This window comes from Phyllobates terribilis, unplaced genomic scaffold, assembly GCF_046119375.1.
Source record: "Phyllobates terribilis strain yellow unplaced genomic scaffold, ASM4611937v1 Scaffold_2__4_contigs__length_985480577, whole genome shotgun sequence".
In the NCBI taxonomy this organism is placed as follows: Eukaryota; Metazoa; Chordata; class Amphibia; order Anura; family Dendrobatidae; genus Phyllobates; species Phyllobates terribilis.
The window spans coordinates 977,384,328-977,672,685 of record NW_027362762.1 but is presented as its reverse complement, the minus strand read 5'-3'; the positions used below and the strand labels follow the sequence as shown (position 1 = coordinate 977,672,685).

Genomic DNA, 288,358 nt, shown 5'->3' with positions numbered 1-288,358 from the left:
GACAGGCGCAGAGGATGGGGGTTGTGGTGGTGCGGTGCAGCCGGCAATGAAGACAGACTCGGGTTTGTGCAGTTAAGGGTGTTTACTTACTGCAGATGTTGTACTGGTCACTCCAGCTGCTAGTGACCACCCGAGCCGTGCTGCGTCCACCAGGTCCTGGATCCAGCCAACCCCCAAACAAGTCCGGAGCGTGGCCCTGAGCTCTCCCTCTGTCCTTTCTTCAGCCGTCCCCACCAGTGATTCACCTAGGTCCAGCTCCCTCGGGCCTTCTGTTGGGACACCCTTGGCCCTGGGTTCCCTGACCCTTCATGTGGTGTGCCTTCGGGGTGAATATGGTGGGTGACCGTGGCAAACGCTGCCCACGATCTCCGGTCTCTGGCTAGGGATGTTTTTGCCCCCACCAGCTTGGGTTCCGGTACCCTTGTGCTGACTCCTCACCCGGTGCTCTAATTTGGGTTCTTGGGTCCCTTCAGTCTTCCCCCTCTGGGTCTTTCTCTTTCTTTCTCCTCTCTCTCTCTCCAGGGCTGCTGTTTCCTTTTCTCTCCTCTCCAACTGACTTGTTCTCAGCGTCTGACCCTGATTCTAAGTTGGTGCCCTCCTTATATATCCCTCTATGTGTGAGCTCAGGTGACCAGCACCCAATGAGCTCCTACCCCTACCCAGACTGCTCCCCCTATCTGCCCCTACACTACATGGGATGTTCCTCCCCCCCTCCCACTCCAGCCAGGAACAGGCTCGGTCGCACCTGCACATTTCTAAGTGGGAGTGCCGTCGGCCTGCTCCTCTGGAATGGGATGTATGTAGTGCATGCAGTCTATCTGAGCTCAGTTCCACACTCCATCCTTACCCGGGAGTGGAATATCACACCTCTGGGTTGAGGTGCAATACTCCTGTAGCAGCCGAATCCTCAGGGTGCTACAAGTACGTTTGACTCCGGACCTGAGTTGCGCAAATCCAGAAGTTGCCTCTGCAACTCAATAATTTATTTTTGCCGACCCATCACCTGTGTTTGTAATTTGTAACATAGTAACATAGTTTTTAAGGTTGAAGGAAGACTAAGTCCATGTAGTTCACCCCATAGCCGAACATGTTGATCCAGAGGAAGGCAAAAAACCCATGTGGCAAACACTAAGCTCCACATTGGGGAAAAAAATTCCTTCCCGACTCCATACGACAATCAGACTAGATCCCTGGATCAACGCCCTATCAAGGAATCTAGTATATATAACCTGTAATATTATACTTTTCCAGAAAGGCGTCCAGGCCCTTCTTAAATGTAAGTAGTGAATCCCTCATTACAGCATCATGTGGCAGAGAGCTCCATAGTCTCACTGCTCTTACAGTAAAGAATCCGCGTCTGTGATTATGATTAAACCTTCTTTCCTCCAGACGTAGAAGATGCCCCCTTGTCCCCGTCTCAGGCCGCAGAGTAAAAAGATCAGTAGAAAGGTCTTTGTACTGTCCCCTCATATAATTGTACATAGTAATAAGATCACCCCTAAGCCTTTGTTTTTCCACAGTAAATAACCCTAAGTGTAATAACCTGTCTTGGTATTGCAGACCCCCCAGTCCTCTAATAACCTGTCTTGGTGTTGCAGACCCCCCAGTCCTCTAATAACCTGTCTTGGTATTGCAGACCCCCCAGTCCTCTAATAACCTGTCTTGGTATTGCAGACCCCCCAGTCCTCTAATAACCTGTCTTGGTATTGCAGTCCCCCCAGTCCTCTAATAACCTGTCTTGGTATTGCAGACCCCCCAGTCCTCTAATAACCTGTCTTGGTATTGCAGACCCCCCAGTCCTCTAATAACCTGTCTTGGTATTGCAGACCCCCCAGTCCTCTAATAACCTGTCTTGGTATTGCAGACCCCCTAGTCCTCTAATAACCTGTCTTGGTATTGCAGACCCCCCAGTCCTCTAATAACCTGTCTTGGTATTGCAGACCCCCCAGTCCTCTAATAACCTGTCTTGGTATTGCAGACCCCCCAGTCCTCTAATAACCTGTCTTGGTATTGCAGACCCCCCAGTCCTCTAATAACCTGTCTTGGTATTGCAGACCCCCCAGTCCTCTAATAACCTGTCTTGGTATTGCAGACCCCCCAGTCCTCTAATAACCTGTCTTGGTATTGCAGACTCCCCAGTCCTCTAATAACCTGTCTTGGTATTGCAGACCCCCCAGTCCTCTAATAACCTGTCCTGGTATTGCAGACCCCCCAGTCCTCTAATAACCTGTCTTGGTATTGCAGACCCCCCAGTCCTCTAATAACCTGTCTTGGTATTGCAGACCCCCCAGTCCTCTAATAACCTGTCCTGGTATTGCAGACCCCCCAGTCCTCTAATAACCTGTCTTGGTATTGCAGACCCCCCAGTCCTCTAATAACCTGTCTTGGTATTGCAGACCCCCCAGTCCTCTAATAACCTGTCCTGGTATTGCAGACCCCCCAGTCCTCTAATAACCTGTCTTGGTATTGCAGACCCCCCAGTCCTCTAATAACCTGTCTTGGTATTGCAGACCCCCCAGTCCTCTAATAACCTGTCCTGGTATTGCAGACCCCCCAGTCCTCTAATAACCTGTCTTGGTATTGCAGACCCCCCAGTCCTCTAATAACCTGTCTTGGTATTGCAGACCCCCCAGTCCTTTAATAACCTGTCTTGGTATTGCAGACCCCCCAGTCCTCTAATAACCTGTCTTGGTATTACAGACCCCCCAGTCCTCTAATAACCTGTCTTGTTATTGCAGACCCACCAGTTCTCTAATAACCTGTCTTGGTATTGCAGACCCCCCAGTCCTCTAATAACCTGTCTTGGTATTGCAGACCCCCCCAGTCCTCTAATAACCTGTCTTGGTATTGCAGACCCCCCAGTCCTCTAATAACCTGTCCTGGTATTGCAGACCCCCCAGTCCTCTAATAACCTGTCTTGGTATTGCAGACCCTCCTAGTCCTCTAATAACCTGTCTTGGTATTGCAGACCCCCAGTCCTCTAATAACCTGTCTTGGTATTGCAGACCCTCCTAGTCCTCTAATAACCTGTCTTGGTATTGCAGACCCCCTAGTGTAATAACCTGTCTTGGTATTGCAGACCCCCAGTCCTCTAATAACCTGTCTTGGTATTGCAGACCCCCCAGTCCTCTAATAACCTGTCTTGGTATTGCAGACCCCCCAGTCCTCTAATAACCTTGGTCGCTCTTCTCTGCACCAGCTCTAGTTCAGCTATGTCTTTCTTATACACCGGAGACCAGAACTGTACACAGTATTCTAAGTGTGGTCGCACTAGTGACTTGTATAGAGGTAAAATGATCTTCTCCTCATCAGCATCTATGCCTCTTTTAATGCATCCCATTATTTTATTTGCCTTTGCAGCAGCAGCCTGACACTGGCCTCTAAACGTGAGCTTGTCATCCACCAATACACCCAGGTCTTTTTCAGTGACAGTTTTGCCCAGTGTTTTACAATTAAGCATATAATTAGACATTTTATTTCCTCTGCCCAAGTGCATTACCTTACATTTATCCCCATTAAAGCTCATTTGCCATTTATCAGCCCAAGCTTCTAGTTTACATACATCCTCCTGTAATATAAAATTGTCCTCCTCTGTATTGATTACCCTGCAGAGTTTAGTGTCATCTGCAAATATTGAAATATTACTCTGTAACTTAGCAAAATTTTGGGGGGTATTTTGCACCAAAATTCTGCAGTTCAGAAACTTGTTTCCTTAGGGTGGCTGCAAGAGACTCCATATTGTGCGTGAGATCTTCCTGTTAAGAACTGACCTGGGTTGGAGTAGTGGTATTGCAACCACTAGGGGCAGTACTGGCAGGTAGCGTACTCAGGGAAAGCCAGGAGTCGGTAAACAGGAAAAGAAGAATAGTCTTGAAGGATTTAGCAGGTTGTGTAGTCAGGAAAAGACAGGAATCAGTACACAGGAGAAGCAGTAATATCTTGTATGAGGCAGAAGGTGAAGGGAGAGCTTGACTAAAGGCTGGGAGCTCAATAATCTCGCCAGGAAGGAGGTGCCAGGCCAGGTTTAAATAGGGTGTTCAATCAGGAACTCACAGGATTAAGCCGATCAGGACAACGTAGGGTGGTGCCGCTCAGGAACAGCACAGGTACTAAAATATGGGTTAGTGTGACATGCAGAAGTAGCGCTGTTGCTTTAAAAGCATCCAGCAACTAGAGGGGTTAACACAGTCACAGGAGACAGGAAGGGTTTTAGCAGAGCCCCAGAGGGATTGCGGGGAAGTTGTTTACTGTCTGGTTGGAGTCAAAGAGAAAGGTGGTGTGTGTTTTCTGTATCTCACAGAAGTTCCCCTGCAAGTGAAAAGGATTCAAGTCAGGAGTGAAGCTAAGCACAGGTCAGGTAGAGTTCCTGAACTAGCAGTGTAGAGTATTGTCAGGCAGAAAGATAAGGACTGGAATAAATGGTGTAACAGGGATCATCTCCATCAGCAAACGCTCCCCCCTCCTCCATCTCACTCTGCTGTAAAGAATGTTGTGTTCATTAATGTGCCTTTGCATTAGAACTGTGCTGTCCTGTACTACTGGGAAGACTATGAACTGTTGTGCTGCTAAGGAAGCTGTACTGTTTGTCACTGGAGCCTGTTGCTCATAAGACTTAACTTGCACTGGCTGTGCGGCTTCTTATTAGTGTTGAGCAACCCCCGTAGTGTTCGAGTTCGGTTCGGTTCGTCGAACACCCGTGTGTTCGCCGAACTGTTCATCGAACTGTTCGTCGAACACCTTCGAACACCGTTAAAACCAATGGCAGGCAAACAAAAACACATAGAAACACATAGAAAACACCTTCAAAGGTGTCCAAAAGCTGACAAACTGCTCAGAAGACACAACTAACACATGGAAAAGTGACAAGTACATATAGTCATGCGAAAAGAAAAGAGGTGGAGGAGTAAAAGGAGGGGGAGACACAGATATAGGCATGTCATGCCCTTCTAAAATCCAAAAAGTGAGAAGCCGACACGTTCAGTCCGCTCCTGCCCGTGCCACCTCCGTGTCGCCGGGTTTGTGCCAGAGCCGCGGTGAACCCTGACGGCCAGCCCCCCTCTCCCAATACTGGTGCCTGTCCGCTGGTGGGTCGAGCGAGCCCCCCTGTGGTGGAGGCAGCTCTAAGCTTTTTAATTTAAATTGTCTCTCTAATTTGAATGAATACACTTTAAATCCATTTACAAGTATCTATTGGAGGGCAAGTCTCATGCCAGCAGCCGCGTAATTCCAGCTCCAGTAGCGTCCACTAAAGCTGCTGCAGTTAAAAAGCTTTTATAAGGATCGAGCTCGGCTGTCCACCGCAAGGCATCCTACTGCCAGTCCCAGCCCCTATGCCTTGGGGTGCCTCCTGATGCTCTTCACTGAGTATCCCGTGGTCCCGAAGCATTTCCTTTGAAAAAATTAAGTGTCCAAACTACAGGTGGTGTAGCTTGCTTAACAGCCGGGATAATCCGCTGGCTAGCAGACACTGCTACTAGGCACAAAGTATTTCCTGGGCTAGATGCAGTTAAAAATTTGTAATTAGATACTCTCGTTGGATGCTGAGAAAGCATTCCATAGAGTCTCCTGGCACACCATATATGATTCTCTTAAAAAGCTTGGGGTAGGGGTCTAGGGGACCCTTTTATAGCCAAAATCACGGCCCTGTATCACAATGCGTCACCTAGGCTGAAGATAAATGGAACTGTAGCACCCTGAGGGCTCGGTTGCTACAGAGGTATTGCACCTCACCCAGAGGTGTGATATCTCACTCTCAGGTAAGGATGGAGTGTGGATCAGGACCCGACACCTGCATGCATTACACCACATTGCCGTGGGGCAGGGCGACCAATATGCCTCTGAGATGGGCACGACAGTCCCTGTCCCTGGCTGGAGTGGGGGGAGGGAACACTGAGGAAGGGGAACCCTGTAGTGCAGGAGCAGGGAGGAAGCAGTTCCTGGGTGCATTGAGAAGGGAGTATAAAAGGTGGGCACCATCTTAGTTCAGTGCAGAGAAGTCTGAGCAGAAGTGGCAGGGAGCAGGGGCTCTGCATGAGCTCTGCTCCGGAGGCGGGCCTAGTAACAGAGGCCCAGGCCTGGAAGAAGGAGAAGGAAGGAAGAGGAGCGGAGAAGGCTCCAGGAACGAGGAATGAAGGGATCCCAGGGGTGCGGACGGGCGAGTCGCCACCGCACGCCCGAATCCACCTGCGTGAAGGGGTCAGGCCAAAGGGGGAGACCGGTCCCCGAAACTAGTGGAGGCAGGAAATGACCCTCAGCTAGAAACTGGAGGCTGTGACATTTTATGTGGCGCAGCCCCTCGCTACACCCGCTAGGAAGGCACCACATAGGGTCAGGGAAACTGGCGCCAAGTTTACCAAGAGGAGGCCCGAGGCAGCCGGACAGAAGGGTTGGTAAGAAAGGCCAGACAAAGGACACACAAAGGGGGTCCTGTGAAGCGCTCCAAAGTTATCTGGGAGTTGTCTGAGCCCCTCACCTGGTGAGCACAGTACGACGTGGGCAGCCGTTACCTGCAGACATGGTCTGGATAATAAGAACTGTGAGTAAAGGCCCTGGACTGCATCACTGACTCCGTGTCGTTACTGCTGCTGCCCTGCACCATCACCCCCATCCTCCGCATACACTGCCCTGAGGCTATACTCCTCCCGTGGGGAGTTATGCTACGCTCTGCTGCACCCACAACACCAGCCTCAGCGGTCTGCCCTGCAGCGGCGGTTCACTCTGACCGCAATCCACGGGTGGCGTAGTCGGACATTTAAACATCAAAACCACATAAATAGTTCCGCCACTGGTTTGACCACCCTGAGCCACGGAACCGGGTCGCCGCCACGAAGACTACAACCACCAGCATCCACCAAAAAGGGTCCGGCTCCGGGTGTCCCAAGGCCCAGGGGGTGCATCAGAACATTTTCATCACCTTTCACAATCACCAATGGGACAAGGCAGGGATGTCCTCTGTCCCCTCTCTTATACATCCTAGTGACGGGGCACCTGCTCTCATCAATTCGCCATAACCCCAATATTAGGTGGATTGAGGTGGGAGGCACCGAGTACAAGTGCTCTCTATTTGCTGATGATGTCCTAGTATATATCACTCAATCACTGTTATGATCTGCTACAGAGACTAAGGAAAGGCAGGAGATCTGTCCCTACAATAGAACTAAACTAGATCCCTATGATGTAACGGGGAACCTGATCCTGCGATCAGACCCGCTAAAGTCCTCGGCTAGTCTGAACGCAGACCTATAGATGTGGAGGAGGGATCCCTACAAGATCTAGGGTCTGGAATAAGTTGGACACCTCCTAGCAGAAATAGTAGCAGTCAAAGACAAACACACAACAAAAAGCAAAGAGGTCATAAGATCTAGCAAAACTAACAGAGAACGGCAACAGAGCACCAAGCTAGCTCAACAGTAGTAAATACAATGAAGTCCAGCAAAGCCAGGAGGGCGGAGCTGGATTAAATAGGCAAAATGGTCATGTGACCAGCAAACTAAAAAAAAACTAACAGGAGAGTTGTAACAGTACCCCCTCTTCTAAGAGGATCCTCCGGATCCCCTAGGACCAGGCTTACCAGGAAACCTCCTGTGAAACGCTTGGACAAGTCTGGGGGCAGAAACATCATCTGCCCTCACCCATGAGTTATCCTCAGGTCCGAAACCCTTCCAAGCGACGAGATACTGCAAACTCCCTCTATACCGTCTAGAATTTAGGATGCGGGAAATTTCATATTCCCCGTCCTCCACCACCGGAGGAACAGTGGCAGAGGCGTCACCATCCGACACATCAGCTTTTTTCAACAGAGAAACATGAAACACCGGATTAATCCTCCAGGACGTAGGAACCTCCAGCCTAACAGCAGATTGGTTAACTATCTGAAGCACCTTAAAGGGCCCTACGAACTTGGGACCCAATTTTTTAGAAGGAATCCTCAATCGCAGATTCTTAGAGGACAACCAAACCATGTCACCAACAGCAAACAAAACCTCTTGCCGTTTCCTATCAAAGTACCTCTTAGATTTCTTGTTAGCCTCCTGAAGATTACCATGCACATCCGTCCAAACTCTCTCCAAATCACCGGAAAAACTCTCCTCCTCCGGCACAGCCGAAACCAATTTGGAAAATGACCCAAAAGACGGATGTCTCCCAGAACAACAAAAAAAAGGCGAACACCCAGCAGAAGAGGATGTATGGTTGTTAAGAGCAAATTCAGCAAGTGGCAGAAACTCAGACCACCCCTCTTGATTGTCTGCCAAAAAACAACGCAAGAACTGCTCAACATCCTGGTTCTTCCTTTCTGTCTGGCCATTAGACTCAGGATGATATCCGGATGAAAACGACAAATGAACTCCCAACCTGTCACAAAAGGCACGCCAAAAACGAGCCACGAACTGAGGTCCTCTATCAGAAACAATGTCAGTAGGAACACCATGTAGTCTGACAATCTCCTTGACAAAGGCCTTAGCGAGTGTCTTAGCGCAAGGCAGTTTGATGAAGGGAACCAAGTGACACATCTTGCTAAAACGGTCCACGACCACCCAGATGACCGTGAAACCTTCAGAGGGAGGAAGGTCAGTAATAAAGTCCATAGCCAGATGTGTCCAAGGTGCACTAGGAACCTCCAGAGGGCAAAGCAACCCCGCAGCAGGAGCATGCGAAGACTTGGATCTTGCACACACAGTACATTGACGCACCCACTTAATGACTTCCTTCTGCCATCCAGGCCACCAAAAACTGCGACCCACAAGTCTCTTGGTCTCAGAAATTCCTGGATGACCTGCCAACCGAGACTCATGACACTCAACAAACAAATCTCTCCTAAAGGTCCCAGGCACAAACAACCTCCCATGGGGAGTGTTAGATGGGGCATTCTCCTGTGCTTTAAGAATCTCATCCTCCAAAACGGAGTCCAAAGCAGCAATCACAACACCTTCTTGTAAAATGGTCTCCTCTTCCTCCTCAGCACTGACCATGGGAGAAAAGCTGCGAGACAAAGCATCCGCTTTAACATTCTTGGTACCCGGGATGTAAGTAACGGAAAAATTAAACCGCGAGAAAAAAAGTGCCCACCTAGCCTGACGGGCATTCAAGCGCTTGGCAGCATCAAGATAGATCAGATTTTTATGATCAGTGAAATCCTGAACGGGAAATTCAGCACCTTCCAAGAGGTGACGCCAGTGTTCAAATGCGAGTTTAATCGCCAGCAATTCCTGATTACCAATATCGTAATTAAGTTCAGTCTCGGAAAATTTTTTTGAAAAAAAGGCACAGGGATGTACTCCATCCTTGTTTTCCTGAGACAACACCGCACCAACCCCCACCGAAGAAGCATCAACCTCAACCAAAAACGGCTTAGTCACATCAGGCTGCATAAGGATGGGAGCAGAGGTGAACCTCTCCTTGAGATACACAAAAGCTTCAATGGCCTCAGAAGTCCACTGAACCGCATCAGCACCTTTCCTGGTGAGATCGGTCAGAGGTTTGACAATAATAGAAAAATTTTTTATTAATTTTCTGTAATAATTGGCGAAACCCAAAAACCTCTGTATCGATTTCAAACCAATAGGCCTAGGCCATTCCTGCACAGCCTGAACCTTAACCGGGTCCATCTCAAAGCCTTCACTGGAGATAATGTAGCCCAAAAAACTAATTCTCTGCACAGCGAACTCACATTTCTCCAGCTTAGCAAAAAGCGAATTGTCCATTAATAACTGTAATACCTCACGTACGCTCCGCCAATGAGACTCCAGATCCGGCGAATAAATCAAAATGTCATCCAAATACACAACCACATTTTTGCCGATTAAAGGTCTAAGGATGTCATTAATAAGATTCTGAAAAAATGCTGGAGCATTAGTAAGACCAAAAGGCATAACCAGATTCTCAAAATGACCCACAGGAGTGTTAAAAGCAGTCTTCTATTCATCACCCTCCTTCATGCGAAACAGATTGTATGCCCCCCAGAGATCAATTTTAGAGAACCACTTGGCCCCCACTAACTGGTTAAATAAATCAGGAATCAATGGCAGTGGGTAAGGATTGCGTACAGTAATTTTATTAATCTCACGAAAGTCCAGACAAGGACGTAAACCGCCGTCCTTTTTTTTTACAAAAAAAAAACCAACAGCCACAGGAGACTTGGAAGGCCTAATGTGACCGGCGGCCAAACTTGTCTGTATGTATTCCTCCAAAGCCTTCCTCTCAGGAATAGTAAGGTTAAATAAACGACTTTTAGGAAGAGTCGCTCCAGGGACAAATTCAATAGAACAATCATAGTCTCTATGGGGAGGCAAAACCTGCGACTCCTCCTCAGAAAAAACTCTCCAAAAATCCTGAATAGGAACAGGCAATTCTCCCCTATCCAAAGCTGCAATACGCCCGTTACAACACTTGTCATAACACTTATGGCTCCAGGATTTAATTTCACTGGTAGACCAATCCAGTACAGGATTGTGAAATTTTAACCAGGGTAACCCCAATATTACTGGAGAAGGCAAATTATCCAATACGACCAAATCCAAATTCTCTTGGTGAACACCATTAATAGTGAGAGGAAATTCACAGACCTTATGAGTAACACTCTTCAAGGGAGAGCCATCGACAGAAACCACAGCAATAGGGGATGACAAAGTTTTAGGTTCTAATTTAAGTTTTTCCAAAAATCCCCCATCAATCACATTCAGAGTAGAACCACAATCCACAAATACCCGAAATTCAATTAATTCATCCTGAGCAGCAGTAGTGGCAGATAGGAATACTCCCTTAGAATTTAGACAGGCAATACGGGCATAACTGACCATTTTTTTTTCTTTCTTCATACGAAGCTCACAGCCTTTAATCAAATGACCAGAATTTCCGCAATAGAAACACAAGCCTTCAGAAAGTCGGCGGTCTTTTTCCTGAGAGCGCGGTGCCATCGCCCCAATTTCCATTGGCTCTTCATTGTCAGCACAGACCCTCTCAAGACTCGGAGCTGACATAGCAGAGGATTTGCTCACATTAACCCTTTCACGCAGTCTCCTGTCCACCCGTATAGCTAATTGCATTGCCTCCTGCAAGTTTCCAGGTGTGGGATAAGCAATCAGTAAATCCTTTACCCTTTCACATAGCCCTGCAAGAAACAAGCTTTTCAAAGCAGAATCGTTCCACCCCACCTGGGCAGACCACCGACGGAAGTGAGAACAATATTTTTCCACATTACCTGATCCCTGCCTCAAACGTCTCAATTCAGACTCAGCAGATGAGACACGATCAGGATCATCGTACAACAAACCCAAAGCAGAAAAAAAACTATCCACTGATCTAAAGCACGGATCACTAGGTTGGAGAGAGAAGGCCCATCCCTGAGGATCTTTGCGCAAAAGTGACATTATGAACCCTATGCGCTGTGATTCATCACCAGAGGATCCGGGTCTCAAACGAAAATACAATAAACAAGCATTTTTAAAAGAAAAAAAATCTTGTTGTTCGCCAAAAAATAAATCAGGCAGACGTACCTTAGGTTCAACAAAATGCGCTCCAGAACAGCTACTCACGTGTTGTTGGAGCTTGGTCACCTCCAGAGAGAGTCCCTGCAAGCGTTGAGCCAAATCCTGAACCAACACCATGATGGAAACTGGAGGTCTTTCCTTAGAGGAAATTCTTTTTTTTTTTTTTTACTGGCTGGACTTACTGTTATGATCTGCTACAGAGACTAAGGAAAGGCAGGAGATCTGTCCCTACAATAGAACTAAACTAGATCCCTACGATGTAACGGGGAACCTGATCCTGCGATCAGACCCGCTAAAGTCCTCGGCTAGTCTGAACGCAGACCTATAGATGTGGGGGAGGGATCCCTACAAGATCTAAGGACTGGGATTAGTTGGACACCTCCTAGCAGAAATAGAAGCAGTCAAAGACAAACACACAACAAAAAGCATAGAGGTCAGAAGACCTAGCAAAACTAACAGAGTACGGCAATAGAGCAACAAGCTAGCTCAACAGTAGTAAATACAAATGAAGTCCAGCAAAGCCAGGAGGGCAGAGCCGGATTAAATAGGCAAAATGGTCATGTGACCAGCAAACTAAAAAAAAACTAAAAGGAGAGTTGTAACAATTTCATATATCCATCCCTGCTGTTATGGCTGAAATAGATCACTTTGTTACATGGTCAAATTTTAAAATCAATGCAGCGAAGTCTGAGGCCCTCGATGTCTCCCTCCCCAAATCCATATAGGATTCCATCCAGTCCAACTTTCCCTTTGCCTGGCCCTCACAGGGTATCAAATACTTAGGAATTCCTATTCATAGAGACCTCTCCCGTCTATGTTATCTTAATTTTGAGCCCTTTATTGAACAACTCCATACAGACCACGGTTGGCAAGTTAGAACTGTAAGATTCACTACGTGAACCACTGGTGTTTTGTGGAAAAGCACATGTACACCGCGTTCCAAATTATTATGCAAAAAGTGTTTAGGAGTGATAAGGGAAGAATTTGTTTGTTTGTCAGTTAAACTCATTGATGGTGATGTGTGTCAGGGCTCTTTATATCACTGTAAGCAATTGCAGACACCTGTGCTAATTAGTTTGGCAGGTGTGTCCAATGAAAGGCAAGACTACTTAAGAAGGCTGTCCCACATTATTAAGCAGCCTACATTTTCTGCCAAAATGGGAAAGAAAAAGGATGTGTCGGCTGCTGAGAAGCAACAAATTGTGGAGTGTTTAGGTCAAGGCATGACTACAGTCAACATTGTGCGATGATCAGGATGAAGTGTCTTGGCAATCAAGAAGTATGTAGCTGATTCACAGTACACACGTGTGCGTGCTGATAAGGGCAAATTGAGGACTCTTTCCTACAGGCAATTACGTCAGGTTAAAAGAGCAGCGGCAAAAAAACCTTGACATAGCAGCAGACAAGTTTATGAAGCTGCTGGTGCCTCCAACGTCCCCCGAACAACAAGATGCAGGGTCCTTCAGAGGTTTGCAGCTGTGCATACGCCATCCTGTCGACCTCCTCTATCCACTTCACACAAGCAGAAACGGCTCCAGTGGGCCAAACATTACATGAAGACTGATTTCAAAACTGTTTTGTTCACGAATGAGTGCCGTGCAGCGCTCGATGGTCCAGATGGATGGAGTGGAGGATGGCTGGTTGATGGACACCCCACGCAAACACAGCTACAGCGCCAACAAGGAGGAGGTGGAGTAATGTTTTGGGCTGGAATCATGGGGAGAGAGATTGTCGGCCCCTTTAGGATCCCTGAAGACGCTAAAGATGAACTCCATAATGTATGTGGATTTTCTCAAACAGCACTTCCTGCCATGGTTCAAGAAGAAGAACCTGTTAGAACCTTGCTCTTAGGTTTTTTCCTTTGCTGGTCACATGACCTTGTTGGCCTATTTAATCCTGCTCCGCCCTTCTGGCTTTGCTGGACTTCATTGTATAACTACTTTCTAGCTAGCCTGTGCTCTGTATCTAACTCTGTTAGTTTGCTTGGTCTACGGACCTCTATGTTCTATATATTTTGTTTGTTCGTCTGTCTGCTACTATTTCTGTTAGGAGGTGTCCCATTTTCCTCCCAGTCCTTAGTACTTGTAGGGATTCCTTCCCCACATCTATAGGTCTCCGTACAGACTAGCTTAGGACTTTAGCAGGTCTGATCGCAGGATCAGGTTCCCTGTTACATCGTAGGGATTCAGCTGAGTTCTATCGTAGGGACAGATCTCCTCTCTTTCCTTAGCTCTGGTAGCAGAACATAACAGTAAGTCCAGCCTGCAAATTCTCTAAGGAAAGATTTTTCTGTTCCACCATGGTGTCAGTTCAGGATTTGGCTCATCGCCTGCAGGGACTCTCTCTGGAGGTGGCCGAGCTCCATCAGCACGTGAGTAACTGTCCTGGAGCACATTTCTTGGAGCCTAAGGTATGTTTGCCGGATTTATTTTTTGGTGAACACCGAGAATTTTTTTCATTTAAAAATGCTTGCTTATTGTATTTTCGTTTGAGACCCAAGTCCTCTGGGGATGAATCCCAGCGCGTAGGGTTCATTATGTCACTTTTGCGCAAAGAGCCTCAGGAGTGGGCACTGTTTTTCTCGCGGTTTAATTTCTCCGTTACTTACATCCCTGGTACTAAGAATGTTAAGGCGGATGCCTTGTCTCGCAGTTTTTCTCCCATAGTCAGTGCTGAGAAAGAGGAGAACATTTTACAAGAAGGTGTTGTGATAGCTGCTTTGGACTCCGTTTTGGAAGATGAGATTCTTAAAGCACAGGAGAATGCCCCATCTAACACTCCTCATGGGAGGTTGTTTGTGCCTGGGACCTTTAGGAGAGATTTGTTTGTTGAGTGTCACGAATCTCGGTTGGCAGGTCATCCCGGAATCTCTGAGACCAAGAGACTGGTGGGTCGCAGTTTTTGGTGGCCTGGATGGCAGAAGGAAGTCATTAAGTGGGTGCGTCAATGTACTATATGTGCTAAATCTAAGTCCTCACATACTCCTGCTGCGGGGTTGCTTTGTCCTTTGGAGGTTCCCAGTGCTCCTTGGACACATTTGGCTATGGACTTTATAACTGACCTTCCCCCCTCTGAGGGTTTTACTGTCATCTGGGTGGTCGTGGACCGTTTTAGCAAGATGTGTCACTTGGTTCCCTTCGTCAAACTGCCCTGCGCTAAAACTCTCGCTAAGGCCTTTGTCAAGGAAATTGTCAGACTTCATGGCGTTCCTACTGACATTGTTTCTGATAGGGGTCCTCAGTTCGTGGCTCGTTTTTGGCGTGCCTTTTGTGACAGGTTGGGAGTTCATTTGTCGTTCTCGTCCGAATATCATCCTGAATCTAATGGCCAGACAGAAAGGAAAAACCAGGATGTTGAGCAGTTCTTGCGTTGTTTTGTGGCAGACAATCAAGAGGGGTGGTCTGAGTTTCTGCCACTTGCTGAATTTGCTCTGAACAATCATACATCTTCTTCTGCTGGTTGTTCGCCTTTTTTTTGTTGTTCTGGGAGACATCCGTCGTTTGGGTCGTTCTCCAAGTTGGGATCTGCCGTGCCTGAGGAGGAGAATTTTTCCGGTGATTTGGAGAGAGTTTGGACGGATGTGCGTGGTAATCTTCAGGAGGCCAACAGAAAATCTAAAGACTACTTTGATAGGAAACGACAGGAGGTTTTGTTCGCTGTTGGTGACATGGTTTGGTTGTCCTCTAGGAATCTGCGGTTGAAGATTCCTTCTAAGAAATTGGGTCCCAAGTTTGTAGGGCCCTTTAAGGTGCTTCAGGTTGTCAACCAATCTGCTGTTAGGTTGGAGGTTCCTACCTCCTGGAGAATTAATCCGGTATTTCATGTCTCTCTGTTAAAAAAAGCTGTTGTGTCGGATGGTGACGCCTCTGCCTCTGTTCCTCCGGTGGTGGAGGACGGGGAATATGAAATTTCTCGCATCCTTAACTCTAGACGGTATAGAGGTAGTTTGCAGTATCTTGTGGCCTGGAAAGGTTTCGGACCCGAGGATAACTCTTGGGTGAGGTCAGATGATGTTTCCGCGTCCAGACTTATCAGAGCGTTTCACAGGAGATTTCCTGATAAGCCTGGTCCTAGGGGATCCGGAGGATCCTCTTAGAAGTGGGGGTACTGTTAGAACCTTGCTCTTAGGTTTTTTCCTTTGCTGGTCACATGACCTTGTTGGCCTATTTAATCCTGCTTCGCCCTTCTGGCTTTGCTGGACTTCATTGTATAACTACTTTCTAGCTAGCCTGTGCTCTGTATCTAACTCTGTTTGTTTGCTTGGTCTACGGAGCTCTATGTTCTATATATTTTGTTTGTTCGTCTGTCTGCTACTATTTCTGTTAGGAGGTGTCCCATTTTCCTCCCAGTCCTTAGTACTTGTAGGGATTCCTTCCCCACATCTATAGGTCTCCGTACAGACTAGCTTAGGACTTTAGCAGGTCTGATCGCAGGATCAGGTTCCCTGTTACATCGTAGGTATTCAGCTGAGTCTTATAGTAGGGACAGATCTCCTCTCTTTCCTTAGCTCTGGTAGCAGAACATAACAGAACCGTGTATTTCACAGCAAGATCATTTTTTTGCTGCACATAAAACATCTGCATCTCTGGCTGATATGGGCATAAAAGGGGACAAACTTATGGTGTGACCCCCATGCTCCCCTGACCTCTACCCCATTCAGAACCTCTGGAGCATCATCAAAAGGAGTGTCTATGATGGCGGGAGGCAGTTCACATCTAAGCAACAGCTCTGGGAGGGTATTCTGTCCTCATGCAAAACAATTGAAGCAGAAACCATCCAAAACCTGACAAATTCAATGGACGAGAGAGTTCAGAAGCTCCTTTCGAACAAGGGGTCCTATGTGAAAATGTAACATCACCTAGAATAAAGTTTTGAGTTGAAAACTGTTTGATTTCAGTTTCTAATAACCTGCTAATGCTTATAATTTCAAAAATGACCATTTTTTTGGTCTTTATTAAAATTAAAAGGTTGATCGAAGAGTGTGGGGGATCTAAGAGTGTGGCAACCCAGTAGTCATGATTACTTCGAATTCTGACAATCTGAGGGTCATGTTGCAGGTAGTGCAGCAAGAAGGCACTTATGTGTCTTGCGCATCTCGGAGCCCCAAAATTATTTTCCGGGCTAGATGCAGCTAAAAATTATTATTAATTTTAAATCTGGTGGAGCTTAGTATAGATGGCCTAATAGAATCAGTACTGCACACTGCTACAAAGCCCAAATTATTTTCCAGCCAAGATACAGATAAACATGATTAGTAATTTGAAAGCTTAAAACGGTTGGTAGGGTGATTTTAACCAATCATCAAGCTTTTACTCTCCCCAGGATGACACAGGGGTAGAAAAGTCGTTTCGGATCCATGATTTGTTCATCTTTATGAACGTGAGTCTGTCTACATTATCAGTGGACAGCCGCGTGCGCTTATCTGTCAGCACACCACCAGCAGCGCTGAACACACGTTCAGACAGAACGCTGGCTGCGGAGCATGACAAGATCTCCAAGGCGTAAGTGGCTAGCTCCGGCCATTTATCCAGATTGGAAGCCCAAAAAGAGCAAGGGTCCAGTGACACAGTCGTGGCTTCAATGTTTACTTGGAGATACTCCTGTACCATCGTCTCTAGGCGTTGACTATGTGTCAGACTTCTTGTCTCCTGTGGCCTTGCAAAGGATGGGCTAAAAAAGTGGTGAAATGATTCCGCAAAATTGATGTTACCAGCAGATACTGTGGTTCTGTTACGGTTTGAGTGCTGAACACTTGACGGTCCCACGGTTGGCAAGTTGGAACTGTGAGATTCACTACGTGCACCACTGGTGTTTTGTGGAAAAGCACATGTAAGATTCTGCAACAGTTTCTGCTGATACTCCTGCATGCGTGCATCCCTTTCTATGGCAGGAATAATTTCTGCAAATTTACTTTTGTACCGGGGATCTAACAGTGTGGCAACCCAGTAGTCAGGATTATTTCTAATTCTCACAATTCGAGGATCATGTTGCAGGTAGTGCAGCAAGAAGGCACTCATGTGTGTTGCGCATCCAGGAGCACCAAGTCCCTGTTGTGTTGGTGGCGAGGTAACAATCATGCTTCCTTCCTCTGTCCTCTCCCCCCAACCTCGCACAACAGAAATGTGATCAAGGTCTCCCTCATCTGATGAGTCTTCCATCAGTTCGTCCTCCACTTCTTCCTGGGCTCCTGCACCTTCCTCACTAGTTTGGCTGCTACCATGCGCCCTGGTAAAACCATCTCCCCCACCCTCACATGCCTGCCGCCTTGGTGCTGTCGACCGTCTGGACCTTGCAGATGTTAGCCCTTCCGCATACAACTCCTCCTCCTCTACTTCCTCCACCTCCTCTTGTGCCACCACCTGACTTCGAATTCTGTTTAACATGTGCTCCAGCATGTAAATCACCGGAATAGTCATGCTGATAATGGCATCGTCAGCACTAAACATCTTCGTCGCCATTTCAAAACTGTGCAGAAGGGTGCATAGGTCCCTGATCTGAGACCACTCCTCCAGCGTGATTTGCCCCACCTCTGGATCTCGTTGGCCCAGGCTATACGTCAGAACGTATTGCACCAGGGCTTGTCGGTGCTGCCACAGTCGCTGCAACATGTGCAGAGTTGAATTCCACCGGGTAGGCACATCGCATTTTAGCCGGTGAAGTGGCAGGCCCAACGACTTCTGTAGAGATGTAAGTCGCTGAGCTGCGGGATGCGAACGGCAGAAGTGAGCACACAGCGACCGTGCCCTCTGCAGAAGGCCATCTAGTCTGGGATAGTGGGCTAAAAATTGCTGGACAACCAGGTTCAACACGTGAGCCATACAAGGCGCGTGTGTGACATTGCCCCGGCGAAGGGCCGCACCCAGGTTTGCAGCATTGTCGCACACGGCCTTCCCTGGTTTCAGGTCCAGTGGAGGCAACCATTCATGAAATTGGTTCTCCAGAGCTGACCACAACTCCTCAGCTGTGTGACTCACATTTCCCAGACATTTCAAAGTAAAAACCACCTGATGACGTTGAGCCCTACTGCCAGCATAGTAAGGAGGTGTGCAGGATCCCTTCTGCGCAGTTAGAAAGCTTGTGGCATGACCAGACAGGCTTTGGGTGCAGGTGGAAGACCGAGAGGAGGTTGAGGAGGCAGAAGCAGTGGAGGAACTTTGACATAAAGAGGATTGACGCACAACTCGTGGGGACGGCAAGACTTGGACAGCAGCCCCTTGTCCTGCTGTCACCATAGTTACCCAGTGCCCAGTCAGCGACATGTAACGCCCCTGTCCATGCCTACTCGTCCAAGTGTCTGTGGTGAAATGCACCCTGTCACACACAGAGTTTCTCAAAGAAGCGGTGATGTTGTGTGCGACATGCTGGTGGAGAACAGGCACACCTTTCTTTGAGAAGTAGTGCCGACTGGGCATCTGGTACTGGGGCACTGCGACGAACATAAGGTCTCGAAAATCCTCTGTGTCCACCAGGCGGAAAGGCAGCATTTCTGTAGCCAAGAGCTTGCAGATGGTGAAATTCAACCTCTTAGCTTTCTCATGGCTAGGAGGAAATGGTCTTTTACTTGTCCACATCTGAGGGACCGAGGGCTGGCTATTGTGCTTAGACGGGGTTGATAAGGGTGTCCCCGGCAAACTGCCGGTCTGTGAGGAAGATGCAGGCGGACATGTTAGGTTGCCTTGATCCAAAGGTGGTGCTATCGATGTCGGACAGCGCTCAACACCAGCTGGTGTTACCACCTCCAAAGAAAATGATGACCTGCCAATCACGCTGGCTGTTGCGGGTAAAGAGGTGGCAGGTCTGCGCCCCAAAACAGGTGTGACTGCTGTCCCCCCAGTCACAGAGGATGAAGAGGCCGCGGATGCACAAGATATGGCAGACGGTGGTTGGCCCGGCCGGCTAGGCCGCATTGTAGCACACTGAGCTTCCCACTGCAACTTATGCTTCATGTCCATGTGCCGGTTCATGCATGAAGTACTCAAACTATGTATTTTTTGGCCTCTACTTAGCTTTTGCTGACAAATGTTACAGATAACACGAGTTGGGTCATCTTTATCGATCTGAAAAAATGCCCAGGCTATGCAAGGCTTAGCACCCATGCGACCTGAAGAGCCACCACGACTTGTGGTGAGAGGCAGAGTTGTGTTTGAGGATGCAGTTGTTGACGTGCTTCCAGTACTACGTCTCTGTCCAGGAAGGCGCAACCTGACCTCGTCGTCACTAGCATCTTCCTCCACCTCCTCTGCTGACCTCATCTCTTGGCTGACTGTGGGTTGACAGTAAGTGGGATCTCCAACCTCATCATCATCACCCTGTGCGTTATCACACCCGTCGTCCTCAGAGCCAACCTGTTCCTGCCCTGACAAAAAGCTAAAGTTGTCGCTCCAATCAGGTATTTGAGTCTCATCATCGTCTTCCTCATTGTCTCCACCAACAGGAGTTACAGTTTGGGAATGAGGGTCTACATTATGGTCAGAACCTTCTGCGTCTGGTCCTGGATCCGACTCATAAAGATTCTGGGCATCAGTGCAGATCATTTCCTCGTCTGGATTCACAGAAGCTCTGGAGTCGACCTCTGATTCCCAGGCTATAGTATGAGTAAACAGCTCTGCAGACTCAACCATCTGTTCTACCTCATACTCAGACGGGCAGCTGGAGACTTGGGAGCTGTGAGGAAGCAAGTGCGATTTGGGTGACACCTCTGAGGACTGGAGTATTTGTGATGTTGAAGTTGAGGTGGAGGAGAGCCCACTTAAAGGAGCACTTGATATCCGTTGAAGCACCTGCTGTTTTTGTGCCTCATCTGGAATTTGTAGCGATTGGCGTGGCCGTAAGAAAGGGATCTTATCACATTGTCCGCTAAAAGAAGTAGACATTTTAGTTTGGCTGGAAGATGGTCTTTCTTCTGCAGATGTTACTGTTGCTTTAACACCTACCCCATGGACACAACCTTTTTTCCCCTTCCCAACACGCCTATTCCCCTTTCCACCAGCAGCAGGCCTTTTTCCACTCATTTAGGTGGTTAACTAATTCACAACTCTGGAGTTGTTTGCACAAAAAACAATGGATGGGAACCGAGCAGAGCTGAGTGGCCAAACTGTGGTATTAGGCCAAAACTATTGGCTGGGTTAGATGCAGAAAAAAATTATATTCAATTTGAAACCTGATGGAGGTCAGTATAGATGGACTAATAGAATGATGCTATGCCCAAAAGATTTTACTTCACTAGGTGCAGTAAAAAAATTGGTATTCTATACACAGGTGGTATATCTTGCAACACAGATAGGCTACTCCACTGACTAACACACTCTGCAATAGGCCAAAAAGGATTAGCTTTGCTAGATTCAGCCAAATGCTGTGAAAAAAACTTGCACAGCACTGGCACAGACCTGCCTGGCAAAAACTGATAGGAACTGATGTAACCTAGTCCTGAAAAGGACTGCAATTACAATTAGTCTTTACTCCCACAACCTATCTATTTAAGAGCACAGACCTGCCTGATAAAAGTCGTAGGAAATGCTGTAACCTAGTCCTTAAAAGGACTGCAATCACAACTATTCCCTACTCCCAAGCTATCTGTAGATTTGTGCGAAAATTGGCTTGAAATTAACAAAGTATAGCGCACACAGCAACAGCGGTGCCGTCTAACACGCAGCTGCAGCAGTGAGAAAATGGTGGCGACGGGGAAAATGGCTTGGTCTTATAGGGCAAGGACATGTGACATACACTGCCAATCACACATGCCCTTGCTTGTGTGAAAAAAAGCACTTCGCTCCGTGTGTGCGCTGCTGATAGGCTGACAGATTGCACCTCCCCACTTCAAATGCGGGAAAGAGAAAAAAAAATGGAGATCTTCATTGTTCCTGCAGAGATCCATCCCCTGCCCCTCCCCCCGCCCCGCTGTACACTCAAACTGCGGATTAACATTAATTTTCATCATTACTGAGAAAAAATCCAGTTATGATTTTGGTGCACGAACAGTTATCGAACATAACCTCGAACAGCCGAATTTTTCTCAAATCGTTCGTGTTCGCCGACCGGCTCGAACACCGCCCAAAACAGCTCGAATTTGAGATTGGCGAACAGTTCGAGTAGAACAACGCTCATCTCTACTTCTTATTAAATGCTACTGTTCTACCATTTATGAGGACTCTTGTCAAGTGTGTCTGGTCCTCAAGTGAAACAACCTACGTGTCTGTGTCTGAGGGTCAATACCCCTGTGTGCCTGAGAGAAGCTGCAGCACATGGTCTATGGTCACCCTGAGTAACGGTTCACCCAGGATTCCAAAGAATTCATGTAACCTGTCTCACCCGTGTCTGAACCTATCAGCATGCGTGTAACATTAGGCAGGAATTATCCAGAGAGCAGAGGAAAGAGCAGCTGCCTAGTGCACAAGAACTGCTGGGTTTGAGTCCTGACAGCCAAGCAGTCTGAGCCCTAAGTCATGCAACAGTCACTTCTGCTTTTTGATGACTGCTGGCTGTGGTTCCATAGCCCATCCACCTGGCCCTGCCCCATAAGTGGAAGAGATTATTGAGTGCACTTATGTCCAACCACTTGTTCAGTTTGAGGATTAGTATGTGGGAGGGCTAGTGAGCACGATAAGCGGACCGCCACAGCACATCTCTGTTGATGATGAAACACTGGTGCCAACTGCTGCATCTTTCTGCAGTGTGCACACCGGCAAGGAGGGCAGAGGTGAGGACTGGGTCTAAGATGGGAAGATGATGTGGTGGATGATGAGGTCCTAGAGCCCACATGGAGTGAAGCTAGAGGAAGAGGAGGTGGTCACGTTGCCTCAGCTGCACAGCTAAAGAGGAAGCAGAGTGCTAAGCACAGCGGGCCTAGCCAGTACATCGGCTGCTATTGCCTACCTCGCCGACAAACTGAGCACATCAAAGCCAGCTCAAAGGGTCTCTTGGCATGGCATTTCTTCAGGAAAAGTGCTGACAACAAGATATAGGTGGTTTGCACTCTGTGCCTTCAGAGCCTGATGTGAGGCATAAATGTTCTGAACCTGAGCTACCTGCATGACGAGGCATCTAATTGTAAAGCACAAGCTGCAGGGAAGTACATGCCTGAACTAACAGTAAAGATCTGAGCCTCCTCCTGCTCCCTCTTCTGCTGCAGTCTCAGCCTCTTCTTACCGGTCACAATCAACAGGGTCAAATGCCTCCCCGAAAAGAGAGGATGTGACTGCACCACCACCAGTGTAACTGAGAAGCTGCACACCGTCCCATGGAAGCATTCAGCTTTTCATCCCCCAAAACTTTGAGAGAAAGAGGATATACCTAGCCACACACGCGCCATGGTCCTGAATGACAGCTGTCATGGAAAAAATTAAGATGCTTACAGAGATGAGAGAAGAGCTTGCACTCTTCTCTGTGCAGCTAACCCCTCGTTTGGAGATTGATAACCATAGGTATTCCAATGATGTGATGGCTTCTGGAATGTGGATTAGATTTATAATTGAGATAAGAGATTTAGAAGCGGTAAAGATTTGGGATTTTCTTTCCGTCTGCTCACCAGAAAAGTAAGATGGGAGGTTTGCATGAACTGCGTCGATCCAATACATAGGAAAATCATATTTTCAGAAACGCGAAGACGTGGTGAATGCAAAGCAAAGTTTCAAGTTGCTGCACAATGACAAGAATCGTGTTATTGAATACGGACCTGATAGATGAGGCTACACCTGGCATATTTGGTCTCTATGTAAAGATAAAATCATGATACAAAACATGACATCAATATCGAGCACATGCGACTGCCCGGAGCAAAGATATAGTCAATTTAGGGAATCTCATAATTTTCTGAAACTGAAAAGTCCAAACCTGTAGGAGTCATGAAGAGAAAGTGTGTGGGTGTAACTAAGACGCTAATAAAAGGCAACTGCCAACTTTTAGGTGTGTCAGTACGTGGAGGCACAGTTCACTGTAGGTGCTGTCTGTTTTTTACCTCCCTCATTAGATTTAAAGCCATTGCTGTGACATCAGGTCTAGTAAGATTTTTTGGTTTATCCTTTTATTTATGTAACTGTTCTGGATTAAATATAAAATGTAATAGTTCAGTTCCTTGTGTTCTGTAAACTGCACCCTGAAGCCATACAACTACCAGAATCAGGCGTCCAGTCAGCCTATATAAAACCCGACTGGTGGTGACAGCTAATAATCTTTCTTGGGTTATCATGAAGTTAGCAGTGATCCTACGGGGGGTATATACATATATTCCTTGTGTTGGAATCCGGAGGTGTATATATCATACATGCACTGTTAGTTTTATAATAACTGGCTGCAGAGAGCAGTTCGCTCAAGAGATCACAGTGGGTGGTTGGGTGTGACCTTCCCCGGGCTGTGATAATCTTGACAAATTGGTTGCAAGCAGTGGGATATTACACAACATCAGTGATCGGGTTTGAGAAATCATTCCTGTCACTGAAAACTTGCACGGTTCTTGCAAGATTCTGTGCAAAGTTTGAGGAGTCAGCCTCAGTTTTTTTGTTAGCATTTTTTTTATCTGGGACATTACTGTACGTGTAGCAGTTACACCACTCCCCCTCTTGTTTTTTTGTCATACGTTTTGTTTGGCAATGATGGCTACGGCTGGAGAGCCCTGGTATAAACAGCAGTCCAAGGACACTCTTGTTGCCCTCTGTGAGCTGAGACAGATTGCCTGCACGAACAAAACCAAACACCAAATGATTGCTGAACTGTTGGAAGGTGTCGCAGAGCCAGTCCGTCAGCAGAGCCCTGATGATGGAAAGGTCAGCCAAGGCCTGGATGGCGCTGCTGCACAGGTCCCACGTGTGAATGCCAGCCATACCCGCAACCAGGGTAGTGTGGACCCCCTCCAGCAAATGGCCTAAAATCAACTTGAAGCAGACAATCTTGAGGGACATCTGAAGCTAATTCAGCAGTACCAAGAGGCTGAGAGAGCTGAGATAGAGCGGCAAAATGAGCGTCTGTACTTGCCCGAATCCATAAGGAGATACCCACCCCACAGAACCGTGAGTCCAACAATGCCAACAGCTTTAAACCTTGTCTTTAGCATTTTCTTGTGATGGAAAAGAAAGGAGGCTTGGAAATATTTCTGCTGGGGTTTGAAAAGGTCTGCAGACATTAACAGCTGCCTCAGGACCAGTGGGCCAGATATTTCACCCCGGGGCTCAGAGGAAAAGCTCTGGAGGTCTTTGCTTCTCTCCCTAGAGACCAAGATGTGTTCGACCCCAAGGCTGTAGGTCTGGTGGGGGGAGAAACAAAAAACAGGCGCAGATCTAAGTGTAGATGTATATATATATATATATATAGGAACAGAAGAAAAATGAACTGCTCACCTTTAGCAGATCTTGTACCAAGGCTTATCGACCAATTCTGGTCTAATGTGGGTAGCTGGTCCACTGGTATGCAGCTTCTATCTGGATTAAATGGATCTCCCAGCTGGAGTCCGTAAGAATAGGGTTCAGAGTATGTGTGGCACCCCAGGGGTCTGGTTTTCCACAGTAATGTAATGTTATGTCTGAGAGCAGGTGGGAGGTCCTTTGGTCAGGGATCCTGTGCATGCCACACCTCCTGCCCAGTCTTGGGAGGGGAAGAACTTCCCCTGTATAAACCCGGGGCTGAGGCAGGGTGAGTCAGACAAGGAGAGTGGAGACAAGTAGCAGCATAGGAAACAGCAGAGTTCCAAGGAGTCAGGGGCTGGCAGCTGCAGCGCTCGCCCTGACTAAGAAGATTCTTTACCGGACCCGGAGTCCGAGGCTGTGGGGACTAACTTCTACCCAGCAGCAGAATCCGTCAGGCAGGGGATTTCAGGTCCTCTGGCCCAGAAGCCCGAAGGCACGGTCACACGCGTGGGACCAGCACCGCCATCGTGGAGCGGAAGCCATTAGAAGGCCCCGAGTCACCGGCCATACGGGTGAGCACCACACGGTACACTCAGGGACGTGGGCTACTTACATCAGCTTCTAGCAAGGTAGCCAGAAGAGTACAGTCAGTTTGTGAGGCCTACAACTACGCCTGGCCAGGGGAGATCCCATCTGCTCAAAGACTGACCAGGCCCCGTTTGCTAGCAAGTACTCCGGGAGGGTCTATCGTTGTTACCAGTAAAGACCCTGAACTACACCGTACCGTCTCTGAGTGGTTCCTGCTACCCCCATCATCCACGTCGGCTGCCCTGAGGCCATACCCCTCCCGTTGGGGGTTATACTATCACGCTGCACAATCCTACCACCGGCCTCAGCGGTCTGCCCTGCAGCAGCAGCTCCCTGGCTGCACTCAACGGGTGGCGTAGTCATCAACTATTTACTACTAATAGACTGCCGTCTAGTTTGACTCCCTGGGCACGGACCGGGTCACCGCCACGAGACTACAACCCTCCACTGATCCGGCTCCGGGTAGGCTCCCGCATGCGCAACGCAGCGCGACACAGGCCCAGGGGCGCGTCAACTTTGGCGTAGTTGGCAGGATTTCGTGCCCGCAACCACCGGGTACTGCGTGCCTGAAAAGCAAAGACTGTTCAAACTTACCAGTGGTGAAGATTCCCGCTATCCGTGGAGGTTTCCCGCCATCCGGCGCCATCTTCTACCTTCTTCCCGCCATCGGTGAAGTTTCCCGCCATCCGGCGCCATCTTCGGCCTTCTTCCCGCCATCCGTGGAGTTTTCCCGCCGTTGGACGCCATCTTGGGGACGCCGCGCGGGAAGAAGAGGGGCGTGGACTCCGAAAGCGCGCGAGAACTGAAGCCCCGCCTCACGTCCGGACGTTGCGTAAGGTCCTGGAAGGAGCCCAGCAGACGCCGACGTCACAGGAGCGCGACGGAAGGTCCTCAACCCTGACGATCCACTGCGGAGCCGCGGCCTACGGAAGAGGATCATCGCAAGGTAGGCCACGGTCCACTAGGGGGGAGGAAGATGTCGGATACGGAGGAGAGCTTCACTGCCCCAACCCCCGCCAGCGCTACCGCTGCTGCAGTTATGCCCTTCACCATGCCCTATATCCCGGGAGCAGCTTGGCTACCCCAGTACTCAGGGGAGTCACATACCCTGCATGACTTTAGAGAAAAGCTGGATAGCCTCTTCCAGGTGTACCCCCTCACAGAAGAGCAAAAAGTGAGCATCCTGGTGGCCCAACTAACCGGGGCAGCCAAAAGGGAAGTAAAATCCTGGCCACCTGGGAGGAAGACTGTCGCAGGGATACTAACCCGGCTGAAGGACACCTTTGATACCCGCACCTCAGCCGAGATTAAGCTTAGATTCTACGGGTGCAAGCAGCGAGCGCATGAGAGTATAAGGGACTATGCACTAAACCTACAAGAGGCCCTGAGGGCCATAAAGCAGACCGACCCTGATGGGGTGGGAAACGAGGACAGGCTGTTGACTGAACAATTTATAGAGGGTTTATATTGCAATGCCCACCGAACCCAGTTGCGGGCAACGGCCTTACAGGATCCCCATCTGGACTTTGCACAGTTCAAGGACAGAGCCATCCGGGTGCTCCGAGAACCGGCACCAGGTGGCGTTGTGACCCACAGACGCCCCACTACCACTTACTACCAGGAGGCGGCGCCCTTGTCAGCAGGGCCTGTGGGAGCTGATGCGCAGGCTTTGGACAATGACCCGGCTCCAGACCTACACCATCAGGTCCAAGAGCTAGCTAAGAGCGTTGCTGCGCTAACCCGAACTGTGCAGTCTTTACAGGTTTCCACCCCAGGGAAGATCCAGCTGGCATCCGGACCGGAGGACATCCCGTGGCGTCGACCAAGGAGGACCCCACCGGCCAGAGGAAGACCCAGTGACCGATACAGCGAGGACGGACGACCCATCTGCCGCCGCTGCAATCAACCCGGACATATGGAAAGGTACTGTTCTTTAAACGGGCACAACCTGGGGTAGAGGGCCAACCCCCAGGAAAAAGATCACCAGGCCCATCGAACTGGCGCGACAGATATGTGGGAGGACGTCCAGTCTTGCCTGTGGTACTGGATGGCATTCCCATGAGTGCCCTACTGGATACCGGGTCACAGGTCACCACCATCCCGTACGTGCTCTTCAAGCAGTACTGGAATGACTCGGATATTACCCACTACCCTGACGACGACTTGAGTATCATCGCCAGCAATGGCCAGCCCGTGCCACAGATCGGATTTAAGGAGGTGGCCCTCAAAATCGGTAGAGTCGAACTGGCCGCACAGGGACTGATCATTGTAGATATTGATAAACATGAGAGTCACCCAAAAATAACTCTAGGAACTAACGTAATTGAAAATTGTCTTGCAGAGGTGATTTTCCTTTTACAGCAGGTTGCCAAGAACGCCAGCTCCGGCGAGCAGCGGGTGCTCCAGAAAGAGATCCGGGCACTGATGCAACGGCAACAAGTGGAACTCTCCGGCGGTGAGATTGGTAGCGTAAGAATGTGTGACCCTTTTCCTATTGCCATGCCCCCAAAAAGTGAAATGATGATTTGGTGCCGGGCAGCTATTGGTCTGAGAGGAAGAGATTACCAGGCAATGGTAGAACCAGTTTACTCAGACAGTAGGCCCACCATTTTGACAGCACGGGGGGTGGTCAATGTACGCCATGGGAGGGTGCCCATTCGCATAATAAATATCGGGGAGAGGGAAGTGTACCTGCCCCGGTATGCCACGCTAGCCAAATTATATACCACTAATCAAAATTCTATACAATCTGTGGAACCCTTGCCTCCATCTCACCCGGAGGAAGGTAACGGCTCTAAGAAAGACATGGAGGACTGGTGTCAGCAACTACATTTGGGTACTGATTCCACTCCCTCACATCAGAAACAAGGAGTCTATCGGGTGGTTCAAGAGTATGAGAGAGTGTTTAGTAAACACCCGTTAGACTTCGGGCGAGTCAAGGGGGTAGAACACCGCATCCCCACGGGAGATCATCCTCCCATAAAAGAGAGGTATCGACCCGTACCCCCTGCACATTACCAACACGCCAAGGGGATGCTTAGAGACATGAAGGAGGCTGGGGTAATCCGGGATAGCTGTAGCCCCTGGGCAGCCCCACTAGTTTTAGTCAAAAAGAAAGACAACACCATGAGGATGTGTGTAGATTACCGGAAAATCAACCGTATCACACACAAGGATGCGTACCCCTTACCAAGGATAGAGGAGTCATTGGCTGCTTTAAGATCTGCTAACTTCTTCTCTACCTTGGATCTCACTAGCGGGTACTGGCAGGTTCCTGTAGCAGAGGCGGACCGGGAGAAGACCGCATTCACCACCCCGATGGGACTTAGTGAGTTCACCTGCATGCCGTTCGGACTCTGCAACGCCCCAGGAACCTTCCAACGATTAATGGAGTGCTGTCTGGGCCACAGAAACTTCGAGACGGTCCTGTTGTACCTGGACGATGTCATCGTATACTCCAAAACTTATGAGGACCACCTGAAACACCTGGCGGAGGTGTTCGAAGCTCTGGCGAGTTACGGCCTAAAGGTGAAACCCTCCAAGTGTCACCTCCTGAAACCAAAGGTGCAATACCTGGGACACGTGGTGAGCGCTGACGGAGTGGCTCCCGACCCCGATAAGATCACCGCAATTAAGGGATGGCCAAGCCCCTCCAGCGTAAAAGAAGTGCGGCAGTTCCTAGGGTTGGTAGGCTACTACCGAAGGTTTATTCCCGGTTTCACCAAAAAGGCAGCGCCTATGCAGGACCTCCTGATAGGCCAGTCCCGGAAGGCCAAGAACCAGAAGCCGCACTTCAAATGGGAAGAGCTAGAAGAAGAGTCCTTCCGCCAGCTGAAGATGGCCCTCACGGGGGATGAAATCTTGGCGTACCCAGACTATAGCCAGCCCTTCATCCTCTACACCGACGCCAGTAACATCGGGCTAGGAGCCGTACTATCCCAGATTCAGCAGGGGAGAGAACGAGTGATCTCCTATGCCAGCCGAAAACTGCGACCCACCGAAAGGAACCCCGAGAATTACAGCTCATTTAAGCTAGAGTTCCTGGCCGTGGTATGGGCAGTCACCGAGCGCTTTAGGCATTACCTCGCTTCTTCCCGGTTCACCGTATACACGGATAACAACCCGTTGATACACCTGGACACGGCAAGACTCGGTGCCCTGAAGCAGAGGTGGATGGCCCGTCTGTCCAACTACGAGTTCACAATCAAATACCGGGCAGGACGCTCCAATACTAACGCGGATGCCCTGTCCAGGATGCCCAACCTGCCGGACGAAGGAGAAGATCCGGAGGGACTGGAAGAAGTTGAACTCCCTGCGTTCCACCGTCATGGGACTATCCAGTATTCCCACCGGGTAAGGGGTAAACAGGCTGCTACGTTGAACCCCTTACCCCACTACAACTGGGCGGAAACGCAAGACAGCGACCCTGCCGTCCGACTGGTGAAGGAGATGCTGACTCGGCCGGAGGCTCGACTTGAACCAGACGCTCCGGAGGAAGCCAAACAACTATGGGCGGAGAAGAGTCGACTATTCCTTTACAAGGGGAAGTTGTGCCGCAGAATGGTCAACTCCCGGACGCATGAACTACTCTGGCAAGTAGTGGTGCCACGAAGAGACGCAGCCATGGTGATGGAGGCATACCACGACGGAGCTGGACACTTCGGGTGGAAAAAGCTGGAGTTCCTGCTGCGCGAGCGGTTCCACTGGGTAGGCATGAGGGGAACCATCGAGAAGTGGTGCAGAGACTGTGGCCCGTGCAATCTGAGAAGGAAGGACCGGGCCAGCCAGAAGACTCCCCTGCAGTCCATCGTCACCCGGCAACCGTTGGAACTGGTAGCCTTGGATCATGTAAAACTGACCCCAAGCAGAAGTGGCTACGTCTACGCGTTAACCATCGTGGATCATTACTTCCGGTTCTTGGTTGTCGTCCCCGTCAAGGACTTAACGGCTCAAACAGCAGCTAGAGCCTTCCAGCAGCACTTCTGCCGTCCACACGGGTACCCGGACCAAGTGCTGACGGACCAGGGACCTGCCTTTGAAGCGGAGGTCTTCCAGGAATTCTGCAATCTGTATGGCTGCCGGAAGATAAGGACGACACCCTACCATCCGCAAACTAATGGACTTTGTGAAAAAATGAACCAGGTGGTAATGGATCTGCTAAAAACATTGCCCCTGGAAGAACGCAGTCTGTGGCCTGAGAAGTTGCCCGATCTGGTGGACCTATACAACCACATCCCGGTAGGTTCCACCAACTGTACCCCGGCTTACCTAATGAGGGCGAGACCTGGTAAGTTACCTGTTGACCTGGAAATGGGAGTCCTGACACCTGAGGACACTTCACCAGAAACAGACTGGGACACAGAGAGGCAGCAGCAGTACCGGAGAGTACAAGAGAGCCTGGAGCGAAGTCTCTGTCAGGCTAGGGAAAGACAAGAGAAGACTTACAACCAGTATGCTCCCGCTGTTCCCCTGGTACCCGGAGAGCAGGTCTTGAAGAGGAAAAGACGGCTCCACAAGTTGGATGACCAGTGGGAGGAGGACCCGTACACCGTACTGCCCTCAAGCCACGAGAACCCGAAGGTCTGTACCATCAGTAAAGACGGAGGGGAAACCACAGCCATTGTATTCCGGGACCACCTGAAGAAGTGTCCCGAACAACTGAGGAACCCTGAAGAGGAACAAGAAGACCATCGACCCGTGGAAGAAAGGGAAGATATGGTTAGTACCGTGCTCGGGGACTTCCCTCAGTCTTGGACTCAAGTCAATGGTGCAGTTGTGGTACCCGTACTCACCTTCCTCCAACCATCATCCCAAGAACCTACGGAGCAACGGGTAGAGCTGGAAGAACAGCCGGTCCAGGAGGCAGAAGACTCCACACAAGCAGAACAGGAGAATCAACCCTCTGCTTATAGTGAGCCTGCCGTACCCCTAGTGAGACAAAGAGCCGGTAGACAGCTGCCCAGTTTACCCTTGACAGCTCCTACACCCTGTAGTTCAGGGCCAGACAGTCAGCTCCGTAGGTCCACTCGGGCCACTAGAGGCCAGTTACCCGCACGCTGGAGAATTTAAAGTGTATAAATTGTTTTATTTATGTTTTTCTGTGTATTGTTGCTTGTGAATAATTTTGTGTTTCCAGTTGTTTTTAGGAAACCTTGGTGGATTTACCGGGAATCCTTGTATATAGTTGGAGCGTAACCCAGGATGGACTAGAGACTGTTAAGGACTCGGGGTAGGACAGACCCCTACCTGGTTACGTCTCCCTGTGTTGGTGAAATGGACACCTTTGTTTTTCTTCAAAGACTGCACCCGGTTGCGGACACGCCGCAACCATCTTATGTGTTTTTCTTATTGTGTTGTTATTGTTATACTTTGTTATGTTTTTCTAAATGTGTTTAGTCCCGGAGTACTAAATTTCACTAGGGGGGAATGTGGCACCCCAGGGGTCTGGTTTTCCACAGTAATGTAATGTTATGTCTGAGAGCAGGTGGGAGGTCCTTTGGTCAGGGATCCTGTGCATGCCACACCTCCTGCCCAGTCTTGGGAGGGGAAGAACTTCCCCTGTATAAACCCGGGGCTGAGGCAGGGTGAGTCAGACAAGGAGAGTGGAGACAAGTAGCAGCATAGGAAACAGCAGAGTTCCAAGGAGTCAGGGGCTGGCAGCTGCAGCGCTCGCCCTGACTAAGAAGATTCTTTACCGGACCCGGAGTCCGAGGCTGTGGGGACTAACTTCTACCCAGCAGCAGAATCCGTCAGGCAGGGGATTTCAGGTCCTCTGGCCCAGAAGCCCGAAGGCACGGTCACACGCGTGGGACCAGCACCGCCATCGTGGAGCGGAAGCCATTAGAAGGCCCCGAGTCACCGGCCATACGGGTGAGCACCACACGGTACACTCAGGGACGTGGGCTACTTACATCAGCTTCTAGCAAGGTAGCCAGAAGAGTACAGTCAGTTTGTGAGGCCTACAACTACGCCTGGCCAGGGGAGATCCCATCTGCTCAAAGACTGACCAGGCCCCGTTTGCTAGCAAGTACTCCGGGAGGGTCTATCGTTGTTACCAGTAAAGACCCTGAACTACACCGTACCGTCTCTGAGTGGTTCCTGCTACCCCCATCATCCACGTCGGCTGCCCTGAGGCCATACCCCTCCCGTTGGGGGTTATACTATCACGCTGCACAATCCTACCACCGGCCTCAGCGGTCTGCCCTGCAGCAGCAGCTCCCTGGCTGCACTCAACGGGTGGCGTAGTCATCAACTATTTACTACTAATAGACTGCCGTCTAGTTTGACTCCCTGGGCACGGACCGGGTCACCGCCACGAGACTACAACCCTCCACTGATCCGGCTCCGGGTAGGCTCCCGCATGCGCAACGCAGCGCGACACAGGCCCAGGGGCGCGTCATATGTATCCAGCCAATTGAGCGCTCCCAGGGTCACAAGGAATGATTATCCAAAAAAAGGATTTACTTCTTCAGAAGATTTATTCAGGTTAGTAAATAGATAAAACTTATAAATAAAACAACGCGTTTCGGCTATTAAAATTAAAGATATATAGCCTTCCTCAGGTCTAATGTAAGAGAGTCAATAGTGGTGGTTATATAGTCACTATAAAAACCTACCTAGTGAGATAATTATCCTAATCACATGTAAATTGGTTTGAGTTGGAACGCCCAAATCCCATTCTATAGAGACTCAGCTTTCTCAGAGTTAGGATTTTCCAGCTTTTTCCTCTAAGCTCCCCTTATCTGAATTTCATTTGACGCGCCCCTGGGCCTGTGTCGCGCTGCGTTGCGCACGCGGGAGCTTACCCGGAGCCGGATCTCTTGAGGGTTGTAGTCTCGTGGCGGTGACCCGGTCCGTGCCCAGGGAGTCAAACTGAGCGGCGACGTATCAGCGGTAGATGTTGTACGACTACGCCACCCGTTGAATGCAGCTATGGAGCTGCCGCTGCAGGACAGTCCGCTGAGGCCGGTGGATGGATGGTGCAGCGTAGATGGTATAACCTCCAACGGGAGGGGTATGGCCTCAGGGCAGCAGATGTGGATGATGGGGGTAGCAGGAACCACTCAGAGACGATGCGGTGTAGTTCAGGGTCTTTACTGGTGACAACGATAGACCCTCCCGGAGTACTGGCTAGCGATTGGGGCCTGGTCAGTCCTTGAGCAGATGGGATCTCCCCTGGCCAGGCGGAGTTGTAGGCCTCCCAAACTGACTGTACTCTTCTGGCTACCTTGCTAGAAGCGGGTATAAGTAGCCCACGTCCCTGAGTGTACCGTGTGGTGCTCACCCGTATGGCCGGTGACTCGGGGCCTTCTAGTGGCTTCCGCTCCACGATGGCGGTGCTGGTTCCACGCGTGTGACCGTGCCTTCGGGCTTCTTGGCCAGAGGACCTGAAATCCCCTGCCTGACGGATTCTGCTGCTGGGTAGGAGTTAGTCCCCACAGCCTCGGACTCCGGGTCCGGTAAGAAATCTTCTCAGTCAGGGCGAGCTCTGCAGCTGCCAGCCCCTGACTCGTAGTGGTATTGCTCCACTGAGCTTCTGCTGTTTCCTCCTATGCTGCTTCTCTGTCTCTACTCTCCTTGACTGACTATCCCTGCTTCAGCCCCGGGTTTATATAGGGGAAGTTCTTCCCCTCCCAAGACTGGGCAGGAGGTGTGGCATGCACAGGATCCCTGACCAAAGGACCTCCCACCTGCTCTCAGACATAACATTACATTACTGTGGAAACCAGACCCCTGGGGTGCCACACATTGATATACCTATTGAATGAAAATCTTCTTAAATTCAGGTTCATGGTATAGATTTCTCTACTAATGCACTTATTTTCTCCTCTTAAAGGGATAGAAAAAGAAAGGAAAGAAAGAGAAGGAGAAAGTATAATATCTTCATTACCAAAATTTTATTATGGAAAATTTCATTATGACAAATTTCATTATGACAAGCTTAGCTGCTCTATAATTTGTTTATTCTATAATCAGAGGAAAAAGCTGGAAAATCCTAACTCTGAGAAAGCTGAGTCTCTATAGAATGGGATTTGGGCGTTCCAACTCAAACCAATTTACATGTGATTAGGATAATTATCTCACTAGGTAGGTTTTTATAGTGACTATATAACCACCACTATTGACTCTCTTACATTAGACCTGAGGAAGGCTATATATCTTTAATTTTAATAGCCGAAACGCGTTGTTTTATTTATAAGTTTTATCTATTTACTAACCTGAATAAATCTTCTGAAGAAGTAAATCCTTTTTTTGGATAATCATTCCTTGTGACCCTGGGAGCGCTCAATTGGCTGGATACATACTCTGAACCCTAGAGACCAAGATGGAGATTATGAGGTCACCAAGCAGGCCCTGATAAAAAAAAGTACCAGCTGACACCTGAGATGTACCGCAAAAAGTTGCAGGCCCTCCAGCATGGACCACATGAATGCTGTGGCGAACAAACTTTGAACAGTGGGTCCAAAGACCCTGATGGTGAAAGATCAGTTCCTTCATCTTTGTCCAGTGGAGGTGTGACAATTCGTGCTGGACCAGAAGCTAAAGGATGCCGCTAAAGATGCGCAGATCGCTGACTCATATTAGACCAATCACATGCCGGAGGTGCAGAAGTCAGCCGTTGCCAGCTGGAAGGGAGGCAAGTCGGCAACCACCCCCAGCGCCCCTGCCAACAGGCCCTTGAGGGTCCTACCCCATCTTCAAGCTCCCTGCCTGCATATGACTCTCGCCAGTGCTATACCTGCGACTGACCTGGGCAAATCAGCCTTGATTGCCCAGAGAGGCAGAAGATGAACCCCACACGTCAGGCCTAAGGGCCTACTGCAGCTATTCTTTTGGTGTATGGGGCGGTTGGGAAGGCCCGTGAAAATTTCCAACTGCTTACTGTGGGCAACACCGTTACCACTGGGTTCAAGGACACCAGGGCAGAGCGAACCCTCATCTGCCCTGAGTTTTTGCTACCGGAAGAACTCATTCCTGGAAAGACCCTGACTGTTACTGGGTTTGGGGGTGTTCGCTGTCCCATACCTATGGCCTGGGTTTTCCTGGATTGGGGTGTGGGGAGGAGGTTAAAGGAAGTGAGGATGTCCAAGAGTCTACCCACAAATGTGTTATTGGGAACTGATCTGGGACGGTTAGTTGTCCAATACATCCCTGACAACCCTCCCAGATCTAATATGTCATGTGTTTCAAAAGTTAATACTGTGAATCTGAATATGATGTATAATGAAAATGTTTGTTGTGGTAAAGGAGAGCTCAGCCATGTCACGCTGTGGGGTGATGCTGCTGAGGATCCCCTAAAGAGATCCAGCATAAGTGCTAAGGGCGATGGGAGTAGGCATGGAGACCATGAAGCAGGTGGTCCCGTGCAGGTGACCAGTGTCATGATAGACGGTGACATGGCCAGCTGGTAGCTGGCCCATGACTAGCATGGCTTCTGAGGTAACTGGGAAGGATGGGGAGATGCACAGGGATCATAAGGAAGATGGTCCCGTGCAGCTGACCAGTATCACAACGGATCGTGGCATGGCCAGTGGTAGCTGCCCCATGGTTGGCAGAGCTCATCAGGTAACAAGGAGGACAGGGAAGGTCTTATCTCCAGCCTGTCTGGGGGTGGGAAGGTATGTCCCACAACCAGGAAGGGTGAGAGAAATATGTGTCCCACTGTTTGTCAGGATGATGAGAAAGAGGTACTCATAGCTTGTCAGGGTGGTAGGAAAGTAGAAACCACAGCCTGCCATGGGAGTGGAAAAGTAAAGTCTACAACCTGTCAGGGTGGTGGGAAAGCAGAATCCTCAACCTTTCAGGGGGACAGGAGAGTAGGGTCCCTTGTCTGTCAGGATGGTGGGGAGGTGTGTCCCACAGCCTGTCAGGGTGGTAGGAAAGCAGAATCCCCAGTCTGTTAGGCTGGTGGGAAGGTGTGTCCCACAGCCTTTCAGAGTGGCCAGAACGTACTATTCAGAGTTTGTCTTGGGTCCGTAGCCTGTCAGACTAATGGGAAAGCGTTGTTATCCCCCAAGAAGACAGCCTACGTAGTTGCGGTAACCTGCAGCCAGAGAGCTCAGAACGCAGGTAATGCCCTGCCTTCTGTTCCTTCCTTATCCAGTGGGATAACAGGGACAGTTACTGACCCAGAGCAGGTACCAGAGGGTTCCTGTAAGGGTGGCGCCTTAGTGTCCCTTCTGGGTACATGTAGTCAGGAGTCTCAGACTTGTCTGGCCGCATTGAGTGATGTCCCAGAGATGTTCATCTCAGAACTCCAGAAGGAGATGGTACTGTGGGATCCAGGGAAGTTACGCCATAAGATTGGTGTAGCATCGGCGTCTCTGCCCCTTGCTAGGCAGAGACGCCGTCCCTCTCACCTCCCCGCTCCTGGCGCAGCGTCCTCCAGCGCTTCTCTCCGGCGCGCGCTCCTTCCCCGGCACTGTGCTTAGGGCGCGCGCGCACTCCCCCTCTCTTAAAGGGACCGCGCGCGCCGTCCTAAGGAGTCCCCGGCCAATTGCCGGAGGACCTCCCATATATAAGGCACCTCCTCCAAAATGGAGGTGCCCGAGCAAAGTTGTTGCACAGTGTCTGATCTCTGCTTCAGCCCTCAGGTCCCGCTGCTAGCCTGACGCCTCGTCCTGCCTGCCAGCCTGTTACCTGCTGAGCCTGCCAGCCTGCTCTCCTGGAGCGCTCACCTGCTCCCCGCCTGTTACCTGCTGTGTCCGTCAGACCGCTCACCTGGGAGCGCTCACCTGTTACCTGCCTGTTACCTGCCTTGTCTGTCTGCCCGCTCACCTGAGAGCACCCGCCTGTTACCTGCTGTGTCCGTCAGACTGCTCACCTGGGAGCACCCGCCTGTTTCCTGCTGTGTCCGTCTGCCCACTCACCTGGGAGCGCCCGCCTGTTACCTGCTGTGTCCGTCAGACTGCTCACCTGGGAGCACCCGCCTGTTTCCTGCTGTGTCCGTCTGCCCACTCACCTGGGAGCGCCCACCAGTTACCTGCCAGTTACCTGCCTCGTTTGTCTGCCCGCTCACCTGGGAGCGCCCACCAGTTACCTGCCTCGTCTGTCTGCCCGCTCACCTGGGAGCACCCGCCTGTTTCCTGCCAGCCTGCCTGGAGACCCTGCCGTCACTTGCTGTGACCTCCTGTCTGGTAAACCTAAAGACTGCTACTTGCCCTGCTATCACGAACTGTGACCACCTGTCCGCTACCAGAGACTTCCGCCTGCTTGCCGTGTCCATCCGTCATACCTTTCAGTCCCAGCCATCTGACCCGTGGGAGCCACCTGCTCTCTTACAAGGTCGTTCCCAGAGTAGCACCTGGTCCCTCTGCCCGGATCCTTCCTGGTCACAGAGTCGTTAGCCGTCGTCTGACCTGGGTCGGTTCGGGTTGATACTTAGTCACGCCCCTCTGGGTCCCTCCTTGCACCTCGGCACAGAGGTTGCACCACCCGGACCCATAACAGTTTGCTCGGGCCATGGAACCCAAGCTCCCTCACTCTCTGACCTATACCATGAAGTCTACCATCAGAGATCCCAGCAGAATTCCATCCTGAACCACCTGCGGAATGTCAATTCCTGCCTGGACACACTGACTGCTCCACCATCAACCACCGCTAGTCGCACGACTCGCACCCCGGCAGCACCGCTGCCCACCAATACCATGGCATCTTGCCCCGGACCCCTGGTTTCTGCACCTCCTCGTTTCGGAGGCGACCCCGCTCAAGCTCGGGGCTTCATAAACCAGTGCACCCTGCACTTTGAACTCTTGGCTCATCAGTTTATCTCCGACCGGGCCAAAGTGGCATTCATCATGTCCCATCTCACTGGGGAGGCACTGGCATGGCTTAACCCCCGTGGGAGAGAGGGGACCCCCTGGTGTCCGACCTGTCATCTTTCCTTACTGCTTTCCGGAGAGTCTTCGATAAACCGGTACGTAAGACCTCATCTGCCTCCTCTTTGCTACGTCTCCACCAAGGGAGTCTCACCGTGGGCCAATATGCCATACGGTTCCGCACCCTCGCTTCTGAGCTTGCCTGGGATAATGAGGCCCTGGTGTCTGTCTTCTGCGAGGCTCTTTCCGGTCAGATTAAAGATGAGCTCGCCGGTCGGGACATTCCTACCACCCTGGATGATCTGGTGTCGCTGGCTACCCGGATTGACATCCGGTTTCAAGAACGCACCAAAGAGACCACCCGTGAGAGAAGGTTTCCCCGCCTTGCTCCTGCTTTCCAGAGACCCGTTTCCTCTTCTGTCACTCCCCGGGCGCACTCACCCGAGCCCATGCAGATCGACCAGACCAAGATGGTCAAATCTCGCCAAGAGTCACACCCAGCTGAGGGGAGCTGTTTCTATTGTGGCAGTAAGGAGCATCTGATCCGTTCCTGCCCGCTGAGGCCGGGAAACTCCAGTGTCTAGGACCGCTCGGAGAGGTCGCCCTAGACAAAAGTAAGTCCTCTCCAACCCTGACTTTGTCTGTCTCTATCTCCTGGGGAGAGAACCATCACTTTGAACTCGCCCACCTGGATTCTGGATCCGCTGGAAACCTCATCTCCCAGTTCCTGGTTGAGAAATACCGTATTCCCACCAAGTCTCTGGCTGAACCATTGTCAGTCGCCTCCGTGGATGGAAGACTCCTTCAGGGGACCATCCTGCTCGTCACGGAACCCATAACCCTGCAGGTGGGAATGCTGCACCCTGAGGTAATCTCCTTCCATGTGCTTCCCGGACTCTCCCACTCCCTGTTGCTAGGCCTACCTTGGCTCCAGACATATGAACCCGTGTTGAACTGGCATTCCGGTGAAGTACTCCGGTGGGGGCCGGCCTGCCATAAGACCTGCCTGGTTCCGGTTCGTCCACCACCTACCCCAGCTAATTTACCCGGTCTTCCGGCTCCTTACTGGCCCTTTGCTGACGTCTTCGGTAAAAAGGAAGCAGAGACATTGCCACCTAATAGGCCATATGATTGCCCGATCGACCTGGTACCTGGCGCCACTCCACCCCATGGGCGTATTTATCCGTTGTCTGCGGCTGAAACCCGGGCCATGTCTGAGTACATAGAGGAGAATCTGGCTAGGGGATTCATCCGGAAGTCTACTTCCCCGGCTGGAGCCGGATTCTTCTTTGTCAAAAAAATGGATGGCTCGCTACGCCCCTGTATTGACTATAGAGGACTCAATCAGATCACGGTTAAAAATAAATACCCCCTTCCGCTCATCTCCGAGTTATTTGATCACCTTAAAGGCGGCAGGATCTTTTCCAAGCTGGATCTACGTGGAGCGTATAACCTGGTCCGTATCCGTCAAGGAGACGAGTGGAAAACGGCATTTATTACCCGGGACAGACACTATGAGTACCATGTGATGCCCTTCGGCCTCTGCAATGCTCCCGCCGTCTTCCAAGAACTGGTCAACGACATCTTCCGTGACCTTCTTTACACCTGCGTGGTGGTATACCTGGACGACATCTTGGTCTTCTCTCCGGATCTTCCCACACACCGGAGGGATGTTCGTCAGGTCCTGCTTAGGCTCAGGCAGAACCACCTCTATGCTAAATACGAGAAGTGCCTTTTTGAGCAGTCCTCTCTTCCATTCCTGGGCTATGTTATCTCCCAGACAGGCTTGCAAATGGATCCCGAGAAGCTCTCTGCTGTCCTAAAGTGGCACCGTACGGAGGGGTTGAAGGCGATCCAGCGATTCCTGGGCTTTTGCTAATTACTATCGTCTCTTCATTCCACACTTCTCGTCTCGGACTGCTCCCATATCTGCGCTCACCCGTAAGGGAGCAAATCCCAAGGCCACCCGAAGCTGAGGAGGCCTTCCTTTCCCTGAAGCAAGCCTTCTCCTCTGCCCCTGTGCTGCACCGTCCGGACTGCAACAAACAGTTCTACCTGGAGGTTGATGCTTCCTCCTTTGGAGCCGGAGCGGTGCTCACCCAAAAGTCTTCATCCGGGAGAATGGTAACCTGCGGCTTTTTCTCCAAAATCTTCTCCTCCTTTGAGCGCAATTACTCCATAGGAGACCGAGAACTGCTGGCCGTCAAATTGGCGCTGGAGGAGTGTCGCTATCTGCTTGAAGGGGCTTTATACCCGGTGATCATCTACACGGATCACAAAAATCTGGCATATCTCCAAAATGCCCAGAGACTTAATCCACGTCATCCTTCATTTCCGCCCGGCGGACAAGAATGTCAAAGCTGATGCCTTGTCTCGATCCTTCCTGTCCTCCGACCAAGAGGAGGAGCCTATGCACATTATTGACCCCTCCAAGGTGATGAATGTGGCCCCCTTGGATTTGACCCGTCTTCCACCCGGCAAGACGTTCGTGGCGGTTCCTGACCGTGAGAAGGTTCTTCGCTGGGGTCATTCTTCTAAACTAGCCGGCCATGCCGGCCAAAAGAAGACCTTCCTGCTCATTTCCCAGCATTACTGGTGGTCTACCCTGCGTAAGGATGTGCTAGACTTCGTCTCTGCCTGTTCATCTTGTGGCCGCAATAAAGTTCCCAGACACTTACCAGCCGGTCATCTCCTACCGCTTCCCATACCTGTTGCCCCATGGCAACACATCGCTATGGACTTCATTACCGATCTCCCTGTTTCTGCCGGGTGTACTGTCATTTGGGTGGTCGCGGACTGCTTTTCTAAAATGGCCCACTTCATTCCCCTGCCTGGTCTCCCGTCTGCACCTGAGCTAGCTAAGGACTTTATCCGCCATATCTTCCGTCTCCATGGCCTACCCCTCCACATTGTGTCGGATCGAGGGGTTCAGTTCACCTCACGCTTCTGGAAAGCCACATGTAAACTGCTGGACGTCACCCTGGATTTCTCCTCCACTTACCACCCTCAGTCCAATGGTCAAGTGGAGCGGATCAATCAGATCCTTACCAGCTACCTCCGGCACTTTGTAAATGCCCACCATTCTGATTGGGTGGACCTACTTCCTTGGGCTGAATTCTCTTATAATAACCACGAGAGCGAATCCTCTTCCAAGTCCCCGTTCTTTATTGTCTATGGCCAGCACCCCCGGATTCCGTTTCCCGTCTCCACTTTTGTGAACAACCCTGCCGCGGAGTCTCTTGTCAGCGACTTTTCTACCATTTGGGAGAGTACTAGGTCCGCACTTCTTCAGAACTTGGGAACCCAGGGAGAACATCAACGCCCCGCTTCTCCTTGAAAAATTTCTTTCTGGCCAAAAAAAGAGGGGGCCTAAAGGGGGGGGGGGGTACTGTAGCATCGGCGTCTCTGCCCCTTGCTAGGCAGAGACGCCGTCCCTCTCACCTCCCCGCTCCTGGCGCGGCGTCCTCCAGCGCTTCTCTCCCTGCTGCTTCCGGCGCGCGCTCCTTCCCCGGCACTGTGCTTAGGGCGCGCGCGCACTCCCCCTCTCTTAAAGGGACCGCGCGCGCCGTCCTAAGGAGTCCCCGGCCAATTGCCGGAGGACCTCCCATATATAAGGCACCTCCTCCAAAATGGAGGTGCCCGAGCAAAGTTGTTGCACAGTGTCTGATCTCTGCTTCAGCCCTCATGTCCCGCTGCTAGCCTGATGCCTCGTCCTGCCTGCCAGCCTGTTATCTGCCCGTTTCCTGCTGAGCCTGCCAGCCTGCTCTCCTGGAGCGCTCACCTGTTCCCCGCCTGTTACCTGCTGTGTCCGTCAGACCGCTCACCTGGGAGCACTCACCTGTTACCTGCCTGTTACCTGCCTTGTCTGTCTGCCCGCTCACCTGGGAGCACCCGCCTGTTACCTGCTGTGTCCGTCAGACCGCTCACCTGGGAGCACCCGCCTGTTTCCTGCTGTGTCCGTCTGACCGCTCACCTGGGAGCACCCGCCTGTTACCTGCCTCGTCTGTCTGCCCGCTCACCTGGGAGCGCCCACCAGTTACCTGCCTCGTCTGTCTGCCCGCTCACCTGGGAGCACCCGCCTGTTTCCTGCCAGCCTGCCTGGAGACCCTGCCGTCACTTGCTGTGACCACCTTCCTGGTAAACCTAAAGACTGCTACTTGCCCTGCTATCACGAACTGTGACCACCTGTCAGCTACCAGAGACTTCCGCCTGCTTGCCGTGTCCATCCGGTCAGTCCCAGCCACCTGACCCGTGGGAGTCACCTGCTCTCTTACAAGGTCATCCCCAGAGTAGCACCTGGTCCCTCTGCCCGGATCCTCCCTGGTCACGGAGTCGTTAGCCGTCGTCTGACCAGGGTCGGTTCGGGTTGATACTTAGTCATGCCCCTCTGGGTCCCTCCTTGCTCCTCGGCACAGAGGTTCCACCACCCGGACCTGTAACAATTGGCTTGGGAGACTGTGAAGACCCGGGGTCTTCCGTGGGCGTAGCGCTACTCAGCAACACAGGGTGAGGGTAAAGCAGTGTGGCAATACTTTATTGAACCACAAAATAGGACAATAAACACATAAAACAGTCCCAGGAAATGCCCACGATGGTACAACATTACACAGTCTCACCCTTCCTTCTCTGCCCGCCTGGGATAGAACAGCTGCGACTTTGGAGACTTCCAGGGCCGACTACCTCAACAAGTGGCCCCCCGCTTCTGGCGGGCCCCCACAGAGAGAGGTAGCGGCTAGCTTAGGAAGCTAGCAGTCCATCGAGGTACAAGACCAGGAGACCCGAGGGTCCAAATCTGGCCTCTCCGAGTTTCCATGGAGCCAGGCGACTGGTGGGTCCCTCCTGGCAACTCCAAATGTCTCCAAGGGTTCTAGGCGACCGGTGGGTCCCTCCAGGCAACCTCAAAACAACATATCCATGGGGCCAGGTGACATCTTTGTCCTCTCCTGGACTCCCCAAAATGTATACATGGTCTCCCTGATGGTTAATGGAGTAGATCTGAATCTTTCCAGTCAGGGCCGGTACCCTTAGACTAGAATCATGTAGAATACAAATTTGTGTCTCTTTGGGTAATCCCATGCAATCAGTCTACTGTCCTGAAGGATGTCTCTCATTCTCCTTGTAAAGTCTTTCTCATGTTCCTTGATTCTCTGTCCTAAGTCTGATTCTGTCTCCAGCACTACAGACATCCCTGTTTATATTCACATCTGTGTGAGGTCATCAGGCACAGGTAAGAGGTAAAGGTGCAGGGCTCAGCTATCATTGTTTGAGATAATCAATTTACATAGTTGGTATAAAGTGGGCTCTTTAAATCAACATTAATCTAGCTTTTAGTACAATCAGCATATTAGCAAACAACATTGTTCACCTAACCAAGAGGGGACAGCAATCAGGGTTATATAAATACTGGTCTGTTCTTTTTGCCAGACACAAATACACAAAGATAATGGGGTGTTTCTCTTGGATTAACAAATCTAAGCGTCTGGCTTATTAAGATTTTACTCTGTATCGTCACAGAGACTAACTGTAAATCGATATCCCACAAAATCTCTAAACGGGGGAGGTGTCATGGAAAAGAGGAAAATGCTTTCAGAGATGAGAGAAGACCTTGCACTCTCCTCTGTGCAGCTGACCCCCTCCTTTGGAATTAGCTAACCATAGGTACTCCAATGGCTGAACAGATGTAAGGGCTTCAGGAATGTGGATTAGATTTACGATCGAGATAAGAGTATTAGAAGCTTAAAGATTTGGGATTTTCTTCGTCTGCTCACCAGAAAAGTGAGAAGGGAGGTTTGCATGAACTGCGTCAATCCAATAGATAGGAAAATCATATTTTCGGAAACATGATGAAGTGGCGAATGCAAAGCACAGTTTCAAGTCGCTGCACGTTGACCAGAATTGTGTCCTTGGAATACGGACCTGATAGAAGAGGCTACACCTGGCATATTTAATCTCTATGTAAAGATAGAATCATGATTAGTGATGGGCGAACCCGTCACTGTTTGGGTTCGGCTAATATAGCCGAACACCGTACAGTTTTTTTAAAGTTCGGGTTCGGGTACCAGAACAGTACCCGAACCCCGAACACGGACCCCGCTCATGTGAATGGGGGATCCGAATTTACCTGGTTTCACACGCTGTCATTTGCTTGACAGTGCAGGAAACAGGCTATGATAGTAATAGCATTACCGCAGTCAGAGCGCTGTGGCATCATGCTGACAGGTGTCAGCCTAATACTACAGCTGTGACAGGGGACCCGTGGTAAATAGCTTACCGCGGGTCATAGGCGCCAGCTGATGGTACTACTACCACCATCAGCTGGTGCCTCCTGCCATAGAAAACAGCGGGCACAGGCGCCACTGGATGGGAGCAGTAGTCTCCCATCCGCCGACGTCTGTGCTCTGCTGAGTGTAAAAAAAGAAATGTTAAAATTAATAAAAAGATATTAAAATAAAAATAAAACATATTTTACTTACCTACACCTTGTCCCTGATGTTCTCCGCACCTGCAAAAAATAAAAAAACGCCATATACTCACCTTACAGCTAATCCCAGAAGCCAATGTCACCTGTAATAAAAGTAAAATAAACCAACCTCATCCTCATCTTTCCGACGTCCAAATAACGAGGGTCTCACGAAGATCCCATGAACGGAACAGCTACACTGTTTGTGACCGCTCTTTTCATTCGTCTGCAATACACTGACTCCCGATATTCCCGGCACATGAGGTCTGCGCATGCGTGGGAAAATACTCAATGCGCATGCGGTGACCTGAGGCAGTGTATTGCCGGCAAATGAGGCTGCGCATGCGTAGTGAGTATTTTCCCATGCGTGTAAAGAAATGCCACAGAAAACCAGGATTGGCAAAGTCGCCACTGGCGCCCTGTGCTCTTCACAGATGAAAGCAGGTTTACACTGAGCACATGTGACAGACGTGACAGAGTCTGGAGATGCCGTGGAGAGCGATCTGCTGCCTGCAACATCCTTCAGCATGACCAGTTTGGCAGTGGGTCAGTAATGGTGTGGGGTGGCATTTCTTTGGAGGGTTGCACAGCCCTCCTTGTGCTCGCCAGAGGTAGCCTGACTGCCATTAGGTACCGAGATGAGACCCTCAGACCCCTTGTGAGACGACATGGAGGTGCGGTTGGCCCTGGGTTCCTCCTAATGCAGGACAATGCCAGACCTCATGTGGCTGGAGTGTGTCGGCAGTTCCTGCAAGATGAAGGCATTGAAGCTATGGACTGGCCGCCTGTTCCCCAGACCTGAATCCGATTGAGCACATCTGGGACATCATGTCTCGCTCCATCCACCAACATCACGTTGCACCACAGACTGTCCAGGAGTTGGCGGATGCTTTAGTCCAGGTCTGGGGGGAGATCCCACAGGAGACCATCCACAACCTCATCAGGAGCATGCCCAGGCGTTGTAGGGAGGTCATACAGGCATGTGGAGGCCACACACAAAACTCAGCCTCATCAGGAGCATGCCCAGGCATTATAGGGGGTCATACAGGCACGTAGAGGCCACACACAATACTCAGCCTCATCAGGAGCATGCCCAGGAGTTGTAGGGAGGTCATACCGGCACGTGGAGGCCACACACAATACACAGCCTCATCAGGAGCATGCCCAGGCGTTGTAGGGAGGTCATACAGGCACGTGGAGGCCACACACAATACACAGCCTCATCAGGAGCATGCCCAGGCATTGTAGGGAGGTCATACAGGCATGTGGAGGCCACACACAATACTCAGCCTCATCAGGAGCACGCCCAGGCGTTGTAGGGAGGTCATACAGGCACGTGGAGGCCACACACAATACTCAGCCTCATCAGGAGCATGCCCAGGCATTGTAGGGAGGTCATACAGGCACGTGGAGGCCACACACAATACTCAGCCTCATCAGGAGCATGCCCAGGCATTGTAGAGAGGTCATACAGGCACGTGGAGGCCACACACAATACTCAGCCTCATCAGGAGCATGCCCAGGCGTTTTAGGGAGGTCATACAGGCACGTGGAGGCCACACACAATACACAGCCTCATCAGGAGCATGCCCAGGCGTTGTAGAGAGGTCATACAGGCACGTGGAGGCCACACACAATACTCAGCCTCATCAGGAGCATGCCCAGGCATTGTAGGGAGGTCATACAGGCACGTGGAGGCCACACACAATACTTAGCCTCATCAGGAGCATGCCCAGGCGTTGTAGGGAGGTCATACAGGCACGTGGAGGCCACACACAATACTCAGCCTCATCAGGAGCATGCCCAGGGGTTGTAGGGAGGTCATACAGGCACGTGGAGGCCACACACAATACACAGCCTCATCAGGAGCATGCCCCGGCGTTGTAGAGAGGTCATACAGGCACGTGGAGGCCACACACAATACTCAGCCTCATCAGGAGCATGCCCAGGCGTTGTAGAGAGGTTATACAGGCACGTGGAGGCCACACACAATACTCAGCCTCATCAGGAGCATGCCCAGGCGTTGTAGGGAGGTCATACAGGCACGTGGAGGCCACACACAATACTCAGCCTCATCAGGAGCATGCCCAGGCGTTGTAGGGAGGCCATACAGGCACGTGGAGGCCACACACAATACTGAGCCTCATCAGGAGCATGCCCAGGCGTTGGGGGGTCATACAGGCACGTGGAGGCCACACACAATACTCAGCCTCATCAGGAGCATGCCCAGGCATTGTAGGGAGGTCATACAGGCATGTGGAGGCCACACACAATACTCAGCCTCATCAGGAGCATGCCCAGGCGTTGTAGGGAGGTCATACAGGCACATGGAGGCCACACACAATACTCAGCCTCATCAGGAGCATGCCCAGGCGTTGAAGGGAGGTCATACAGGCATGTGGAGGCCACACACAATACTGAGCCTCATCAGGAGCATGCCCAGGCATTGTAGGGAGGTCATACAGGCAAGTGGAGGCCACACACAATACTGAGCCTCATCAGGAGCAAGATCAGGCGTTGTAGGGAGGTCATACAGGCACGTGGAGGCCACACACAATACTCAGCCTCATCAGGAGCATGCCCAGGCATTGTAGGGAGGTCATACAGGCATGTGGAGGCCACATGTGGCACCCCAGGGGTCTGGTTACCACAGTAATAGCAATATTACGTCTGAGAGCAGGTGGGAGGTCTCCTGGTCAGGAACCCTAAGCATGCAACACTTCCTGCCCAGTCCTGGGAGGGGAAGAACTTCCCCTATATAAACTGGGGCTGAGGCGGGGTTAGAGGGAGAAGAAGAGGAATCCCAGACAGAGACACAGTCTGGTCTGGGGTGGAGCAGATACAGGGAGAGCAAGATCAGGAGCTCTGTGGGAGCAGTGATAAAAGGGGTCAGAGACTGGAAGCTGTAGAGCTCGTCCTGACTGAAGAGATCTAACCGGACACGGAGTCCGAGGCAGTGGGGACTGATCCATACCCAGCAGCAGAAACCAACCGGCAGGGGATTTCAGGTCCTCTGGCCAAGAAACCCGAAGGCATGGTCACACGCAAGGGACCAGCACCGCCGTTGTGGAGCGGAGGCTACCAGAAGGCCCCGAGTCACCGGCCATACGGGTGAGCACCACACGGTACACTCAGGGACGTGGGCTACTTTTACCCGCTTCTAGCAAGGTAGCCAGGGAGAGTACAATAAGTTGGGGAGGCCTACAACTCCGCCTGGCCGGGGGAGATCCTATCTGCTCACAGACTGACCAGGCCCCGATCGCTAGCCAGTACTCCCGGGAGGGTCTACCTTTGCCACCAGTAAAGACCCTGAACTACACCGCACCGTCTCTGAGTGGTTCCTAGTGCCTGCGTGCGATTCTGCTATCCCCATCATCCACGTCCGCTGCCCTGAGGCCATACCCCTCCCGTTGGGGGTTATACTATCCACGCTGCACAACCGTACCACCGGCCTCAGCGGTCTGCCCTGCAGCGGCGGCTTCATAGCCGCAATCAACGGGTGGCGTAGTCGAACAATATAACATCTTATTCTAAGTTCTGCCACTTGGTTTGACACCCTGGGCACGGACCGGGTCACCGCCACGAGGACTACTACCCCTATCAGATCCGGCTCCGGGTATTCCCCCTGCACAGCAGCAGCAGCACAGGCCCAGGGGGCGCGTCAACTTTGGCGTAGTCGGCAGGATCTCGTGCCCGCAACCACCGGGTACTGCGTGCCTGAAAAAGAGACTTTTATACTTACCTGTGGTGAAGTTTCCCGCCATCCGACGCCATCTTCTGCCTTCTTCCCGCCATCCGTGGAGTTTTCCCGCCATTGGACGCCATCTTGAGGACGCCGCGCGGGAAGAAGAGGGGCGTGGACTCCGAAAGCGCGCGAGAACTGAAGCTCCGCCTCACGTCCGGACGTTGCGTAAGGTCCTGGAAGGAGCCCAGCAGACGCCGACGTCACAGGAGCGCGATGGAAGGTCCTCAACCCTGACGATCCACTGCGGAGCCGCGGCCTACGGAAGAGGATCATCGCAAGGTAGGCCACGGTCCACTAGGGGGGAGGAGGATGTCGGATACAGAGGAGAGCTTCACTGCCACAGCCACCGCCAGCGCCACCGCTGCTGCGGTCATGCCTTTCACTATGCCCTTTATCCCGGGGGCAGCCTGGCTACCCCAGTACTCAGGGGAGTCACATACCCTAAATGACTTCAGAGAAAGGCTGGATAGCCTCTTCCAGGTGTACCCCCTCACAGAGGAGCAAAAAGTGAGCATCCTGGTGGCTCAATTAAAAGGGGCAGCCCAAAGGGAGGTAAAGTCCTGGCCACTCGGGAGGAGGAGGACTGTCGCAGAGATACTAGCCCGGCTGAAGGACACCTTTGATACCCGTACCTCAGCCGAGATCAAGCTTAGATTCTACGGGTGCAAGCAGCGAGCACATGAGAATATAAGGGACTATGCACTAAACCTACAAGAGGCCCTGAGAGCCATTAAGCAGGCCGACCCTGACGGCGTGGGAAACGAAGACAAGCTGTTGACTGAACAATTTATAGAGGGTCTACATTGCAATGCCCACCGAACCCAGTTGCGGGCAATGGCCTTACAGGACCCTCATCTGGACTTTGCACAGTTCAAGGACAGAGCCATCCGGGTGCTCCGAGAACCGGCACCAGGTGGCGCTGTGACCCACAGACGCCCTACTACCACTTACCACCAGGAGACGGCGCCCTTGTCGGCAGGGCCTGTGGGAGCTGATGCGCAGGCTTTAAACAATGATCCGGCTACAGACCTGCACCATCAGGTCCAAGAGCTAACTAAAAGCGTTGCTGCGCTAACCCGAACTGTGCAGTCTTTACAGGTTTCTACTCAAGGGAAGATCCAGCTGGCATCCGGACCGGAGGACATCCCGTGGCGCCGACCAAGGAGGACCCCACCGGCCAGAGGAAAACCCAGCGACCGATACAACGAGGACGGACAACCCATCTGCCGCCGCTGCAATCAACCCGGACATATGGCAAGGTACTGTCCTTTAAACTGGCACAACCTGGGGTAGAGGGCCAACCCCTAGGAATAAGATCACCAGGCCCATCGAACTGGCGTGACAAATACGTGGGAGTACGTCCAGTCTTGCCTGTGGTACTGGATGGCATTCCTATGAGTGCCCTACTGGACACCGGGTCACAGGTCACCACCATCCCGTACGTGCTCTTCAAGCAGTACTGGAATGACTCGGATATAACCCGCTACCCTGACGACAACTTGAGTATCATCGCCAGCAATGGTCAGCCCGTGCCACAGATTGGATTTAAAGAGATGACCATTAAAATCAGTAAAGTCGAACTGGCAGCACAGGGACTGATCATTGTGGACATTGACAAGCGCGAGAGTCACCCAAAGATAACTCTAGGAACTAATGTGATTGAAAATTGTCTTGCAGAGGTGATTCTCATTTTACAGCAGGTTGCCAAGAACGCCAGTTCCGGCCAGCAGCGAGTGCTCCAAAAAGAGATCCGGGCACTGATGCGACGGCAACAGGTGGAACTCTCCGGTGGTGAGATTGGTAGCGTGAGAATGTGTGACCCTTTCCCTATTGCCATGCCCCCGAAAAGTGAAATGATGATTTGGTGCCGGGCAGCTATTGGTCTGAGAGGTAGAGATTACCAGGCAATGGTGGAACCAGTCTACTCAGACAGTAGGCCCACCATTTTGACAGCACGGGGGGTGGTCGATGTACGCCATGGGAGGGTGCCCGTTCGCATCATAAATATCGGGGAGAGAGAAGTACACCTGCCCCGGTATGCCACGCTAGCCAAATTGTTCACCATAAACCAGAATTCTGTACAGGCCGTGGAACCCTTGCCTCCATCTCAACCAGAGGAAGGTAACGGCTCTAAGCAACAAATGGAGGACTGGTGTCAGCAACTACATTTGGGTACTGACTCCACTCCCTCACACCAGAAACAGGGAGTCTATCGGGTGGTTCAAGAGTACGAGAGAGTGTTTAGTAAACACCCGTTAGACTTCGGGCGAGTAAAGGGGGTAGAACACCACATCCCCACGGGAGACCATCCTCCCATAAAGGAGAGATACCGACCCGTACACCCTGCACACTACCAACACGCCAAGGGGATGCTTAGAGACATGAAGGAGGCTGGGGTAATCAGGGATAGCTGTAGCCCCTGGGCAGCTCCACTAGTCTTGGTTAAAAAAAAAGACAACACCATGAGAATGTGTGTAGACTACCGGAAAATTAACCGTATCACACACAAAGATGCGTACCCCTTACCAAGGATAGAGGAGTCTTTGGCTGCTTTAAAATCTGCTAACTTCTTCTCCACTTTGGATCTCACTAGCGGGTACTGGCAGGTTCCTGTAGCAGAGGCGGACCGGGAGAAGACCGCATTCACCACCCCGATGGGACTTAGCGAGTTTACCTGCATGCCGTTCGGACTCTGCAACGCACCAGGAACCTTCCAACGGTTGATGGAATGCTGTCTGGGACACCGGAACTTTGAGACGGTCCTGCTGTACCGGGACGATGTTATAGTTTATTCCAAAACCTACGAGGACCACCTGAAACACCTGGCGGAAGTGTTTGAAGCCCTGGCAAAATACGGTCTGAAGGTGAAACCGTCGAAGTGTCACCTGCTAAAACCAAAAGTGCAGTACCTGGGACACGTGGTGAGTGCTGACGGAGTGGCTCCCGACCCTGATAAGATCACCGCGATTAAGGAATGGCCAAGACCCTCCAGCGTAAGGGAAGTACGGCAGTTCCTCGGGTTGGTAGGCTACTACCGAAGATTCATTCCCGGTTTCACCAAAAAGGCAGCTCCTATGCAGGACCTCCTGATAGGCCAGTCCAGGAAGGCCAAGAACCAGAAGCCGCCCTTCAGATGGGAGAAGCTGGAAGAAGAGTCCTTCCGCCAGCTGAAGATGGCCCTCACGGGGGATGAAATCCTGGCATACCCTGATTACAGCCAGCCCTTTATCCTCTACACCGACGCAAGTAACATCGGGCTAGGAGCCGTACTGTCCCAGATCCAGCAGGGGAGAGAACGGGTAATTGCTTATGCCAGCCGAAAACTGCGACCCACCGAAAGAAACCCTGAGAATTACAGCTCATTCAAGCTAGAGTTCCTGGCAGTGGTGTGGGCAGTCACCGAACGCTTTAGGCACTACCTCGCCTCTTCCCGGTTCACCGTGTACACGGATAACAACCCGTTGACACACCTGGACACTGCAAGACTCGGTGCCCTGGAGCAGAGATGGATGGCCTGCCTGTCCAACTATGAATTCACGATCAAATACCGGGCAGGACGCTCCAATACCAACGCGGATGCCTTGTCCAGAATGCCAAACCTACCGGACGTAGGGGAAGATCCAGAGGAACTGGAAGAAGTTGAACTCCCCGCATTCCACCGTCATGGGACTACCCAGTATTCCCACCGTGTAAGGGGTAAGCAATCCGCTACGTTCAACCCCTTACCTCATTACAACTGGGCGGAAACGCAAGACAGTGACCCCGCCGTCCGACTGGTGAAGGAGATGCTGACTCAGCCAGATGCTCGCCTTGACCCAGACGCTCCGGAGGAAACCAAGCAACTGTGGGCTGAGAAGAGTCGACTGTTCCTTTACAAGGGGAAGTTGTGCCGTAGAATGGTTAACTCCCGGACGCATGAACTGATCTGGCAACTAGTGGTGCCAAGAAGAGACGCGGCTATGGTACTGGAGGCATACCACGACGGAGCTGGGCACTTCGGATGGAAGAAGCTGGAGTTCCTGCTGCGCGGGCGGTTCCACTGGGTAGGCATGAGAGGAACCATCGAGAGGTGGTGCAGAGACTGTGGCCCATGCAACCTAAGAAGGAAGGACCGTGCCAGTCAGAAGACTCCCCTGCAGTCCATCGTCACCAGGCAGCCGTTGGAACTGGTAGCCTTGGATCATGTAAAACTGACCCCCAGCAGAAGTGGCTACGTCTATGCGTTAACCATCGTGGATCACTACTCCCGGTTCTTGGTTGTAGTCCGCGTCAAGGACTTAACGGCTCAAACAGCAGCTAGAGCCTTTCAGCAGCACTTCTGCCGTCCACACGGATACCCAGAGCAGGTGCTGACGGACCAGGGACATGCCTTTGAAGCGGAAGTCTTCCAGGAGTTCTGCACTCTGTATGGCTGCCGGAAGATAAGAACAACACCCTATCATCCGCAAACCAATGGACTCTGCGAGAAGATGAACCAGGTGGTGATAGACCTTCTGAAAACGTTGCCCCTGGAAGAACGCAGTCTGTGGCCTGAGAAACTGCCTGATCTGGTGGACCTATACAACCACATCCCTGTAGGTTCTACCAACTGTACCCCTGCTTACCTAATGAGAGCAAGACCTGGTAAGCTGCCTGTTGATCTGGATATGGGAGTCCTGACACCCGAGGACACTTCACCAGAAGCAGACTGGAACACAGAGAGGCAGCAGCAGTACCGGAAAGTACAGGAGAGCGTTGAGCGAAGTCTCTGTCAAGCAAGAGAAAGACAGGAGAAGACTTACAACCAGTATGCTCCCGCTGTTCCCCTGGTACCTGGAGAGCAGGTCTTGAAAAGGAAGAGACGGCTCCACAAGTTGGACGACCAGTGGGAGAAGGACCCGTACACCGTACTGCCATCAAGCCATGAAAACCCAAAAATCTGCACAATCAGTAAGGATGGAGGAGAAACCACAGCTATTGTCTCCCGAGATCACCTGAAGAAGTGTCCCGAGCAGCTACGAAACCCTGAAGAAGATCAAGAAAACCCTAGACCCGCAGAGGAAAGGGAAGAAATGGTCAGTACTGTACTCGGAGACTTCCCTCGGTCTTGGACACAAGTAAATGGCGCTGTTGTGGTACCCGTCCTCACCTTCCTCCAGCCAGCATCCCAAGTGCCAACGGAAAAACAGGTAGAGCTGGAAGAGCAGCCGGTCCAGGAGGCAGAAGACCCCACACAAGCAGACCAGGAGAATCGACCCTCTGCTTATAGTGAGCCTGCCGTGCCCCTAGTGAGCCAAAGAACCCGTAGACAGCTGCCCAGCTTACCTTTGACAGCTCCTACACCCTGTAGCTTAGGACCGGTCAGTAAGCTCCGTAGGTCTACTAGGGCCACTAGAGGCCAGTTGCCAGTACGTTGGAGGATCTAAAGTGTTCAGACTGTTTTATTGGTATTTACCTGTTTACTGTTGCTTGTAAATAATTATGTTTTTCCAGTTATTTTATAGGTGTCTTTTGTGGATTAACCGGAATTCTTTGTATATATGTTTGGAGCGTAACCCAGGAATGGACTAAGACTGCTAAAGACTCGGGGTAGGACAGACCCCCACCTGGTTACGGCTCCCTGTTCTTTGGTGAAATGGACACCCTTATTGCTTCAAAAACTGCACCCGGTTGCGGACACGCTGTGACCGCCCTAACGTGTTTTCCCTTATTGTATTGTTCCTGTTTATACCCTGTTATGTTTTCAAAAATATGTTTAGTCCCGGAGTACTAAATTTTACTAGGGGGGAATGTGGCACCCCAGGGGTCTGGTTACCACAGTAATAGCAATATTACGTCTGAGAGCAGGTGGGAGGTCTCCTGGTCAGGAACCCTAAGCATGCAACACTTCCTGCCCAGTCCTGGGAGGGGAAGAACTTCCCCTATATAAACTGGGGCTGAGGCGGGGTTAGAGGGAGAAGAAGAGGAGTCCCAGACAGAGACACAGTCTGGTCTGGAGTGGAGCAGATACAGGGAGAGCAAGATCAGGAGCTAAGTGGGAGCAGTGATAAAAGGGGTCAGAGACTGGAAGCTGTAGAGCTCGTCCTGACTGAAGAGATCTCACCGGACACGGAGTCCGAGGCAGTGGGGACTGATCCATACCCAGCAGCAGAAACCGACCGGCAGGGGATTTCAGGTCCTCTGGCCAAGAAACCCGAAGGCACGGTCACACGCAAGGGACCAGCACTGCGGTTGTGGAGCGGAGGCTACCAGAAGGCCCCGAGTCACCGGCCATACGGGTGAGCACCACACGGTACACTCAGGGACGTGGGCTACTTTTACCCGCTTCTAGCAAGGTAGCCAGGGAGAGTACAATAAGTTGGGGAGGCCTACAACTCCGCCTGGCCGGAAGAGATCCTATCTGCTCACAGACTGACCAGGCCCCGATCGCTAGCCAGTACTCCCGGGAGGGTCTACCTTTGCCACCAGTAAAGACCCTGAACTACACCGCACCGTCTCTGAGTGGTTCCTAGTGCCTGCGTGCGATTCTGCTATCCCCATCATCCACGTCCGCTGCCCTGAGGCCATACCCCTCCCGTTGGGGGTTATACTATCCACGCTGCACAACCGTACCACCGGCCTCAGCGGTCTGCCCTGCAGCGGCGGCTTCATAGCCGCAATCAACGGGTGGCGTAGTCGAACAATATAACATCTTATTCTAAGTTCTGCCACATGGTTTGACACCCTGGGCACGGACCGGGTCACCGCCACGAGGACTACTACCCCTATCAGATCCGACTCCGGGTATTCCCCCTGCACAGCAGCAGCAGCACAGGCCCAGGGGGCGCGTCACACACACAATACTCAACCTCATCAGGAGCATGCCCAGGCGTTGTAGGGAGGTCATACAGGCACGTGGAGGCCACACACAATACTCAGCCTCATCAGGAGCATGCGCAGGCGTTGTAGGGAGGTCATACAGGTACGTGGAGGCCACACACAATACTCAGCCTCATCAGGAGCATGCCCAGGCGTTGTAGGGAGGTCATACAGGCACGTGGAGGCCACACACAATATTCAGCCTCATCAGGAGCATGCCCAGGTGTTGTAGGGAGGTCATACAGGCAAGTGGAGGCCACACACAATACTAAACCTCATCAGGAGCATGCCCAGGCGTTGTAGGGAGGTCATACAGGCACATGGAGGCCACACACAATACTCAGCCTCATCAGGAGCATGCCCAGGCGTTCTAGGGAGGTCATACAGACACGTGGAGGCCACACACAATACTGAGCCTCATCAGGAGCATGCCCAGGCGTTGTAGGGGGGTCATACAGGCACGTGGAGGCCACACACAATACTCAGCCTCATCAGGAGCATGCCCAGGCGTTGTAGGGAGGTCATACAGGCACATGGAGGCCACACACAATACTCAGCCTCATCAGGAGCATGCCCAGGCGTTGTAGGGAGGTCATACAGGCACGTGGAGGCCACACACAATACTCAGCCTCATCAGGAGCATGCCCAGGCGTTGTAGGGAGGTCATACAGGCATGTGGAGGCCACACAAAATACTCAGCCTCATCAGGAGCATGCCCAGGCATTGTAGGGAGGTCATACAGGCATGTGGAGGTCACACACAATACTCAGCCTCATCAGGAGCATGCCCAGGCGTTGTAGGGAGGTCATACAGGCACATGGAGGCCACACACAATACTCAGCCTCATCAGGAGCATGCCCAGGCGTTCTAGGGAGGTCATATAGACACGTGGAGGCCACACACAATACTGAGCCTCATCAGGAGCATGCCCAGGCGTTGTAGGGAGGTCATACAGGCATGTGGAGGCCACACACAATACTCAGCCTCATCAGGAGCATGCCCAGGCGTTGTAGGGAGGTCATACAGGCACGTGGAGGCCACACACAATACTCAACCTCATCAGGAGCATGCCCAGGCGTTGTAGGGAGGTCATACAGGCATGTGGAGGCCACACACAATACTCAGCCTCATCAGGAGCATGCCCAGGCGTTGTAGGGAGGTCATACAGGCACGTGGAGGCCACACACAATACTCAGCCTCATCAGGAGCATGCCCAGGCGTTGTATGGAGGTCATACAGGCACGTGGAGGCCACACACAATACTCAGCCTCATCAGGAGCATGCCCAGGCGTTGTAGGGAGGTCATACAGGCACGTGGAGGCCACACACAATACTGAGCCTCATCAGGAGCATGCCCAGGCGTTGTAGGGAGGTCATACAGGCACGTGGAGGCCACACACAATACTCAGCCTCATCAGGAGCATGCCCAGGCGTTGTAGGGAGGTCATACAGGCACGTGGAGGCCACACACAATACTCAGCCTCATCAGGAGCATGCCCAGGCGTTGTAGGGAGGTCATACAGGCACGTGGAGGCCACACACAATACTGAGCCTCATCAGGAGCATGCCCAGGCGTTGTAGGGAGGTCATACAGGCATGTGGAGGCCACACACAATACTCAGCCTCATCAGGAGCATGCCCAGGCGTTGTAGGGAGGTCATACAGGCACGTGGAGGCCACACACAATACTCAACCTCATCAGGAGCATGCCCAGGCGTTGTAGGGAGGTCATACAGGCATGTGGAGGCCACACACAATACTCAGCCTCATCAGGAGCATGCCCAAGCGTTGTAGGGAGGTCATACAGGCACGTGGAGGCCACACACAATACTCAGCCTCATCAGGAGCATGCCCAGGCGTTGTATGGAGGTCATACAGGCACGTGGAGGCCACACACAATACTCAGCCTCATCAGGAGCATGCCCAGGCGTTGTAGGGAGGTCATACAGGCACGTGGAGGCCACACACAATACTGAGCCTCATCAGGAGCATGCCCAGGCGTTGTAGGGAGGTCATACAGGCACGTGGAGGCCACACACAATACTCAGCCTCATCAGGAGCATGCCCAGGCGTTGTAGGGAGGTCATACAGGCACGTGGAGGCCACACACAATACTCAGCCTCATCAGGAGCATGCCCAGGCGTTGTAGGGAGGTCATACAGGCACGTGGAGGCCACACACAATACTGAGCCTCATCAGGAGCATGCCCAGGCGTTGTAGGGAGGTCATACAGGCACGTGGAGACCACACACAATGCTCAGCCTCATCAGGAGCATGCCCAGGCGTTGTAGGGGGGTCATACAGGCAGGTGGAGGCCACACACAATACTCTGCCTCATCAGGAGCATGCCCAGCCGTTGTAGGGAGGTCATACAGGCACGTGGAGGCCACACACAATACTCAGCCTCATCAGGAGCATGCCCAGGCGTTGTAGGGAGGTCATACAGGCACGTGGAGGCCACACACAATACTCAGCCTCATCAGGAGCATGTCCAGGCGTTGTAGGGAGGTCATACAGGCACGTGGAGGCCACACACAATACTCAGCCTCATCAGGAGCATGCCCAGGCGTTGTAGGGAGGTCATACAGGCACGTGGAGGCCACACACAATACTCAGCCTCATCAGGAGCATGCCCAGGCGTTGTAGGGAGGTCATACAGGCACGTGGAGGCCACACACAATACTCAGCCTCATCAGGAGCATGCCCAGGCGTTGTAGGGAGGTCATACAGGCACGTGGAGGCCACACACCATACTCAGCCTCACCAGGAGCATTCCCAGGCGTTGTAGGGAGGTCATACAGGCACGTGGAGGCCACACACAATACTCAGCCTCATCAGGAGCATGCCCAGGCGTTGTAGGGAGGTCATACAGGCACGTGGAGGCCACACACAATACTCAGCCTTACCAGGAGCATTCCCAGGTGTTGTAGGGAGGTCATACAGGCACGTGGAGGCCACACACAATACTCAGCCTCATCAGGAGCATGCCCAGGCGTTGTAGGGAGGTCATACAGGCACGTGGAGGCCACACACAATACTCAGCCTCATCAGGAGCATGCCCAGGCGTTGTAGGGAGGTCATACAGGCACGTGGAGGCCACACACAATACTCAGCCTCATCAGGAGCATGCCCAGGCGTTGTAGGGAGGTCATACAGGCACGTGGAGGCCACACACAATACTCAGCCTCATTGTGACTTGTTTTAAGGACATTACATCACAGTTGGATCAGCCTGTAGTGGGTTTCCACTTTAATTTTGGGGGTGACTCCACATCCAGGCCTCCATTGGTTAATAAATGTGATTTCCATTGATGATTTTTGTGTGATTTTGGTGTCAGCACATTCAGCTTCTACAGAACAAAGTATTCACTGAGGAGATTTCATTCATTCACATCTAGGAGGGGGGATTTCAGGGGTCCCGATATTTTTTTGAGCAGTGTAATTAGTAACCTATAGAAAGAGGAGAAGAAGAAAAAAAAAGGTCAAAATACGAGGTACAAATGCACCAAATATATACTAAGCGAATTATAATAATAAAAACTTAATGTAAATCAAAATATCGCTAATAAAAGAATTACAGTAATAAATATAATTGTACAATAGATCGTTAATGTGGAAAACATCATCTGGTCTTAATCTCACTGGTATAATAAAGCCAATGGTTCCTTTTCATCGGTGTTGTACTTCATATCCCCTATTTAGACCTCCAGGTGTCGGGGTCTGTAATGTGTGGATCCAATGGAAAGAGCGTGAATCCTACTGCGCTCCGCCGGGAACGGATATGCACAAAGCGCGTGACGGGAAGCATAACGCGGCTCCTTCCGGCGTACCTATGCACTATCGTTACCCTTCCGTAGGCCCGGAAATACCTCCTTTAGTGTGCGCACCGGCCACTATAAAAACAGGGTCATGTCTTGTCACCTCACACATTGGCCTAGGCACCGGCACATCCCTCCGGAAGGCGCTCCTCCCCGCCACCAGCTATGTTTATTATTTCCATTACCCCCATCTTCTAGATTAAAGCTTAATAAAAGCCTGTTGAGAATAATATTGCCCCCTATACACACTCTTATGACAACGTCTTCTTTTATTTAGTCCCTCGCTGGTTATTCTAGAGCCACATATCAGTAAGTCATGATTCTTTCTTGGCCTTATGTTCCCATCTGCATTGATACGTTAGTGACAGACTATTATTATCAACTTCCCCTATTGTATATGAATATTAATCACGTGATATTGCCATTTTATTTCTCATTTCACATTATGTCCCTAGATTTGTTCCTTTTTCTCATGATTTGTTTGCGGTCTTGAAGTTAATTTTCTTTAATATGTATGTATTATTATGACATTGCATATTAGATGTAATGCACACGCCCGGGCTGAGCGGCGTGTGCGTGTATATGTAGTGATTGCACTGGACCGTGCCGGAGAGTGAATGCCTGGAGGGGCGTAACTAGGTATTCACCCGATCCGACCAGGGTCGCACGACGGCATACGACGCCAGTGCACCAAGGAGGAACCGAGCAGAGGGACCAGGTGCTACTCCAGGTCAGACCCCGGACACAGCTGTTGACCCACACCGGGGAATACAGGAACAGGCAGGTTAGTCTGGCACACAGACTGCTGGGTATAGGCAGACACGGCTGGTATGCAGACTGGCGGATGCTGGTAAGCACGACTGGTATGCAGGCAGGGAGGTACTGGCAGGTACGACAGGTTGGAGCACCGAGTGGATAGGAGCCAGTACAGACTGGGACTCAGGAACAGAACCGCAGATGCGGTGGACAAACAGCAGAGTGAGGCCGCCCAGAGCGGCGAGCAAGAGCAGAACAACACAAGACTGCCTGGAGCGGTGAGCGAGAGTAGAGCAGGACAAGGCCGCCTGGAGCGGTGAGCAAAGGGTCAGAGCAGAGCGAGACTGCCGGAGCAGCGAGCAAAGGGTCAGACAGAGCGAGACTGCCGGAGCAGCGAGCAAAGGGTCAGAGCAGAGCGAGACTGCCGGAGCAGCGAGCAAAGGGTCAGAGCAGAGCGAGACTGCCGAAGCAGCGAGCAAGGCAGAGCAGGCAAGAACCGCCAGAGCGGTGAGCAAGGCAGAGCAGAGGGGACAGGGCTCTGTACACACGGAACAGACTGGAAGGGAAAGGCAGAACCAGGTACACACAGGATATTTGCAATGAAGTAGCGAGTGGACTCTAAACTCACAAACGGGAGTACAGGGACAACAAGTAGGAGATAGGTACGGGATCAGATTCTGCAGGAAAAGGGAAGGTACGGACATAGAGAAAAACAGGTAACAGGCTAGGAGAGTATTCAAACAAGAACAAACACAGCAGCAAGATACAAGAGCGGGTATAGGTATGCGGCCCCTAGAAGGCGGAACGAAAAGGCTAGGAGCGTGTTCAGACAGGAACAGGCAAGATACAGGAACGGGTCTAGGCATGCGGCCCCTAGAAGGCGGAAAGAACAGGCTAGGAGCGTGTTCACACTGGCCTGGAAATACAGCCTCCAGGATAGGCAGAAGACAACAGGCTAGAAGATAGCTCAGACAGGACACAGTTCAGACACGGGAACTGATACCGCAAGGCAGGATGCATAGACAGGACCTGGCACATCAGTGACTAGAAGCCAACTGACAGAACACAATGCTCAGGCATGGATTCCAGGGAGGAGCTGGGTTAAATACCAGGTGACAGACAGCAATAGGCTGAGGATGCACAAGGGGTGTGCCTGCAGCAGCTACAAGAAGCAGGAAGTGATCGGGCACCGCCCTTAAGCAGCAGAAACAGAGGCAAGCAGACAGCATGGAGGGAAGCCAGGCTAGCAGACTGGACTGGAGATCAAGTGTGCGCTCTTGCACAGTGGGAGATGGACCACTATGCAAGGACGCCGCCTGGTATGTTACATTAGATTTGTCTAATGTTTTGTTTGCTGTCTTAAAGTGTTGGCAGCGGATCATACAGGATACTCTCAAAGCTTTAATTAGCTATAAACCGGTACAGATATGATAGGCATTGTGGAATCAGGAATATACATATCTTAAGTGTCTCTGTGCAGCATAAGCACTCTGTGCAGCATCAGCACTCTGTGCAGCATCAGCAGGCTACTTCTCTACTCATGCACAGACACAGGAAACTGAACACAGTCACATGGTCCTTTCTGTGTGGGAGCGTCTGGGAGTTTTTGTTTTTTTTAACTTTACAGACAATACACAAACCTGGCAATAGAACATTTACATACACAGGAATGGAGTTGTTGCACTAAACATATTCCAACACCCCCACTCAACAACTACTTATCCTGTTAGTCCCATTGCGGTTCTGAAGTCCTCAAACTTGGCTCTTGGCAATGGTTTTGTCATACCATCAGCTAACATCTTGTCAGACTCGCAATAGACGACCTCTAGTACACCACGTTCTACTAAGTCACGTAAGTGGTGATGTTTAACGTCGATGTGTTTAGTCCTTGCACTAATCTTCTCACTACTGGCAAGTTTAATACATCCTTGGTTGTCCTCATAGATAATTGTTGGCTGAGCTAGTGGCTTGCTGAAATCTTCCAAAAGTTGTTTCAACCAAATAACTTCTTGACTTGCATAAGCAGCTGACACATATTCTGCTTCTCGTGGACAGGCAGTTCTTGCATCTCTTGCCATGACTGTGGCTCTGGCTCAGGAAGTGTTCTGACCATAATAAGAAAGGCATCAAGCTGGGATACTTTTGTTTGGTCTTTCTGATCTCCTGCATGGTGGTTGACTTGGTTCTTCTGTTTCTTCCTTGCTGGCTTCAGAGATTATCCAGACTTCAGTGTTTTCTTTTTCAGTGTCTGGGTTTGGTGATTGAGATTATTGTTCTTGTTTCTTGGCTTGAATGACTGCTGTAACTTCATGAAATTGCGAAACGCGCGTCGGGTGTGTGGTGGGTGCCTGGACCATTGACTTGTGCCCTTGGGTAATTATGGTTACTTTCTAAAATACTATTAGGGGTTGTTTTTATTGACACTGGTCATTTATGTATGCAGCTTTGTTTATATATGTATAATTGGGTTGTGTTATTATATACAATATATATTTATGCACTTTATTTAGCTATACTTCACTTGCCATTTATATATATTTATATATTTTGATAAATAACCATTTTGGTAATTTTTAGTCATCTTTTTACATTATACAATTTTTGCTGGTTTGTATTTAATGCCCTTAAAATTTATACTTGCTGTTACAAATCTACCTTGGGGACTACAAGTAGGATACATTACCTTACATATTTTTGGGGTCCTGACTCTCCATCCTTTTTCTTCTGTGGTGTGTCTTTGATTTAACTATTGTGTGTATTTACCTTTATATGTCTTTATTAAAATTTTGGCAAATTCTAATTTGGGCTATGTGTTTGGTTTTTTGCCTTATTTTGGTGTGATTCATGGAATTTGAGTGAAACTGAGTTCTCATCAATCACTACGTCTCTGCTGATTGTTACTGTGTTGATCTCTGGGTGCAAGATTCTGTATCCCTTTTGAGTTTCGCGATAGCCCACCAGGACTCCTTGCTTTGCATGTGATTCTCACTTGGAACGCTTTTCTTTGGGAACATACATAAACGTTTTGCTTCCAAATATCCTGAGGTGCTTCAGGTTAGGCTTCTCACTGTTCCATAGCTCATATGGAGTTTTATTTGTGGCTTTACCTGGCAGTCTGTTATGAAGATAGCAAGCTGTCGTGATGGCTTCTCCCCAATACGTTGTAGGTAGATTCGCATCAAACAACACTCGTTGGAACGCAAATATCTGTGTGTATCAAATCCAGTGACTGTGCAGATCTAGTGGTGCTTACTTTAGGAAAGGATTTTCTGGACATTTTCCCTTTAAGACAGCTAGTGCACTTCATCATTTGACCACATTGCTTGATTTCCACACCATTTGCAAGTTGACCTAGCATCCTTATTGCTTCTGGGTCTCTGTGCCCAAGACGTCTGTGCCATATATGGATACAGTTCTTATGCAGATCTTGTCTAGCACTGTACACTCTTTCTTTGCATTTTAGCTGATAAAGTTCATTTTGGATTTTTCCTTCTGCAAGAGTGTGACCCTTCTTTGATATAATGCAGCTGTTGTCTTTAAAAGTAACTACATTCCCTTTTTGCATAAGCTTCTTTACTGAAAGAAGATTGCTTTCAAGACTGGCAACATAGAGAACATCCTTTACTGGGATCTTTCTGCTTTGTGCTGAGGAAACTGGACAACTCCTTCTGAAGTCATATATTGACCATTAGCTAAGATGACCTTTTCTGACTTGCTTTCATCAAGGTCAGTGAAGAAATCCTTGTTGTTCATCATATGGCTGCTAGCACCAGAGTCTATACACCACATATGCTTTGCAGCTGAGCCTGTACTGGTACTAAATGCAGTTTCAACACATGCAGACTTTTCCTCTACAGCTGTTTTCACCTTTTGATCACTGTTCTGCTTTTTAAGCTGACTCATTCTTGCTTTCCAAATTCTGCAGTCTGCTTTAAGGTGGCCGGGCTTTCTACAGACAAAACCTTCACGAGTTTCCCTTAGATTGCTCTTATTTTTAGGAAAGTCCTTTAACCCCTTTACCCCCGAGGGTGGTTTGCACGTTAATGACCAGGCCAATTTTTACAATTCTGACCACTGTCACTTTATGAGGTAATTACTCTGAAACGCTTCAACGGATCCCCCTGATTCTGAGGTTGTTTTTTCGAGACATATTGTACTTCATGATTGTGGTAAAATTTCTTCGATATCACTTGCGTTTATTTGTGAAAAAAATGGAAATTTGGCGAAAATGTAGAAAATTTTGCAATTTTCAAAATTTTAATTTTTATGCCCTTAAATCAGAGAGATATGTTACACAAAATACTTAATAAATAACATTTGCCACATGTTTAATTTACACCAGGACTATTTTGGAACCAAAATTTTTTTTGTTAGGGAGCTATAAGGGTTAAAAGTTGACCAGCGATAGTGAGCACTTGAAACCCCTAGGTGCTTCACAAATTGATTCGTAAAAATGAAAAAGTATTTTTTTTCCACTTTTTCATTTTTACAAAACAATTTGTGAGGCACTTGAGGGTTCCAAGTGCTCACTATGCATCTAGATAGGTGCCTTGGGGGGTCTTGTTTCCAAAATGGGGTCACTTGTGGGGGAACTCCAATGGTTAGGCACACAGGGGCTCTCCAAACGCAACATGGTGTCCGCTAACAATTTGAGCCGATTTTTCCATTCAATTTGTTAGCGGACGCCATGTTGCGTTTGGAGAGCCCCTGTGTGCCTAAACAGTGGAGCTCCCCCACAAGTGACCCCATTTTGGAAACTAGATCCCTCAAGGATTTTATCAAGGGGTATAGTGAACATTTTGAACCCAGAGGTATGACACAGAATTTGATAACATTAGGTCATCATATTGAATAAGTTGTCATTAGTCTTGAGCGCAAGTGCTCTCTACTTGAGTTTGCATCGGGTACTCAGGTATGCACCATGTACTGCGTGTGCTCGAGTGACATGCTCGAGTCCCCGCCCGCATGTTTCACGGTTATTAGACACCCCCAAAAAAAACATGCGGGGATCGCTCGTGCATGACAGGCAATTCCCACGAGGTTTTTTGGCCGCGAAGCATATGGGGCGGAGACTCGAGCACCCACAATACTCAGTGCATACCCGAGCACCCGATGCAAACTCAAGTAGCGAGCACTTGCGCTCAACACTGGTCGCCATATCGTCATCTTTTTTTTTTTTTACTTTTGAAAAAAAAAAACATCCCCAACCCTAACATTAGCACAACCCCAACCCCAGCCCTAGAGTTTATCTTTTTACGCCGTTCCTCGTGCGGTATAAGTGATGAGATTACTTTATTCTTCGGGTCGGTGCGATTACAGCGATACTAGAATCATATCGGGTTTTTATGATTGACAGCTGTCACACACTAAAAGACACATATTTTGTAAAATCTAGTTTTTGCATCGCCATATTTGGAGAGCTATAATTTTTCCATATTTTGGCCGACAGAGTCATGTGACGGCTTGTTTTTTGCGGGATGAGTTGACGTTGTTATTGGTGCCATTTTCAGGCACGTGACATTTTTTGATCGCTTTCTATTACAGCTTTTGGGAGGCAGAATAAACAAAAAACAACAATTCAGGAATTGTGTTTTTTTACATTTTTTTGTTCTGCTCCGCGTGTGGTAAAATTGATAAGGCAGCTTTATTCTTCGGGTCAGTACGTTTACAGCAGTACCACATTTATATCATTTTTCTATGTTTTGCACTTTTACATAATAAAAGCTATTTTATAGAAAAAAATATTTTTTTGCATCGCTTTATTCTAAGAGCTATAACTTTTTGATTTTTCGGATGATGGAGCTGTATGGCAGCTTGTTTTTTGCGGGACAAGATGATGTTTTCAGCGGTACCATTTTTATTTATATTCGTCTTTTTGATCGCGTGTTATTCCATTTTTTGTTTGGCGGTATGATGATAAAGCATTGTTTTTTGCATCGTTTTTTTTTTTTTTTTTTTTTTTACCGTGTTCACTGAAGGGGTTAACTAGTGGAACAGTTTCATAGGTCAGGTCGTTACGGATGCGGCGAACCAAATATGTGTACTTTTATTGTTTTTTGTTTTTTTTCATAATATATTTATTGATGGGTACATTATATTTTTATTTTTAGAGGGTTATTTATTTATTTTTTTTTAATATTTTTACAATTTATTTTTTATTTATTTTTTTCAATTTCTGAGAGTTTTTTTACTTTTTTACTTTGTCCCACTATGGGACTTTCACTTTTTTTATTCTGATCGCCTGCACAGCATAGGGATGGAGCACCATCCCTGTGCTATGCAGGCAGTCAGCGCTGCAAAGTGATAAGATTGTTTGGTCATGCACTGCGCATGACCAAAAAATCTTCCTGCTGTCTGGTGACCCGGATGTTGTCATGACGACATCGGGTGGTCATGGCAACACCCGGGAAGCCGCAGCAGACAGCGCTGGAGGCCGGAAGAGGAGGTGAGTATATCACCTCCCCTTAGCTACTGCAATGCTGCGATTGACTTCGATCACAGCATTGCGGGGGTTAATGTGCCGGGAGCAGTGCGGGACCGCTCCCTGCACATAGTACCAGGTGTCAGCTGTGACAATCAGCTGACACCCGGTGGCGATCGCGCCCGCACAGCCTGTGTGCGCTCGCGATCGCGATGATGTACTAATACGGGTCAGGCTCTTAAAGCCCAGGGCACAGACGCGTATTAGTATGTCATGGGCTTTAAAGGGGTTAAGGGGCCCATCCCCTTTATTCTATAGGTCTTCGTTCAGACCAGTCTAGGACTAAGGCGGGTCTGTTCACAAGGAGCAGGCAGCCCGCTACATCGTAGGGATTCAGCTTAGTCTTACTGTAGGGAAAGCTTTCCCCACTTTTGCGCAATGAACCACAAGGGTGGGCCTTTTCTCTTCAACCTAATGATCCATGCTTAAGGTCGGTAAAATAATTTTTTTCTGCTATGGGTCTATTATATGATGATCCTGATTGAATCTCATCAACACTCAGGCGTTTGAATCAGGGGTCAGGTGATGTTGAGAATTATTGCACACACTTTAGAAGGTGGGCTTCTGAAGTCAGATGGAATGATCCTGCTTTGAAATGTCTATTTCTTGCTGGTCTGAGTGAAAGGGTTAAGGATTTGCTAATTGCATTTCCCGCACCTGAGACTCTGCAGGATGCCATGCAACTAGCTGTTCATTTGGATAGGAGGCTGAGATCTGAGCAGAATGAGGTAAAGACTCCTGTAATGCCAGGTCCTAGTCCCCAGAAAATCTGCTCAGATGGCTGAGAACCGATGGAGGTTGGGGCGAAGTCGCTCCGTTCTCAGGAAAGAGCCCGGAGGTTTGCCGAGGGATTGTGTCTTTATTGTGGTAAAGCTGACCATTTGATTAAGTATTATGATCTTCGTTTAAGTAAAGAAAAAAAAGGTCAGTTACGCCCGTATAGCTTGTTTACGCTCTGCAGGAGTATTTCTTTCTGGGAGTACTACTCTGCAGGGAGATTTGATTGAATTTCAGGTATTTGTGGATTGTGGTTTAACACTTAATGTGATTGATAAAGGGTTTTTGGAAAACCTTAAATTGAAATCCAAACCTTTGTCATCACCTATTTCTGTGGTTGCAATTGATAACACTCCCTTGAAATGTATTACTCACAAGGTTGCTGCATTTCCCCTCACTATCAATGGACTTCACCAAGAAATTTTGGACTTGGTTGTATTAGATAATTTACCCTCTCCTGTTGTTCTAGGATTGCCTTGGTTAAAACTGCACAATCCTTTACTGGACTGGTCTACTAATGTGATTAAGTCTTGGAGTCCGAAGTGCTATGATAAATGTTGTAATGGTCGCATTGCGGCTGTGGATAAAGGGGAATTACCTGTACCTATTCAGGATTTTTGGACGTTTTTTTCGGAGGAGGAGTCGCAAATTTTACCTCCTCATAGGGATTATGATTAGAGATGAGCGTTGTTCTACTCGAACTGTTCGCCAATCTCAAATTTGAGCTGTTTTGGGCGGTGTTCGAGCCGTTCGGCGAACACGAACGATTTGAAAAAAATTCGGCTGTTCGAGGTTATGTTCGATAACTGTTCGTGCACCAAAATCATAACTGGATTTTTTCTCAGTAATGATGAAAATTAATGTTAATCCGCAGTTTGAGTGTACAGCGGGGCGGGGGGAGGGGCAGGGGATGGATCTCTGCAGGAACAATGAAGATCTCCATTTTTTTTTCTCTTTCCCGCATTTACAGTGGGGAGGTGCAATCTGTCAGCCTATCAGCAGCGCACACACGGAGCGAAGTGCTTTTTTTCACACAAGCAAGGGCATGTGTCATTGGCAGTGTATGTCACATGTCCTTGCCCTATAAGACCCAGCCATTTTCCCCGTCGCCACCATTTTCTCACTGCTGCAGCTGCGTGTTAGACGGCACCGCTGTTGCTGTGTGCGCTATACCTTGTTAATTTCAAGCCAATTTTCGCACAAATCTACAGATAGCTTGGGAGTAGGGAATAGTTGTGATTGCAGTCCTTTTAAGGACTAGGTTACAGCATTTCCTACGACTTTTATCAGGGAGGTCTGTGCTCTTAAATAGATAGGTTGTGGGAGTAAAGACTAATTGTAATTGCAGTCCTTTTCAGGACTAGGTTACATCAGTTCCTATCAGTTTTTGCCAGGCAGGTCTGTGCCAGTGCTGTGCAAGTTTTTTTCACAGCATTTGGCTGAATCTAGCAAAGCTAATCCTTTTTGGCCTATTGCAGAGTGTGTTAGTCAGTGGAGTAGCCTATCTGTGTTGCAAGATATACCACCTGTGTATAGAATACCAATTTTTTTACTGCACCTAGTGAAGTAAAATCTTTTGGGCATAGCATCATTCTATTAGTCCATCTATACTGACCTCCATCAGGTTGCAAATTGAATATAATTTTTTTCTGCATCTAGCACTGAAAAAATATTTGGGCTTCTAGCAGTGTGTGGGACTTGGTCTATTAGTCCATCTATACTGACCTCCATCAGGTTGCAAATTGAATATAATTTTTTTCTGCATCTAACCCAGCCAATAGTTTTGGCCTAATACCACAGTTTGGCCACTCAGCTCTGCTCGGTTCCCATCCATTGTTTTTTTGTGCAAACAACTCCAGAGTTGTGAATTAGTTAACCACCAAAATGAGTGGAAAAAGGCCTGCTGCTGGTGGATAGGGGAATAGGCGTGTTGGGAAGGGGAAAAAAGGTTGTGTCCGTGGGGTAGGTGCAGAAGAAAGACCATCTTCCAGCCAAACTAAAATGTCTACTTCTTTTAGCTGACAATGTGATAAGATCCCTTTCTTACGGCCATGCCAATCGCTACAAATTCCAGATGAGGCACAAAAACAGCAGGTGCTTCAAAGGATATCAAGTGCTCCTTTAAGTGGGCTCTCCTCCACCTCAACTTCAACATCACAAATACTCCAGTCCTCAGAGGTGTCACCCCAATCGCACTTGCTTCCTCACAGCTCCCAAATCTCCAGCTGCCCGTCTGAGTATGAGGTAGAACAGATGGTTGAGTCTGCAGAGCTGTTTACTCATACTATAGCCTGGGAAACGGAGGTCTGCTCCAGAGCTTCTGTGAATCCAGATGAGGAAATGATCTGCACTGATGCCCAGAATCTTTATGAGTCGGATCCAGGACCAGACGCAGAAGGTTCTGACCATAATGTAGACCCTCGTTCCCAAACTGTAACTCCTGTTGGTGGAGACAATGAGGAAGACGATGATGAGACTCAAATACCTGATTGGAGCAACAACTTTAGTTTTTTGTCAGGGCAGGAACAGGTTGGCTCTGAGGACGACGGGTGTGATAACGCACAGGGTGATGATGATGAGGTTGGAGATCCCACTTACTGTCAACCCACAGTCAGCCAAGAGATGAGGTCAGCAGAGGAGGTGGAGGAAGATGCTAGTGACGACGAGGTCAGGTTGCGCCTTCCTGGACAGAGACGTAGTACTGGAAGCACGTCAACAACTGCATCCTCAAACACAACTCTGCCTCTCACCACAAGTCGTGGTGGCTCTTCAGGTCGCATGGGCGCTAAGCCTTGCATAGCCTGGGCATTTTTTCAGATCGATAAAGATGACCCAACTCGTGTTATCTGTAACATTTGTCAGCAAAAGCTAAGTAGAGGCCAAAAAATACATAGTTTGAGTACTTCATGCATGAACCGGCACATGGACATGAAGCATAAGTTGCAGTGGGAAGCTCAGTGTGCTACAATGCGGCCTAGCCGGCCGGGCCAACCACCGTCTGCCATATCTTGTGCATCCGCGGCCTCTTCATCCTCTGTGACTGGGGGGACAGCAGTCACACCTGTTTTGGGGCGCAGACCTGCCACCTCTTTACCCGCAACAGCCAGCGTGATTGGCAGGTCATCATTTTCTTTGGAGGTGGTAACACCAGCTGGTGTTGAGCGCTGTCCGACATCGATAGCACCACCTTTGGATCAAGGCAACCTAACATGTCCGCCTGCATCTTCCTCACAGACCGGCAGTTTGCCGGGGACACCCTTATCAACCCCGTCTAAGCACAATAGCCAGCCCTCGGTCCCTCAGATGTGGACAAGTAAAAGACCATTTCCTCCTAGCCATGAGAAAGCTAAGAGGTTGAATTTCACCATCTGCAAGCTCTTGGCTACAGAAATGCTGCCTTTCCGCCTGGTGGACACAGAGGATTTTCGAGACCTTATGTCCGTCGCAGTGCCCCAGTACCAGATGCCCAGTCGGCACTACTTCTCAAAGAAAGGTGTGCCTGCGCTCCACCAGCATGTCGCACACAACATCACCGCTTCTTTGAGAAACTCTGTGTGTGACAGGGTGCATTTCACCACAGACACTTGGACGAGTAGGCATGGACAGGGGCGTTACATGTCGCTGACTGGGCACTGGGTAACTATGGTGACAGCAGGACAAGGGGCTGCTGTCCAGTCCCCACGAGTTGTGCGTCAATCCTCTTTATGTCAAAGTTCCTCCACTGCTTCTGCCTCCTCAACCTCCTCTCGGTCTTCCACCTGCACCCAAAGCCTGTCTGGTCATGCCACAAGCTTTCTAACTGCGCAGAAGGGATCCTGCACACCTCCTTACTATGCTGGCAGTAGGGCTCAACGTCATCAGGCGGTTTTTACTTTGAAATGTCTGGGAAATGTGAGTCACACAGCTGAGGAGTTGTGGTCAGCTCTGGAGAACCAATTTCATGAATGGTTGTCTCCACTGGACCTGAAACCAGGGAAGGCCGTGTGCGACAATGCTGCAAACCTGGGTACGGCCCTTCGCCGGGGCAATGTCACACACGTGCCTTGTATGGCTCACGTGTTGAACCTGGTTGTCCAGCAATTTTTAGCCCACTATCCCAGACTAGATGGCCTTCTGCAGAGGGCACGGTCGCTGTGTGCTCACTTCCGCCGTTCGCATCCCGCAGCTCAGCGACTTACATCTCTACAGAAGTCGTTGGGCCTGCCACTTCACCGGCTAAAATGCGATGTGCCTACCCGGTGGAATTCAACTCTGCAAATGTTGCAGCGACTGTGGCAGCACCGACAAGCCCTGGTGCAATATGTTCTGACGTATAGCCTGGGCCAACGAGATCCAGAGGTGAGGCAAATCACGCTGGAGGAGTGGTCTCAGATCAGGGACCTATGCACCCTTCTGCACAGTTTTGAAATGGCGACGAAGATGTTTAGTGCTGATGATGCCATTATCAGCATGACTATTCCGGTGATTTACATGCTGGAGCACATGTTAAACAGAATTCGGAGTCAGGTGGTGGCACAAGAGGAGGTGGAGGAAGTAGAGGAGGAGGAGTTGTATGCGGAAGGGCTAACATCTGCAAGGTCCAGACGGTCGGCAGCACCAAGGCGGCAGGCATGTGAGGGTGGGGGAGATGGTTTTACCAGGGCGCATGGTAGCAGCCAAACTAGTGAGGAAGGTGCAGGAGCCCAGGAAGAAGTGGAGGACGAACTGATGGAAGACTCATCAGATGAGGGAGACCTTGATCACATTTCTGTTGTGCGAGGTTGGGGGGAGAGGACAGAGGAAGGAAGCATGATTGTTACCTCGCCACCAACACAACAGGGACTTGGTGCTCCTGGATGCGCAACACACATGAGTGCCTTCTTGCTGCACTACCTGCAACATGACCCTCGAATTGTGAGAATTAGAAATAATCCTGACTACTGGGTTGCCACACTGTTAGATCCCCGGTACAAAAGTAAATTTGCCGAAATTATTCCTGCCATAGAAAGGGATGCACGCATGCAGGAGTATCAGCAGAGACTGTTGCAGAATCTTACATGTGCTTTTCCACAAAATACCAGTGGTGCACGTAGTGAATCTCACAGTTCCAACTTGCCAACCGTGGGACCGTCAAGTGTTCAGCACTCAAACCGTAACAGAACCACAGTATCTGCTGGTAACATCAATTTTGCGGAATCATTTCACCACTTTTTAGCCCATCCTTTGCAAGGCCACAGGAGACAAGAAGTCTGACACATAGTCAACGCCTAGAGACGATGGTACAGGAGTATCTCCAAGTAAACATTGAAGCCACGACTGTGTCACTGGACCCTTGCTCTTTTTGGGCTTCCAATCTGGATAAATGGCCGGAGCTAGCCACTTACGCCTTGGAGATCTTGTCATGCTCCGCAGCCAGCGTTCTGTGTGAACGTGTGTTCAGCGCTGCTGGTGGTGTGCTGACAGATAAGCGCACGCGGCTCTCCACTGATAATGTAGACAGACTCACGTTCATAAAGATGAACAAATCATGGATCCGAAACGACTTTTCTACCCCTGTGTCATCCTGGGGAGAGTAAAAGCTTGATGATTGGTTAAAATCACCCTACCAACCGTTTTAAGCTTTCAAATTACTAATCATGTTTATCTGTATCTTGACTGGAAAATAATTTGGGCTTTGTAGCAGTGTGCAGCACTGATTCTATTAGGCCATCTATAATAAGCTCCACCAGATTTAAAATTACTAATCATGTTTATCTGTATCTTGACTGGAAAATAATTTGGGCTTTGTAGCAGTGTGCAGCACTGATCCTATTAGGCCATCTATACTAAAGCTTCACCAGATTTAAAATTAATAATAATTTTTAGCTGCATCTAGCCCGGAAAATAATTTTGGGGCTCCGAGATGCGCAAGACACATAAGTGCCTTCTTGCTGCACTACCTGCAGCATGACCCTCATATTGTCAGAATTCGAAGTAATCATGACTACTGGGTTGCCACACTCTTAGATCCCCCAAACTTTTCGATCAACCTTTTCATTTTAATAAAGACCAAAAAAATGGTCATTTTTGAAATTATAAGCATTAGCAGGTTGTTAGAAACTGAAATCAAACAGTTTTCAACTCAAAACTTTATTCTAGGTGATGTTACATTTTCACATAGGACCCCTTGTTCGAAAGGAGCTTCTGAACTCTCTCGTCCATTGAATTTGTCAGGTTTTGGATGGTTTCTGCTTCAATTGTTTTGCATGAGGACAGAATACCCTCCCAGAGCTGTTGCTTAGATGTGAACTGCCTCCCGCCATCATAGACACTCCTTTTAATGATGCTCCAAAGGTTCTGAATGGGGTAGAGGTCAGGGGAGCATGGGGGTCACACCATAAGTTTGTCCCCTTTTATGCCCATATCAGCCAGAGATGCAGATGTTTTATGTGCAGCATGAGATGGTGCATTATCATGCAGAAAAATGATCTTGCTGTGAAATACACGGTTCTTCTTCTTAAACCATGGCAGGAAGTGCTGTTTGAGAAAATCCACATACATTATGGAGTTCATCTTTAGCGCCTTCAGGGATCCTAAAGGGGCCGACAATCTCTCTCCCCATGATTCCAGCCCAAAACATTACTCCACCTCCTCCTTGTTGGCGCTGTAGCCGTGTTTGCGTGGGGTGTCCATCAACCAGCCATCCTCCACTCCATTCATCTGGACCATCGAGCGCTGCACGGCACTCATCCGTGAACAAAACAGTTTTGAAATCAGTCTTCATGTAATGTTTGGCCCACTGGAGCCGTTTCTGCTTGTGTGAAGTGGATAGAGGAGGTCGACAGGATGGCGTATGCACAGCTGCAAACCTCTGAAGGACCCTGCATCTTGTTGTTCGGGGGACGTTGGAGGCACAAGCAGCTTCAAAAACTTGTCTGCTGCTATGACAAGGCTTTTTTGCCGCTGCTCTTTTAACCTGACGTAATTGCCTGTAGGAAAGAGTCCTCAATTTTCCCTTATCAGCACGCACACGTGTGTACTGTGAATCAGCTACATACTTCTTGATTGCCAAGATACTTCATCCTGATCATCGCACAATGTTGATTGTAGTCATGCCTTGACCTAAGCACTCCACAATTTGTTGCTTCTCAGCAGCCGACACATCCTTTTTCTTTCCCATTTTGGCAGAAAATGTAGGCTGCTTAATAATGTGGGACAGCCTTCTTAAGTAGTCTTGCCTTTCATTGGACACACCTGCCAAACTAATTAGCATAGGTGTCTGCAATTGCTTACAGTGATATAAAGAGCCCTGACACACATCACCATCAATGAGTTTAACTGACAAACATAAAAATTCTTACCTTATCACTCGTAAACACTTTTTGCATAATAATTTGGAACACAGTGTACATGTGCTTTTCCACAAAACACCAGTGGTTCACGTAGTGAATCTTACAGTTCTAACTTGCCAACCGTGGTCTGTATGGAGTTGTTCAATAAAGGGCCCAAAATTAAGATAACATAGACGGGAGAGGTCTCTATGAATAGGAATTCCTAAGTACTTGATACCCTGTGAGGGCCAGGCAAAGGGAAAGTTGGACTGGATGGAATCCTATATGGATTTGGGGAGGGAGACATCGAGGGCCTCTGACTTCGCTGCATTGATTTTAAAATTTTACCATGTAACAAAGTGATCTATTTCAGCCATAACAGCATGGATGGATATATGTGATTGAGTGATATATACTAGGACATCATCAGCAAATAGAGAGCACTTGTACTCGGTGCCTCCCACCTCAATCCACCTAATATTGGGGTTATGGCGAATTGATGAGAGCAGGTGCTCCGTCACTAGGATGTATAAGAGAGGGGACAGAGGACATCCCTGCCTTGTCCCATTGGTGATTGTGAAAGGTGATGAAAATGTTCCATTTATCTTCAGCCTAGGTGACGTATTGCGATACAGGGCCGTGATTTTGCCTATAAATGGGTCCCCTAGACCCCTACCCCAAGCTTTTTAAGGGAATAATATATGGCGTGCCAGGAGACTCTATGGAGTGCTTTCTCAGCATCCAACGAGAGTATCTAATTACAAATTTTTAACTGCATCTAGCCCAGGAAATACTTTGTGCCTAGCAGCAGTGTCTGCTAGTCAGCGGATTATCCCAGCTGTTAAGCAAGCTACACTACCTGTAGTTTGGACACTTAATTTTTTCAAAGGAAATGGTTCGGGCCCCCGGGACACTCAGTGAAGAGCATCGGGGAGGCACCCCAAGGCATAGGGGCTGGGACTGGCGGTAGGACGCCTTGCGGTGGACCGCCAAGCTGGATCCTTATAAAAGCTTTTTAACTGCAGCAGCTTTAGTGGACGCTACTGGAGCTGGAATTCCCGCGGCTGCTGGCATGAGACTTGCCCTCCAGTAGATCCTTGTAAATGGATTTAAAGTGTATTCATTCAAATTAGAGAGACAATTTAAATTAAAAAGCTTAGAGCTGCCTGCACCACAGGGGGGCTCGCTCGACCCACCAGCGGACAGGCACCAGTATTGGGAGAGGGGGGCTGGCCATCAGGGTTCACCGCGGCTCTGGCACAAACCCGGCGACACGGAGGTGGCACAGGCAGGAATGGACTGGCCGTGTCGGCTTCGCACTTTTTTGGATTTTAGAAGGGCATGACATGCCTATATCTGTGTCTCCCCCTCCTTTTACTCCTCCACCTCTTTTCTTTTCGCATGACTATATGTACTTGTCACTTTTCCATGTGTTAGTTGTGTCTTCTGAGCAGTTTGTCAGCTTTTGGACACCTTTGAAGGTGTTTTCTATGTGTTTCTATGTGTTTTTGTTTGCCTGTGATTGGTTTTAACGGTGTTCGAAGGTGTTCGACGAACCGAACCGAACTCGAACACTACGGGGGTGGCTCAACACTAATTATGATTGCGCCATTGAGTTTGTTCCGGGTGCTACTCTTCCCAAGAGTCGCTTGTTTAATCTGACTATCCCTGAGAGAAAGGCCTTGGAGGAGTACATACAGACTAGCCTGGCTGCTGGTCACATTAGACCTTCTAAGTCGCCTGTGGCAGTTGGATTTTTCTTTGTAAAAAAAAAGGACGGGGGTTTACGTCCATGTCTGGATTTTCGTGAAATTAATAAGATTACCGTACGCAATTCCTACCCATTGCCGTTAATTCCTGACTTGTTTAACCAGTTAGAGGGGGCCAAGTGGTTCTCTAAGATTGATCTCCGGGGGGCATACAATTTGTTACAAATAAAGGAGGGTGATGAATGGAAAACTGCTTTTAACACTCCTGTGGGTCATTTTGAGAATCTTGTGATGCCTTTTGGTCTTACCAATGCACCTGCATTTTTTCAGAGCCTTATTAATGACATCCTGAGACCTCTGATTGGTAAGAATGTGGTTGTGTATTTGGATGACATTTTGATTTATTCACCAGATCTGGAGTCCCATTGGCGGAGCGTACGTGAAGTTTTGCAGTTATTGAGTGATAATTCACTCTTTGCTAAGCTGGAGAAATGTGAGTTCGCTGTGCAGAGAATTAGTTTTTTGGTCTACATTGTCTCCAGCGAGGGCTTTGAGATGGACCCGGTGAAGGTTCAGGCTGTGCAGGAATGGCCGATTGGTTTGAAATCTATACAGAGATTTTTGGGTTTTGCCAATTATTACAGGAAATTCATTAAGAATTTTTCTGTAATTGTTAAACCTCTAACCGATCTCACCAGTCTGAGTTTCTGCCTCTCGCAGAATTTGCTCTTAACAATCATACATCCTCCTCTGCTGGGTGTTCTCCTTTTTTTTGTTGTAGTGGGAGACATCCGTCTTTTGGTTCGTTCTCCAAATTAGGGTCGGCGGTGCCGGAGGAGGAGAATTTTTCCGGTGATTTGGAGAGAGTTTGGACTAATGTACGTTGCAACCTTCAAGAGGCTAACAAGAAGTCTAAGAAGTATTTTGACAGAAAACGTAAGGAGGTTTTGTTTACTGTGGGTGACATGGTTTGGTTGTCCTCGAAGAACCTGCGGTTGAGGGTTCCCGCTAAAAAACTGGGTGCTAAGTTTGTGGGTCCATTTAAAGTGCTTCAGGTTGTTAACCCGTCTGCTGTCAGGTTGGACGTCCCAACTTCCTGGAAGATTAATCCTGTGTTTCATGTTTCCTTGTTGATAAAGGCTGATGTATCAGATAGGGACGTCACTGTCACTGTTCCTCCTGTGGTGGAAGATGGTGAATATGAAATTTCACGTATCTTGAATTCTAGATGGCATAGAGGGAGATTTCAGTATCTCGTCTCCTGCAAGGGTTTCGGTCCCGAAGACAACTCCTGGGTAAGGACGGATGATGTCTCTACTCCTAGGCTTGTTAAAGCTTTCCACATCAGGTTTCCGGATAGGCCTGGGCCTGGAGGATCCTCATAGAAGAGGGGGTACTGTTACAACCCTCCTGTTTGTTTTTTCCATCTTGTGTTTTGCTGTCACGTGACCACCTGCCTTTATATTCCAGCTCCGCCCTTTTGGCTGTGCTGGACTCCAGTGTTGTTTGACTGTTTTGCTAGCCAGGTGCTTCGGTGCCTTTCTCTGTCAGTTTGCTTGGTCCTCTGGGACCTCTAGTACATTTTTGTCAGTTTATCTTTTTGTGTTCTGCAACAACTTCTCTGTTCAGGAGGTGTCCCATTTTTGTTCCAGTCCTTAGTTCTTTTAGGGATCCCTCCCCTTTATTCTATAAGTCTTCGTTCAGACTAGCCGAGGACGAAGGAGGGTCTGTTCGCTAGGAACAGGCAGCCCGCTACATCGTAGGGACGAAGCTTAGTCTTACTGTAGGGACAGCTTTCCCCTTCTTTCCTTAGTACTTTTTGCAGATCATAACACAAACCACAGTTTTAAATATCTGGATTTCCAACGCTGTAATATGGAAAGGACCTGGCTGTATTCTGCAGCGCCAACAAGCAAATGGCGCAGAAAAACAGTGGATTGCTTTTTAAGCAAATAATCAGGATTAAGATAAAAAAAATCAATCCTGGCCCCTGAGACATGGGGCTATTTCTACAAATATCTGTAAAAGCACCAGCAGCAGACAGAACTGGAATGGACCCTCTTGCTATATACCCTGCCTGCCTGCCTATATACACTGCCTGCCTGATATCTCTGCAGATGGATTAGTCCTCAGAAGGACTGTTTGTTTAGATGAATATGTGTCTCTAATATAGTCTGTACACCTACACTAACTAGAAACAAGCAATCTCTCCCTAGCTCAGCAGCACTCTCCCTACACTGTCTGATCCGGAGTGACTGTGACGAGCATGGTGGCGCCCGGTCTGATATAGAGCTGATGACGCTGTGCGGCCAGCCAATCACTGTAATGCCACAACCAACATGGTTGCGACATTACAGTGAGTGGCAGACAATCCCTGCATGTTGATTGGTGCTCTAAAGAGCGCCAAACATGCAGGGAGGGGACCCGAGCTCCCACCGAGCAACCCCGGAAATACTCGGCGAGCGCTGAGCATCTCGAGCAGTGAGATGTTCAGGCGAGCACCGAGCAGTAGCGAGCATGCTCGCTCATCACTAGTGGTTATGATGAACGTAGGAACTTTTTGTGACCTACCTCTAACATTCTATAAAATATATATGTATACCCCCCAGGGATAAATGATTTTCAGCCCATGCACTTAGTGCATGGGCATTATCAGTCTAGGAGACCCACTTCTTAATAATGGGAAAACAAAATATGACTGAGGCCCCCCACTACGGAGTGCATATTGGAGTGCGTCCTAATTTTTGGCAGCCTTTGTACTAACTGCATACTCAATAACTGTATAGGAAACCCACTCCTTAATCATTTTTAATGCAATTTTTTTGAGGCCCTTAACTATGTCTCTTCAAAGTGGTATTGGAGTGCGTCCTAATTTTTGGCAGCCCTTGCACTTACTGCATATGCAATAATAGTGTAGGAGACCCAGTCCTTAATAATGGGAAGGCCAATTCAAATCGATTCTATATTCTACAATATCACCTCTCTTATCTGCAATTCATGTACGGGTGAGGTGTTGCACTATGGGTAGCGTATTACACAGATGCAACCAGTGATTATTGTCTTATACTCATAGATGCTGCAACCAAGCCCCCCAAAAAGCTATTCTATTCCCTTTTGATACCACTGTTATCTTCATTTAGTATAGGGACAGGTGCTAGGTGGTAACATTGGCTGGAAATCAGTGTTCATTCTGATCACATGCATCTCTTCCACAGTTCATAACTAGATTGTTTTTTTCCATACACTCATTGAACGATTCATAATTTTTACGGTGATTTCTACTCAGAAATTCATCAAACCAGGCAGAGTTGCTTGCGTTCCTCCACAGTTTGGTGCTGCCCTGTACCAAAAAACCTCTTTGGAGCCGGTTAAAGCCTATTTTTTATTCTACAATATTACCTTTCTTATCTGCAATTTATGTACGTGTGTGCTATTGCACCATGGATAGAGTATTATATGCATCCAGATAGGGATTATTGTCTTACACTCCCTGCTGCTGCAACCAAACAAAAAAATCTATTATATTCCCTATTTATACCACTGTTAGAAGCGTTTGGAATAGGGACATGTGCTAGGTGGTAGCATTTGCAGAAAATGAGTGTTCATTCTGGTCACAGTCCATAACTGGATTGCTTTTTTCAAAAAATCATTACAGATTCATGTTTTTTAATACCAGCCCACACATATAGCCTAGTCTACCCTCCCCACATATAGAACATAAAGCCTAGTCCCTCTCCCCCACACATAGCACATATAGTCTAGTCTCCTTCCCCACATATAGCACATATAGCCTAGTTCCTATCCCCCACAATTGGCACATATAGCCTAGTTCCCCTCCCTCACATATAGCACATATAGCCTAGTCCCAACATATAGCACGTATAGCCTAGTCCCTACCCCCCTCATAAAGCACACATAGGCTAGTACCCCTCCTTCACATATAGCCAAATCCCACTCCTCATATATAGCACATAAAGCCTAGTCCCCCCTCCCCAAAATATATCACATATAGCCAAGTCCCCTCTACCCCACATAAAGTACATATAGCCAAGTACCCCCCATATATAGCACATATAGGCTAGTCTCCCTATCCCACATATAGTATATATAGCCAAGTCTCCCTCCCCCACACATAGCACATATAGCCAAGAAAAATGGGCTGCATGGTCGAGTCACCAGAAGAAAGCCATTACTGCGCAAATGCCACAAAGTATCTCGCCTACAATACGCCATACAGCACAGAGACAAGCCTCAAAACTTCTGGAACAAGGTAATTTGGAGTGATGAGACCAAAATTGAACTTTTTGGCCACAACCATAAACGTTACATTTGGAGAGAGGTCAACAAGGCCTATGATGAAAGGAACACCATTCCTACAGTAAAGCACAGAGGTGGATCGCTGATGTTTTGAGGATGTGTGAGCTACAAAGGCACAGGAAACTTGGTAAAAGTTGAAGGAAAGATGAATGTAGCACATTATCAGCATATACTGGAGGCAAATTTGCACTGATCAGCCCGGAAGCTGCGCATGGGACATACTTGGACGTTCCAACATGACAACGATCCAAAACACAAGGCCAAGTCGAAGGTTCTGGAGTGGGCATCTCAGTCTCCTGACCTCAATATCATTGAGCCACTCTGGGGAGATCTCAAGCGCGCAGTTCATGCTAGACAGCCCAGGAATTTACAGGAACTGGAGGCTTTTTGCCAAGAAGAATGGGCAGCTTTACCATCTGAGGCTAAGTGCCCACGATGCAGAAATGCTGCATATTTTTTCCGCTTCTCCCTGGCAGGAAAAACGCATGCGGATTTTACAAGCGTTTTTCCCGCCAGGTAGAAGCGTTTGTCAAGCTTTCTTCACATGCATTTCTGCCTGGGGTTATCAAGCGCTTTTCCAGGCGATTTTAGCATCACTTGGAAAAGTGCTTGACAACTTGGTCACACTATATAAATCCATGTAACTGGCATGGATTTATATAGTGTGACCAAGTAATAGGTAAAAAAGAATAAGAATGATAAAAAATAAAAAATAAAGATTATAAAAATAAAGATTATACTCACCTTCTGATGGCCCCCGGTATTTTCTCCGCTGCGTCCGGTCTGTTGTATCGGTCGCGGTGGTGTTTAAGGACCTGCGGTGACGTCATTGAGTCATGTGACAGGTCACGCGACCGCCGACGTCAGCGGTCGCGTGACCTGTCACAATTACTAAATGATGTCATGGCAGGTCCTTAAACACCACCGCGACTGATACAACAGACCGGACGCATCGCTGAGGACACCGGGGGCCATCAGAAGGTGAGTATAATCTTTATTTTTTATTTTAAATTATTTTTTTAAAAGGTTCTATGGTTTCCCGGGTCTGGAGGAGAGTCTCCTCTTCTCCAGATCCGGGTACCATCTGCACATTGAACCGTGTGATATCCGCATGTGCATGTACAGATGCAGTGATGCGGTTGTCACTCGGTCCAATGCAAGTCAAAGGCGGCGATTAATGGACATGCTGTGTATTTTTCCGCAATGATAATCCGCAGTGGAAATTTCCGCAGCATGTGCAAAGCACAGCGGATTATCATTGGGGACCATGGGACACGTATTACCAAGCGTTTTTTAAGTATTTTCGCTGTGGAAATTCCGTGGCAAAAACGCTTGAAAAACGCATAGTGGGCACGAAGCCTGAGAAAATAAAGAGCCACATCCATAACTACCACAAAAGACTTCAAGCTGTCATTGATGTTAGAGGGGGCAATACACGGTATTAAGAACTGGGGTATGTGAACTGTTGATCAGGGTCATTTGGATGTTTTTGGTTGTCATTAAGATTTATGAAGAGAAAACACAGTAGTTTGACAATAAATGGCTTCACTCAACCAATAACCATGAGGGGAGAAAAAGGTTTTTTGTTATCATTCATATTGTCTGAAACGAGGCCAAGAAAGGAAAAATTCTACCGGGGTATGTAAACTTTTGAGCACAACTGTATCCCAGCTATGAATGTCACCTGTATGTTGCTTCTAGAATTAGTTCTACTATAATTGTCTGATTTGCAGAAAACATTCAGGGAATAATTGCCTCTCCTCAGACAGACCAGGTGCGGACCCCATTGCAGTGCCGATGAGTTCTGTCTGACACAGCTGTGTTACTTTATCTGTTGTTGGACCAGGTGCGGACCCCATTGCAGTGCCGGTGAGTTGTATCTGACACCGCTCTGTTACTTTATCTGTTGTTGGACCGGGTGCGGACCACATTGCAGTGCCGGTGAGTTGTATCTGACACCGCTGTGTTACTTTATCTGCTGTTGGACCAGGTGCGGACCCCATTGCAGTGCCGGTGAGTTGTATTTGGCAGAGCTGTGTTACTTTATCTGTTGTTGGGTTCTTTCATATTCAATTCCGCAGATCATTGTTGCATTGTTTCTACCTGCAGTCTGATTATAACCTTCTTTTACCCACATGTCATTGTTCTTTATGAGCCAACTGTAGTTCACTAACCACAAGCAGGAAGCTACTGAGTTTATAAGTGCAAGATTCATCTCTCAGTAAAATCAGCAGATCATGATTAACTAGTCTCTAACCTGACTATAGTCGATCACACATGGTCACGGCCGCTGGCATCAGTCTGCTCTCTGCAATCTCTAAAGTGAATGTGTTTTTTGACATTGTTGGTAGATTTACAACTGGGCAGAAAACATCTCTCCATGTCATCTTCTGATCATCTGCTTCTTAACAGCCTTCAATATATCCTGTATATCTGTTGATTATTATATCAGATCATCATAAGCCGGTTTAACTAAGACCCTGTCTGATTAGTTTAGTGGACCATCTATTGTTGCCCTCCACTTCTTTATTTAAATGTTCCAAGACAAGTTGTTGGCTCACCCTTCAATTTCTGCCTGTGTGTCATTGTCTAGGACTAGACCGGAGACCCTGGGTGCATGTAATCACTGAGGACACTAATTACTGGACCGGAGACCCTGACTGCATGTAATCACTGAGGACACTGATTACTGGACCTGAGACCCTGGGTGCATGTAATCACTGAGGACACTGATTATCAAACCTGAGACCCTGGGTGCATGTAATCACTGAGGACACTAGTTACTGGACCTGAGACCTTGGGTGTAGGTAGTCACTCAGGACACTGATTACTGGACCTGAGACCCTGGGTGCATGTAATTACTGAGGACACTAATTACTGGACCTGAGACCCTTGGTGTATGTAGCCACTCAGGACAATAATTACTGGACCTGAGACCCTGGGTGCATGTAATCACTGAGGACGCTAATTACTGGACCTGAGACCTTGGGTGCATGTAATCACTGAGGACACTAATTACTGGACCTGAGACCCTGGGTGCATGTAATCACTGAGGACACTGATTATCAAACCTGAGACCCTGGGTGCATGTAATCACTGAGGACACTAATTACTGGACCTGAGAGCTTGGGTGCATGTAATCACTGAGGACACTGATTACTAGACCTGAGACCCTGGGTGCATGTAATTACTGAGGACACTGATTACCAAACCTGAGGCAATGGGTGCATGTAATCACTGAGGACACTAGTTACTGGACCTGAGACCTTGGGTGTAGGTAGTCACTCAGGACACTGATTACTGGACCTGAGACCCTGGGTGCATGTAATTACTGAGGACACTAATTACTGGACCTGAGACCCTTGGTGTATGTAGCCACTCAGGACACTAAATACTGGACCTGAGACCCTGGGTGCATGTAATCACTGAGGACGCTAATTACTGGACCTGAGACCTTGGGTGCATGTAATCACTGAGGACACTAATTACTGGACCTGAAACCCTGGGTACATGTAATCACTGAGGACGCTAATTACTGGACCGGAGACCCTGGGTGCATGTAATCACTGAGGACACTAATTACTGGACCTGAGACCCTGGGTGTATGTAGTCACTCAGGACACTAATTACTGGACCTGAGACCCTTGGTGCATGTAATTACTGAGGACACTGATTACAGGACATGAAAACCTGGGTGCATGTAATCACTGAGGAAACTGATTACTGGACCTGAGAACCTGGGTGCATGTAATCACTGAGGACACTAATTACCAAACCTGAGACCCTGGGTGCATGTAATCACTGAGGACACTGATTACCAAACCTGAGACCCTGGGTGCATGTAATCACTGAGGACACTAATTACTGGACCTGAGACACTTGGTGTATGTAATCACTGAGGACACTAATTACTGGACATGAGACCCTGGGTGCATGTAATCACTGAGGACACTAATTACTGGACCTGAGACCTTGGATGCATGTAATCACTGAGGACACTGATTACTGGACCTGAGACCCTGGGTGCATGTAATTACTGAGGACACTGATTACCAAACCTGAGACCCTGGGTGCATGTAATCACTGAGGACACTAATTACTGGACCTGAGACCCTGGGTGCATGTAAATACTGAGGACACTGATTACCAAACCAGAGGCCATGGGTGCATGTAATCTCTGAGGTCACTGATAACTAGACCGGAGACCCTGGGTGCATGTAATCACTGAGGACACTGATAACTAGACCTGAGACCCTGGGGGCATGTAATCACTGAGGACACTAATTACTGGACCTGAGACCCTGGATGCATGTAATTACTGAGGACACTGATTACCAAACCTGAGACCCTGGGTGCATGTAATCACTGAGGACACTAATTACTGGACCTGAGACCCTGGGTACATGTTATTACTGAGGACACTAATTATAGGACCTGAGACCCTGGGTGCATGTAATCACTGAGGACACTAATTACTGGACCTGAGACCCTGGGTGCATGTAATTACTGAGGACACTGATTACCAAACCTGAGGCCATGGGTGCATGTAATCACTGAGGACACTGATTACTGGAACTGAGACATTTGGTGCATGTAATCACTCAGGACACTGATTAAAGGACGGGAGACCCTGGGTGCATGTAATTACTGAGGAAACTCATTACCAACCCTGAGACCATGGGTGCATGTAATCACTGAGGAAGCTGATTACCAACCCTGAGACCATGGGTGCATGTAATCACTGAGGACACTAATTACTGGACCTGAGACGCTGGGTGCATGTAATCATTGAGGACACTAATTACTGGACCGGAGACCCTGGGTGCATGTAATTACTGAGGACACTGACTACGAAACCTGAGACCCTGGGTGCATGTAATCACTGAGGAAACTAATTACTGGACCTGAGACCCTGGATGCATGTAATTACTGAGGACTCTGATTACTGGACCTGAGACCCTGGGTGCATGTAATCACTCAGGACACTAATTACTGGACCGGAGACCGTGGGCGCATGTAATAACTGAGGACACTAATTACTGGACCTGAGATCCTGGGTGCATGTAATCACTGAGAACACTAATTACTGGACCTGAGACCCTGGGTGCATGTAAGCACTGAGGACACTGATTACCAAACCTGAGGCCATGGGTGCATGTAATCTCTGAGGTCACTGATAACTAGACCGGAGACCCTGGGTGCATGTAATCACTGAGGACACTGAAAACTAGACCTGAGACCCTGGGTGCATGTAATCACTGAGGACACTGATTACTGGACTGGAAACCCTGGGTGCATGTAATTACTGAGGACACTGATTACCAAACCTGAGACCCTGGGTGCATGTAATCACTGAGGACACTAATTACTGGACCTGAGACCCTGGATGCATGTAATTACTGAGGACACTGATTACTGGACCTGAGACCCTGGGTGCATGTTATTACTGAGAACACTGATTACAGGACCTGAGACCCTGGGTGCATGTAATCACTGAGGACACTAATTACTGGACCGGAGACCCTGGGTGCATGTAATCACTCAGGACACTGATTACTGGACATGAGATCCTGGGTGCATGTAATTACTGAGGACACTGATTACCAAACCTGAGACCATGGGTGCATGTAATCACTGAGGGCACTAATTACTGGACCTGAGACGCTGGGTGCATGTAATCATTGAGGACACTAATTACTGGACCGGAGACCATGGGTGTATGTAATTACTGAGGACACTGATTACTGGACCTGAGACCCTGGGTGCATGTAATCACTAAGGACACTAATTACTGGACCAGAGACCATGGGTGCATGTAATTACTGAGGACACTGATTACTGGACCTGAGACCCTGGGTGCATGTAATCACTAAGGACACTAATTACTGGACCAGAGACCCTGGATGCATGTAATTACTGAGGACACTGATTACTGGACCAGAGACCCTGGATGCATGTAATTACTGAGGATACTGATTACTAGACCTGAGACCCTGGATACATGTAATTACTGAGGACTCTGATTACTGGACCTGAGACCCTGGGTGCATTTAATCACTCAGGACACTGATTACTGGACCGGAGACCCTGGGTGCATGTAATTACTGAAGACACTGATTATTGGACCTGAGACCCTGGGTGCATGTAATTACTGAGGACACTGATTACTGGACCTGAGACCCTGGGTGCATGTAATTACTGAGGACACTGATTACTGGACCTGAGACCCTGGGTGCATGTAATCACTGAGGACACTAATTACTGTACCTGAGACCCTGGGTGCATGTAATTACTGAGGACACTGATTACCAAACCTGAGGTCATGGGTGCATGTAATCTCTGAGGTCACTGATAACTAGACCGAAGACCCTGGGTGCATGTAACCACTGAGGACAGTGATAACTGGAATTGAGACCCTTGGTGCATGTAATCACTCAGGACACTGATTACTGGACCGGAGACCCTGGGTGCATGTAATCACTGAGGACACTAATTACTGGACCTGAGACCTTGGGTGCATGTAATCACTGAGCACACTGATTACTGGACCTGAGACCCTGGGTGCATGTAATTACTGAGGACACTGATTACCAAACCTGAGGCCATGGCTGCATGTAATCACTGAGGACACTAATTACTGGACCTGAGACCCTGGGTGCATGTAATTACTGAGGACACTGATTACTGGACCTGAAAACCTGGGTGCATGTAATCACTGAGGACACTAATTACTGGACCTGAGACCTTGGGTGCATGTAATCACTGAGCACACTGATTACTGGACCTGAGACCCTGGGTGCATGTAATTACTGAGGACACTGATTACCAAACCTGAGGCCATGGCTGCATGTAATCACTGAGGACACTAATTACTGGACCTGAGACCCTGGGTGCATGTAATTACTGAGGACACTGATTACTGGACCTGAGAACCTGGGTGCATGTAATCACTGAGGAAACTGATTACTGGACCTGAGACACTGGGTGCATGTAAATACTGAGGACACTGATTACTGGACCTGAGACCCTGGGTGCATGTAATCACTGAGGACACTGATTACCAAACCTGAGGCCATGGGTGCATGTAATCACTGAGGACACTAATTACTGGACCTGAGACCCTGGGTGCATGTAATTACTGAGGACACTGATTACTGGACCTGAGAACCTGGGTGCACGTAATCACTGAGGAAACTGATTACTGGACCTGAGACCCTGGGTGCATGTAATTGCTGAGGACACTGATTACCAAACCTGAGACCCTGGGTGCATGTAATCACTGAGGACACTAATTACTGGACCTGAGACCTTGGGTGCATGTAATCACTGAGGACACTGATTACTGGACCTGAGACGCTGGGTGCATGTAATTACTGAGGTCACTGATTACGAAACCTGAGGCCATGGGTGCATGTAATCACTGAGGACACTAATTACTGGACCTGAGACCCTGGGTGCATGTAATTACTGAGGACACTGATTACTGGACCTGAGAACCTGGGTGCATGTAATCACTGAGGAAACTGATTACTGGACCTGAGACCCTGGATGTATGTAATTGCTGAGGACACTAATTACTGGACATGAGACCCTGGGTGCATGTAATCACTGAGAACACTGATTACCAAACCTGAGGCCATGGGTGCATGTAATCTCTGAGGTCACTGATAATTAGACCGGAGTCCCTGGGTGCATGTAATCACATGTCCTGAGTGATTACATACACCAATGGTCTCAGGTCCAGTAATTACTGAGGACACTGATTACTTGTCCTGTGACCCTGGGTGCATGTAATCACTAAGGACACAAATTACTGGACCTGAGTCCCTGGGTGCATGTAATTACTGAGGACACTGATTACTGGAGCTGAGACCCTGGGTGCATGTAATTACTGAGGAAACTGATTACCAAACCTGAGACCATGGGTGCATGTAATCTCTGAGGTCACGGATAACTAGACCGGAGACCCAGGGTGCATGTAATCACTGAGGACACTTATTACTGGACCTGAGACCCTGGGTGCATGTAATTGCTGAGGACACTAATTACTGGACCTGAGACCCTGGGTGCATGTAATCACTGAGGACACTGATTACCAAACCTGAGACCATGGGTGCATGTAATCTCTGAGGTCACGGATAACTAGACCGGAGACCCAGGGTGCATGTAATTGCTGAGGACACTGATTACTGGACCTGAGACCCTGGGTGCATGTAATTGCTGTGGACACTAATTACTGGACCTGAGACCCTGGGTGCATGTAATTACTGAGGAAACTGATTACCAAACCTGAGACCATGGGTGCATGTAATCTCTGAGGTCACGGATAACTAGACCGGAGACCCAGGGTGCATGTAATCACTGAGGACACTGATTACTTGACCTGAGACCCTGGATGCATGTAATTGCTGAGGACACTAATTACTGGACCTGAGACCCTGGGTGCATGTAATCACTGAGGACACTAATTACTGGACCTGAGACCCTGGGTGCATGTAATCACTGAGAACACTGATTACTGGACCGGAGACACTGGGTGCATGTAATCGCTGAGGTCACTGATTACTGAACTTGAGACACTGGGTGCATGTAATCACTCAGGACACTGATTACTGGACCGGAGAAGCTGCGTGCATGTAATCACTCAGGACACTGATTACTGGACCTGAGACCCTGAGTGCATGTAATCACTGAGGACACTGATTACTGGACTTGAGACCCTGGGTGCATGTAATCACTGAGGACACTGATTACTGGACCTGAGACCCTGGGTGCATGTAATCACTGAGGACACTGATTACTTTACCTGAGACCCTTGGTGAATGTAATCACTGAGGACACTGATAACTGGACTTGAGACCCTGGGTGCATGTAATCACTGAGGACACTGATTAGTGGACCTGAGACCCTGGGTGCATGTAATCACTGAGGACACTGATTACTGGAACTGAGACCCTTGGTGCATGTAATCACTCAGGACACTGATTACTGGACCTGAGATCCTTGGTACATGTAATCACTGAGGACACTGATTGCCAAACCTGAGACCCTGGGTGTAGATAATCAATGAGGACACTGATTACTGGACCTGAAACCCTGGGTGCATGTAATCACTGAGGACACTGATTACCAAACATGAGACCCTGAGAGCATGTAATCACTGAGGACACTGATTACTGGACCGGAGACCCTGGGTGCATGTAATCGCTGAGGTCACTAATTACTGGACCGGAGACCCTGGGTGCATGTAATCGCTGAGGTCACTGATTACTGAACTTGAGACCCTGGGTGCATGTAATCACTGAGTACACTGATTACTGGACCTGAGACCCTTGGTGCATGTAATCACTGAGGACACTGATTACTGGACCGGAGACCCTGGGTGCATGTAATCGCTGAGGTCACTGATTACTGAACTTGAGACACTGGGTGCATGTAATCACTGAGGACACTAATTACTGGACCTGAGACCCTGGGTGCATGTAATCACTCAGGACACTGATTACTGGACCTGAGACTCTGGGTGCATGTAATCACTGAGGACACTAATTACTGGACCGGAGACCCTGGGTGCATGTAATTACTGAGGACACTGATTACCAAACCTGAGACCCTGGGTGCATGTAATCACTGAGGACACTGATTACTGGACCTGAGACCCTGGGTGTATGGTATTACTGAGGACACTGATTACAGGACCTGAGACCCTGGGTGCATATAATCACTGAGGACACTAATTACTGGACCTGAGACCCTGGGTGCATGTAATTACTGAGGACACTGATTACCAAACCTGAGGCCATGGGTGCATGTAATCACTGAGGACATTGATTACTGGAACTGACACCCTTGGTGCATGTAATCACTCAGGACACTGATTAATGGATCGGAGACCCTGGGTGCATGTAATCACTCAGGACACTGATTACTGGACCTGAGATCCTGGGTGCATGTAATTACTGAGGACACTGATTACCAAACCTGAGACCATGGGTGCATGTAATCACTGAGGTCACTAGTTACTGGACGTGAGACGCTGGGTGCATATAATCATTGAGGACACTAATTACTGGACCGGAGACCCTGGGTGCATGTAATTTCTGAGGACACTGATTACGAAACCTGAGACCCTGGGTCCATGTAATCACTGAGGACACTAATTACTGGACCAGAGACCCTGGATGCATGTAATTACTGAGGACACTGATTACTGGACCTGAGACCCTGGGTGCATGTAATCACTGAGGACACTGATTACTGGGCCTGAGACCCTGAGTGCATGTAATTACTGAGGACACTGATTACCAAACCTGAGACCCTGGGTGCATGAAATCACTGAGGACACTAATTACTGGACCTGAGACCTTGGGTGCATGTAATCACTGAGGACACTGATTACTGGACCTGAGGCCCTGGGTGCATGTAATTACTGAGGACACTGATTACCAAACCTGAGACCCTGGGTGCATGTAATCACTGAGAACACTAATTACTGGACCTGAGACCCTGGATGCATGTAATTGCTGAGGGCACTAATTACTGGACCTGAGACCCTGGGTGCATGTAAGCACTGAGGAGACTGATTACCAAACCTGAGGCCCTGGGTGCATTTACTCTCTGAGGTCACTGATAATTTGACCGGAGACCCTGGGTGCATGGAATCACTGAGGACACTGATTACTGGACCTGAGACCCTGGGTGCATGTAATCACTGAGGACACTAATTACTGGACCTGAGACCATTGGTGTATGTAATCACTCAGGACACTGATTACTGGACCTGAGACCCTGGATGCATGTAATCACTCAGGACACTGATTACTGGACCTGAGACCCTGGGTGCATGAAATCACTGAGGACACTAATTACTGGAGCGGAGACCCTGGTTGCATGTAATTACTGAGGACACTGATTACCAAACCTGAGACCCTGGGTGCATGTAATCACTGAGGACACTAATTACTGGACTTGAGACCCTGGATGCATGTAATCACTGAGGACACTGATTACTGGACCTGAGACCCTGGGTGCATGTAATTACTGAGGACACTGATTACTGGACCTGAGACCCTGGGTGCATGTAATCACTGAGGACACTAATTACTGGACCTGAGACCCTGGGTGCAAGTATTTACTGAGGACACTGATTACTGGACCTGAGACCCTGGGTGCATGTAATTACTGAGGACACTGATTACCAAACCTGAGACCCTGGGTGCATGTAATCACTGAGGACACTGATTACTGGACCTGAGACCCTGGGTGCATGTAATTACTGAGGACACTGATTACCAAACCTGAGACCCTGGGTGCATGTAATCACTGAGAACACTAATTACTGGACCTGAGACCCTGGATGCATGTAATTGCTGAGGACACTAATTACTGGACCTGAGACCCTGGGTGCATGTAATCAATGAGGTCGCTGATTACTGGACCGGAGACCCTGGTTGCTTGTAATCACTCAGGACACTGATTACTGGACCTGAGACCCTGGGTGCATGTAATTACTGAGGACACTGATTACCAAACCTGAGACCATGGGTGCATGTAATCGCTGAGGTCACTAATTACTGGACCTGAGACGCTGGGTGCATGTAATCACTGAGGGCACTGATTACTGGACCTGAGACCCTGGATGCATGTAATTACTGAGGACACTTATTACGAAACCTGAGACCCTGGGTCCATGTAATCACTGAGGACACTAATTACTGGACATGAGACCCTGGGTGCATGTAAGCACTGAGGACACTGATTACCAAACCTGAGGCCATATGTGCATGTAATCTCTGAGGTCACTGATAATTAGACCGGAGTCCCTGGGTGCATGTAATCACATGTCCTGAGTGATTACATACACCAATGGTCTCAGGTCCAGTAATTACTGAGGACACTGATTACTTGTCCTGTGACCCTGGGTGCATGTAATCACTAAGGACACAAATTACTGGACCTGAGTCCCTGGGTGCATGTAATTACTGAGGACACTGATTACTGGACCTGAGACCCTGGGTGCATGTAATTACTGAGGAAACTGATTACCAAACCTGAGACCATGGGTGCATGTAATCTCTGAGGTCACGGATAACTAGACCGGAGACCCAGGGTGCATGTAATCACTGAGGACACTGATTACTGGACCTGAGACCCTGGGTGCATGTAATCACTGAGGACACTGATTACTGGACCTGAGACCCTGGATGCATGTAATTGCTGAGGACACTAATTACTGGACCTGAGACCCTGGGTGCATGTAATCACTGAGGACACTAATTACTGGACCTGAGACCCTGGGTGCATGTAATCACTGAGGACACTGATTACTGGACCGGAGACCCTGGGTGCATGTAATCGCTGAGGTCACTGATTACTGAACTTGAGACACTGGGTGCATGTAATCACTCAGGACACTGATTACTGGACCGGAGAAGCTGCGTGCATGTAATCACTCAGGACACTGATTACTGGACCTGAGACCCTGGGTGCATGTAATCACTGAGGACACTGATTACTGGACTTGAGACCCTGGGTGCATGTAATCACTGAGGACACTGATTACTGGACCTGAGACCCTGGGTGCATGTAATCACTGAGGACACTGATTACTTTACCTGAGACCCTTGGTGAATGTAATCACTGAGGACACTGATTACTGGACTTGAGACCCTGGGTGCATGTAATCACTGAGGACACTGATTACTGGACCTGAGACCCTGGGTGCATGTAATCACTGAAGACACTGATTACTGGAACTGAGACCCTTGGTGCATGTAATCACTCAGGACACTGATTACTGGACCTGAGATCCTTGGTACATGTAATCACTGAGGACACTGATTGCCAAACCTGAGACCCTGGGTGTAGATAATCAATGAGGACACTGATTACTGGACCTGAAACCCTGGGTACATGTAATCACTGAGGACACTGATTACCAAACATGAGACCCTGAGAGCATGTAATCACTGAGGACACTGATTACTGGACCGGAGACCCTGGGTGCATGTAATCGCTGAGGTCACTGATTACTGGACCGGAGACCCTGGGTGCATGTAATCGCTGAGGTCACTGATTACTGAACTTGAGACCCTGGGTGCATGTAATCACTGAGGACACTGATTACTGGACCTGAGACCCTTGGTGCATGTAATCACTGAGGACACTGATTACTGGACCGGAGACCCTGGGTGCATGTAATCGCTGAGGTCACTGATTACTGAACTTGAGACACTGGGTGCAAGTAATCACTGAGGACACTAATTACTGGACCTGAGACCCTGGGTGCATGTAATCACTCAGGACACTGATTACTGGACCTGAGACCCTGGGTGCATGTAATCACTGAGGAAACTAATTACTGAACCGGAGACCCTGGGTGCATGTAATTACTGAGGACACTGATTACCAAACCTGAGACCCTGGGTGCATGTAATCACTGAGGACACTAATTACTGGACCTGAGACCCTGGATGCTTGTTATTACTGAGGACACTGATTACTGGACCTGAGACCCTGGGTGCATGTTATTACTGAGGACACTGATTACAGGACCTGAGACCCTGGGTGCATATAATCACTGAGGACACTAATTACTGGACCTGAGACCCTGGGTGCATGTAATTACTGAGGACACTGATTACCAAACCTGAGGCCATGGGTGCATGTAATCACTGAGGACATTGATTACTGGAACTGAGACCCTTGTTGAATGTAATCACTCAGGACACTGATTAATGGATCGGAGACCCTTGGTGCATGTAATCACTCAGGACACTGATTACTGGACCTGAGATCCTGGGTGCATGTAATTACTGAGGACACTGATTACCAAACCTGAGACCATGGGTGCATGTAATCACTGAGGTCACTAATTACTGGACCTGAGACGCTGGGTGCATGTAATCATTGAGGACACTAATTATTGGACCGGAGACCCTGGGTGCATGTAATTTCTGAGGACACTGATTACGAAACCTGAGACCCTGGGTCCATGTAATCACTGAGGACACTAATTACTGGACCAGAGACCCTGGATGCATGTAATTACTGAGGACACTGATTACTGGACCTGAGACCCTGGGTGCATGTAATCACTGAGGAAACTGATTACTGGGCCTGAGACCCTGAGTGCATGTAATTACTGAGGACACTGATTACCAAACCTGAGACCCTGGGTGCATGAAATCACTGAGGACACTAATTACTGGACCTGAGACCTTGGGTGCATGTAATCACTGAGGACACTGATTACTGGACCTGAGACCCTGGGTGCATGTAATTACTGAGGACACTGATTACCAAACCTGAGACCCTGGGTGCATGTAATCACTGAGAACACTAATTACTGGACCTGAGACCCTGGATGCATGTAATTGCTGAGGACACTAATTACTGGACCTGAGACCCTGGGTGCATGTAAGCACTGAGGAGACTGATTACCAAACCTGAGGCCCTGGGTGCATTTAATCTCTGAGGTCACTGATAATTTGACCGGAGACCCTGGGTGCATGGAATCACTGAGGACACTGATTACTGGACCTGAGACCCTGGGTGCATGTAATCACTGAGGACACTAATTACTGGACCTGAGACCATTGGTGTATGTAATCACTCAGGACACTGATTACTGGACCTGAGACCCTGGATGCATGTAATCACTCAGGACACTCATTACTGGACCTGAGACCCTGGGTGCATGAAATCACTGAGGACACTAATTACTGGACCGGAGACCCTGGTTGCATGTAATTACTGAGGACACTGATTACCAAACCTGAGACCCTGGGTGCATGTAATCACTGAGGACACTAATTACTGGACTTGAGACCCTGGATGCATGTAATCACTGAGGACACTGATTACTGGACCTGAGACCCTGGGTGCATGTAATTACTGAGGACACTGATTACTGGACCTGAGACCCTGGGTGCATGTAATCACTGAGGACACTAATTACTGGTCCTGAGACCCTGGGTGCAAGTAATTACTGAGGACACTGATTACTGGACCTGAGACCCTGGGTGCATGTAATTACTGAGGACACTGATTACCAAACCTGAGACCCTGGGTGCATGTAATCACTGAGGACACTGATTACTGGACCTGAGACCCTGGGTGCATGTAATTACTGAGGACACTGATTACCAAACCTGAGACCCTGGGTGCATGTAATCACTGAGAACACTAATTACTGGACCTGAGACCCTGGATGCATGTAATTGCTGAGGACACTAATTACTGGACCTGAGACCCTGGGTGCATGTAATCAATGAGGTCGCTGATTACTGGACCGGAGACCCTGGTTGCTTGTAATCACCCAGGACACTGATTACTGGACCTAAGACCCTGGGTGCATGTAATTACTGAGGACACTGATTACCAAACCTGAGACCATGGGTGCATGTAATCGCTGAGGTCACTAATTAATGGACCTGAGACGCTGGGTGCATGTAATCATTGAGGACACTAAATACTGGACCGGAGACCCTGTGAGCATGTAATTACTGAGGACACTTCTTACGAAACCTGAGACCCTGGGTCCATGTAATCACTGAGGACACTAATTACTGGACCAGAGACCCTGGATGCATGTAATTACTGAGGACACTGATTACAGGACCTGAGACCCTGGATGCATGTAATTACTGTGGACTCTGATTACTGGACCTGAGACCCTGGGTGCATTTAATCATTCAGGACACTGATTACTGGACCGGAGAACCTGGGTGCATGTAATTACTGAGGACACCGATTACCAAACCTGAGCCCCTTGGTGCATGTAATCACTGAGGACACTAATTACTGGACATGAGACCTTGGGTGTATGTAGTCACTCAGGACACTGATTACTGGAACTGAGACCCTGGGTACATGTAATTACTGAGGACACTGATTACCAAACCTGAGACCCTGGGTGCATGTATTCACTGAGAACACTAATTACTGGACCTGAGACCTTGGGTGCATGTAATCACTGAGCACACTGATTACTGGACCTGAGACCCTGGGTGCATGTAATTACTGAGGACACTGATTACCAAACCTGAGGCCATGGGTGCATGTAATCACTGAGGACACTAATTACTGGACCTGAGACCCTTGGTGTATGTAGTCACTCAGGACTCTAATTACTGGACCTGATACCCTGGGTGCATGTAATTACTGAGGACACTGATTACTGGACCTGAGACCCTGGGTGCATGTAATCACTGAGGAAACTGATTACTGGACTGGAGACCCTGAGTGCATGTAATCAATGAGGACACTAATTACTAGACCTGAGACCCTGGGTGAATGTAGTCACTGAGGACACTGATTACTGGACCTGAGACCCTGGGTGCATGTAATTACTGAGGACACTGATTACCAAACCTGAGACCCTCGGTGCATGTAATCACTGAGAACACTAATTACTGGACCTGAGACCCTGGATGCATGTAATCACTGAGAACACTAATTACTGGACCTGAGACCCTGGATGCATGTAAGCACTGAGGACACTGATTACCAAACCTGAGGCCATGGGTGCATGTAATCTCTGAGGTCACTGATAATTTGACCGGAGACCCTGGGTGCATGGAATCACTGAGGACACTGATAACTAGACCTGAGACCCTGGGTGCATGTAATCACTGAGGACACTAATTACTGGACCTGAGACCATTGGTGTATGTAATCACTCAGGACACTGATTACTGGACCTGAGACACTGGGTGCATGAAATCACTGAGGACATTAATTACTGGACCGGAGACCCTGGGTGCATGTAATTACTGAGGACACTGATTACCAAACCTGAGACCCTGGGTGCATGTAATCACTGAGGACACTGATTACTGGACCTGAGACCCTGGGTGCATGTAATCACTGAGGTCACTGATTACTGGACCTGAGACCCTGGGTGCATGTAATCACTGAGGACACTGATTACTGGACCTGAGACCCTGGCTTCATGCAATCACTGAAGTCACAGATTACTAGTCCTGAGATATCAGACATGTAGGGGCATTGATGACTGGACCTGAGAACCTGTGTATGCGACCACTTTGAGGCACTGAGGACCAGACTTGAGATCTCAGGTATGTGTGGGAAGTGAATACCAGACCTGAGATCAAGGTCTTCCTGCCTTGTGTAACATTCACAAAACATGCTGTGACAACCTCAAATTCAGAGCAGAGTTCTCCTCCTCTTCCTTTCCAGCCATAGTCGTAGCTGACTCTTTTTTAGGTTTTTCACTTGCAGAAGGTCATGGAGGTAGAAGGTTTATTGCGACTCTTCCCCTGGGCTGGACTCAGTTACATGCTGCTTCTATCAGGTAATTTTGCCCATCTTCCGTCTAGACTGATGGGTTCACAGATTCTTCATGGGATGGGGGTCTGTCAGGATCTTTACAGTGTCAGAAACATATATTTTAACAATGAGAGAAACTAATAGCTACTGAGAAAATAAGGAACAGGTTTAAGACAGGGAAGCGAGAAAATTCTACAGCGCTGTGCAAATTAATCGAGACAAAGCATTTTTTAAGTAAAATCGTAAGTTGGTTACCGGTCAGTGATTCAGATGTTTTGGGGGTGTTTTACAGCTGATGGTACAGGGAGCTTATTTCCTGTTGATGGAACAATGAATTCATCCAAATACCTAGTCGTTTTAAAACGGTTTATTGTGTCATTCATGCGTAAATTTAAAGGGACATTCCAACAAGATTTGTCTCCATGCCACAATTCCAAGTGTGTGAAGAAATCCCTTTAAGAAAATAAAGTAAAAGTGCTGGACTGGCCTGGCAATTCCCCAGACTTAAATCCTATAGAAAATTTGTGGAGCATTGTGGAGAGACGTCTTGGCAAAATGGACTGTACAACCAAAGAACGCATGACAAACCGTGCCATACTAGTGTGGTTCCATGATGAAGAATTGAGGAATTTACGCAAAAACTTGGTAGAATCAATGCCAAAACGCATTGAAAATCTCATATCTGCTAAAGGAGGACATATCTCTTACTAAAATTAGTATCTAACATTTAATTATTAAATATTCAAAAATATGTGTAAGAGGCTAAACAGGAAAGCTGAGGTCCAGAAGAACCAAGACAAGAAAGGAGCACAGGACCCCCTGGTAATAGGGCAGATAGGGGTCATGTCAGATACAGGGTGACCTAATCCCCATCATGGGGATAGAATAATTGTTGGTCATCAAAAATAGTGATATAATATAAGAGGATTGTCAGAGATACAGCAATGGGCAAAAGCTTTAGGCGTATGTGGAGAATGCTGCAGGGTCAGAAGCGTCGGACGTAGAAGAGTTATTCATGTATTCCTAACAATTAACAAAATCAAAAGTGACTGAAGAAAAGAGAAATGGAAATCCCATCACTATCTGGTGACCACCCATCACCTCCATTATCAGTATCTAGTCAATGTCCATTGCCTCTATCATAAGTATCTGGTGACTGCCCGTCTCCTCCACCATCAGTATCTGGTGATTGCCTGTCATCTCCATCATCAGTATCTGGTGACCGCCCATCGCCTCCATCATCAGTATCTGGTAACCACCCGTCGCCTCCATCATTAGTATCTCGTAACCACCCGTCGCCTCCATCATCAGTATCTGTTGATTGCCTGTCATCTCCATCATCACTATCTGGTGACCACCCATCACCTCCATTATCAGTATCTAGTCAATGTCCATTGCCTCTATCATCAGTATCTGATGAAAGTCTGTTGTCTCCATTATCAGTATTTGGTGAACGCCCGTCTCCTCCACCATCAGTATCTGTTGATTGCCTGTCATCTCCATCATCAGTATCTGGTGACCGCCCATCGCCTCCATCATCAGTATCTGGTGATTGCCTGTCATCTCCATCATCAGTATCTTGTAACCACCCGTCGCCTCCATCATCAGTATGTGGTGACCGCCCATCACCTCCATCATCAGTATCTGGTGATCGCCCATCATCTCCATCATCAGTATCTGGTAACTGCCCGTCACCTCCATCATCAGTATCTGGTGATCGCCCATCATCTCCATCATCAGTATCTGGTAACCGCCCGTCACCTCCATCATCAGTATCTGGTGACCGCCCGTCGCTTCCATCATCAGTATCTGGTAACCGCCCATCGCCTCCATCATCAGTATCTGGTAACCCCCCGTCGCTTCCATCATTAGTATCTCGTAACCACCAGTCGCCTCCATCATCAGTATCTGGTGACCGCCTGTCACCTCCATCATCCGTATCTGGTGACCGCCCATCGCCTCCATCATCAGTATCTGGTGATCGCCCATCATCTCCATCATCAGCATCTGGCAACCGCCCGTCACCTCCATCATTAGTATCTGGTGACCGCCCGTCGCCTCCATCATCAGTATCTGGTAACCCCCCGTCGCCTCCATCATTAGTATCTCGTAACCACCCGTCGCCTCCATCATCAGTATCTGGTGATTGCCTGTCATCTCCATCATCCGTATCAGGTGACCGCCTGTCACCTCCATCATCAGTATGTGGTGATCCCCCATCGCCTCCATCATCAGTATCTGGTAACCGCCCGTCACCTCCATCATCAGTATCTCGTAACCACCCGTCGCCTCCTTCATCAGTATCTGGTAACTGCCCGTTGTCTCCATCATCAGTATCTGGCGACTGTCAGACCCCCGGGCGGTCACAAGATACTAATAATGGAGGCGATGGGCAGTTATCAGATACTGATGATGGAGGTGATGGGCGGTCACCAGATACTGATGAGGGAGGTGACAGGTGGTGACCAGATACTGATAATGGAGGTGACGGGTGGTTACGAGATACTGATGATGGAGGTGAGAGGCGGTCACCAGATACTGATTATGTAGCTGATGGGCGATCACCAGATACTGATTATGTAGCTGACGGGCGATCACCAAATACAGATTATGGAAGTGATAGGCGGTCACCAGATACTGATTATGTTGCTGACGGGCGATCACCAGATACTGATTATGTATCTGACGGGCAGTCACCAGATACTGATTATGTAGCTGACGGGCAGTCACCAGATACTGATTATGTAGCTGACGGGCAGTCACCAGATACTGATTATGTAGCTGACGGGCAGTCACCAGAAACTGATTATGTAGCTGACGGGCGATCACCAGATACTGATTATGTAGCTGACGGGCGGTCACCAGATATTGATTATGGAGGTGATGGGCGGTCACCAGATACTGATGGGATTTACATTTCTCTTTTCTTCAGTCACTTTGTATTTTGGTAATGGATAAAACACTTCACTTTCATGGGGAGCTTCATACTTTGCAGCACTTTTCCCACACCTGCCTAAGACATTTGCACAATGCTGTACATGTGATATACCTTTAATCATAGTGATATAAAAGAGGGGTGGTTGTAATAAAAAAAAAAATGATTATAGCCCCCGGGAAAGCCACCAATGGAGATGATCCGCCTGGGGCCACTCATGCCCTTATGGTGATTTTGGGAGCCAACGTCTCTGGGTGAGCATGCGCACAGTCTACATACCGTCCCTGTTTTGCTGTCTGCATATCTTTATGATATTGTGTTAGTTGGTGTTTGTTTCATTCTGGAGGTGCATTGTCGCCCGTTATTACTTTCTACCTGTGCATTATCTCTGTATGCCTGTGTATAGTCTCTTTGGCTCTTCTTCTGCAGATGTATATCATGTAGACATTATCCCTTGAGGTTCTCTAGTTTGCACTCTTGCAGAGGTTTACAATTCTTTATTTGGGCTTTTCTCAAACTAAAGTTGATATATTTGTCTTCTCTGAGCTACGCTAGCACGCCGCAACATTAATCTATGGAGCCCAATGTCTCGCTTTGTAGGTGCATGATATATAATCATTAACACAGGGATATATTATTATTATTATTATTATATTATGGAAGGGGTCACATGAAATAAAATGTAATATGACCCCCATTATAGTGGCATCACACAGTGAAGCTACGAGTGACAGGAAAATGAAAATAGTGATATAACAGATGGTAGAGTGCCCAGTAACTGACAGACTACAGGGAAGAGCTGACTGTAGAGTGCCCAGTAACTGACAGACTACAGGGAAGAGCTGACTGTAGAGTGCCCAGTAACTGACAGACTACAGGGAAGAACAGACTGTAGAGTGCCCAGTAACTGAAAGACTACAGGGAAGAACTGATTGTAGAGTGCCCAATAACTGACAAACTACAGAGAAGAGCTGACTGTAGAATGCCCAGTAACTGACAGACTACAGGGAAGAGCTGACTGTAGAGTGTCCAGTAACTGACAGACTACAGGGAAGAGCTGACTGTAGAGTGTCCAGTAACTGACAGACTACAGGGAAGAGCTGACTGTAGAGTGCCCAGTAACTGACAGACTACAGGGAAGAGCTGACTGTAGAGTGCCCAGTAACTGACAGACTACAGGGAAGAGCTGACTGTAGAGTGCCCAGTAACTGACAGACTACAGGGAAGAGCTGACTGTAGAGTGTCCAGTAACTGACAGACTACAGGGAAGAGCTGACTGTAGAGTGCCCAGTAACTGACAGACTACAGGGAAGAGCTGACTGTAGAGTGCCCAGTAACTGACAGACTACAGGGAAGAGCTGACTGTAGAGTGCCCTGTAACTGACAGACTACAGGGAAGAGCTGACTGTAGAGTGTCCAGTAACTGACAGACTACAGGGAAGAGCTGACTGTAGAGTGTCCAGTAACTGACAGACTACAGGGAAGAGCTGACTGTAGAGTGCCCAGTAACTGACAGACTACAGGGAAGAGCTGACTGTAGAATGCCCAGTAACTGACAGACTACAGGGAAGAGCTGACTGTAGAGTGTCCAGTAACTGACAGACTACAGGGAAGAGCTGACTGTAGAGTGCCAAGTGACTGACAGACTACAGGGAAGAGCTGACTGTAGAGTGCCCAGTAACTGACAGACTACAGGGAAGAGCTGACTGTAGAGTGCCCAGTAACTGACAGACTACAGGGAAGAGCTGATTGTAGAGTGCCCAGTAACTGACAGACTACAGGGAAGAGCTGACTGTAGAGTGCCCAGTAACTGACAGACTACAGGGAAGAGCTGAATGTAGAGTGCCCAGTAACTGACAGACTACAGGGAAGAGCTGACTGTAGAGTGCCCAGTAACTGACAGACTACAGGGAAGAGCTGACTGTAGAGTGCCCAGTAACTGACAGACTACAGGGAAGAGCTGACTGTAGAGTGCCCAGTAAATGACAGACTACAGGGAAGAACTGACTGTAGAGTGCCCAGTAACTGATAGACTACAGGGAAGAACTGACTGTAGAATGCCCAGTAACTGACAGACTACAGGGAAGAACTGACTGTAGATTGCCCAGTAACTGACAGACTACAGGGAAGAACTGACTGTAGAATGCCCAGTAACTGACAGACTACAGGGAAGAACTGACTGTAGATTGGCCAGTAACTGACAGACTACAGGGAAGAGCTGACTGTAGAGTGCCCAGTAACTGACAAACTACAGGGAAGAACTGACTGTAGAATGCCCAGTAACTGACAGACTACAGGGAAGAACTGACTGTAGAGTGCCCAGTAACTGACAGACTACAGGGAAGAGCTGACTGTAGAGTGCCCAGTAACTGACAGACTACAGGGAAGAGCTGACTGTAGAGTGCCCAGTAACTGACAGACTACAGGGAAGAGCTAACTGTAGAGTGTCCAGTAACTGACAGACTACAGGGAAGAGCTGACTGTAGAGTGCCAAGTGACTGACAGACTACAGGGAAGAGCTGACTGTAGAGTGCCCAGTAACTGACAGACTACAGGGAAGAGCTGACTGTAGAGTGCCCAGTAACTGACAGACTACAGGGAAGAACTGACTGTAGAGTGCCCAGTAACTGACAGACTACAGGGAAGAGCTGATTGTAGAGTGCCCAGTAACTGACAGACTACAGGGAAGAGCTGACTGTAGAGTGACCAGTAACTGACAGACTACAGGGAAGAGCTGACTGTAGAGTGCCAAGTAACTGACAGCCTACAGGGAAGAACTGACTGTAGAGTGCCCAGTAACTGACAGACTACAGGGAAGAACAGACTGTAGAGTGCCCAGTAACTGACAGACTACAGGGAAGAGCTGATTGTAGAGTGCGCAGTAACTGACAGACTACAGGGAAGAGCTGACTGTAGAGTGCCCAGTAACTGACAGACTACAGGGAAGAGCTGACTGTAGAGTGCCCAGTAACTGACAGACTACAGGGAAGAGCTGACTGTAGAGTGCCCAGTAACTGACAGACTACAGGGAAGAGCTGACTGTAGAGTGCCCAGTAACTGACAGACTACAGGGAAGAGCTGACTGTAGAGTGCCCAGTAACTGACAGACTACAGGGAAGAGCTGACTGTAGAGTGCCCAGTAACTGACAGACTACAGGGAAGAGCTGACTGTAGAGTGCCCAGTAACTGACAGACTACAGGGAAGAACTGACTGTAGAGTGCCCAGTAACTGATAGACTACAGGGAAGAACTGACTGTAGAATGCCCAGTAACTGACAGACTACAGGGAAGAACTGACTGTAGATTGCCCAGTAACTGACAGACTACAGGGAAGAACTGACTGTAGAATGCCCAGTAACTGACAGACTACAGGGAAGAACTGACTGTAGATTGGCCAGTAACTGACAGAGTACAGGGAAGAGCTGACTGTAGAGTGCCCAGTAACTGACAAACTACAGGGAAGAACTGACTGTAGAATGCCCAGTAACTGACAGACTACAGGGAAGAACTGACTGTAGATTGCCCAGTAACTGACGGACTACAGGGAAGAGCTGACTGTAGAGTGCCCAGTAACTGACAGATTACAGGGAAGAACAAACTGTAGAGTGCCCAGTAACTGACAGACTACAGGGAAGAACAGACTCTGAGTGCCCAGTAACTGACAGACTACAGTGAAGAACTGACTGTAGATTGCCCAGTAACTGACAGACTACAGGGAAGAGCTGACTGTAGAGTGCCCAGTAACTGACAGACTACAGGGAAGAACAGACTGTAGAGTGCCCAGTAACTGACAGACTACAAGGAAGAGCTGACTGTAGAGTGCCCAGTAACTGACAGACTACAGGGAAGAGCTGACTGTAGAGTGCCCAGTAACTGAGAGATTACAGGGAAGAGCTGACTGTAGAGTGCCAAGTAACTGACAGACTACATGGCAGAGCTGACTGTAGAGTGCCCAGTAACTGTCAGACTACAGGGAATAACTGACTGTAGAGTGCCCAGTAACTGACAGACTACAGGGAAGAACTGACTGTAGAGTGCCCAGTAACTGACAGACTACAGGGAAGAGCTGACTGTAGAGTGCCCAGTAACTGACAGACTACAGGGAAGAGCTGACTGTAGAGTGCCCAGTAACTAACAGACTACAGGGAAGAACTGACTGTATAGTGCCCAGTAACTGACAGACTACAGGGAATAACTGACTGTAGAGTGCCCAGTAACTGACAGACTACAGGGAAGAACTGACTTTATAGTGCCCAGTAACTGACAGACTACAGGGAAGAACTGACTGTAGAGTGCCCAGCAACTGACAGACTACAGGGAATAACTGACTGTAGAGTGCCCAGTAACTGACAGACTACAGGGAAGAACTGACTGTAGAGTGCCCAGTAACTGACAGACTACAGGGAATAACTGACTGTAGAGTGCCCAGTAACTGACAGACTACAGGGAAGAACTGACTGTAGAGTGCCAAGTAACTGACAAACTACATGACAGCTGACTGTAGAGTGCCCAGCAACTGACAGACTACAGGGAAGAGCTGACTGTAGAGTGGCAAGTAACTGAGAGACTACATGGCAGAGCTGACTGTAGAGTGCCCAATAACTGACAGACTACAGGGAAGAGCTGACTGTAGAGTGGCAAGTAACTGAGAGACTACATGGCAGAGCTGACTGTAGAGTGCCCTGTAACTGACAGACTACAGGGAAGAGCTGACTGTAGAGTGGCAAGTAATTGAGAGACTACATGACAGAGCTGACTGTAGAGTGCCCAGTAACTGAAAGACTACAGGGAAGAACTGATTGGAGAGTGCCAAGCAATTGACAAACTGCATGGCAGATCTGACGGTAGAGTGCCCAGTAACTGACAGACTACATGGCAGAGCTGACTGTAGAGTGCCCAGTAAATGACAGACTACATGGCAGAGCTGACTGTAGAGTGCCCAGTAACTGACAGACTACAGGGAAGAACTGACTGTAGAGTGCTCAGCAACTGACAGACTACAGGGAAGAGCTGACTGTAGAGTGCTCAGCAACTGACAGACTACAGGGAAGAGCTGACTGTAGAGTGGCAAGTAACTGAGAGACTACATGACAGAGCTGACTGTAGAGTGCCCAGTAACTGAAAGACTACAGGGAAGAACTGACTGTAGCGTGCCCAATAACTGACAGACTACAGGGAAGAACTGACTGTAGAGTGCCAAGTAACTGACAGACTACAGGGAAGAACTGACTGTAGAGTGCCTAGTAGCTGACAGACTACAGGGAAGAACTGACTGTAGAGTGCCCAGTAACTGACAGACTACAGGGAAGAACTGACTGTAGAGTGCCAAGTAACTGACAGACTACATGGCAGAGCAGAATGTAGAGTGCCCAATAACTGATAGACTACAGGCACAGCTGACTTTAGAGTGCCCAGTGACTGACAGACTACTGGGAAGAGCGGACTGTAGATTGCCCAGTTACTGACAGACTACATGGAAGAACTGACTGTAGAGTACCAAGTAACTGACAGACTACAGGGAAGAACTGAATGTAGCGTGCCAAGTAACTGACAGACTACAGAGAAGAGCTGACTGTATAGTGCCCAGTAACTGACAGACTACAGGGAAGAACTGACTGTAGCGTGCCCAGTAAATGACAGACTACAGAGAAGAGCTTACTGTAGCGTGCCAAGTAACTGACAGACTATAGGGAAGAACTGACTGTAGAGTGCCCAGTAACTGACAGACTACAGGGAAGAACTGACTGTAGAGTGCCCAGTAACTGACAGACTACAGGGAAGAACTGACTGTAGCGTGCCCAGTAAATGACAGACTACAGAGAAGAGCTTACTGTAGCGTGCCAAGTAACTGACAGACTATAGGGAAGAACTGACTGTAGCGTGCCAAGTAACTGACAGACTACAGGCAAGAACTGACTGTAGAGTGCCCAGTAACTGACAGACTTCATGGCAGAGCTGACTGTAGAGTGCCCAGTGACTGACAGACTACAGAGAAGAGCTGACTGTAGAGTGCCAAGTAACTGACAGACTACAGGGAAGAACTGACTGTAGAGTGCCAGGTAACTGACAGACTACAGGGAAGAACTGACTGTAGAGTGCCAAGTAACTGACAGACTACAGGGAAGAACTGACTGTAGAGTGCCCAGTAACTGACAGAATACAGGCACAGCTGACTTTAAAGTGCCCAGTGACTGACAGACTACAGGGAGGAGCAGACTGTAGAGTTCCCAGTAACTGACAGACTACAGGGAAGAACTGACTATAGAGTGCCCAGTAACTGACAGATTATAAGGAAGAACTGAGTGTAGAGTGCCAAGTAACTGACAGACGACAGGTAAGAATTTACTGTAGAGTGCCTAGTACCTGACAGATTACAGGGAATAACTGACTGTAGAGTGCACAGTAACTGACAGATTAAAGTAGAGTGCCAAGTAACTGACAGACTACAGAGAATAGCTGACTAGAGTACCCAGTAACTGACAGATTACAGGGAATAACTGACTGTAGAGTGCCCAGTAACTGACAGACTACAGGGAAGAGCTGACTGTAGAGTGCCAAGTAACTGACAGACTACAGGGAAGAACTGACTGTAGCGTGCCCAATAACTGACAGACTACAGGGAAGAACTGACTGTAGAGTGCCAAGTAACTGACAGACTACAGGGAAGAACTGACTGAAGAGTGCCAAGTAACTGACAGACTACAGGGAAGAACTGACTGTAGAGTGCCCAGTAACTGAAAGACTACAGGGAAGAATTGATTGTAGAGTGCCCAATAACTGACAAACTACAGAGAAGAGCTGACTGTATAGTGCCCAGTAACTGACAGATTACAAGGAAGAACTGACTGTAGCGTGCCCAGTAACTGACAGATTATAAAGAAGAACTGACTACAGAGTGCCAAGTAACTGACAGACTACATGACACAGCTGACTGTAGCGTGCCCAGTAACTCACAGACTACAGGGAAGAGCTGACTGTAGAGTGCCCAGTAACTGACAGACTACAGGGAAGAACTGACTGTAGAGTGCCCAGTAACTGAAAGGCTACAGGGAAGAGCTGACTGTAGAGTGCCCAGTAACTGATAGACTACAGCGAAGAGCTGACTGTAGAGTGCCAAGTAACTTACAAACTACAGGGAAGAACTGACTGTATAGTGCCCAGTAACTGACAAACTACAGGGAATAACTGACTGTAGAGTGCCCAGTAACTGACAGACTACAGGGAAGAACTGACTGTAGAGTGCCAAGTAACTGACAAACTACATGACAGCTGACTGTAGAGTGCCAAGCAACTGACAGACTACAGGGAATAACTGACTATAGAGTGCCCAGCAACTGACAGACTACAGGGAAGAGCTGACTGTAGAGTGGCAAGTAACTGAGAGACTACATGGCAGAGCTGACTGTAGAGTGCCCAATAACTGACAGACTACAGGGAAGAGCTGACTGTAGAGTGGCAAGTAACTGAGAGACTACATGGCAGAGCTAACTGTAGAGTGCCCTGTATCTGACAGACTACAGGGAAGAGCTGACTGTAGAGTGGCAAGTAACTGAGAGACTACATGACAGAGCTGACTGTAGAGTGCCCAGTAACTGAAAGACTACAGGGAAGAACTGATTGGAGAGTGCCAAGCAACTGACAAACTGCATGGCAGATCTGACGGTAGAGTGCCCAGTAACTGACAGACTACATGGCAGAGCTGACTGTAGAGTGCCCTGTAAATGACAGACTACATGGCAGAGCTGACTGTAGAGTGCCCAGTAACTGACAGACTACAGGGAAGAACTGACTGTACAGTGCCCAGCAACTGACAGACTACAGGGAAGAGCTGACTGTAGAGTGGCAAGTAACTGAGAGACTACACGACAGAGCTGACTGTAGAGTGCCCAGTAACTGAAAGACTACAGGGAAGAACTGACTGTAGAGTGCCCAATAACTGACAGACTACAGGGAAGAACTGACTGTAGAGTGCCAAGTAACTGACAGACTACAGGGAAGAACTGACTGTAGAGTGCCAAGTAACTGACAGACTACAGGGAAGAACTGACTGTAGAGTGCCCAGTAACTGACAGACTACAGGGAAGAACTGACTGTAGAGTGCCAAGTAACTGACAGACTACATGGCAGAGCAGAATGTAGAGTGCCCAATAACTGAAAGACTACAGGCACAGCTGACTTTAGAGTGCCCAGTGACTGACAGACTACAGGGAAGAGCTGACTGTAGAGTGCCCAGTAACTGACAGACTACGGGGAAGAGCTGACTGTAGAGTGCCCAGTAACTGACAGACTACAGGGAAGAGCTGACTGTAGAGTGCCCAGTAACTGACAGACTACAGGGAAGAGCTGACTGTAGAGTGCCAAGTAACTGACAGACTACAGGGAAGAACTGACTGTATAGTGCCCAGTAACTAACAGACTACAGGGAATAACTGACTGTAGAGTGCCCAGTAACTGACAGACTACAGGGAAGAACTGACTGTAGAGTGCCATGTAACTGACAAACTACATGACAGCTGACTGTAGAGTGCCAAGCAACTGACAGACTACAGGGAATAACTGACTGTAGAGTACCCAGCAACTGACAGACTACAGGGAAGAGCTGACTGTAGAGTGGCAAGTAACTGAGAGACTACATGGCAGAGCTGACTGTAGAGTGCCCAATAACTGACAGACTACAGGGAAGAGCTGACTGTAGAGTGGCAAGTAACTGAGAGACTACATGGCAGAGCTGACTGTAGAGTGCCCTGTAACTGACAGACTACAGGGAAGAGCTGACTGTAGAGTGGCAAGTAACTGAGAGACTACATGACAGAGCTGACTGTAGAGTGCCCAGTAACTGAAAGACTACAGGGAAGAATTGATTGGAGAGTGCCAAGCAACTGACAAACTGCATGGCAGATCTGACGGTAGAGTGCCCAGTAACTGACAGACTACATGGCAGAGCTGACTGTAGAGTGCCCAGTAAATGACAGACTACATGGCAGAGCTGACTGTAGAGTGCCCAGTAACTGACAGACTACAGGGAAGAACTGACTGCAGAGTGCCCAGCAACTGACAGACTACAGGGAAGAGCTGACTGTAGAGTGGCAAGTAACTGAGAGACTACATGACAGAGCTGAATGTAGAGTGCCCAGTAACTGACAGACTACAGGGAAGAACTGAATGTAGAGTGCCCAGTAACTGACAGACTACAGGGAAGAGCTGACTGTAGAGTGCCCAGTAACTGACAGACTATAGGGAAGAGCTGACTGTAGAGTGCCAAGTAACTGATAGACTACAGGGAAGAACTGACTGTAGAGTGCCAAGTAACTGACAGACTACAGGGAAGAACTGACTGTATAGTGCCCAGTAACTGACAGAATACAGGGAAGAACTGACTGTAGCGTGCCCAATAACTGACAGACTACAGGGAAGAACTGACTGTAGAGTGCCAAGTAACTGACAGACTACAGGGAAGAACTGACTGTAGAGTGCCAAGTAACTGACAGACTACAGGGAAGAACTGACTGTAGAGTGCCCAGTAACTGACAGACTACAGGGAAGAACTGACTGTAGAGTGCCAAGTAACTGACAGACTACATGGCAGAGCAGAATGTAGAGTGCCCAATAACTGACAGACTACAGGTGTTAGAACCTTGCTGTTAGGTTTTTTTTCCTTTGCTGGTCACATGACCTTGTTGGCCTATTTAATCCTGCTCCGCCCTTCTGGCTTTGCTGGACTACATTGTATATCTACTTTCTAGCTAGCCTGTGCTCTGTATCTAACTCTGTTAGTTTGCTTGGTCTACGGACCTCTATGTTCTATCTATTTTGTTTGTTCGTCTGTCTGCTACTATTTCTGTTAGGAGGTGTCCCATATTCCTCCCAGTCCTTAGTACTTGTAGGGATTCCCTCCCCACATCTATAGGTCTTCGTACAGACTAGATTAGGACTTTAGCAGGTCTGATCGCAGGATCAGGTTCCCTGTTACATCGTAGGGATTCAGCTGAGTCTTATAGTAGGGACAGATCTCCTCTCTTTCCTTAGCTCTGGTAGCAGAACATAACAGTAAGTCCAGCCTGCAAATTCTCTAAGGAAAGATTTTTTTGTTCCATCATGGTGTCGGTTCAGGATTTGGCTAAACACCTGCAGGGACTCTCTCTGGAGGTGGCCGAGCTCCGTCAGCACGTGAGTAACTGTCCTGGAGCACATTTCTTGGAGCCTAAGGTATGTTTGCCTTTTTTTTTTTTTTGGTGAACACCGAGAATTTTTTTCATTTAAAAATGCTTGCTTATTGTATTTTCGTTTGAGACCTAAGTCCTCTGGGGATGAATCCCAGCGCGTAGGGTTCATAATGTCACTTTTGCGCAAAGAGCCTCAGGAGTGGGCCTTTTCTTTGCAACCTAGTGATACATGCTTCAGATCAGTGGATAGTTTTTTTTCTGCTTTGGGACTATTATATGATGATCCTGACCGTGTGGCATCAGCTGAGACTGAGTTGAGACGTTTAAAACAAGGATCAGGTAATGTCGAAAAATATTGTACTCATTTTCGTCGTTGGTCCACTCAAACAGGGTGGAACGATTCTGCTCTGAAAAGTCTATTTCTTGCTGGGCTCAGTGAAAGGGTTAAAGACCTGCTAATTGCTTATCCTACACCTGAGGATTTGCAACAGGCTATGCAATTAGCTATACGGGTGGATAGAAGACTGCGTGCTAGGGTTAATGAGAGCAAATCCTCTGCTATGTCAGTTTCTGGTTATGAGAATGTGTGTACTAACAGTGGTGAACCGATGGAGATTGGATCGGTGGCACCTCGCTCTCAAGAAAAAGACCGTCGTTTTTCGAAAGGCTTGTGTTTCTATTGCGGAAAATCTGGTCATTTGATTAAAGGCTGTGAGCTTCGGATGAAGAAAGAAAAAAAAATGGTCAGTCACGCCCGTATTGCCTGTTTAAATTCCAAGGGTGTATTTTTAGCTGCTTCCACGATTGCTCAGGAAAAATTAATGGAATTTCGGGTGTTTGTTGATTGCGGGTCTACACTGAATGTAATTGATGGGGGATTCGTGGAAAAACTCAATTTAAAACCTGAACCTTTATCATCCCCCATTGCTGTGGTTTCTGTGGATGGCTCCCCTTTGAAGAATATTACTCTCAAGGTCAGTGAATTTCCTCTCACTATTAATGGTGTTCACCATGAGAAATTGGATTTGGTAGTGTTGAATAACTTGCCTTCTCCGGTAATATTGGGTTTGCCCTGGTTAAAATTTCACAATCCTGTACTGGATTGGTCTACCAGTGAAATTAAATCCTGGAGCCATAAATGTTATGACAAGTGTTGTAACGGGCGTATTGCAGCTTTGGATAGGGGAGAATTGCCTGTTCCTATTCAGGATTTTTGGAGAGTTTTTTCTGAGAAGGAATCGCAGGTTTTGCCTCCCCATAGAGACTATGATTGTTCTATTGAATTTGTCCCTGGAGCGACTCTTCCTAAAAGTCGTTTATTTAACCTTACTATTCCTGAGAGGAAGGCTTTGGAGGAATACATACAGACAAGTTTGGCCGCCGGTCACATTAGGCCCTCTAAGTCTCCTGTGGCGGTTGGATTTTTTTTTGTAAAAAAAAAGGACGGCGGTTTACGTCCTTGTCTGGATTTTCGTGAGATTAACAAAATTACGGTACGCAATCCTTACCCACTGCCATTGATTCCTGATCTGTTTAACCAGTTATTGGGGGCCAAGTGGTTCTCTAAAATTGACCTTAAGGGGGCATACAATCTGTTGCGCATGAAGGAGGGTGATGAATGGAAGACTGCTTTTAACACTCCTGTGGGTCATTTTGAGAATCTGGTTATGCCTTTTGGTCTTACTAATGCTCCTGCATTTTTTCAGAATCTGATTAATGACATCCTTAGACCTTTGATCGGTAAAAATGTGGTTGTGTATTTGGATGACATTTTGATTTATTCGCCAGATCTGGAGTCTCATTGGCGGAGCGTGCGTGAGGTATTACAGTTATTAATGGACAATTCGCTTTTTGCTAAGCTGGAGAAATGTGAGTTCGCTGTACAGAGAATTAGTTTTTTGGGCTACATTATCTCCAGCAAAGGTTTTGAGATGGATCCGGTTAAGGTTCAGGCTGTGCAGGAATGGCCTAGGCCTATTGGTTTGAAATCGATACAGAGGTTTTTGGGTTTCGCCAATTACTACAGAAAGTTCATAAAAAATGTTTCTAGTATTGTCAAACCTCTGACTGATCTCACCAGGAAAGGTGCTGATGCGGTTCAGTGGTCTTCTGAGGCCATTGAAGCTTTTGTGTATCTCAAGGAGAGGTTCACCTCTGCTCCCATCCTTATGCAGCCTGATGTTACTAGGCCGTTTTTGGTTGAGGTTGATGCTTCCTCTGTGGGGGTTGGCGCAGTATTGTCTCAGGATAACGGGGATGGATTACATCCCTGTGCCTTTTTTTCAAAAAAATTTTCGGAGACTGAACTGAATTACGATATTGGTAATCGGGAATTATTGGCTATTAAACTCGCATTTGAACACTGGCGCCACTTCTTGGAAGGTGCGGAATTTCCCGTTCAGGTTCTTACGGATCATAAAAATCTGATATATCTTGATGCTGCCAAGCGCCTGAATGCCCGTCAGGCTAGGTGGGCACTGTTTTTCTCGCGGTTTAATTTCTCCGTTACTTACATCCCTGGTACTAAGAATGTTAAGGCGGATGCCTTGTCTCGCAGTTTTTCTCCCATAGTCGGTGCTGAGAAAGAGGAGAACATTTTACAAGAAGGTGTTGTGATAGCTGCTTTAGACTCCGTTTTGGAAGATGAGATTCTTAAAGCTCAGGAGAATGCCCCATCTAACACTCCTCATGGGAGGTTGTTTGTGCCTGGGACCTTTAGGAGAGATTTGTTTGTTGAGTGTCACGAATCTCGGTTGGCAGGTCATCCCGGAATCTCTGAGACCAAGAGACTGGTGGGTCGCAGTTTTTGGTGGCCTGGAAGGCAGAAGGAAGTCATTAAGTGGGTGCGCCAATGTACTATATGTGCTAGATCTAAGTCCTCACATACTCCTGCTGCGGGGTTGCTTTGTCCTTTGGAGGTCCCCAGTGCTCCTTGGACACATTTGGCTATGGACTTTATAACTGACCTTCACCCCTCTGAGGGTTTTACTGTCATCTGGGTGGTCGTGGACCGTTTTAGCAAGATGTGTCACTTGGTTCCCTTCGTCAAACTGCCCTGCGCTAAAACTCTCGCTAAGACCTTTGTCAAGGAAATTGTCAGACTTCATGGCGTTCCTACTGACATTGTTTCTGATAGGGGTCCTCAGTTCGTGGCTCGTTTTTGGCGTGCCTTTTGTGACAGGTTGGGAATTCATTTGTCGTTTTCGTCCGGATATCATCCTGAATCTAATGGCCAGACAGAAAGGAAAAACCAGGATGTTGAGCAGTTCTTGCGTTGTTTTGTGGCAGACAATCAAGAGGGGTGGTCTGAGTTTCTGCCACTTGCCGAATTTGCTCTGAACAATCATACATCTTCTTCTGCTGGTTGTTCGCCTTTTTTTTGTTGTTCTGGGAGACATCCGTCGTTTGGGTCGTTCTCCAAGTTGGGATCTGCCGTGCCTGAGGAGGAGAATTTTTCCGGTGATTTGGAAAGAGTTTGGACGGATGTGCGTGGTAATCTTCAGGAGGCCAACAGAAAATCTAAAGACTACTTTGATAGGAAACGACAGGAGGTTTTGTTCGCTGTTGGTGACATGGTTTGGTTGTCCTCTAGGAATCTGCGGTTGAGGATTCCTTCTAAGAAATTGGGTCCCAAGTTTGTAGGGCCCTTTAAGGTGCTTCAGGTTGTCAACCAATCTGCTGTTAGGTTGGAGGTTCCTACCTCCTGGAGAATTAATCCGGTCTTTCATGTCTCTCTGTTAAAAAAAGCTGTTGTGTCGGATGGTGACGCCTCTGCCTCTGTTCCTCCGGTGGTGGAGGACGGGGAATATGAAATTTCTAGCATCCTTGACTCTAGACGGTATAGAGGTAGTTTGCAGTATCTTGTGGCCTGGAAAGGTTTCGGACCCGAGGATAACTCTTGGGTGAGGTCAGATGATGTTTCCGCGTCCAGACTTATCAGAGCGTTTCACAGGAGATTTCCTGATAAGCCTGGTCCTAGGGGATCCGGAGGATCCTCTTAGAAGGGGGGGTACTGTTAGAACCTTGCTGTTAGGTTTTTTTTCCTTTGCTGGTCACATGACTTTGTTGGCCTATTTAATCCTGCTCCGCCCTTCTGGCTTTGCTGGACTTCATTGTATATCTACTTTCTAGCTAGCCTGTGCTCTGTATCTAACTCTGTTAGTTTGCTTGGTCTACGGACCTCTATGTTCTATCTATTTTGTTTGTTCGTCTGTCTGCTACTATTTCTGTTAGGAGGTGTCCCATATTCCTCCCAGTCCTTAGTACTTGTAGGGATTCCCTCCCCACATCTATAGGTCTTCGTACAGACTAGATTAGGACTTTAGCAGGTCTGATCGCAGGATCAGGTTCCCTGTTACATCGTAGGGATTCAGCTGAGTCTTATAGTAGGGACAGATCTCCTCTCTTTCCTTAGCTTTGGTAGCAGAACATAACAACAGGCACAGCTGACTTTAGAGTGCCCAGTGACTGACAGACTACATGGAAGAACTGACTGTAGAGTACCAAGTAACTGACAGCCTACAGGGAAGAACTGAATGTAGCGTGCCAAGTAACTGACAGACTACAGAGAAGAGCTGACTGTATAGTGCCCAGTAACTGGCAGACTACAGAGAAGAGCTGACTGTATAGTGCCCAGTAACTGACAGACTACAGAGAAGAGCTGACTGTAGAGTGCCCAGTAACTGACAGACTATAGGGAAGAGCTGACTGTAGAGTGCCCAGTAACTGACAGACTACAGAGAAGAGCTGACTGTAGAATGCCAAGTAACTGACAGACTTCATGGCAGAACTGACTGTAGAGTGCCCAGTGACTGACAGACTACAGAGAAGAGCTGACTGTAGAGTGCCAAGTAACTGACAGACTACAGGGAAGAACTGACTGTAGAGTGCCAAGTAACTGACAGACTACAGGGAAGAACTGACTGCAGAGTGCCCAGTAACTGACAGACTACAGGGAAGAGCTGACTGTAGAGTGCCAAGTAACTGACAGACTACAGGGAAGAACTGACTGTAGCGTGCCCAGTAACTGACAGACTACAGAGAAGAACTGATTGTAGAGTGCCCAGTAACTGACAGACTACAGGGAAGAACAGACTGTAGAGTGCCCAGTAACTGACAGACTACAGGGAATAACTGACTGTAGAGTGCCCAGTAACTGACAGACTACAGGGAAGAACTGACTGTAGAGTGCCATGTAACTGACAAACTACATGACAGCTGACTGTAGAGTGCCAAGCAACTGACAGACTACAGGGAATAACTGACTGTAGAGTGCCCAGCAACTGACAGACTACAGGGAAGAGCTGACTGTAGAGTGGCAAGTAACTGAGAGACTACATGGCAGAGATGACTGTAGAGTGCCCAATAACTGACAGACTACAGGGAAGAGCTGACTGTAGAGTGGCAAGTAACTGAGAGACTACATGGCAGAGCTGACTGTAGAGTGCCCTGTAACTGACCGACTACAGGGAAGAACTGACTGTAGAGTGCCCAGTAACTGACAGACTACAGGGAATAACTGACTGTAGAGTGCCCAGTAACTGACAGACTACAGGGAAGAACTGACTGTAGAGTGCCAAGTAACTGACAAACTACATGACAGCTGACTGTAGAGTGCCCAGCAACTGACAGACTACAGGGAAGAGCTGACTGTAGAGGGCAAGTAACTGAGAGACTACATGGCAGAGCTGACTGTAGAGTGCCCAATAACTGACAGACTACAGGGAAGAGCTGACTGTAGAGTGGCAAGTAACTGAGAGACTACATGGCAGAGCTGACTGTAGAGTGCCCTGCAACTGACAGACTACAGGGAAGAGCTGACTGTAGAGTGGCAAGTAACTGAGAGACTACATGACAGAGCTGACTGTAGAGTGCCCAGTAACTGAAAGACTACAGGGAAGTACTGATTGGAGAGTGCCAAGCAACTGACAAACTGCATGGCAGATCTGACGGTAGAGTGCCCAGTAACTGACAGACTACATGGCAGAGCTGACTGTAGAGTGCCCAGTAAATGACAGACTACATGGCAGAGCTGACTGTAGAGTGCCCAGTAACTGACAGACTACAGGGAAGAACTGACTGTAGAGTTCCCAGCAACTGACAGACTACAGGGAAGAGCTGACTGTAGAGTGGCAAGTAACTGAGAGACTACATGACAGAGCTGACTGTAGAGTGCCCAGTAACTGAAAGACTACAGGGAAGAACTGACTGTAGAGTGCCCAATAACTGACAGACTACAGGGAAGAACTGACTGTAGAGTGCCAAGTAACTGACAGACTACAGGGAAGAGCTGACTGTAGCGTGCCCAGTAACTGACAGACTACAGGGAAGAACTGACTGTAGAGTGCCCAGTAACTGATAGACTACAGGGAAGAACTGACTGTAGATTGCCCAGTAACTGACAGACAACAGGGAAGAACTGACTGTAGAATGCCCAGTAACTGACAGACTACAGGGAAGAACTGACTGTAGATTGCCCAGTAACTGACAGACTACAGGGAAGAGCTGACTGTAGAGTGCCCAGTAACTGACAGATTACAGGGAAGAACAGACTGTAGAGTGCCCAGTAACTGACAGACTACAGGGAAGAACACACTGTAGAGTGCCCAGTAACTGACAGACTACAGTGAAGAACTGACTGTAGATTGCCCAGTAACTGACAGACTACAGGGAAGAGCTGACTGTAGAGTGCCCAGTAACTGACAGACTACAGGGAAGAACAGACTGTAGAGTGCCCAGTAACTGACAGACTACAGAAAAGAGCTGACTGTAGAGTGCCCAGTAACTGACAGACTACAGGGAAGAGCTGACTGTAGAGTGCCCAGTAACTGAGAGATTACAGGGAAGAGCTGACTGTAGAGTGCCAAGTAACTGACAGACTACAGGGAAGAACTGACTGTAGAGTGCCCAGTAACTGACAGACTACAGGGAAGAGCTGACTGTAGAGTGCCCAGTAACTGACAGACTACAGGGAAGAGCTGACTGTAGAGTGCCCAGTAACTGACAGACTACAGGGAAGAACTGACTGTAGAGTGCCCAGTAACTGACAGACTACAGGGAAGAACTGACTGTAGAGTGCCCAGTAACTGACAGACTACAGGGAAGAACTGACTGTAGAGTGCCCAGTAACTGACAGATTACAAGCAAGAACTGACTGTAGATTGCCCAGTAACTGACAGACTACAGGGAAGAGCTGACTGTAGATTGCCCAGTAACTGACAGACTACAGGGAAGAGCTGACTGTAGAGTGCCCAGTAACTGACAGATTACAGGGAAGAACAGACTGTAGAGTGCCCAGTAACTGACAGACTACAGGGAAGAACACACTGTAGAGTGCCCAGTAACTGACAGACTACAGTGAAGAACTGACTGTAGATTGCCCAGTAACTGACAGACTACAGGGAAGAGCTGACTGTAGAGTGCCCAGTAACTGACAGACTACAGGGAAGAACAGACTGTAGAGTGCCCAGTAACTGACAGACTACAGGGAAGAGCTGACTGTAGAGTGCCCAGTAACTGACAGACTACAGGGAAGAGCTGACTGTAGAGTGCCAAGTAACTGACAGACTACAGGCAAGAACTGACTGTAGAATGCCAAGTAACTGACAGACTTTATGGCAGAGCTGACTGTAGAGTGCCCAGTGACTGACAGACTACAGGGAAGAGCTGACTGTAGAGTGCCAAGTAACTGACAGACTACAGGGAAGAACTGACTATAGAGTGCCAGGTAACTGACAGACTACAGGGAAGAACTGACTGTAGAGTGCCAAGTAACTGACAGACTACAGGGAAGAACTGACTGTAGAGTGCCCAGTAACTGACAGAATACAGGCACAGCTGACTTTAAAGTGCCCAGTGACTGACAGACTACAGGGAGGAGCAGACTGTAGAGTTCCCAGTAACTGACAGACTACAGGGAAGAACTGACTATAGAGTGCCCAGTAACTGACAGATTATAAGGAAGAACTGAGTGTAGAGTGCCGAGTAATTGACAGACTACATGGCAGAGCTGACTGTAGAGTGCCCAGTAACTCACAGACTACAGGTAAGAACTTACTGTAGAGTGCCTAGTACCTGACAGATTACAGGGAATAACTGACTGTAGAGTGCCCAGTAACTGACAGACTACAGGGAAGAGCTGACTGTAGAGTGCCAAGTAACTGACAGACTACAGGGAAGAACTGACTGTAGCGTGCCCAATAACTGACAGACTACAGGGCAGAACTGACTGTAGAGTGCCAAGTAACTGACAGACTACAGGGAAGAACTGACTGTATAGTGCCCAGTAACTAACAGACTACAGGGAATAACTGACTGTAGAGTGCCCAGTAACTGACAGACTACAGGGAAGAACTGACTGTAGAGTGCCATGTAACTGACAAACTACATGACAGCTGACTGTAGAGTGCCAAGCAACTGACAGACTACAGGGAATAACTGACTGTAGAGTGCCCAGCAACTGACAGACAACAGGGAAGAGCTGACTGTAGAGTGGCAAGTAACTGAGAGACTACATGGCAGAGCTGACTGTAGAGTGCCCAATAACTGACAGACTACAGGGAAGAGCTGACTGTAGAGAGGCAAGTAACTGAGAGACTACATGGCAGAGCTGACTGTAGAGTGCCCTGTAACTGACAGACCACAGGGAAGAGCTGACTGTAGAGTAGCAAGTAACTGAGAGACTACATGACAGAGCTGACTGTAGAGTGCCCAGTAACTGAAAGACTACAGGGAAGAACTGATTGGAGAGTGCCAAGCAACTGACAAACTGCATGGCAGATCTGACGTTAGAGTGCCCAGTAACTGACAGACTACATGGCAGAGCTGACTGTAGAGTGCCCAGTAACTGACAGACTACATGGCAGAGCTGACTGTAGAGTGCCCAGTAAATGACAGACTACATGACAGAACTGACTGTAGAGTGCCCAATAACTGACAGACTACAGGGAAGAACTGACTGTAGAGTGCCAAGTAACTGACAGACTACAGGGAAGAACTGACTGTAGAGTGCCCTGCAACTGACAGACTACAGGGAAGAGCTGACTGTAGAGTGCCCAGTAGCTGACAGACTACAGGGAAGAACTGACTGTAGAGTGCCCAGTACCTGACAGACTACAGGGAAGAACTGACTGTAGAGTGCCAAGTAACTGACAGACTACATGGCAGAGCAGAATGTAGAGTGCCCAATAACTGACAGACTACAGGCACAGCTGACTTTAGAGTGTCCAGTGACTGACAGACTACAGGGAAGAGCGGACTGTAGAGTGCCCAGTGACTGACAGACTACAGGGAAGAGCGGACTGTAGATTGCCCAGTTACTGACAGACTACATGGAAGAACTGACTGTAGAGTACCAAGTAACTGACAGACTACAGGGAAGAACTGAATGTAGCGTGCTAAGTAACTGACAGACTACAGAGAAGAGCTGACTGTATAGTGCCCAGTAACTGACAGACTACAGGGAAGAACTGACTGTAGCGTGCCCAGTATATGACAGACTACAGAGAAGAGCTGACTGTAGAGTGCCCAGTAACTGACAGACTGCATGGAAGAACTGACTGTAGAGTACCAAGTAACTGACAGACTACAGGGAAGAACTGAATGTAGCGTGCCAAGTAACTGACAGACTACAGAGAAGAGCTGACTGTATAGTGCCCAGTAACTGACAGACTACAGAGAAGAGCTGACTGTATAGTGCCGAGTAACTGACAGACTACAGAGAAGAGCTGACTGTAGAGGGCCCAGTAACTGACAGACTACAGAGAAGAGCTGACTGTAGAGTGCCCAGTAACTGACAGACTATAGGGAAGAGCTGACTGTAGAGTGCCCAGTAACTGACAGACTACAGAGAAGAGCTTACTGTAGCGTGCCAAGTAACTGACAGACTATAGGGAAGAACTGACTGTAGAGTGCCAAGTAACTGACAGACTACAGGGAAGAACTGACTGTAGAATGCCAAGTAACTGACAGACTTCATGGCAGAGCTGACTGTAGAATGCCAAGTGACTGACAGACTACAGAGAAGAGCTGACTGTAGAGTGCCAAGTAACTGACAGACTACAGGGAAGAACACACTGTAGAGTGCCCAGTAACTGACAGACTACAGTGAAGAACTGACTGTAGATTGCCCAGTAACTGACAGACTACAGGGAAGAGCTGACTGTAGAGTGCCCAGTAACTGACAGACTACAGAGAAGAACAGACTGTAGAGTGCCCAGTAACTGACAGACTACAGAAAAGAGCTGACTGTAGAGTGCCCAGTAACTGACAGACTACAGGGAAGAGCTGACTGTAGAGTGCCCAGTAACTGAGAGATTACAGGGAAGAGCTGACTGTAGAGTGCCAGGTAACTGACAGACTACAGGGAATAACTAACTGTAGAGTGCCCAGTAACTGACAGACTACAGGGAATAACTGACTGTAGAGTGCCCAGTAACTGATAGACTACAGGGAATAACTAACTGTAGAGTGCCCAGTAACTGACAGACTACAGGGAATAACTGACTGTAGACTGCCCAGTAACTGACAGACTACAGGGAAGAACTGACTGTAGAGTGCCCAGTAACTGACAGACTACAGGGAAGAGCTGACTGTAGCGTGCCCAGTAACTGACAGACTACAGAGAATAACTGATTGTAGAGTGCCCAGTAACTGACAGACTACAGGGAAGAACTGACTGTAGAATGCCCAGTAACTGACAGACTACAGGGAAGAACTGACTGTAGATTGCCCAGTATCTGACAGACTACAGGGAAGAGCTGACTGTAGAGTGCCTAGTAACTGACAAACTACAGGGAAGAACTGACTGTAGAGTGCCCAGTAACTGACAGATTACAAGCAAGAACTGACTGTAGATTGCCCAGTAACTGACAGACTACAGGGAAGAGCTGACTGTAGATTGCCCAGTAACTGACAGACTACAGGGAAGAGCTGACTGTAGAGTGCCCAGTAACTGACAGATTACAGGGAAGAACAGACTGTAGAGTGCCCAGTAACTGACAGACTACAGGGAAGAACACACTGTAGAGTGCCCAGTAACTGACAGACTACAGTGAAGAACTGACTGTAGATTGCCCAGTAACTGACAGACTACAGGGAAGAGCTGACTGTAGAGTGCAAAGTAACTGACAGACTACAGGGAAGAACAGACTGTAGAGTGCCCAGTAACTGACAGACTACAGGGAAGAGCTGACTGTAGAGTGCCCAGTAACTGACAGACTACAGGGAAGAGCTGACTGTAGAGTGCCAAGTAACTGACAGACTACAGGCAAGAACTGACTGTAGAATGCCAAGTAACTGACAGATTTTATGGCAGAGCTGACTGTAGAGTGCCCAGTGACTGACAGACTACAGGGAAGAGCTGACTGTAGAGTGCCAAGTAACTGACAGACTACAGGGAAGAACTGACTATAGAGTGCCAGGTAACTGACAGACTACAGGGAAGAACTGACTGTAGAGTGCCAAGTAACTGACAGACTACAGGGAAGAACTGACTGTAGAGTGCCCAGTAACTGACAGAATACAGGCACAGCTGACTTTAAAGTGCCCAGTGACTGACAGACTACAGGGAGGAGCAGACTGTAGAGTTCCCAGTAACTGACAGACTACAGGGAAGAACTGACTATAGAGTGCCCAGTAACTGACAGATTATAAGGAAGAACTGAGTGTAGAGTGCCGAGTAATTGACAGACTACATGGCAGAGCTGACTGTAGAGTGCCCAGTAACTCACAGACTACAGGTAAGAACTTACTGTAGAGTGCCTAGTACCTGACAGATTACAGGGAATAACTGACTGTAGAGTGCCCAGTAACTGACAGACTACAGGGAAGAGCTGACTGTAGAGTGCCAAGTAACTGACAGACTACAGGGAAGAACTGACTGTAGCGTGCCCAATAACTGACAGACTACAGGGCAGAACTGACTGTAGAGTGCCAAGTAACTGACAGACTACAGGGAAGAACTGACTGTATAGTGCCCAGTAACTAACAGACTACAGGGAATAACTGACTGTAGAGTGCCCAGTAACTGACAGACTACAGGGAAGAACTGACTGTAGAGTGCCATGTAACTGACAAACTACATGACAGCTGACTGTAGAGTGCCAAGCAACTGACAGACTACAGGGAATAACTGACTGTAGAGTGCCCAGCAACTGACAGACAACAGGGAAGAGCTGACTGTAGAGTGGCAAGTAACTGAGAGACTACATGGCAGAGCTGACTGTAGAGTGCCCAATAACTGACAGACTACAGGGAAGAGCTGACTGTAGAGTGGCAAGTAACTGAGAGACTACATGGCAGAGCTGACTGTAGAGTGCCCTGTAACTGACAGACTACAGGGAAGAGTTGACTGTAGAGTGGCAAGTAACTGAGAGACTACATGACAGAGCTGACTGTAGAGTGCCCAGTAACTGAAAGACAACTGGGAAGAATTGATTTGAGTGTGCCAATCAACTGACAAACTGCATGGCAGATCTGACGGTAGAGTGCCCAGTAACTGACAGACTACATGGCAGAGCTGACTGTAGAGTGCCCAGTAAATGACAGACTAAATGGCAGAGCTGACTGTAGAGTGCCCAGTAACTGACAGACTACAGGGAAGAACTGACTGTAGAGTGCCCAGCAACTGACAGACTACAGGGAAGAGCTGACTGTAGAGTGGCAAGTAACTGAGAGACTACATGACATAGCTCAATGTAGAGTGCCCAGTAACTGAAAGACTACAGGGAAGAATTGACTGTAGAGTGCCCAGTAACTGACAGACTACAGGGAAGAGCTGACTGTAGAGTGCCCAGTAACTGACAGACTACAGGGAATAACTGACTGTAGAGTGCCCAGTAACTGACAGACTACAGGGAAGAACTGACTGTAGAGTGCTCAATAACTGACAGACTACAGGGAAGAACTGACTGTAGAGTGCCAAGTAATGACAGACTACAGGGAAGAACTGACTGTAGAGTGCCAAGTAACTGATAGACTACAGGGAAGAACTGACTGTAGAGTGCCCAGTAACTGACAGACTACAGGGAAGAACTGACTGTAGAGTGCCCAGTAATTGACAGACTACAGGGAAGAGCTGACTGTAGAGTGCCCAGTAACTGACAGACTACAGGGAAGAACTGACTGTAGAGTGCCAAGTAACTGACAGACTACATGGCAGAGCAGAATGTAGAGTGCCCAATAACTGACATACTACAGGCACTTTAGAGTGCCCAGTGACTGACAGACTACAGGGAGAGTGGACTGTAGATTGCCCAGTTACTGACAGACTACATGGAAGAACTGACTGTAGAGTACCAAGTAACTGACAGATTACAGGGAAGAACTGAATGTATCGTGCCAAGTAACTGACAGACTACAGAGAAGAGCTGACTGTATAATGCCCAGTAACTGACAGACTACAGAGAAGAGCTGACTGTATAGTGCCGAGTAACTGACAGACTACAGAGAAGAGCTGACTGTAGAGTGCCCAGTAACTGACAGACTACAGAGAAGAGCTGACTGTAGAGTGCCCAGTAAATGACAGACTACAGAGAAGAGCTTACTGTAGCGTGCCAAGTAACTGACAGACTATAGGGAAGAACTGACTGTAGAGTGGCAAGTAACTGACAGACTACAGGCAAGAACTGACTGTAGAATGCCAAGTAACTGACAGACTTCATGGCAGAACTGACTGTAGAGTGACCAGTGACTGACAGACTACAGAGAAGAGCTGACTGTAGAGTGCCAAGTAACTGACAGACTACAGGGAAGAACTGACTGTAGAGTGCCAAGTAACTGACAGACTACAGGGAAGAACTGACTGCAGGGTGCCCAGTAACTGACAGACTACAGGGAAGAGCTGACTGTAGAGTGCCCAGTAACTGAGAGATTACAGGGAAGAGCTGACTGTAGAGTGCCAAGTAACTGACAGACTACAGGGAAGAACTGACTGTAGCGTGCCCAGTAACTGACAGACTACAGAGAATAACTGATTGTAGAGTGCCCAGTAACTGACAGACTACAGGGAAGAACAGACTGTAGAGTGCCCAGTAACTGACAGACTACAGGGAAGAGCTGACTGTAGCGTGCCCAGTAACTGACAGACTACAGGAAAGAACTGACTGTAGAGTGCCCAGTAACTGATAGACTACAGGGAAGAACTGACTGTAGAATGCCCAGTAACTGACAGACTACAGGGAAGAACTGACTGTAGATTGCCCAGTAACTGACAGACTACAGGGAAGAACTGACTGTAGATTGCCCAGTAACTGACAGACTACAGGGAAGAGCTGACTGTAGCGTGCCCAGTAACTGACAGACTACAGGAAAGAACTGACTGTAGAGTGCCCAGTAACTGATAGACTACAGGGAAGAACTGACTGTAGAATGCCCAGTAACTGACAGACTACAGGGAAGAACTGACTGTAGATTGCCCAGTATCTGACAGACTACAGGGAAGAGCTGACTGTAGAGTGCCTAGTAACTGACAAACTACAGGGAAGAACTGACTGTAGAGTGCCCAGTAACTGACAGATTACAAGCAAGAACTGACTGTAGATTGCCCAGTAACTGACAGACTACAGGGAAGAGCTGACTGTAGATTGCCCAGTAACTGACAGACTACAGGGAAGAGCTGACTGTAGAGTGCCCAGTAACTGACAGATTACAGGGAAGAACAGACTGTAGAGTGCCCAGTATCTGACAGACTACAGGGAAGAACACACTGTAGAGTGCCCAGTAACTGACAGACTACAGTGAAGAACTGACTGTAGATTGCCCAGTAACTGACAGACTACAGGGAAGAGCTGACTGTAGAGTGCCCAGTAACTGACAGACTACAGGGAAGAACAGACTGTAGAGTGCCCAGTAACTGATAGACTACAGGGAAGAGCTGACTGTAGAGTGCCCAGTAACTGACAGACTACAGGGAAGAGCTGACTGTAGAGTGCCCAGTAACTGAGAGATTACAGGGAAGAGCTGACTGTAGATTGCCAAGTAACTGACAGACTACAGGGAAGAACTGACTGTAGAGTGCCCAGTAACTGACAGACTACAGGGAAGAACTGACTGTAGAGTGCCCAGTAACTGACAGACTACAGGGAAGAACTGACTGTAGAGTGCCCAGTAACTGACAGACTACAGGGAAGAGCTGACTGTAGAGTGCCCAGTAACTGACAGACTACAGGGAAGAGCTGACTGTAGAGTGCCCAGTAACTGACAGACTACAGGGAAGAACTGACTGTAGAGTGCCCAGTAACTGACAGACTACAGGGAATAACTGACTGTAGAGTGCCCAGTAACTGACAGACTACAGGGAAGAACTGACTGTATAGTGCCCAGTAACTGACAGACTACAGGGAAGAACTGACTGTAGAGTGCCCAGCAACTGACAGACTACAGGGAATAACTGACTGTAGAGTGCCCAGTAACTGACAGACTACAGGGAAGAACTGACTGTAGAGTGCCCAGTAACTGACAGACTACAGGGAATAACTGACTGTAGAGTGCCCAGTAACTGACAGACTACAGGGAAGAACTGACTGTAGAGTGCCAAGTAACTGACAAACTACATGACAGCTGACTGTAGAGTGCCCAGCAACTGACAGACTACAGGGAAGAGCTGACTGTAGAGCGGCAAGTAACTGAGAGACTACATGGCAGAGCTGACTGTAGAGTGCCCAATAACTGACAGACTACCGGGAAGAGCTGACTGTAGAGTGGCAAGTAACTGAGAGACTACATGGCAGAGCTGACTGTAGAGTGCCCTGTAACTGACAGACTACAGGGAAGAGCTGACTGTAGAGTGGCAAGTAACTGAGAGACTACATGACAGAGCTCACTGTAGAGTGCCAAGCAACTGACAAACTGCATGGCAGATCTGACGGTATAGTGCCCAGTAACTGACAGACTACATGGCAGAGCTGACTGTAGAGTGCCCAGTAAATGACAGACTACATGGCAGAGCTGACTGTAGAGTGCCCAGTAACTGACAGACTACAGGGAAGAACTGACTGTAGAGTTCCCAGCAACTGACAGACTACAGGGAAGAGCTGACTGTAGAGTGGCAAGTAACTGAGAGACTACATGACAGAGCTGACTGTAGAGTGCCCAGTAACTGAAAGACTACAGGGAAGAACTGACTGTAGAGTGCCCAATAACTGACAGACTACAGGGAAGAGCTGACTGTAGCGTGCCCAGTAACTGACAGACTACCGGGAAGAACTGACTGTAGAGTGCCCAGTAACTGATAGACTACAGGGAAGAACTGACTGTAGAATGCCCAGTAACTGACAGACTACAGGGAAGAACTGACTGTAGATTGCCCAGTAACTGACAGACTACAGGGAAGAACTGACTGTAGAATGCCCAGTAACTGACAGACTACAGGGAAGAGCTGACTGTAGAGTGCCCAGTGACTGACAGACCACAGGGAACAGCTGACTGTAGAGTGCCCAGAGACTGACAAACTATAGAGAAGAGCTGATGGTAGAGTGCCCAGTGACTGACAGACTACAGATAAGAGCTGACTGTAAAGGGCCCAGTAACTGACAGACTACAGGGAAGAACTGACTGTAGAGTGCCCAGTGACTGACAGTCCACAGGGAACAGCTGACGGTAGAGTGCCCAGAGACTGACAAACTATAGAGAAGAGCTGACTGTAGAGTGCCCAGTAACTGACAGTCTACAGAGAAGAGCTGACTGTAGAGTGCCCAGTAACTCACAGACTGCAGAGAAGAGCTGACTGTAGAGTGCCCAGTAACTGACAGGCTACAGAGAAAAGCTGACTGTAAAGGGCCCAGTAACTGACAGACTACAGGGAAGAACTGACTGTAGAGTGCCCAGTAACTCACAGACTGCAGAGAAGAGCTGACTGTAGAGTGCCCAGTAACTGACAGACTACAGAGAAAAGCTGACTGTAAAGGGCCCAGTAACTGACAGACTACAGGCAGAGCTGACTGTAGAGTGCCCAGTGACTGACAGACCACAGGGAACAGCTGACTGTAGAGTGCCCAGAGACTGACAAACTATAGAGAAGAGCTGATGGTAGAGTGCCCAGTGACTGACAGACTACAGATAAGAGCTGACTGTAAAGGGCCCAGTAACTGACAGACTACAGGCAGAGCTGACTGTAGAGTGCCCAGTAACTGATAGACTACAGGGAACAGCTGACGGTAGAGTGCCCAGTAACTGACAGACTACAGAAAAGAGCTGACTGTAGAGTGCCCAGTAACTGATAGACTACAGGGAACAGCTGACGGTAAAGTGCCCAGAGACTGACAAACTATAGAGAAAAGCTGACGGTAGAGTGCCCAGTGACTGACAAGAATACAAAGAAGAGAGGATGGAAGAGTGCTCGGCGACTGACAGACTACAGAGAAGAAGAGATAATAGTGTGCCTTACCAACACCAGGTCAGATTACCATAGCACAAGAAGAATGCAGTAGACCTCCATGATAAAGGCGGGGGCAGCACAGGTGCGGACTACTCATGCGACAGCCACCCCCTCCATGAATTGGCAGATATGTGAGTGGCTGTGTAGTGCACACAACTGCAGTTTGTATAGGACGCCAGTCTCACAGATAGGTGTGGTGCACTTTGTCATGCTTACAGCCAATACTCCCATAATTTTAAATCAAGTGGGCTGTGCAGCACTCTATACGTACACCCCACAGGACAGACGCCCCAAAACACCCACCCAACACACAGAGGCCTTTTAGTGTTGGTTGAGTGAATTGGGGCGTCTGTCCTGTGGGGTGCACGTACAGTGGGGGAAATAAGTAATTGATCCTTTGCTATTTTTGTAAGTTTGCCCACTGACAAAGACATGAACAGTCTATAATTTTCAGGGTAGGTAAATTTTAACATTGAGAGATAGAATATCCCCCCCAAAAAAATCAAGAAAATCACATTATATAAATTAGATTTTTTTTTTTTTCATTTTGCAGTGAGAAATAAGTATTTTATCCCTCTGGCAAACAACACGTAATACTTGGTGGCAAAACCCTTGTTGGCAGCACAGTAGTCAGATGTTTTTTGTAGTTGATGATGAGGGTTGTGCACATGTCAGGAGGAGTTTTGGTCCACTCCTCTTTGCAAATCATCTCTAAATCATTCAGATTTTGAGGCTGTCGCTTCAACTCCCTCCATAAGTTTCCTATGGGATTAAGGTCTGGAGACTGGCTAGGCCACTCCATGACCTTACTGTGCTTCTTTTTGAGCCGCTCCTTTGTTGCCTTGGCTGTATGTTTTGGGTCATTGTCTTGCTGGAAGCCCCAGCCACGACCCATTTTTAATGTCCTGGCGGAGGGAAGGAGGTTGTCACTCATGATTTTACGGTACATGGCTCCATCCATTCTCCCATTGATGGGGTGAAGTAGTCCTGTGCCCTTAGCAGAGAAACATAATGTGTCCACCTCCATGCTTGACAGTGGGGATGGTGTTCTTTGAGTCATAGGCAGCATTTCTCTTCCTCCAAACACGGCGAGTTGAGTTAATACCAAAGAGCTCAATGTTTGTCTCATCTGACCACAGTACCTTCTCCCAATAACTCACAGACTCATCCAGGTGTTCACTGGCAAACTTCAGACGGGCCTGCACATGTGCCTTTTTGAGCAGGGGGACCTTGCAGGCACTGCAGGATTTTAAACCTTTAAGGCGTAATGTGTTACCAATGGTTTTCTTGGTGACTGTGGTCCCAGCTGCCTTGAGATCATTAACAAGTTCCGCCCGTGTAGTTTTAGGCTGATCTCTCACCTTCCTCATGATCAAGGATACCACACGAGGTGAGATTTAGCATGGTGCCCTAGATCGATGTCAATTGACAGTCCATTTAGTATTTCTTCCATTTTCTTACTATTGCACCAACAGTTGTCTTCTTCTCACTCAGCGTCTTCCTTATGGTTTTGTAGCCCATTCCAGCTTTGTGCAGGTCTATGATCTTGTCCCTGAAATCCTGAGAAAGCTCTTTGGTCTTGCCCATGTTGTAGAGGTTAGAGTCTGACTGATTAATTGAGTTGGTGGACAGGAGTCTTTTATACAGGTGACTATGTAAGACAGCTGTCTTTAGTAAAGGTAACGAGTTGATTAGGAGCGTCTAACTGGTCTGTAGGAGACAGAACTCATAATGGTTTGTAGGGGATCAAATACTTATTTCTCACTGAAAAATGCAAATAAATGTATCTAATTTATACAATGTGATTTTCTTGGTTTTTTTGGGATATTCTATCTCTCAATGTTAAAATTAACCGACCCTTAAAATTATAGACTGTTCATGTCTTTGTCAGTGGGGAAACTTACAAAAACAGAAAGGGATCAAATACTTATTTCCCCCACTGTGTATAGTGCTGGACAGCCCGCTTGATTTAAAAATATGGGCGTCATTAATGGGCTGTAAGCCAGACACTGTGCATCACACCTATCTGTGTGACTGGCGTCCTATGCAAGCTTCATCTAGGTGCATTTGTAATACTACGCAGCCACTTACATTCTGTATCTGCCAGTTCATGGAGGGGGTGGCTGTCGCATGAGTATTCCGCACCTGTGCTGCCTCCGCCTTTATCATGGTGGTCTGCTGCATTCTGCTTGTGCTATGGTAATCTGACCTGGTGTTCATAAGGCCTGATTTTTGTCTGTGATGTTTTTCAGATAATAGTGTGACCAGTGACTGACAGACTACAGAGAAGAGCAGATAGTAGAGTGCTGAGTGACTGACAGACTACAGAGAAGAGCAGATAGTAGAGTGCTGAGTGACTGACCGACTACAGAGAAGAGCAGATAGTAGAGTGCTGAGTGACTGACAGACTACAGAGAAGAGCAGATAGTAAAGTGCTGAGTGACTGACAGACTACAGAGAAGAGCAGATAGTAGAGTGCTGAGTGACTGACAGACTACAGAGAAGAGCAGATAGTACAGTGCTGAGTGACTGACAGACTACAGAGAAGAGCAGATAGTAGAGTGCTGAGTGACTGACAGACTACAGAGAAGAGCAGATAGTAGAGTGCTGAGTGACTGACAGACTACAGAGAAGAACAGATAGTAGAGTGCTGAATGACTGACAGACTACAGAGAAGAGCAGATAGTAGACTGAGTGACTGAAAGACTACAGAGAAGAGCAGATAGTAGAGTGCTGAGTGACTGACAGACTACAGAGAAGAGCAGATAGTAGAGTGCTGAGTGACTGACAGACTACAGAGAAGAACAGATAGTAAAGTGCTGAGTGACTGACAGACTACAGAGAAGAGCAGATAGTAGAGTGCTGAGTGACTGACAGACTACTGAGAAGAACAGATAGTAGAGTGCTGAGTGACTGACAGACTACAGAGAAGAGCAGATAGTAGAGTGCTGAGTGACTGACAGACTACAGAGTAGAGCAGATAGTAGACTGCTGAGTGACTGACAGACTACAGAGAAGAGCAGATAGTAGAGTGCTGAGTGACTGACAGACTACAGAGAAGAGCAGATAGTAGAGTGCTGAGTGACTGACAGACTACAGAGAAGAGCAGATAGTAGAGTGCTGAGTGACTGACAGACTGCAGAGAAGAGCAGATAGTAGACTGCTAAGTGACTGACAGACTACAGAGAAGAGCAGATAGTAGAGTGCTGAGTGAGTGACAGACTACAGAGAAGAGCAGATAGTAGAGTGCTGAGTGACTGACAGACTACAGAGAAGAGCAGATAGTAAAGTGCTGAGTGACTGACAGACTACAGAGAAGAGCAGATAGTAGAGTGCTGAGTGACTGACAGACTACTGAGAAGAACAGATAGTAGAGTGCTGAGTGACTGACAGACTACAGAGAAGAGCAGATAGTAGAGTGCTGAGTGACTGACAGACTACAGAGTAGAGCAGATAGTAGACTGCTGAGTGACTGACAGACTACAGAGAAGAGCAGATAGTAGAGTGCTGAGTGACTGACAGACTACAGAGAAGAGCAGATAGTAGAGTGCTGAGTGACTGACAGACTACAGAGAAGAGCAGATAGTAGAGTGCTGAGTGACTGACAGACTGCAGAGAAGAGCAGATAGTAGACTGCTAAGTGACTGACAGACTACAGAGAAGAGCAGATAGTAGAGTGCTGAGTGAGTGACAGACTACAGAGAAGAGCAGATAGTAGAGTGCTGAGTGACTGACAGACTACAGAGAAGAGCAGATAGTAAAGTGCTGAGTGACTGACAGACTACAGAGAAGAGCAGATAGTAGAGTGCTGAGTGACTGACAGACTACAGAGAAGAGCAGATAGTAGAGTGCTGAGTGACTGACAGACTACAGAGAAGAGCAGATAGTAGAGTGCTGAGTGACTGACAGACTACAGAGAAGAGCAGATAGTAGAGTGCTGAGTGACTGACAGACTACAGAGAAGAACAGATAGTAGAGTGCTGAATGACTGACAGACTACAGAGAAGAGCAGATAGTAGACTGAGTGACTGAAAGACTACAGAGAAGAGCAGATAGTAGAGTGCTGAGTGACTGACAGACTACAGAGAAGAGCAGATAGTAGAGTGCTGAGTGACTGACAGACTACAGAGAAGAACAGATAGTAAAGTGCTGAGTGACTGACAGACTACAGAGAAGAGCAGATAGTAGAGTGCTGAGTGACTGACAGACTACTGAGAAGAACAGATAGTAGAGTGCTGAGTGACTGACAGACTACAGAGAAGAGCAGATAGTAGAGTGCTGAGTGACTGACAGACTACAGAGTAGAGCAGATAGTAGACTGCTGAGTGACTGACAGACTACAGAGAAGAGCAGATAGTAGAGTGCTGAGTGACTGACAGACTACAGAGAAGAGCAGATAGTAGAGTGCTGAGTGACTGACAGACTACAGAGAAGAGCAGATAGTAGAGTGCTGAGTGACTGACAGACTGCAGAGAAGAGCAGATAGTAGACTGCTAAGTGACTGACAGACTACAGAGAAGAGCAGATAGTAGAGTGCTGAGTGACTGACAGACTACAGAGAAGAGCAGATAGTAGAGTGCTGAGTGAGTGACAGACTACAGAGAAGAGCAGACAGTAGAGTGCTGAGTGACTGACAGACTACAGAGAAGAGCAAATAGTAGAGTGCTGAGTGACTGACAGACTACAGAGAAGAGCAGATAGTAGAGTGCTGAGTGACTAACCGACTACAGAGAAGAGCAGATAGTAGAGTGCTGAGTGACTGACCGACTACAGAGAAGAGCAGATAGTAGAGTGCTGAGTGACTGACAGACTACAGAGAAAAGCAGGTAGTAGAGTGCTGAGTGACTGACAGACTACAGAGAAGAGCAGATAGTAGAGTGCTGAGTGACTGACAGACTACAGAGAAGAGCAGATAGTAGAGTGCTGAGTGACTGACCGACTACAGAGAAGAGCAGATAGTAGAGCGCTGAGTGACTGACAGACTACAGAGAAGAGCAGATAGTAGAGTGCTGAGTGACTGACAGACTACAGAGAAGAGCAGATAGCAGAGTGCTGAGTGACTGACAGACTACAGAGAAGAGCAGATAGTAGACTGCTAAGTGACTGACAGACTACAGAGAAGAGCAGATAGTAGAGTGCTGAGTGACTGACAGACTACAGAGAAGAGCAGATAGTAGAGTGCTGAGTGACTGACAGACTACAGAGAAGAGCAGACAGTAGAGTGCTGAGTGACTGACAGACTACAGAGAAGAGCAAATAGTAGAGTGCTGAGTGACTGACAGACTACAGAGAAGAGCAGATAGTAGAGTGCTGAGTGACTGACAGACTACAGAGAAGAGCAGATAGTAGAGTGCTGAGTGACTGGCCGACTCCAGAGAAGAGCAGATAGTAGAGTGCTGAGTGACTGACCGACTACAGAGAAGAGCAGATAGTAGAGTGCTGAGTGACTGACAGACTACAGAGAAAAGCAGGTAGTAGAGTGCTGAGTGACTGACAGACTACAGAGAAGAGCAGATAGTAGAGTGCTAAGTGACTGACAGACTACAGAGAAGAGCAGATAGTAGAGTGCTGAGTGACTGACAGACTACAGAGAAGAGCAGATAGTAGAGTGCTGAGTGACTGACAGACTACAGAGAAGAGCAGACAGTAGAGTGCTGAGTGACTGACAGACTACAGAGAAGAGCAAATAGTAGAGTGCTGAGTGACTGACAGACTACAGAGAAGAGCAGATAGTAGAATGCTGAGTGACTGACAGACTACAGAGAAGAGCAGATAGTAGAGTGCTGAGTGACTGACCGACTCCAGAGAAGAGCAGATAGTAGAGTGCTGAGTGACTGACCGACTACAGAGAAGAGCAGATAGTAGAGTGCTGAGTGACTGACAGACTACAGAGAAAAGCAGGTAGTAGAGTGCTGAGTGACTGACAGACTACAGAGAAGAGCAGATAGTAGAGTGCTGAGTGACTGACAGACTACAGAGAAGAGCAGATAGTAGAGTGCTGAGTGACTGACAGACTACAGAGAAGAGCAGATAGTAGAGTGCTGAGCGACTGACCGACTACAGAGAAGAGCAGATAGTAGAGTGCTGAGTGACTGACAGACTACAGAGAAGAGCAGATAGTAGAGTGCTGAGTGACTGACAGACTACAGAGAAGAGCAGATAGTAGAGTGTTGAGTGACTGACAGACTACAGAGAAGAGCAGATAGTAGAGTGCTGAGTGACTGACAGACTACAGAGAAGAGCAGATAGTAGAGTGCTGAGTGACTGACAGACTACAGAGAAGAGCAGATAGTAGAGTGCTGAGTGACTGACAGACTACAGAGAAGAGCAGACAGTAGAGTGCTGAGTGACTGACAGACTACAGAGAAGAGCAAATAGTAGAGTGCTGAGTGACTGACAGACTACAGAGAAGAGCAGATAGTAGAATGCTGAGTGACTGACCGACTCCAGAGAAGAGCAGATAGTAGAGTGCTGAGTGACTGACCGACTCCAGAGAAGAGCAGATAGTAGAGTGCTGAGTGACTGACCGACTACAGAGAAGAGCAGATAGTAGAGTGCTGAGTGACTGACAGACTACAGAGAAAAGCAGGTAGTAGAGTGCTGAGTGACTGACAGACTACAGAGAAGAGCAGATAGTAGAGTGCTGAGTGACTGACAGACTACAGAGAAGAGCAGATAGTAGAGTGCTGAGTGACTGACAGACTACAGAGAAGAGCAGATAGTAGAGTGCTGAGCGACTGACCGACTACAGAGAAGAGCAGATAGTAGAGTGCTGAGTGACTGACAGACTACAGAGAAGAGCAGATAGTAGAGTGCTGAGTGACTGACAGACTACAGAGAAGAGCAGATAGTAGAGTGTTGAGTGACTGACAGACTACAGAGAAGAGCAGGTAGTAGAGTGCTGAGTGACTGACAGACTACAGAGAAGAGCAGATAGTAGAGTGCTGAGTGACTGACAGACTACAGAGAAGAGCGGATAGTAGAGTGCTGAGTGACTGACAGACTGCAGAGAAGAGCAGGTAGTAGACTGCTGAGTGACTGACAGACTACAGAGAAGAGCGGATAGTAGAGTGCTGAGTGACTGACAGACTGCAGAGAAGAGCAGGTAGTAGACTGCTGAGTGACTGACAGACAACAGAGAAGAGCAGATAGTAGAGTGCTGAGTGACTGACAGACTACAGAGAAGAGCAGATAGTAGACTGCTGAGTGACTGACAGACTACAGAGAAGAGCAGATAGTAGAGTGCTGAGTGACTGACAGACTACAGAGAAGAGCAGATAGTAGAGTGCTGAGTGACTGACAGACTACAGAGAAGAGTAGATAGTAGAGTGCTGAGTGACTGACCGACTACAGAGAAGAGCAGATAGTAGAGTGCTGAGTGACTGACAGACTACAGAGAAGAGCAGATAGTAGAGTGCTGAGTGACTGACAGACTACAGAGAAGAGCAGATAGTAGAGTGCTGAGTGACTGACCGACTACAGAGAAGAGCAGATAGTAGAGTGCTGAGTGACTGACAGACTACAGAGAAGAGCAGATAGTAGAGTGCTGGCTGACTGACAGACTACAGAGAAGAGCAGATAGTAGAGTGCTGAGTGACTGACAGACTACAGAGAAGAACTTATTATCTAGTGTCCATGATACCTGGACTGGTAATCTGTCAGACTGGACAGATTCCCAGTGGGCCAGTCAGTTAGGCGGCTGTCGGCATTTCATCAGCAGGAAGGGCAGTGGTAAGGTCAGTCTTGCATTATCAGGGCAGTTCCCAATGTTAGCAAAGAAAAAGGGGCTGTGTGACCTCATAGTCACATGACCCTGCTGGAGTGTGGAGGACCTGCAGAGGGAGAGAACCTGGACACCTCCTGACCCTCTCCCTTTATATCCAGCATCAGCTACAGGAGAGGTGTCTGCAAAGTGTTAGTGCCAAGAGTGATTTGGGGAAGAATAATACTGTACCTAAGGGGCATGGAAGGGGGAGGCACAATGCTGCCAACAGTGGGGGAGGGGTAGTATTGGAGGCACATTACTGCAGATATTGGGAGAGGAGTGGTATTGGGGGTGCAGTGCTGCAGATATTGGGGGAGGGGTAGTATTGGGGGTACAGTGCTGCAGATATTGGGGGAGGGGTAGTATTGGGGGTGCAGTGCTGCAGATATTGGGGGAGGGGTAGTATTGGGGGTGCAGTGCTGCAGATATTGGGGGAGAGGTAGTATTGGGGGTGCAGTGCTGCAGATATTGGGAGAGGAGTAGTATTGGGGGTGCAGTGCTCCAGATATTGGGGGAGGGGTAGTATTGGGGGTGCAGTGCTGCAGATATTGGGAGAGGAGTAGTATTGTGTGTGCAGTGCTGCATATATTGGGGGAAGGGTAGTTTGGTGGGTGCAGTGCTGCTGATATTGGGGGAGGAGTAGTATTGGAGGCACATTACTGCAGATATTGGGGGAGGGGTAGTATTGGGGATGCAGTGCTCCAGATATTGGGGGAGGGGTAGTATTGGAGGCACATTACTGCAGTTATTGGGGGAGGAGTGGTATTGGGGGCAGAGTGCATCAGATATTGGGGGAGGGGTAGTATTGGGGGTGCAGTGCTGCAGATATTGGGGGAGGAGTAGTATTGGGGGTGCAGTGCTGCATATATTTTGGGAAGGGTTGTATTGGGGGTGCAGTGCTGCAGATATTGGGGGAGGGGTAGTATTGGGGGTGCAGTGCTGAAGATATTTTGGGAAGGGTTGTATTGGGGGTGCAGTGCTGCAGATATTGGGGGAGGGGTAGTATTGGGGGTGCAGTGCTGAAGATATTGGGAGAGGAGTAGTATTGGGGGTGCAGTGCTGCATATATTGGGGGCAGGGTAGTATTGGGGGTGCAGTACTGCATATATTGGGGTGCAGTGCTGCAGATACTGGGGGAGGGGTGGTATTCAGGAGGCATTGTTGCGGATTTTGGGGAAAAAGTGGTATTGGGGGCGCAGTGAAGCAGACATTGTGGGAGGGTTAGTAAGGTGGGCAAAGGGCTGCATACCATGGGGAGAGATATGAAAGGGATTGAATTCTGCTACAAATAAGGGGGGTAGATGAGTAGACGATGGTGTTTATCTGTTATATTTGTGTGGCACTGCTGGGGAGGTATTTAGTGCTGCATTATTGCATTTATTTTTGTTAAAGGGAAGGTGTTTTTTGCTGCAGTTTGGTATTTGGCGCTGCTGAGGTGGGATGTTGTGCAGTATAGTGGTACTCAGTGCCTCTGTATGTTACATCCCTGTCTGTACATACTGCTGCAACCCCTGCCCTGGTCTCTAGGCGGCGCCGCACTAATACCACAGTTACTGCTGACGCTGGCAGCATGTGGGATTTTAGCTTTTTTTATTGCTGAGACTAGTTGTCCTTTTCCTGTCCACCTGTGTTTTTTGCAGTGAGCTGGTAGGTAATTAGCTCTCTGCTGGGAGCCATTGGCTGCTCCTTCTATATAAACCCCAGCAGACAGTCCGTGGCTGTCAGTTATTAGTTCAGCTATACCTGGTCTCTCTGATACTTTGCTATTTCGTATGGTATGGTTTTCTGACCTCATCTTGTAATTTGGTCAAGCACTTGGTGTGTGATTTTGTCCCTGACGTGACTTCTCGGTATTGATACCGCTTGATGAACTCTCTTGCCGCTGGTTGACTCCTATGGATGGCAGCCCTTCAATGGAAGCAATCCAGTGGACCTCGCTTTAAGACAAGATCCCTGTACAGGAATTAAAGTGTAAAAAGTATGTTACCAGCCCTCTGCCAGGAGCGACATCCTGCTGAGGATTACAGCACTGAATTTTGGCACTGGCCACTGATTCACAGTGGAATGACCAAGTGTAACAGGTCAAATTAACCCCCGTCCAGATTAAACCCGGGTGTAGTTTGATCAGGCCAGAGTATACCCTGGGGAATAAACGGTCCTATTCCAAACTATGCCCAGGGGTGTAAAATAGCCTAGGCCAAACTATACCCTCCAGACTACAACACACCCCTCTATTTTATGAGCTCTTGTAAATGAGATAGATTTTAGATGCCATTTTTTAATAACTTCCCCGTAGTAGATAGGTATTTGTTTTGTTAATCACATGATGAAGATTGATCTTACAATACAATGTGACGGACAGCAGCCATTACATCGGAGATTACACTGCTGTCCGTTAAGATAAGAGCTTTTATCTTAGTAATTGTATCTGGATCTTATCACTTCACCCTGTCTCTGATTGGTTGAAGTGTGCAGATCTCTTTCTATCAGACTCCGACACACAGCTGCTTTAATGTGTAACTACTGGGAAGTGCGGTAGATTCTTTACCTCATTGTATCTTGGTGGAAGTCTAATATTTCTACTGATTTTAAGTTTTTCTACTTCAAGTAATAAAAGTCTATGTGAATTTTAAGATTTAAGTAAGTTATCGCATTAACTTACCTGACAAGCCTGAATTCTCAAAAAGATGTTGAAAAATTAAGTAATTCTTGTGTATATCACTCAACGCTACTGATATCAAGGGGGGTATAATCTGGCATGAGGGGGTATGAAATGGCCTAGGCCTTAAGGCCTTAATATACCCGGGGTATAATCTGGACCCGGGGTATACTATGGCCTGTTACACCGGCCCTTCACCGTCGGTTTCGTTCTGGACTCTCTGACCAAATTAAGGACATGTTAGTGCAGTTCCGGTCTCCTGGCTCCAGAATGTCCCTAGAAATCCATCTTGATAGGATAGTACAGACTGGGAGACAAATTCGAAACCGCAGACGCGGTGGACAGAGCTGAGCAAAGCGAAAACCGCAGACGCGGTGGACAGAGCTGAGCAAAGCGAAAACCGCAGACGCGGTGGACAGAGCTGAGCAAAGCGAAAACCGCAGACGCGGTGGACAGAGCTGAGCAAAGCGAAAACCGCAGACGCGGTGGACAGAGCTGAGCAAAGCAAAAACCGCAGACGCGGTGGACAGAGCTGAGCAAAGCGAAAACCGCAGAGGCGATGGACAGAGCTGAGCAAAGCGAAAACCGCAGACACGGTAGACAGAGCTGAGCAAAGCAAAAACCGCAGACGCGGTGGACAGAGCTGAGCAAAGCAAAAACCGCAGACGTGGTGGACAGAGCTGAGCAAAGCAAAAACCGCAGACGCGGTGGACAGAGCTGAGCAAAGCGAAAACCGCAGACGAGGTGGACAGAGCTGAGCAAAGCGAAAACCGCAAACGCGGTGGACAGGGCTGAGCAAAGCGAAACCGCAGACGCGGTGGGGACAGGGCTCTGTACACACGGAACAGACTAGAAGGAAAAGGCAGAACCAGATACCCACAGGGTACTTGCAGAGAAGTAGTGAGTGGACCACAAACTCACAAACGGAAGTACAGTGACAACGAGCAGGAGTTAGGTACGAGTTCAGACTCTGCAGAAAAAGGGAAAGTACGGACATAGAGAAAAACAAAACAGGCTAGGAGAGTATTCAGACAAGAACAGACACAGCAGCAAGATACAGGAGCGGGTTCACACAGGCCTGGAAATACAGCCTCCAGGATAGGCAGAAGACAACAGGCTAGAAGATAATACAGACAGGACACAGTTCAGACACGGGAACTGATACCGAAGGCAGGAAACATAAACGGGACCTGGCATATCAGTGACCAAAGGCCAACTGACAGAACAAAATGCTCAGGCAGGGATTCATTGGAGCAGCTGGGTTAAATACCAGATGGCAGACAGCAATAGGCTGAGGACGCACAAGAGGTGTGTCTGCAGCAGGTACAAAAAGCAGGAAGTGATCGGGCGCCGCCCTTAAGCAGCAGACACAGAGGCAAACAGACAGCATGGAGGGAAGCCAGGCTAGCAAACTGGACTGGAGATCAAGTGCGCGCTCTTGCACAGTGGGAGATGGACCACTATGCAAGGACGCCGCCAAGTATGTTACAGTACCCCCCCCTTACGCCCCCTCTTCTTCAGGCCTGCCAGAATGTTCCACAGGGAATTCGAGGGCCAATCCTTTACTTCAAGGAGATCACTTCCACTGTCCACCGGAAAAACTGGTCTCCTCTGGTTAGCTAGAAGGCTACCTCCTATCCAGACATCCTCAGCAACAGACAAAACAGGTGGAGTACCAGGAATAGCACACAAGGAAGTCTCTCCCCACTTATTATCAGGTAGCACCCCAGAGGGTTCAGGAGACAACTGAAAGCCCTCCGACGGGTTGGAGGGGTGCAGAGACTCGAGGGTAACCTCTGCTTCAGGGTACCTCTTGTCAAGCTCACAGGATGAAATGAGCGAGGTATCAGGTACAAGGTGTAAAACAGTCACTGTCTCTTTGTTATCAGGTGGTACCCCGGAGGATTCAGGAAACAACTGGGGGTCCTCCGCCGGGTCGGAAGAGTGCAGAGACTCGGGGGTAACCTCTGCTTCGGAGTACACTAGGTCGGACTCACTGGAAGAAGCGGGCGAGGTATCAGGTACCGAGTATAGGAGAGTCTCTGTCCATTCGCTATCAGGTAGCACCCCGAAGGGTTCAGGAGACAACTGGAGGTCCTCCGCCTGGTTGGAGGGGTGTAGAGACTCGGGGATGACCTCTGCATCGGAGTACACTTGTTCAGACTCACTGGATGAAGCAGCCGAGGTATCAGGTACCGAGTATAGGAGAGTCTCTGTCCATTCGCTATCAGGTAGCACCCCGAAGGCTTCAGGAGACAACTGGAGGTCCTCCGCCTGGTCAGAAGGGTGTAGAGACTCGGGAGTAACCTCTGCTTCAGAGTACACTAGGTCGGACTCACTGGACGAAGCAGGCGAGGTATCAGGAGCAGAGTATAGAAAAGTCTCTGTCCATTCACTACCAGGCAGCACCCCGAAGGGTTCAGGAGACAACTGGAGGTCCTTCGCCTGGTCGGAGGGGTGTAGAGACTCAGGGGTAACCTCTGCTTCGGAGTACACTAGGTTGGACTCACTGGACGAAGCGAGCAAGGTATCAGGTACAGAGTATAGGAGAGTCTCTGTCCTTTCGCTACCAGGTAGCACCCCGAAGGGCTCAGGAGACAACTGGAGGTCCTCCGCCAGGTCGGAGGGGTGAAGAGACTCATGGGTAACCTCTGCTTCGGAGTACACTAGGTCGGAGTCACTGGATGAAGCAGCCGAGGTATCAGGTACCGAGTATAGGAAAGTCTCTGTCCATTCGCTACCAGGTAGCACCCCGAAGGGTTCAAGAGACAACTGGAGATCCTCCGCCGATCGGAGGGGTGTAGAGACTCGGGGGTAACCTCTGCTTCGGAGAACACTAGGTCGGACTCACTGGACGAAGCGGGCGAGGTAACAGGTGCAGAGTATAGGGAAGTCTCTCTCCAATAGTCATCAAGTGGTATCCCGGGGGATTCAGGAGGCAACAGGGGGTCCTCCGGTGTGGATTCTGGGTGGGCAGCAGTCTCTTCGGGCAGGAGAACTGGTGCACTACCCACGCACATTACCCGTTGGGGCTTCTCCGGGATACAGGGAGATGAAGCTTCAGTAGGGACTTCAAGGTTGGGGTCAGGAGGTCTCAGGGAGGACAGACCCTGGCGTGACGGCTTGCTTCTACGTCTAGCACGTCTGGACTGCCTCTTGAGGTTGGGAGAAGTATTCCGGAGAGTGTAGTCACCCTGTGAGGATTCTGGGTGGGCAGTAGTCTCATTGGGCTGGAGGACTATTGCGCTACCCACACACATTACCCATCGGGGCTGCTCCGGGATATTGGGAAGTGAAACTTCAACAGGAGCCTCCGGGTTAGGATCATCAAAGACCATTAGAAAGGCCACCAGGAAGGCCATTATGTCCAGGACGATAGGATCCTGTGCGTCCCATAGGGGGGTGATCCAATTCAAGGCATCACCCGCTAGGTAAGACATCATGAATCCCACCTTAGCCCGATCTCTGGGAAAACATAGAGGGTAGAACTTGAAGTGTAGCATGCATTGCTCCACAAATGCACGACTCTGTCTGGGATCCCCATAGTAACATGGCGGATCCGCAGGAAGGAGTGCAGAAAGATCCATCTGGACGGGTGCGTAATTCGCCTGGAATTCAGCTAAGGAAAAAAAAAAAATTTTTTTTATTTATTTATTTTTAATGCACGTATTCGCTGGAAAACGTCTCAGAGAGCGAAGGCCGTGTTTATGTAGTGATTCCACTGTGCAATGAACTGGAGAGTGCCTGGAGGGGCGTAACTAAGTATCTGCCCGATCCGACCCAGGTCGCACGACGGCATACGACGCCAGTGCACCAGGGAGGAACCGAGCAGAGGAACCAGGGTCTACTCCAGGTCAGACTCTGGACACGGCTGTTGACCCACACCGGGGAATACAGGAACAGGCAGACTAGAGCGCAGGCTGGGTAGGGTCCAGTACAGACTGGGAGACAAATTCGAAACCGCAGACTCGGTGGACAGGGTAGAGCAAAGCGAAAACCGCAGACGCGGTGGACAGAGCTGAGCAAAGCGAAAACCGCAGACGCGGTGGACAGAGCTGAGCAAAGCGAAAACCGCAGACGCGGTGGACAGAGCTGAGCAAAGCGAAAACCGCAGACGCGGTGGACGGAGCTGAGCAAAGCGAAAACCACAGACGCGGTGGACAGAGCTGAGCAAAGCGAAAACCGCAGAAGCGGTGGACAGAGCTGAGCAAAGCGAAAACCGCAGACACGGTGGACAGAGCTGAGCAAAGCGAAAACCGCAGACGCGGTGGACAGAACTGAGCAAAGCGAAAACCGCAGACGCGGTGGACAGAGCTGAGCAAAGCGAAAACCGCAGACGCGGTGGACAGAGCTGAGCAAAGCGAAAACCGCAGACGCGGTGGACAGAGCGGAGCAAAGCGAAAACCGCAGACGCGGTGGACAGAGCGGAGCAAAGCGAAAACCGCAGACGCGGTGGACAGAGCTGAGCAAAGCGAAAACCGCAGACGCGGTGGAAAGAGCTGAGCAAAGCGAAAACCGCAGACGCGGTGGACAGAGCTGAGCAAAGCGAAAACCGCAGACGCGGTGGACAGAGCTGAGCAAAGCAAAAACCGCAGACGCGGTGGACAGAGCTGAGCAAAGCAAAAACCGCAGACGTGGTGGACAGAGCTGAGCAAAGCGAAAACCGCAGACGCGGTGGACAGAGCTGAGCAAAGCGAAAACTGCAGACGCGATGGACAGAGCTGAGCAAAGCGAAAACCGCAGACGCGGTGGACAGAGCTGAGCAAAGCGAAAACCGCAGACGCGGTGGACAGAGCTGAGCAAAGCAAAAACCGCAGACGCGGTGGACAGAGCTGAGCAAAGCAAAAACCTCAGACGTGGTGGACAGAGCTGAGCAAAGCAAAAACCGCAGACGCGGTGGGGACAGGGCTCTGTACACACGGAACAGACTAGAAGGAAAAGGCAGAACCAGATACCCACAGGGTACTTGCAGAGAAGTAGCGAGTGGACCACAATCTCACAAACGGAAGTACAGTGACAACGAGCAGGAGTTAGGTACGAGTTCAGACTCTGCAGAAAAAGGGAAAGTACGGACATAGAGAAAAACAAAACAGGCTAGGAGAGTATTCAGACAAGAACAGACACAGCAGCAAGATACAGGAGCGGGTTCACACAGGCCTGGAAATACAGCCTCCAGGATAGGCAGAAGACAACAGGCTAGAAGATAATACAGACAGGACACAGTTCAGACACGGGATCTGATACCGAAGGCAGGAAACATAAACGGGACCTGGCATATCAGTGACCAAAGGCCAACTGACAGAACAAAATGCTCAGGCAGGGATTCATTGGAGCAGCTGGGTTAAATACCAGATGGCAGACAGCAATAGGCTGAGGACGCACAAGGGGTGTGTCTGCAGCTGGTACAAAAAGCAGGAAGTGATCGGGCGCTGCCCTTAAGCAGCAGACACAGAGGCAAACAGACAGCATGGAGGGAAGCCAGGCTAGCAAACTGGACTGGAGATCAAGTGCGCGCTCTTGCACAGTGGGAGATGGACCACTATGCAAGGACGCCGCCAGGTATGTTACACACTCGCTCATAATTTTTAACTGTGATCTGTAATTAGAAATTAATCAAAGCAGGCAGGGTTACTTGCGTTACTCCACAGTTTGGTTGTGCAATGTACCAAAAAAAACCTCTTCTGAGCCAGTTAAATTCTATTTTTTATTGAACAATATTACCTCTTTTACCTGAGATTCATGTACATGTGACCTATAGTAGTAGGGATAGCATTTTACAGGCATCTAGTCAGGGATTATTATTATATTCCATGCTGAAAAAAAACAAAAACAATTCTATTCCCTATTGATAATGCTGTTAGCTGCTTTTAAAATAGAGACAGGTGCTAGATGGTATTATCAGCTGGAAATGAGTGTTCATTCTGGTGGCATACATGCCTAGAACAATCCATAAATTGATAGATTTTTCCATGAACTCGTTGACCGATTCATAATTTTGGTCTGTAATTAGAAATTGATGAAAGCAGGCAGGGTTGTTTGCATTCTTTCAATGTTTGGTGATGCAACATACCAAAAAACCTCTTTGGAGCTGATTAAATTCTATTTTTATTGTACTATATTACATCTCTTATTTGAGATTAGTATACAGGTGACCTATAGTAGTTAGGATAGCATTTTATAGGCATATAGTCAGGGATTATTGTATTATACATCATGCTGAAAAAAAATGATATTCCCTAATGATAACACTGTAAGCTGCTTTTATAATAGGGACAGGTGCTAGATGGTACCATCAGCTGGAAAGTAGTGTTCATTCTGGTCGCATACATATCTTCCACAGTGCATAACTTGATTGATGTTTTCCATGCACTCATTGATCGATTCATAATTTTTACTTTGATCTGTGCTCAGAAATTAATCAAAGTTGACAGAAATTTAACATAGTTGACAAAAATTCATCGAAGTTGGCAGAAATTTTTCAAATTTGACAGAAATTAATCAAACTTTAAAAAAATTCCTGATTTAATGTGTCAGTTCGCAGTCTCTTTGTAGCTTCTGTATGTAAGAGGTAGTTGTGGGACAGTTGACGCTACTGGAGTTGGAATTACAACTTTCTGGGTGCTTCTTTAATTAAGTTTGGGAGCATTGTCCTGCTGTAAGACCAGTGACCTAGGATGCAAAGCCAGCTTTATGACACTGGACACTACATTGCAAACCAAAATCCTTTGGGAATCTTCACATTTCATGATGCCTTGCAGTTAAGGCACCCTGTGCCAGAGTCAGCAAAACAACCCCTAAATATCTTTGATCCTTCACCATATTTGACTAGAAGTACTGTGTTTTTTTTATTTGTAAGCCACATTCCATTTACAGTAAACAGTTGAATGATGTACATTACCAAAAAGCTCTATCTTGGTTTCATCTGTCCCAAAAAGCCCTCTAAAAATAGTGGAGGCCGCCTGCTGGCACTCTGTAAATTGCGAGGGCCGCCTGCTGGACATCCATAAATTGTGAGAGCCACCTGCTGTGTCAGAAAACAACACCCACGTTTGGGTCAGACCTTGCAGCTCTCTGGCGCCACCTTATCCTTCTGGTCAAACACGGTATTGACCGAGGATAAGCACGGGTGCAGCTGCTCTAATTTATGTTGACTATTGCGGCACGTGATGTGACAGGACGTATATATACCACCAGTTCCTTCCAGGAACGTATATATACCTCCGACCAGCCACCCTCAAACCACAATATCACATAAATACTGTTATACTGCCACCACCGATCGCTTAACAGGGGGATCGGGTACCCGTTAGGTAACGTGAATTAGCGGGTGAGGAACGTGTTTGCTCGACATAGGAGAAGAAGAACGAAACTGGTAAATAATAATGATTTACTCCCAAAAAGGGGGGCAGTGTTTACAAAAGATATACAAGATATTACAAAAGAGACAATTTACATATATGCATAAACAGTTATTAAAATAAAAGGGATAAGTGATAGCTAAACCCGCGCCACGTGGTGATGGTCTCATGCATCTGACTTCCCTTAGAAGAATGACTTGGAAAATGGCCGATTTGGTTTTTAGCAAAGCCGCCAAAACTCTGGGAGACACCCATTATTTACCTCACAAGGGGGGCTCGGCTTTGCGAGCCCACCCAGCTGCAGAAGACCTAAAAATCCTTCAGATTTCATATCTTGGTGTGGGGGGGGGGGGGTCCCACATCCAAAAGGGAGACATCATTTTGACCGTCACCACTATTCATAAAGATTGATATCAAATATGAAATCGCTATGACGCTCAGAAGCTCAGAATCCATTATTCCAGTTCCTGGTCGTTTCTCAGTTATGCAAGATATACTATTATAATGGGAAAAAGGTGAGCATTCCAAAAATGTGGTCCCGGTGTTTGTGACAGTCCTGTGCGTTATTAAAATTTACATTAAACGTTGGTCCAGCTAAACAATAGAATTGGAGGGAAAATCTAGTTTCAGCTAGAAGCTGCTCTACACTGAGGGTTTACGACGGTAATAAAAATTCTTAGGGTGGGGGCCAGCACTGCAGTTCTATGTCTTACAAATGGACAGGGGTGGAAATTTAAGACAACTTTCATTTTTTAAAACTGGGACCCAAAAATACATTTTGCCTGACACCTCCCCCTTTTAGACTGCGCTATGGAGGTAGGACCTTCTGGTACTCCTCCAAGCGTATGTCTGGAGGCTCCCCTCGCCGGGACAACCCATCGGCATTGCCATGCTCGCTGCCTTTGCGATGTTGAACGGTAAAGTCGTACTGCTGGAGGGTGAGGCTCCAGTGTAACAACCTTCCGTTGGCACCTGACATGGTATGCAGCCAACTCAGGGGGTTGTGGTCAGTCACGACAGTGAAGGGGCGCCCGTACAAGTAAGGCTGTAAGCGGTTGAGGGCCCATACAATGGCCAGGCACTCCTTCTCTATGGTGGAATAAGCCACTTCCCTCGGAAGCAGTTTCCGGCTTAGGTACAACACGGGGTGTTCTTGGTTCCCCGAGTCGACCTGGCTGAGTACAGCACCGAGGCCAAATTCACTGGCGTCGGTCTGTACCAAGAGTGGTCGTGTGCCGTCGACCGCCTTTAGTACAGGAGAGCTGCTCAGGGCCGTCTTCAAAGCCCGGAAGGCCACCTCGCATTCATCTATCCACTTGACTGAATGGGGTAGGCTCCTCCTGGTGAGATCTGTCAAGGGCTTCGCAAGGCTACTATAGTTTTGTACAAAGCGTCTATAGTACCCTGCGGTGCCCAAGAAGGACTGCACCTGCTTCTTGGTCCTGGGGGTGGGCCAGGACACGATAGCGTCCACCTTTCCAGGCTCTGGCTTCAGAGTACCCCCACCTACCCGGTGCCCCAGGTAGTGGACCTCGTTCATGCCCATCTGAGACTTTCCCGGCTTGATGGTCAAGCCCGCCTGGTGAATGCGCCCGAGCACCTGCTGCAGATGCTCGAGGTGATCCTCCCAGGTGGGACTGAAGATGGCAATGTCATCCAGGTACGCCACTGCGTACCTCTCCAGTCCCTGAAGCAGGTGGTTGACCATTCGCTGGAAAGTGGCAGAGGCATTTTCCATGCCGAAAGGCATGATCGTGGATTCATACAATCCGAAGGGGGTGATAAAGGCGGACTTCTCCTGGGCCCCGGGGCTCAAGGGAATCTGCCAATATCCCCGACTCAAATCCATAATGGAGAGATAGCTCGCACTGGCTAACTGCTCCAGCAGCTCCTCAATGCGTGGCATTGGTTGTGCATCAGAGGTTGAGATAGCGTTGAGGTGAGGCCCACTCGCTTTTGGACCGCTTAATCACCCCCAGCTTCAGCATCTCCTCGACCTCCTGGCGCATGACATGCTGCACCTCGTCGGAGATTCGATAGGCTGTCCGCCGGAGTGGGGCATGATTCCTGGTGTCCACTTCATGGACCGCCGCCTCAGTCCTGCCAGGCATGTTGGTGAAATGTCACAGCCTCCGGTTTCGAGCTGAGGGTAGTTTCCCGCCTCCACTAGTTTCGGGGACCGGTCTCCCCCTTTGGCCTGACCCTTCTACGCAGGTGGATTCGGGCGTGAGGTGGCGACTCACCGGTCCACACCCCTGGGGTCCCTTCGTTCCTTGTTCCTGGAGCCTCCTCCGCTCCTCTTCCTTCCTTCTGCTTCCTCCAGGCTCCGGCCTCTCTCTTAGGCCTGCCTGCGGAGCAGAGCCCATGCAGAGCCTCTGCTCCCACCTCCTGCTCCCTCTTCTTCTCTCACTGAACTCCACTACTTCACACTGTCTCTAAGATGGTGCCCACCTTTTATACTCTCTTCTCAATGCACCCAGGAACTGCTTCCTCCCTGCTCCTGCAATACAGGGTTCCCTCTTCCTCGGTGTTCCCTCCCCCCACTCCAGCCAGGGACAGGGACTGTCGTGCTCTACTTGGAGCATATTGGTCACCCTGCCCCCCGGAAATGTGGTGTAATGCATGCAGGTGTCGGGGTCCTGATTCACACTCCATCCTAACCTGAGAGTGAGATATCCCACATCTGGTTGAGATGCAATACCTCTGTAGCAACCGAGCCCTCAGGCTGCTACACTACCGTACACTGTGTATAGAGGAGGCTCTGCGCTGTACACTGTGTATAGAGGAGGCTCTGCGCTGTACACTGTGTATAGAGGAGGCTCTGCGCTGTACACTGTGTATAGAGGAGGCTCTGCGCTGTACACTGTATAGAGGAGGCTCTGCGCTGTACACCGTGTATAGAGGAGGCTCTGCGCTGTACACTGTATAGAGGAGGCTCTGCGCTGTACACTGTGTATAGAGGAGGCTCTGCACTGTACACTGTATATAGAGGAGGCTCTGCGCTGCACACTGTGTATAGAGGAGGCTCTGTGCTGTACACTGTGTATAGAGGAGGCTCTGCGCTGTACACTGTGTATAGAGGAGGCTCTGCGCTGTACACTGTATAGAGAAGGCTCTGCGTTGTACACCGTGTATAGAGGAGGCTCTGCGCTGTACACTGTATAGAGGAGGCTCTGCGCTGTACACTGTGTATAGAGGAGGCTCTGCACTGTACACTGTGTATAGAAGAGGCTCTGCACTGAACACTGTGTATAGAGGAGGCTCTGTGCTGTACACTGTGTATAGAGGAGGCTCTGTGCCGCACACTGTGTATAGAGGAGGCTCTGTGCCGTACACTGTGTATAGAGGAGGCTCTGTGCCGCACACTGTGTATAGAGGAGGCTCTGTGCCGTACACTGTGTATAGAAGAGGCTCTGCGCTGTGCACTGTGTATAGAAGAGGCTCTGCGCTGTACACTGTGTATAGAAGAGGCTCTGCACTGAACACTGTGTATAGAGGAGGCTATGTGCCGCACACTGTGTGTAGAAGAGGCTCTGTGCCGTACATTGTGTATAGAGGAGGCTCTGTGCCGTACACTGTGTATAGAGGAGGCTCAACGCCATATACTGTGTATAGAAGAGGCTCTGCGCTGTACATTTTGTATAGAGGAGGCTCTGTGCCATACACTGTGTATAGAAGAGGCTCTGTGCCGTACACTGTGTATAGAGGAGGCTCTGCTCTGTACACTGTGTATAGAAGAGGCTCTGTGCCTTACACTGTGTATAGAAGAGGCTCTGCGCTGTACACTGTGTATAGAAGAGGCTCTGTGCCGCACACTGTGTATAGAGGAGGCTCTGTGCCATACACTGTGTATAGAGGAGGCTCTGCGTTGTACACTGTGTATAGAGGAGGCTCTGCGCTGTACACTGTGTATAGAGGAGGCTCTGCGCTGTACACTGTGTATAGAGGAGGCTCTGTTCCATACACTGTGTATAGAGGAGGCTCTGCGCTGTACACTGTGTATAGAAGAGGCTCTGCGCTGTACACTGTGTATAGAAGAGGCTCTGCGCTGTACACTGTGTATAGAAGAGGCTCTGTGCTGACCCAGGGGACAGAGAAGACGTCGCCCGGCAAGGTCCGCGGTCACTGGATTGGGACACTAGGTGTGAGGTGCAGGGAGACGGCCCGAAGGAACACACAGAAGGGGGTCCCACTATTTACTCCGGAGGTACCTGAGGGTTGGCTGAACCTCTTCTTGAGTAAGCACAGGATGACGTGGGATATTACCCTGGCCCTGGTAACTTGGTGTCTGAAAATCGTGAGTAAAACCCTGAAGACTGCACCCCACCGTCTCTGTCAGTTATTGCTGCTGCGCCATCACTCCCTGCACTACACTGCACCCCGAGTGCTACTTCATACCAACAACATCTACACTGCCCTGGAGCTAAGCTCTGCCTGTGGAGAGCTGAACCAACTCTGCTGCATTCACACCAGCTCCAGAGGACCTGCTCCGCAGTGGCAGCCCCATATAGCCGCATACCACAGGTGGCGTCACAAACATTATAAGAACTAATAATCCCCTGTAAATAAACCCCTTTTATTGACTGCCCCGGGTCACCGCCACTGTGCAACGACCGGCCCGGCTACCGAGTACCCCACGGCCCAGGGGGCGCGTCATATAGAGGAGGCTCTGCGCTGTACATTGTGTATAGAGGAGGCTCAACGCCATATAGTGTGTATAGAAGAGGCTCTGTGCTGTAAACTGTGTATAGAGGAGGCTTTACACCATATACTGTGTATAGAGGAGGCTCTGTGCTGTACACTGTGTATAGAGGAGGCTCTGCGCTGTGCACTGTGTATAGAGGAGGCTCTGTTCCATACACTGTGTATAGAGGAGGCTCTGCGCTGTACACTGTGTATAGAGGAGGCTCTGCGCTGTACACTGTGTATAGAGGAGGCTCTGCGCTGTACACTGTGTATAGAAGAGGCTCTGCGCTGTACACTGTGTATAGAAGAGGCTCTGCGCTGACCCAGGGGACAGAGAAGACGTCGCCCGGCAAGGCCTGCGGTCACTGGATTGGGACACTAGGTGTGAGGTGCAGGAAGACGGCCCGAAGGAACACACAGAAGGGGGTCCCACTATTTACTCCGGAGGTACCTGAGGGTTGGCTGAACCTCTTCTTGAGTAAGCACAGGATGACGTGGGATATTACCCTGGCCCTGGTAACTTGGTGTCTGAAAATCGTGAGTAAAACCCTGAAGACTGCACCCCACCGTCTCTGTCAGTTATTGCTGCTGCGCCATCACTCCCTGCACTACACTGCACCACGAGTGTTACTTCATACCAACAACATCTACACTGCCCTGGAGCTAAGCTCTGCCTGTGGAGAGCTGAACCAACTCTGCTGCATTCACACCAGCTCCAGAGGACCTGCTCCGCAGTGGCAGCCCCATATAGCCGCATACCACAGGTGGCGTCACAACCATTATAAGAACTAATAATCCCCTGTAAATAAACCCCTTTTATTGACTGCCCCGGGTCACCGCCACTGTGCAACGACCGGCCCGGCTACCGAGTACCCCACGGCCCAGGGGGCGCGTCATATAGAGGAGGCTCTACGCTGTACATTGTGTATAGAGGAGGCTCAACGCCATATAGTGTGTATAGAAGAGGCTCTGTGCTGTAAACTGTGTATAGAGGAGGCTTTACACCATATACTGTGTATAGAGGAGGCTCTGTGCTGTACACTGTGTATAGAGGAGGCTGCGTGCCGTACATTGTGTATAGAGGAGGCTCTACACCATATACTGTGTATAGAGGAGGCTCTGTGCTGTACACTGTGTATAGAGGAGGCTGCGTGCCGTACATTGTGTATAGAGGAGGCTCTGTGCCATACACTGTGTATAGAGGAGGCTCTGCTATGTATACTGTGTGTCAGGGGAACAACCAGGGAATCACACAGATTTCACCACTGCTACTAATTTGTCAGGGGAGCACAGTCGGCCACTCCCAATCATCAGGACAATTACACAAATGACTAACGAGTGATGGACGAAGCCGTGGCTGCTTCCACTACTAGACCAGTTATTGGGGAATTCCCAGTGAGCGTATGGTATATACATCTCTGATTCCAACGCATGGAATATATATATACCCCCGTACGGTCACTGCCAACTCCACAATAACAAAAGAACTACTCGCTGCCACCACCAATCGTTTATACCGGCTGATCGGACACCCATTACAGAGTAGCATATGGCTTCAGGGGTTTACAGAGAAAGAGGAACAAAGTTATTATATTTTATATATTTAATCTTTAAAGTAGGCAGCGTTTATAAAAATATACAAAGATGTTACAAAATGGACAAAACAATACGATCTATACAATTCCATGAAATAAAAAGGATAAGTAGAAGAAATGTGCTAAACCTGATATTGTAGGATTAGCTCTGACTCTTATGAAGGGGAACTTTTCATTTTTGTGGGGTAAGGATACAGAACCACAGTAAACTCTAACTTACAGGATTGACAATAATTATAGTTCAGCAGTTGCTTGTATTAACACAAATCCCACCCACATACCACCCCTTCAGTGACTTATAACAGGGCTGGTCATGGGATGTGGCTAGGTGTTTTAGAAAATGATGGGATCTCTAACTTTCATAATGTTACAGCAGCGCTGACTCCCCTGCATGGGTCCCATTTCTCCCCCCTGCAGGGAAGCCAACAAGTTAGCGTACATGTCCGCGCTCCCCCGGCGTCGGATTCCTCCCAGGACCTGCACACAGAACACAGGTCTCCTGGGAGCGTGCTTAGGGCGTACATGCTTCCTGCCTCTTAAAGGGACAGCTCGTGTTTCTGAAAACATCCTCAGCCAATAGCTGGGAGGTATTTGGTATATAAGGCATCCTCCCCCTATTGGGAGGTGCCTTAGGAAATTTAGTCTATCAGTGTATATCCTGCAAGTTAGTTGTAAGATCCCCACAACTGTCCTCTCTGATCCTGTCTGCCCTGCTTACCTGGTCCTGTCAGCCCTGTCTGCACCTGTTCCAGTCCGACTTGCCATCCTGGCCGTGCCTAGTCCTGCTCCTGATTCACATGACCCTGCACCTGTGTACCTGCACCCATGATCCCGTACCTGTGGCCATCCTGTGTTTCTGTACCTGTCCTGCCTGTGCCTGATTCCTCATCTGCCTACCAGCCATAGCCCTCCTGTTTAACCAGTTCCTCACCGGTCCTGCTTCCCTGCCCCTTTGGGGGTCAGCTGCCACGGCTTTGGGGTCCGTCCTGGAGTAGCACCTAGCATCCGTCTGGAGCCAAGTCTAACCCCACCATCAGGGGCTCAGCAAAGAGTCAGGTGTTTTGCGTAGTTATGGCCCTCCAGGGTCTCCCCGCACCATGGCACAGTGGTTCCACAACCTCGTGGGTAACACACAATATCTGCAGCTAAGCCAGGTCTTCAATCCATCAGATAATCCACTTTAATTACCTGTTCACATCAGGGGATCTCCTTGCATGGGGGAGAGTCATCTGGAGGTCCTAGCTTGCTTCAGCATTCACTATCAACTATGAAATGGCTTATAGATTTTACAGTTACATCTATGACACTGTGTATAGAGGAGGCTCCGCACCATACACTGTGTATAGATGATGCTCTGCACTGTCCACCATGTGTAGAGGAGGCTCTGCTCTGTACACTGTGTATAGAGGAGGCTCTGCACTGAAAATTATGTATAGAGGAGTCTCTGCACCATATACTGTGTATAGAGGAGGTGCTGCGCAATATACTGTGTATAGAGGAGGCTCTGCGCTGTACACTGAATATAGGAGGCCCACAATGAATCCTGTGTATAGAGGAAGCTCTGTGCCATATACTGTGTGCAGAGGAGGCTCTATTTAGTACACTGTGTATGGAGGAGGCTCCGCACCGTACACTGTGTGTACAGAACATTGTGTATGATATCGGTCTGCCATTATCAGATCCTGTGTGTTCAGCTCTTGTGGTTTGCAGCCTGGTGTGGGCGACGCTCTGCAGCTTCTGAGGTTGGAAACAGTTGGCTTTATGAGTCTCTCTCTTCCTGTGCTGGTGGTGATGATGACGAGGATGATGGTGGTGATGGGAATCATGATGGTGAGGATGGTGATGATGAGGCGAATAATGGTAGTGATAGGGATGATGTTGACGATAGTGTCTGATGATGATGGTGGTGGTTATGATGTTGATTTCAGTGACGATGATGACAGCAGTGATGGTGATGATTATGATTGTGGTGTTGGTAATGATCATCACATCACTCTGTGCTTCACGCCCACCACCATCACACCTCCCCTCCGTGGTTCATGCACCCGTCAACATCACACCTCCCCCTCCATGCTTCATGTTTCCCCTTCTATCACACCTCCCCTCCATGCTTCATGCCCCCCCACCATCACACCTCCCCCTCCTTTCTTCAGGCACCCTCATTATCTCATCTCCTACTGTGTGTTTCACACTCCCTCACCATCACACCTCCCCTCCATGCTTCATGCCCCCCCACCATCACACCTCCCCCTCCTTACTTCAGGCACCCTCATTATCTCATCTCCTACTGTGTGTTTCACACTCCCTCACCATCACACCTCCCCTCCATGCTTCATGCTCCCCCACCATCACACCTCCTCTCTGTGCTTCATGCTCCTCCACCATCATACCTCCCCCTTCATGCTTCATGCACTCCAATATCACACCTCCCCCTCCAGGCTTTATGCACCCCCACCATCACATCTCCTCCTCTGTGCTTCATGCACCCCAACCATCACACCAATCCCTCGGTGCTTCATGCACCCCACCATCACACCTCCCCCTTTGTGTTTCACGCTCCCCCACCTTGACACCTCCCGTCACTGCTTCACGCACCCTCCACCATCAAAACCCGCCTCGATGCTTCATGCACCTCCCACCATCACACCTCCCCCTTCATGCTTTACGCACCCCAACTATCACACCTCCCCCTCGAAGCTTCAAGCATCCCCACCATCACATATCCCCCTCCATGTTTCACACTCCCCCACCATGACATCTCCCGCCACTGCTTCACGCACCTTCCAACATCACACCTTCCCCTCTATGTTTCACACACCTCCCATCATCACACCTCCCCCTCCGTGCTTCACGCACGCCCAACATCAAACCTCCCCCTCGGTGCTTAATGCACCCCAACCATCACACCAACCCCTCAGTGCTTCACGCACCCTGCCATCACACCCCCTCCTTGATGCTTTACGCACACAACATCACATCTCCCCCACCGTGTTTCACACTCCCCCACCAACACACCTCAACTCTATACTTCATGCACCCTCCACCATCACACTTCCTCTTCGTGCTTCACACACCCTCCACCATCACACCTCCCCTCCATGCTTCACGCACCCCCCAGCATCACACCTTCCCTGTGTGCTTGATGCACCTGTAGCACCCTGAGGATTCGGCTGCTACAGGGGTATTGCACCTCAACCCAGAGGTGTGGTATTCCACTCCCGGGTAAGGATGGAGTGTGGAGCTGAGCTCAGAAGGCTGCATGCACTACACACATCCCATTTCCGGAGGGCAGACCAACGGTACTCCCACTTAGAAATGTGCAGGTACGACCGAGTCTGTCCTTGGCTGGAGTGGGAAGGGGGTGGTACATCCCAGTAGTGTAGGGGCAGATAGGGGGAGCAGCCTGGGTAAAGTTAGGAGCTCATTGGGTGCTGGTCACCTGAGCTCACACATAGAGGGAGTATATAAGGTGGGCACCATCTAAGATCAGGGTCAGTCAGCCACAGTCAGTCTGTGAGAGGTCAGTCAGTCAGCCAGTCTTTGCAGAGAAGTCAGAGGAGGAGAGCAGAGGAGCAGAGCAGCCCCAGGCCCAGAGTGAGAGAGGAGAAGAAAGAAAGATCCAGAGGGGGAGAAAGAAGGAACTCCAAGAGCCCAAATTAGACCAGAGGGTGAAGAGTTGGCAACAGGGTACCGGATCCCAAACTGGTGGGGGCTAAAGCATACCTCAGCCAGAGACCGGAGGCCGTGGGCAGGATCTGCCACGGCCACCCACCACATCCACCCTGAAGGCAAACCACGTGTAGGGTCAGGGAACCCAAGGCCAAGGGTCTCCCAACAGAAGGCCCGAGGGAGCTGGACCTAGGTGGATCCCTGGTGGGGACGGCCAGAAGAAAGGACAAGAAGGAGGGCTCAGGGACACGCTCCGGACTTGCTTGGGGGTTGGCTGAATCCAGGACCTGGTGGACGCAGCACGGCTCGGGTGGTCACTCAAGGCCGGAGTGACCGGAATATCTGCAGTAAGTAAACACCCTGAACTGCACAACCCGACTCTGTCTTTAATTATCATCTACGCTGCACCACCACAACCCCCATCCTCTGCACCTGACCCCCTGAGGCCATACCCCTCCCGTTGGGGGTTATACTATCTAAAGCTGCACCAACACCATCAGCCTCAGCGGACCCTGCTGCAGTGGCGGCCGTAGTGACCGCAATCCAACGGGTGGCGTAGTCGACATAACGAACTTTGTAACATCTGTAGGACTGCCACATACTCTGAGCTTGACACCCTGGGCACGGACCGGGTCACAGCCACTCGGAGACTACAATCCCCCATCTGATCCGGCTCCGGGTATTCCCCTAAAGAATATGGCCCAGGGGGCGCGTCAACTTTGGCGTAGTCGGCAGGATAACGTGCCCGCAACAACCGGGTACTGCGTGCCTGAAGAAAAGTTCACCGTTACCTCAAAAAGAAGTCTCCTGCCGGTTCCGGAGGGTCCCCGCCATCGGACCCCATCACAGGTCGTTTCCCGCCGGTTGTCCGCCATTTGCAGCTTTTTCCCGCCATCCATGGAGTTTCCCGCCACTGGGAGACGATTCCCGCCATTTCCGAAGATTTCCCGCCTTGGAAGAGCGGACGCCATTATGGGCGTGCCAGAGGGTGGCAAGAGGCCGCCTCCCATCGTGGGCCGGGACCGAACATGGCGCCAAAAGTGGAAACCGCCCCCACCAACAGAGACTGTGATGCTAGAGGTGTCTGTCAGCGTGAAAGAACTGCCCCTGGAGCTGACAATCACCAAGTGGCCCCGGGACCGCCCTCGAAGTGGGAGGACTGAGAAGGAGAGAGCAAAGATGGGTGTCGCCTGGAGCAGTCTGGAGAGAGCGCACCCGGAGACAAGACGTCTGGAGGGAGAGCCAGGCAGCACCGACCCAGCGGTCAGGAGCCTGATGCGGGCCGCCACTCCAGGCAGCACCGACCCAGTGGTCAGGAGCCTGTTGCCGGTCGCCACTCCAGAAGGCCTGCTGGAGACAACGGAAGGAGAGCAGAGCAGCACCGACCCGTTGGTCAGGAGCCTGCTAGAAGCAACGACCCCACTAGGCTTAGTGGAGGTCTTGGCACAGCTCCCCCGAGATCGGGAGTGTGCACAGACCGCGCTGGAGGGCCTCGCACGGAGGATGGCCCGGGTGCAGCGAGAGACGTTAGCGGAGTGGAGCCGTGGGATGGTCCAGCAGACAAGAACTCGTCAGCGGAGCACGCCACCTGAGACGAGGAGACAGACCGTCTCTGAGGATGGCGCAGGAGGACTGAAGGCCGGAGACGGCGCCGAGAAGGGAGCCGAACGAAAGGAGGCAGGTAAAGGGGACGTCTCTACCCCAAACCGGGAAACCGCGCACCTGCCCCAGCTCCCCGTCGCAGAGCCCGAAGTATCCCCTGCCGTGCCCGTCGCTGCAACGTCACCGCCGCAGACTAGGCCTCAAACGGGAGCCGCGACCCCTGTGACGTCATACGCCTCGACCCCGAGCGTGACCAAGCAGGAAGTACCATCGGCCTGGTCGCAAGGCCTAGTACCCCCGGGCGCCGCAATACCAACAGCGCCCCCTACCTCCGCGGAGCCACCGGCCTGGTCGCAGGGCCAAGTAGCCCAGGACGCCGCCGTCCTTACGGTGCCCTTCACTTTCCAGGTGCCCCAGGCCTGGCCGCAAGGCCTGGGCAACCCGGGCGCCACCACCACCGCGCCCATAAAACCAAGAGTGCCGCATCTGGGAGAAGATCTGTTCGCCCAACATACGTGCCCGGATGGGCAGCCCTTTATATGGCCACCGGAGTTTCACCATCCTCGACTCCGGAAAGAGAGACCCCTAGACGAGCCCCTGATTCCGGTTCCAAAGCCCGTAAAAAGGACCTCGCCCCCGCTAGAGGAGGCACAGTTTGAGTGGGACCCCACCGGAGAAGATCTCATGGGGTTCACTCAGGAGACTCGGGCAGCCGCAGCGGAGCGTGCAGAGTGCTGCCGCCAGCAGCTCGAGGTCTTTGAGAGGGAGCGGAGAGAGAGGCGGGTCCGGGAACAACAAGCCCAAATAAAGAGCGCGGAGCAGAAGAGCCGGGCCAGGAGGAGTCCCCGTGCAGCTCATGGTCCCCCTTCCACCGGGACTGTGATCAAGTTTAATATGCAGCACGGGTGGGGCTTCATCCGAGATCACCGCACCCCAGGCGACGTCTTCGTGACAAGAAGAGACGTTGAGTCCCACCTACCGGAGGGACACAGGGGACGTGACCTGTATGTAGGGGACGAGGTCACCTTCACCCGGCACAAGTGTGCCAAAGGACCCTACGCCCTCCATGTGCATCGCCTGAATGAGGAGGAGCTGCGGTGTGAGGAGGAGCAAGAGGACCCGGACGGGTCTTAAGCTAAAGTTAATCACAAAGAAAGAGCAGGAGGACGTCGTCGTTGAGTACAGCAGAGTAGAAGCTGTATATAGTTGCCCGTCGGGGCACAGTGAACCGTTGCTGCTAATATAGTCCCCGTTGGGACCAGAGAATTGAACTGTTACCCGTATTTCCCTTAATCCCTCTGACCGAGGACTGAGAGCGGTCATCCCTTTCCTAAATACCTGGCCGAGGACTGAGAGCGGCCATATCCCCTTGTATATAGTTGCGCTTCCTAAAGCGCCCCCTACCGGTTTTATAGGAAAACCATTTTTCTAGAGAAACTGTTGCACTTTTCCCGGGCACACGTTGCACAGTGTCCGGAGGAGGAGCTAGAAGCAAGAGAAGTCTACGAGAATGTTATTTATGAAAAAAGTTTTATTGCTGATATATATGTTTTATATGTGTTTATTATGTTGTTTATGCAAAAATTGTATGTTTTGGTGTTTTTATATCTTGCAGCCCGAGGACGTGCTGTGATTTACCAGGGGGGAATGTAGCACCCTGAGGATTCGGCTGCTACAGGGGTATTGCACCTCAACCCAGAGGTGTGGTATTCCACTCCCGGGTAAGGATGGAGTGTGGAGCTGAGCTCAGAAGGCTGCATGCACTACACACATCCCATTTCCGGAGGGCAGACCAACGGTACTCCCACTTAGAAATGTGCAGGTACGACCGAGTCTGTCCTTGGCTGGAGTGGGAGGGGGGTGGTACATCCCAGTAGTGTAGGGGCAGATAGGGGGAGCAGCCTGGGTAAAGTTAGGAGCTCATTGGGTGCTGGTCACCTGAGCTCACACATAGAGGGAGTATATAAGGTGGGCACCATCTAAGATCAGGGTCAGTCAGCCACAGTCAGTCTGTGAGAGGTCAGTCAGTCAGCCAGTCTTTGCAGAGAAGTCAGAGGAGGAGAGCAGAGGAGCAGAGCAGCCCCAGGCCCAGAGTGAGAGAGGAGAAGAAAGAAAGATCCAGAGGGGGAGAAAGAAGGAACTCCAAGAGCCCAAATTAGACCAGAGGGTGAAGAGTTGGCAACAGGGTACCGGATCCCAAACTGGTGGGGGCTAAAGCATACCTCAGCCAGAGACCGGAGGCCGTGGGCAGGATCTGCCACGGCCACCCACCACATCCACCCTGAAGGCAAACCACGTGTAGGGTCAGGGAACCCAAGGCCAAGGGTCTCCCAACAGAAGGCCCGAGGGAGCTGGACCTAGGTGGATCCCTGGTGGGGACGGCCAGAAGAAAGGACAAGAAGGAGGGCTCAGGGACACGCTCCGGACTTGCTTGGGGGTTGGCTGAATCCAGGACCTGGTGGACGCAGCACGGCTCGGGTGGTCACTCAAGGCCGGAGTGACCGGAATATCTGCAGTAAGTAAACACCCTGAACTGCACAACCCGACTCTGTCTTTAATTATCATCTACGCTGCACCACCACAACCCCCATCCTCTGCACCTGACCCCCTGAGGCCATACCCCTCCCGTTGGGGGTTATACTATCTAAAGCTGCACCAACACCATCAGCCTCAGCGGACCCTGCTGCAGCGGCGGCCGTAGTGACCGCAATCCAACGGGTGGCGTAGTCGACATAACGAACTTTGTAACATCTGTAGGACTGCCACATACTCTGAGCTTGACACCCTGGGCACGGACCGGGTCACAGCCACTCGGAGACTACAACCCCCATCTGATCCGGCTCCGGGTATTCCCCTAAAGAATATGGCCCAGGGGGCGCGTCACACCCTCATCAGCACACCTCCCACTCTGTGCTTCATGTTCCCTCACCATCACACCTCCCACTCTGTGCTTCATGTTCCCTCACCATCACACCTGCCCCATCCGTGCTTCATGTACCAGGCACCAGGACACCTGCCCTCCATGCTTCACGTGCCCCCCCACCATGACACCTCCTGTCTGTGCTTCACGCACCACCATAGAATCATAGAATCATAGAATGGTAGAGCTGGAAGGGACCTCCTGGGTCATCTGGTCCAACCCCCTGCTCAAAGCAGGATTCACTAAATCATCTCAGACAGATGTCTGTCCAGCCTCTGTTTGAAGACGTCCATTGAAGGGGAACTCACCACCTCTCGTGGCCGCCTGTTCCACTCATTGATCACCCTAACTGTCAAAAAGTTTTTTCTAATATCTAATCTGTGTCTCCTCCCATTCAGTTTCATCCCATTGCTTCTAGTCTTTCCTTGTGCAAATGAGAACAAAGATGATCCTTCTAGAATGTGACAGCCCTTGAGATATTTGAAGACAGCTATTAAGTCTCCTCTCAGTCTTCTTTTTTGCAAGCTAAACATTCCCAAATCCTGTAACCGTTCCTCATAGGACATGGTTTGCAGACCGGTCACCATTCTGGTCGCTCTTCTCTGAACTTGCTCCAGTTTGTCGATGTCTTTTTTAAAATGTGGCGCCCAAAACTGGACGCAGTATCCAGATGAGGTCTGACCAAAGAGGAGTAAAGTGCGATAATGACTTCACGTGATCTAGACTGTATGCTTCTGTTAATACATCCCAGAATTGTATTTGCCTTTTTTGCTGCTGCATCACACTGTTGACTCCTGTTCAGTCTATGATCTATTAGTATACCTAAGTCTTTTTCACATGTGCTGTTGCTTAGCTCTATTCCTCCCATTCTGTATATGCTTTTTTCATTTTTATTGCCCAGATGTAGTACTTTGCATTTCTCCCTGTTATAAACCATTCTGTTGGTTGCTGCCCACTGCTCCAATTTATTTAGGTCTTTTTGAATCCTCTCTCTCTCTTCTCTAGTATTAGCTATCCCTCCTAGCTTTGTGTCATCAGCAAATTTAATCAGTTTACCCTCAAATCCTTCATCTAAATCATTGATAAAGATTTTGAACAATGCAGGTCCCAGGACAGAGCCCTGTGGTACCCCACTTGAGACATTCATCCAACTGGATGTGAAGCCATTTACGACCACTCTTTGAGTCCGATCACTAAGCCAGTTATGAATCCACCTAACAGTTGACTTGTCCATTCCATACTTGGTCATTTTTTCAATAAGGATGGTGTGAGATACTTTGTCAAATGCTTTGCTGAAGTCAAGATATACTATATCTACAGCATTTCCCTGATCCACCCAGTCAGTGATTCTGTCATAGAAGGAAATTAAGTTAGTCTGACATGACTTGTTAGTTACAAACCCATGCTGACTCTGGTTAATCACTTCATTCTTATCCAGGTACTTACATACATGTTGTTTAATAATTTGTTCAAAGATCTTTCCTGGTATAGAAGTCAGACTCACCGGCCTATAGTTCCCTGGGTCCACCTTCTTCCCCTTTTTGAAGATAGGAACATTTGCTCTTCTCCAGTCTTCTGGGACTTCTCCTGTTCTCCAAGAATTTTCAAAGATTATGGAGAGTGGTTCTAAAATTTCTTCTACAATCTCCTTCAGTACTCTGGGGTGTAATTCATCTGGACCTGGAGACTTGAACTCATTTATGTTAGCTAAATATTCCCTCACAATCTTTCTGTTTACAGATAACTTGGATTCTTCTATTCCTTTAATAGGACAGTGAAGATCAGTTGATGTTACATTTTCTTTCTGAGAGAAAACTGATGCAAAATAGGAATTAAAAAGTTCGGCCTTCTCAACATCCTTTCTTACCATTTCACCATTTTCATCCTGTAAAAATCCTATAGCATCTTTGACTTTTCTTTTACTTTTGACATACCCCCAAAATCCTTTTTTATTGCTTTTGACATCTCTTGCGAGCCTTAATTCATAGTCAGCTTTAGCTAACCTGATACGTGCCTTACAGTTTCTGCAGACTGCATTATAATCTTCTTTAGATATGCCTCCCTCTTTCCATTTGATAAACATTTCTTTCTTTCTTTTGAGCATGTGTTTAAGTTCTGTGTTCATCCATCCTAATTTCCTTAAATGCTTCCCATTCTTCCTGCTTTTCGGGATTGTTAACGATTGTGCTTTGAGAATCTAATTTTTAAAAATCCCCCATCCTTCCTGGACATTTTTGTCCTTAAGGATATCCAGCCATTGGATCCCTCCTATTCTCTTTCTGAATCATTTAAAATCTGCCTTTCTGAAATCTAACCTTGAAGTTTGAGTCTTCACATGTCTTCCTCCTCTAGTTATCCAAAATTCTATAATAGCATGATCGCTGTCTCCTAAGGTCCCAGCCACTTTTACCTCCTCAACCATTTCCTCCCTGTTTATAAGGATTAGATCCAAAGTAGCAGATCCCCTTGTTTTCTCCCCTACCTCTTGGAAGATAAAGTTGTCAGCAAGAGAGGATAAGAATTTGCTTGACCTGTTAATTTTACTGGAGAGAGATTCCCAACAAATGTCTGGATAGTTGAAATCTCCCATGACCACTACGCCATATTTTTTGGAGACCATCATTATACCTCCTCTTTATGCTTCACAGTGGGCAGCATACATGGAGAAACCATCCGCTCACCTCTTATGCATCTCTAGGTTGGTAGCAGAAATCTCACGTTATGACTCCTGAGACCCCAGTATACATTTCCACTGATCGTACTGCTCGGTCCATACAAGTCTATTGTTGTTTGAAGTCCTCAGTAGAGGCTGATCTGCAGCAATTTGAATATAAAGGCCACTCTTATCGATCTCCTCTGATCAGCTGATGTTGGGATGTGTCTACTACTTGATGTCTGTGCATCATTTAAGAGCTGATATCTTAGCTGATGTCACTTTGAGTTTCCCGAGGCCAGAAACTCTGATGAACTTATCCTCTGCAGCAGAGGTTATTTTTCATTTTATTTTCCTGGGTCTTCATGAGAAACAGTTTCATCACAGTGATTCATGGTGTTTATGACCTCACATAAGGATACCATCAAGGTTCTAGCAATTTTCCATAGAAACAAAAAGTCCCGACACTCATGTGCTGGTTAATGCTCTTTAATGGAGATCCACAACACAGAACTTAACACATGCTAAAATGGAAGAAAGAAATGTTTATCAAATGGAAAGAGGGATGCATATCTAAAGAAGAATATAATGCTGTCTGCAGAACTTGTAGGGCGCGCATCAGCTTAGCTAAAGCAGATAATGAAATAAGGCTTGCAAGAGATGTCAAAATCCAATAAGAAAAAATTTGGGGGGTATGTCAAAAGTAAAAGAAAAGTCAAAGCTGCTATAGGATTTTTACAAGATGAAAATAGTAAAGTGGTAAAAAATGATGCTGAGAAGACCGAACTTTTAAATTCCTACTTTGCATCTGTTTTATCTCAGAAAGAAAATGTAACATCAACTGATCTTCACTGTCATATTAACGGAATAGAAGAATCCACACTATTTATAAACAGAGAGTGAATACTTAGCTAACATATATGAATAGAAGTCTCCAAGTCCAGATGAATTACATCCTAGAGTACTGAAAGAGATAGCAGAGGGAATTATTGAAGCACTCTAAATAATCTTTGAAACTTCTTGGAGAACAGGAGAAGGTCCAGAAGACTGGAGAAGAGTGAATGTTGTCCCTATCTTCAAAAAGGGGGAGAAGGTGGACCCAGGGAACTATAGGCCTGTGAGCCTTTGTTATGCACACGCCCGGACTGACTGGCGTGTGCGGGTGTTGTGGTTCCACTGGACCATGGACCGGAGAGTGCCTGGAGGGGCGTGACTAAGTATCTGGCCGATCCGACCAAGGTGGCACGACGGCATACGACGCCAGTGCACCAGGGAGAAACCGGGCAGAGGGACCAGGTGCTACTCCAGGTCAAACTCCGGACACGGGGGTTGACCCACACTAGGATTACTGGAACAGGCAGGTTAGGCTGGCACAGACTGGTGGATGTAAGCAAACACGGCAGGTATGCAGATGGGTGGATACAGGCGAGTATGCAGGCAGGGAGGTACTGGCCGAAAGGACGGGCTGGAGCACAGAGAGGTTAAGACCCAGTACAGACTGGGTCACAGAACCGCAGATGCGGTAGACAACCACAGCAGAGAGGGAACGCCCGAAGCGGTGGGCAAGAACAGAGCAGGACGGGGCTGCAGGAGCAGCGAGCACAAGCAGGGCAGGACAGGACTGCCGGAGCAGCGGGCAGAAGCAGGGCAGGGCGGAAACCGCAGAAGCAGTAAGCAAGATAAGAGCAGAGCAGAAACCGCAGGAGCGGCAAGCAAGGCAAGAGCAGAGTGAAAACCGCAAGAGCGGCAAGCTAAGCAGGAGCAGAGCGGACACCGCAGAGCGGTAAACAAGGCAGGAGCAGAGCAGAAACCGCAAGAGCGGCAAGCTAAGCAGGAGCAGAGCGGACACCGCAGAGCGGTAAACAAGGCAGGAGCAGAGTAGAAACCGCAAGAGCGGCAAGCTAAGCAGGAGCAGAGCGGACACCGCAGAGCGGTAAACAAGGCAGGAGCAGAGCAGAAACCGCAAGAGCGGCAAGCTAAGCAGGAGCAGAGCGGACACCGCAGAGCGGTAAACAAGGCAGGAGCAGAGCAGAAACCGCAAGAGCGGCAAGCTAAGCAGGAGCAGAGCGGACACCGCAGAGCGGTAAACAAGGCAGGAGCAGAGCAGAAACCGCAAGAGCGGCAAGCTAAGCAGGAGCAGAGCGGACACCGCAGAACGGTAAACAAGGCAGGAGCAGAGCAGAAACCGCAAGAGCGGCAAGCTAAGCAGGAGCAGAGCGGACACCGCAGAGCGGTAAACAAGGCAAGGGGATAGGACTCTGTTCACAAAGAACAGACGGAGAAGGAAAGGCAGAACCAGAAGCACGCACAGTACTTACATAGAAGTAGCGAGCGTACACTAAATTCACAACAGAGGTACAGAGACGACGAGAAGGAATTTAGGAGCGGGTTCAGACTCTGCAGAAAGACGCAGAAAACAGACATAGAGGGAAAAGGGAGACAAGGTTAAAGTAGAAACGAGGCACAGACAACAGGGAACAGAGGAACGGGAACAGAGACAGCAAGGCAGGAACACAAACAGGACTCTGTTCAGACGGGAACAGATACCGCAAGGCAGGGACACAAACAGGACTCTGTTCAGACGGGAACAGATACCGCAAGGCACAGACAGGCAGATCTAGGAATACGGCCCCTAGAAGGCGAAAGAACAGGCAAGAGGCGTGTTCACAAGAACAGACCACAGTTCAGACACAGAACTGGAAAACAGGCAGGAAAACAGGATAGGACCTGGCATGTCAGAGACAAAAAGCCAACTGACAAGAAACAATGCTCAGGCGCCATCTTGAGGAAGAAGGTGGTAAAAATACCCAAAGATGGACAGCAATAGGCTGAAGGTGCAACAGGGGCGTGTCCGCAGCAGGTACAAGAAACAGGAAGTTCAGCGGGCGTCGCCCTATGCAGCCAAAGTGGAGCAGAGCAGAGCACAAGGAAAGAAGCCAGACCAGGAAGCTGGGCGGGAGATGAAGTTTGCGATCTTGCATGATGAGAGATGGAACACCATGCAAGAACGCCGCCAGGTATGCTACAGTACCCCCCCCCCCTTACGCCCCCTCTTCTTCAGGCCTGCAAGGATCTTCCGCAGGGAATTTGGGGGCCAATCCCTCTCTTCAAGGAGAATACTTCTATTGTCCACAGGAGGAGACAAAACTGGTCTTATAATCTGGATGGCTAGGATGCGACTTCCCATCCAGCCATCTTCAGCAACAGATGAAACGGGTGAAGTACCAGAAACAGCACATAAAAAAGTCTCTCTACATTTATTTTTAGGCAGCACCCCAAAAAGTTCAGGAGACAACTGGAGGTCCTCTGCCGGGTTGGAGGGGTGCAGAGATTCGGGGGTAGCCTCTGCTTCGGGGTACATCTTGTCAAGCTCACAGGATGAAATGGGCAAAGTATCAGGTACAAGGTGTAGAGAAGACACTGCCTCTTTGTTATGTGGTGGTACCCCGGAGGATTCAGGAAACAACTGGGGGTCCTCTGCCAGGTTGGAGGGATACCGAGACTCGAGGGTAACCTCTGCTTCGGAGTACACAAGGTCAGACTCACTGGAAGAAGCGGGCGAGGTATCAGGTACCGAGTAAAGGAGAGTCTCTGTCCATTCGCTATCAGGTAGCATCCCGGAGGGTTCAGGAGATGACTGGAGGTCCTCCGCCTGGTCGGAGGGGTGTAGAAACTCGGGGGTAACCTCTGCTTCGGAGTACACTAGGTCGGACTCACTGGAAGAAGCGGGCGAGGTATCAGGTACCGAGTAAAGGAGAGTCTCAGTCCATTCGCTATCAGGTAGCACCCCGAAGGGTTCAGGAGACGACTGGAGGTCCTCCGCCTGGTCGGAGGGGTGTAGAGACTCGGGGGTAACCTCTGCTTCGGAGTACACTAAGTCGGACTCACTGGAAGAAGCGGGCGAGGTATCAGGTACAGAGAATAGGAGAGTCTCTGTCCTTTCGCTACCAGGTAGCACCCCAAAGGGTTCTGGAGACAACTGGAGGTCCTCTGCCTGGTCAGAGGGGTGTAGAGACTCGGGAGTAACTACCACTTTGAGGCACCCATTGTCAGGCCCACAGGACTGAGCGGACGAAGTATCGGGTACCGGGTGTAGGGAAGTCTCTCTCCAATTGTCATCGAGTGGTATCCCGGAGGATTCAGGAGGCAACAAGGGGTCCTCCGCCAGGTAGTAGAGGTGTACAGACTCGGAGGTAAACACAGCTTCGGAGCATCCTTGGACATGCACACTGGTTAAAGTGGGTGTAGAATCTGATGCCAGGTGCAGGAAGCTCTCCTGTGTGGATTCTGGATGGGTAGCAGTCTCTTCTGGCTGGAGAACTGGTGCACCACCCACGCACATCACCCGCTGGGGCTTCTCCGGGATACAGGAAGATGAAGCTTCAGTAGGGACTTCAAGGTTGGGGTCAGGAGGTCTCAGGGAGGACAGACCCTGGCGTGACGGCTTGCCTCTGCATCTAGCACGTCTGGACTGCCTCTTGAGGTTGGGAGCAGTATTCCGGAGAGTGTAGTCATCCTGAGTGGATTCAGGGCAAGCAACAGTCTTTTCGGGCAGGAGAACTTGTGCGCTACCTATGCACATTACCCGTCGGGGCTGCTCCGGGATACAGGGAAGTGAAGCTTCAGCAGGGGCTTCAGGGTTAGGATCATCGAAAGCCAAAAGGAAGGCCACCAGGAAGGCCTGTAGGTCAAGAACGATAGGATCCTGTGCTTCCCATAGGGGGTTGATCCATTCCAAGGCATCACCCGCTAGGTTGGACATTATAAATCCCACCTTAACCCGATCAGAAGAATAGGCATTAGCATAGAACCGGAACTGCAGCAAGCATTGCCACACAAATGCACGGCATTGTTTTGGATCCCCGTAGTACCGTGGTGGATCCGCGGGAGCAGGTGCAGCTTCAGCAGGGACTCCAGGGTTGGGGTCATCGAAGACCATTAGGAAGGCCACCAGGAAGGCCTGCAGGTCAAGGACGATAGGATCCCAAGCTTCCCATAGGGGGGTGACCCACTTCAAGGCATCCCCCGCTAGGTAGTCAATTATAAATGCCACTTTAGACCAATCAGAACGAAAAGAAAGAGGGTAGAACTTGAAGTGCAGCATGCATTGCTCCACAAATGCACGACTTTGTTTTGGATCCCCATAGTACTGGGGCGGATCCGCAGGAACGGGTGCAGAAAGCTCCATCTGGACGGGTGCGAAATTAGCCTGGAACTCAGCTAGAGAAAAAAAAAAAATTATTTATTTATTTTTAATGCACGTATTAGCTGGAAAACGTCTCAGAGAGCGAAGGCCGTGGGGCTCAACGGGAACCATGGCCTGAGCATGCTGTTATGCACAAGCCCGGACTGACTGGCGTGTGCGGGTGTTGTGGTTCCACTGGACCATGGACCGGAGAGTGCCTGGAGGGGCGTGACTAAGTATCTGGCCGATCCGACCAAGGTGGCACGACGGCATACGACGCCAGTGCACCAGGGAGAAACCGGGCAGAGGGACCAGGTGCTACTCCAGGTCAAACTCCGGACACGGGGGTTGACCCACACTAGGATTACTGGAACAGGCAGGTTAGGCTGGCACAGACTGGTGGATGTAAGCAAACACGGCAGGTATGCAGATGGGTGGATACAGGCGAGTATGCAGGCAGGGAGGTACTGGCCGAAAGGACGGGCTGGAGCACAGAGAGGTTAAGACCCAGTACAGACTGGGTCACAGAACCGCAGATGCGGTAGACAACCACAGCAGAGAGGGAACGCCCGAAGCGGTGGGCAAGAACAGAGCAGGACGGGGCTGCAGGAGCAGCGAGCACAAGCAGGGCAGGACAGGACTGCCGGAGCAGCGGGCAGAACCAGGGCAGGGCGGAAACCGCAGAAGCAGTAAGCAAGATAAGAGCAGAGCAGAAACCGCAGGAGCGGCAAGCAAGGCAAGAGCAGAGTGAAAACCGCAAGAGCGGCAAGCTAAGCAGGAGCAGAGCGGACACCGCAGAGCGGTAAACAAGGCAGGAGCAGAGCAGAAACAGCAAGAGCGGCAAGCTAAGCAGGAGCAGAGCGGACACCGCAGAGCGGTAAACAAGGCAGGAGCAGAGCAGAAGCCACAAGAGCGGCAAGCTAAGCAGGAGCAGAGCGGACACCGCAGAGCGGTAAACAAGGCAGGAGCAGAGCAGAAACCGCAAGAGCGGCAAGCTAAGCAGGAGCAGAGCGGACACCGCAGAGCGGTAAACAAGGCAGGAGCAGAGCAGAAACCACAAGAGCGGCAAGCTAAGCAGGAGCAGAGCGGACACCGCAGAGCGGTAAACAAGGCAGGAGCAGAGCAGAAACCGCAAGAGCGGCAAGCTAAGCAGGAGCAGAGCGGACACCGCAGAGCGGTAAACAAGGCAGGAGCAGAGCAGAAACCGCAAGAGCGGCAAGCTAAGCAGGAGCAGAGCGGACACCGCAGAGCGGTAAACAAGGCAGGAGCAGAGCAGAAACCGCAAGAGCGGCAAGCTAAGCAGGAGCAGAGCGGACACCGCAGAGCGGTAAACAAGGCAAGGGGATAGGACTCTGTTCACAAAGAACAGACGGAGAAGGAAAGGCAGAACCAGAAGCACGCACAGTACATACATAGAAGTAGCGAGCGTACACTAAATTCACAACAGAGGTACAGAGACGACGAGAAGGAATTTAGGAGCGGGTTCAGACTCTGCAGAAAGACGCAGAAAACAGACATAGAGGGAAAAGGGAGACAAGGTTAAAGTAGAAACGAGGCACAGACAACAGGGAACAGAGGAACGGGAACAGAGACAGCAAGGCAGGAACACAAACAGGACTCTGTTCAGACGGGAACAGATACCGCAAGGCAGGAACACAAACAGGACTCTGTTCAGACGGGAACAGATACCGCAAGGCAGGGACACAAACAGGACTCTGTTCAGACGGGAACAGATACCGCAAGGCAGAGACACAAACAGGACTCTGTTCAGACGGGAACAGATACCGCAAGGCACAGACAGGCAGATCTAGGAATACGGCCCCTAGAAGGCGAAAGAACAGGCAAGAGGCGTGTTCACAAGAACAGACCACAGTTCAGACACAGAACTGGAAAACAGGCAGGAAAACAGGATAGGACCTGGCATGTCAGAGACAAAAAGCCAACTGACAAGAAACAATGCTCAGGCGCCATCTTGAGGAAGAAGGTGGTATAAATACCCAAAGATGGACAGCAATAGGCTGAAGGTGCAACAGGGGCGTGTCCGCAGCAGGTACAAGAAACAGGAAGTTCAGCGGGCGTCGCCCTATGCAGCCAAAGTGGAGCAGAGCAGAGCACAAGGAAAGAAGCCAGACCAGGAAGCTGGGCGGGAGATGAAGTTTGCGATCTTGCATGATGAGAGATGGAACACCATGCAAGAACGCCGCCAGGTATGCTACAGCCTTACTTCTATACCAGGAAATATTTTTGAACAAATTATTAAACAACATGTATGTAAGTACCTTTATAAGAATGAAGTGATTAACCAGAGTCAGCATGGGTTTGTAACTAATAAGTCATGTCAGACTAACTTAATTTCCTTCTATGGCAGAATCACTGACTAAGTGGATCAGGGAGACAGAGTAGATATAGTATATCTTGACTTCAGCAAAGCATTTGACAAAGTATCTCACACCATCCTTATTGAAAAAATGACAAACTATGGAATAGACAAGGCAACTGTTAGGTGGATTCATAACTGGCTTAGTGATCGGCAGTGTGGGGGATACTATAGTGAGGGGCAGTCTGAGAGATATTATTTAGAGGGGCAGTGTGTGGGAGGATATTATGGAGAGCGGCAGGGGAGGAATATTATACAGAGGAGCAGTGCGGGTGGGGACATCATGAAGAGGAACAGTGTAAGGAGAAACTATAGAGAGGGGCAGTGTGGGGAAGATATGGAAGGAGGCATTGTGGGGGAATATTTTTGAGAGGCGCTGTGTGGGGGGTTATTACTTAGAGGTGCTGTGTGGAGAGGGCATTATGGAAAGGGGCAGTGTGGAGGAATATTATGAAGAGGGGTTGTTTGGAGGAATATTATGGAGAAGAGCTGTGTGGAGGGATATTATAGAGAGAGGCAGTGTAGGGGGACATTATAGAGAGAGGCAGTGTAGGGGGACATTATGGAGAGGGGCTGTGTGGGGGGACTTTAGGGAGAGGGGCAGTGGCGCAGAAATATTATGGAGAGGGGCAATATGGGGGGATATTATAGAGAGGGATTGTGTGGGGGACATTGTGGAGAAGGGCAGTGTGGAGGGAATATTATGGAGGGGTTATGCGGTGGGACATTATGAACAAGGGCTGTGTGTGGGTAAATTATTAATAGGGGCACTGTCGGGGGGAATATTATGGAGAGGGGCAAGGTGGGGGTGTTATAGAGAGGGACTGTGTGGGGGAACATTATGGAGAGGGGCAGTATGTAGGGGCTGTGTGGGGGGATATTGCGGAGAGAGGCAGTGTGAATGGAATATTATGGAGAGGGACTGTGTGGAGGAATATTTTGGAGAAGGGCAGTGTGGGGGGATATTATGGAAAGGGTCATGCGTAATTTATTATAGTGAGGGGCAATGTGTGAGAGAATATTATGAAGAGGGTCAGTGGGGAAATATTATAAAGAGGAACAAGGAACAATGTGGATGGGGACATTATAGAGAAGGGCAGTGTAAGGAGATACTATAGAGAGGGGCAGTGTGAAGGGACATTATGTAGAGGGGTAGTGTAAGGGGATATTATAGAGCGGGGCAGTGTTGGAGATACTACAGTGAGGGGCAGTGTGGAAGATATTGTAGAGGGGCAGTGTGTGGGAGTATATTAGGGAGAGGGGCAGTGGGGGATATTATACAAAGCAGTAGTGTGGGTGGGGACATTATGGAGAGGGGCAGTGTAAGGGAATATTATAGAGCAGGGCAGTGTGGGGGATAATACAGTGAGGGGCAGTGTGGAAGATATTGTAGAGGGGGCAGTGTGTGAGAATATATTATGGAGAGGGGCAGTGGGGGGATATTATACAGATCTGTAGTGTGGGTGAGGACATTATGGAGAGGGGCAGTGGAAGGAAATGCTATAGAGAGGGGCAGTGTGAGGGGATACTATAGAGAGGGTCAGTCTGGGGAAATATTATGGAGAGGGGCTGTGTGGAGGGTGTTTTGGAGAGGGGATGTGTGGAGGGATATTATGGAGAGGGGCTGTGTGGGGATAATATGAAGAGGGGCTGTGTAGACATACATTATGGAGAGGGGCAATGTGGAGGAAATATTATGAAGAGGGGCTGCGTGGGGAATATTACAGAGAAGGGCTGTGTGGAGGAAATGCGCAATGTGGGGGGACATTATGGAGAGGGGCAGTGTGGAAGATATCATAGAGAGGGGCAGTGTGGGTGGGGACATTATAGTGAGGGGCAGTGTGGGGTGGATCTTTTGTGCAGGAAGCACATTGAGGGACAATTATTCAGGGGCTTAGCATCATTGATATTTTTATTCATGGGGTAGTATGACACTTTCATTTTTAAGGGTACCGTGTCGGGAAGTGCTGGTGAAGAGGGAAGTGTGGAGAGACGAGCTCTGGGCATGAAATCTCATCATGGTGTCTGTGTTTCAAAGAGATAAAAGGGATGGGAACAACTCCAATCAGAGATGTCGTTTATAAGGCACCTAGATGTAAACATTTAGTTGTGATACTGACTGCGTGTTATCAGTACTGTGGTTCCTGTATGCAGTCTGATGATGGCTGGTTGTTAGGAATCGTGGTTCTCTGCTCCCACCTGGGAATGGAGCAGGTCTGGTACTACGCTACTCCGGTCTCAGGCGTCGCCATTGTCCTGACCCTGGAGGCGGAGCTACTCCGTGTACAGGGAAACCGTCCCAATCTTATGGAGCATTGCTTTCTGATGTTGTAGGATGTGTGAGGACTCGGGTTGCCAGGTCTCGCACTGATTTTCCCGGTTGCCAGGAAACACAGGACACTGCTGTGTCTGGCACTAGGCAGTGGTGGGATGTTGCCCATTTTGCTGTACAAGCTAGCAGGTAGTGGTTGTCTGGGGATGATTGGGAGGTATTCAACACCTTATCATTGGGTGGGCTTTTTAACCCTGTTCCCAGCTCAGTCCTTTGCTGTTTATTGCAGTTCCTATGTGCTATGGTGGTGAGTGGTGCTAACAGTAGTGTTCTCTCAGGGGTTTTCTAATTTTCTCTTCTGGTTACACTTCCTGGAGTTCTTGCTGAGGTACTCATCTGGTCCTTGACTGGGCACCGACCGCGTCACCAGCTGTCCGGCGACAGTGGGTCTGGGAAGGGCTGTGCCAAAGTCCCCCTCACATTTATTGGGAGCTGGGTGAAGAGTAGTCCCAGCCCTAAAGGGCTCACCTAGCTGGGCAGCTTGCACCTCGTCTGTGGCTGTGCTTTTGCTGGTTTGGTGCCAGTCTTGCTGGGTCTAACTACGTAGTGTTTGAGACCGTGCATCAATCGCATAACAGTACGTAATCAGAACCCTCTCCTACTCATCCCTGACCTCTTTAACCAACTGCTGGGGACAAGTTGGTTTACTAAGTTGGATCTCTGGGGGTCTTATAATCTTGTTAAAATAAAGGAAGGGGATGAGTGGAAACGACCTTCAATACCCCGAGGGTCATTATGAGCATTGTGTCATGTCCTTTGGGCTCTGTAATGCTCTGGCTCTGTTTCAGACACTTATAAATAATATAATCTGTGATCTCCTGGGTATTTATGTTATTGTTTACATCGATGATATTCTCATCTTCTCCTGGCTGCGCTTCTACCTGGTGCTTCTACCTGGCTCTGCTTAGGGACCATGTGTGCTCCAAAGATTAGAGGATCATTATCTTTATGTCAAAAAAATGTGTTTTCAAAGTGCAGGAGTTGTGGTTCCACGGACTCATTCTGTCCCCCAAGGGGATTCGGATGGACCCTGAGAAGGTGAAGGTGGTGTTGGAGTCGGCACAACCGGTTAATCCCAAGAGATTGCAGCCTTTTTTTGTGTTTTGCCAATTTTTACAGGTTTATTAAGGGTTTTTCCAAGGCGGTGAAACCTCTCACCGATCTTACCCATAAGGGGGCAGACATGTCTAATTGGGGACTGGAAACCATTAAGGCCTTTAATACACTTAAGAAGGCTTTTTCCTCCTCTCCAGTTTTGGTCCAGCCTGATGTCAATAAGCCCTTTGTGGTGGAAGTGGTAAAGATGTTGAAGCTTATGTTCAGGCATGCAAGATCTGAGCCAGGAAAAAGTTGCCCCGTGTCGCCCCAGCAGGGAAACTTTTCCCTTAGCCCATTCCTGCACATCCTCGGTCTCACATATCCATGGACTTCATTATGGATCTCCCTGACTCCAAGGGTATGACTACGGTGTGGCCTATTGTAAACCGATTTTCTAAACAATGTAATTTTATTCCTTTGGCTCAGTCGCCCAGTGCTCAGGACTTGGTAGATTTGTTCCTTGCTCAGGTGGTAAGATTACATGGGGTTCCTATGAATATTGTCTCCGATCGTGTGTCCAAGTTAATCTCCAGATTCTGGAGGACTTTCCGTAAATGCCTCTGGTTGGAACTCCCATTTTCATCTGCATACCATCCTCAAACTAATGGGCAAATGGAGCGAACCAACAAGTGTCTTGAGTCCTATCTAAGATGTTTTTGCTCCCATACTCATGATTGGGTATCATACTTAGCCTTGGCAGAGTTCGCCCTAAACAATAGACACCACGATGGCTTGGGTATGTCACCCTTCTTCTGTAATCTAGGATTCCATCCTAGATCCCCTTGTTTTGAGTGAGGAGACGATGTCCTTCCGGCGGTCTCTGACATCCACCGCCTCCGGAAAGTTTGGGGTGAAGCCTGTATCCATCTCAAGAAAGCAGGGGACTGCATGAAGAGGCAGGCAGATAAGCATTGTCAGCAAGGTTGCAAATTCAGGTTGGGGGACAGAGTTTGCATGTCTACTAAGAATCTCAAGATTAAGGTACCTTCTCCTAAGCTCGTACCCAGGTTTATAGAACCATTTCACATTATCGAGGTTGTCAATAAAATTATTTTCAGGTAAGTCTGCCTTCCTCTATGCAAGTTCCCAATGTTTTTCCACAAGATATTATTAAAGAAGGTGGTTACTCTGCTTGTGACCCTGGATCCTCCTCCTATTCTGGTTGATAATACTGAAGAATTTGAAACAAAAGTATTGCGTAGAGTCTCTCTTGGCTGTGATTTTGGAAAGGTCTTTCTCATCATTCACAGGCCAGGGGGAAGATAGCAGGGCCTCATGTCTCATTGTTTCAGTATTTAATCAATTTGCATAGTTTGTCTTCTGTTGATCTGCAGATCAACAAACTATCTGGCCTGGTTCAATATGTAATTAGCATATTAGTAAACATCATTGTTCCATGACCCTGAGTCACTGTCCTCCGGAGATAACAGACAATAAGTTGCAGTAAGTGTCAACATTCAGGCTTATACAAATAATACCCCTGGACAAAGCATTTCCTTTGCGAAACGCGCGTCGGGTGCGTGGTGGGTGCTTGGACCTCTGACCTGAGCTCATTGGTAACTATGGTTATATCTTAATTTTGTGTATAGTCCCTTTGGGCATTGATATACTTGTATATGTGATCGTACTGGGATAATGGACCAACAGAGGTTATTTACTTATTATTATTAATTTTGGACTGTTATTATTCTTTGTGATAAATATATACAGTACAGACCAAAAGTTTGGACACACCTTCTCATTTAAAGATTTTTCTGTATTTTCATGGCTATGAAAATTGTACATTCACACTGAAGGCATCAAAACTATGAATTACCACATGTGGAATTATATACTTAACAAAAAAGTGTGAAACAACTGAAAATATGTCTTATATTCTAGGTTCTTCACAGTAGCCACCTTTTGCTTTGATGACTGCTTTGCACACTCTTGGCATTCTCTTGATGAGCTTCAAGAGGTAGTCGCCGGAAATGGTCTTCACTTCACAGGTGTGCCCTGTCAGGTTTAATAAGTGGGATTTCTTGATTATAAATGGGGTTGGGACCATCAGTTGTGTTGTGCAGAAGTCTGGTGGATACACAGCTGACAGTCCTACTGAATAGACTGTTAGAATTTGTATTATGGCAAGAAAAAAGCAGCTAAGTAAAGAGAAACGAGTGGCCATCATTACTTTAAGAAATGAAGGTCAGTCAGTGCGAAAAATTGGGAAAACTTTGAAAGTGTCCCCAAGTGCAGTTGCAAAAACCATCAAGCGCTACAAAGAAACTGGCTCACATGAGGACTGCCCCAGGAAAGGAAGACCAAGAGTCACCTCTGCTTCTGAGGATAAGTTTATCCGAGTCACCAGCCTCAGAAATCGCAGGTTAACAGCAGCTCAGATTAGAGACCAGGTCAATGCCACACAGAGTTCTAGCAGCCGACACATCTCTACAACAACTGTTAAGAGGAGACTTTGTGAAGCAGGCCTTCATGGTAAAATAGATGCTAGGAAACCGCTGCTAAGGGCAGGCAACAAGCAGAAGAGACTTGTTTGGGCTAAAGAACACAAGGAATGGACATTAGACCAGTGGAAATCAGTGCTTTGGTCTGATGAGTCCAAATTTGAGATCTTTGGTTCCAACCACCGTGTCTTTGTGCGACGCAGAAAAGGTGATCGGATGGACTCTACATGCCTGGTTCCCACCGTGAAGCATGGAGGAGGAGGTGTGATGGTGTGGGGGTGCTTTGCTGGTGACACTGTTGGGGATTTATTCAAAATTGAAGGCATACTGAACCAGCATGGCTACCACAGCATCTTGCAGCGGCATGCTATTCCATCCGGTTTGCGTTTAGTTGGACCATCATTTATTTTTCAAGAGGACAATGACCCCAAACTATTTGACCAAGAGGGAGAGTGATGGGGTGCTACGCCAGATGACCTGGCCTCCACAGTCACCAGACCTGAACCCAATCGAGATGGTTTGGGGTGAGCTGGACCGCAGAGTGAAGGCAAAAGGGCCAACAAGTGCTAAGCATCTCTGGGAACTTCTTCAAGATTGTTGGAAGACCATTTGCGGTGACTACCTCTTGAAGCTCATCAAGAGAATGTCAAGAGTGTGCAAAGCCGTCATCAGAGCTAAAGGTGGCTACTGTGAAGAACCTAGAATATAAGACATATTTTCAGTTGTTTCACACTTTTTTGTTAAGTATATAATTCCACATGTGGTAATTCATAGTTTCGATGCCTTCAGTGTGAATGTACAATTCTTATAGTCAAGAAAATACAGAAAAATCTTTAAATGAGAAGGTGTGTCCAAACTTTTGGTCTGTACTGTATATATATATCTTTTTCTCTGTTGCTAGAGATATTTTATATCATGTTTTGTATTGATTACCAATGATATATTTATGCTGGTTATCTGGATGACATAGTTGTCAGCTTATACACATTATGGGTCCAGGCATCCCACCACTTTTTTCATCTGTGGTGTGCCTTGTTTTTATGATTATTATATGTATTTTTTAAAATGTATTTCATTAAAGTATTGGCATTTTTCAACTTTGGGTCTTATAGTTGTCTCTTTGCCTTCATTAATTTTGGTGTTTTATAGGTTAGTTTGGCCCATTTGATTCATTGGTGTTTATTATACAAATAATAGTAATAGGTGTTCAGTGGCGCTAGTAGGAATGCCTATTCGAGCCACAAGTGGTCAGGGGATGTCAGAATAGTATAATTATAAACTTGCGCTGTAGGCTGGCTTATAAGAAGGGAATGACAATCGAGTTAATGAAACATAAGACAATTTATTAAGAACAAAATAATAAAAGTAAGTATTTTTGTTAAAAAAAAAGTTGATTAGTTTAAAAAAGGGGGGATGAGGGGATACGTCATCTGCGGTGTCGCTGGATGGGTAGAAAACCTTCTTCTCTGTTCAGGAAGTACTTGGCATGTTGGGGGACGAGTTTGCACCTAGTTAAAAAGAGGATAAGTATTAGGCAAAAAGGGGGGTTGGGGAATGATTCCTTAGAGAGTGTAGTATTAGTTTACCCAATTACCTGGTCCAGAAGACTTAGAATAAGAAGTCTGGATCTGCGAGGTAGGTAACTGAGTAGCGAGAGTACACACTAAGGAAAAGACATATACAGTAGAAGTTAAAAGGGCATCTGGTAGGAGTGAGTGTGGAAATTAAGCGGTCTAGTGGTATAGTATTATGCCTGATGTGCTGGTCTTGGTAGGACTAAATGATGCCTACCGTATTAGCTGGAATTAGTTGACCTTTAGCTTTGGGGAGCTCCTGCGTTCAAGCCCTCCTTTGAGAATAGAAGAGTCGACTGGAGTAGTCCTAAAGCACTGTCTTATGCCGGTGTGTACCTGGGATAGGTATCCCTAGTGTTCGGCAGATGATGGGCAGTGGACCCAACCCTTTGGTTGGTGTAGTACCTGCTTAGAAACAAGAAGATGAGAGGCTGGTTTTGCCTCTTAAGAAAAGTGGCTACGCAAGCCCACTTATTTGCCCGGATTATGGCACGTGTAACGAGGTGATGCCAGCTGCCCCGGGATAGTGGGTCAGAGTCGGCTGCTCTGACAGGAAGCCACCTTGGCTTCTTAGTGGTAGGAGACCCTTTGCCTCTGGTTAGTGGAACGGTAGGCGAAGTTGTTCGGCGATGGTGGTGGGTATTCACTCAGTTCTGCAGATATGCCCCTGTAGATCCTGTGGAAGGGGGTGCCTGCGTGCAACAGTGGCGTGCTCTATGCTGTTGGTTGGCGCTATCCTCGGCGGGTGATGGTGCCTTGCTGCAGATCACCTAGGATAGGCGTTCTGGATGGAGGGGACCTGATGGGTCTCAGGGCGTGCTGGGTAACTCTGTTGGAGAGGGCGGGAGTGGAGTCTCGGCTGGTGACTTGATTCACCCAGCAGCTTTCCTGGGACTTGACACGCTTGGAAACAGGCCTGCTTGAGGACCTGCATGACGTCAGAGACACGTCATGGTCACATGGACGGAACCTGTACGGAGGCCTAACTGGACCAAACATCCAACGCGTTTCAGAAACCATGGCGGTTTCCTTCATCAGGGATGGTCCACAGCTAGTATATGGTCCTTTATATAGGTTTGACATCAATCAAAGGAGGTATGTAGGTAGAAGCATAGCTGTCAATCATTAAAGGCATATAGTTCAATATCTGAGTTCAGTCCTTCAGGTCTCAGAGTGTCGGGTTTGAGCATTTTGCTGGTTTCCACACTGGACATTTGTTTGTCGCCAGTGTTCATCTGCCTTTTGGATACCTTTTACCTGAGTATTGGTACAGGAACCCCCGTGTTTGTCGGGAAAGTGTTTAGATAGGGGGTGGTCCATGAATTTGTTTTTAATATTCCGGATGCGTTCACTAATTATTGTATTCATCGGACGTACAGTACGTAGTATGTAAAGTTTATGACACGGACATCTTATTCCCTAAATAACACCTTTTGTTGAGAATGTAATAAAGTCAGAAATAGTATGTATCACAGCCTCATTTTGAATAGATTTTTGTTTTTTGGGGTGTGAAGATTTTTACATACTGTGCATTTGCCACATGGATAGAAGCCCACCATATCTGCAGTAAAGGAAAAAGAGGGGGGGGGGGGTTTTGGCGCCTGGGGGTTTGCACTGTAGGTGCAATGATATTGCCCAAATTACAAGCTTTTATAAATATTAAGTGAGGGTTTTGAGGAATCTTATCGCCAATGATTTTTATCTTCCTTCAAAACGCGCCAATGTTTCTTAACTATTTTTCGGAATATGCCGGTGTTGGAGTCGTATGGAGTGATAATGGGGACATCAATGATGGATTGTATACGGTCTTCAAGGAGGCTTATTCTTGGAATGACTTTGACTTCATTTTTGGCACTATTCGGGAAGTGGGGGGTTAGTAACCTTTTTCCAAAAATTTTTTTTGGACAGAGCGTCTGCTTCCTCATTAACGTCAGTAATTTTGGAGCAGCTTCTATATATTCTCATAAACTGGCTTCTAGGGATATTCAGTAACCAGTTAGGAAGATGACAGCTTTCTATGTTAATAGAGCTGTTAGAATAGGTAGGTTTCTTATTATAGGTGCGGGCGTGGATCAGGTCGTCTTTGATATAGACATTTAAATCAAGAAAATTCACCCGATGAGTTACTTGTAGTAGAGGCAAATTCCAGGTGAAAGTTATTTTTGTTGATATCTATTAAAAACTCATTTAATGAGATTTGGTCACCTGACCGTATGAATAAAATATCATCAATGAACCGTTGCCAAAGGACTAGGTTCTCGCGCAGCGTTGCCTCCTGGGAAGATGGAGGATTCCTCCCACCTGCCGACGTAGAGGTTGGTGTAACTGGGCGCAGAGCTAGTCTCCATGGCTGTACCCCATTGCTGGAAGTAGGAGTGGCGCTCGTATTTAAAAAAAAAATTATGAGTTAAACTAAAGACCATACGTTCTCTAGTAAAAGCAATCTGGTCATTCGGAAGTTTTTTCTTCTTGGTAAGAAAGTGGGTGACTGCATTGCAGCCCTTGTCGTGGTGAATGACTTAGAGATTTGAGATTATGAGGAGGATTTGCCAAGTTTCTGCTCCAAAAACTCAGCTTAAGTTAGTGTGTGTTCACACTGATTTTTTTGGAGCAGCAATTTGCCAAATCCTCCTTATTATCTCAAATCTGTAAGTTTTGAGGATTTTTAAGTTTTAACATAGCCATCAACCCGCCGGGGCGATTGGGGCATACTGACAGGATAAGGGGCCCAGTGCACACTGGGTAAGCAGTTATACATGTGGGGGCAGGTGTTGTTCAGGAGTGGCCCCCCTGATTAGTGAGTGGGGGGTTATTCTGTGGTAGTCACTTTATTAGTGAGTGGGGGTTGTTCTGGGGTGGCCCCCTGATTAGTGAGTGAGGGGTTGTACTGGGGTGGCCCCCTGATTAGTGAGTGAGGGGTTGTACTGGGGTGGCCCCCTGATTAGTGAGTGGAAGGTTCTTCTGGGGTGGCCCTCTAATTAATGAAGTGGATGCTCTGGGGTGGTCCGTTTGATTAGTAAGTGGAGGGTTGTTCTGTGGTGACCCCTTGATTAGTGAGAGGGCCTGTTCTGGGGTGATCCCCTGATTATCGAGTGGAGGTTGTCCTTGGTTGGCCCCCTGATTAGTGGGTGGGGAGGTTGTCCTTGGGTGCCCCCCTGATTAGTGAGTAGGACTTATTTTGGTGGCCTCCCGATTAGTGAGTGGAGGGGTTGTTCTGGGGTGGCCTCCTGATTAGTGAGTGGGAGGATTATTCTGGGATGGCCCCCTGATTAGTGAGTGAGGGCTGTTCTGGGGTGGCCCCCTGATTCGTGAGTGGTAGGTGTTCTACGGAGGCTCCCGGATTAGTGAGTGGGATTTGTTTTGGTGGTCCCCTGATTAATAGGTGAAGGGTTATTCAGAAGTAGAATCATAGAATGTTAGAGGTGGAAGGGACCTCCTGGGTCATCTGGTCCAACCCCCTGCTCAAAGCAGGATTCACTAGATCATCTCAGACAGATGTCTGTCCAGCCTCTGTTTGAAGACGTCCATTGAAGGGGAACTCACCACCTCTCATGGCAGCCTGTTCCACTCATTAATCACCCTCACTGTCAAAAAAAAATTTCTGATATCTAATCTGTGTCTCCTCCCATTTAGTTTCATCCCATTGCTTCTAGTCTTTCTTTGTGCAAATGAGAATAAAGATGATCCTTCTACAATGTGACAGCCCTTGACATATTTGTAGACAGCTATTAAGTCTCCTCTCAGTCTTCTCTTTTGCAGCTAAACATTCCCAAATCCTGTAACCGTTCCTCATAGGACATGGTTTGCAGACCGGTCACCATTCTGGTTGCTTTTCTCTGAGCTTGCTCCAGTTTCTTCATGTCTTCTTTAAAGGCCCCGTCACACTTAGCGACGCTGCAACGATCCCGACAACGATACGACCTGTCAGGGATCGTTGCTGCGTCGCTCTGTGGTCGCTGGTGAGCAGTCAAACAGGCAGGCTCACCAACGATCAGGGGAGCAGCGACATCGTGGAAAGAATCGTTCCACGATGTCCTGCTCCTGGTTACGAGCCTGCTGAAGCAGGAGCAGGCTGGTAACTATGGTAAACATCGGGTTACTAGGGGCACACGCGCACCTAGTAACCCGCTGTTTATCATGGTTACCACTCTGCTACAGTGAGCGGGAGGTTACCGCTCACTTTAGCAGGCTCGTAACCATGATAAACAACGGGTTACTAGGTGCGCGTGTGCCCCTAGTAACCCGATGTTTACCATAGTTACCAGCCTGATTGCTGCTCCCGCTGGTCACACACAGCGATGTGTGCTGACCAGCGGGAGAGCAACGACCAAAAAATGGTCCAGGACACTTTGCTGCGATCAGCGACCTCACAGCAGGGGCCTGATCGCTGCAAAGTGTCACACATAGCGACATCGCTGGTGAGGTCGCTGTTGCGTCACCAAAACCGTGACACAGCAGTGATCTCGCTAGCGATCTCGCTATGTGAGACGGGGGCTTAAGATGTGGTGTCCAGAACTTGACACAGTATTCTAGATGAGGCCTGATGAAAGAGGAGTAGAGGGGGATAACTACTTCATGTGATCTAGACTGTATGCTTCTGTTAATACATCCCAGAATTGTATTTGCCTTTTTTGCTGCTGCATCACACTGTTGACTCATGTTCAGTCTATGATCTATTAGTATACCTAAGTCTTTTTCACATGTACTGTTGCTTAGCTCTATTCCTCCCATTCTGTATATGCTTTTTTCATTTTTATTGCCCAGATGTAGGACTTTGCATTTTTCCCTGTTATAAACCATTCTGTTGGTTGCTGCCCACTGCTCCAGTTTATTTAGGTCTTTTTGAATCCTCTCTCTCTCTTCTCTAGTATTAGCTATCCCTCCTAGCTTTGTGTCATCAGCAAATTTAATCAGTTTACCCTCAATTCCTTCATCTAAATCATTGATAAAGATGTTGAACAATACAGGTCCCAGGACGGAGCCCTGTGGTACCCCACTGGAGACATTCATCCAACTGGATATGAAGCCATTTACGACCACCCTTTGAGTCCGATCACTAAGCCAGTTATGAATCCACCTAACAGTTGCCTGGTCCGTTCCATACTTGGTCATTTTTTCAATAAGGATGGTGTGAGATATTTTGTCAAATGCTTTGCTGAAGTCAAGATATACTATATCTACAGCATTTCCCTGATCCACCCAGTCAGTGATTCTGTCATAGAAGGAAATTAAGTTAGTCTGACATGACTTGTTAGTTACAAACCCATGCTGACTCTGGTTAATCACTTCATTCTTATCCAGGTACTTGCATACATGTTGTTTAATAATTTGTTCAAAGATCTTTCCTGGTATAGAAGTCAGACTCACCGGCCTATAGTTCCCTGGGTCCACCTTCTTCCCCTTTTTGAAGATAGGAACAACATTTGCTCTTCTCCAGTCTTCTGGGACTTCTCCTGTTCTCCAAGAATTTTCAAAGATTATGGAGAGTGGTTCTAAAATTTCTTCTACGATCTCCTTCAGTACTCTGGGGTGTAATTCATCTGGACCATGAGACATGAACTCATTTATGTTAGTTTCCCCTCACTATAAGTGGCCCCCTGATTGATGAGTGGGAGGTTGTGCTGGGGTGGCCTCCTGATTAGTGAGTGAGGGGTTGATCTGGGGTGGCCCCCATTTTAGTGAGGGGGATTGGTTTTGGTGGCCGTCTAATTATGATCGCACATATTTCACGGTGTTAATGTTTCCATCAGGGACGCTGGAGATACGAGGAGCAGAGATCTATACGGTCCCCGGTCTTCCCCTGTGGCTCAATGTCCCAAATTGTCCCCAGGTGTCAGACTCTGACACCATAGAATGGGAGGATGAAGCTGCGCGCCTGGGAAAATGGAAGAAAACACCATCATACTACACCTACTGTAACTCCACCCTGTGCAAGATCCACCCAAACGGGACTCTGACCCTTCATAAACCAAAAGAGATGACCAAAAAATACAGAGTGAAGGTCTACAACAGTGCGGGGTCCCTCAAGTGCAACGAGAACGTGACCGTGATTATGGAAGGTGAGAAACAGTATGATGGTTGGCGAGTGCTGCGCGGTGTGTTTTTGGCGGGGTTATTCTGGGGTGCTGTGCGGTGGGTGTGTTGTGGGCGGGGTTATTCTGGGGTGCTGTGCGGTGGGTGTGTTGTGGGCGGGGTTATTCTGGGGTGCTGTGCGGTGGGTGTGTTGTGGGCGGGGTTATTCTGGGGTGCTTGCGGTGGGTGTGTTGTGGGCGGGTTATTCTGGGGTGTTGTGCGGTGGGTGTGTTGTGGGCGGGGTTATTCTGGGGTGCTGTGCGGTGGGTGTGTTGTGGGCGGGGTTATTCTGGGGTGCTGTGCGGTGGGTGTGTTGTGGGCGGAGTTATTCTGGGGTGCTGTGCGGTGGGTGTGTTGTGGGCGGGGTTATTCTGGGGTGCTGTGCGGTGGGTGTGTTGTGGGCGGAGTTATTCTGGGGTGCTTGTGGTGGGTGTGTTGTGGGCGGAGTTATTCTGGGGTGCTGTACAGTGGGTGTTGTGGGCGGGGTTATTCTGGGGTGCTGTGCGGTGGGTGTGTTGTGGGCAGGGTTATTCTGGGGTGCTGTGCGGTGGGTGTGTTGTGGGCGGAGTTATTCTGGGGTGCTTGTGGTGGGTGTGTTGTGGGCGGAGTTATTCTGGGGTGCTGTACAGTGGGTGTTGTGGGCGGGGTTATTCTGGGGTGCTGTGCGGTGGGTGTGTTGTGGGCGGGGTTATTCTGGGGTGCTGTGCGGTGGGTGTGTTGTGGGCGGGATTATTCTGGGGTGCTTGCGGTGGGTGTGTTGTGGGTGGGGTTATTCTGGGATGCTTGCGGTGGGTGTGTTGTGGGCGGGGTTATTCTGGGGTGATGTGCGGTGGGTGTGTTGTGGGTGGGGTTATTCTGGGGTGCTTGCGGTGGGTGTGTCGTGGGCGGGGTTATTCTGGGGTGCTGTGCGGTGGGTGTGTTGTGGGCGGGGTTATTCTGGGGTGCAGTGCGGTGGGTGTGTTGTGGGCGCAGTTATTCTGGGGTGCTGTGCGGTCGGTGTTGTGGGCGGGGTTATTCTGGGGTGCTGGGCGGTGAATGTGTCATGGGCGGGGTTATTCTGGGGTGTTGTGCGGTGGGTGTGTTGTGGGCGGGGTTATTCTGGGATGCTTGCGGTGGGTGTGTTGTGGGCGGGGTTATTCTGGGGTGATGTGCGGTGGGTGTGTTGTGGGTGGGGTTATTCTGGGGTGCTTGCGGTGGGTGTGTCGTGGGCGGGGTTATTCTGGGGTGCTGTGCGGTGGGTGTGTTGTGGGCGGGGTTATTCTGGGGTGCTGTGCGGTGGGTGTGTTGTGGGCGGGGTTATTCTGGGGTGCAGTGCGGTGGGTGTGTTGTGGGCGCAGTTATTCTGGGGTGCTGTGCGGTCGGTGTTGTGGGCGGGGTTATTCTGGGGTGCTGGGCGGTGAATGTGTCATGGGCGGGGTTATTCTGGGGTGTTGTGCGGTGGGTGTGGTGTGGGCGGTGTTATTCTAGGGTGCTGTGCGGTGGGTGTGTTGTGGGCGGGGTTATTCTGGGGTGCTGTGCGGTGGGTGTGTCGTGGACAGGGTTATTCTGGGGTGCTTGCGGTGGGTGTGTTGTGGGCGGGGTTATTCTGGGGTGCTTGCGGTGGGTGTGTCGTGGGCGGGGTTATTCTGGGGTGATGTGCGGTGGGTGTGTCGTGGGCGGGGTTATTCTGGGGTGCTGTGCGGTGGGTGTGGTGTGGGCGGTGTTATTCTAGGGTGCTGTGCGGTGGGTGTGTTGTGGGCGGGGTTATTCTGGGGTGCTTGCGGTGGGTGTGTCATGGGCGGGGTTATTCTGGGGTGTTGTGCGGTGGGTGTGGTGTGGGCGGTGTTATTCTAGGGTGCTGTGCGGTGGGTGTGTTGTGGGCGGGGTTATTCTGGGGTGCTGTGCGGTGGGTGTGTCGTGGGCGGGGCTAATCCAGCATGGCTTTTCTTTTGTAGAGGAACTGCAGCCGCCGGTCCTGTCCTATAACTGCACCAGTGCAGGCGCCAGCGTCTACTGCGTCACATCAGCGAGAAACACAGTGAACCTGACCCTGTCCTGGAGCACAAAATCACAAACCACAGGAGAAAAGTCTATAGGAAGAAACATTAAGGAGAAGAGTTACCCCGTACGGTGCGTCGTCAGTAACCGCGCCCACGAGAGTAAGGAGACGGTGACCATCAACTGCCCAGGTAATAAACTGACGCAGCAACCAAGCCTCCCTTCTATTCTGCTGTTACATCACGTCTTATCCTCCAGTCACCTCCAGAGCTGCACTCACTATTCTGCTGTTACATCACGTCTTATCCTCCAGTCACCTCCAGAGCTGCACTCACTATTCTGCTGTTACATCACGTCTTATCCTCCAGTCACCTCCAGAGCTGCACTCACTATTCTGCTGTTACATCACGTCTTATCCTCCAGTCACCTCCAGAGCTGCAGTCACTATTCTGCTGTTACATCACGTCTTATCCTCCAGTCACCTCCAGAGCTGCAGTCACTATTCTGCTGTTACATCACGTCTTATCCTCCAGTCACCTCCAGAGCTGCAGTCACTATTCTGCTGTTATATCACGTCTTATCCTCCAGTCACCTCCAGAGCTGCAGTCACTATTCTGCTGTTACATCACGTCTTATCCTCCAGTCACCTCCAGAGCTGCACTCACTATTCTGCTGTTACATCACGTCTTATTCTCCAGTCACCTCCAGAGCTGCACTCACTATTCTGCTGTTACATTGTGTCTTATCCTCCAGTCACCTCCAGAGCTGCAGTCACTATTCTGCTGTTACATCGTGTCTTATCCTCCAGTCACCTCCAGAGCTGCACTCACTATTCTGCTGTTACATCGTGTCTTATCCTCCAGTCACCTCCAGAGCAGCAGTCACTATTCTGCTGCTACATCATGTCTTATCCTCCAATCACCTCCAGAGCTGCAGTCACTATTCTGCTGTTATATCATGTCTTATTCCCCAGTCACCTCCAGAGCTGCAGTCACTATATTGCTGTTACAGCACGTCTTATCCTCAAGTCACCTCCAGAGCTGCAGTCACTATTCTGCTGTTTCATCGTGTCTTATCCTCCAGAGCTGCAGTCACTATTCTGCTGTTTCATCGTGTCTTATCCTCCAGTCACCTCCAGAGCTGCAGTCACTATTCTGCTGTTACATCATGTCTTATCCTCCAGTGACCTCCAGAGCTGCAGTCACTATTCTGCTATTACATCATGTATTATCCTCCAGTCACCTCCAGAGCTGCACTCACTATTCTGCTGTTACATCATGTCTTATCCTCCAGTCACCTCCAGAGCTGCAGTCACTATTCTGCTATTACATTGTGTCTTATCCTCCAATCACCTTCAGAACTGCACTCACTATTCTGCTGTTATATAGTTTCTTATCTTCCAGTCACCTCCAGAGCTGCAATCACTATTCTGCTGTTTCATCGTGTCTTATCCTCCGGTTACCTCCAGAGCTGCAGTCACTATTCTGCTGTTTCATCGTGTCTTATCCTCCAGAGCTGCAGTTACTATTCTGCTATTACATCGTGTCTTATCCTCCGGTTACCTCCAGAGCAGCAGTCGCTATTCTGCTGTTATATCATGTCATATCTTCCCGTCACCTCCAGAGCTGCAGTCAAGGGATCTCACTGTATAAATATTTATACAGTCACCACTAGGGGGAGCTCACTCCATACAGATTTATACTGTCACCACTAGAGGGAGCTCACTCCATACAGATTTGTATAGCCAGCAGTAGAGGGAGCTCACTACATATACATTTATACAGTCACCACTAGGGGGAGCTCACTACATACAGATTTATACAGCCACCACTAGGAGGAGCTCACTACATACAGATTTATACAGCCACCACTAGGAGGAGCTCACTACATACAGATTTATACAGCCACCACTAGAGGGAGCTCACTACATACAGATTTATACAGTCACCACTAGAGGGAGCTCACTACATACAGATTTATACAGCCACCACTAGAGGGAGCTCACTACATACAGATTTATACAGTCACCACTAGAGGGAGCTCACTACATACAGATTTATACAGCCACCACTAGAGGGAGCTCACTACATACAGATTTATACAGTCACCACTAGAGGGAGCTCACTACATACAGATTTATACAGCCACCACTAGGGAGAGCTCACTACATACAGATTTATACAGCCACCACTAGAGGGAGCTCACTACATACAGATTTATACAGCCACCACTAGAAGGAGCTCACTACATACAGATTTATACAGCCACCACTAGAAGGAGCTCACTACATACAGATTTATACAGCCACCACTAGGAGGAGCTCACTACATACAGATTTATACAGCCACCACTAGAGGGAGCTCCCTACATACAGATTTATACAGCCACCACTAGAGGGAGCTCACTACATACAGATTTATACAGCCACCACTAGAGGGAGTTCACTACATACAGATTTATACAGCCACCACTAGAGGGAGCTCCCTACATACAGATTTATACAGCCACCACTAGGGGGAGCTCACTACATACAGATTTATACAGTCACCACTAGAGGGAGCTCACTACATACAGATTTATACAGTCACCACTAGAGGGAGCTCACTACATACACATTTATACAGCCACCACTAGAGAGAGCTCACTACATACAGATTTATACAGTCACCACTAGAGGGAGCTCACTACATACAGATTTATACAGCCACCACTAGAGAGAGCTCACTACATACAGATTTATACAGCCACCACTAGAGAGAGCTCACTACATACAGATTTATACAGTCACCACTAGAGGGAGCTCACTACATACACATTTATACAGCCACCACTAGAGGGAGCTCACTACATACAGATTTATACAGCCACCACTAGAGAGAGCTCACTACATACAGATTTATACAGCCACCACTAGAGGGAGATCACTACATACAGATTTATACAGCCACCACTAGAGGGAGATCACTACATACAGATTTATACAGCCACCACTAGAGGGAGCTCACTACATACAGATTCATACAGTCACCACTAGAGGGAGATCACTACATACAGATTTATACAGCCACCACTAGAGAGAGCTCACTACATACAGATTTATACAGCCACCACTAGAGGGAGATCACTACATACAGATTTATACAGTCACCACTAGAGGGAGATCACTACATACAGATTTATACAGTCACCACTAGAGGGAGATCACTACATACAGATTTATACAGCCACCACTAGAGGGAGCTCACTACATACAGATTTATACAGTCACCACTAGAGGGAGATCACTACATACAGATTTATACAGCCACCACTAGAGGGAGTTCACTACATACAGATTTATACAGCCACCACTAGGAGGAGCTCACTACATACAGATTTATACAGCCACCACTAGGGGGAGCTCACTACATACAGATTTATACATCCACCACTAGGGGGAGCTCACTACATACAGATTTATACAGCCACCACTAGAGGAAGCTCACTACATACAGATTTATACAGCCACCACTAGGGGGAGCTCACTACATACAGATTTATACAGCCACCACTAGAGGGAGCTCACCACATACAGATTTATACAGTCACCACTAGAGGAAGCTCACCACATACAGATTTATACAGCCATCACTAGGGGGAGCTCACTACATACAGATTTATACAGTCACCACTAGAGGGGGCTCACTACATACAGATTTATACAGCCAACACTAGGAGGAGCTCACTACATAGAGATTTATACAGCCACCACTAGAGGGAGCTCACTACATACAGATTTATACAGCCACCACTAGAGGAAGCTCACTACATACAGATTTATACAGCCACCACTAGAGGGAGATCACTACATACAGATTTATACAGCCACCACTAGGAGAAGCTCACTACATACAGATTTATACAGCCACCACTAGAGGGAGCTCACTACATACAGATTTATACAGCCACCACTAGAGGGAGCTCACTACATACAGATTTATACAGCCACCACTAGAGGGAGCTCACTACATACAGATTTATACAGCCACCACTTGGAGGAGCTCACTACATACAGATTTATACAGCCACCACTAGGGGGAGCTCACTACATACAGATTTATACAGCCACCACTAGAGGGAGCTCCCTACATACAGAATTATACAGTCACCACTAGAGGGAGCTCACTACATACAGATTTATACAGTCACCACTAGGAGGAGCTCACTACATACAGATTTATACAGCCACCACTAGAGGGAGCTCACTACATACAGATTTATACAGCCACCACTAGGAGGAGCTCACTACATAGAGATTTATACAGCCACCACTAGGAGGAGCTCACTACATACAGATTTATACAGCCACCACTAGAGAAAGCTCACTACTTAGAGATTTATACAGTCACCACTAGAGGGAGCTCACTACATACAGATTTATACAGCCACCACTAGAGGGAGCTCACTACATACAGATTTATACAGTCACCACTAGAGGGAGCTCACTACATAGAGATTTATACAGCCACCACTAGGAAGAGCTCACTACATACAGATTTATACAGCCACCACTAGGGGGAGCTCACTACATACAGATTTATACAGCCACCACTAGAGGGAGCTCACTACATACAGATTTATACAGCCACCACTAGAGGAAGCTCACTACATACAAATTTATACAGCCACCACTAGGGGGAGCTCACTACATACAGATTTATACAGCCACCACTAGAGGAAGCTCACTACATACAGATTTATACAGCCACCACTAGGAAGAGCTCACTACATACAGATTTATACAGCCACCACTAGGGGGAGCTCACTACATACAGATTTATACAGTCACCACTAGGAGGAGGTAACTACATACAGATTTATACAGCCACCACTAGAGGGAGCTCACTACATACAAATTTATACAGCCACCACTAGGGGGAGCTCACTACATACAGATTTATACAGCCACCACTAGGAAGAGCTCACTACATACAGATTTATACAGCCACCACTAGAGGGAGCTCACTACATACAGATTTATACAGCCACCACTAGGGGGAGCGCACTACATACAGATTTATACAGCCACCACTGGGAAAATCTAACTACATACAGATTTATACAGCCACCACTAGAGGGAGCTCACTACATACAGATTTATACAGCCACCACTAGGGGGAGCTCACTACATACAGATTTATACAGCCACCACTGGGAAGATCTAACTACATACAGATTTATACAGCCACCACTAGAGGGGGCTCACTACATACAGATTTATACAGCCACCACTAGAGGGAGCTCGCTACATACAGATTTATATAGCCACCACTAGGAAGAGCTCACTACATACAGATTTATACAGCCACCACTAGAGGGAGCTCACTACATACAGATTTATACAGCCACCACTAGAGGGAGTTCACTACATACAGATTTATACAGTCACCACTAGAAGGAGCTCACTACATACAGATTTATACAGTCACCACTAGAGGGAGCTCCCTACATACAGATTTATACAGCCACCACTAGAGGGAGCTCCCTACATACAGATTTATACAGCCACCACTAGAGGGAGCTCACTACATACAGATTTATACAGCCACCACTAGAGGGAGTTCACTACATACAGATTTATACAGCCACCACTAGAGGGAGCTCCCTACATACAGATTTATACAGCCACCACTAGGGGGAGCTCACTACATACAGATTTATACAGTCACCACTAGAGGGAGCTCACTACATACAGATTTATACAGTCACCACTAGAGGGAGCTCACTACATACACATTTATACAGCCACCACTAGAGAGAGCTCACTACATACAGATTTATACAGTCACCACTAGAGGGAGCTCACTACATACAGATTTATACAGCCACCACTAGAGGGAGCTCACTACATACAGATTTATACAGTCACCACTAGGAGGAGCTCACTACATACAGATTTATACAGCCACCACTAGGAGGAGCTCACTACATACAGATTTATACAGCCACCACTAGAGAGAGCTCACTACATACAGATTTATACAGCCACCACTAGAGGGAGCTCACTACATACAGATTTATACAGCCACCAATAGAGGGAGCTCACTACATACAGATTTATACTGTCACCACTAGGAGGAGCTCACTACATACAGATTTATACAGCCACCACTAGGGGGAGCTCACTACATACAGATTTATACAGCCACCACTAGAGGGAGTTCACTACATACAGATTTATACAGCCACCACTAGAGGGAGTTCACTACATACAGATTTATACAGCCACCACTAGAGAGAGCTCACTACATACAGATTTATACAGCCACCACTAGAGGGAGCTCACTACATACAGATTTATACTGTCACCACTAGAGGGAGCTCACTCCATACAGATTTGTATAGCCAGCAGTAGAGGGAGCTCACTACATATACATTTTTACAGTCACCACTAGGGGGAGCTCACTACATACAGATTTATACAGCCACCACTAGAGGGAGGTCACTACATACAGATTTATACAGCCACCACTAGAGGGAGCTCACTACATACAGATTTATACAGTCACCACTAGGGGAGCTCACTACATACAGATTTATACAGCCACTACTAGAGGGAGTTCACTACATACAGATTTATACAGCCACCACTAGAGGGAGCTCACTACATACAGATTTATACAGCCACCACTAGAGGGAGTTCACTACATACAGATTTATACAGTCACCACTAGAAGGAGCTCCCTACATACAGATTTATACAGCCACCACTAGAGGGAGCTCCCTACATACAGATTTATACAGCCACCACTAGAGGGAGCTCACTACATACAGATTTATACAGCCACCACTAGAGGGAGTTCACTACATACAGATTTATACAGCCACCACTAGAGGGAGCTCCCTACATACAGATTTATACAGCCACCACTAGGGGGAGCTCACTACATACAGATTTATACAGTCACCACTAGAGGGAGCTCACTACATACAGATTTATACAGTCACCACTAGAGGGAGCTCACTACATACACATTTATACAGCCACCACTAGAGAGAGCTCACTACATACAGATTTATACAGTCACCACTAGAGGGAGCTCACTACATACAGATTTATACAGCCACCACTAGAGAGAGCTCACTACATACAGATTTATACAGCCACCACTAGAGAGAGCTCACTACATACAGATTTATACAGTCACCACTAGAGGGAGCTCACTACATATACATCTATACAGCCACCACTAGAGGGAGCTCACTACATACAGATTTATACAGCCACCACTAGAGAGAGCTCACTACATACAGATTTATACAGCCACCACTAGAGGGAGCTCACTACATACAGATTTATACAGTCACCACTAGAGGGAGCTCACTACATACAGATTTATACAGTCACCACTAGAGGAATCTCACTACATACAGATTTATACAGTCACCACTAGAGGGAGATCACTACATACAGATTTATACAGCCACCACTAGAGGGAGCTCACTACATACAGATTCATACAGTCACCACTAGAGGGAGATCACTACATACAGATTTATACAGCCACCACTAGAGGGAGCTCACTACATACAGATTTATACAGCCACCACTAGAGGAAGCTCACTACATACAGATTTATACAGTCACCACTAGAGGGAGCTCACTACATACAGATTTATACAGCCACCACTAGAGGAAGCTCACTACATACAGATTTATACAGTCACCACTAGAGGGAGCTCACTACATACAGATTTATACAGTCACCACTAGAGGAAGCTCACTACATACAGATTTATACAGTCACCACTAGAGGGAGATCACTACATACAGATTTATACAGCCACCACTAGAGGGAGCTCACTACATACAGATTTATACAGTCACCACTAGAGGGAGATCACTACATACAGATTTATACAGCCACCACTAGAGGGAGTTCACTACATACAGATTTATACAGCCATCACTAGGGGGAGCTCACTACATACAGATTTATACAGCCACCACTAGGGGGAGCGCACTACATACAGATTTATACAGCCACCACTGGGAAAATCTAACTACATACAGATTTATACAGCCACCACTAGAGGGAGCTCACTACATACAGATTTATACAGCCACCACTAGGGGGAGCTCACTACATACAGATTTATACAGCCACCACTGGGAAGATCTAACTACATACAGATTTATACAGCCACCACTAGAGGGGGCTCACTACATACAGATTTATACAGCCACCACTAGAGGGAGCTCGCTACATACAGATTTATATAGCCACCACTAGGAAGAGCTCACTACATACAGATTTATACAGCCACCACTAGAGGGAGCTCACTACATACAGATTTATACAGCCACCACTAGAGGGAGTTCACTACATACAGATTTATACAGTCACCACTAGAAGGAGCTCACTACATACAGATTTATACAGTCACCACTAGAGGGAGCTCCCTACATACAGATTTATACAGCCACCACTAGAGGGAGCTCCCTACATACAGATTTATACAGCCACCACTAGAGGGAGCTCACTACATACAGATTTATACAGCCACCACTAGAGGGAGTTCACTACATACAGATTTATACAGCCACCACTAGAGGGAGCTCCCTACATACAGATTTATACAGCCACCACTAGGGGGAGCTCACTACATACAGATTTATACAGTCACCACTAGAGGGAGCTCACTACATACAGATTTATACAGTCACCACTAGAGGGAGCTCACTACATACACATTTATACAGCCACCACTAGAGAGAGCTCACTACATACAGATTATACAGTCACCACTAGAGGGAGCTCACTACATACAGATTTATACAGCCACCACTAGAGGGAGCTCACTACATACAGATTTATACAGTCACCACTAGGAGGAGCTCACTACATACAGATTTATACAGCCACCACTAGGAGGAGCTCACTACATACAGATTTATACAGCCACCACTAGAGAGAGCTCACTACATACAGATTTATACAGCCACCACTAGAGGGAGCTCACTACATACAGATTTATACAGCCACCAATAGAGGGAGCTCACTACATACAGATTTATACTGTCACCACTAGGAGGAGCTCACTACATACAGATTTATACAGCCACCACTAGGGGGAGCTCACTACATACAGATTTATACAGCCACCACTAGAGGGAGTTCACTACATACAGATTTATACAGCCACCACTAGAGGGAGTTCACTACATACAGATTTATACAGCCACCACTAGAGAGAGCTCACTACATACAGATTTATACAGCCACCACTAGAGGGAGCTCACTACATACAGATTTATACTGTCACCACTAGAGGGAGCTCACTCCATACAGATTTGTATAGCCAGCAGTAGAGGGAGCTCACTACATATACATTTTTACAGTCACCACTAGGGGGAGCTCACTACATACAGATTTATACAGCCACCACTAGAGGGAGGTCACTACATACAGATTTATACAGCCACCACTAGAGGGAGCTCACTACATACAGATTTATACAGTCACCACTAGGGGAGCTCACTACATACAGATTTATACAGCCACTACTAGAGGGAGTTCACTACATACAGATTTATACAGCCACCACTAGAGGGAGCTCACTACATACAGATTTATACAGCCACCACTAGAGGGAGTTCACTACATACAGATTTATACAGTCACCACTAGAAGGAGCTCCCTACATACAGATTTATACAGCCACCACTAGAGGGAGCTCCCTACATACAGATTTATACAGCCACCACTAGAGGGAGCTCACTACATACAGATTTATACAGCCACCACTAGAGGGAGTTCACTACATACAGATTTATACAGCCACCACTAGAGGGATCTCCCTACATACAGATTTATACAGCCACCACTAGGGGGAGCTCACTACATACAGATTTATACAGTCACCACTAGAGGGAGCTCACTACATACAGATTTATACAGTCACCACTAGAGGGAGCTCACTACATACACATTTATACAGCCACCACTAGAGAGAGCTCACTACATACAGATTTATACAGTCACCACTAGAGGGAGCTCACTACATACAGATTTATACAGCCACCACTAGAGAGAGCTCACTACATACAGATTTATACAGCCACCACTAGAGAGAGCTCACTACATACAGATTTATACAGTCACCACTAGAGGGAGCTCACTACATATACATCTATACAGCCACCACTAGAGGGAGCTCACTACATACAGATTTATACAGTCACCACTAGAGGGAGCTCACTACATACAGATTTATACAGTCACCACTAGAGGGAGCTCACTACATACACATTTATACAGCCACCACTAGAGAGAGCTCACTACATACAGATTTATACAGTCACCACTAGAGGGAGCTCACTACATACAGATTTATACAGCCACCACTAGAGAGAGCTCACTACATACAGATTTATACAGCCACCACTAGAGAGAGCTCACTACATACAGATTTATACAGTCACCACTAGAGGGAGCTCACTACATATACATCTATACAGCCACCACTAGAGGGAGCTCACTACATACAGATTTATACAGCCACCACTAGAGAGAGCTCACTACATACAGATTTATACAGCCACCACTAGAGGGAGCTCACTACATACAGATTTATACAGTCACCACTAGAGGGAGCTCACTACATACAGATTTATACAGTCACCACTAGAGGAATCTCACTACATACAGATTTATACAGTCACCACTAGAGGGAGATCACTACATACAGATTTATACAGCCACCACTAGAGGGAGCTCACTACATACAGATTCATACAGTCACCACTAGAGGGAGATCACTACATACAGATTTATACAGCCACCACTAGAGGGAGCTCACTACATACAGATTTATACAGCCACCACTAGAGGAAGCTCACTACATACAGATTTATACAGTCACCACTAGAGGGAGCTCACTACATACAGATTTATACAGCCACCACTAGAGGAAGCTCACTACATACAGATTTATACAGTCACCACTAGAGGGAGCTCACTACATACAGATTTATACAGTCACCACTAGAGGAAGCTCACTACATACAGATTTATACAGTCACCACTAGAGGGAGATCACTACATACAGATTTATACAGCCACCACTAGAGGGAGCTCACTACATACAGATTTATACAGTCACCACTAGAGGGAGATCACTACATACAGATTTATACAGCCACCACTAGAGGGAGTTCACTACATACAGATTTATACAGCCATCACTAGGGGGAGCTCACTACATACAGATTTATACAGTCACCACTAGGGGGAGCTCTCTACATACAGATTTATACAGTCACCACTAGAGAGAGCTCACTACATACAGATTTATACAGTCACCACTAGAGGGAACTCACTACACACAGATTTATACAGTCACCACTAGGAGGAGCTCACTACACACAGATTTATACAGCCACCACTAGGGGGAGCTCACTACATACAGATTTATACAGCCACCACTAGAGGGAGTTCACTACATACAGATTTATACAGTCACCACTAGAGAGAGCTCCCTACATACAGATTTATACAGTCACCACTAGAGGGAGCTCACTACATACAGATTTATACAGCCACCACTAGGGGAGCTCACTACATACAGATTTATACAGTCACCACTAGAGGGAGCTCACTACATACAGATTTATACAGCCACCACTAGAGGGAGCTCACTACATACAGATTTATACAGCCACCACTAGGAGGAGCTCACTACATACAGATTTATACAGCCACCACTAGGGGGAGCTCACTACATACAGATTTATACATCCACCACTAGGGGGAGCTCACTACATACAGATTTATACAGCCACCACCAGAGGAAGCTCACTACATACAGATTTATACATCCACCACTAGGGGGAGCTCACTACATACAGATTTATACAGCCACCACTAGGGGGAGCTCACTACATACAGATTTATACAGCCACCACTGGGAAGATCTAACTACATACAGATTTATACAGCCACCACTAGAGGGAGCTCGCTACATACAGATTTATATAGCCACCACTAGGAAGAGCTCACTACATACAGATTTATACAGCCACCACTAGAGGGAGCTCACTACATACAGATTTATACAGCCACCACTAGAGGGAGCTCACTACATACAGATTTATACAGCCACCACTAGAGGTAGCTCACTACATACAGATTTATACAGCCACCACTAGGGGGTGCTCACTATATACAGGGATACAGGTCTGACATTGCACTACTGATCCCAGGCTACCGAGCTGTTCTCATTGCTTGAAGAAGTCACGACTACAGCTCTTCTCTATCGTTGGTGACAGCTGATCGGTATTGCGGAATTAGTAGTACAATGTGAGATAGGTTGTCACCGCTGCTGTCCTGGTGGTCGACCCTCCTCTCACTCCTGTAATTAGCCGCGTCAGAGGGAAATGGCAGTACAGAGCACAGCGCTGGGCTACAGTAAAATGGCCCCTGGCTCCACCCAGAGCTGTGAACTGGAGAGCCCATGGAGATATCAACGTCCGGGAGGTGAGGATAAGCTGATTTTATTTTCAGTAGTTCCCTGTTTCCTTTAAGAAGGGGGTTGTCTAAGTAGTGGAAAACCCCTTTAAGAACCCCATGAACTTTGAGGAAAGAGTGACAATCTGATGTGTCTGAGGACGCCCTAACTGCCCTGTGACTGTAGATCACATCGCTCTCCTTGTAGACGGGTCATAGCCGGAAAGGTTTGTATATGTGATGCCACGCAAGGTGTGGGAAAGACTTCATGCAACACAGAGGGAAGAGGGAAAGGGAGCCCAGACTCTAGGGAAAGGGGGAGTGTAGACCTCCTGGCTGATAGGGGAGACAGTGATATTCTAACATCCCTATATTGGCTGTTCACCAATCGCCGCATGCGTTCCTCGCCCTGCTTTTCCCTGGCGTTGGCTAAGGCGAGGGAAGGGAAAAGATGAGCACTAGTTGATCCCCACTGAATACTTAAGACAACAAGGAGGACAAACAGGGGGATATAGCTTAGCTTTAGATGACTCCAGACAACTACGCACACGTCCTCAGCCACCAGTGAGGAATAGAAACTGCTCTTGATAAAGCCTTCACAAGGAGTAATGAATATCGCCGCCACCTCCCTCTGGAACACAGCAAGTATTTATACACCCAGGCCAGGGTGTTAATTAGCCAGAGGAAGGTAGCCGCTGGGTCCTAGAGACAGTCTCTAAGAAGGTGTCTGCAATGCCAAACGTAGAGATCTTCTGCAACCAACTGCAGGGCGACTGTCTGTCACTTCTGACACACCCGTGACAGTACCATCCCCTCTACGAGTGGCCTCCGTACACTCAGGACCGGGTTTCTCAGGATAAGAGGTGTGGAATGAACGAACTAACCTGGGAGAGTGCACCAAGTATTGTAGAGAACGACGTTGGAGACAAGAATCTACAATCGTCGAAATCTGGAACTCCAGATTACCATCAACCATTACTGGGGGCTGTGGTAGAGGTGAGGGCTCAAGAGGTTCCACAAACTTTTTCAGTAAGGACCTGTGGAATACGTTGTGGACCTTAAGGGCCTGAGGAAGTTCAAGACGAAACGCTGCTGGGTTAATGACGGCGGTATTTTTATAGGGGCCAATAAACCTAGGTCCCAGGTTCCAAAAAGGAACTTTCAACCTTATATTCCGGATAGACAACCACACAAAGTCCTTCACATTCAGGTCCGGACCTGGCGAGCGTTTTCTGTCAGCCATATGTTTATACCTGTCAAACATGGGCTTCAAATTACTCAGAACCCCCCGCCATACCGAGGAGAGCGACGAAGCAAACCGTTTACAGGTGCAGTGGCAAAATGATTCTTTAAAGGAAGAAAAAGCCTAGAGGGAGGCTCCCGACCATTTAGAAAAATCAGACCCCTTCTTAGTCACGTCAGTAAGGGGTCTCACAATTACAGAGTAATTTTGGATGAATTTCCGGTAAAAGTTAGTAAAGCCCAGAAAGTGTTGTAGAGCCTTCAGGTTCTCGGGAAGTTCCCAGTCAAGGAAAGCACGGATCTTCTCCGGATCTATCCGAAAACCTGAAGATGACAACAAGTACCCCAAAACCTGCACCTCCTGAACAGCGAAAACACATTTATCTAGTTTGGCATAAAGTTTGTTATCCCTTAATATCTGGAGCACCTGCTTAGCATGCCCCCGATGAGTCTCAAAATCAGGTGAATAAAGCAAAATATCGTCCAGATAGACCACCACAAACCTCCCCACCAAATGATGGAAAATATAATTCGTGAAATGCTGGAATACCACAGGTGCATTGGTCAAACCGAAAGGCCATAACCAGACTCTCGATGTGTCCTTCAGGGGTATTGAACGCCGTCTTCCATTCATCCCCTTCTCTGATTCTAACCAGATTGTAGGCTCCCCTTAAATCCAACTCGGAGAACACCTTAGCTCCCACAACCTGGCTGAGCAAATCAGGAATCAGAGGAGGGTATGGATCACGGATGGTAATTTGATTTAATTCCCGGAAATCTAATCAGGGACGTAGACCTCCATCTTTTCTCTTCACAAAGAAGAACCCTGCAGCCACGGGTGAAGATGAGGGTCTGATATGTCCCTTCTCCAGACTTTCCGCAATGAAATCCTTCATAGCTTGTCTCTCAGGGCCAGAAAGATTATACAGTCTGGACTTCGGTAGTTTAGCTCCGGGGGTCAGGTTAATAGGACAGTCATAAGCACGATGGGGAGGCAAATCCTGACACCCCCTCTCAGAAAAAACATCCTCAAAACCAGACAGAAAAGCAGGTAAGGTCTCTGTAGAGACAGTGGCAAGGGAAATATCTAAACAGTACTCATGGCAGTAATCTCCCCATTCAGTAATCTCCCCGGTTTACCAATCCACCAACGGATTATGTTTAACAAGTTAAGGTATACCCAAGACAATCGGAGTAGGGAGATTGTCCAGGACATAGCAAAGGATTATTTCACAATGAACGGACCCCACCCTCAGTTTTACATTATGTACAATCTGAGTAAATGCTTTCTGTGCAAGTGGAGCCAAGTCAATGGCAAAGATGGAAATAGGTTCAGCTAAAGCACAGCAAGCAAGACCATGAGTTTTCACAAACTCAGCATCAACCATGCTGACCCCGGCTCCACCGTCAACAAACACAGACATTTTCTTGGTTTTGCTCTCTAGCACCACCTCTGCTATCAGGACAAAGCGGGAACTGCAGGTTGGCAACAAATGCACCCCTTGTTTATTCAACTCCAGACTACCAAGAGTTAATCAAGTCTCCTTTTGTTTAGGAATTGAAGGACAGGTCCCAACAAAATGTCCCTTTTTCCCACAAAAAAAACATACGCCTTTTTTTCTTGCGAATCTCCGGGGAGATGTATGATGTAGAGACACTTCCTAACTGCATGGGTTCCTCCACCTCCCCCAGTACTGGTTCACCCCCAGACCGCTGCCCCGGCAGAGATAAACAACCCCGACAAGAAGGTCCTGGAGAAGGTGGTCTCACCCGTCTATCCTGAAGGCGTCTATCAAGATGTATGGCCTATGACATGGCAGCCTCCAAGGACTGAGGGGTTTCATTTACTGCCAAGGCATCTTTCAACAGACCCTCACAACATTGTCTTCTAAGGGCTGAGTCATTCCACTTGGAATCCGTTGCCATCTACAGAGTTCAGAACTGTACGTCTCCACTGACCGATTCCCCTGCTGAAGGCGACGTAGCCTAGACTCAACCAAGGCGACTCGGTCAGGGTCATCATAGATGAGGGGCAGAGCTAAAAAAAAAAACCCTCCACAGACTGGAGACAAACTGAGTCCTGCGATAACGAAAATGCCCAGGACGGAGGATCGCCCTGCAGCAGAGATCACAATACCAACCCGTTGCTCCTCATTACCGGAGGAGTAAGGACAAAGTTTAAAACACAGTTTGCAGGGCTCCTTAAATGCAAAAAACGTGTCCCTACCTCCTGAAAACCTGTCCGGGAGGGAAACCTTGGGTTCAGGCTGGGCAGGCCTACCTGCAGAGACCCCCACATTGGTGACAGGTAGCCGCTGATGCTGCTGCTGAACCTCACAGCAGAGGTCATTCACCTCCAGAGACAGACTGCGCAGCAGCTCTGCAACCGATCAAGTACCAAGGGAGAAAGGAAAAAAAAAAAAGGTCAACGCCCAAAAACACGCAGAGAAAAAAAAAACTGTGTCAGTATTTTTTTTCCAAAATGTGCTCTGCCGGCGATAATGTCACGCAAGGTGTGGGAAAGACTTAGTGCAACAGAAAGGGAAGAGGGAAAGGGAGCCCAGACACTAGGGAAAGGGGGGAGTGTAGACCCCCTGGCTGATAGAATATCACTCTGTCTCCCCTAACATCCCTATATTGGCTGTTCACTAATCACTGCACGCCTTCCTCGCCCTGCCTTTCCCTGGTGTATGGCTAAGGCTAGGGATGGGAGGAGATGAGCACTAGTCGATCTCCACTAAACTCTATAGACAACAAAGATAGACGAACAGGGGGATATAGCTTAGCTTTAGACGACTCCAGACAAATGCGCACATGTTCTCAGCCACCAGAGAGGAAGAAGTACTGCTCTTGCTAAAGCCTTTACAAGGAGTAATGAATATCGCCGCCACCTCCCTCTGGAACACAGCAGGTATTTATACACCCAGGGTGTTAATTAGCCAGAGGAAGGTAGCTGCTGGGTCCTAGAGACAGTCTCTAAGAAGGTGTCTGCAATGCCAAATGTGGAGATCTCCTGCAACCCAATGCAGGGCGACTGTCTGCCACTTCTGACCCCCCCACCCCCTGTGACATGTGATGTGTATGGCCGGGCTGAGATCTCAGCCCTTCACTAAGTCACATCTCATCCGCTCTGCCTGATCCGCTCTGCCTCATCCTTCTCTCTCCAGTGTGGGACCTTTATCTGATTGTGAGTGTCGCAGGTGGAGGTGCCGCTCTCATCATCTTCATCGCTCTGGTTGTTTACTCTGTAAAGTACAAGCCTTGGAGAAGCCGCAGCCGAACCGGTGAGAGTAACATCATACACAATACACAAATCACATTATATACAGCACTTTGTAAAAGTCTTAGGCAGGTGACGAATAAATGCTGCAGAGTCAGAAGCTTCAGACGTAGAAGGGTTAATTATTAATTTTTAGTGAGTGAATAAAAGAGAAATGTAAATCCAATCAGTATCTGGTGACCGCCCGTCCCCTCCATCATCAGTATCTGGTGACCGCCTGTCCCCTCCATCATCAGTATCTGGTGACCGACCGTCCCCTCCATCATCAGTATCTGGTGACCGCCCATCCCCTCCATCATCAGTATCTGGTGACCGCCCGTCCCCTCCATCATCAGTATCTGGTGACCGACCGCCCCTCCATCATCAGTATCTGGTGACCGTCCGTCACCTCCATCATCAGTATCTGGTGACCGCCCATCACCTCAGTCATCAGTATCTGGTGACCGCCCGTCCTCTCCATCATCAGTATCTGGTGACCGCCCGTCCCCTCCATCATCAGTATCTGGTGACCAACCGTCCCCTCCATCATCAGTATCTGGAGACCGCCCGTCATCTCCATCATCAGTATCTGGTGACCGCCCGTCGACTCCATCATCAGTATCTGGTGACCGCCCGTCCCCTCCATCATCAGTATCTGGTGACCGCCCGTCACCTCCATCATCAGTATCTGGTGACCGACCGTCCCCTCCATCATCAGTATCTGGAGACCGCCCGTCATCTCCATCATCAGTATCCGGTGACCGCCCGTCGACTCCATCATCAGTATCTGGTGACCGCCCGTCCCCTCCATCATCAGTATCTGGTGACCGCCCGTCCCCTCCATCATCAGTATCTGGTGACCGCCCGTCGACTCCATCATCAGTTTCTGGTGACAGCCCGTCCCCTCCATCATCAGTATCTGGTGAACGCCCTTCCCCTCCATCATCAGTATCTGGTGACCGCCAGTCCCCTCCATCATCAGTATCTGGTGACCGCCCGTCCCCTCCATCATCAGTATCTGGTGACCGCCCGTCGCCTCCATCATCAGTATCTGGTGACAGCCCGTCGCCTCCATCATCAGTATCTGGTGACAGCCCGTCGCCTCCATCATCAGTATCTGGTGACCGCCCGTCGCCTCTATCATCAGTATCTGGTGACTGCCCGTCGCCTCCATCATCAGTATCTGGTGACCGCCCGTCGCCTCCATCATCATTATCTGGTGACTGCCCGTCGCCTCCATCATCAGTATCTGGTGACCGCCCGTCCCCTCCATCATCAGTATCTGGTGACCGCCCGTCCCCTCCATCATCACTATCTAGTGACAGCCCGTCGCCTCCATCATCAGTATCTAGTGACCGCCCGTCGCCTCCATCATCAGTATCTGGTGACAGCCCGTCGCCGACATCACCAGTATCTAGTGACCGCCCGTCATCTCAATCATCTCTATCTGGTGATGGCCCGTGACCCCTATCATCAGTATCTGATGACCGCCCGTCCCCTCCATAATCAGTATCTGGTGACCGCCCGTCCCCTCCATCATCAGTATCTGGTGACCACCCGTCACCTCCATCATCTCTATCTGGTCATCGCCCGTGACCTCCATCATCAGTATCTGGTGACCGCCCGTCGCCTCCATCATCAGTATCTGGTGACAGCCCGTCCCCACCATCATCAGTATCTGGTGACCGCCCGTCTCCTCCATCATCAGTATCTGGTGACCGCCCATCCCCTCCATCATCAGTATCTGGTGACCGTCCGCACCTCCATCTTCAGTATTTGTTGACCACCTGCCACCTCCATCATCAGTATCTAGTGACTGCCTGTCACCTCCATCATCAGTATCTAGTGACTGCCCGTCACCTCCATCATCAGTATCTGGTGACCGCCCGTCCCCTCCATCATCAGTATCTGGTGACCGTCCGTCGCCTCCATCATCAGTATCTGGTGACCGCCCGTCACCTCCATCATCTCTATCTGGTGACCGCCCGTCACCTCCATCATCAGTATCTGGTGACCGCCTGTCCCCTCCATAATCAGTATCTGGTGACCGACCGTCCCCTCCATCATCAGTATCTGGTGACCGCCCGTCAGGCCATCACCTCCATCTTTAGTATTTGGTGACCACCTGTCACCTCCATCATCAGTATCTAGTGACCGCCCGTCGCCTCCATCATCAGTATCTGGTGACCGCCCGTCCCCTCCATCATCAGTATCTGGTGACCGCCCGTCGCCTCCATCATCAGTATCTGGTGACCGCCCGACACCTCCATCTTCAGTATTTGGTGACCACCTGTCACCTCCATCATCAGTATCTGGTATTTCTATGGCTGAAGCTTCTGACTCTGCAGCATTTATTCCACAGCGCTGTTCACACACACCGTATATGACAGCACACACCGTATATGACAGCACACACACCGTATATGACAGCACACACACCGTATATGACAGCACACACACCGTATATGACAGCACACACACCGTATATGACAGCACACACCCCGTATATGACAGCACACACACCGTATATGACAGCACACATCGTATATGACAGCACACACACCGTATATGACAGCACACACACCGTATATGACAGAACACACACCGTATATGACAGCACACATCGTATATGACAGCACACACACCGTATATGACAGTACACACACCGTATATGACAGCACACACACCGTTTATGACAGCACACACACCGTATATGACAGAACACACACCGTATATGACAGCACACACACCGTATATGACAGTACACACACCGTATATGACAGCACACACACCGTATATGACAGCACACACACCGTTTATGACAGCACACACACCGTATATGACAGCACACACACCGTATATGACAGCACACATCGTATATGACAGCACACACACCGTATATGACAGCACACACACCGTATATGACAGCACACACACCGTATATGACAGCACACACCGTATATGACAGCACACACACCGTATATGACAGTACACACACCGTATATGACAGCACACACACCGTATATGACAGCACACACATCGTATATGACAGCACACACCGTATATGACACGCACACACCGTATATGACAGCACACACACCGTATATGACAGCACACATACCGTATATGACAGCACACACCGTATATGACAGCACACACACCGTATATGACAGCACACACCGTATATGACAGCACACACCCCGTATATGACAGCACACACACCGTATATGACACGCACACACACCGTATATGACAGCACACACACCGTATATGACAGCACACATACCGTATATGACAGCACACACCGTATATGACAGCACACACACCGTATATGACAGCACACACCGTATATGACAGCACACACACCGTATATGACAGCACACACACCGTATATGACAGCACACACCGTATATGACAGCACACACACCGTATATGACAGCACACACCGTATATGACAGTACACACACCGTATATGACAGCACACACACCGTATATGACAGCACACACCGTATATGACAGCACACACACCGTATATGACAGCACACACCGTATATGACAGCACACACACCGTATATGACAGTACACACACCGTATATGACAGCACACAAACCGTATATGACAGCACACACATCGTATATGACAGCACACACACCGTATATGACAGCACACACCGTATATGACAGCACACACACCGTATATGACAGCACACACACCGTATATGACAGCACACAAACCGTATATGACAGCACACACACCGTATATGACAGCACACACACCGTATATGACAGCACACACACCGTATATGACACGCACACACATCGTATATGACAGCACACACCGTATATGACAGCACACACACCGTATATGACAGCACACACATCGTATATGACAGCACACACCGTATATGACAGCACACACCGTATATGACAGCACACACCGTATATGACAGCACACACACCGTATATCACAGCACACACACCGTATATCACAGCACACACACCGTATATGACAGCACACACCGTATATGACAGCACACACACCGTATATCACAGCACACACACCGTATATGACAGCACACACATCGTATATGACAGCACACACCGTATATGACAGCACACACCGTATATGACAGCACACACACCGTATATGGCAGTACACACACCGTATATGACAGCACACACCGTATATGACAGCACACACATCGTATATGACAGCACACACCGTATATGACAGCACACACCGTATATGACAGCACACACACCGTATATGACAGCACACACACCGTATATGACACGCACACACCGTATATGACAGCACACACACCGTATATGACAGCACACACACCGTATATGACAGTACACACACCGTATATGACACGCACACACCGTATATGACAGTACACACACCGTATATGACACGCACACACCGTATATGACAGCACACACCGTATATGACAGCACACACACCGTATATGGCAGTACACACACCGTGTATGACAGCACACACCGTATATGGCAGTACACACACCGTATATGACAGCACACACACCGTATATGACAGCACACACACCGTATATGGCAGTACACACACCGTGTATGACAGCACACACCGTATATGACAGCACACACACCGTATATGACAGCACACACATCGTATATGACAGCACACACCGTATATGACAGCACACACCGTATATGACAGCACACACACCGTATATGACAGCACACACACCGTATATGACACGCACACACCATATATGACAGCACACACACCGTATATGACAGCACACACCGTATATGACAGCACACACACCGTATATGACAGTACACACACCGTATATGACAGCACACACACCGTATATGGCAGTACACACACCGTGTATGACAGCACACACCGTATATGACAGCACACACCGTATATGACAGCACACACATCGTATATGACAGCACACACCGTATATGACAGCACACACCGTATATGACAGCACACACACCATATATGACAGCACACACACCGTATATGACACGCACACACCGTATATGACAGCACACACACCATATATGACAGTACACACACCGTATATGACACGCACACACCGTATATGACAGTACACACACCGTATATGACACGCACACACCGTATATGACAGCACACACACCGTATATGACAGTACACACACCGTATATGACACGCACACACCGTATATGACAGTACACACACCGTATATGACACGCACACACCGTATATGACAGCACACACCGTATATGACAGCACACACACCGTATATGACAGCACACACCGTATATGACAGCACACACACCGTATATGACAGTACACACACCGTATATGACAGCACACACACCGTATATGACAGCACACACACCGTATATGACACGCACACACCGTATATGACAGCACACACACCGTATATGACAGCACACACCGTATATGACAGCACACACACCGTATATGACAGCACACACACCGTATATGACAGTACACACACCGTATATGACAGCACACACACCGTATATGACAGTACACACACCGTATATGACACGCACACACCGTATATGACAGTACACACACCGTATATGACACGCACACACCGTATATGACACGCACACACCGTATATGACAGCACACACACCGTATATGACAGCACACACCGTATATGACAGCACACACACTGTATATGACAGTACACACACCGTATATGACAGTACACACACCGTATATGACACGCACACACCGTATATGACAGTACACACACCATATATGACACGCACACACCGTATATGACAGCACACACCGTATATGACAGCACACACACCGTATATGACAGCACACACCGTATATGACAGCACACACACCGTATATGACAGTACACACACCGTATATGACACGCACACACCGTATATGACAGCACACACCGTATATGACAGCACACACACCGTATATGACACGCACACACCGTATATGACAGTACACACACCGTATATGACACGCACACACCGTATATGACAGCACACACACCGTATATGACAGCACACACCGTATATGACAGCACACACACCGTATATGACAGTATACACACCGTATATGACAGCACACACACCGTATATGACAGCACACACACCGTATATGACACGCACACACACCGTATATGACAGCACACACCGTATATGACAGCACACACATCGTATATGACAGCACACACCGTATATGACAGCACACACACCGTATATGACAGTACACACCGTATATGACAGCACACACCGTATATGACAGTACACACCGTATATGACAGTACACACACCGTATATGACAGTACACACACCGTATATGACAGCACACACCGTATATGACAGCACACACACCGTATATGACAGCACACACACCGTATATGACAGCACACACCCCGTATATGACAGCACACACACCGTATATGACAGTACACACACCGTATATGACAGCACACACCGTATATGACAGCTCACACACCGTATATGACAGCACACACACCGTATATGACAGCACACACACCGTATATGACAGTACACACACCGTATATGACACGCACACACCGTATATGACAGTACACACACCGTATATGACAGTACACACACCGTATATGACAGTACACACACCGTATATGACAGCACACACACCGTATATGACAGCACACACACCGTATATGACAGCACACACACCGTATATGACAGCACACACACCGTATATGACAGTACACACACCGTATATGACACGCACACACCGTATATGACAGTACACACACCGTATATGACACGCACACACCGTATATGACAGCACACACCGTATATGACAGCACACACACCGTATATGACAGCACACACCGTATATGACAGCACACACACCGTATATGACAGTACACACACCGTATATGACAGCACACACACCGTATATGACAGTACACACACCGTATATGACAGTCACACACCGTATATGACAGCACACACACCGTATATGACAGCACACACCGTATATGACAGTACACACACCGTATATGACAGTACACACACCGTATATGACACGCACACACCGTATATGACACGAACACACCGTATATGACAGCACACACACCGTATATGACAGCACACACCGTATATGACAGCACACACCGTATATGACAGCACACACACTGTATATGACAGCACACACACCGTATATGACAGTACACACACCGTATATGACAGTACACACACCGTATATGACACGCACACACCGTATATGACAGTACACACACCGTATATGACACGCACACACCGTATATGACAGCACACACACCGTATATGACACGCACACACACCGTATATGACAGCACACACACCGTATATGACATCACACACCGTATATGACAGCACAAACACCGTATATGACAGCACACACACCGTATATGACAGCACACACACCGTATATGACAGCACACACACCGTATATGACAGCACACACACCGTATATGACAGCACACACACCGTATATGACAGCACACACCGTATATGACAGTACACACACCGTATATGACAGCACACACCGTATATGACACGCACACATACCGTATATGACACCACACACCGTATATGACACCACACACCGTATATGACAGCACACACACCGTATATGACAGTACACACCGTATATGACACCACACACCGTATATGACACGAACACACACCGTATATGACAGCACACACACCGTATATGACAGCACACACACCGTATATGACAGTACACACACCGTATATGACAACACACACTGTATATGACACGCACACACACCGTATATGACAGCACACACACCGTATATGACAGCACACACACAGTATATGACAGTACACACACCGTATATGACAGTACACACACCGTATATGACAGCACACACCGTATATGACACGCACACACACCGTATATGACAGCACACACACCGTATATGACAGCACACACACCGTATATGACAGCACACACACCGTATATGACAGCACACACCGTATATGACACGCACACACACCGTATATGACACGCACACACACCGTATATGACAGCACACACACCGTATATGACAGCACACACACCGTATATGACAGCACACACACAATATATGACAGCACACACACCGTATATGACAACACACACACACCGTATATGACAGCACACACCGTATATGACAGTACACACACCGTATATGACAGTACACACACCGTATATGACAGCACACACCGTATATGACAGCACACACCCCGTATATGACAGCACACACCCCGTATATGACAGCACACACACCGTATATGACAGTACACACACCGTATATGACAGCACACACACCGTATATGACAGTACACACACCGTATATGACAGCACACACCGTATATGACAGCACACACACCGTATATGACAGCACACACACCGTATATGACAGTACACACACCGTATATGACAGTACACACACCGTATATGACAGTACACACACCGTATATGACAGCACACACCGTATATGACACGCACACACATCGTATATGACACGCACACACACCGTATATGACACGCACACACACCGTATATGACAGCACACACACCGTATATGACAGTACACACACCGTATATGACAGCACACACCGTATATGACAGCACACACCCCGTATATGACAGCACACACCCCGTATATGACAGCACACACACCGTATATGACAGTACACACACCGTATATGACAGTACACACACCGTATATGACAGCACACACCGTATATGACAGCACACACACCGTATATGACAGTACACACACCGTATATGACAGTACACACACCGTATATGACAGCACACACACCGTATATGACAGCACACACACCGTATATGACAGCACACACACCGTATATGACAGCACACACACCGTATACGACAGTACACACACCGTATATGACAGCACACACCGTATATGACACGCACACACACCGTATATGACACGCACACACACCGTATATGACAGCACACACACCGTATATGACAGTACACACACCGTATATGACAGTACACACACCGTATATGACAGCACACACACCGTATATGACAGCACACACACCGTATATGACAGCACACACACCGTATATGACAGCACACACACCGTATATGACACGCCCACACCGTATATGACACCACACACCGTATATGACAGCACACACCCCGTATATGACAGCACACACCGTATATGACAGCACACATCGTATATGACAGCACACATCGTATATGACAGCACACATCGTATATGACAGCACACACACCGTATATGACAGCACACACACCGTATATGACAGTACACACACCGTATATGACAGCACACACACCGTATATGACAACACACACCGTATATGACAGCACACACCGTATATGACAGCACACACCGTATATGACAGCACACACACCGTATATGACAGCACACACCCCGTATATGACAACACACACCGTATATGACAGCACACACCGTATATGACAGCACACACACCGTATATGACAACACACACCGTATATGACAGCACACACCGTATATGACAGCACACACACCGTATATGACAGCACACACACCGTATATGACACGCACACACACCGTATATGACAGCACACACACCGTATATGACAGCACACACCCCGTATATGACAGCACACACACCGTATATGACAGCACACACACCGTATATGACAGCACACACACCGTATATGACAGCACACACACCGTATATGACATCACACACACCGTATATGACAACACACACACCGTATATGACAGCACACACCGTGTATGACAGCACACACACCGTATATGACAGCACACACCGTATATGACACGCACACACACCGTATATGACAGCACACACACACCGTATATGACAGCACACACACCGTATATGACAGCACACACCGTATATGACACGCACACACACCGTATATGACAGCACACACACCGTATATGACAACACACACACCGTATATGACAGCACACACACCGTATATGACAGCACACACACCGTATATGACAACACACACACCGTATATGACAGCACACACACCGTATATGACAACACACACCGTATATGACACGCACACACACCGTATATGACAGCACACACACCGTATATGACAACACACACCGTATATGACAACACACACCGTATATGACAACACACACACCGTATATGACAGCACACAGCGTATATGACAGCACACACACCGTATATCACAGCACACACACCGTATATGACAGCACACACCGTATATGACAGCTCACACCGTATATGACAGCACACACCCCGTATATGACAGCACACACACCGTATATGACAACACACACACCGTATATGACAGCACACACCGTATATGACAGCACACACACCGTATATGACAGCACACACACCGTATATGACAGCACACACACCGTATATGACACGCACACACACCGTATATGACTCGCACACACCGTATATGACAGCAGACACACCGTATATGACAGCACACACACCGTATATGACACGCACACACACCGTATATGACTCACACACACCGTATATGACAGCACACACCCCGTATATGACAGCACACACCCCGTATATGACACACACCGTAACACACCGTATATGACAGCACACACCGTATATGACACGCACACACACAGTATATGACAGCACACACCCCGTATATGACAGCACACACCGTATATTACACGCACACACACCGTATATGACAGCACACACACCTTATATGACAGCACACACACCGTATATGACAGCACACACACCGTATGTGACACGCACACACACCGTATATGACAGCACACACACCGTATATGACACACACACACACCGTATATGACAGCACACACACCGTATATGACACGCACACACACCGTATATGACAGCACACACACCGTATATGACACGCACACACACCGTATATGACAGCACACACCGTATATGAGACGCACACACACCGTATATGACAGCACACACACCGTATATGACAGCACACACCGTATATGACAGCACACACACCGTATATGACACACACCGTAACACACCGTATATGACACGCACACACCGTATATGACAGCACACACCCCGTATATGACAGCACACACCCCGTATATGACAGTACACACCGTATATGACAGTACACACCGTAACACACCGTATATGACAGCACACACACAGTATATGACAGCACACACCCCGTATATGACACGCACACACCCCGTATATGACAGCACACACACCGTATATGACACGCACACACACCGTATATGACAGCACACACCGTATATGACAGCACACACACCGTATATGACAGCACACACACCGTATATGACACGCACACACACCGTATATGACAGCACACACCGTATATAACACTACACACCCCGTATATGACATCACACACACCGTATATGACAGCACACACCGTATATGACAGCACACACACCGTATATGACAGTACACACACCGTATATGACAGCACACACACCGTATATGACAGCACACACCGTATATGACACGCACACACACCGTATATGACACGCACACACACCGTATATGACAGCACACACCGTATATGACAGTACACACCGTAGATGACAGCACACACCGTATATGACAGCACACACACCGTATATGACAGCACACACACCGTATATGACACGCACACACACTGTATATGACAGCACACACCGTATATGACACGCACACAACGTATATGACACGCACACACCGTATATGACAGGCACACACACCGTATATGACAGCACACACCGTATATGACACACACCGTAACACACCGTATATGACACGCACACACCGTATATGACAGCACACACACCGTATATGACAGCACACACCGTATATGACAGCACACACACCGTATATGACAGCACACACCGTATATGATAGCACACACACCGTATATGACATCACACACCGTATATGACAGCACACACACCGTATATGACAGCACACACCGTATATGACAGCACACACACCGTATATGACAGCACACACCGTATATGACAGCACACACACCGTATATGACAGCACACACCGTATATGACAGCACACACACCGTATATGACAGCACACACCGTATATGACAGCACACACACGGTATATGACAGCACACACCGTATATGACTGCACACACACCGTATATGACAGCACACACCGTATATGACAGCACACACACCCCGTATATGACAGCACACACCCCGTATATGACAGCACACACCCCGTATATGACAGCACACACACCGTATATGACAGTACACACACCGTATATGACAGCACACACACCGTATATGACAGCACACACCGTATATGACAGCACACACACCGAATATGACAGCTCACACACCCCGTATATGACAGCACACACACCGTATATGACACGCACACACACCGTATATGACAGCACACACACCGTATATGACAGCACACACACCGTATATGACAGCACACACACCGTATAAGACACGCACACACCCTATATGACAGCACACACACCGTATATGACAGCACACACACCGTATATGACAGCACACACACCGTATATGACAGCACACACACCGTATATGACAGCACACACCGTATATGACAGCACACACACCGTATATGACAGCACACACACCGTATATGACAGTACACATCGTATATGACAGCACACACACCGTATATGACAGTACACACACCGTATATGACAGCACACACACCGTATATGACAGTACACACACCGTATATGACAGCACACACACCGTATATGACAGTACACACACCGTATATGACACGCACACACCGTATATGACAGCACACACACCGTATATGACAGCACACACCGTATATGACAGCACACACCGTATATGACAGCACACACACCGTATATGACACGCACACACACCGTATATGACACGCACACACCGTATATGACAGCACACACCCCGTATATGACACGCACACACACCGTATATGACAGCACACACACCGTATATGACACGCACACACACCGTATATGACACGCACACACACCGTATATGACAGCACACACCGTATATGACAACACACACACCGTATATGACAGCACACACACCGTATATGACAGCACACACACCGTATATGACACGCACACACCGTATATGACACGCACATACCGTATATGACAGCACACACACCGTATATGACACGCACACACACCGTATATGACACGCACACACACCGTATATGACACGCACACACACCGTATATGACAGCACACACACCGTATATGACACGCACACACCGTATATGACACGCACATACCGTATATGACAGCACACACACCGTATATGACACGCACACACACCGTATATGACAGCACACACACCCCGTATATGACAGCACACACACCGTATATGACAGCACACAAACCGTATATGACAGCACACACACCGTATATGACAGCACACACACCGTATATGACAGCACACACACCGTATATGACAGCACACACACCGTATATGACACGCACATACACCGTATATGACAGCACACACACCGTATATGACAGCACACACACCGTATATGACATCACACACCGTATATGACAGCACACACCGTATATGACACGCACATACCGTATATGACACGCACACACCGTATATGACAGCACACACCGTATATGACGCGCACACACCGTATATGACAGCACACACCGTATATCACGCGCACACACCGTATATGACAGCACACACCGTATATGACAGCACACACACCGTATATGACATCACACACCGTATATGACATCACACACCGTATATGACAGCACACAAACCGTATATGACAGCACACACACTGTATATGACAGCACACACACCGTATATGACAGCACACACCGTATATGACACGCACATACCGTATATGACACGCACACACCGTATATGACAGCACACACCGTATATGACAGCACACACACCGTATATGACAGCACACACACCGTATGAGACACGCACACACCGTATATGACAGCACACACACCGTATATGACAGCACACACACCGTATATGACAGCACACACCGTATATGACAGCACACACACCGTATATGACAGCACACACCGTATATGACAGCACACACACCGTATATGACAGCACACACCGTATATGACAGCAGACACACCGTATATGACAGCACACACCGTATATGACACGCACACACACCGTATATGACAGCACACACCGTATATGACAGCACACACACCGTATGTGACAGCACACACCGTATATGACAGCACACACCGTATATGACACGCACACACACCGTATATGACAGCACACACCGTATATGACAGCACACACACCGTATATGACAGCACACACCGTATATGACAGCACACACACCGTATATGACAGCACACACACCGTATATGACAGTACACACACCGTATATGACAGCACACACACCGTATATGACAGCACACACACCGTATATGACAGCACACACCGTATATGACAGCACACACACCGTATATGACAGTACGCACACCGTATATGACACGCACACACCGTATATGACAGCACACACACCGTATATGACAGCACACACCGTATATGACAGCACACACCGTATATGACAGCACACACACCGTATATGACACGCACACACACCGTATATGACACGCACACACCGTATATGACAGCACACACACCGTATATGACAGCACACACCCCGTATATGACACGCACACACACCGTATATGCCAGCACACACACACCGTATATGACAGCACACACACCATATATGACACGCACACACACACCGTATATGACACGCACACACACCGTATATGACAGTACACACACCGTATATGACACGCACACACACCGTATATGACAGCACACACACCGTATATGACAGCACACACCGTATATGACAGCACACACACCGTATATGACACGCACACACACCGTATATGACACGCACACACACCGTATATGACAGCACACCCACCGTATATGACAGCACACACACCGTATATGACACGCACACACACCGTATATGACACGCACACACCGTATATGACACGCACATACCGTATATGACAGCACACACACCCCGTATATGACAGCACACACACTGTATATGACACGCACACACACCGTATATGACAGCACACACACACCTTATATGACAGCACACACACCGTATATGACAGCACACACCGTATATGACACGCACACACCGTATATGACACGCACACACACCGTATATGACACGCACACACCGTATATGACAGCACACACCGTATATGACAGCACACACACCGTATATGACAACACACACACCGTATATGACACGCACACACCGTATATGACAGCACACACACACTGTATATGACAGCACACACACCGTATATGACAGCACACACACCGTATATGACAGCTCACACACCGTATATGACAGCACATACCGTATATGACACGCACACACCGTATATGACAGCACACACACCGTATATGACAGTACACACACCGTATATGACAGTACACACACCGTATATGACAAGCACACACCGTATATGACAGCACACACACCATATATGACACGCACACACCGTATATGACAGCACACACCGTATATGACAGCACACACACCGTATATGACACGCACACACCGTATATGACACGCACACACCGTATATGACAGCACACACCGTATATGACAGCACACACACCGTATATGACACGCACACACCGTATATGACAGCACACACACCGTATATGACACGCACACACCGTATATGACAGCACACACCGTATATGACAGCACACACACCGTATATGACAGCACACACACCGTATATGACACGCACACACCGTATATGACAGCACACACCGTATATGACACGCACACACCGTATATGACAGCACACACCGTATATGACAGCACACACACCGTATATGACACGCACACACCGTATATGACAGCACACACACCGTATATGACACGCACACACCGTATATGACAGCACACACCGTATATGACAGCACACACACCGTATATGACAGTACACACACCGTATATGACATGCACACACCGTATATGACAGCACACACCGCATATGACAGCACACACACCGTATATGACAGTACACACACCGTATATGACACGCACACACCGTATATGACAGCACACACACCGTATATGACAGTACACACACCGTATATGACAGCACACACCGTATATGACAGCACACACCGTATATGACAGCACACACACCGTATATGACAGTACACACACCGTATATGACAGCACACACACCGTATATGACAGCAAACACACCGTATATGACAGCACACACACCGTATATGACACGCACACACCGTATATGACAGCACACACCGTATATGACAGCACACACACCGTATATGACAGCACACACACCGTATATGACAGCACACACACCGTATATGACAGCACACACACCGTATATGACAGGACACACACCGTATATGACAGCACACACACCGTATATGACAGCACACACACCGTATATGACAGCACACAAACCCCGTATATGACAGCACACATCGTATATGACAGCACACACCGTATATGACAGCACACACCGTATATGACAGCACACATCCCGTATATGACACGCACACACCGTATATGACAGCACACACACCGTATATGACAGTACACACACCGTATATGACACGCACACACCGTATATGACAGTACACACACCGTATATGACAGTACACACACCGTATATGACACGCACACACCGTATATGACAGCACACACCGTATATGACAGCACACACACCGTATATGACAGCACACACCGTATATGACAGTACACACACCGTATATGACAGCACACACCGTATATGACAGCACACACCGTATATGACAGCACACACACCATATATGACAGCACACAAACCCCGTATATGACAGCACACACCGTATATGACAGTACACACACCGTATATGACACGCACACACCGTATATGACAGCACACACCGTATATGACAGCACACACACCATATATGACAGTACACACACCGTATATGACAGTACACACACCGTATATGACACGCACACACCGTATATGACAGCACACACACCGTATATGACAGCACACACACCGTATATGACAGTACACACACCGTATATGACAGCACACACACCGTATATGACAGCACACACCGTATATGACACGCACACACACCGTATATGACAGCACACACCGTATATGACAGCACACACACCCCGTATATGACAGCACACACATCGTATATGACAGTACACACACCGTATATGACAGCACACACCGTATATGACACGCACACACACACCGTATATGACAGCACACACACCGTATATGACAGCACACACACCGTATATGACAGCACACACATCGTATATGACAGCACACACACCGTATATGACAGCACACACCGTATATGACAGCACACACACCGTATATGACAGCACACACACCGTATATGACAGCACACACACCGTATATGACAGTACACACACCGCATATGACAGTACACACACCGTATATGACACGCACACACCGTATATGACAGTACACACACCGTATATGACAGTACACACACCGTATATGACACGCACACACCGTATATGACAGCACACACCGTATATGACAGCACACACACTGTATATGACAGCACACACACCGTATATGACAGCACACAAACCCCGTATATGACAGCACACACCGTATATGACAGTACACACACGGTATATGACAGCACACATCGTATATGACAGCACACACCGTATATGACAGCACACACCGTATATGACAGCACACACACCATATATGACAGTACACACACCGTATATGACACGCACACACCGTATATGACAGCACACACACCATATATGACAGTACACACACCGTATATGACAGCACACACCGTATATGACAGCACACACACCGTATATGACAGCACACACCGTATATGACAGCACACACCGTATATGACAGCACACACCGTATATGACAGCACACACCGTATATGACAGCACACACACCATATATGACAGTACACACACCGTATATGACACGCACACACCGTATATGACACGCACACACCGTATATGACACGCACACACCGTATATGACAGCACACAAACCGTATATGACAGTACACACCGTATATGACACGAACACACACCGTATATGACACGAACACACACCGTATATGACAGCACACACACCGTATATGACAGCACACACCGTATATGACACGCACACACACCGTATATGACAGCACACACCGTATATGACAGCACACACACCCCGTATATGACAGCACACACATCGTATATGACAGTACACACACCGTATATGACAGCACACACCGTATATGACACGCACACACACCGTATATGACAGCACACACCGTATATGACAGCACACACACACCGTATATGACAGCACACACACCGTATATGACAGCACACACACCGTATATGACAGCACACACACCGTATATGACAGCACCCACCGTATATGACAGCACACACACCGTATATGACAGCACACACACCGTATATGACAGCACACACCGTATATGACAGCACACACACCGTATATGACAGCACACACACCGTATATGACAGCACACACACAGTATATGACAGCACACACACCGTATATGACAGCACACACACCGTATATGACAGTACACACACCGTATATGACAGCACACACACCGTATATGACAGCACACACCGTATATGTCAGCACACACACCGTATATGACAGCACACACATCGTATATGACAGTACACACATCGCATATGACAGCACACACACACCGTATATGACAGCACACACACCGTATATGACAGTACACACACCGTATATGACAGCACACACACCGTATATGACAGCACACACCGTATATGACAGCACACACACCGTATATGACAGCACACACACCGTATATGACAGCACACACCCCGTATATGACAGCACACACACCGTATATGACAGCACACACACCGTATATGACAGCACACATCGTATATGACAGCACACACCCCGTATATGACAGCACACACACCGTATATGACAGCACACACCGTATATGACAGCACACACACCGTATATGACAGCACACACCGTATATGACAGCACACACACCGTATATGACAGCACACACCGTATATGACAGCACACACCGTATATGACAGTACACACACCGTATATGACAGTACACACACCGTATATGACATCACACACACCGTATATGACAGCACACACCGTATATGACAGCACACACCCCGTATATGACAGCACACACCGTATATGACAGCACACACCGTATATGACAGTACACACACTGTATTTGACAGCACACACACCGTATATGACAGCACACACACCGTATATGACAGCACACACACCGTATATGACAGTACACACACCGTATTTGACAGCACACACACCGTATATGACAGCACCCACCGTATATGACAGCACACACACCGTATATGACAGCACACACACACCGTATATGACAGCACACACACCGTATATGACAGCACACACACACCGTATATGACAGCACACACACCGTATATGACAGCACACACACCATATATGACAGCACACACACCATATATGACAGCACACACACCGTATATGACAGCACACACACAGTATATGACAGCACACACACACCGTATATGACAGCACACACACCGTATATGACAGCACACACACCGTATATGACAGCACACACACCGTATATGTCAGTACACACACCGTATATGACAGCACACACACCGTATATGACAGTACACACACTGTATATGACAGCACACACACCGTATATGACAGCACACACACCGTATATGACAGTACACACACTGTATATGACAGCACACACACCGTATATGACAGCACACACACCGTATATGACAGTACACACACCGTATATGACAGCACACACACCGTATATGACAGCACACACACCGTATATGACAGCACACACACCGTATATGACAGCACACACACAGTATATGACAGCACACACACACCGTATATGACAGCACACACACCGTATATGACAGCACACACACCATATATGACAGCACACACACCGTATATGACAGTACACACACCGTATATGACATCACACACCCCGTATATGACAGCACACACACCGTATATGACAGCACACACCCCGTATATGACAGCACACACTGTATATGACAGTACACACACCGTATGTGACAGCACACACCCCGTATATGACACGCACACACCGTATATGACACGCACACACACTGTATATGACAGCACACACACCGTATATGACAGCACACACACCGTATATGACAGTACACACACCGTATATGACATCACACACCCCGTATATGACAGCACACACACCGTATATGACAGCACACTCCCCGTATATGACAGCACACACCGTATATGACAGTACACACACCGTATATGACATCACACACCGTATATGACAGCACACACACCATATATGACAGCACACACCCCGTATATGACAGCACACACACCGTATATGACAGCACCCACCGTATATGACAGCACACACCGTATATGACAGCACACACCGTATATGACAGCACACACACCGTATATGACAGCACACACCGTATATGACACGCACACACCGTATATGACACGCACACACCGTATATGACAGCACACACCGTATATGACAGCACACACCGTATATGACAGCACACACACCGTATATGACAGCACACACATCGTATATGACAGTACACACACCGTATATGACAGCACACACCGTATATGACAGCACACACACCGTATATGACAGTACACACACCGTATATAACACGCACACACCGTATATGACAGCACACACACCGTATATGACAGCACACACACAGTATATGACAGCACACACACACCGTATATGACAGCACACACCGTATATGACAGCACACACACCGTATATGACAGCACACACACCGTATATGACAGCACACACCCCGTATATGACAGCACACACACCGTATATGACAGCTCACACCGTATATGACAGCACACATCGTATATGACAGCACACACCGTATATGACAGTACACACACCGTATATGACACGCACACACCGTATATGACAGCACACACCGTATATGACAGTACACACACCGTATATGACAGCACACACCGTATATGCCAGCACACACACCATATACGACAGCACACACCGTATATGACAGCACACACACCGTATATGACAGCACACACACAGTATATGACAGCACACACACACCGTATATGACAGCACACACACCGTATATGACAGCACACACACCGTATATGACAGCACACACACCGTATATGACAGCTCACACCGTATATGACAGCACACATCGTATATGACAGCACACACCGTATATGACAGCACACACCGTATATGACAGTACACACACCGTATATGACACGCACACACCGTATATGACAGCACACACCGTATATGACACGCACACACACCGTATATGACAGCACACACACCGTATATGACAGCACACACCGTATATGACAGCACACACCGTATATGACAGCACACACACCGTATATGACAGTACACACACCGTATATGACAGCACACACACCGTATATGACAGTACACACACCGTATATGACAGCACACACACCGTATATGACAGTACACACACCGTATATGACAGCACACACCGTATATGACAGCACACATCGTATATGACAGCACACACACCGTATATGACAGCACACACACCGTATGTGACAGCACACACCGTATATGACAGCACACACACCATATATGACAGCACACACACCGTATATGACAGCACACACACCGTATATGACAGCACACACCGTATATGACAGCACACACACCGTATATGACAGCACACATCGTATATGACAGCACACACACCGTATATGACAGGACACACCCCGTATATGACAGCACACACACCGTATATGACAGCACACATACCGTATATGACAGCACACACACCGTATATGACAGCACACACACCGTATATGACAGCACACACACCATATATGACAGCACACACCGTATATGACAGCACACACACCGTATATGACAGCACACATCGTATATGACAGCACACACACCGTATATGACAGGACACACCCCGTATATGACAGCACACACACCGTATATGACAGCACACACCGTATATGAGAGCACACACACCATATATGACAGCACACATCGTATATGACAGCACACACACCGTATATGACAGCACACATCGTATATGACAGCACACACACCATATATGACAGCACACACCCCGTATATGACAACACACACCGTATATGACAGCACACACACACCGTATATGACAGCACACACACACCGTATATGACAGCACACACACCGTATATGACAGCACACACCGTTTATGACAGCACACACACACCGTATATGACAGCACACACACCGTATATGACAGCACACACACCGTATATGACAGCACACACACCGTATATGACACGCACACACACCGTATATGACAGCACACACACCGTATATGACAACACACACCGTATATGACAGCACACACACACCGTATATGACAGCACACACACCGTATATGACAGCACACACACCGTATATGACAGCACACACACACCGTATATGACAGCACACACACACCGTATATAACAGCACACACACCGTATATGACAGCACACACACCGTATATGACAACACACACCGTTTATGACAGCACACACACCGTATATGACAGCACACACACCGTACATGACACGCACATACACCGTATATGACACGCACACACACCGTATATGACAGCACACACACCGTATATGACAGCACACACACCGTATATGACAGCACACACCGTATATGACAGCACACACACCGTATATGACAGCACACACCGTATATGACACGCACACACACCGTATATGACAGCACACACACCGTATATGACAACACACACACCGTATATGACAGCACACACACCGTATATGACAGCACACACACCGTATATGACAACACACACACCGTATATGACAGCACACACACCGTATATGACAACACACACCGTATATGACACGCACACACACCGTATATGACAACACACACACCGTATATGACAACACACACACCGTATATGACAGCACACACACCGTATATGACAGCACACACCGTATATGACAGCACACACACCATATATCACAGCACACACACCGTATATGACAGCACACACCGTATATGACAGCACACACACCGTATATGACAGCACACACGCCGTATATGACAGCACACACACCGTATATGACACGCACACACACCGTATATGACATCACACACACCGTATATGACAGCACACACACCGTATATGACAGCACACACCGTATATGACAGCACACACACCGTATATGACAGCACACACACCGTATGTGACTCGCACACACACCGTATATGACAGCACACACACCGTATATGACAGCACACACACCGTACATGACAGCACACACACCGTATGTGACTCGCACACACACCATATATGACAGCACACACACCGTATATGACAGCACACACACCGTATATGACAGCACACACCCCGTATATGACAGCACACACACCGTACATGACAGCACACACACCGTATGTGACTCGCACACACACCGTATATGACAGCACACACACCGTATATGACAGCACACACCGTATATGACACGCACACACACAGTATATGACAGTACACACACCGTATATGACAGCACACACCCCGTATATGACAGCACACACCGTATATGACACGCACACACACCGTATATGACAGTACACACACCGTATATGACAGCACACACCCCGTATATGACAGCACACACCGTATATGACACGCACACACACCGTATATGACAGTACACACACCGTATATGACACGCACACACACAGTATATGACAGCACACACCCCGTTTATGACACGCACACACCCCGTATATGACAGTACACACACCATATATGACACGCACACACACAGTATATGACAGCACACACCCCGTATATGACACGCACACACCCCGTATATGACGGCACACACACCGTATATGACAGCACACACACCGTATATGACAGTACGCACCGTATATGACAGCACACACACCGTATATGACAGCACACACACCGTATATGACAGCACACACCGTATATGACAGCACACACACCGTATATGACACGCACACACACAGTATATGACAGCACACACCCCGTATATGACACGCACACACCCCGTATATGACAGCACACACACCGTATATGACAGTACACACACCGTATATGACAGCACACACACCGTATATGACAGTACACATCGTATATGACAGCACACACACCGTATATGACAGCACACACACCGTATATGACACGCACACACACCGTATATGACAGCACACACCGTATATGACAGCACACACCCCGTATATGACAGTACACACACCGTATATGACACGCACACACCGTATATGACAGTACACACACCATATATGACACGCACACACCGTATATGACAGCACACACCGTATATGACAGCACACACACCGTATATGACACGCACACACACCGTATATGACAGCACTCATCGTATATGACACGCACACACACCGCATATGACAGCACACACCGTATATGACAGTACACACACCGTATATGACAGCACACACACCGTATATGACACGCACACACACCGTATATGACACGCACACACACCGTATATGACAGCACACACACCGTATATGACACACACACACACCGTATATGACAGCACACACCGTATATGACACGCACACACACCGTATATGACACGCACACACACCGTATATGACAGCACACACACCGTATATGACAGCACACACACCGTATATGACAGCACACACCGTATATGACAGCACACACACCGTATATGACAGCACACACCGTATATGACACGCACACACACCGTATATGACAGCACACACACCGTATATGACAACACACACACCGTATATGACAGCACACACACCGTATATGACAGCACACACACCGTATATGACAACACACACACCGTATATGACAGCACACACACCGTATATGACAACACACACCGTATATGACACGCACACACACCGTATATGACAACACACACACCGTATATGACAACACACACACCGTATATGACAGCACACACACCGTATATGACAGCACACACCGTATATGACAGCACACACACCATATATCACAGCACACACACCGTATATGACAGCACACACCGTATATGACAGCACACACACCGTATATGACAGCACACACACCGTATATGACAGCACACACACCGTATATGACACGCACACACACCGTATATGACATCACACACACCGTATATGACAGCACACACACCGTATATGACAGCACACACACCGTATATGACAGCACACACACCGTATATGACAGCACACACACCGTATGTGACTCGCACACACACCGTATATGACAGCACACACACCGTATATGACAGCACACACACCGTATGTGACTCGCACACACACCGTATATGACAGCACACACACCGTATATGACAGCACACACCCCGTATATGACAGCACACACACCGTACATGACAGCACACACACCGTATGTGACTCGCACACACACCGTATATGACAGCACACACACCGTATATGACAGCACACACCCCGTATATGACAGCACACACACCGTATATGACAGCACACACCGTATATGACACGCACACACACAGTATATGACAGCACACACCCCGTATATGACAGCACACACCGTATATGACACGCACACACACCGTATATGACAGTACACACACCGTATATGACACGCACACACACAGTATATGACAGCACACACCCCGTATATGACAGCACACACACCGTATATGACAGTACACACACCATATATGACACGCACACACACAGTATATGACAGCACACACCCCGTATATGACACGCACACACCCCGTATATGACAGCACACACACCGTATATGACAGCACACACACCGTATATGACAGTACACACCGTATATGACAGCACACACACCGTATATGACAGCACACACACCGTATATGACAGCACACACCGTATATGACAGCACACACACCGTATATGACAGCACACACCGTATATGACAGCACACACACAGTATATGACAGCACACACCCCGTATATGACACGCACACACCCCGTATATGACAGCACACACACCGTATATGACAGCACACACACCGTATATGACACGCACACACACCGTATGTGACATCACACACACCGTATATGACAGCACACACACCGTATATGACAGCACACACCGTATATGACAGCACACACACCGTATATGACAGCACACACACCGTATATGACAGCACACACACCGTATATGACAGTACACATCGTATATGACAGCACACACACCGTATATGACAGCACACACACCGTATATGACACGCACACACACCGTATATGACAGCACACACCGTATATGACAGCACACACCCCGTATATGACAGTACACACACCGTATATGACACGCACACACACCGTATATGACAGCACTCATCGTATATGACACGCACACACCCCGTATATGACAGTACACACACCATATATGACACGCACACACCGTATATGACAGCACACACCGTATATGACAGCACACACACCGTATATGACACGCACACACACCGTATATGACAGCACTCATCGTATATGACACGCACACACACCGCATATGACAGCACACACCGTATATGACAGCACACACACCGTATATGACACGCACACACACCGTATATGACACGCACACACACCGTATATGACAGCACACACACCGTATATGACACACACACACACCGTATATGACAGCACACACCGTATATGACACGCACACACACCGTATATGACACGCACACACACCGTATATGACAGCACACACACCGTATATGACAGCACACACACCGTATATGACAGCACACACACCGTATATGACAGCACACACACACCGTATATGACAGCACACACACCGTATATGACAGCACACACACCGTATATGACAGTACACACACCGTATATGACAGCACACACACCGTATATGACAGCACACACACCGTATATGACAGTACACACCGTATATGACAGCACACACACCGTATATGACAGCACACACACCGTATATGACAGCACACACCGTATATGACAGCACACACACCGTATATGACAGTACACACACTGTATATGACACGCACACACCGTATATGACACGCACACACACCGTATATGACAGTACACACACCGTATATGACAGTACACACACACCGTATATGACAGTACACACACCGTATATGACAGCACACACACACCGTATATGACAGCACACACCGTATATGACAGCACACACACCGTATATGACAGCACACACACCGTATATGACACGCACACACACCGTATATGACAGCACACACACCGTATATGACAACACACACACCGTATATGACAGCACACACACCGTATATGACAGCACACACACCGTATATGACAACACACACACCGTATATGACAGCACACACACCGTATATGACAACACACACCGTATATGACACGCACACACACCGTATATGACAACACACACACCGTATATGACAACACACACACCGTATATGACAGCACACACACCGTATATGACAGCACACACCGTATATGACAGCACACACACCATATATCACAGCACACACACCGTATATGACAGCACACACCGTATATGACAGCACACACACCGTATATGACAGCACACACACCGTATATGACAGCACACACACCGTATATGACACGCACACACACCGTATATGACATCACACACACCGTATATGACAGCACACACACCGTATATGACAGCACACACACCGTATATGACAGCACACACACCGTATATGACAGCACACACACCGTATGTGACTCGCACACACACCGTATATGACAGCACACACACCGTATATGACAGCACACACACCGTATGTGACTCGCACACACACCGTATATGACAGCACACACACCGTATATGACAGCACACACCCCGTATATGACAGCACACACACCGTACATGACAGCACACACACCGTATGTGACTCGCACACACACCGTATATGACAGCACACACACCGTATATGACAGCACACACCCCGTATATGACAGCACACACACCGTATATGACAGCACACACCGTATATGACACGCACACACACAGTATATGACAGCACACACCCCGTATATGACAGCACACACCGTATATGACACGCACACACACCGTATATGACAGTACACACACCGTATATGACACGCACACACACAGTATATGACAGCACACACCCCGTATATGACACGCACACACCCCGTATATGACAGCACACACACCGTATATGACAGTACACACACCATATATGACACGCACACACACAGTATATGACAGCACACACCCCGTATATGACACGCACACACCCCGTATATGACAGCACACACACCGTATATGACAGCACACACACCGTATATGACAGTACACACCGTATATGACAGCACACACACCGTATATGACAGCACACACACCGTATATGACAGCACACACCGTATATGACAGCACACACACCGTATATGACAGCACACACCGTATATGACAGCACACACACAGTATATGACAGCACACACCCCGTATATGACACGCACACACCCCGTATATGACAGCACACACACCGTATATGACAGCACACACACCGTATATGACACGCACACACACCGTATGTGACATCACACACACCGTATATGACAGCACACACCGTATATGACAGCACACACACCGTATATGACAGCACACACACCGTATATGACAGCACACACACCGTATATGACAGTACACATCGTATATGACAGCACACACACCGTATATGACAGCACACACACCGTATATGACACGCACACACACCGTATATGACAGCACACACCGTATATGACAGCACACACCCCGTATATGACAGTACACACACCGTATATGACACGCACACACACCGTATATGACAGCACTCATCGTATATGACACGCACACACCCCGTATATGACAGTACACACCGTATATGACAGTACACACACCGTATATGACACGCACACACACCGTATATGACAGCACTCATCGTATATGACACGCACACACCCCGTATATGACAGCACACACCGTATATGACAGCACACACACCGTATATGACACGCACACACACCGTATATGACAGCACTCATCGTATATGACACGCACACACACCGCATATGACAGCACACACCGTATATGACAGTACACACACCGTATATGACAGCACACACACCGTATATGACACGCACACACACCGTATATGACACGCACACACACCGTATATGACAGCACACACACCGTATATGACACACACACACACCGTATATGACAGCACACACCGTATATGACACGCACACACACCGTATATGACACGCACACACACCGTATATGACAGCACACACACCGTATATGACAGCACACACACCGTATATGACAGCACACACACCGTATATGACAGCACACACACACCGTATATGACAGCACACACACCGTATATGACAGCACACACACCGTATATGACAGTACACACACCGTATATGACAGCACACACACCGTATATGACAGCACACACACCGTATATGACAGTACACACCGTATATGACAGCACACACACCGTATATGACAGCACACACACCGTATATGACAGCACACACCGTATATGACAGCACACACACCGTATATGACAGTACACACACTGTATATGACACGCACACACCGTATATGACACGCACACACACCGTATATGACAGTACACACACCGTATATGACAGTACACACACACCGTATATGACAGTACACACACCGTATATGACAGTACACACACCGTATATGACAGCACACACACACCGTATATGACAGCACACACCGTATATGACAGCACACACACCGTATATGACAGCACACACACACCGTATATGACAGCACACACACCGTATATGACAGCACACACACCGTATATAACAGCTCACACCGTATATGACAGCACACACACCGTATATGACAGCACACACACCATATATGACAGCACACACACCGTATATGACAGCACACACACACCGTATATGACAGCACACACACACCGTATATGACAGTACACACACCGTATATGACAGCACACACACCGTATATGACACGCACACACACCGTATATGACAGTACACACACTGTATATGACACGCACACACCGTATATGACAGCACACACACCGTATATGACAGTACACACACCGTATATGACAGCACACACACCGTATATGACAGCACACACACCGTATATAACAGCTCACACCGTATATGACAGCACACACACCGTATATGACAGCACACACACCGTATATAACAGCTCACACCGTATATGACAGCACACATCGTATATGACAGCACACACCGTATATGACAGCACACACACCGTATATGACAGTACACACACCGTATATGACACGCACACACCGTATATGACAGCACACACCGTATATGACAGCACACACACCGTATATGACAGCACACACCGTATATGACAGCACACATCGTATATGACAGCACACACCGTATATGACAGCACACACACCGTATATGACAGTACACACACCGTATATGACAGCACACACACCGTATATGACAGCACACACACCGTATATGACAGTACACACACCGTATATGACAGCACACACACCGTATATGACAGCACACACACCGTATATGACAGCACACATACCGTATATGACAGCACACACCGTATATGACACGCACACACACCGTATATGACAGCACACACACCGTATATAACAGCTCACACCGTATATGACAGCACACATCGTATATGACAGCACACACCGTATATGACAGCACACACACCGTATATGACAGTACACACACCGTATATGACATCACACACCCCGTATATGACAGCACACACACCGTATATGACAGTACACACACCGTATATGACAGCACACACACCGTATATGACAGCACACACACCGTATATGACAGCACACACACCGTATATGACAGCACACACACCGTATATGACAGTACACACACCGTATATGACAGTACACACACCGTATATGACAGCACACACACCGTATATGACAGCACACACACCGTATATGACAGCACACACCGTATATGACACGCACACACACCGTATATGACAGCACACACACCGTATATAACAGCTCACACCGTATATGACAGCACACACCGTATATGACACGCACACACCGTATATGACAGCACACACCGTATATGACAGCACACACACCGTATATGACAGCACACACCGTATATGACAGCACACATCGTATATGACAGCACACACCGTATATGACAGCACACACACCGTATATGACAGCACACACACCGTATATGACAGCACACACACCGTATATGACAGTACACACACCGTATATGACAGCACACACACCGTATATGACAGCACACACCGTATATGACAGCACACACACCGTATATGACAGCACACACCCCGTATATGACAGCACACACACCGTATATGACAGCACACACCGTATATGACAGCACACACACCGTATATGACAGCACACACCGTATATGACAGCACACACCGTATATGACAGCACACACACCATATATGACAGCACACACCCCGTATATGACAACACACACCGTATATGACAGCACACACACCGTATATGACAGCACACACACCGTATATGACAGCACACACCGTATATGACAGCACACACACCGTATATGACAGCACACACACACCGTATATGACAGCACACACACCGTATATGACAGCACACACCGTATATGACAACACACACCGTATATGACAGCACACACACCGTATATGACAGCACACACACCGTATATGACACGCAAACACACCGTATATGACAGCACACACACCGTATATGACAGCACACACACCGTATATGACAGCACACACACCGTATATGACAGCACACACCGTATATGACATCACACACCGTATATGACAGCACACACCCCGTATATGACAGCACACACCGTATATGACAGCACACACACCGTATATGACAGTACACACACCGTATATGACAGCACACACACCATATATGACAGCACACACCCCGTATATGACAGCACACACCGTATATGACAGCACACACCGTATATGACAGCACACACCGTATATGACAGCACACACCGTATATGACAGCACACACACCATATATGACAGCACACACACCGTATATGACAGCACACACCGTATATGACAGCACACACCGTATATGACAGCACACACCGTATATGACAGCACACACCGTATATGACAGCACACACACCGTATATGACAGCACACACCGTATATGACAGCACACACCGTATATGACAGCACACACACCGTATATGACAGCACACACCGTATATGACACGCACACACACCGTATATGACAGCACACACACCGTATATGACAGCACACACCGTATATGACAGCACACACCGTATATGACAGCACACACCGTATATGACAGCACACACCGTATATGACAGCACACACACCGTATATGACAGCACACACCGTATATGACAGCACACACCGTATATGACAGCACACACACCGTATATGACAGCACACACCGTATATGACACGCACACACACCGTATATGACAGCACACACACCGTATATGACAGCACACACACCGTATATGACAACACACACACCGTATATGACAGCACACACACCGTATATGACAGCACACACACCGTATATGACAACACACACACCGTATATGACAGCACACACACCGTATATGACAGCACACACACCGTATATGACAGCACACACACCGTATATGACAGCACACACCGTATATGACAGCACACACCGTATATGACAGCACACACCGTATATGACAGCACACACCGTATATGACAGCACACACACCATATATGACAGCACACACACCGTATATGACAGCACACACCGTATATGACAGCACACACCGTATATGACAGCACACACCGTATATGACAGCACACACACCGTATATGACAGCACACACCGTATATGACAGCACACACCGTATATGACAGCACACACACCGTATATGACAGCACACACCGTATATGACACGCACACACACCGTATATGACAGCACACACACCGTATATGACAGCACACACCGTATATGACAGCACACACCGTATATGACAGCACACACCGTATATGACAGCACACACCGTATATGACAGCACACACACCGTATATGACAGCACACACCGTATATGACAGCACACACCGTATATGACAGCACACACACCGTATATGACAGCACACACCGTATATGACACGCACACACACCGTATATGACAGCACACACACCGTATATGACAGCACACACACCGTATATGACAACACACACACCGTATATGACAGCACACACACCGTATATGACAGCACACACACCGTATATGACAACACACACACCGTATATGACAGCACACACACCGTATATGACAGCACACACACCGTATATGACAGCACACACACCGTATATGACAGCACACACCGTATATGACAGCACACACACCGTATATGACAACACACACACCGTATATGACAACACACACACCGTATATGACAGCACACACACCGTATATGACAGCACACACACCGTATATGACACGCACACACACCGTATATGACAGCACACACACCGTATATGACAGCACACACACCGTATATGACAGCTCACACCGTATATGACAGCACACATCGTATATGACAGCACACACCGTATATGAAAGCACACACACCGTATATGACAGTACACACACCGTATATGACAGTACACACACCGTATATGACACGCACACACCGTATATGACAGCACACACCGTATATGACAGCACACACACCGTATATGACAGTACACACACCGTATATGACACGCACACACCGTATATGACAGCACACACCGTATATGACACGCACACACCGTATATGACAGCACACACACCGTATATGACAGCACACACACCGTATATGACAGCACACACACCGTATATGACAGCACACACACCGTATATGACAGCACACATCGTATATGACAGCACACACCGTATATGACAGCACACACACCGTATATGACACGCACACACCGTATATGACAGCACACACCGTATATGACAGCACACACCGTATATGACAGCACACACACCGTATATGACAGTACACACACCGTATATGACAGCACACACCGTATATGACAGTACACACACCGTATATGACAGCACACACACCGTATATGACACGCACACACACCGTATATGACAGCACACACACCGTATATGACAGCACACACACCGTATATGACAGCACACACACCGTATATGACAGCACACACCCCGTATATGACACGCACACACCCCGTATATGACAGCACACACACCGTATATGACAGTACACACACCGTATATGACAGCACACACACCGTATATGACAGCACACACACCGTATATGACAGGCACACACACCGTATATGACAGCACACACCGTATATGACAGCACACACACCGTATATGACAGCACATACACCGTATATGACAGCACATACACCGTATATGACACACACACCGTATATGACAGCACACACACCGTATATGACAGCACACACCGTATATGACAGCACACATCGTATATGACACGTACACACACCGTATATGACAGCACACACCGTATATGACAGTACACACACCGTATATGACAGCACACACACCGTATATGACAGCACACACCGTATATGACAGCACACATCGTATATGACACGTACACACACCGTATATGACAGCACACACCGTATATGACAGTACACACACCGTATATGACAGCACACACACCGTATATGACACGCACACACACCGTATATGACAGCACACACACCGTATATGACACGCACACACACCGTATATGACAGCACACACCGTATATGACACGCACACACACCGTATATGACACGCACACACACCGTATATGACAGTACACACACCGTATATGACAGCACACACCGTATATGACAGCACACACCGTATATGACAGCACACACACACCGTATATGACAGTACACACATCGTATATGACAGCACACACACCGTATATGACACGCACACACCGTATATGACACGCACACACACCGTATATGACAGTACACACACTGTATATGACACGCACACACCGTATATGACACGCACACACACCGTATATGACAGTACACACACCGTATATGACAGCACACACACCGTATATGACACGCACACACACCGTATATGACAGCACACACATCGTATATGACACGCACACACACCGTATATGACAGTACACACACTGTATATGACACGCACACACACCGTATATGACACGCACACACACCGTATATGACAGTACACACACCGTATATGACAGCACACACACCGTATTTGACAGCACACACACCGTATATGACACGCACACACACCGTATATGACAGTACACACACCGTATATGACAGCACACACACCGTATATGACACGCACACACACCGTATATGACACGCACACACACCGTATATGACAGCACACACACCGTATATGACACACACACACACCGTATATGACAGCACACACCGTATATGACACGCACACACACCGTATATGACAGCACACACACCGTATATGACAGTACACACACCGTATATGACAGCACACACACCGTATATGACACGCACACATCGTATATGACAGCACACACACCGTATATGACAGCACACACACCGTATATGACAGCACACACACCGTATATGACAGCACACACACCGTATATGACAGCACACACCCCGTATATGACAGCACACACACCGTATATGACAGCACACACACCGTATATGACACGCACACACACCGTATATGACAGCAAACACCCCGTATATGACAGTACACACACTGTATATGACACGCACACACCGTATATGACACGCACACACACCGTATATGACAGTACACACACCGTATATGACAGCACACACACCGTATATGACAGCACACACACACCGTATATGACAGCACACACACCGTATATGACAGCACACACACCGTATATAACAGCTCACACCGTATATGACAGCACACACACCGTATATGACAGCACACACACCATATATGACAGCACACACACCGTATATGACAGCACACACACACCGTATATGACAGTACACACACCGTATATGACAGCACACACACCGTATATGACACGCACACACACCGTATATGACAGTACACACACTGTATATGACACGCACACACCGTATATGACACGCACACACACCGTATATGACAGTACACACACCGTATATGACAGCACACACACCGTATATGACAGCACACACACCGTATATGACAGCACACACACCGTATATAACAGCTCACACCGTATATGACAGCACACATCGTATATGACAGCACACACCGTATATGACAGCACACACACCGTATATGACAGTACACACACCGTATATGACACGCACACACCGTATATGACAGCACACACCGTATATGACAGCACACACACCGTATATGACAGCACACACCGTATATGACAGCACACATCGTATATGACAGCACACACCGTATATGACAGTACACACACCGTATATGACACGCACACACCGTATATGACAGCACACACACCGTATATGACAGCACACACACCGTATATGACAGTACACACACCGTATATGACAGCACACACACCGTATATGACAGCACACACACCGTATATGACAGCACACACCGTATATGACAGCACACACACCGTATATGACAGCACACACCCCGTATATGACAGCACACACACCGTATATGACAGCACACACCGTATATGACAGCACACACACCGTATATGACAGCACACACCGTATATGACAGCACACACCGAATATGACAGCACACACACCATATATGACAGCACACACCCCGTATATGACAACACACACCGTATATGACAGCACACACACCGTATATGACAGCACACACACACCGTATATGACAGCACACACACCGTATATGACAGCACACACACCGTATATGACAGCACACACCGTATATGACAACACACACCGTATATGACAGCACACACACCGTATATGACAGCACACACACCGTATATGACACGCAAACACACCGTATATGACAGCACACACCGTATATGACATCACACACCGTATATGACAGCACACACACCATATATGACAGCACACACCCCGTATATGACAGCACACACCGTATATGACAGCACACACCGTATATGACAGCACACACACCGTATATGACAGCACACACCGTATATGACACGCACACACACCGTATATGACAGCACACACACCGTATATGACAACACACACACCGTATATGACAGCACACACACCGTATATGACAGCACACACACCGTATATGACAGCACACACACCGTATATGACAACACACACACCGTATATGACAGCACACACACCGTATATGACAGCACACACACCGTATATGACAACACACACACCGTATATGACAGCATACACACCGTATATGACAGCACACACACCGTATATGACAGCACACACACCGTATATGACAGCACACACACCGTATATGACAACACACACACCGTATATGACAACACACACACCGTATATGACAGCACATACACCGTATATGACACACACACACACCGTATATGACAGCACACATCGTATATGACACGTACACACACCGTATATGACAGCACACACCGTATATGACAGTACACACACCGTATATGACAGCACACACACCGTATATGACACGCACACACACCGTATATGACACGCACACACACCGTATATGACAGCACACACACCGTATATGACACACACACACACCGTATATGACAGCACACACCGTATATGACACGCACACACACCGTATATGACACGCACACACACCGTATATGACAGTACACACACCGTATATGACAGCACACACCGTATATGACAGCACACACACACCGTATATGACAGTACACACATCGTATATGACAGCACACACACCGTATATGACACGCACACACCGTATATGACACGCACACACACCGTATATGACAGTACACACACTGTATATGACACGCACACACCGTATATGACACGCACACACACCGTATATGACACGCACACACACCGTATATGACAGTACACACACCGTATATGACAGCACACACACCGTATATGACACGCACACACACCGTATATGACAGTACACACACCGTATATGACAGTACACACACCGTATATGACAGTACACACACCGTATATGACAGTACACACACCGTATATGACAGTACACACACCGTATATGACAGCACACACACCGTATATGACAGTACACACACTGTATATGACACGCACACACCGTATATGACACGCACACACACCGTATATGACACGCACACACACCGTATATGACAGTACACACACCGTATATGACAGCACACACACCGTATATGACACGCACACACACCGTATATGACACGCACACACACCGTATATGACAGTACACACACCGTATATGACAGCACACACCGTATATGACAGCACACACACACCGTATATGACAGTACACACATCGTATATGACAGCACACACACCGTATATGACACGCACACACCGTATATGACACGCACACACACCGTATATGACAGTACACACACTGTATATGACACGCACACACCGTATATGACACGCACACACACCGTATATGACACGCACACACACCGTATATGACAGTACACACACCGTATATGACAGCACACACACCGTATATGACACGCACACACACCGTATATGACAGCACACACACCGTATATGACACGCACACACACCGTATATGACAGTTCACACACTGTATATGACACGCACACACCGTATATGACACGCACACACACCGTATATGACACGCACACACCGTATATGACAGCACACACACCGTATTTGACAGCACACACACCGTATATGACACGCACACACACCGTATATGACAGCACACACACCGTATATAACACGCACGCACACCGTATATGACAGCACACACACCGTATATGACAGCACACACACCGTATATGACAACACACACACCGTATATGACAGCACACACACCGTATATGACAGCACACACACCGTATATGACACGCACACACACCGTATATGACAGCACACACACTGTATATGACAGCACACACACCGTATATGACACGCACACACTGTATATGACACGCACACACCGTATATGACAGCACACACACCGTATATGACAGCACACACACTGTATATGACAGCACACACACCGTATATGACACGCACACACTGTATATGACACGCACACACCGTATATGACAGCACACACACCGTATATGACAGCACACACACCGTATATGACAGCACACACACCGTATATGACAGCACACACACCGTATATGACAGCACACACACCGTATATGACAGCACACACACCGTATATGACAGCACACACATCATATATAACAGCTCACACCGTATATGACAGCACACATCGTATATGACAGCACACCGTATATGACAGCACACACACCGTATATGACAGGACACACACCGTATATGACAGCACACACCGTATATGACACGCACACAGCGTATATGACAGCACACACACCGTATATGACAGCACACACACACACACCGTATATGACAGCACACACACCGTATATGACACGCACACACACCGTATATGACAGCACACACACCGTATATGACAGCACACACCGTATATGACACGCACACACCGTATATGACAGCACACACCGTATATGACACGCACACACCGTATATGACACGCACACACACCGTATATGACAGCACACACACCGTATATGACAGCACACACACCGTATATGACAGTACACACACCGTATATGACAGCACACACCGTATATGACACGCACACACCGTATATGACAGCACACACCGTATATGACAGCACACACACCGTATATGACAGCACACACACCGTATATGACAGCACACACACCGTATATGACAGCACACACACCGTATATGACAGTACACACACCGTATATGACAGCACACACCGTATATGACAGCACACACCGTATATGACAGCACACACCGTATATGACACGCACACACCGTATATGACAGCACACACACCGTATATGACAGTACACACACCGTATATGACAGCACACACACCGTATATGACAGCACACACCGTATATGACACGCACACACCGTATATGACAGCACACACCGTATATGACAGCACACACACCGTATATGACAGCACACACACCGTATATGACAGCACACACACCGTATATGACAGTACACACACCGTATATGACAACACACACACCGTATATGACAGCACACACACCGTATATGACAGTACACACACCGTATATGACAACACACACACCGTATATGACAGCACACACACCGTATATGACAGCACACACACCGTATATGACAGTACACACACCGTATATGACAACACACACACCGTATATGACAACACACACACCGTATATGACAGCACACACCGTATATGACAGCAGACACCGTATATGACAGCACACACACCGTATATGACAGCACACACACCGTATATGACAGCACACACACCGTATATGACAGCTCACACCGTATATGACAGCACACATCGTATATGACAGCACACACCGTATATGACAGCACACACACCGTATATGACAGGCACACACCGTATATGACAGCACACACCGTATATGACAGCACACACCGTATATGACAGCACACACACCGTATATGACAGTACACACACCGTATATGACAGTACACACACCGTATATGACAGCACACACCGTATATGACAGCACACACACCGTATATGACAGTACACACACCGTATGTGACAGTACACACCGTATATGACACGCACACACACCGTATATGACAGCACACACACCGTATATGACAGCACACACACCGTATATGACACGCACACACCGTATATGACAGCACACACCGTATATGACAGTACACACACCGTATATGACAGCACACACACCGTATATGACACGCACACACACCGAATATGACAGCACACACCGTATATGACAGCACACACACCGTATATGACAGCACACACCCCGTATATGACAGCACACACCCCGTATATGACAGCACACACCCCGTATATGACAGCACACACACCGTATATGACAGCACACACACCGTATATGACAGCACACACCGTATATGACACGCACACACACCGTATATGACAGCACACACACCGTATATGACAGCACACACCGTATATGACAGCACACACACCGTATATGACAGCACACACACCGTATATGACAGCACACATCGTATATGACAGCACACACACCGTATATGACAGCACACACCGTATATGACAGCACACACACCATATATGACAGCACACACCCCGTATATGACAACACACACCGTATATGACAGCACACACACACCGTGTATGACAGCACACACACCGTATATGACAGCACACACACCGTATATGACAGCACACACCCCGTATATGACAACACACACCGTATATGACAGCACACACACACCGTATATGACAGCACACACACCGTATATGACAGCACACACCCCGTATATGACAACACACACCGTATATGACAGCACACACACACCGTGTATGACAGCACACACACCGTATATGACAGCACACACACCATATATGACAGCACACACCCCGTATATGACAACACACACCGTATATGACAGCACACACACACCATATATGACAGCACACACACCGTATATGACAGCACACACACCGTATATGACACGCACACACCGTATATGACAGCACACACCGTATATGACAGTACACACCGTATATGACAGCACACACACCGTATATGACAGCACACACACCGTATATGACACGCACACACACCGAATATGACAGCACACACCGTATATGACAGCACACACACCGTATATGACAGCACACACCGTATATGACAGCACACACACCGTATATGACAGCACACACCCCGTATATGACAGCACACACACCGTATATGACAGCACACACACCGTATATGACAGCACACACCGTATATGACACGCACACACACCGTATATGACAGCACACACACCGTATATGACAGCACACACCGTATATGACAGCACACACACCGTATATGACAGCACACACACCGTATATGACAGCACACATCGTATATGACAGCACACACACCGTATATGACAGCACACACCGTATATGACAGCACACACACCATATATGACAGCACACACCCCGTATATGACAACACACACCGTATATGACAGCACACACACACCGTATATGACAGCAAACACAACGTATATGACAGCACACACCCCGTATATGACAGCACACACACCGTATATGACAGCACACACACCGTATATGACAACACACACCGTATATGACAGCACACACCGTATATGACAGCACACACCGTATATGACAGCACACACCGTATATGACAGCACACACACCGTATATGACAGCACACACACCGTATATGACAACACACACCGTATATGACAGCACACACCGTATATGACAGCACACACACCGTATATGACACGCACACACACCGTATATGACAGCACACACACCGTATATGACAGCACACACACCGTATATGACAGCACACACCGTATATGACAGCACACACACCGTATATGACAGCACACACCGTATATGACACGCACACACACCGTATATGACAGCACACACACCGTATATGACAACACACACACCGTATATGACAGCACACACACCGTATATGACAGCACACACACCGTATATGACAGCACACACCGTATATGACAGCACACACACCATATATGACAGCACACACCCCGTATATGACAACACACACCGTATATGACAGCACACACACACCGTATATGACAGCACACACACACCGTATATGACAGCACACACACCGTATATGACAACACACACCGTATATGACAGCACACACCGTATATGACAGCACACACCGTATATGACAGCACACACCGTATATGACAGTACACACCGTATATGACAGCACACACACCGTATATGACAGCACACACCGTATATGACAGCACACACACCGTATATATGACAGCACACACACCGTATATGACACGCACACACACCGTATATGACAGCACACACACCGTATATGACAGCACACACACCGTATATGACAGTACACACACCGTATATGACAGCACACACCGTATATGACACGCACACACACCGTACATGACAGCACACACACCGTATATGACAACACACACACCGTATATATGACAGCACACACCGTATATGACACGCACACACACCGTACATGACAGCACACACACCGTATATGACAACACACACACCGTATATGACAACACACACACCGTATATGACAGCACACACCGTATATGACAGCACACACACCGTATATGACAGCACACACACCGTATATGACATCACACACCGTATATGACAGCACACACCGTATATGACAGCGCACACACCGTATATGACAGTACACACACCGTATATGACACGCACACACCGTATATGACAGCACACACCGTATATGACAGCACACATCGTATATGACAGCACACACCGTATATGACAGCACACACACCGTATATGACAGTACACACACCGTATATGACACGCACACACCGTATATGACAGCACACACCGTATATGACAGCACACACACCGTATATGACAGCACACACACCGTATATGACAGCACACACCGTATATGACAGTACACACACCGTATATGACAGCACACACACCGTATATGACAGCACACACACCGTATATGACACGCACACACACCGTATATGACAGCACACACACCGTATATGACAGCACACACACCGTATATGACAGCACACACCGTATATGACACGCACACACACCGTATATGACAGCACACACACCGTATATGACAGCACACACACCGTATATGACAGCACACACCGTATATGACAGCACACACACCGTATATGACAGCACACATCGTATATGACAGCACACACATCGTATATGACAGCACACACACCGTATATGACAGCACACACCGTATATGACAGCACACACACCATATATGACAGTACACACACCGTATATGACAGCACACACCGTATATGACAGCACACACACCGTATATGACAGCACACATCGTATATGACAGCACACACACCGTATATGACAGTACACACACCGTATATGACACGCACACACACCGTATATGACAGCACACGCACCGTATATGACTGCACACACCCCGTATATGACAACACACACCGTATATGACAGCACACACACACTGTATATGACAGCACACACACACCGTATATGACAGCACACACACCGTATATGACAGCACACACCCCGTATATGACAGCACACACACCGTATATGACAGCACACACACCGTATATGACAACACACACCGTATATGACAGCACACACCGTATATGACAGCACACACACCGTATATGACAGCACAAACACCGTATATGACACGCACACACCGTATATGACAGCACACACACCGTATATGACAGCACACACCCCGTATATGACAGCACACACCGTATATGACACGCACACACACCGTATATGACAGCACACACACCGTATATGACAGCACACACACCGTATATGACACGCACACACACCGTATATGACAGCACACACACCGTATATGACACGCACACACACCGTATATGACACGCACACACCCCGTATATGACAGCACACACCCCGTATATGACAGCACACACCGTATATGACAGCACACACACCGTATATGACAGCACACACACCGTATATGACACGCACACACACCGTATATGACAGCACACATACCGTATATGACACGCACACACACCGTATATGACAGCACACACACCGTATATGACAGCACACACATCGTATATGACACGAACACACACCGTATATGACAGCACACATACCGTATATGACACGCACACACACCGTATATGACAGCACACACACCGTATATGACAGCACACACACCGTATATGACACGCACACACACCGTATATGACAGCACACATACCGTATATGACACGCACACACACCGTATATGACAGCACACACACCGTATATGACAGCACACACACCGTATATGACACGCACACACACCGTATATGACAGCACACACACCGTATATGACAGCACACACACCGTATATGACACGCACACACACCGTATATGACAGCACACATACCGTATATGACACGCACACACACCGTATATGACAGCACACACACCGTATATGACAGCACACACACCGTATATGACACGAACACACACCGTATATGACACGCACACACACCGTATATGACAGCACACACCGTATATGACACACACCGTAACACACCGTATATGACAGCACACACCCCGTATATAACAGCACACACCCCGTATATGACAGTACACACCGTATATGACACGCACACACCGTATATGACACGCACACACACAGTATATGACAGCACACACCCCGCATATGACACGCACACACCCCGTATATGACAGCACACACACCGTATATGACAGCACACACACCGTATATGACAGTACACACACCGTATATGACAGCACACACACCGTATATGACAGTACACACACCGTATATGACAGCACACACACCGTATATGACAGCACACACCGTATATGACAGCACACACACCGTATATGACAGCACACACACCGTATATGACACGCACACACACAGTATATGACAGCAAACACCCCGTATATGACACGCACACACCCCGTATATGACAGCACACATACCGTATATGACACGCACACACACCCCGTATATGACAGCACACACACCGTATATGACACGCACACACACAGTATATGACAGCAAACACCCCGTATATGACACGCACACACCCCGTATATGACAGCACACATACCGTATATGACAGCACACACACTGTATATGACAGCACACACACCGTATATGACACGCACACACACCGTATATGACAGCACACATCGTATATGACACGCACACACACCGTATATGACAGCACACACCGTATATGACAGTACATACACCGTATATGACAGCACACACACCGTATATGACACGCACACACACCGTATATGACACGCACACACACCGTATATGACAGCACACACACCGTATATGACACGCACACACACCGTATATGACAGCACACACCGTATATGACACACACCGTAACACACCGTATATGACACGCACACACCGTATATGACACGCACACACCGTATGTGACACGCACACACACCGTATATGACAGCACACACCGTATATGACACACACCGTAACACACCGTATATGACACGCACACACCGTATATGACAGCACACACACCGTATATGACAGCACACACACCGTATATGACAGCACACACCATATATGACAGCACACACACCGTATATGACATCACACACACCGTATATGACAGCACACACACCGTATATGACAGCACACACCGTATATGACAGCACACACACCGTATATGACAGCACACACACCGTATATGACAGGACACACACCGTATATGACAGCACACACACCGTATATGACACGAACACACACCGTATATGACACGCACACACACCGTATATGACAGCACACACACCGTATATGACACGCACACACACCGTATATGACAGCACACATACCGTATATGACACGCACACACACCGTATATGACAGCACACACACCGTATATGACAGCACACACACCGTATATGACACGAACACACACCGTATATGACACGCACACACACCGTATATGACAGCACACACCGTATATGACACACACCGTAACACACCGTATATGACACGCACACACCGTATATGACAGCACACACCCCGTATATAACAGCACACACCCCGTATATGACAGTACACACCGTATATGACACGCACACACCGTATATGACACGCACACACACAGTATATGACAGCACACACCCCGCATATGACACGCACACACCCCGTATATGACAGCACACACACCGTATATGACAGCACACACACCGTATATGACAGTACACACACCGTATATGACAGCACACACACCGTATATGACAGTACACACACCGTATATGACAGCACACACACCGTATATGACAGCACACACCGTATATGACAGCACACACACCGTATATGACAGCACACACACCGTATATGACACGCACACACACAGTATATGACAGCAAACACCCCGTATATGACACGCACACACCCCGTATATGACAGCACACATACCGTATATGACACGCACACACACCCCGTATATGACAGCACACACACCGTATATGACACGCACACACACAGTATATGACAGCAAACACCCCGTATATGACACGCACACACCCCGTATATGACAGCACACATACCGTATATGACAGCACACACACTGTATATGACAGCACACACACCGTATATGACACGCACACACACCGTATATGACAGCACACATCGTATATGACACGCACACACACCGTATATGACAGCACACACCGTATATGACAGTACATACACCGTATATGACAGCACACACACCGTATATGACACGCACACACACCGTATATGACACGCACACACACCGTATATGACAGCACACACACCGTATATGACACGCACACACACCGTATATGACAGCACACACACCGTATATGACACGAACACACACCGTATATGACACGCACACACACCGTATATGACAGCACACACACCGTATATGACACGCACACACACCGTATATGACAGCACACATACCGTATATGACACGCACACACACCGTATATGACAGCACACACACCGTATATGACACGAACACACACCGTATATGACACGCACACACCGTATATGACACGCACACACCGTATGTGACACGCACACACACCGTATATGACAGCACACACCGTATATGACACACACCGTAACACACCGTATATGACACGCACACACCGTATATGACAGCACACACACCGTATATGACAGCACACACACCGTATATGACAGCACACACCATATATGACAGCACACACACCGTATATGACATCACACACACCGTATATGACAGCACACACACCGTATATGACAGCACACACCGTATATGACAGCACACACACCGTATTTGACAGCACACACACCGTATATGACAGGACACACACCGTATATGACAGCACACACCGTATATGACACGCACACACACCGTATATGACAGCACACACACCGTATATGACACGCACACACACCGTATATGACTCGCACACACACCGTATATGACAGCACACACACCGTATATGACACGCACACACACCGTATATGACAGCACACACCCCGTATATGACACACACCATAACACACCGTATATGACAGCACACACCGTATATGACACGCACACACACAGTATATGACAGCACACACCGTATATGACAGCACACACACCGTATATGACAGCACACACACCGTATATGACAGCACACACCGTATATGACAGCACACACACCGTATAAGATACGCACACACACCGTATATGACAGCACACACACCGTATATGACATCACACACACCGTATATGACAGCACACACCGTATATGACACGCACACACACCGTATATGACAGCACACACCCCGTATATGACACGCACACACCCCGTATATGCCAGCACACACACAACGTATATGCCAGCACACACACCATATATGACACGCACACACACCGTATATGACACGCACACACACCGTATATGACAGCACACACACCGTATATGACAGCACACACACCGTATATGACAGCACACACACCGTATATGACAGCACACACCCCGTATATGCCAGCACACACACCATATATGACACGCACACACACCGTATATGACACGCACACACACCATATATGACAGCACACACACCGTATAAGACACGCACACACACCGTATATGACAGCACACACACCGTATATGACATCACACACACAGTATATGACAGCACACACACCGTATATGACAGCACACACACCGTATATGACACGCACACACCGTATATGACATCACTCACACCGTATATGACAGCACACACCCCGTATATGACACGCACACACCCCGTATATGCCAGCACACACACCGTATATGACAGCACACACACCGTATATGACACGCACACACACCGTATATGCCAGCACACACACCGTATATGACAGCACACACACCGTATATGACAGCACACACACCGTATATGACATCACACACACCGTATATGACAGCACACACCCCGTATATGACACGCACACACCCCGTATATGCCAGCACACACACACTGTATATGCCAGCACACACACCGTATATGACAGCACACACACCGTATATGACACGCACATACCGTATATGACAGCACACACCGTATATGACAGCACACACACCGTATATGACAGCACACACACCGTATATGACAGCACACATCGTATATGACAGCACACACACCGTATATGACAGCACACACCGTATATGACATGCACACACACCGTATATGACAGCACACACACCGTATATGACAACACACACACCGTATATGACAGCACACACACCGTATATGACAGCACACACCGTATATGACAGCACACACACCGTATATGACAGCACACACACCGTATATGACAGCACACACACACCGTATATGACACGCACACACACCGTATATGACAGCACACACACCGTATATGACAGCACACACACCGTATATGACATCACACACACCGTATATGACAGCACACACCCCGTATATGACAGCACACACACCGTATATGCCAGCACACACACACCGTATATGACAGCACACACACCGTATATGAAACGCACACACACCGTATATGACAGCACACACACCGTATATGACACGCACACACACCGTATATGACAGCACACACACCGTATATGACAGCACACACCGTATATGACACGTACACACACCGTATATGACAGCACACACACCGTATATGACAACACACACACCGTATATGACAGCACACACCGTATATGACAGCACACACACCGTATATGACACGCACACACACCGTATATGCCAGCACACACACACCGTATATGACAGCTCACACACCATATATGACACGCACACACACCGTATATGACACGCACACACACCGTATATGACAGCACACACCGTATATGACAGTACACACACCATATATGACAGCACACACACCGTATATGACAGCACACACACCGTATATGACAGCACACACACCGTATATGACACGCACACACACCGTATATGACACGCACATACCGTATATGACAGCACACACACCGTATATGACAGCTCACACACCGTATATGACAGTACACACCGTATATGACAGCACACACACCGTATATGACACGCACACACACCGTATATGACACGCACATACCGTATATGACAGCACACACCGTATATGACAGCACACACACCGTATATGACAGCACACACACCGTATATGACAGCACACACACCGTATATGACAGCACACACCGTATATGACAGCACACACCGTATATGACATGCACACACACCGTATATGACAGCACACACACCGTATATGACAGCACACACACCGTATATGACAGCACACATCATATATGACAGCACACACACCGTATATGACAGCACACACCGTATATGACATGCACACACACCGTATATGACAGCACACACACCGTATATGACAGCACACACACCCCGTATATGACAGCACACACACCGTATATGACAGCACACACCCCGTATATGACAGCACACACCCCGTATATGACAGCACACACACCGTATATGACAGCACACACCGTATATGACAGCACACACCGTATATGACAGCACACACACCGTATATGACAGCACACACACCCCATATATGACAGCACACACACCCCGTATATGACAGCACACACACCGTATATGACACGCACACACACCGTATATGACAGCACACACCGTATATGACAGCACACACATTGTATATGACAGCACACACACCCCGTATATGACTGCACACACCGTATATGACACGCACACACACCACGTATATGACAGCACACACCGTATATGACAGCACACACCCCGTATATGACAGCACACACCCCGTATATGACAGCACACGCACCGTATATGACTGCACACACACCGTATATGACATCACACACCGTATATGACAGCACACCCACCGTATATGACAGCACACACCGTATATGACACGCACATACCGTATATGACACGCAAACACCGTATATGACAGCAAACACCGTATATGACAGCACACACACCGTATATGACAGCACACACACCGTATATGACAGCACACACACCGTATATGACAGCACACACCGTATATGACAGCACACACCGTATATGACACGCACACACCGTATATGACAGTACACACACCGTATATGACAGCACACACACCGTATATGACAGCACACACACCGTATATGACAGCACACACACCGTATAAGACACGCACACACCGTATATGAGAGCACACACCGTATATGACAGCACACACACCGTATATGACAGCACACACACCGTATATGACAGCACATACCGTATATGACACGCACACACCGTATATGACACGCACATACCGTATATGACACGCACACACCGTATATGACAGCACCCACACCGTATATGACAGCACACACACCGTATATGACAGCACACACTGTATATGACAGCACACACACCGTATATGACACGCACACACCGTATATGACACGCACACACACCGTATATGACAGTACACCCCGTATATGACAGCACACACCCCGTATATGACAGCACACACACCGTATATGACAGCACACACACCGTATATGACACGCACATACCGTATATGACACGCACACACCGTATATGACAGTACACACACCGTATATGACAGCACACACACCGTATAAGACACGCACACACCGTATATGACAGCACACACCGTATATGACAGCACACACACCGTATATGACAGCACACACACCGTATATGACAGCACACACCGTATATGACAGCACACACCGTATATGACACGCACACACCGTATATGACAGCACACACACCGTATATGACAGCACACACCGTATATGACACGCACATACCGTATATGACACGCACACACCGTATATGACAGCACACACACCGTATATGACAGCACACACACCGTATATGACAGCACACACCGTATATGACAGCACACACACCGTATATGACAGCACACACACCGTATATGACAGCACACACCCCGTATATGACAGCACACATCGTATATGACAGCACACACACCGTATATGACAGCACACACACCGTATATGACATCACACACCCCGTATATGACACGCACACACCGTATATGACAGCTCACACACCGTATATGACAGCACACACACCGTATATGACAACACACACACCGTATATGACAGCACACACACCCCGTATATGACAGCACACACACCCCGTATATGACAGCACACACACCGTATATGACACGCACACACACCGTATATGACAGCACACACACCCCGTATATGACAGCACACACACCCCGTATATGACAGCATACACCCCGTATATGACAGCACACACCCCGTATATGACAGCACACACACCCCGTATATGACAGCACACACACCGTATATGACACGCACACACACCGTATATGACAGCACACACACCCCGTATATGACAGCACACACACCCCGTATTTGACAGCACACACCCCGTATATGACAGCACACACCCCGTATATGACAGCACACACCCCGTATATGACAGCACACACACCGTATATGACATCACACACCGTATATGACAGCACACACACCGTATATGACAGCACACACACCGTATATGAAAGCACACACACCGTATATGACATCACACACCGTATATGACAGCACACACACCCCGTATATGACAGCACACACCCCGTATATGACAGCACACACACCGTATATGACAGCACACACACCGTATATGACAGCACACACACCGTATATGACAGCACACACACCGTATATGACATCACACACCGTATATGACAGCACACACACCGTATATGAAAGCACACACACCGTATATGACATCACACACCGTATATGACACGTACACACCGTATATGACATCACACACCGTATATGACAGCACACACACCCCGTATATGACAGCACACACACCGTATATGACAGTACACACACCGTATATGACAGCACACACACCGTATATGACAGCACACACACCGTATATGACAGCACACACACCGTATATGACAGCACACACACCGTATATGACAGCACACACACCGTATATGACAGCACACACACCGTATATGACAGCACACACACCGTATATGACAGCACACACACCGTATATGACAGCACACACACCGTATATGACAGCACACACCGTATATGACAACACACACACCGTATATGACAGCACACACCGTATATGACAGCACACACACCGTATATGACAGCACACACCGAATATGACACGCACACACACCGTATATGACAGCACACACACCGTATATGACACGCACACACACCGCATCTCACTGTATATATTCCTCTCTTCCCTTTCTACATGCACTGCAAGGATTTTACAGCAGTCGCAAAGTGAGTCTGCTGACACCCAGGCGTGCGCCCTCTGGTGGCCACTACAATGGTGTACGGGATATAGCGCTATTACCGCAGGCCTTTCTTGTCCTCTGATCTTGTGACTGCGGTTTTTATCCTTTACAGAGGAAGACGTGGAAATAAATAGACCCCAGACCACCACTGTACAGCGCCAACTACCGCCCCCTGTGGGCCAGAGCAGCACCGGACCCCTGAGCAGCGGCATCCAGGGTGACGGCACAGACCACGGCCTCATTCAGAAGCCAGCGACCCCTCACAGACCGGGGGAGCCGACTCCAGGGGGCAGGAAAGGGAAGCAGACCAGGAGCCAACGGCTGCCCGCATCGGCCCCGGGACAGACTGCAACAACGTGTGAGGCACCGGCCCCTCCGCAGAGCCGACCCGCCCTGCCGGGAAATCATCCCAGCGAGCAAGCCCCCCGACCGCAGCCTCGCACCAAGTCCAAGCCGCCGCGGCAAAGCCGCAAAAGCCGCCTTTAGGGGGTCCAGAAGAGGACGCCCACCTCATGAAGACCAGCACGTCCCCCGACCTCAGAGCCCTGCGCGACCACCAAAAGCCATGGAATCCGCTCCATCTCAGGCGCATCAGAAGCGCGGGGGATGTCCAATATGGCGGCAATGAGAGCAGCCTCAGGGGTCCCAGCCCAAAGACCCCAGACTCCCTTCATCTCCTCACAGGACATCTAGTGGTCACCGAGGGATCTACATCTAACTGCTGTGTATAATGGGTGGCTTTGTATATACTGCTGTGTATAATGGGGGCTCTGTATATACTGCTGTGTATAACGGGGGCTCTGTATATACTGCTGTGTATAACGGGGGCTCTGTATATACTGCTGTGTATAACGGGGGCTCTGTATATACTGCTGTGTATAATGGGGGGCTCTGTATATACTGCTGTGTATAACGGGGGCTCTGTATATACCTGTTGTGTATAACGGGGGCTCTGTATATACCTGCTGTGTATAATGGGGGCTCTGTATATACCTGCTGTGTATAATGGGGGCTCTGTATATACCTGCTGTGTATAACGGGGGCTCTGTATATACTGCTGTGTATAACGGGGGCTCTGTATATACTGCTGTGTATAACGGGGACTCTGTATATACCTGCTGTGTATAATGGGGCTCTGTATATACCTGCTGTGTATAATGGGGGCTCTGTATATACCTGCTGTGTATAACGGGGGCTCTGTATATACCTGTTGTGTATAACGGGGGCTCTGTATATACCTGCTGTGTATAATGGGGGCTCTGTATATACCTGTTGTGTATAACGGGGGCTCTGTATATACCTGCTGTGTATAATGGGGCTCTGTATATACCTGCTGTGTATAATGGGGGCTCTGTATATACCTGCTGTGTATAACGGGGGCTCTGTATATACCTGCTGTGTATAACGGGGGCTCTGTATATACCTGCTGTGTATAACGGGGGCTCTGTATATACCTGTTGTGTATAACGGGGGCTCTGTATATACCTGCTGTGTATAACGGGGGCTCTGTATATACCTGCTGTGTATAAAGGGGGCTCTGTATATACCTGCTGTGTATAACGGGGGCTCTGTATATACCTGCTGTGTATAACGGGGGCTCTGTATATATCTGCAGTCTATAATGGGGGGCTCTGTATATACCTGCTGTGTATAATGGGGGGCTCTGTATATACCTGCTGTGTATAATGGGGCTCTGTATATACTGCTGTGTATAATGGGGCTCTGTATATACTGCTGTGTATAATGGGGGCTCTGTATATACCTGCTGTGTATAACGGGGGCTCTGTATATACTGCTGTGTATAACGCGGCCTCTGTATATACTGCTGTGTATAATGGGGGCTCTGTATATACCTGCTGTGTATAATGGGGGCTCTGTATATACCTGCTGTGTATAATGGGGGCTCTGTATATACCTGCTGTGTATAATGGGGGCTCTGTATATACCTGCTGTGTATAATGGGGGCTCTGTATATACCTGCTGTGTATAACGGGGGCTCTGTATATACTGCTGTGTATAACGGGGCCTCTGTATATACTGCTGTGTATAATGGGGGCTCTGTATATACCTGCTGTGTATAACGGGGGCTCTGTATATACCTGCTGTGTATAATGGAGGCTCTGTATATACCTGCTGTGTACAACGGGGGCTCTGTATATACCTGCTGTGTATAATGGGAGCTCTGTATATATCTGCTGTATCTTATATCGTACTATTAAATATCTGTTATACTATATACTAGCTATTAAACCCATGGCACCCCCCATCCCCAATCCTGGTATGCATGGCACCCCATCATCCCCAATCCTGATATGAATGGCAGCCCCCATCCCCAATCCTGGTATTCATGGTACCCCTCATCCCCAATTCTGGTATTCATGGTACCCCTCATCCCCAATCCTGGTATGCATAGCACCCCTCATCTCCAATCATGGTATGTATGGGCCCCTCATCCCCAATCCTGGTATGCATGGCTCCCCTCATCCCTATCCTGGTATGCATGGCACCCCTCATCCCCAATCCTGGTATGCATGGCACCCCTCAAGCCTATCCTGGTATGTATGGCAACTCTCACCCCAATCCTAGTATGCATGGCACCCCTCACCTCCAATCCTGGTATGCATGGCATCCCTCATCCCCAATCCAGGTATGCATGGCATCCCTCATCCCCAATCCTGGTATGCATGGCACCCCTCATTCCCAATCCTGGTATGCATGGCACCCCTCATCCCCAATCCTGGTATGCATGGCACCCTCATCCCCAATCCTGGTATGCATGGCACCCCTCATCCCCAATCCTGGTATACATGGCACCCCTCCATCCCTAATCCTGGTATGCATGGCACTCCCCCATCCCCGATCCTGGTATGCATGGCCCTGCTCATCCCCAATCCTGGTATGCATGGCACCCCTCATCCCCAATCCTGGTATGCATGGCCCCGCTCATCCCCAATCCTGGTATGCATGGCACCCTCCATCCCAATCCTAGTATGCATGGCACTCCTCATCCCCAATCCTGGTATGCATGGTACCCCTCATCCCCAATCCTGGTATGCATGGCACCCCTCATCCCAAATCTTGGTATGCATGGCACCCCCCATCCCAATCCTGGTATGCATGGCACCCCTCATCCCCAATCCTGGTATGCATGGCACCCCCCATCCCAATCCTGGTATGCATGGCACTCCTCATCCCCAATCCTGGTATGCATGGCTCCCTCATCCCCAATCCGGGTATGCATGGCAACCCCATCCCAATCCGGGTATGCATGGCACGCCCATCCCAATCCTGGTATGCATGGCACCCCTCATCCCCAATCCTGGTATGCATGGCACCATCATCTCCAATCCTGGTATGCATGGCACCCCTCATCCCCAATCCTGGTATGCATGGCACCCCCCATCCCAATCCTAGTATGCATGGCACTCCTCAGCCCCAATCCTGGTGTGCATGGTACCCCTCATCCCCAGTCCTGGTATGCATGGCACACCTCATCCCAATCCTGGTATGCATGGCACCCCCCATCCCAATCCTGGTATGCATGGCACCCTCAATTCCAATCCTGGTATGCATGGCACCCCTCATCCCAAATCCTGGTGTGCATGGCACCCTCATCCCCCATCCTGGTATGCATGGCAACCCTCATCCCCAACCCTGGTATGCATGGCACCCCCCATCCCAATCCTGGTATGCATGGCACTCCTCATCCCCAATCCTGGTATGCATGGCTCCCTCATCAACAATCCTGGCATGCATGGCACCCCCCATACTAATCCGGGTATGCATGGCACCCCCATCCCAATCCTGGTATGCATGGCATCCCTCATCCCCAATCCTGGTAGGCATGGCACCATCATCTCTAATCCTGGTATGCATGGCACCCCTCATCCCTCATCCTGGTATGCATGGCACCCCTCATCCCAAATCTTGGTATGCATGGCACCCCCCATCCCAATCCTGGTATGCATGGCACCCTCATCCCCCATCCTGGTATGCATGGCACCCCTCATCCCCAATCCTGGTATGCATGGCATCCCCCATCCCAATCCTGGTATGCATGGCACTCCTCATCCCCAATCCTGGTATGCATGGCTCCCTCATCCCCAATCCGGGTATGCATGGCAACCCCATCCCAATCCGGGTATGCATGGCACGCCCATCCCAATCCTGGTATGCATGGCACCCCTCATCCCCAATCCTGGTATGCATGGCACCATCATCTCCAATCCTGGTATGCATGGCACCCCTCATCCCCAATCCTGGTATGCATGGCACACCTCATCCCAATCCTGGTATGCATGGCACCCCCCATCCCAATCCTGGTATGCATGGCACCCTCATTTCCAATCCTGGTATGCATAGCACCCCTCATCCCAAATCCTGGTGTGCATGGCTCCCTCATCCCCCATCCTGGTATGCATGGCAACCCTCATCCCCAACCCTGGTATGCATGGCACCCCCATCCCAATATTGGTATGCATGGCACCCCTCAACCCTATCCTGGTATGTATGGCAACTCTCACCCCAATCCTAGTATGCATGGCACCCCTCACCCCCAATCCTGGTATGCATGGCATCCCTCATCCCCAATCCAGGTATGCATGGCATCCCTCATCCCCAATCCTGGTATGCATGGCACCCCTCATCCCCAATCCTGGTATGCATGGCACCATCATCTCCAATCCTGGTATGCATGGCACCCCTCATCCCCAATCCTGGTATGCATGGCACCCCCCATCCCAATCCTAGTATGCATGGCACCCCTCATCCCCAGTCCTGGTATGCATGGCACACCTCATCCCAATCCTGGTATGCATGGCACCCCCCATCCCAATCCTGGTATGCATGGCACCCTCATTTCCAATCCTGGTATGCATGGCACCCCTCATCCCAAATCCTGGTGTGCATGGCTCCCTCATCCCCCATCCTGGTATGCATGGCAACCCTCATCCCCAACCCTGGTATGCATGGCACCCCTCATCTCCAATCATGGTATGTATGGGCCCCTCATCCCCAATCCTGGTATGCATGGCTCCCCTCATCCCTATCCTGGTATGCATGGCACCCCTCATCCCCAATCCTGGTATGCATGGCACCCCTCAACCCTATCCTGGTATGTATGGCAACTCTCACCCCAACCCTAGTATGCATGGCACCCCTCACCCCCAATCCTGGTATGCATGGCATCCCTCATCCCCAATCCAGGTATGCATGGCATGCCTCATCCCCAATCCTGGTATGCATGGCACCCCTCATCCCCAATCCTGGTATGCATGGCACCCCTCATCCCCAATCCTGGTATGCATGGCACCCCATCATCCCCAATCCTGATATGAATGGCAGCCCCCATCCCCAATCCTGGTATGCATGGCACCCCTCCATCCCCAATCCTGGTATGCATGGCACTCCCCCATCCCCGATCCTGGTATGCATGGCCCTGCTCATCCCCAATCCTGGTATGCATGGCACCCCTCATCCCCAATCCTGGTATGCATGGCCCCGCTCATCCCCAATCCTGGTATGCATGGCACCCCCCATCCCAATCCTAGTATGCATGGCACTCCTCATCCCCAATCCTGGTATGCATGGCACCCCTCATCCCCAATCCTGGTATGCATGGCACCCCTCATACCAAATCTTGGTATGCATGGCACCCCCCATCCCAATCCTGGTATGCATGGCACCCCTCATCCCCAATCCTGGTATGCATGGCACTCCCCCATCCCCGATCCTGGTATGCATGGCCCTGCTCATCCCCAATCCTGGTATGCATGGCACTCCTCATCCCCAATCCTGGTATGCATGGCTCCCTCATCCCCAATCCGGGTATGCATGGCAACCCCATCCCAATCCGGGTATGCATGGCACGCCCATCCCAATCCTGGTATGCATGGCACCCCTCATCCCCAATCCTGGTATGCATGGCACCATCATCTCCAATCCTGGTATGCATGGCACCCCTCATCCCCAATCCTGGTATGCATGGCACCCCCCATCCCAATCCTAGTATGCATGGCACTCCTCAGCCCCAATCCTGGTATGCATGGTACCCCTCATCCCCAGTCCTGGTATGCATGGCACACCTCATCCCAATCCTGGTATGCATGGCACCCCCCATCCCAATCCTGGTATGCATGGCACCCTCAATTCCAATCCTGGTATGCATGGCACCCCTCATCCCAAATCCTGGTGTGCATGGCTCCCTCATCCCCCATCCTGGTATGCATGGCAACCCTCATCCCCAACCCTGGTATGCATGGCACCCCCCATCCCAATCCTGGTATGCATGGCACTCCTCATCCCCAATCCTGGTATGCATGGCTCCCTCATCACCAATCCTGGCATGCATGGCACCCCCCATCCTAATCCGGGTATGCATGGCACCCCCATCCCAATCCTGGTATGCATGGCATCCCTCATCCCCAATCCTGGTATGCATGGCATCATCATCTCTAATCCTGGTATGCATGGCACCCCTCATCCCTCATCCTGGTATGCATGGCACCCCTCATCCCAAATCTTGGTATGCATGGCACCCCCCATCCCAATCCTGGTATGCATGGCACCCTCATCCCCCATCCTGGTATGCATGGCACCCCTCATCCCCAATCCTGGTATGCATGGCATCCCCCATCCCAATCCTGGTATGCATGGCACTCCTCATCCCCAATCCTGGTATGCATGGCTCCCTCATCCCCAATCCGGGTATGCATGGCAACCCCATCCCAATCCGGGTATGCATGGCACGCCCATCCCAATCCTGGTATGCATGGCACCCCTCATCCCCAATCCTGGTATGCATGGCACCATCATCTCCAATCCTGGTATGCATGGCACCCCTCATCCCCAATCCTGGTATGCATGGCACACCTCATCCCAATCCTGGTATGCATGGCACCCCCCATCCCAATCCTGGTATGCATGGCACCCTCATTTCCAATCCTGGTATGCATGGCACCCCTCATCCCAAATCCTGGTGTGCATGGCTCCCTCATCCCCCATCCTGGTATGCATGGCAACCCTCATCCCCAACCCTGGTATGCATGGCACCCCCATCCCAATCCTGGTATGCATGGCACCCCTCAACCCTATCCTGGTATGTATGGCAACTCTCACCCCAATCCTAGTATGCATGGCACCCCTCACCCCCAATCCTGGCATGCATGGCATCCCTCATCCCCAATCCAGGTATGCATGGCATCCCTCATCCCCAATCCTGGTATGCATGGCACCCCTCATCCCCAATCCTGGTATGCATGGCACCATCATCTCCAATCCTGGTATGCATGGCACCCCTCATCCCCAATCCTGGTATGCATGGCACCCCCCATCCCAATCCTAGTATGCATGGCACCCCTCATCCCCAGTCCTGGTATGCATGGCACACCTCATCCCAATCCTGGTATGCATGGCACCCCCCATCCCAATCCTGGTATGCATGGCACCCTCATTTCCAATCCTGGTATGCATGGCACCCCTCATCCCAAATCCTGGTGTGCATGGCTCCCTCATCCCCCATCCTGGTATGCATGGCAACCCTCATCCCCAACCCTGGTATGCATGGCACCCCTCATCTCCAATCATGGTATGTATGGGCCCCTTATCCCCAATCCTGGTATGCATGGCTCCCCTCATCCCTATCCTGGTATGCATGGCACCCCTCATCCCCAATCCTGGTAGGCATGGCACCCCTCAACCCTATCCTGGTATGTATGGCAACTCTCACCCCAATCCTAGTATGCATGGCACCCCTCACCCCCAATCCTGGTATGCATGGCATCCCTCATCCCCAATCCAGGTATGCATGTCATCCCTCATCCCCAATCCTGGTATGCATGGCACCCCTCATCCCCAATCCTGGTATGCATGGCACCCCTCATCCCCAATCCTGGTATGCATGGCACCCCATCATCCCCAATCCTGATATGAATGGCAGCCCCCATCCCCAATCCTGGTATTCATGGTACCCCTCATCCCCAATTCTGGTATTCATGGTACCCCTCATCCCCAATCCTGGTATGCATAGCACCCCTCATCTCCAATCATGGTATGTATGGGCCCCTCATCCCCAATCCTGGTATGCATGGCTCCCCTCTTCCCTATCCTGGTATGCATGGCACCCCTCATCCCCAATCCTGGTATGCATGGCACCCCTCAACCCTATCCTGGTATGTATGGCAACTCTCACCCCAATCCAAGTATGCATGGCACCCCTCACCCCCAATCCTGGTATGCATGGCATCCCTCATCCCCAATCCAGGTATGCATGGCATCCCTCATCCCCAATCCTGGTATGCATGGCACCCCTCATCCCCAATCCTGGTATGCATGGCACCCCTCATCCCCAATCCTGGTATGCATGGCACCCTCATCCCCAATCCTGGTATGCATGGCACCCCTCATCCCCAATCCTGGTATGCATGGCACCCCTCCATCCCCAATCCTGGTATGCATGGCACTCCCCCATCCCCGATCCTGGTATGCATGGCCCTGCTCATCCCCAATCCTGGTATGCATGGCACCCCTCATCCCCAATCCTGGTATGCATGGCCCCGCTCATCCCCAATCCTGGTATGCATGGCACCCCCCATCCCAATCCTAGTATGCATGGCACTCCTCATCCCCAATCCTGGTATGCATGGTACCCCTCATCCCCAATCCTGGTATGCATGGCACCCCTCATCCCAAATCTTGGTATGCATGGCACCCCCCATCCCAATCCTGGTATGCATGGCACCCCTCATCCCCAATCCTGGTATGCATGGCACCCCCCATCCCAATCCTGGTATGCATGGCACTCCTCATCCCCAATCCTGGTATGCATGGCTCCCTCATCCCCAATCCGGGTATGCATGGCAACCCCATCCCAATCCGGGTATGCATGGCACGCCCATCCCAATCCTGGTATGCATGGCACCCCTCATCCCCAATCCTGGTATGCATGGCACCATCATCTCCAATCCTGGTATGCATGGCACCCCTCATCCCCAATCCTGGTATGCATGGCACCCCCCATCCCAATCCTAGTATGCATGGCACTCCTCAGCCCCAATCCTGGTATGCATGGTACCCCTCATCCTCAGTCCTGGTATGCATGGCACACCTCATCCCAATCCTGGTATGCATGGCACCCCCCATCCCAATCCTGGTATGCATGGCACCCTCATTTCCAATCCTGGTATGCATGGCACCCCTCATCCCAAATCCTGGTGTGCATGGCTCCCTCATCCCCCATCCTGGTATGCATGGCAACCCTCATCCCCAACCCTGGTATGCATGGCACCCCCCATCCCAATCCTGGTATGCATGGCACTCCTCATCCCCAATCCTGGTATGCATGGCTCCCTCATCACCAATCCTGGCATGCATGGCACCCCCCATCCTAATCCGGGTATGCATGGCACCCCCATCCCAATCCTGGTATGCATGGCATCCCTCATCCCCAATCCTGGTATGCATGGCACCATCATCTCTAATCCTGGTATGCATGGCACCCCTCATCCCTCATCCTGGTATGCATGGCACCCCTCATCCCAAATCTTGGTATGCATGGCACCCCCCATCCCAATCCTGGTATGCATGGCACCCTCATCCCCCATCCTGGTATGCATGGCACCCCTCATCCCCAATCCTGGTATGCATGGCACCCCCCATCCCAATCCTTGTATGCATGGCACTCCTCATCCCCAATCCTGGTATGCATGGCTCCCTCATCCCCAATCCGGGTATGCATGGCAACCCCATCCCAATCCGGGTATGCATGGCACGCCCATCCCAATCCTGGTATGCATGGCACCCCTCATCCCCAATCCTGGTATGCATGGCACACCTCATCCCAATCCTGGTATGCATGGCACCCCCCATCCCAATCCTGGTATGCATGGCACCCTCATCCCCCATCCTGGTATGCATGGCACCCCTCATCCCCAATCCTGGTATGCATGGCACCCCCCATCCCAATCCTGGTATGCATGGCACTCCTCATCCCCAATCCTGGTATGCATGGCTCCCTCATCCCCAATCTGGGTATGCATGGCAACCCCATCCCAATCCGGGTATGCATGGCACGCCCATCCCAATCCTGGTATGCATGGCACCCCTCATCCCCAATCCTGGTATGCATGGCACCATCTCCAATCCTGGTATGCATGGCACCCCTCATCCCCAATCCTGGTATGCATGGCACCCCCCATCCCAATCCTAGTATGCATGGCACTCCTCAGCCCCAATCCTGGTATGCATGGTACCCCTCATCCCCAATCCTGGTATGCATGGCACCCCTCATCCCAATCCTGGTATGCATGGCACCCCTCATCCCAAATCCTGGTGTGCATGGCTCCCTCATCCCCCATCCTGGTATGCATGGCAACCCTCATCCCCAACCCTGGTATGCATGGCACCCCCCATCCCAATCCTGGTATGCATGGCACTCCTCATCCCCAATCCTGGTATGCATGGCTCCCTCATCCCCAATCCTGGTATGCATGGCACCCCCCATCCCAATCTGGGTATGCATGGCACCCCCAATCCAATCCTGGTATGCATGGCATCCCTCATCCCCAATCCTGGTATGCATGGCACCATCATCTCCAATCCTGGTATGCATGGCACCCCTCATCCCCAATCCTGGTATGCATGGCACCCCTCATCCCCAATCCTGGTATGCATGGCACCACTCATCACCAATCCTGGTATGCATGGACCCCTCACCCCTCATCACCAATCCTAGTATGCATGGCACCCCTCATCCCCAATCCTGGTATGCATGGCACCCCTCATCCCCAATACTGGAATGCATGGCACCCCTCATCCCCAATCCTGGTATGCATGGGCCCCTCATACCCAATCCTGGTATGCATGGCACCCCTATCCCCAATCCTGGTATGCATGGGCCCCTCATCCCCAATCCTGGTATGCATGGCACCCCTCATCCCTAATCCTGGTATGCATGGCACCCCTCATCCCCAATCCTGGTATGCATGGCACCCCCCATAGCAATCCTAGTATGCATGGCACTCCTCAGCCCCAATCCTGGTATGCATGGCTCCCTCATCCCCCATCCTGGTATTCATGGCACCCCTCATCCCCAACCTTGGTGTGCATGGCACCCCCCATCCCAATCCTGGTATGCATGGCACTCCTCATCCCCAATCCTGGTATGCATGGCTCCCTCATCCCCAATCCAGGTATGCATGGCACCCCCCCATCCCAATCCGGTAATGTATGGCACCCCCATCCCAATCCTGGTATGCATGGCACCCCTCATCCCCAATCCTGGTATGCATGGCACCATCATCCCCAATCCTGGTATGCATGGACCCCTCACCCCTCATCACCAATCCTAGTATGCATGGCACCCCTCATCCCCAATCCTGGTATGCATGGCACAACTCATCCCCAATACTGGAATGCATGGCACCCCTCATCCCCAATCCTGGTATGCATGGGCCCCTCATACCCAATCCTGGTATGCATGGCACCCCTATCCCCAATCCTGGTATGCATGGGCCCCTCATCCCCAATCCTGGTATGCATGGCACCTCTCATCCCTATTCCTGGTATGCATGGCACCCCTCATCCCAAATCCTGGTATGCATGGCACCCCTCATCTCCAATCCTCGTATGCATGACACCCCTCATCCCCAATCCTGGTATGCATGGCACCCCCCATAGCAATCCTAGTATGCATGGCACTCCTCAGCCCCAATCCTGGTATGCATGGTACCCCTCATCCCCAATCCTGGTATGCATGGCACCCCTCATCCCTATCCTGGTATGCATGGCACCCCCCATCCCAATCCTGGTATGCATGGCACCCTCATTTCCAATCCTGGTATGCATGGCACCCCTCATCCCAAATCCTGGTATGCATGGCTCCCTCATCCCCCCATCCTGGTATTCATGGCACCCCTCATCCCCAACCGTGGTATGCATGGCACCCCCCCATCCCAATCTTGGTATGCATGGCACTCCTCATCCCCAATCCTGGTATGCATGGCTCCCTCATCCCCAATCCAGGTATGCATGGCACCCCCCATCCCAATCCAGGAATGTATGGCACCCCCATCCCAATCCTGGTATGCATGGCACCCCTCATCCCCAATCCTGGTATGCATGGCACCATCATCTCCAATCCTGGTATGCATGGCACCCATCATCCCCAATCCTGGTAGGCATGGCACCCCTCATCCCCAATCCTGGTATGCATGGCACCACTCATCACCAATGCTGGTATGCATGGACCCCTCGCCCCTCATCCCCAATCCTAGTATGCATGGCACCCGTCATCCCCAATCCTGGTATGTGTTATGTTCTGCTACCAGAGCTAAGGAAAGAGAGGAGATCTGTCCCTACGATAGAACTCAGCTTGATCCCTACGATGTAACAGGGGACCTGATCCTGCGATCAGACCTGCTAAAGTCCTCAGCTAGTCTGTACGGAGACCTATAGATGTGGGGAAGGAATCCCTACAAGTACTAGGGACTGGGAGCAAAATGGACACCTCCTAACAGAAATAGTAGCAGACAGACGAACAAATAAAAAATATAGAACACAGAGGTCCGAAGACCAAGCAAACTAACAGAGTTAGATACTGAGCACCGGCTAGCTAAAGAGTAGTAATACAACGAAGTCCAGCAAAGCCAGAAGGGCGGAGCAGGACTAAATAGGCCAACAAGGTCATGTGACCAGCAATAGAAAAAACCTAAGAGCAAGGTTCTAACAGTACCCCCCCTTCTAAGAGGATCCTCCGGATCCCCTAGGACCAGGCTTATCAGGAAATCTCCTGTGAAACGCTCTGATAAGTCTGGACGCGGAAACATCATCCGACCTCACCCATGAGTTATCCTCGGGTCCGAAACCTTTCCAGGCCACGAGATACTGCAAACTACCTCTATACCGTCTAGAATTAATAATGCGAGAAATTTCATATTCCCCGTCCTCCACCACCGGAGGAACAGAGGCAGAGGCTTCACAATCCGACACAACAGCTTTTTTCAACAGAGAGACATGAAACACCGGATTAATTCTCCAGGAGGTAGGAACCTCCAGCCTAACAGCAGATTGGTTGACAACCTGAAGCACCTTAAAGGGCTCTACAAACTTGGGACCCAATTTCTTAGAAGGAATCCTCAACCGCAGATTCCTAGAGGACAACCAAACCATGTCACCAACAGCGAACAAAACCTCCTGTCATTTCCTATCAAAGTAGTCTTTAGATTTTCTGTTAGCCTCCTGAAGATTACCACGCACATCCGTCCAAACTCTCTCCAAATCGCCGGAAAAATTCTCCTCCTCAGGCACGGCAGATACCAACTTGAAGAACGACCCAAACGACGGATGTCTCCCAGAACAACAAAAAAAGGCGAACAACCAGCAGAAGAAGATGTATGATTGTTCAAAGCAAATTCAGCAAGTGGCAGAAACTCAGACCACCCCTCTTGATTGTCTGCCACAAAACAACGCAAGAACTGCTCAACATCCTGGTTTTTCCTTTCTGTCTGGCCATTAGATTCAGGATGATATCCGGATGAGAACGACAAATGAACTCCCAACCTGTCACAAAAGGCGCGCCAAAAACGAGCCACGAACTGAGGTCCCCTATCAGAAACAATGTCAGTAGGAACGCCATGAAGTCTGACAATTTCCTTGACAAAGGCCTTAGCGAGAGTCTTAGCGCAGGGCAGTTTGACGAAGGGAACCAAGTGACACATCTTGCTAAAACGGTCCACGACCACCCAGATGACAGTAAAACCCTCAGAGGGGGGAAGGTCAGTTATAAAGTCCATAGCCAAATGTGTCCAAGGAGCACTGGGAACCTCCAGAGGGCAAAGCAACCCCGCAGCAGGAGTATGTGAGGACTTAGATCTAGCACATATAGTACATTGACGCACCCACTTAATGACTTCCTTCTGCCATCCAGGCCACCAAAAACTGCGACCCACCAGTCTCTTGGTCTCAGAGATTCCGGGATGACCTGCCAACCGAGATTCGTGACACTCAACAAACAAATCTCTCCTAAAGGTCCCAGGCACAAACAACCTCCCATGAGGAGTGTTAGATGGGGCATTCTCCTGTGCTTTAAGAATCTCATCTTCCAAAACGGAGTCCAAAGCAGCTATCACAACACCTTCTTGTAAAATGTTCTCCTCTTTCTCAGCACCGACTATGGGAGAAAAGCTGCGAGACAAGGCATCCGCCTTAACATTCTTAGTACCTGGGATGTAAGTAACGGAAAAATTAAACGCGAGAAAAACAGTGCCCACCTAGCCTGACGGGCATTCAGGCGCTTGGCAGCATCAAGATATATCAGATTTTTATGATCCGTAAAAACCTGAACGGGAAATTCAGCACCTTCCAAGAGGTGGCGCCAGTGTTCAAATGCGAGTTTAATAGCCAATAATTCCCGATTACCAATATCGTAATTCAGTTCAGTCTCCGAAAAATTTTTTGAAAAAAAGGCACAGGGATGTAATCCATCCCCGTTATCCTGAGACAATACTGCGCCAACCCCCACCGAAGAAGCATCAACCTCAACCAAAAACGGCTTAGTCACATCAGGCTGCATAAGGATGGGAGCAGAGGTGAACCTCTCCTTGAGATACACAAAAGCTTCAATGGCCTCAGAAGTCCACTGAACCGCATCAGCACCTTTCCTGGTGAGATCGGTCAGAGGTTTGACAATAATAGAAAAATTTTTTATGAATTTTCTGTAATAATTGGCGAAACCCAAAAACCTCTGTATCGACTTCAAACCAATAGGCCTAGGCCATTCCTGCACAGCCTGAACCTTAACCGGATCCATCTCAAAACCTTCACTGGAGATAATGTAGCCCAAAAAACTAATTCTCTGTACAGCGAACTCACATTTCTCCAGCTTAGCAAAAAGCGAATTGTCCATTAATAACTGTAATACCTCACGTACGCTCCGCCAATGAGACTCCAGATCCGGCGAATAAATCAGAATGTCATCCAAATACACAACCACATTTTTGCCGATCAAAGGTCTAAGGATATCGTTAATAAGATTCTGAAAAAATGCAGGAGCATTGGTAAGACCAAAAGGCATAACCAGATTCTCAAAATGACCCACAGGAGTGTTAAAAGCAGTCTTCCATTCATCACCCTCCTTCATGCGCAACAGATTGTATGCCCCCCGAAGGTCAATTTTAGAGAACCACTTGGCCCCCACTAACTGGTTAAACAAATCAGGAATCAATGGCAGTGGGTAAGGATTGCGTACAGTAATTTTGTTAATCTCACGAAAATCCAGACAAGGACGTAAACCGCCGTCCTTTTTTTTACAAAAAAAAATCCAACCGCCACAGGAGACTTAGAGGGCCTAATGTGACCGGCGGCCAAACTTGTCTGTATGTATTCCTCCAAAGCCTTCCTCTCAGGAATAGTAAGATTAAATAAACGACTCTTAGGAAGAGTCGCTCCAGGGACAAATTCAATAGAACAATCATAGTCTCTATTGGGAGGCAAAACCTGCGACTCCTCCTCAGAAAAAACTCTCCAAAAATCCTGAATAGGAACAGGCAATTCTCCCCTATCCAAAGCTGCAATACGCCCGTTACAACACTTGTCATAACATTTATGGCTCCAGGATTTAATTTCATTAGTAGACCAATCCAGTACAGGATTGTGCAATTTTAACCAGGGCAATCCCAACACCACCGGAGAAGGCAAGTTATTCAAAACTACCAAATCCAATTTCTCATGGTGAACACCATTAATAGTGAGGGGAAATTCACAGACCTTGAGAGTAACATTCTTCAAAGGGGAGCCATCCACAGAAACCACAGCAATGGGGGATGACAAAGGTTCGGGTTTTAAATTGAGTTTTTCCAAGAATCCCCCATCAATTACATTCAGAGTAGACCCACAATCGACAAACACCCGAAATTCCATTAATTTTTCCTGAGCAATAGTGGAAGCAGCTAAAAATACACCCTTGGAATTTAAACAGGCAATACGGGCATGACTGACCATTTTTTTTTCTTTCTTCATACGAAGCACACAGCTTTTAATGAAATGACCAGAATTTCCGCAATAGAAACACAAACCTTCAGAAAATCTGCGGTCTTTTTCTTGAGAGCGAGGTGCCATCGCTCCTATCTCCATCGGCTCTCCACTGTCAGTACACACATTCTCATGACCAGAAACTGACATAGCAGAGGATTTGCTCTCATTAACCCTTGCACGCAGTCTCCTATCCACCCGTATAGCTAATTGCATAGCCTGTTGCAAATCTTCAGGTGTGGGATAAGCAATTAGCAGGTCTTTAACCCTTTCACTAAGCCCTGCCAGAAACAGACTCTTCAGAGCAGAATCGTTCCACCCTATTTGAGTAGACCACCGACGGAAATGAGTACAATATTTTTCCACATTACCTGATCCCTGTCTCAAACGTCTCAACTCAGTCTCAGCAGATGAGACACGGTCAGGATCATCATATAATAGCCCCAAAGCAGAAAAAAAACTATCCACTGATCTAAAGCATGTATCACTAGGTAGCAAAGAAAAGGCCCACTCCTGAGGTTCTTTGCGCAAAAGTGAAATTATGAACACTACGCGCTGTGATTCATCCCCAGAGGACCTGGGTCTCAAACGAAAATACAATAAGCAAGCATTTTTAAATGAAAAAAATTCTTGGTGTTCACCAAAAAATAAATCAGGCAAACGTACCTTAGGCTCCAAGAAATGTGCTCCAGAACAGTTACTCACGTGCTGATGGAGCTCGGCCACCTCCAGAGAGAGTCCCTGCAGGCGTTTAGCCAAATCCTGAACCGACACCATGATGGAACAGAAAAATCTTTCCTTAGAGAATTTGCGGGCTGGACTTACTGTTATGTTCTGCTACCAGAGCTAAGGAAAGAGAGGAGATCTGTCCCTACGATAGAACTCAGCTGAATCCCTACGATGTAACAGGGGACCTGATCCTGCGATCAGACCTGCTAAAGTCCTCAGCTAGTCTGTACGGAGACCTATAGATGTGGGGAAGGAATCCCTACAAGTACTAGGGACTGGGAGCAAAATGGACACCTCCTAACAGAAATAGTAGCAGACAGACGAACAAATAAAAAATATAGAACACAGAGGTCCGAAGACCAAGCTAACTAACAGAGTTAGATACTGAGCACCGGCTAGCTAAAGAGTAGTAATACAATGAAGTCCAGCAAAGCCAGAAGGGCGGAGCAGGATTAAATAGGCCAACAAGGTCATGTGACCAGCAAAGGAAAAAACCTAAGAGCAAGGTTCTAACAGTATGCATGGCACCCCTCATCCCCAATCCTGGTATGCATGGCAACCCTCATCCCCAATCCTGGTATGCATGGCACCACTCATCACCAATCCTGGTATGCAAGGACCCCTCGCCCCTCATCCCCAATCCTAGTATGCATGGCACCCCTCATCCCAATCCTGGTATGCATGGCACCCCTCATCCCCAATGCTGGTATGCATGGCACCCCTCATCCCCAATCCTGGTATGCATGGTACCCCTATCCCCAATCCTGGTATGCATGGGCCCCTCATCCCCAATCCTGGTATGCATGGCACCTCTCATCCCCAATCCTGGTATGCATGGCACCCCGCATCCCCAATCGTGGTATGCATGGCACCCCTCATCCCTAATCCTGGTATGCATGGCTCCCCTCATCCCAATCCTGGTATGCATGGCACCCCCCCATCCCAATCCTGGTATGCATGGCACCCTCATTTCCAATCCTGGTATGCATGGCACCCCTCATCCCAAATCCTGGTATGCATGGCTCCCTCATCCCCCATCCTGGTATGCATGGCAAACCTCATCCCCAATCCTGGTATGCATGGCACACCCCATCCCAATCCTGGTATGCATGGCACCCCTCATCCCCAATCCTGGTATGCATGGCACCACTCATCACCAATCCTGGTATGCATGGACCCCTCGCCCCTCATCCCCAATCCTAGTATGCAAGGCACCCCTCATCCCCAATCCTGGTATGCATGGCACCCCTCATCCCCAATACTGGTATGCATGGCACCCCTCATCCCCAATCCTAGTATGCATGGGCCCCTCACCCCAATCCTGGTATGCATGGTACCCCTATCCCCAATCCTGGTATGCATGGGCCCCTCATCCCCAATCCTGGTATGCATGACACCCTCATCATCAATCCTGGTATGCATGACACCCCCTCACCCCCAATCCTGGTATGCATGGCACCCTCATCTCCAATCCTGGTATGCATGGCACCCCTCATCCCAAATCCTGGTATGCATGGCTCCATCATCCCCAATCCTGGTATGCGTGGCACCCCTCATCCCCAATCCTGGTATGCATGGTACCCCTCATCCCCAATCCTGGTATGCATGGCACCCCTCATCCCAATCCTGGTATGCATGGCACCCCTCATCCCAAATCCTGGTATGCATGGCTCCCTCATCCCCCATCCTGGTATGCATGGCACCCCTCATCCCAAATCCTGGTATGCATGGCTCCCTCATCCCCCATCCTGGTATGCATGGAAGCCCTCATCCCCAACCCTGGTATGCATGGCACCCCCCATACCAATCCAGGTATGCATGGCACTCCTCATCCCCAATCCTGGTATGCATGGCTCCCTCATCCCCAATCCTGGTATGCATGGCACCCCCCATCCCAATCCGGGTATGCATGGCACCCCCATCCCAATCCTGGTATGCATGGCACCCCTCATCCCCAATCCTGGTATGCATGGCACCATCATCTCCAATCCTGATATGCATGGCACCCATCATCCCTAATCCTGGTATGCATGGCACCCCTCATCCCTAATCCTGGTATGCATGGCACCACTCATCACCAATCCTGGTATGCATGGACCCCTCACCCCTCATCCCCAATCCTAGTATGCATGGCACCCCTCATCCCCAATCCTGGTATGCATGGTACCCCTATCCCCAATCCTGGTATGCATGGGCCCCTCATCCCCAATCCTGGTATGCATGGAACCCCTCATCCCCAATCCTGGTATGCATGGCACCCCTCATCCCCAATCCTGGTATGCATGGCACCCCTCATCCCCAATCCTGGTATGCATGGCACCCCTTATCCCGAATCCTGGTATGCATGGCACCCCTCATCCCCTATCCTGGTATGCATGACCCCCCTCATCATCAATCCTGGTATGCATGACACCCCCTCACCCCCAGTCCTGGTATGCATGGCACCCTCATCTCCAATCCTGGTATGCATGGCACCCCTCATCCCAAATCCTGGTATGCATGGCTCCATCATCCCCAATCCTGGTATGCGTGGCACCCCTCATCCCCAATCCTGGTATGCATGGCACCCCTCATCCCCAATCCTGGTATGCATGGCACCCCCTCATCCCCAATCCTGGTATGCATGGCACCCCTCATCCCCAATACTGGTATACATGGCACCCCCCCATCCCAATCCTGGTATGCATGGCACCCCTCATCCCCAATCCTGGTATGTATGGCACACCCCATTCCAATCCTGGTATGCGTGGCACCCCTCATCCCTAATCCTGGTATGCATGCCACCCCCCGTCCCTATCCTAGTATGCATGGCACTCTTCATACCCAATCCTGGTATGCATGGCACCCCTCATCCCAATCCTGGTATGCATGGCACCCCCCATCCCAATCCTGGTATGCATGGCACCCCTCATCCCCAATCCTGGTTTGCATGGCACCCCCCATCCCAATCCTGGTATGCATGGCACTCTTCATCCCAAATCCTGGTATGCATGGCACCCCCCCATCCCAATCTGGGTATGCATGGCACCCCCCATCCCTATCCTGGTATGCATGGCACCCCTCATCTCCAATCCTGGTATGCATGGCACCCCTCATCTCCAATCAAGGTATGCATAGCTCCATCATCTCCATTCCTGGTATGCATGGCGCCCCCATCCCAATCCTGGTATGCATGGCACCCCCCCATCCCAATCCGGGTATGCATGGCTCCCTCATCCCAATCCTAGTATGCATGGCACCCCTCATCCCCAATCCTGGTATTCATGGCACCCCTCATCCCCAATCCTGGTATGCATGGCTCCCTCATCCTCAATCCTGGTATTCATGGCACTCCACATCCCCAATCCTGGTGTGCATGGCACCCCTCATCCCCAATCCTGGTGTGCATGGCACCCCTCATCCCCAATCCTGGTGTGCATGGCACTCCTCATCCCCAATCCTGGTATGCAGGCTCCCTCATCTCCAATCCTGGTATGCATTGCTCCCCTCTTCCCAATCCTGGTATGCATGGCACCCCTCATCCCTCATCCTGGTATGCATGGCACCCCTCATCCCCAATCCTGGTATGCATGGCACCCCTCATCCACAATCCTGGTATGCATGGCACCCCTCATCCCCAATCCTGGTATGCATGGCACCCCTCATCACCAATCCTGGTATGCATAGCACCCCTCAACCTCAATCCTGGTATGCATGGCACCCCTCATCCTCAATCTTGGTATGCATGGCACCCCTCATCCCCAATCCTGGTATGCATGGCACCCCTCATCCCCCAATCCTGGAATGCAAGTCACCCCTCATCCCCAATCCAGGTATGCATGGCTTCCTCATCCTCAATCCTGGTATGCATGGTACCCCTCATCCCCCAATCCTGGAATGCATGGCACCCCTCATCCCCAATCCTGGTATGCATGGCTCCATCATCCTTAATCCTGGTATGCATGGCACCCCTCATCCCCCAATCCTGGAATGCATGGCACCCCTCATCCCCAATCCTGGTATGCATGGCTCCATCATCCCCAATCCTGGTATGCATGGCACCCCTCATCCCCAATCCTGGTATGCATGGCTCCCTCATCCTTAATCCTGGTATGCATGGTACACCTCATCCCCAATCCTTGTATGCATGGCTCCCTCATCCTCAATCCTGGTATGTATGGTACCCAATCCCTCATCCTGGTATGCATGGCACCCCTCATCCCCAATTCTGGTATGTATGGTACCCCTCATCCCCAATCCTGGTATGCATGGCAGCCCCATCCCAATCCTGGTATGCATGGCACCCCCCATCCCAATCCTTGCATGTATGGCTACCTCATCTCCAATCCTGGTATGCATGGAACCCCACATCCCCAATCCTGGTATGCATGGCACCCCTCATCCCCAATCCTGGTATGCATGGCACCCCTCATCCCCAATCCTGGTATGCATGGCACCCCTCATCCCCAATCCTGGCATGAATGGCACCCCTCATCCCCAATCCTGGTATGCATGGCACCCCTCATCCCCAATCCTGGTATGCATGCCCCCCCTCATCAATCCTGGTATGCATGACACCACCCATCCCAATCCTGGTATGCATGGCACCCTCATCTCCAATCCTGGTATGCATCACACCCCTCATCCCAAATCTTGGTATGCATGGCACCCCTCAACCCAATCCTGGTATGCATGGCACCCCTCATCCCCAATCCTGGTATGCATGGCTCCCCTCATCCCCAATCCTGGTATGCATGGCACCCCTCATCCCCAATCCTGGTATGCATGGCACCCCTCGTCCCCAATCCTGGTATGCATGGCACCCCTCATCCCCAATCCTGGTATGTATGGCACCCCCATCCCAATCCTGGTATGCATGGCACTCCTCATCCCCAATTCTGGTATGCATGGCACCCCCCATCCCAATCCGGATATGCATGGCACCATCATCTCCAATCCTGGTATGCATGGCACCCCCATCCCAATCCGGATATGCATGGCACCATCATCTCCAATCCTGGTATGCATGGCACCCCCATCCCAATCCTGGTATGCATGGCACCCCCCATCCCAATCCTTGTATGCATGGCTCCCTCATCCCCAATCCTGGTATCAATGGCACCCTTCATCCCCAATCCTGGTATGCATGGCACCCCTCATCCCCAATCCTGGTATGCATGGCACCCCTCGTGCCCATTCCTGGTATGCATGGCACCCCTCATCCCCAATCCTGGCATGCATGGCACTCCTCATCCCCAATCCTGGTATGCATGGCTCCCTCATCTCCAATCCTGGTATGCATGGCACCCCTCTTCCCAATCCTGGTATGCATGGCACCCTTCATCCCCAATCCTGGTATGCATGGTACTCCTCATCACCAATCCTGGTATGCATGGCACCCCTCATCCCCAATCCTGGTATGCATGGCCCCCTCATCCTCAATCCTGGTATGCAAGGCTCTCTCATCCTCAATCCTGGTATGCATGGCACCACTCATCACCAATCCTGGCATGAATGGCACCCCTCATCCCCAATCCTGGTATGCATGGCACCACTCATCACCAATCCTGGCATGCATGGACCCCTCACCCGTCATCCCCAATCCTAGTATGCATGGCACCCCTTAACCCCAATACTGGTATGCATGGCACCCCTCATCCCCAATCCTGGTATGCATGGGCCCCTCATACCCAATCCTGGTATGCATGGCACCCCTATCCCCAATCCTGGTATGCATGGGCCCCTCATCCCCAATCCTGGTATGCATGGCACCCCTCATCCCCAATCCTGGTATGCATGGCACCCCTCATCCCCAATCCTGGCATGCATGGGCCGCTCATCCCCAATCCTGGTATGCATGGCACCCCTCATTCCCAATCCTGGTATGCATGTCAACCCTCATCCCCAATCCTGGTATGCATGACCCCCCCTCATCATCAATCCTGTTATGCATGACACCCCCTCACCCCCAATCCTGGTATGCATGGCACCCTCTTCTCCAATCCTGGTATGCATGGCACCCCTCATCCCAAATCCAGGTTTGCATGTCTCCATCATCCCCAATCCTGGTATGCATGGCACCCCTCATCCCCAATCCTGGTATGCATGGCACCCCTCATCCCCAATCCTGGTATGCATGGCACCCCTCATCCCCAATACTGGTATGCATGGCACCCCCCATCCGAATCCTGGTATGCATGGCACCCCTCATCCCCAATCCTGGTATGCATGGCACCCCCCATCCAAATCCTGGTATGCGTGGCACCCCTCATCCCCGATCCTGGTATGCGTGGCACCCCCCATCCCAATCCTAGTATGCATGGCACTCCTCATCCCCAATCCTGGTATGCATGGCACCCCTCATCCCAATCCAGGTATGCATGGCACCCCCCATCCCAATCCTGGTATGCATGGCACCCCCCATCCCAATCCTGGTATGCATGGCACTCCTCATCCCCAATCCTGGTAGGCATAGCACCCCCCCATCCCAATCCTGGCATGCATGGCACCCCCCATCCCAATCCTGGTATGCATGGCACTCCTCATCCCCAATCCTGGTATGCATGGCACCCCCCCATCCCAATCCGGGTATGCATGGCACCCCCCATCCCAATCCGGGTATGCATGGCACCCCCCCATCTCCAATTCTGGTATGCATGGCACCCCTCATCTCCAATCCTGGTATGCATGGCACCATCATCTCCAATCCTGGTATGCATGGCACCCCCCATCCCAATCCGGGTATGCATGGCTCCCTCATCCCAGTCCTGGCATGCATGGCACCCCTCATCCCCAATCCTGGTATGCATGGCTCCCTCTTCCTCAATCCTGGTATGCATGGCACTCCACATCCCCAATCCTGGTGTGCATGGCACCCCTCATCCCCAATCCTGGTGTGCATGGCACCCCTCATCCCTAATCCTGGTGTGCATGGTACTCCTCATCCCCAATCCTGGTATGCATGGCTCACTCATCTCCAATCCTGGTATGCATTGCTCCCCTCTTCCCAATCCTGGTATGCATGGCACCCCTCATCCCTCATCCTGGTATGCATGGCACCCCTAATCCCTCATCCTGGTATGCATGGCATCCCTCATCTCCAATCCTGGTATGCATTGCACCCCTCATCCCCAATCCTGGTATGCATGTCACCCCTCATCCCCAATCCTGGTATGCATGGCACTCCTGATCCCCAATCCTGGTATGCATGGCTCCCTCATCTCCAATCCTGGTATGCATGGCACCCCTCTTCCCAATCCTGGTATGCATGGCACCTCTCCTCCCCAATCCTGGTATGCATGGCACAGCTCATCAACAATCCTGGTATGCATAGCACCCCTCATCCTCAATCCTGGTATGCATGGCACCCCTCATCCCCAATCCTGGTATGCATGGCGTCCCTCATCCCCAATACTGGTATGCATGGCACCCCTCATCCCCCAATCCTGGTATGCATGGCACCCCTCATCCCAAATCCTGGTATGCATGGCTCCATCATCCCCAATCCTGGTATGCATGGCACCCCTCATCCCCAATCCTGGTATGCATGGCACCCCTCATCCCCAATCCTGGTATGCATCGCACCCCTCATCCCCAATCCTGGTATGCATGGCACCCCTCATCCCCAATCCCGGTATGAGTGGCACCCCTCATTCCCAATCCTGGTATGCATAGCACCCCCCATCCCAATCCTAGTATGCATGGCACTCCTCATCCCCAATCCTGGTATGCATGACACCCCTCATCCCAATCCTGGTATGCATGGCACCCCCCATCCCAATCCTGGCATGCATGGCACCCCTCATCCCCAATCCTGGTATGCATGGCACCCCCCATCCCAATCCTGGTATGCATGGCAACACTCATCCCCAATCCTGGTATGCATGGCACCCCTCATCTCCAATCCTGGTATGCATGGCACCCCTCATCTCCAATCCTGGTATGCATGGCACCATCATCTCCAATCCTGGTATGCATGGCACCCCATCATCCCAATCCTGGTATGCATGGCACCCCTCATCCCCAATCCTGGTATGCATGGCACCCCCCGTCCCTATCCTAGTATGCATGGCACTCCTCATACCCAATCCTGGTATGCATGGCACCCCTCATCCCAATCCTGGTATGTATGGCACCCCCCATCCCAATCCTGGTATGCATGGCACCCCTCATCCCCAATCCTGGTATGCATGGCACCCCCCATCCCAATCCTGGTATGCATGGCACTCTTCATCCCCAATCCTGGTATGCATGGCACCCCCCCATCCCAATCCGGGTATGCATGGCACCCCCCATCCCTATCCTGGTATGCATGGCACCCCTAATCTCCAATCCTGGTATGCATGGCACCCCTCATCTCCAATCAAGGTATGCATAGCTCCATCATCTCCATTCCTGGTATGCATGGCGCCCCCATCCCAATCCTGGTATGCATGGCACCCCCCCATCCCAATCCGGGTATGCATGGCTCCCTCATCCCAATCCTGGTATGCATGGCACCCCTCATCCCCAATCCTGGTATGCATGGCACCCCTCATCCCCAATCCTGGTATGCATGGCTCCCTCATCCTCAATCCTGGTATGCATGGCACTTCACATCCCCAATCCTGGTGTGCATGGCACCCCTCATCCCCAATCCTGGTGTGCATGGCACCCCTCATCCCCAATCCTGGTATGCATGGCACCCCTCATCACCAATCCTGGTATGCATAGCACCCCTCAACCTCAATCCTGGTATGCATGGCACCCCTCATCCTCAATCTTGGTATGCATGGCACCCCTCATCCCCAATCCTGGTATGTATGGCACCCCTCATCCCCCAATCCTGGAATGCAAGTCACCCCTCATCCCCAATCCAGGTATGCATGGCTCCCTCATCCTCAATCCTGGTATGCATGGTACCCCTCATCCCCCAATCCTGGAATGCATGGCACCCCTCATCCCCAATCCTGGTATGCATGGCTCCATCATCCTTAATCCTGGTATGCATGGCACCCCTCATCCCCCAATACTGGAATGCATGGCACCCCTCATCCCCAATCCTGGTATGCATGGCTCCATCATCCCCAATCCTGGTATGCATGGCACCCCTCATCCCCAATCCTGGTATGCATGGCTCCCTCATCCTTAATCCTGATATGCATGGTACACCTCATCCCCAATCCTGGTATGCATGGCTCCCTCATCCTCAATCCTGGTATGTATGGTACCCAATCCCTCATCCTGGTATGCATGGCACCCCTCATCCCCAATTCAGGTATGTATGGCACCCCTCATCCCCAATCCTGGTATGCATGGCACCCCCATCCCAATCCTGGTATGCATGGCACCCCCCATCCCAATCCTTGCATGTATGGCTACCTCATCTCCAATCCTGGTATGCATGGAACCCCTCATCCCCAATCCTGGTATGCATGGCACCCCTCATCCCCAATCCTGGTATGGATGGCACCCCTCATCCCCAATCCTTGTATGCATGGCACCCCTCATCCCCAATCCTGGCATGAATGGCACCCCTCATCCCCAATCCTGGTATGCATGGCACCCCTCATCCCCAATCCTGGTATGCATGCCCCCCCCTCATCAATCCTAGTATGCATGACACCACCCATCCCAATCCTGGTATGCATGGCACCCTCATCTCCAATCCTGGTATGCATCACACCCCTCATCCCAAATCTTGGTATGCATGGCACCCCTCAACCCAATCCTGGTATGCATGGCACCCCTCATCCCCAATCCTGGTATGCATGGCTCCCCTCATCCCCAATCCTGGTACACATGGCACCCCTCATCCCCAATCCTGGTATGCATGGCACCCCTCGTCCCCAATCCTGGTATGCATGGCACCCCTCATCCCCAATCCTGGTATGTATGGCACCCCCATCCCAATCCTGGTATGCATGGCACTCCTCATCCCCAATTCTGGTATGCATGGCACCCCCCATCCCAATCCGGATATGCATGGCACCATCATCTCCAACCCTGGTATGCATGGCACCCCCATCCCAATCCTGGTATGCATGGCTCCCTCATCCCCAATCCTGGTATCAATGGCACCCTTCATCCCCAATCCTGGTATGCATGGCACCCCTCATCCCCAATCCTGGTATGCATGGCACCCCTCGTGCCCATTCCTGGTATGCATGGCACCCCTCATCCCCAATCCTGGCATGCATGGCACTCCTCATCCCCAATCCTGGTATGCATGGCTCCCTCATCTCCAATCCTGGTATGCATGGCACCCCTCTTCCCAATGCTGGTATGCATGGCACCCTTCATCCCCAACCCTGATATGCATGGTACTCCTCATCAACAATCCTGGTATGCATGGCACCCCTCATCCCCAATCCTGGTATGCATGGCCCCCTCATCCTCAATCCTGGTATGCAAGGCTCCCTCATCCTCAATCCTGGTATGCATGGCACCCTTCATCCCCAATCCTGGTATGAATGGCACCCCTCATCCCCAATCCTGGTATGCATGGCAGCCCTCATCCCCAATCCTGGTATGCATGGCACCACTCATCACCAATCCTGGCATAAATGGACCCCTTACCCCTCATCCCCAATCCTAGTATGCATGGCACCCCTCATCCCCAATCCTGGTATGCATGGCACCCCTTAACCCCAATACTGGTATGCATGGCACCCCTCATCCCCAATCCTGGTATGCATGGGCCCCTCATACCCAATCCTGGTATGCATGGCACCCCTATCCCCAATCCTGGTATGCATGGCACCCCTCATCCCCAATCCTGGTATGCATGGCACCCCTCATCCCCAATCCTGGTATGCATGGGCCCCTCATCCCCAATCCTGGTATGCATGGCACCCCTCATTCCCAATCCTGGTATGCATGTCACCCCTCATCCCCAATCCTGGTATGCATGACCCCCCCTCATCATCAATCCTGTTATGCATGACACCCCCTCACCCCCAATCCTGGTATGCATGGCACCCTCTTCTCCAATCCTGGTATGCATGGCACCCCTCATCCCAAATCCAGGTATGCATGTCTCCATCATCCCCAATCCTGGTATGCATGGCACCCCTCATCCCCAATCCTGGTATGCATGGCACCCCTCATCCCCAATCGTGGTATGCATGGCACCCCTCATCCCCAATACTGGTATGCATGGCACCCCCCATCCCAATCCTGGTATGCATGGCACCCCTCATCCCCAATCCTAGTATGCATGGCACCCCCCATCCAAATCCTGGTATGCGTGGCACCCCTCATCCCCGATCCTGGTATGCGTGGCACCCCCCATCCCAATCCTAGTATGCATGGCACTCCTCATCCCCAATCCTGGTATGCATGGCACCCTTCATCCCAATCCTGGTATGCATGGCACCCCCCATCCCAATCCTGGCATGCATGGCACCCCCCATCCCAATCCTGGTATGCATGGCACTCCTCATCCCCAATCCTGGTATGCATGGCACCCCCCCATCCCAATCCTGGCATGCATGGCACCCCCCATCCCAATCCTGGTATGCATGGCACTCCTCATCCCCAATCCTGGTATGCATGGCACCCCCCCATCCCAATCCGGGTATGCATGGCACCCCCCATCCCAATCCGGGTATGCATGGCACCCCCCATCTCCAATTCTGGTATGCATGGCACCCCTCATCTCCAATCCTGGTATGCATGGCACCATCATCTCCAATCCTGGTATGCATGGCACCCCATCCCAATCCTGGTATGCATGGCACCCCCCATCCCAATCCGGGTATGCATGGCTCCTTCATCCCAATCCAGGCATGCATGGCACCCCTCATCCCCAATCCTGGTATGCATGGCTCCCTCTTCCTCAATACTGGTATGCATGGCACTCCACATCCCCAATCCTGGTGTGCATGGCACCCCTCATCCCCAATCCTGGTGTGCATGGCACCCCTCATCCCTAATCCTGGTGTGCATGGCACTCCTCATCCCCAATCCTGGTATGCATGGCTCACTCATCACCAATCCTTGTATGCATAGCACCCCTCATCCTCAATCCTGGTATGCATGGCACCCCTCATCCCCAATCCTGGTATGCATGGCGCCCCTCATCCCCAATACTGGTATGCATGGCACCCCTCATCCCCCAATCCTGGTATGCATGGCACCCCTCATCCCAAATCCTGGTATGCATGGCTCCATCATCCCCAATCCTGGTATGCATGGCACCCCTCATCCCCAATCCTGGTATGCTTGGCACCCCTCATCCCCAATCCTGGTATGCATCGCACCCCTCATCCCCAATCCTGGTATGCATGGTACCCCTCATCCCCAATCCCGGTATGAGTGGCACCCCTCATTCCCAATCCTGGTATGCATAGCACCCCCCATCCCAATCCTAGTATGCATGGCACTCCTCATCCCCAATCCTGGTATGCATGACACCCCTCATCCCAATCCTGGTATGCATGGCACCCCCCATCCTAATCCTGGCATGCATGGCACCCCTCATCCCCAATCCTGGTATGCATGGCACCCCCCATCCCAATCCTGGTATGCATGGCACTCCTCATCCCCAATCCTGGTATGCATGGCACCCCTCATCTCCAATCCTGGTATGCATGGCACCCCTCATCTCCAATCCTGGTATGCATGGCACCATCATCTCCAATTCTGGTATGCATGGCACCCCCATCCCAATCCTGGTATGCATGGCACCTCCATCCCCATCCGGGTATACATGGCTCCCTCATCCCAATCCTGGCATGCATGGCACCCCTCATCCCCAATCCTGGTATGCATGGCACCCCCTCACCCCCAATCCTGGTATGCATGGCACCCTCTTCTCCAATCCTGGTATGCATGGTACCCCTCATCCCCAATCCTGGTATGCATGGCACCCCTCATCCCCAATCCCGGTATGCATGGCACCCCTCATCCCCAATCCTGGTATGCATGGCACCCCCCATCCCAATCCTGGCATGCATGGCACCCCCCATCCCAATCCTGGTATGCATGGCACTCCTCATCCCCAATCCTGGTATGCATGGCACCCCCCCATCCCAATCCTGGCATACATGGCACCCCCCATCCCAATCCTGGTATGCATGGCACTCCTCATCCCCAATCCTGGTATGCATGGCACCCCCCCATCCCAATCCGGGTATGCATGGCACCCCCCATCCCAATCCGGGTATGCATGGCACCCCCCATCTCCAATTCTGGTATGCATGGCACCCCTCATCTCCAATCCTGGTATGCATGGCACCATCATCTCCAATCCTGGTATGCATGGCACCCCATCCCAATCCTGGTATGCATGGCACCCCCCATCCCAATCCGGGTATGCATGGCTCCCTCATCCCAATCCTGGCATGCATGGCACCCCTCATCCCCAATCCTGGTATGCATGGCACCCCATCATCCCCAATCCTGGTGTGCATGGCACCCCTCATCCCTAATCCTGGTGTGCATGGCACTCCTCATCCCCAATCCTGGTATGCATGGCTCACTCATCTCCAATCCTGGTATGCATTGCTCCCCTCTTCCCAATCCTGGTATGCATGGCACCTCTCCTCCCCAATCCTGGTATGCATGGCACCCCTCATCACCAATCCTGGTATGCATAGCACCCCTCATCCTCAATCCTGGTATGCATGGCACTCCTCATCCCCAATCCTGGTATGCATGGCGTCCCTCATCCCCAATACTGGTATGCATGGCACCCCTCATCCCCCAATCCTGGTATGCATGGCACCCCTCATCCCAAATCCTGGTATGCATGGCTCCATCATCCCCAATCCTGGTATGCATGGCACCCCTCATCCCCAATACTGGTATGCATGGCACCCCTCATCCCCAAACTTGGTATGCATCGCACCCCTCATCCCCAATCCTGGTATGCATGGCACCCCTCATCCCCAATCCCGGAATGAGTGGCACCCCTCATTCCCAATCCTGGTATGCATACCACCCCCCATCCCAATCCTAGTATGCATGGCACTCCTCATCCCCAATCCTGGTATGCATGACACCCCTCATCCCAATCCTGGTATGCATGGCACCCCCCATCCCAATCCTGGCTTGCATGGCACCCCTCATCCCCAATCCTGGTATGCATGGCACTCCTCATCCCCAATCCTGGTATGCATGGCACCCCTCATCTCCAATCCTGGTATGCATGGCACCCCTCATCTCCAATCCTGGTATGCATGGCACCATCATCTCCAATTCTGGTATGCATGGCACCCCCATCCCAATCCTGGTATGCATGGCACCTCCATCCCCATCCGGGTATGCATGGCTCCCTCACCGCAATCCTGGCATGCATGGCACCCCTCATCCCCAATCCTGGTATGCATGGCACCCCCTCACCCCCAATCCTGGTATGC

General features: G+C 49.1%; 1 protein-coding gene across 3 annotated transcripts; it reads left to right on the top strand.

Moving 5' to 3' along the window:
• The first annotated feature begins 97,606 nt into the window (after positions 1–97,606).
• On the top strand, positions 97,607–259,443 carry CD2 (CD2 molecule). Of its 3 annotated transcripts, none has more exons than XM_073670884.1 (5): positions 97,607–97,731; positions 183,843–184,151; positions 186,099–186,332; positions 203,039–203,155; positions 257,398–259,441. In XM_073670884.1, exons 1-5 carry the CDS (start codon positions 97,665–97,667, stop codon positions 257,769–257,771), a joined length of 1,101 nt encoding a protein of 366 aa, XP_073526985.1. In that variant the 5' UTR covers positions 97,607–97,664; the 3' UTR covers positions 257,772–259,441. The 3 variants fall into 3 exon arrangements, with proteins under 3 accessions (XP_073526985.1, XP_073526988.1, XP_073526987.1); XM_073670886.1 differs by lacking the exon at positions 97,607–97,731 and adding an exon at positions 170,329–170,477 and having other exon boundaries at positions 257,398–259,442; XM_073670887.1 differs by lacking the exon at positions 203,039–203,155 and having other exon boundaries at positions 257,398–259,443.
• The last annotated feature ends 28,915 nt before the right edge of the window (positions 259,444–288,358 follow it).

Bases quoted from the DNA above. Each gene is read 5' to 3' on its own strand.
- CD2 (XM_073670884.1), top strand. From the start codon at position 97,665: ATGGAGGTAGAAGGTTTATTGCGACTCTTCCCCTGGGCTGGACTCAGT. The intron at 184,152-186,098 runs GTGAGAAACAGT...TTTCTTTTGTAG, and splicing joins CGTGACCGTGATTATGGAAG to AGGAACTGCAGCCGCCGGTC. The intron at 186,333-203,038 runs GTAATAAACTGA...TTCTCTCTCCAG, and splicing joins GGTGACCATCAACTGCCCAG to TGTGGGACCTTTATCTGATT.